General features: G+C 39.3%; 12 protein-coding genes and 1 non-coding gene across 25 annotated transcripts in view; 6 read left to right on the forward strand and 7 right to left on the reverse strand.

Annotated features, from left to right (window-relative positions):
• Positions 1–1,154, reverse strand: part of LOC119735372 — a 2,993-nt gene extending 1,839 nt beyond the window's left edge. The window contains exon 1 of the mRNA XM_038209070.1: positions 1–1,154. This exon is cut by the window's left edge and continues 527 nt beyond it. Within this exon, the coding sequence (XP_038064998.1) occupies positions 1–706 (706 nt within the window). The 5' untranslated portion in view covers positions 707–1,154.
• Positions 1,155–7,706: 6,552 nt separating this feature from the next.
• Positions 7,707–16,135, forward strand: LOC119736019 (lachesin-like). The gene is made up of 7 exons (XM_038210002.1): positions 7,707–7,866; positions 9,428–9,742; positions 10,111–10,386; positions 11,353–11,494; positions 13,270–13,442; positions 14,220–14,240; positions 15,390–16,135. Exons 1-7 carry the CDS (start codon positions 7,809–7,811, stop codon positions 15,485–15,487), a joined length of 1,083 nt encoding a protein of 360 aa, XP_038065930.1. The 5' UTR covers positions 7,707–7,808; the 3' UTR covers positions 15,488–16,135.
• Positions 16,136–25,930: 9,795 nt separating this feature from the next.
• Positions 25,931–132,439, reverse strand: LOC119735618 (brother of CDO-like). 6 transcript variants are annotated; one of them, XM_038209400.1, is made up of 21 exons: positions 132,025–132,439; positions 107,794–107,883; positions 87,997–88,052; positions 63,571–63,684; positions 42,147–42,288; positions 40,274–40,561; positions 39,531–39,677; positions 37,482–37,628; positions 36,910–37,185; positions 36,496–36,654; positions 35,898–36,008; positions 35,329–35,499; positions 34,449–34,556; positions 33,678–33,797; positions 33,095–33,295; positions 32,062–32,249; positions 31,419–31,647; positions 30,210–30,458; positions 29,245–29,420; positions 28,238–28,601; positions 25,931–27,523 (listed from the first exon to the last, which is right to left on the reverse strand). In XM_038209400.1, exons 5-21 carry the CDS (start codon positions 42,220–42,222, stop codon positions 27,303–27,305), a joined length of 3,231 nt encoding a protein of 1,076 aa, XP_038065328.1. In that variant the 5' UTR covers positions 42,223–42,288; positions 63,571–63,684; positions 87,997–88,052; positions 107,794–107,883; positions 132,025–132,439; the 3' UTR covers positions 25,931–27,302. The 6 variants fall into 6 exon arrangements, with proteins under 6 accessions (XP_038065328.1, XP_038065329.1, XP_038065326.1 ...); XM_038209398.1 differs by lacking the exons at positions 87,997–88,052; positions 107,794–107,883; positions 132,025–132,439 and adding an exon at positions 82,754–83,023 and having other exon boundaries at positions 27,303–27,523; XM_038209397.1 differs by lacking the exons at positions 87,997–88,052; positions 107,794–107,883; positions 132,025–132,439 and adding an exon at positions 81,537–81,709 and having other exon boundaries at positions 27,303–27,523.
• A 3,582-nt stretch (positions 132,440–136,021) lies between these two features.
• Positions 136,022–148,647, forward strand: LOC119735726 (NADH dehydrogenase [ubiquinone] iron-sulfur protein 2, mitochondrial-like). Of its 2 annotated transcripts, XM_038209626.1 has the most exons (14): positions 136,022–136,152; positions 137,879–137,985; positions 138,989–139,098; positions 139,866–140,067; positions 140,542–140,654; positions 141,317–141,391; positions 141,914–141,991; positions 142,702–142,787; positions 143,287–143,406; positions 144,035–144,164; positions 146,083–146,127; positions 146,262–146,312; positions 146,790–146,931; positions 147,400–148,647. In XM_038209626.1, the coding sequence occupies exons 1-14, from the start codon at positions 136,046–136,048 to the stop codon at positions 147,435–147,437; spliced, it is 1,404 nt and encodes a 467-aa protein (XP_038065554.1). In that variant the 5' UTR covers positions 136,022–136,045; the 3' UTR covers positions 147,438–148,647. The 2 variants fall into 2 exon arrangements, with proteins under 2 accessions (XP_038065554.1, XP_038065553.1); XM_038209625.1 differs by lacking the exon at positions 146,262–146,312 and having other exon boundaries at positions 146,083–146,178.
• Positions 146,414–146,550, forward strand: LOC119736318. The gene has a single exon (XR_005272309.1). It is a non-coding gene; the product is annotated as a small nucleolar RNA SNORA36 family (small nucleolar RNA).
• An 874-nt stretch (positions 148,648–149,521) lies between the features above and the next one.
• LOC119735727 (zinc finger HIT domain-containing protein 2-like) lies at positions 149,522–158,214 on the reverse strand. Its single transcript, XM_038209627.1, has 10 exons — positions 158,105–158,214; positions 155,745–155,894; positions 154,692–154,849; positions 153,466–153,590; positions 152,692–152,990; positions 152,264–152,333; positions 151,613–151,705; positions 150,802–150,958; positions 150,294–150,485; positions 149,522–149,959 (listed from the first exon to the last, which is right to left on the reverse strand). The coding sequence occupies exons 1-10, from the start codon at positions 158,188–158,190 to the stop codon at positions 149,835–149,837; spliced, it is 1,455 nt and encodes a 484-aa protein (XP_038065555.1). The 5' UTR covers positions 158,191–158,214; the 3' UTR covers positions 149,522–149,834.
• A 382-nt stretch (positions 158,215–158,596) lies between these two features.
• On the reverse strand, positions 158,597–162,063 carry LOC119735329. Its single transcript, XM_038209027.1, has 4 exons — positions 162,045–162,063; positions 161,614–161,817; positions 160,427–160,608; positions 158,597–160,044 (listed from the first exon to the last, which is right to left on the reverse strand). The coding sequence occupies exons 1-4, from the start codon at positions 162,061–162,063 to the stop codon at positions 159,934–159,936; spliced, it is 516 nt and encodes a 171-aa protein (XP_038064955.1). The 3' UTR covers positions 158,597–159,933.
• A 6,025-nt stretch (positions 162,064–168,088) lies between these two features.
• Positions 168,089–181,108, reverse strand: LOC119735386. Of its 2 annotated transcripts, XM_038209083.1 has the most exons (6): positions 180,830–181,108; positions 180,074–180,124; positions 170,631–170,762; positions 169,621–169,803; positions 169,025–169,158; positions 168,089–168,621 (listed from the first exon to the last, which is right to left on the reverse strand). In XM_038209083.1, exons 1-6 carry the CDS (start codon positions 180,837–180,839, stop codon positions 168,475–168,477), a joined length of 657 nt encoding a protein of 218 aa, XP_038065011.1. In that variant the 5' UTR covers positions 180,840–181,108; the 3' UTR covers positions 168,089–168,474. The 2 variants fall into 2 exon arrangements, with proteins under 2 accessions (XP_038065011.1, XP_038065010.1); XM_038209082.1 differs by lacking the exon at positions 180,830–181,108 and having other exon boundaries at positions 180,074–180,409.
• Positions 181,109–184,820: 3,712 nt separating this feature from the next.
• On the reverse strand, positions 184,821–194,569 carry LOC119735865 (pneumococcal serine-rich repeat protein-like). Of its 2 annotated transcripts, none has more exons than XM_038209805.1 (7): positions 194,452–194,569; positions 190,958–191,198; positions 190,326–190,465; positions 189,957–189,997; positions 189,395–189,463; positions 186,783–187,458; positions 184,821–185,984 (listed from the first exon to the last, which is right to left on the reverse strand). In XM_038209805.1, exons 2-7 carry the CDS (start codon positions 191,176–191,178, stop codon positions 185,533–185,535), a joined length of 1,599 nt encoding a protein of 532 aa, XP_038065733.1. In that variant the 5' UTR covers positions 191,179–191,198; positions 194,452–194,569; the 3' UTR covers positions 184,821–185,532. The 2 variants fall into 2 exon arrangements, with proteins under 2 accessions (XP_038065733.1, XP_038065732.1); XM_038209804.1 differs by having other exon boundaries at positions 194,446–194,564.
• Positions 194,570–194,714: 145 nt separating this feature from the next.
• LOC119735866 (glycogen synthase kinase-3 beta-like) lies at positions 194,715–224,114 on the forward strand. 3 transcript variants are annotated; one of them, XM_038209809.1, is made up of 10 exons: positions 195,027–195,165; positions 202,217–202,380; positions 211,967–212,172; positions 212,787–212,888; positions 213,519–213,632; positions 215,447–215,577; positions 216,237–216,343; positions 216,875–217,068; positions 220,417–220,603; positions 221,176–224,114. In XM_038209809.1, exons 2-10 carry the CDS (start codon positions 202,341–202,343, stop codon positions 221,325–221,327), a joined length of 1,233 nt encoding a protein of 410 aa, XP_038065737.1. In that variant the 5' UTR covers positions 195,027–195,165; positions 202,217–202,340; the 3' UTR covers positions 221,328–224,114. The 3 variants fall into 3 exon arrangements, with proteins under 3 accessions (XP_038065734.1, XP_038065735.1, XP_038065737.1); XM_038209806.1 differs by lacking the exon at positions 202,217–202,380 and having other exon boundaries at positions 194,715–195,165; XM_038209807.1 differs by lacking the exon at positions 202,217–202,380 and having other exon boundaries at positions 194,715–195,165; positions 213,522–213,632.
• A 6,028-nt stretch (positions 224,115–230,142) lies between these two features.
• LOC119735867 (39S ribosomal protein L37, mitochondrial-like) lies at positions 230,143–240,657 on the reverse strand. The gene is made up of 8 exons (XM_038209810.1): positions 240,491–240,657; positions 238,475–238,759; positions 237,754–237,886; positions 236,841–236,971; positions 236,044–236,159; positions 235,688–235,876; positions 231,112–231,257; positions 230,143–230,823 (listed from the first exon to the last, which is right to left on the reverse strand). Exons 2-8 carry the CDS (start codon positions 238,717–238,719, stop codon positions 230,491–230,493), a joined length of 1,293 nt encoding a protein of 430 aa, XP_038065738.1. The 5' UTR covers positions 238,720–238,759; positions 240,491–240,657; the 3' UTR covers positions 230,143–230,490.
• Positions 240,658–243,636: 2,979 nt separating this feature from the next.
• On the forward strand, positions 243,637–254,325 carry LOC119735395 (follistatin-related protein 1-like). Of its 3 annotated transcripts, none has more exons than XM_038209091.1 (11): positions 243,637–243,826; positions 244,330–244,404; positions 247,921–247,978; positions 248,466–248,578; positions 249,676–249,808; positions 250,125–250,303; positions 250,589–250,716; positions 251,761–251,873; positions 252,088–252,151; positions 252,372–252,460; positions 252,745–254,325. In XM_038209091.1, the coding sequence occupies exons 1-11, from the start codon at positions 243,824–243,826 to the stop codon at positions 252,906–252,908; spliced, it is 1,119 nt and encodes a 372-aa protein (XP_038065019.1). In that variant the 5' UTR covers positions 243,637–243,823; the 3' UTR covers positions 252,909–254,325. The 3 variants fall into 3 exon arrangements, with proteins under 3 accessions (XP_038065019.1, XP_038065020.1, XP_038065021.1); XM_038209092.1 differs by having other exon boundaries at positions 251,764–251,873; XM_038209093.1 differs by having other exon boundaries at positions 250,137–250,303.
• A 19,304-nt stretch (positions 254,326–273,629) lies between these two features.
• LOC119735330 (adhesion G-protein coupled receptor G2-like) lies at positions 273,630–283,235 on the forward strand. The gene is made up of 15 exons (XM_038209028.1): positions 273,630–273,634; positions 273,880–274,466; positions 274,639–274,920; positions 275,453–275,565; positions 276,543–276,759; positions 277,037–277,150; positions 277,497–277,615; positions 278,111–278,257; positions 278,724–279,090; positions 279,222–279,418; positions 279,979–280,140; positions 280,566–280,678; positions 281,042–281,304; positions 281,491–281,557; positions 282,057–283,235. Exons 1-15 carry the CDS (start codon positions 273,630–273,632, stop codon positions 282,718–282,720), a joined length of 3,417 nt encoding a protein of 1,138 aa, XP_038064956.1. The 3' UTR covers positions 282,721–283,235.
• The last annotated feature ends 5,123 nt before the right edge of the window (positions 283,236–288,358 follow it).

Below are 288,358 nucleotides of genomic sequence, written 5' to 3' on the forward strand. Positions count from 1 at the left end.
CGTGTGCACGTCTGAGGGTTTTAACAGCCGTTCTGTACTTTTCGCTTGCAAACCTGTGGAATTTGTTAATGCGACTATCACCTGAGGAAGTCGAAGTTGAGCCAGTTTCTTCGTTTTCGTCGCTCGGATCGAAGTTAACTGCTTGTTTGATGCCGCCCCCCGGCTGGCGGATGTGGTATCGACAGTAGTTCACAAAGTCCTCACAATATGTGAATGAATCTCTGCACACGTGCACTTCCTCTCGTAAAGACCTCTTGTGTAATTCTTTGAGCTGATCCGTGACTTCCTTGCGAATACATCCCGTGCCTAGCGGTGGGCATTCTTTATCCTTTAAGTTGTTAATCCTTACTTTATCGCCATGAAACGTGATAAATTTACTGATGGAGTTAACGACGAGTGCATCACCACTCGCTGGGAGACTAACGCCCAAATAACTCTTTATATTTGAGCATGCTGCCCCACGTTCGTTGCCAGGAATTAAGTGGACTACATTGCAGGGTATGGAGTCCCATTCGCCGATGTAGATGCCCCAGTGCGTACCCGGCAGAGTGCCACTGAGGAACTCGATCCTGTCTCCCACGCACAATGTATCTTCACACTTCGAGATAGTGTGCGACTCGAACCAATCACTGACTACTCCGAAGTTGTTGTTCACTCTCAACAAATCGTCATGACTTGCTAGCCTCGATCCTGCACTCCCCCCCATGACTAAGTCACTAAATAGTCAAAATGTTTTACTACCGAAATAGCCAAATCGTAGTCTAATCTTCAACAGGTGATGTACCGCAGCATGCAGCCCGGTGCACAGCAGTCGCATAATATGAGCTAAGTCAGAATGTGCCAATTAGTCGACGTCTAGCCCTTCTTATATAAGTCTGTCCTCAATGCCAATTGGAACATGATGGTTCCTGTCATGACGCAGTGACTGAATAAGGCATGATGTAATGATTAACATCCATACATTTTAGGCGGATCTTATATTATAGGTCGCGTGCGTCCAAGGTACAACTTTTTGTTCACGCGTCAAACTGCTCCCTGTTGAGGATTGTTCTACTCATGGGAATTCCGATATTATGTTTCGCAAGTCTGTATGGTTGCAATGACGTTTTGGGGGAAATCCGCACATTGGCTAACTTTCGTTATACATGATTATGACATGATAAATTACCCAGAAGCCACCCCTAATTCCTTCACAAGATTCTGTGAAGCTCATCAGCCCGTCCCAGCGGGAGGGGGGGGGGGGTACGAGCGAACATATTCATCCCACTCTTGTTGTGATATAACGCATGACTGCACCTGGTACAAGTCTATTCATGTATATCCTTGGTTACATATGCAACGTACACAATTGTACTATAGTGTGTTATGTGTGCAACCACCGTGTAAAACGATCAGACGATTGTCAATAAATCACTCCGTGTTGAAGCCGATATATAATCTCTCCAGCCTTGTCAGTAATACCACAACTCTATTTCCAAAAGTACTTTTTCACATATAGGCCTTACTGCCCCGGAAATGTGGTTCGACAAACATGACTCTTATACAAAATCTAATCCATAGATTAAAAAAAGGGCTAATGTTGTGGAAATACAATTCTGCTACTTTTTTCACCAGTTTCTGCATCAGAAAACCAAGGTTGACGCTTGCCTTTAACATCCTGTAGCCTGAGTATCACCCGTTATGAGTATCACCCACTATCCATAGAGTCAGGTCTCCTGCATAACGTCTGATATACATCTAAGCATGCGTGACGTCATTTCATTGCGAAATCAGGACTAAGATTGCGATTGATTAATTTCGATGCCGCGATTTTTTTAAAACAACAACCTGTACAAAATGGTACTCATGGTGGGCATGATGTTTACGCACACGGAGGGCTCGAATTACGCGCGTAAAGCGCCTGCCATAGTTGGTCAGTTTCTCGAGGTTATACGCTGTCTAGTTGCATAATTAATCATAGACAGGCCTGCATGTTTTTCCAATTTCAACGAAAAGTAATCAACATATCACGACGATTTTTAGCGCATAAGTTGGATCATTGTAAGGGAAATAAACCCTGAACGTTGCATGAAGATCTTCGGTCTTCCAAATGGGAGAAATTATTTTTCTAAGATTTCGCCCGCCAACGTGAACATGTCTGTGTGCAAGTAGTGTCATTCAAAATATAGTGTTACGTAATCTTTAAAAAATAACTCTTCCCAACCACACGGCTGCGTAATCGGTTACACCTCTATGTTCCGACACCCCTATGTTCCGACTGCACAGTATTCCTATTCCTATTCCTAACCCTAACCCTAACCCTAACCCTAACCGGGAGTAACACAATCTAGGTTGTCGGAACATAGGGGTGTCGGAACATAGAGCATGCAGTCACCGCGTAATCGACCAGGTTGCGACGAATCTAACGACTTGACGATTACGTTCTCGCCAGAGTGACCGTTTTAGCCGAATTTCGGAATTCTGTAAAATTGGTGATCTGACAAGAAACATTATGGCAGATTTGAAAATTATAGATGATTAGTTTTGAAAAAGCTTCAATTCGAGGTTCCCTGACGTGTATTAGTACACAGAAAAGTACTTTAGACCATTGGAAACCGGGATAGACACGTGCAATTTGTTTTAATTTTTTAATTTTAATTTTTTTAAAGGAAATGTTGTAATGTTTGTTTTGTTTAAAGAAATTGTATAACATCTGCATGTGAGTATAAGTGTTTTATAATGTAGTTCGTGTAATAATAGGTGATTTAGCAGATTTTTGTTAAATCTAGTAGAGTTTTGAATTGCATTTAGCAGAATGTTGTCAAGTTAAGGTCACCCTGGTACCGTTATTCATATATGCAAGCAGCGCAATACATAAGCAGCGCATTTTTTGCGGTGAGATCCAATCGCGCACCGCTATGCAAATGAGGACTCATTCATTCCGTTACATGGGGAGTTCTTCTAAATACGTCAGGGACATGTTTGCAAATCTGACGAGGTTTCAATCACCAATACACTCAGCTTGGTCAATTGTGCATACAAATAAAAGTATCATTGTGATATACCTGATTTATTTGAGTTGTGTATGCCCGATAATAAATTGTGTATTCTTACACAATACAAATTACAAACCCTCGATGTAATGAGAATGATCTTCCGTGCCGCCCAGACTACACTCTAGAATCTGAACCAATCAGGGTGTTCGCATAGAATTCGCTACATTCTTAAAACTGTCTTGAGCCATTATATCTTGCTATCAAGAAGCTAAACATTATGTGGTCGATTCCTACTAAACATCAATGTTCAATTGCTAAACGGTACATCCATCCTTACTCAAAACATGTTTAGTATTTGAACATGTTTATGAACTGATAGCAAGAAAGTGTTTAGAAAAGTGTTAGATTGCTGAACAATTTTTTTTGCAGTGTAGCGATTCAAAATACTCCCATATGTTGTGTACACAATTGAAAACGTGGGTAATTGATCAGAAATAGTCAGCATCATTTGGTCTGGGAACCAGACTACGCGCATTGCAGCGATAGTGTGTGTGCGTGGAGCCAGTAGGATAACCTTACGTAAAACAATTACCGACTTGGTATCAAGTCTAGTATGCTGGCAGGATTGGCAGATAAAGTGCAAACATATCAAAAGTGGCTGAGTTACCTTCCCAAACTATAACAGTCCCACAAAATACGCATGACAAATCGAAAACACTGATTATCTTTCATCATACTGCTTTTTTTTTTTTTTTTTACAAATTTCCACGAACTACAGGCGTTTCTTTTTTGGTCATGGTGTGTGGTGCAAAATTATATGTTGCAATTGTCAGGGAAAGTTCCTGAAATCTTTCAGGTAGAAATCAGCTGATATAATCACAAACAAGACCAGAGTCAAACAGGCACGCACTGCACGTACTGTGTGTCCGGCGAGAGTGTAAGCGGACAGTTTTTGGATCCGGGATCAGTGGCCGCAGCCCCGTGATGAAATCCGTGCCATGTTGATTTTTGTTTGAAGTAAAACACACCCGTATTTGTTTCCTTTTCATGTGGTGCAATCGATGCAATGATAAAGTTTGCTAGCCAAAAGTTGAACTTTCAATACACAAACACAATTGCTTATGACATATGAATTTTTCTACGAATTTCTTTGTACTGTAAAAAAAAAAAAAACCTGGGTGCCTTCGTCATGTGGTGGACTTTTAGACTGGGCGTTGGCTGTGCATGATGTCGTTTGGTAATTTTATTTGGTCAGTGAGTACCGGTAGATAGGCTTGGACTGCTGTGGCTATTAATTGGTAAACATGTCAGTTTCATATAGCTATCTCATTTAGCTCCCCTCCGACTGCTATTAATTTGTTGTCATTAATACATTATTTGGAATCATATTTTGGCTTTCCAGTTTCAATGTATTTGGTCGCCCAATATAGGGCTCCGTTACAGCTTTAGGAGACCTTGCCAGGGCCAAGGGCGGATCCGGGGGGGGGGGGCCAAAGGGGGCCATGCCCCCCCCCCCCCAAAAAAAAAACGAAACCAATTTTTTTTTTTTTTATGTGACATCGCAATAAAGGCAGGCAATGAGTACACCACCATCTTTTCCTCAAAAAAACATTGGTTAAAGTGGTCAGAAATTGCCTCAGATCGCACCACAGAGCATCTAGAATCCAAAAATTTTTCGGGGCCCTTAAGCGGGCCCCGAACCCCACGCCGTATTTTTTTTGACCCACTTTTTTGGGGGACCAAAATTTTTTTGGGCCCCCCCCCCAAAAAAATTGTGTTCTGGATCCGCCCTTGGCCAGGACCCTGACTAATCACATTTTATGGATCTGTTGTTTTGATGTCTTGTTTGATTTGGAAGTTATTTAAAAATGGCAGCATATTATAATATTGTTTTGGATCGAATTGATCGAAATTATGACTTGTTGGACGAGAAGCTAGATGCCTAGATGACGTAATACATGTAACAAATTTGGTTATGGGTGTTGATAAAGTTAGATATATCAGAAAATGTGTGTAAGAAACCTATCGTTATACAGGGAAACTGATGATTGCTTGAGTCATTTTGATATGAGTAGTAAATTCAGTTCTTGGACTGAGATACAAAAAAAAAAGCAAATTTTATTGTTAAGTTAAAAGGGCCTGCATAACAACTGTACAGTACACTGACATACCACAAGAGAAGAGCTGTGCAGTTAAGAAGAGTTTATAGAGCCGGGACAAGCTGAACTTTTTTGTTTAGCTGAAAGGTTATACGGTGAGTCGAAAAGGTGAAACACTGCCAGAATTGGCCAGTGATATTCAACGATTAGTGGGTAAGGCATTTCCCACTGCATCTGTAGATTTTGTGAAGACATTGGTCGGAATTATTTCCTATATTTGAGGCAGTACGCTTCCCACAATGCTTTGCTTGCATATGCTTCCTTCACAAGCGATTAGCCCGGAGGGTGGGAGATGGGTACGAGCGAAGTCCATAGGGGTTACTTTATTTTCAACGTTTTTTGTTTCCAGTAGTAGCCCAAGGATGGGAAACTTGCTTCCCGTGCTGATTCGATACAGCAAAAACAAGTAATTCATTTATATCGGATAATTGTTTTATTTTCAATGTGTGGTACGGATTTTAACGTTCAGCTGTGAATTCAGTTTTATGTCCACTCCACCTCTAAAACAATCCCCCTTTCCCATTTTGCTTAATATGATAATATGTAACGCGAAACTGCATTTTGGCTGGATAAGATTTAACATTTTAACGTTGAAAAAGAAATCGTGTTTTTGGATCCTACGCCGCGCGCGCAACGAATTAATTATGTTTTTACCCAGACACCGTATATGAAAACAAACACTGATTAAGAGCACAGCCACGGCACCAGACTAGTATTCCTAATTTACATGTACACGATTTTAAACATGCAAATGATCCAATACCAGGGGTGAGAGAGCAGGTAGTGCAGCAGCGTATCCAGATTTTGATGTCGGGCGGGAGGGGGGGGGGGGGCAACCGTACATCCGCGCCGAAATGTAGACATGCTTTTTCTCCGGTCACTTGCCCTCCGTAAAATCAAAGGGGGGGCTGGGGGGGGGGGGGGCTGGTACTCATCTTCCAAATGAAGGTGCTCTTCACAACTGACATTTATTATGCATACAACATATTATATGGACATTTTTACGGCGCATTCTAATGGTGGTTGAGCGGGTTTTCTTTGATAGGATTGATGTCTGAAGAAATCTTTAAACATTTGTTAAAATCATTGCTGACAAAAAAATGTCGACAAATCCGCCGGGGGGAGTGCCCCCCCCCCCGCCCCTGCTGGATACGCCGCTGAGGCAGTGGTGCAAGAACTGCTTGGTGCCATGTTCGGTGAATAGCACCGTTATGTAAGGTTAAAATGTATCGAGAAAGTTGTTATTGAAAAATACCCTGGAGTAATTTGGATTTTTTTTTAGAAATCATAGGAAACCATACATGGGGAAAGAAAACATATAAAATTTCCCAAGGGAAAAAAGCCAATGGGAAAACTCACATGGGAAAAATCCTATGCTACATGGTGTATGTCCAATTAAACCAGGTAATTCCCATGGGGTCCCATGGGGAAATTTCCCATGGGAACTACAGGGCAGATTTCTGTAAGGGTACAAAACCTGCAGTTTGTTCAAATTCTCAACGGTCCAATGTGGCCCATAAGGTCTGCCAATCAGCAGCGTAGCCAGGGTTCTCATCCTGGGGGAGGGGGGGGGAGGGGCTGGATGCTACATTAGGAGGCGCCCAATTTAATCCATGCTGATCGATCGATGAGTGCTGAAAGGTCGTCGTTAAAATAACAATGTAATATGCTTTACGCTTCTTATATGTGTTTTTTGCTAATAAAGTTGCATACATTGTTGAAGGAATCAACAGAATAGTGGCCATGCTCTTAAGAAGATAGAGGAAATTATTTGAATTCATGGCATTGAACTTCTTCATAATGATCGTATTGTCTTTCAAGAAGCAGAGGATGTCGAGGCACTTCATAATTCAGAAAAAGGTTGATTATTTGACAATTGAAAACTTTTGAAACAATTCAATTTTTTTTTCACAAATTTAAAAATACTTTCAAAAATGCACTTGACTCTCCATAGACTCTGTAGTACACAACCAATAAAGTGGCGCTGGAGCATAGCTTTATTACACAGCTCTATGCGCTGGATACATAAAGCCACAGGCTGAACACAGCCGCGTTTTTGAAAATGTCATGCTTTGTGTGACGTACAGGATGACCGTTTTAGCCGAACTTTTGCTAAATTTGACAGATTCTTTTCTGTAAAAAAGGAGTTTGACAGAAGATTTAGCAGGATGATTTTTTATTATTTTTAAGCATATTTTTTTTGCAGAATTCTATGAAATTGGTGATCTGACAGAAAAATATGGCAGTTTTGAAAAAATAGCTGATTAGTTTTGAAAGAGCTTCAATTTGAGTTTCCCTGGCGTAATTTTTTTTTACACAGTACGGTACTTTAGGCCATTGCAATTAGCCAGGCTAGACCCGGGCACAATTTTAATTTTTTTTCCTTTAATTAATTTTTGTAAAGGACATTTTATGATTTTTGTTTTATTTAAGGAAATTTGATAACATCGGTATAAGTGTTTTAATGTGTTTCGTGTAATAATAGGTGATTTAGCAGATTTTTAAAAATTAAATCTAGCATATTTTTGAAGTGCATCTAGCAGAATTTTGCCATTACTTTACGGTCACCCCGAACACGCATGACGTCATAATTGTTTTGATCATTTTCGCTGATGTCAACCGTTTATGTGCAGACATTCATTTTGTGTGGAATTCTTCAGTTAATTACGTTAAGATGATGGATTTGAGAGGAATACAGTTTATTTTATGTTTGTCCGTACTCTCATCATGTGGTAAGTCGTTACTGGACTTTGGAATTGAAAACAGAGTTTAACGTTTTAAACTACTGCATTGCAGTAATTGCATGCATTTCGTGAAAAAAAGAGAAGGGTGTGTCAGCGTTTTGGAAGGAGAAAACAGGACGTAAATGTTAGCTTTACACAAAGTACACATGTAATGCAATATTTGGTTGGGGATGCGATTTTGTCGGACTAAATAGGTGACAGACCTTAGCCCCATAAATGTGGCCTTTTTACTGGACTGCCTACGTAAACATAGGCCACACATCCACATGTACAAAAACGTGTCGCACTTTGCCAAATTTTGATTTTCACATTTAGGCTTAGTTTGTAGGGTTTTTTTGCTTTAGAAGCATACTCACCCTCTTTATAGGCTAATCAGAAAGTGCTGCCTTTGTTAGATGTCAATTTTTTTGTGAAATTTCCAGATTCATTTGCACACGTTTGCGTATCAAAATTTCAACATGAAATTTCACAAAAATTAGCCATCTGAAAAAGGCAGCACTTTCTGATTAGCCTATAAAGAGGGTGAGTATGCTTCTAAAGCAAAAAAACCTACAAACTAAGCCTAAATGAGAAAATCAAAATTTGGCAAAGTGCGACACGTTTTTGTACATGTGGATGTGTGGCCTATGTTTACGGAGGCAGTCCAGTAAATAGGCCACATTTATGGGGCTAGACAGACCTATGAGCAATGTTATTAATGATTAGGCGTCGGACTTACAATGTATGAGCAGACCCTGTGTTTTTATCACTGCGGGAGCTAATCGTGATTGCATGAAGGGAACTTGTAAGGCAACGCCAACGGTGGTTTCTTTTTGAAAATAGCAAATGTAAGAAGACAAAACACAATTTTAATAAATACAAGCATTTTTGACGTAAAAAGGTTGTTGAGAGGCGTTTCGTCAGTTCGTGAAGACAAAAAAGAAAACAGGATTTTTTGTGTAACTTGCCGTAAAAATGGGGTACATGTAGCCTTGGTCGGGTAACGGCAAGCAGAAGTAATTTTTGGGGGCCTTAGGCGAATAGGCCTACCCTTTTCAAATGGTGTTTACGAAAGGCGACAGTTGCCATTGTTTCGCATGCCTCAGTTGTCAACCAAATTGTATGGTTCTTGGACCAGAATCCTCCAGAGTCATAAATTAGAAAGAAAAATCAAATCTACATTAAAAAAGTTGGATTTGATTGAAAACAATGAAAGTAAGAAAATAAATATTTTGGGAAACTAAGGAAGAAAGTTTTCTCCAAGGTTCCAACCCAGCACCTTCAGCACTCAAAGCACTCACTCGCTGCAGGAATTTAAAACCACAGAAAGATTTACAATGTTAGTTGGCAATTTTGCGTAACTATAGGCCTACCTGTTGAAAAAGCCAGTTAAGGCTTCTGTGAAAATAGCCACTTTGTTTTGCCAAATTAGTCTACAATGATTGACCATCAATAATTTGAGGTTATGTGTAGCTCATTAATACGGGTACAAAACCTGTGGAATTATTCCACATTAGAAAAAGTGTGTAAACAATTATCTTTACATTAAAAATGTTCTCCATACATGTAGTTGTGGCACAGATCAGCATTCAACCACTGACAGACCTAACCGTCAATGAGGGAAACACAGTCCTGCTTGACTGTGCTCTGCGAAACATCCCAGGCAACCCAGACGACATTCTTCTCATCTTGTATCATGACGGCAAAGCAATCGTCGTCAACAAGCAACTGGCTGTTAACAATCCCAACTATCTACTGGATACGAGTGTGGTTGGTCACTGGAAGCTGACGATACAGGAAGCACAGATTGAGGATCAGGGAACATGGAGCTGTCAGGTGCAACTGCCTAACGAGGTGTCACAGCAAATGAGGCTGGTGGTACTCGGTAAATATATCAGGACATAACTTTCAACATCATAAAAAGTTGGAAGGTCTGATGTTTCCATCCTTGAAGTATATACAATGTATCTCCTGGGATCAAAGTGTCAGGCCCTAGGTGTCTTAGTTAAACAGTTTGCAAAGCTGTTCATCTACATTTACTATCGATATCATCATGTTTGTTGGCAGTCACGGTGATACATGTATTTAGGAATTTAGGTTCTAATTCTGCGTCAGCCATTTTTCTTTTGTATCAACATTTTGCTCCCATAATTTTCAGCAAGTCTCTGGTTGATTCATTTGTGATGTTGAAGCAGAACATACTGTTATTTTAATTACTAACTTAAACTCTCCTCCCATTTTTGTCCATTTCAGCTGCACCTGTTATAACCTCAGTTACACCAGACATGGCCCCAATGCCAGGCTCTATGGTCACTCTTTGGTGTAATGCCACCGGTAGTCCAGAGCCATCGGTCACTTGGACTCGTCAGCGACCGGCCGGCAATCTTCCGTCTGGTGTGGAGTTTGTGACTGGTAACCCGCTGGTTATCAGTGATATCACCAATGATTGGAGGGGGTTGTATCAATGCTTTGTGACTAACGGGATCGGACAAGGAGCGGTCACTGCACCTGTCTTCTTGCAGATGGAGTGTAAGTCAAGAAATCAGGAAAAAATTGCCAAATTTCTAACTGGCATGTCAGACCCAGACTGGACCAAAGAGCGCCAAGGGTGACCCATCAGGTTGTTTCATATAGAGTGTGGCTTCAGACATGATGACAGAGGCCTTACTTTGCCATTGAGTGGGCGTGTGAAATCTTTCCTTCGTGTAATTCAGTCAAACATAAAACTAAAACAAGTTTCTAATCAGATTGTGCTAGGCATGACTCATGGAAGCCAATCTGAAATGAGAGCCTTAATCTTAATGCCTACTGTACCGGGAACATGTTCCTGTGGTCTTTCTCTTACAGGTTGATGACTATTAGGAATAGATGAAATGTACTCTAGAGCACTGAAACATTAGTAGTTTTCTTAGTGACTGTTTGTTATAAAAGTGAACAGAGAACCACAAAAGAGACATTAACCCAACAGAACTCAACCCATCAAACCCCAACAGCATGTTTTGTTGGAATCTGTCAGGATGGGTACAGTACCCCTAAACTGACAGTCTTTTACATTGGGTTGGCACACCTCCAGAATGTAAGTCAGAAATATGTGTGTGCAGTTCCCATATGGTGTTGGAATTTGCCAGGATGGGTATGGTTCCTAGTAAATCATGCTAGGGAGTTAGGGTTACAGAACTGTAGCAAACGAAGACTAAACTTGCATAATCTTGCATAGTGAACTTTGTGGCCCTGAAAGTCAGTGACTCAGTCAGTGACTTACTTAGTTACAGGACATCAGACTGGCCTCTCATGTTCATCTGAAACGTTACTGAAATGAAAATCTGCTGTTTGCTGCTACATTAGATCAAAAGGCACATTTCAAGAATCCAAGTCAAAAGTACTTTTTCATAGGCCCTACCAATGGACTTTGTATACTCGGACCTTATTTAAGGTGGACACATCAATCAACTAAAACGCATCGGTTACACCTGTTTCTATCTGTGATGGTTTTAGATTCCCCCATAGTGAGAGCTTTAAATGAGTTAGTTGCTGCTCCCATCGGAGACTCTGCCCAGCTACAGTGCATCGGTGAATCCTTCCCAGCTGTCAAGATTGTAGACAACGTCCAGTGGTTCAAAGATGATCGTCTTGTGGGGTGAGTACATGTCAATATTTCCTTTGCTGCTTTCCTTTCAAAGTGCCGTACTGGTGTCTATCCTCCCATGTTTACAGCAAGCGTTAAATCCATGTAACGTTTCTTTTGTATGGACTTGAAGTGCAAAACAAATCCATGTTTGGTTTGAAGCCAGAAAGTCACCCCAGGTCGTGAAGCAGCTTGACCAATACTGTAACCTTGGCAACAGCAGTAATGGAGGGTATCAATCTTTGGTTTGGATTACCATGGAAACATCTGATTGAGAAATGATTGGAAAGAGGAGGGTTCTTAAAAATGAAAAATACTGGAATCAGCCAACATTGATTAGGCTCTGACTACAAAAAGTTGACAGATAAACAAAATTGTAACCTCAAAAGTACACATTGTCTTCTCACTTAACTATAGGAGAAAAATCAGGTGTCGTTTTGCTGTGTACGCTTGATCATTCTGCATTGATGCCACAGGTTTCCATTCAGCTGAAATTGCTCACAGACACGTTTTATTTTGCACTTTTTGAAGCCGTGTGTACATGTACATGCCTGAGTCCTTCTTTGTGCTTGTGCACGTGATAGGCCACACATCCAAAGTCAGTGATGCAGTGGAGGTACTTAAGACAGATCACATACATCACAGTGTGATCACAAGTAAAAGATGAACATCGGAAAACAATAACAAAGGAATGCACTTGTTACAGTTTATTTGAATAACTTGTGAGTTGACTTGGAATTGGATGACTCATGATTGACATGTGAGGTCTTGTGATCCATGGATCACCCTGACAATGAACTGTCTAAGGTTCCTGTGCAGAGTTCATAATGTAACTGTTCAGAGATGAAACTTTTCCGATTTTAATTGGAAATCGACTTTTTGACTTTTCAAACGAATATCCGATTTTTGTACGATTTTCCACAATATGTGATTTTATTTAAACTTTAATTTCGAAGAAAAGCCGATGAAAAAGTTGATAAAAATTATCGCGAGTGTAGTTTTAATCTCTTTCACCAGTCGTAAACGGAGTGTTTCTACCGTAGAAACACCTACAGTAGGCCAGCACTGATCGGAAGCTTTTCCGGCTGGATAGAAGGTTAAACATTGACCTGTGACATGGAAAAATCACTGCGTCACACGGACAGTGTGTGGTGCATGCCTGCACACTAGCATATGCGTTAGCACATGGCCGACCGGGTATGGGTAACCACAATGGATAAATCCAACTTGTGGGATTTTTGGAGGTTTTGGATTTAGTTGGTCAAAATGCAATGCTTTAAAAATCAGAATGGTTATCTTGGCGATGCTGAAGAGAGCATACAGTGTACATGTAAGCGATACATTTCACTGGCAGTTGGAAGAGAAAGTCGATAATGCCCGATTTTTCTCAAGCACGTTAGTGGAGTTTTGGTTGAATCATGGAGGAATAAGAATCGTGGACATGATCGAATGGTGTCATGAATGGTGTCCTTGTCTTTCAGATTTTTTCCTCAATTTTCTCAAGTAAGAAGTGAACTTCTTAGTAGATGACCTTGTTGCTCTAACCTTAATTTAAGCATTCTAATTTTATGAAAACACTGAAGATTTTTCTCATTGTAAAATTTACAGGAGGCAGTGTCCGGAAATTGAGCATGAAGTGTATTGTACATAAATGTGTGTACATGTGTATGTGTAACTGCAGAGCGGCCCAGATTTCGGACACATATTTTTGTTCGGCCTATTTTCTGAATTTTCCCCCCCCCCATATGTCAGTTTCATCTCTGAACTGTTGTGACTGTTTCTTGCAGTGCTAGTGATGGTTATCAGATGAGTGTATCTCTAGATATGGACATGGATCCCTACAGAGAGACCTCTATTGCTACACTCATAGTCACAGCAGTCAGTAATCAGAATGTTGGCAAGTACACCTGTCGGTTGCAGAACTTACTGGGATCTGCTCAGGCTGACGTAAGGCTTGAAGGTATGACACACTTTGAAAGCTCAGAATACAGGGGTGTGAAATCTCAGCTTTAAAGCTGATTTCAGCTTTTTTGTTTTGGATATCAGCTCTTTTCCCTCACTTGCTGTGTGCAAAAGTATAGGAGATTTCCAAAGTTCAGCTATTTAACACCTTTTCCAGCCATTTTCAGCTATTTTTATTAGTGGTTACTCACACCCCTGAGAATACTTGAACACTTTGTACACTGCATGTAACTTTGTACCAGTAATGGTCTTTTTGTATGGATCTAAGGCTGGGTCCAAATGACTTGGCTATGGCCAGCTGTAACATTCTGATCAAAATAAGTACAGAAATCAAACAAAGCAACAGAGTCCAAGGTTAGGACTGCACTGGAGTGGGTGAATAACTTTATCCCCCATTTTGATTTACTGACTTAAAGTCTACCATTGTTGTTGTTGATACAGAAACTGGGATTAACCCCTTAAGGACGGGGTGTAATGGGGACATTCCTCCACACATAGAGCAAGTGGCCCGCATGACTGCACAGCCTTTGTGTGGTAGCGGGACTGCACAAAAGCAGCAGCTGTGGAACTACCCACTAGCCGTGTGCCACGGCATACCACAGCTCGCAACTGCATTCCAATGAGGATTAGCGGCCGCGGCCATGACCGCTTCCCATACCATGGGGTTAAGACTTATCTAAACTGTATACCTCACACAATATAACAGAGAACCTTGATAATCAGTTGATGTTTCTTCTTTTTTTCTCTTTCCATTCTTGTCCGTTCTTACAACTAGTTGGCAAGCAGATTGACCCAGGTATGTATACCCTAGACTCTTGACAAATTGGTTCAACCCTAATCCGCCTCAATCTTGGTTCAACCCTAATCCGCCTCAATCTTGGTTCAACCCTAATCCGCCTCAATCTTGGTTCAACCCTAATCCGCCTTAATCTTCCTAAATCAACCGGGCTGTTTTGGAGGATTTCAGAGGATTGAGGCTGAATTGAACAAATTGTCGGTTGATTTTGGAGGATGCATTGTGTCAAGGTCTTAAGCTGTTCCCTTGTTTATGTTTAGCCAGGCACAACAGTATGCACTGCTTCAGTGGATCAACAGTGATTATTGAATGATTTTGAAGGATTGGGAATGGATCGTAGCAAAAGGTCTTGGGTTAAAATGATTAGGAAAATTCTTCAGACAGCAAGACTTACTGGAATGCTTGTGCAACTCCAAGTTGCCAGGTCAGTTAGAATCGCTGTAGTGACTCTATGATGTTGAGGGAATCAGTTCCTTCACCAATGATTCCAGACACTCCAAACAAATTTCCTGACGTATGCAAATGATAAAGTTGAAGAGTGGGATTATTCAGAGTGGTCCCTAAACAACGGAAGGGCATACTTGCACTGCCTTGAGCCTCAAACCATCTGTTTCAATTAACGGAGAATCCTTTTCAAAGAATTATGATACCGAAATCTCCCGATTCGATCCAGTAATTTTTGCTGCAGAGCCTATTTTGTGAAGCATACTTCTTTCATGTGGGTATTATTACTTAACAATCCCTAATTCAATCACATTGTAAGTTAAATTCCTGGGGGCAGTTTAGTAGTTCATCAGGACAAAAACGACCCCCACCTTGCTTCACAAAATAGACTCTAGAACAAAAACTACTGGACCGAATCGGGCAATCTTGGTTTCATTTTTCTTCTAAAAAGATTCTGCATGCATTGGTATTTGTGGTTTGAGTCTCGGGGTAATGGAAATGTGCCATTCCGGGGGTTTTTACCACCCTGTATAATGACTTTTCCTTAAGTGAATCAAAACCTAATGAAGGGCCAGTAACCAAGCTGTTGTAATACACTTGTTGTGATTTGATTTTGGCTTTACTCTCAGTTTGTTGAACCACGTCATGCTTCAACAACAGTTTTAAGTCATAAGAATCACACGAGAAATACTCTTTTTTCCATAGAAACTGGTGCGTCAAGAAGCAAGGCCTCAAATGTCATGGCTGCTATGGCAACCATTATGGCTGCCATCTTCATGGCAACAGTTCTGGTGAAGTTCTGAGGAAGCAGGGTCGCCGAGGTAACGGAATGTGTGAGGGTGAAATTGACCAATTAATGCAAAAGTACTCTAACCTACTAAGCAATATTTATACACATAGATGCCTTATATATTCATTATTGCACTACAGTTTTATATTTTTTAATAATTACTAAGACGGCTTAATGAAAACGATAGCTTGGAAGCTGATAGTATTGCCATGTTGTGATGAGATTGCCATGTAGTGAAAGAGAGAGATTTGACAGACACTTGAAGCAAACAAAGCTGTGTGCCTGCTGCCCATGTCAAGACATCCTAAAGGCTTGTCCATGGTCACATCAAACATGTCTTTTATGCCATACACACGGGAACCATTGTGCACAAGCTGTGTGTCCCATAAACTCAAGCTCTTGTGAGTATGCCATGCATTAAAGCTTCAAACTATTGAAAGAGTCCTTGATCAATTGGACCCAAAATGCTTACCTCTGATTTTAACAGTTCTAATGTTTACGTAGCGCTTTCCATCGTATCAACAATCTCAAAGCAACAATTATTCCCCCTGTTCATCAGGCAATGAGACTACGTGGCAGTCGATATCAGCGCACAGTCGGTCCTCTACCCTCACTGGTACCCATTCGTACTCCTGGGTGGAGAGAGGCAATTGTAGCTCAGTGTCTTGCCCACGAGCACAAACACCATGTTTCTGGCAGGGTTCGAACTCACGCACTATCGTACATGTACATAGACAAACACCGTAACCACTGGACCATGGCATTCTACATTTTATACAACGCACTCAGGATGGGCATAGGAGATGCAATATGATTGGTAACATAAGGATGACAACAGCTCCCAATAGAAAGTGTATTATGTATCATTTCTACATGTACAAGATAACATTAACATTGTTTACACTGAGTAGCACTCAGTGCATGGGAATCCAGTACATAGCAGCAATGGCATCCAACTGCCTGTCAAATCTCAATCTGTGTCATTATTAATGGGGAGGATATTTGTGCATGGAGTTCTTAGGTGTGTGAAACAAGCCAACATGTAGAGCTTGCAAAATCTGTTGAGTTTCTGAGCCCCGGATGGGGCACGGGGAACAAATCAAAGTTGAAATAGGAAGGGAAACTCAAGGGAGGGTTGTATGGGCTCCGTGTAGGAACAAGAGAGGGCAGTATTTACCACTTTCAAGACCCCCGTAGATGGGACACACCGAGTGAATGTACTGGTAGCGTCGTGTATAGCACAAAGTACGCATGACTACTTGTCTTCTGCATGTGCGTGAGCGTCAGGCATTGCTGTGTCTCCCAATGGTTTTCCTCATCTCTCCCTTTCTTACTTGTGCAAGGAGCCCATATGTAGACCAACACTGCCGGCTGTTAAAGGGAATAATTATACAACATTTGCAAACATTGAAAAAAACAAAACTACAACATTTTTACAAAATACCTTACAAGGATGTTGGTAAATGACAGTTTAAAGCATCTTATAAAATTATGGCACCTGGTGTGAAGTCATTTTCAAGAAAAGTGGTATTTTGTATAAATTTCCAACAGTGGTCAGTCGACCACCGTTGGAAAAACCTTACTATTTTTCAACTTCTGCTCCAAATTTAACATTTTTTTTTCAGTCCAAATTTTGTTTGCTATGGGTTACACGTCATGAACGGGTGCAGACTGGTTCCCATACTTTACAATTTTCCGGCATCCATAAATTGATCCAGTTTATCTTTAGTGGAGTCAGGGAACCAGACTACTTGAAGATTTTTGGTTTTCTTGGTTTTTCCAGTATTTTCAAACACAAAATTTCAAATATGTCAGTGTAACAATATTTGATCTATTATACTAACCCCACATATAGTTCATGTCTGAAAATGACAGCAAAAGCCAATGATGTACATTCCCTTGAATGGAGTGTGAGAGTGAAATGCAAAGTGGAATGTTGCATCACAGAGTACAAAGCAAATGCTTAATTAAATGTCACTTTGCTTTATTGAAAAATGTTGGTTGATGAAGGACATAATAACTGCCATAGTAAACTCGCTTTTAAATGTAAATTTGCACCGAGAAGTTCAACCAGATCTTGTAAACACCCCATGGAAATCAAGGTCAATAACATGTACGTGAAAAAGTTCAGTAGGTTTGAAATATTATATATCCAGGTGCCAAAAAATGATTGTCTTCATAATTTTTTTGAGGATTTTGTGAAAAAAACGTTTTACAATTTTGTACTTTTGGAATTGCAGGGAGTTTTTTCCTTGAACATTTTGGATTCATTTCAAGGATTTTTAAGAAAAAAAACTATTTGGGTTTTTAGGGCGTTTCCCTTTTGTGTTTTCAAGTTCATTTTTTCCCACTTGTGTTCTATAGTTATGTTTAATATTATCACATTTTTGGCACAAATACCATAGTCATGAAGAAGTGTAATCCTATATACATGTACATGTATATTTTTTCAAGTTTGAATATTTGCTCATAGTACTATAACATCCAAGCCTAGAAAGTTTTATTGTGTATATATTGAGCTGCTTTCAGATTTTTATTAACCTGAGTCTACCAAAGATATTATTCATGCCTTTGTGTTCAGATAACGATGTTTTCAAGTGTACTTCATGTATTTGTTATTTTATTCTTAAGGGAAACTAATCATGTTTAAAATAATCTAAGTTTACGCTGATTACAACATAACGATATTCCTTCCAAATTCTTGATAATTCAATGTTAACATTCAACAAAATGGCATTCCAAACTACAGTGATAGATGCATTCTGAAATATGTTGTAAAAGTAGAGAAAGCAAAAAGTACTAGAGAATTTTGTATTGCTTGCTCTTATTTTGTATTCTTTGAAGAAAAAAGGAAATTTGTTCTTGAAAGTTGATGCTAATCTTTAAAATAAGCAGAAAAGTATGTATTTTCTGTACATAAAGTGAACTAAAAAAAAAAATCTAGTCATGAACAGTATACCGTACATGTACTTTTGTAACTGCAGTAGTACATGTCGTCATACTGTCATCATTTGTAACATTTGACTAACAAACGTTGGAGTTCTGGTATGTTCATTCTGGGCAATTTTTTATGCAAATGTTGCATGTGTTTTGCATATTCATGAGCACAGTAGTGATGTGATCAAGAGAACAGCTTCTGACAATTGTTTGTGTGTCGGGAAATAGCAGGACTAAAAGAGAGGTATTTTTTTTAATCCCAAAAATGCAACTACAGTGTAAACTGCGTTTTGTGTTCTTTTTTTTCTTTTTTTTATAAATGGACATGGAGGTCTCAATTTAGTTAAATTTTTAAATGCCGCTGAAATATGCCACTGAAATGAGCCGCTGAAATGTTTTTCTTCAAAACATGTGTCTGACCATAGCAAACCCAGTTGATGTCATTAGAGGACACATCAAGCTTATTCTATAACTCCATTTAACTGTCAAACTTTTCTTTGCACAAAAGTATACTTTTTCCCAGTTTCAGGTACTACAACTGTACATTGTCGGTCGTATCACGAAGTCACTTTGTGGTGCACCTGACGACATACATGTGTTTGTGAAAGGTGCAATCGGTTGTACAACATTTCCCAAACCAGGTACATCCCTGTACTTAAGACCAGGGCCCAATTGCATGGATCTGCTTACCGGGTTTACGGTTAGTATAATAACTAGCGAGAAATGTTGGCTTCTGCGCATGTGCACATCCTGTTACTAAGGATTCTATGCTTACAGCTTTAGCACAGATTTGGGGGTTTTTTGCTAGCGTTGTTAGCACAGACATGACAGAATGGTGATCGTAAACGTGGAATCTGTGGTTAACAGAGTTATGGAATTGAGCCCAGTTTGGGGATTGGGAGTCACTTTAATTTTCAAGAAGAGATATTGAAGGGATGTATTCAGGGTATTGCTGTAAAAATGGCAAGTGCAAAATTGTACTGAGACAGATCAAGTGAAACTGAAATGATGGTTCACTAATAAGACATGAGATGTGTGACAAGAAACAGTCAGTAGTACTGGCCTTCAACTCAATTTGGTTTGTTTGCAAAATCAAGTCTTTTAGTTCCTTTTATTTGAAACATTGTAAAATTACAATTACATTAATGTGTATTCTCATTCTTGTTTGGTGCTTCAAAATCAGAAAAGGTCAAGATTTTGTTCATATTTGTTTGCTTAAATTAGTGAGGAATTTATTGTACTTTTAGAGGGGATTATTTATTAGATGTGCATTATTAACTCTTACTACCACCTGAGGCTATATGCCAATAACCTTCAGGAATCTGCCAACATCCAACAATGCACATTGAATTCAGGGACACAATCTTCAGGCATGCAACTTTTCCTCGGATCCGCTGATTTCCTGGTTTTTTACTCCTCATGAATGCCTTACAAATTGAAAAATACTGTACAAAGCCTTGTGTGGTTTGGAATTGCCACGTTTTTTGTGTGTGCTAAATTCCTGTTTGCATGCCTGAATCTTTGTACAAGTACTGTGATCATTTTAGAATCATGGTGTCTGGACTCTGATGGTCTGGTAACCATCAAAATCATAAAAAACCTAGAGTGTTGGAGTTATATACCGTGTACAATTTGAGACATACATTGTACATGTAGGGGTACCTCTATTGTCCCTATACCCTAAACAAACTAGACTATTGTTACCTAACACGTCCCCCTATCTCAAAGGAAGAACCCAATGACCAATGCAATGGGAAGGGGGGGGGGGGGCAGTTGCATATCTTACTTCAAATGTGGATTTTGGCAGATTCCGGAGTTTTAATATTATGTACACATGTAAGTTGAGCCCACTCGATGGACATGTAGAGTTTAAGTACTGCTCTTAACCTGCTCAATAAGCAGCTGTAGTTTTGTATGCATTGCAGGCAATATCTATGCGCATAGCTTTTTTAATGAATAATTGTGTTAACAAATCTGTATGTGATTAAAAAATAAAGAAATCAATAATAAAGAAATCCCAGAGTTGTTAGGAAATTCTTTAGATGTTTTCTCATCAGTCAGCATTCAAACACCCAATATTTTAAAGATTTTGGCCAAAATCACCAATTTTTGGAGAAAAAAAATATCATTTTATATAGTTTTTACCACAAACCTTTGTCAAAATATCCTTTTTAAAAGCGAATCTGTCTGGAAATCAAATTAGAATGTGTTGTAGGGTCCTTAAGGCATCTTTCCAGCAAATTTCAAGCAATTTCATTATTTGGCCAAAGTTAAAGAAAAACACAAGGGGTTAGCCTCACTTTTTTTACGAAATTTGGCCAAAAAATGACTTTTCTTCAAACCATGCAGGAATAATTTTAAAGGTGAGAGGAGCATCAATCAGCATGCAAACACCGAATATTTCAAGGATTTCGGCCAAAATCGTCAATTTTGGAGACAAAACTTATATTTTATGTTGTTTTTACTGCAAACTTTTGTCCAAATATCCTTTTTAAAAGCTGATCTGTCCAGAAATCAAATTCAAATGTGTTGTAGGGTCCTGTAGCCATCTTTCCAGCAAATTTCAAGCAATTTCATTTTTTGGCCAAAATTGAAAAAAACACAAGGGGTTAGCCTTACTTTTTCTATGAAATTTGGCCCAAAATGACTTTTCGCCAAACTTTGCAGAAATACTTCTAAAGGTAAGAGGAGCATCAATCAGCATTCAAACACCTTATATCTTAAAGATTTTGGCCCAAATCATCAATTTTTGGAATTTTTTTTTTGGTATTTTCACCGCAAACTTTTGTCGAATTATCCTTTTTAAAAGCTGATCTGTCCAGAAATCAAATTCGAATGTGTTGTAGGGTCCTGTAGCCATCTTTCCAAAAAATTTCAAGCAACTTCATTTTTTGGCCAAAATTGAAAAAAAAACACAAGGGGTTAGCCTTACTTTTTTCATGAAATTTGGCCCAAAAATGACTTTTCGCCAAACTTTGCAGAAATACTTCTAAAGGTAAGAGGAGCATCAATCAGCATTCAAACACCCAATATTTTAAAGATTTTTTGCCAAAATCATCAATTTTTGGAAAAGAAATTTTATAAATTTTATATTGTTTTTACAGCACACTTTTGTCCAAATATCCTTTTTAAAAGCTGATCTGTCCAGAAATCGAATTGGAATGTGTTCTAGGGTCCTTTAGCATCAATGTTTAGCATCGAATGTGTTGTAGGGTCCTGTAGCCATCTTTCCAGCAAATTTCAAGCAATTTCATTTTTTGGCCAAAATTGAAAAAAAAACACAAGGGGTTAGCCTTACTTTTTCTATGAAATTTGGCCCAAAAATAACTTTTCGCCAAACTTTGCAGAAATACTTCTAAAGGTAAGAGGAGCATCAATCAGCATTCAAACACCCAATATTTTAAAGATTTTTTGCCAAAATCATCGATTTTAGGAAAAGAAATTTTATAAATATTATATTGTTTTTACAGCACACTTTTGTCCAAATATCCTTTTTAAAAGCTGATCTGTCCAGAAATCGAATTGGAATGTGTTCTAGGGTCCTTTAGCCATCTATCCAGCAAATTTCAAGCAAATTTCATTTTTTGGCAAAAATTTGAAAAAGACAAAGTGTTAACCTTACTTTTTTCATGAAATTTGGACCAAAAATTACTTTTTGCCAAACTTTGCAGAAACATTTTAAAGGTAAGAGGCCAGTCTCAGATGACAATAAAACACCAGTGATGGTTTCTGCAAAAGCTTGTTCTTGTTTTAGTCACTTGATTTGTTCATTTGAATTATCTATTTGGTTTCTAACTGCTATAAATGTTGAAAAACAAAAGAAGTTAATGCTTTCGTGTTTGACGTTTTCCCTTGTGGGGCCACATTTAGATTCCCTAAAACCAATGTTACAAATTGCTTGTTATCAGTATTAGATTAAACCTTTTGGAAAAAAAAATCAGTTAAAATGAAGAACAAAAACAGACAGTTGTGCTAAACTCCATGTAGGCAGCAATAAACACAACACACAAAGAATGCATACACATCACATGTAATTTTTCAACATCAATGGAGCATACCATTTTTTATATCCAATAAGTCTCCGCAATATACTCATTTACAAATACTATACTCTTCAAATATCATTTCAATGGTTTGTCATGACAATTAAAAAATAACAGGATAAAGATTGAAGTCAATAAGTACAGTTTTTGTCACAAGTAGCTACTACCGGTAGGTACTAAATTGGGCAGACTGAGACTGATGATGTAGAAGTTTTAGTTCATGGTTTCAAAGATTTGGGGAAATCCACACAGGGATGTAAGTGGGATCTGACATTTTAGCCTGAAATTTGAAGTGTAAAGAAAAATGTACATCCATGTATGGTGTCAAGATGTTACAATTTGAAAAAATGACCTAAAATCAGGCAACTGCAGGATTTGCACCCCTAGTACAGGAGAAACCAAACAAAGCTTGGGCAAAATTGGATTTTTCTTCAATGTCATTAACAAAAGCGTTTTGATATCCCAGGTCTGGCCCACTTTGGGATGAATTATCAGAGGAAGTTTTAGACAGCTTCGCTTCATCGCTGGCTTCATCCCTGGTACGATTATTTAGATTTTTTTAAATATCCCAATTGAATAGAAATACTCCAAATGTCGGCTTCCTTTGTAAAGCACAGCGTGGACCTACAGTGAATACTGGGCCAGAATTTCCCACGTAAGGGGTGTAAATTCTGACTAAGCCGAAGAAAAAGAAAAGGTTTAGAAATTCCCCCAAGAACAATACAACTTCCTCCGAGTACCTTTTATAATGCATTTTTCTACCATGCCTCTGATCAGCCTAGTTCGTCTTCCAATGCAATTAATCTTAGTCCCAAAGCCTACGCTGAGATCTATTCAGGCTGGTTTCATGGCGCTACTAGTAAGAAGAAACACTGGTTACCAGCTAAAATGCCATCTGTAGCTTTGTTATTTGCTACTGACTGGTTTTCTGCTCAGCCTTTGCCGAGCAGTGTGTTCCTCTAAGGGCTTGTCTCAAGTCATATCCAGCTTGAGTTCTGGACAAGTTGTGGGTAGAATCATTCACTTAGCCCGGAAGAAGCTCCGCTTTTGTCCCAGACATGTCCGGGGAAATTGTTATGATGAGTAACTGCTTGACTCACCAATACTCATTACTGATAACATCATTGTGGGAAGATTGCAGGGAAAATTGTTCTGAATCCTGCAACTTATACCAATACAATGCCCACAACTTGTCAGGAACTCGTTACGGATACAATTTGAGACAGGCCCTGCAGCTCCATAATAATTTGGCCTTGGTGACACAACGGCAAGTTAGACATTTAGTGCTAAGCATAGTTATCTAGGCTAAGCACCTAACGGTTCAAGGAGGCATCTACTTTATAGTGAATACTGATTGCTGGATGCTTACTACACTTATTTGCACGAAGTTGCAATAGGCATTACGTGATCGACTGAGGGCGCTTTAACACAGACATGGACATTAAGACAAACTCCTTTACCAAAGAAATTGTACATCTCTAGAACTAATACTTCAATAAAAGATTTGATAGTTAAAATATACATTTCAGCAAAACTACCCCAAGTGTGAGTTTATTTTAGGCGTATACTCTGATATTTAAATTGGAAACAGCGCCCTCAAGTGGTCAGGAAGATACCCATTAAACATGATGTAACTTTGAATGAGCATTCATTTGCTATCTAGTGCACCCAGCTGTCTATTAACCAAAGGCAATGTGTAACATAGCCTGTACTCCATACTCCTATGAAATAAGCCTTGAAGTCTACTGGCATGGAGAAGTGCTAAAGGGCTTCTAATGATATGGTATTCAAGCTATCTTGGAGAGTGTACACATTGGATATTTTGGCCAGATGGGTGCGAACATGATAGCAAAGCATGCCCAGCAAAAATGACTTCATAACTTGGACAGATTATTCACCACACATTCTCTCTATGCACATCACTATAGTCATACATGTTACAGCACATTACACTAGCTGCAGCAGCACATAAAGAGCGATCTTTCCTTTCACAGAAAGCAAAGGGAATCAGTGAATTCATGTTAGTTGTTCAAGGATAACAGGCCAAAATGCTCAAACATCAATGGAAGCAAATAGCTGCGTATATGTTAAGCTTTTGTTAAAATTTGTGTCGAACTAATTGCAACTTGGTGTCATCTCGGAATGGCACCTGTTACACGTCGAGAGCTGATATTTGTCAGTGTTTTGGGGATTTGTCATCCTTTTTCTTTCTTTTTTCTTCAACGAAAAAACAATGATTGCAAAGACAAAGTGTTAAGAAAATAGGAAACTTTTAAAAATTTGTTGAACTGTAATACTGTGCATTTGTAAGAAAATAGTGTTAAAAGAAAACAAAAACCAAAAAAGAAAGTTTTTGGAGACTGGGAAAGCTACACCAATGTTAAATGACAATCTGAATGCAGTGCAATTCACACTGCACCTTATTTCCATGGTAATGATTTGTACCATAGCAACCAACACCAACATGATACATGTACATGGACTAACATGAACCCACTGATATCCTCATCATTAAGTTTACACATACATATATAGAAGTATTTCAGATTTAAGCATTATTTGTCAAGAAGTACGCATACAAAGACAAGATCACATACAGTAACAATGTCTACACACAAAATTAAGAAGAAAAAACGGTCAACAATTTTTTACCGACTGACATTTTTCAATGATGGTATCCACCAAGCATTTTGGTTTGTACATCCACTGCATAAAAGTGGTCAGAAATAAATAGTAGAAAACAACGGCACAGTATTCTGGATTTTTGTTTTGTTTTTACATAAAAGCCGTCGGGTAAAATGTATGAATACGTAATAGTAATTACAATCTGTACATTGTATTGCCTTCATATATATACATAAAATATAGTGAATATTATAATACGGACTTATGGGCTGACCTTTGACATAAATTAGCATATCATCTGACCTCCAGGTCACCACAGACCTGATTTGTCTTGATCAATAATGTCCATGTTGACAAGCGACATGTTCTAGCACAATTTTGGAAGTTACTAACAAATTATTCAGATTTCAACATCTCAACATACAGCTGAAATCGATCACTTTGAATCCATGATTTTGCATTATTCCACGTTTTTATTTACATTGAGGTACCAAAAATAATGAGCTGAAATATTGACATTTAACTCTGATTAAGTACAAATTTTACTGCACTTCGGGAATAGCTACATTGTAAGATGCTTACAAATGGATATGCAATTCAGGTGCAGCTTTAGAAGCACTTGAAGCTGTGACTACAAACAACCCTAGCTTTATAAACTCAGCTACTGTCTTCAGCATATGACACCACATTCACCTATAGAAGCATATGAAGTATTTATTTCCAAAATGCGTCGTATCCATTTGATAAAGGTGAACATTTGCACGGTTATGAACCTTAAAGAATAAAAAAAAATTGTAAATGCTGTTTCTAAATGTAATTTTGTAAAATGTATTTTTGTAAATGCAAAGTTGTGTTTAAGCATATAACAGCCATCAAAGTTGCATTTGGACGGCCAGGAGAGACATCAGGATTGTAAAAGGGAACAAAATGGCACATATTGCGTTTTGGAAATAATCTCTTCATTATGTTGCTACCATCACCATGATCACTAGCAACGGGGCCTAGTTTCCAAATGACTCAATGAACTTTTCAGCCAAGTGTTTAGTCTCTTTTCCAGTCACCAAATAAATACCTCTCTGATATCCACATGGGATCAGCCTCTTAATGAAGTCTAACAGAACTTGCTAACCTAATATAAGCAGTAAGCACAGACCATCCCCCACTCAACCACTTGCAAATGAATTGGGCTCAATCACGCTTAGCACAGATTTCTGTTAAGCATATTTGCTTGTTCTGGCGCTTATACAATTTTGTTTAGGAAGCCTCGCTTAAAAATTACAATAAAATTTACATTTAAATATTCAATGGCAGTATTTTTAAAATCACAATGGCAGTGTTTCGGTCAACAAAGGAAGAAATTAATTACATTCATGAGCATGAGCACAAGTAATTTAAATCCCATTGATTCATTTATAAGAGGAATATTTTCAAAAGCAAACAAAATGCAAACATTATTTTGTGCGTGATTTACAAAAATACAATCCGTGCGTTTAACTAAGGGTGCAAAATGAATGCAAATTAACAACAAGGCACAAAAAGCATTCTTCTATTGGAGGGATGGTTAGAAAACTTTGATTTGCATATTCAAAACAGCTGCTGCATATTCATGTTTATTGTATATGTTTGAAACAATGAGGTGGCATAAGGAAGAGTGTACTTGTGTACAGAATATATTTAAAGCAGCTGCTGCATATTCAGGAGGGCTTGTTTGTTTTTGGAAGTGAATGGATGAATGGAAGATTTTGATTTGCATATGCAAATCAGCTGCTGCATATTCATGATGATTTGACAGCATACCATAACAATAAGCTATCAAATGTAATGGAACAGATCTTTTCAGTCGGTTTGCTTGCATAAATATTCAATTGGAAGAAGAAATGTAAAGAAGCTCAAATGTGATTGGTGGGATGATCGCAGTTTGTATAAGAGTCTCTCTGATTCGGCAATACGTTTTTACAGTTTTCAATTTCAAAAAAAAAAAAAAATCAAGTTTAAACTTGTTCATTCTCAGCCTTTAGTAACATTCTTTTTACAAGAAAATATTATTTACAAAAAACGTAAACCCTGACAAGTCATTTTTTTAAAAGAAACACCCCTCTCAAATAATGCTTGCTCCACTGTTTGACAGTAAATAGGGAGCATCCATTTCGGTTCAGAAGGGGTGCGCAGGTTAAAAAAATAATTACACTAAACTGGTTGACACCACCCTGTTGAACAGAAATACTATATGTCTGAATGTTTGACAATTCTACAAGAACCGCTGTCTTGTGATTGGTTGAGGGAGTCATGTGACCCCTGACAAGGTAGTGTCAGATTGACCTCTGGTGACAAACCTTGCTGACTGGAAGTCTCATTGCCAGGCGAGGGCGCTGTTTGAGCTACAGTTGGAGGGAAGTTATTCTTTGACGATGGTGGGACCTCAGAAGCCATTTCAGTATCTGTGGCTAAAAGACAAAACAGCAAAAGCAAAGTAATACAATTTGTATCAGGAAAATGTTCAAATTTACTCACAATTTTCTGTATACAAAGAGTATCAGGAAGGCCACACAAATGCCTACCTCAGACTGGGTGCAAGAACCATTCAACAATCACACATTGGATTGCTTGGAAGCTAAATGTAAAAATCGTCTTAAATTCCAACTTAAGATTACAGCATGGAGTGTTTCCCTGACATCAACAAGGTTCGACCTTAACTTTTTTTTCACTAGCCAGCCGGGCTACTGAAACAGACTCTTAACTAGCCCGCGGGCATTTTAACTAGCCCGCATGTTGTTGGTTTTTTTTTTATAGCTCAAATACAAAATGACATACTTTCAGGCTCAATTCTGTCGCAATTTTGTCAGTATTGTTAATAAACGGATCTAATAATTTAACCCTTTAACAGTTGATAAAATGAGAAACAAATTGATACAGGTTTGCTTTCTGAATTTAATGATGTATTTCTTCCTGTCCTTTCATCTTTGCCATATCCCAATAATTTTTTTGACTCGCCAGCAGGGCTACTTAAGGAATAGTTTGACTAGTCCGCCTGTGTTTTGACTAGCATTTGGCTAGCGGGCTACCGCTAATTTTGAACCCTGATGAATGGCTGATTGGGTGCTCGAATTCTTAACATTTTCTAGCATTTTTCTAAAATTTCATTTGTTGTTATAACCCACCTTCTCTACTCGTCGTGCCCTCTCGTTTCCTTCGTCTGCTGCGATCACCTTTAGGATGTCTACTAGGGCAGACTGGCCGGTCTCCAGTACCATATGACCCCGACCCAGGAAAGGTCAACGACACCTGACCTTGATGACCTTCCCTATCTAAACTCCCTCCAGCACCACGTAAGCTACGACAGCTACCGTTGACATACAGATGTTCATTGGATGCTCCGCTGCTATGATTAGAGTTGGTGTTCTCATTGGGACTGGTCATGTGACAGGGTTGAAGGGTTTGATTGGTTGCCGGGATGTGACCATTAGCAACGGGAGAGGTCGGAGGTGAAAGACCAGGGAAGTAGTTAGCTTCATCCAGGGTGTCCTGTGAAAACAAGGAGAGATTACAAACTTAGTGTCCTGGGCCAAATAACGTGGAGCTGTTAAGAGAAAAATACGATAAGCAAAGAATCAGCTGCGAACCATTATGCAATATACATAGTGAATGACATTTGGTTGGTAACCTATCATTTATGCTATCATAGTATTTTCTATACTTTGCACAATAGATTTACAACCAAGTATAAAGCATATAAATAGTGATAGGTTATGGTACGCGCTGCTATATCAGATTAGAACCAGCCAGCGGGCCCTGGCAAGCTCAGTGGTGAAGTGGTTAGACATCTGCACTAGTAAGCAGGAGGTCGCGGGTTCAAGCCCCACCCAAGTGAGCTCGGAGGTTAAGTTTTGAGACACCTGCACTAATAAGGTGGAGGTTGTGGGTTCCAGGCCCCCGAGTAGCCTGTGAAATTTTCTCACCAGCCCTTGGACAAAACTGAGTAAACAGCGTTAACAAAATTACGTAGGCGTAAGGCAAAACCCAAACTGGCACAATTTCATTCCTTGTTACGCTCTTAAGATGCAGATTCTCTCAACTTTCCTCTTGGGTTAAGAGTGAAAAATCTCCAATTATCAGAGAGCAGAGCTGCAAATCAAGGTTTGAAACCAACTGCTGTAGCCAGACCTACCTGAGGCATTGTGTAGAGAGGTCGAGGGTCAGCAGGCGTGGCTGTATCACCATACGGTGGGTTACCTCCTCCATGTCCCTGGGGCGTGTTACCGTTCATATAATGACCAAACTTGTAGGCGTTCCCGTTATTGTGACGGTAGGCTCCATCGCAGTAATAACCGTAATGCCAATCACCTACAAGCAAAGAGAAAAAGGTTATTATTATTATTAATCATTTCTGGTAATGAAACCAAGGATTCCTCAAAAGTGCCCTAGGCACTGTAGCTCGCAAGCCTGAAGAAAGCTGTGGAGAGAAGACAATGAGAAGAAATTACAGTTTTAGAAGTGGGAGGAAAAGCCGAGTAGAATATTCTGGGGAAAACCCACGGAATCAGGCAGGGACTGAAAACCCAATCCACATATTGGCCCAGGCGGGATTCGAACCCGGGTCGCGGTGGAAGGCGGAGAGTCCTCAAGCGTGGTAGGAGTGTAGCAATTCACTGATTCATTGATGATTGTGATATGAGAATGGAGAGATGCAGCATCAATAGGAAATTGTATGCATGTAGTTATGTGTATTTTTTATTAAGTGCACGTATCCACCAGTATTGGTGCTCAAGGCACTACATCATTATTGCCCTGCTCGCTGGGTATGGGTCAATGAAACATTCCAAACACAATCTCAGCTCCCTGGGGAGTATACAGCTCGATGCTGCCATTTTGGCACAAAGCAGCTACAATCAACCACAATAACCATCTCTACCCTCACTGCAGCATAGACCTTTTGCATCTAGTCATTTTGAAGGTTCATTTTGTTTATTTATTTCAGTAACACTGAATGTAGAGAGTTCTACTTACAGATACATGTATCCCTCTGCAAAAAAACCAACACACCTTAACAGCAGTATTGTTACAACATGTAATCCTATGGTGGAGAAATTTCAAATCCAAGATGAAAACAAAACAAAACCAAAATGTACTTACGGGCAAGTCTGTCATTGTTGACTTGTTTGGCCCTCCATATACACATGACTCCAAACATGATGAGAACCAATAACATCGCTCCTAGCACCACGCCTAGGGTGATGTATAAGATATCTTCACCCTGATTGGTGGATGCATCAGGCTCGGTATCATCAGGTATGGATGGGATGTTGGGATTACGACCACCAGACGAAGGGTTAGATGGGTAAGGGTCTGGGATGATGATGGGTGGTGGTGGGGTCTGTTGAGCTGGAGGAACAGAAAGACAAGGAACATTTACATGTTTGAATTTAGTAACAAATTAAAGGTAGTTGAAACCATTCAAGGAACAATACAGTCAATCTTAAGCAGCTAATTAAAAGACACCTGTTGAACTTTCACCTCAGTAGATGTCATACTTTTTTAGAAAACTGTGTAAATACATCAATATTTCCTGACACAGCGCACAGGTTTCTGTTGAAAGTGTGATGGTTTGATCTTAACCATCGCAAGGAAATGATGGTTATTCCTCTTTTCTTGCACATGACAGCATACAAGGCGCAATGATTCACAGGATGCATGATCCTAATATTCACTTACAATCAAGTTGGATATTTCACGCTATTTTGACAGTTTCCTGTTTGATTGTTTGCAAATGGTGTCCATTACCTTAACCCTAACCTCACCTAAAGCTTCAAAATACTAAGTAGTAACCTGTAACATTTCTTCCCTTACAAGTGTGCACAACACACGTAGTATTCTGCGGCATTTGGTCCTTGACCCCCAAAGAGCCCTTAGGACGTTAGGGTTAAGCTCATCAAATATTTCAAAATCCAACGATTGATTTAACTTTGGATGTATTGATGTGTGTACAGCCTGGCCATTATTGCTTTGGATTAGTGTTGAAGTCTATCATAAGTCTCATCATTCATAAGTTACAAGTAACAGTAGATAAACAATAATGGCCACAATGCCATTCATTTGAACAGCCTGTAGCTTGACATGGAACTGGATGACCTGCACAGGAATGACTTGAGGTGGACTAGTGTAAACTTGAGATAGACTTGACCAGATAACTACTTCGACACATTTTTAAGACAACATACATTGGTCCTTCACTATATTATATTTTGACTTAACCCTTCAGTAACAATGTTCTCAAAGTTATACAGCCTATTACACCCATTACACTAACTAAATTGCTGACCCATTCCGGACCTTATTACGTACCCATAGTTTCACGGATGATCACATTACTGAATGGACTCTCCCCTCCATCATTGAATGTCTGCATCTTGATGTCATAGGTCAACTCCGCCTCTAGATTACGGATCTGATAGCGTCTGACGTCATCACCGACCACCGGTGTGCGTGTGTAATCGTTGTCATCATCGCTGTCTGTGTTGCGATAGTGAACGTAGAATCCCGTGACTGGGATATCAGGGAATTCTGGCTCAAACTGTAAAGATTGAATCAAAACAAAATATAAGTGAAATTGCTATAATCATTGCTATTTACATTGTACCAGTGGATGTGGAAACCAAACCAGTCAAAAGAATGTCATAGAATTCTGGTTAAAATAATAAAAATATCATAATGAAAAACTTTATCACCAAAATTTAAAATGTTAATTGTATCAAGTTGTTGTAAATTGTGTTTAACCTTTTTAATGGTAACATGTAAAGTGGACTCAAGTTATCTCTAGTTCTTTGTCAAGTTTGGAGATTTTTGAGTTGTTTTCTAAATGTGGATTTCGAACTTTGAAAGCCATGTAAGACGTTGTCAGTGCAGGCTTGGTCAGCTACTCTCATAGAAGTTCTAAGCCCCCTAACACACAAGTCGAGTCTAGGTTGATGCTGAACTGAAGACTAACCTCCCATTCTACCAGGATTGAGGTAGAACTCATCGCGACACAGTTGATGATTCTTGGTGGGTCTAATGGTGGCCGGACCGGTGGATCCATACTACCAGGGACGTGCATCAAGAAACGATTGGACATCTCACTAGGTTCACTGTCACCGTGGGTGTTAGATGCGATGACACGGAAACGATATGTTGCACCTGATGGGAAGAAGTACAAAGGAATGACTATACAATGAACCCATTAATCCCTGTACAACCCTGGTTACTCCTGGTACCAACCCAGCTGTGTATAGTGTCATGGATTTATGTAATACAATGTAGTACAAGTGCTTATGGGTTGAGAGTTATGACAGCTGCCCTGCCTGTTACTCCTGGTACCAACCCAGCTGTGTATGGTGTCATGGATTTATGTAATACAATGTAGTACAAGTGCTTATGGGTTGAGAGTTATGACAGCTGCCCTGCCTGTTACTCCTGGTACCAACCCAGCTGTGTATGGTGTCATGGATTTATGTAATACAATGTAGTACAAGTGCTTATGGGTTGAGAGTTATGACAGCTGCCCTGCCTGTTACTCCTGGTACCAACCCAGCTGTGTATGGTGTCATGGATTTACAGAATACAATGTAGTACAAGTGCTTATGGGTTGAGAGTTATGACTGCTGGTTCTTCTTGGAACCATTTCACTTTCAGAGACAGTAACTTTGCATGGAGTAGCTGCTTGATTCTCTGACGTAATGAAGATACAATGGGAGTATTACAAAGTTAGTTTAGACTCTGCATGGTTCATCAGTCTTGATTTTATTTCTGGTATTCTTGGTTTTAAATGGCCAACAGTTTAACTACTGCCTGTTGGATGGTATGCCATTTCATCACAGGTTACATCTCCTAAACTATTAAATGCCGGTACCCATTTATACTCAAAGCTTGAGAGAATTGGGGTAATGTGTACAGGTACAGTATATTAAATAAGTGGATGGATTCGAACCCTTAACCATCCAATTAAGAGTGGGATCATGTAACTCTTAAGTCAATAAACTGACCTTCTTTCAATCCCTGCACTTCATAAACTCTCCTGTTCAGAGGGATGACATTAGAAGCGGTAACCCAACCATCGATTGACGCTACATCCCTGTACTGAATGGTGAAACTAGTCACTGGTATCCTGCTGAAGTAATCCCATCTTGTCTCAACGGACGTGTCTGATGTCTTGATGATGATAGGCTTAGTAGGAGCATCAGGAACTAGAAGGAAGACAGTAGAAATGATGTTACGGTTTCTGAAATTCATGGTTTGGTTTTGGATGAACTATTGGAGGTATTGAGAAAAAAATGGAGTCTAACATTAGTTACTACAGAACAAACTTGAGATATGTGGTGAGATCTAGTTTTTTTTATTCCAAAAGTACAGAAGCTGGACTTTATAAAACAGTTGATTGACTCAGCACCTGCTAAAGATAAAGAAACCCGAAACCGGCCTGATTTATATTAGAACAATTTCATAATACTTTTGTCACAAGCTTAATAATCATGCAGGCACAGAGACTATGTAACAAAGCAATTGTCCACTTTCATTTCTCCATTTCTAGTTGCAAAGGCCAATGAACTGACAAATATTTGACCTTACCTGTTCCGGGTTTATTTGGTTCATCTGTTGTTTGTGTTGTTATGGTGATGTCATCATTTACAGGCGGGTTCAGGACATGTCGCGAGCTGCTCTCTGGTACCGGTGTCGTGCTGATTTTCTCTGCAACACAAATGAAACAACCAAAAGATAAAAACTGTGTGTGATTGATATCAACTCAAATGTGTTGCTCATGAAGTAACATAAAAGCATTGCTGTACATATCCATTAACACTGTGAATTAACTTGCTCTGTTAACTCTAACCCTCCCAGTTTCTGCAACATCCATCCAGAGGTTGGAGGGTTTTCCAGGATTGAGAAAGGTTCAAGCCTGGCTTGTATTACTTAGATGGCGTTTTTATTCATTCATTTTTATTTTGCCAATTGATAAAAACAACACAAAATATATAACAACAGAGAAAAATACAGTACACTAAAAATGCAAAAAAAACACAACAACAACGACTTGGAAGGAACACCAATACTACAAGAAAGACAAATAACAGGACAAATTAAACCTAAGCCTGCATGGGCAAGGGCTGACAAAAGCGAAGAAAATCACTGTAGTCCATAGACTTGCCATCAGCCCTCATGTTTGATATCTCTTTGAATTGAAATAGCTAGGAATGTGTTATTAGGTCCGTGCACAGCAATGGATTTTGCTGGATTCAGGAGCTTCTTAGGAAAAATGGACTGGGGAGAGTTTAGATTTGAGTGAGTTCTTATTTTCTTGACGTTAAAACTGACCCCCAAGATCAGAAGGTTTGTTCTTACCAATGACGGCCAGATAAGCTTCTGCAGCTACCTGTCCATGTTTGTTGGCTGCTGTGCATCGATACCAACCCACATCGTCTGGACCAACTCGGGAAATGGTTAATCCACCTGTGAAATGAATAAGAACACCTGCTCAACAGTCTCAGTCAACACTGGTGGTAAAGAAGACTCCACTCACTAGACTGTAAATTGCTCAAAAACGTGAGATTTGAGGGCCAGCGGAACTGAAGTGGTCACACATGATGAACCACTGATGATCTTCTATGTATCACGTCCAATATGGACACACATCCCTCCTAGTTCATGAATGTCGCCCACGACAAGGCTAGATTGAGCCATTGAAGGTTAAATGCTGCAATAAGGCGACATGTACCTAAGACCACCTCTACCATGCCTCAGCATTGTAGTAGAGGTAACGTGGTTTACATGTACATGACCTAATCTGGAAGCATCCACAACAATCTCTTAACAGATGATGTTCATGGAAGAACCACTTGGTCAAAGAAGGGGTGGTCAACAAAGATTCTATATATACCTCTAGTACTTCTACAAGAACATGTAGGGTATGTAAAAGGACGCAGGAGTGCATTATAAAGTCAGTCTATAGACCATTATCATGTAGCGGCCATCTTGATTTTTCCCCATTCAAATCAACGTTACCAAAGGGAGGCTAGATGGAAAATAGTCTGGTTCCTCTTTGCACAAAAAAAACATCATTCAGTTCTGTTTTTCATGACTGAAATGGTGGCAACATAATAAAGGTCTACTCTGAGACCTTCTGTTAGTGTTTGTACATGTAGGGTGCCTGCCAATCATTAGCTCTGTTCAACACTTCAGGGACTCTGAACTTCAAGTTTCAAAGAAAACAATCGAGACTGACCAGTTTCTTCCGAGATGAACATGCTCCTGGTATTCCGTACAACGGTTCCCAGTGGGTCATGCCAACTAACAAATGGCATAGGATCCCCAGTGATGCCACAAGACAGAAAGACGTTCTCTCCTTCGATAGCGGTGGTGTTGACCGGTGGGTCCACGATGGCAGGAAATCCCTCTGCACAATTTATGAGTCAAACATAATATTATTTAGGAAAGTCTTATGTCATTTGTAGCCATAATTCAACTATCTTAACCGCACATGTTCAAATATCAGAAAGAGGTTGGCCACATGGAGACGATCGCCTCTTAAACCAGGCTTTCAATAAATAGAGAGAGCTGTATAAGAATGGAAAAAGACACTTCACTAGTTTCCTTTCAATATTAACCAATCATTTAAAAAGAATTAATACATTTTAGAAACCAGGACTCTTGCGGGGTTTATTTTGGCAAATGCTTCTTTTTTGGGTTATATATAACTAATAATCACATCTCAAAATGTCTTTTTACTTTTGCTTAAAACTAAATGATGACTGGTAAAGATGCATGCCTCCCTTGAATGATAGCATTCCTTACCTCTGAGCATGAGTTTAGCTGTGGCCTGTGCACTGCCATGGTCAGTTTGAACAAAGCATTGGTATGGACCCAGATCTGATCGGGTGACTTCATTGATAATAAGTTGACCCTCTGAAATGAAATACAAGAAATTACAGGTACTGAACAAGCAATGTGTGAAGACAAGAAAACGATTGATGAGAAGGTAATTAGTGAGTCTGGGTTCAAGTCCTGTCTGTGTTCCTGTAGATTAAAGGCTAGACCATATGCAATGATAAATCAAAAAAATTCAGTCCCGCAGACTATTTCTTGGCCCTTAATACATTTCTTTTTACTTGTGGAACATTCTATAGTTAATAAAAGTAAGGATTCCTGAGAAGTTCATAACAGACACCACAACCGGCAAGCCTGAATATACCTATACGGAGAGAAGACAATGAAGAAATCTGTAGTTTTTAAGGATACGATTGTCAATTTGAAAAAAAATATCTGAAATTTGGATGATTGGGAAAGCCCAGGATAACATTCCAGAAAACTTCACGGAATTAGATTCAGCACTGCATATCCAATATGTTGGCCCTCTGTATCCTACCAAGATACCTGTATCTCCCATACTTACCTAGTATTTCATGTCTCGTGCTCATTTCTGAGATTCTCTGTCCATTAAACAACCAGACAATCTGGTTCTGGTTGACTCCTCTGACTGTGCATTTGAAGTGACCAGTGCCTCCCAGGTCAACGTGAGTGTTCTTAGGCGCCTTGGCAATAGACACGGGTTCTAGAAAGAGGAAAATAGTCACACAAATTCAGGTACAGTTTAATGCATGCAAGCTTGCATACTTGTCTCACTGTGCACACCAATATACCTGTACAATGTACCGGTAGGTTTGCTTGATTGTTGGGATAGTTTACACATCAGAACAAAGATTCTTCTTCTTGAATATTGTAGTCTGTACATGTACGTATTTCTGAATTGTTCCGTTAAAAGTCACATGCCAGAATACAAGATGCCTCTGACTCTGCCCTGACTCACCTATGACCTCTAGTGTGACCTCTGACCTCTGTGATTGACCTTGCTCATTCAGCGCTGTGCATGTATACACCCCAGCATCACTCCTAGAAACAGATGTGATTTCTAGACTGCCTGGGTAGTGGACGCCATTATCTGGTATCAAGCCTTCCACCATATCCCATTGGACATCTGGGTGCGGAACACCGCCTGCTACACACTCTAGCACCGCCCTCTCATGAATGTTGACTGACACGCCCCTTGATGTCTGTATGCTGGGCGGGATTTGGACTTCAGACACTACAAAGCAAACATACAGAGGATGCGTTTTGAGTTCAATAATGATCAACATTCACACCATGAATCACAGCACCTTTGGTGACAAGTTTTGTTTGGCTCTTCGCATTTGCATTTTTTTGATATAAAGCTATTTTTCAGGAATAAATCTTAACTTTTTGTAATTCTGTATAACTGTGTCCCTCAGTCTTGACAACAATAGCAACAGACCAAGAGCTAACTTCAAAGGAAAGTTAAAGGAAATTCAAGAAAACTGGACCTCTGAAATTCTTGCAATATTTGATTGATTTCAGACTCACCCTCCTGTAGTACTAGCGTTGTTCCGTTCCCTGCCGTGTGTGTCTTAGACAGAGTTGGGTTGGTAGCTAAGCACGTATAGTGACCCTCATCTGATTCCGATACATTAATGATGTGAAGATGACCAGACGGCATTATCCTGTAATGATCTGTAGAATGAGACAGTGACAAAGAGGATAAGTCTCAGAGATGTAGTAGTGGTCAATTGAAAAGCAGGCGTTGTTTCAATGGAGCTAGAAGGTCCAAACATAATCACTCATGTTCAAGGTAATATACAGTTGTGTGGGAAACTGGCTTACTGACACTTTGCATTAAGCGTCCATCTTGGAGGTGTTCATTTTAATTAGTACCGTAACAATGAATGCACAAGATGTCGACTCAAGTGTATCCGTGTACAACAAAAGAATGGACCTCAAACATGGCTGCAATGCAAAGAATCAGTCCTTGACATTACAATCTAAATGTCTTGACTTCACAAAGACATACCAAGAGTGACTTTCATTTTCCAAGTAAATTTCTGGCTAAAGATACGGTACTTACAATGTAGGAATTTCCAAACCAATGATCATTTTAACAGCGAAGAAAAGTCATATTATAAACACCTGTTCCGATTTAATTGATTAAGGAATTGAGGACAAACCATCATCTCCCTGGTGGGGAGATTTTAGACAGCTGGCAGTCCCAACTTAACAGTCAACCATCAAATTCTCCTAACTTGTTGTAAAACTCAATAAGGTGGAAATAATCTATATGGAATGGCAAACAAGACCAGCCACATCGGAAAAAAAAATACAGAAAAACAAGAAGGGAAAACTGAAAAATTGGAAACATGTTTGTAGTAACGACACTTAACCCCCTTAGGCCACCACAGAGATCAGATGGCATCATATCATAACTGCCTCACTAACAACCCTAACACTGTGTGTGGTCCTGCTCACAAGAGGGCGCCATTCACTGACCCCAAGGTCAAGTTCTTGTTGCTGAGGTTGGATGCACACAGGGGAACAAAAAAAGGCAGCGGCCACATGGGGAACATTATGGGATGCATTTCAACTTGTCAGAGAGTTTGATGACTAAACCTTGTGAACTATAACTCTTTTTTTCTTTAACAGAATAAAAGTTGGGAAGAAGTTTTGGACCACCTTAGAGATTTAGTGGCGAAAACATCTGATTTCCATTTTAACATTTCCTGAAATTGGGTGATATTTTGTCCAATAGAATAAAGACATCTGTTGACACAAGATGAAAAGTTCTTGTGCACTTTTGATAATTGAAGCCTTGACAATGTGACCTTTTGTTGCCACCACATTTCAGTTTTTTTTTGTGATGTTTAATTCATCAGTTGTATTTCATTGATATTTTTCTATTTGCTTTCAAATAATACACATCGTTATTTTTTGTTCCTTTTGGTCCAAACCTTTTGCAGGATTGTTACCTTGTCCTTTTCCAGATGTATTCAACTGTAGGCTGGGGTTGATGTTATCGAGTTGAGTCAGATTTTGAAAATAAACCAATCGAACGGAAGACTTTTGCTAGATTGGTGAGCAATATTTGAGACCATAGCAATATGCATGCAGTCTATTGGGTACTAACCTGAGGAGCTTGATATTGTTTGACCTTCGAACTCATAGAAGACAAGGCTAGACTGGTACCCACTATGCAACGTTGAGACCATAAAAATGTGCATGCAGTCCATTGGATACTAACCTGAGGAGCCTAATATCGTTTGACCTTTGAACTCATAGAAGACAAAGCTAGACTGGTACCCAATATGGAGTGTTTAGACCATAGCAATATGCATGCAGTCCATTGGGTACTAACCTGAGGAGCCTAATATCGTTTGACCTTTGTACTCATAGAAGACAAGGCTAGACTGGTACCCAATATGGAGTGTTTAGACCATAGCAATATGCATGCAGTCCATTGGGTACTGACCTGAGGATCCTGATATCATTTGACCTTTGAACTCATAGAAGACAAAGCTAGACTGGTACCCAATATGGAGTGTTTTTAGACCATAGCAAGATGCATGCAGTCCATTGGGTACTAACCTGAGGAGCCTGATATTGTTTGACCTTTGAACTCATAGGACATGACAGCTGGTGGTATGCTGTCTGGTGCTTCACATTCTATAACTGCTACGCTGCCCTTCTTGGCGTAAGCTGTCGCTGGTAGATGTGTTGAAAATCGTCTTAAATCTGAAAAGTGATGAGAAGAAATAAGAGAATTAGATGAAATTCAATTTGATATAAGTCCAAGTTCAGAGGGCCCAAAAGTAACTTTCTGAAAACCTATCGAACAACATGATTGAAGCATGGAAACCGTGAAAGACTGTTATGGTTTAGCTGGATAGGGCGCTGCATTTATATACATGTACAAGGGAGCCAGAAGATTAATCTAATAAATAACACAGTTTTCTTGGATTGTTAGTGCTTAGAGTGGCTGAGAAATCTCAGATAAATAAAGTAACTAAATAATTTAATGTTGTTTCATGTTTCATATAAAAACAAAAGCAAAAAAAATTGTTGGCAACTGTTGATTTTGTTTGTTTCACTCTGAAATTTATGTGAATTACACAACTGTCTTAACCCACTAGCACTTGCATTACATTATGTACCATTACATTGTAACACTGTGACTAAACATTACTTCCCTTATGAAAACCATACAATACTCGGGCAGTTTAGGATGTTACAGGGAGTAACAGGCAGGGTGGTTTAGGGAACGTTTCATGGACAATATGGGTTAAAGCTTTGCAGAAATAAAAATTGAAATTGTTATGTGTAATACTCACAAGCAGCCTGTACATGCGCTACCCTGCTGACTATCAATCCTGTCCTGTTTCCTGCTTTGCACTGATAACCACCATTATGTGACCTCTCCCCTTCACCCTGAAAAGAATCAATCTTGAGGTATTTTGGAGTGACTTGCATCCCCAGACTAGCTGGGTCCGTGATGTCTTGGCCGTTGAATGACCACCAGATAGGAGCGTCTTTAGGGTCTACTTTACAGCGGAGTTTGACGCGGATGTTGTGCTTGACGATTCTTGACCGTGGTTCACTCAGGAAGGACGGGGATGAATCTACAAGGAGAAAAAGCGAATGCAAGTTATCAGACAAGGTTGAGTAGTTTTTCAACTATAATTCTTAAGATCTGAAAGATTAACTCCCACAATTGAAACAGCGACAACAAGCAAAAGGATTGACTGTTGCAGTCCTATGGCATGAAAGTAGAGTCCAGTTAATTTCAAGCTCATCAGTCTCGGCCCAGTCAGTTCACCTAATATAGACCAATTCAGTGACAACCATTTCCTGAGGTGGTACCCAGGCTTGCGTAAGTCGCACTCAGGTAATACGCAGGCACTCTGGGCTTACCAAAATGCATGCGCCCCTTGTCTATACAAATGTGTGCGGCATGCATGTGGCATGCACACAAATGTGGTTCCTCCTAAAAATGGCTTCTAATCTTGTTTGCAGAATTAAGTCTATACCCACAAACTTTCCTCCTTAGACCCATACTGACACACGCAAGAATCCTCCACAAGACATCTACTTGGACTTAATGAGCAGACCCAAGACTTTTCTTGACGGTGTCTTAGTGGGATATTGATACTGCACTGATGGAGCAGTAAACTGCCGAGATTGAGATTAAGAAATGGTCTGTGATTTGAGGGATGCTTTCATTTGCTTATAAGAGGTGCATAGCGGGGATGCTACATGGGCTATGGGGGTACATAGCGACTTGAGATGTATGTGAGGCAGCAGGGCTGGCCATGTGACCCTTCAAGACTGTTACGTTACTAATTTGTTAGCTGTATGAAGGGTATCATGTTGAACAGACAGCAGATGTATCAGAATTGATGACTACAAAATGGCACACTGTAAGGTGCATCATGTACCGGTACTAACTTGTGCTTGCTCTCTGTACTACCGGTAGTTCCTTCTTAAAATTGATGATGTTACAAGAAAGGAACTTGTAATTCTAAGCTTTGGTTTTTTTTTTCAATTTTCAATGGCATACAAGAACTCAAAAAGAGAAAATCAGCTGATTCAAGGAAAAGCTACTTGTCTGTTTAATGATGTCGTCAAAATAAATTATAGTGCTTATAGCGCTTTCTATTGTATCAACAATCTCAAACCACTTTACAATAATTCCCCCATTCATCAGGCTACGAGACCCCGCGGCAGCCGATATCAGTGCACATTCGGTCCCCTACGCTCACAGGAACCAATCATACTCCTGGGTGGAGAGCTCAGGCAATTGCGAAGTGTCTCGCCCAAGGGCACAAACACCATGTTCCTGGCAGGGCTTGAACCCACGTACCATCGTACATGGTCAAACACCATAACCACTGGACCATGGCATTCTACAATTGGTAATACTACGGCTCTCAACTGCAAACAGACAAAACTGCCATCAAGGTGTCTTTCTCATATTTGTCCATGTTTGTAATGTCGACATTTTTAAACCTACTATAAACCATACCTGTACATTATCTACCGGTAGGCTACATGTTTTGTAAAATTTTCACTGGACTCGAAGGGGCCTATAATCCTATGCCTGAGTCACGGATTGACTGACAAACTGACTGAATGACTGACGAGTCTCTGTGTATAAATAATATCCAAAAACTGCTAAATGTTAGATAACATGAGCATGGAACATACCTGCTAATGACTGACATAGAAGCAAGACCAGACTACAGAGAAGTAGGTCCACTAGTAAATAGATGGGAACTTCCATCTTGACGAGGCTTCAGTGTCAGTTGATAGATGAACTCATTGATGAGATCAACTCATTAATTAATACCTGGAGAGGAGGAAACAAAAAAAGGGGAAACAAGATGATTAAGGAAATCTTAAATCTCTGGGTTAATACAAATTTGTACAAAATTATAAGAAAGTTAGGTCTCTTTTAAACATTTTCATTCTTTTCCAAAGAATTATCAGCACTGTTTCATCACCGCTTTCACACAATCATTGAAAAAACCTTGATAAGCTAACTTACTGGTAGATACATAGAGTTAGACAGGACTCGAACCCAGGACCTCCAGATGGACCGTTCCAGTTTGATATCACCAACGAGATTACATGTATATTTCGTTGTTTGACAATCATATCTCTTAGGGTTGTTCTCCTTTCTTTCAATGTTTTCCAGGTTGATTTGTTATTTTGGTTTCTTATTCAGTATTTCACTTTAATATATCCTTTCAAAAATTACACACAGGTATTGCATACCAGTATTTGAACCCTTTTCTACTTATATACACAGATAGTTAATTTCTTATCGCTGTGTCTATGCAACCTTTTTAACATTCGTATTTGACAAATTACAAACTTCCTTCACCAATTGAACCTGTAAGTAAACCCACTATGTGCAGGTGTATGGTTACTATAAACACTACCAGCCCAGCCCAACTCACTAACCAAACGTAAACCAATCATGATACACACACATCCTACACTCATGTATCTGTTAACACACAACTCTCATATTGGAACAGTTTGACAACACAAAGCATCACCTCTTAATGTCAACCCAAAATAAACACTCAACCTCCAAACCTCAACCCCCCTTTTCTTTCCTTCCATCTTCAAGGAAGGAATTCCACACTTTACATCACATGCCTACTTATGATCATGTAGTGCCAATCTATCAGCACTGTAGAGCTACTGCAATGCAATATCATGCTCTTTACTGGGTGACCTGACCCGACCCTAAAAAGTTGACCTGGCAAGGTCGGCTTGTTAAAGGGGCACACCAGTTGTGAATGTCATCCAAATGTACTGTTCCCTGAATTAGACAAACGTGATAATGATGGACTAATTTGCACAAACTACATGTAAAGGGTATACACTTTGTGAGGTGTACATGTACATGTGTGCCTACGCTCAAGCATTCATTAAAGGTTTTCGCACATATTACAGTAATTCAAATTTAAATATTAAAACTGAATTTAAAAATCAAGTTAATAATCAAGTTTTAAAAAGTTGATATACATGTGCAGCTACATGTATGTCACAAATAAAATCAATTTGACAATGGAGTTGATGCAGCCACAATGTTTTTTAAGTTCGACTCAAAAGTAGCATAAACCTTTAAAGAAATTTTTTTTCTGGTGAACCCAACTTTTCAATTGCATTTGTTTTGACAGTTTCAATAGTTACAGGTGCAGGAGACTGGTCTAGCTCCACACATCAGATGGGAGTTCCAATCAGGAAATGGTCCTTAAATCAAACTGATAATGCCTCACTCATCCAAGATTTCTTGTCTTGAAGGTCAAACCTTTCAAAGTCTAAGACTTCAAGACAGGGCTTGGAGTGACATCAACTGTTTATATTGAGAAGGTTCAGGGTAAGGGCTGTCTGGGGAAATGGCTGGCTGTTTATTTAAACGTCAGGTCACTTGTACTTTTGTCAAGTTGTATCTTTTATCCATTGGAAGACAAACACGCATGGTTTACATGTATTGAAGTCTTCAATGTGGAAGTTTTAAATAGACACAAGTAATGTACAAAGAGAACTTGCAAATTTCAACAATGTTTTCTGCAGTGATGCATTTAACAAAAGATGTTTCACATTACATGTATATCTGAACCAGTAAAAATCAGATTTTAACTTTCATCAAGGGTACTGTTTAATAAATGGCCATAGTTCAAATTTTCGACAACAACTTTCTTAAGTTTAGCAGAACCCTGAACAAATTTGCACTGCAAGAACTAATAAAGCGCTAAATAAGATTTCAAGGTTTGCATGACAAAGAGCGCAATAAGAGTAGGTGCATCGTTGTGAAAAATTGTTTTTGTGAGTTGGTGAGGTTCTGAAAAGAACCGGGGCAAACTAATAATGTGCTATGTTTCATTCTCTGAAAGCTTCCTCAACAAATGATTCATAAGTTCCACATGCAGACTGCTACAAGCAATACCCAACCCCTATCTCTGTAATCAAACACCAAATTAAATTATATGGCCCTCACCTCACTGTAAGAAATACCCCTGAATTCCCTGAACTTGCTGCCACCACTGAACCCACAAAGACACAAAGCCTTGCATTGGCCTCATGCATTACTGAGATGATCAATATCAATCTGCTCAATTTCTTGAACCTGTTCCTGGTGTCTGAATGGGAAACAGGTGTGGTGGTCGTAAAAAACAATCAATGATTATATCAGAAAGAGTGGTTAGTATGATGAAGGTGGATGTGTGGAAAGTCATGGCCATTGGTGAAGGTGACTCAGTCCATAAAATCAAGGGTCCAGTTTTGTTTTGTGTCCATATTTTACATCTGATATAAGATTTTGTAAATTCAGGACATTTTCTTTAATGCCTTCTGTCTTCAAGAGTGATTATGTAAAGCAAGTACTATACCTGCCAAACAAGCAAAAAACAGCAGGTCAGTGACTAACAGGGACACATAGGCCTACAATGTCACACTTGTGGACCCCTAGTGTATGGACTGACCCACTTGTACAGAATGTCATTGGTTAATGTTGATTTCAGGTCAGAACTGGTAAGAGAAAAACACTGAATCAATTGGTTGAAACCTCAGAATACATACACATTGTAAACTGTCAAGTGAACCAGTAGGAGTGTGACAATGTGACTTGAATGTGCACATTATTACAATTTGTATACATTCATTTGCAAAGATATATGCAAAATAATATTAATAAGATAAAGGAAGTGGTTCTCCTAATCTGAATTCACCGGAGTTGGTATGAAAACCTTGAATATTAGCATGAAAATCTATGATTAAAATGAAATGATGTTCAGGGCTCTCTTAAATTGATCAATTATTTTATTAAACATCAATTTTCTTTTCAAAATTAATGTCTTGAAAATAATAGTTTGTATTTAGTATTTCTCCACTACATGTAGCTGTAGCATACATTCAACTTTTCACGGAATGAAGGTTTCCCACAACCAACCAGTTTGTTTTTCTCAAAGTCTCTACCAAGTTTGATAGGTTTAATGTAAACTTTCAGGACCAATTCCAATCAATTGATTTTACCGCCGTCCGGCGCATTTTCTCCGGGTCACTCACTCTTTGATCCTCAAGACAAAAACCTCGCCGCCTTTTGGTTTCTGAACTACCCCCAGGTCATGCAATCAGGTCAGAACTAAAGACTCCCTGCAACGTTTGTGTAATCCATGGAATAAGCCAGCTGCATTTCACCTTGTCTCAAACAGGCTTCATTTGTAACTGTTGCAAATTTCAGGATTGGCTGAAAAGTTAGGAAAATTGATGAAAGGTCAAGGAAAGTTCTTAACAGTTGGAATTCCAAAGTAGATGACACCACAGTGACTTTTTTCTGTGAATGGGTAGTCGATCATTTCAGGCATTGTACATGTACCGGGGTATGGAATCTTATTGGGATGCAATGTATGCATTAAAAGTAAAATTTACGAGAAAAAAAGTCAAAGGTTCCAAAATGACTTATTGAGAAATTTTTTATTGTCAAATAATATCAGGATGCAAATTTTATCAACATGAATTTCAAAAAGGAAGTCAAATTACACAATGTATAAAAGCTTCTCAACTGAAGACTTGTGCTGTCTAAATCATTACGCTGTTGATTTTCTTCAATGTACATCTTATAATTGTGGCTGTCATTCTTTATGAAACTGAAAATTTCATTGAAATTATCCATCCAGCACACTTTCAAAGTCTTTCGTTAGCATGAAGTGGAAATGTTAAACATATTTTTGAAAATGCCTTTTATGGTAACAAGTTCTCTTTTTGGTCCAAACAATAAAATCCATTGCCATGTATGGCTTGACTTGAGGACATCTGTGGTAGATTTGCATCATCAGTGGAACCAATCAGCCAATCAAGATGGGAACCAGTGAAGACATGACCATCTGAGTCCCACCTGTGTTCTCTTGTCAGTAAGGTATGGGTTACCAGCCAAAACCTTCTGAGTTCTAAGCCCCATAACACATTCCACATCACCTATAATCATGATCACCTTCACTCGGTAAAATGATGGATTAATAAACAGAACCACAAGGCACCTCGCAAATGCACCTAAAAACCATTTGGTAGATGCATAACATGTTGTGGTAAAAAAAAATCTGAGAGATGGATATTGCCCTGGGGAGACAATATCAAACAGCACACCAATAACCCAGGCTGGAAAATTTGATTTCTGGCTTGCCGTTGGTCCATGGAGGGAATGAGTGTTTGAAGACCGGGTGTCCCGTTGGGAAATGAACCCCTAGAAATAATGACCGGAGAGGGCAGTGAACCGGAGGGTTGGTGCACATGTAGCATGATTGGAATGTGTGGCATACAGATTGAGATAAGTGGAAATACTCAATCACATATCAATCATTGCAATTTTGAAAGGGTTAATCATGCCAATAACGAAGGGGGGAAATATCAAATAACGAGTTAGCTTCAAAAGTGAATTTGAATACCCTCTCGGATATATACGGGTAATTTTTCTCAATGTTAGATGTTTGGTGTTATGTGAGCACTTTTATCTGACAAACAAATATGGATTGCTGTCTAGTGCATGTACATGTATCTGTCAAGTGAAGACTGAAGTGACTGTGCTGTCTGTTGGGGTTATACATGTATACAGTAAATAAAAAATAAAACAAAAACCCCACAAAATTAGAATACAATGATTCCTATGTCTTTTTAATCCTGTGTACAACTCTGAGTTAGCAAGAATTAAAACATGCACATTTATACAGCAATAGTTTGGAAGAGAATGTAATACTGTTTTTTTTTTTTTTTTTTAATTACCCACAAAATAATTTTGGTCACAATTCTGCCTTGATACCACGAGTCATGGTATGGCTACAAACAAAACTACATGTACATGTATGGTGGAGGATTTCTATGTATTTTGCAGAATACAATTTCATGAGAAATGCATTTCCAAACTTGTCTGCCGGCCACCGGTCCCCACTACACAGCTCTACACAGCAGGAGGGTGCAATCTCCCTATGGCTACACCTAAAGTAACCAGCTACTTACATCCCTCGCACGCAATGGCTGGTCTGATTCATTACTGAGTGGATTTATATGCTGCCTTTGGCAAGGAGGTGGCAAGATGGATTTACTGTTTCATTTCATGCAAGTGGCAGGTTATTGGGTGGTGGTGGACAGAGAGGAGAGTCTGTGGCCAGACCTTGGGGACAGTACAATGACCAGTGGAGGAGGGGTATTGGTCAAGTTGGGCTAGTGACCCAGTTTGGATTGGTCAAGGTTTGGTCAAGGATGTTATGATCCTTAGGGGGTTAGTTCAAGACTTGGAATACAGCCATGGACATGGATTGATAAAACATCTGTAACAGACAAAACTCACAACTTACATTATGGTCAGGATTATATTTGGCCGAAAAACACCATTTTTGAAACAGACAAGATATATCGTACAAATTTAAAAAATAAAGTCAAATACCACAAGTACTGTTTTTGGGTGTCATTTGTACAGATTTTGCAACACTCGGAGTGCCTGCCAGGGAGCGACATTGGCTGGGACGACAGGCCGTTTACAGCAGCCAGATTCTGAATCAAAAGAATGGGAACCACCAGACGTATTATACACAATTACACGTCCACCGCTGGAGACTCAGAGAAAGCTTGATGATTTAACCCGTCAACTGCCCCTGTGAATGTACATTGCCAGATCATACTTACGCATCCTCCAGCGTTAACGGTTATGAAAGCTCAAGAATTTCCACTAACACAGTAACAGTAACATGGCAAAATGTGAACTTGAATTTGTTGCCATTATTGAAAACCAAGAAAAGAACAGATTTTCTGAAATTTGTTAAAACCATGTCAATGCAACAGTAAATGCAGCATGTTGTGAAATATAATTAGCCACTTTCTTGGCCAAAACAAACTACTATCAAAACTGTCTACACTTTTATACAACAGTTTTTTGGTATCCAAAGTTAATCAACTTGAGGCATAAAATGCAACAAGTACAGAATGGACATGTACATATGTTGAAATCATCAACTCTCATCAACCACTCACAACAATTCATCAACAAGTCCGACAGAAACAAAGAAAACATCAACAAAACACCAACATAGCCACTCAATGTCTGCAGCCAGCACACCACAGAGTAAAGTACACAGTGTGGAAATCCCCCAACTCGACCTTATAAACCATCAACAAGAAACATCAACACTCTACCAAGTACCACAGACATGACTTCTTTCTTTGGACTTCACTTTATAAACATGACCCCTGACTTCCAACTCAACCCCCCCCCCCCCCAAACCCTTCCAGTCCCCACACCAGCATGACACCTCAACTACTACTTACACTCAAGTGGAAACTTGCTTCACATCCGGCTGATTCACAGAGTGAAATGTTGTGAGGAATTCTCGGTGGCAAGCAAGCAGCTTTTTGGCCGTCTAGATTTACAAGGACAACACACCTCCTGACTCTATCACAGCGGGACTAACTCTCCCCCTTACCCTCGCTCTGCATTCAATGACTGTTACCAATCTCCCAGTCTCTCAGCTTCGCTCTGGCTTCCACCCCGAGTTTTCCAGTTGATGACGTGGGCAGCCGCTACGCGACCTTTCTGACCCAACAAGTCTGCTTAAACTATCACTTTCTGTCAATCCCATTCGGCTGTGTACTTTTTAAACAAGTTGAAGAGCATGGACAACAGGGGCCGACACAGGCGACTTGCGCTCAATGATTTACAATTTAATCACAATGTTGCCTCCCGACTTTTCCTTACAGCTTATTTCATTTCTTTAAAAAAGTCTCGCTTTTTGGCCCACACTGATTACTTGCAACCCCTCTGTTTAGAGTAAAAGGTTATTTGTAATCTGAGGGTATTTATCTCTGATTTGCTGGAGTCCTGTGTTTCTACATCCAATGAATGATTTGTTAGTTATACTATCCGTTCTCCGATTGCAAGCGGGGGAAAAACAAGATGCGCGCCAATCTTTAATCTGGCAGTATTTACATGTTCCAACACCAGTGATTATTTGTGCAGTTTTCAATGTCAGTATATCATTTCTGTCGCACAGAAACCAATGTTTAGGGTTAGGGTAAGCCATGCACTCCTCAGCACAGTGCAGTTGTAATGAGAAGCCCATTCAGCTTTACTAGTGTTTACAAATAACTGTGTAAAATGTACTTTCTTTAAAGAGTGACTTCAGGCAAATTTTTGCATTTGAAAAAAAATCAGCTGAGATAAAAAATATCAGATTCTCTGACTTTTATATTTTTAATTGTATTCCTCAAGAATATTTGAAAAAGAAAAAAAAATAACCATTCTGTATGCTGGAATATTGCCATCAGATTTAACTAGATGTACATGTATGTTTGTGGACAAACACGTGGCTGTTTCAGCAATTTGTTATTGTATTTTTATGTCATGTTTGAACTGATAATACATAGGCCAACCAAACATGTGCAGTAGAATTTTGCAGAGTGATCAGGATAAAATAATATAGTTCTGTAGATATAGGCCTTAGAAAACTTGACTGATTTTGACTACTGTGATGGCATAGATTAACTTGCTTGTTTGTCTACGCACACTATACAAAAAGCCTCGTGCATTGAATAGTTGGAAGACATATAATACTGTACCCTATTCAGCCTGTCCTCCCATATTATCCAGTAACGACCAGCACTTGAATTAGCTCTCCAAGTCCAGTAAATCAAGTCAGCATACTATTACTTTAATGGATGACAGTAAATCTGACTGGTATGATGGGAGATGGATGCTGGAGTTTACAAATGCTACTTGATAGGACTAGGAGAGCACTCTCAATATATCAAGTGACCTTCAACAACAAACTTCATTCACTGGAACAAGAAGAATACTGATCATATGAAATTGGGGGAACAAAACATCCTCACTTAAAATCAAATGAGGTTTTTGCCCTTCATATTCCATCTTATAATCCTCACTTTAGTATAGATTTTTAAATTGTATTTTGTTGAAAACCAGAAGTGTTTTACAGATTTATAATCCTTGCCGATATGTTAAGGTCAAATCAATGGCAATTTCCTTTGTAGAAATTTGAATGTGGTATTGTTTCATCTCTCACTACTTTTCATTCAAAATGCAGGGGAATTGGCTATTTCAAGCTAACTAATCACCAATGCTTAATGATTGAGTGATAAGACTTTGTATTTTTTGACTAGTAGTACAGTACATTACAAAGAACTTCCCTTGGCTTTATCCATAATCAATTTTTGAAAAGAAAATAAAGAAAAAGAAAAAAACAAAAACAACGACCAGAAATTGCTTCTAGTTGTTCCCTTCAATTGACAGTGTACATGTCCCCCCTTACAGAATGTATCATTCGTTACACACAAGTTGTTTTGATTTATAATTCCATGGCGCCGATGCTTTAATTACAAAGTGACGCACATTGACATGGTGTGAAATTTGTTGAATTCACGCGACCACAAGCTCATTGAGCACGTCTGCTTATGGGGTGGCAATAATACGAGACATCTCACACAAACAAATGCTGACATTTATAGCTTGTCACATGATGATGAAAACAAGCACAGTTTATAATAAAATCCCTTCAAACAGTTCACGATAAACTAAACACATGTTGGGTTACACTGAAAAATGTAATTTAATTTCAAGACTGCTGACTGGACCATAGAAAATACTTCCAGGAATGCAAACAGGCTGTGACCCAATTCAACCAGTCAATGTCAGCTCAGAAAACCTTAATTTATTCATCAATATGCAAATTATAAAACACTTAGTCCCTGTGGGAAATAAACTGCCTGTCATCAGGAACAAGATATTGCTTAAGTTTGTCTGTACTTGAAATATGGTACATATGTCCCACAGGGTCTGGATCAGCTGTGGAAATAAATTAATCAAGAGCTATCAGGGTAAAAAAATCACAACTGCTTGCCCCCCCCCCAACCCATAGAAAATACCTACTTTACAGGCACATCAAAGCAGCCGATTGTCTTGCTCATTGTCTTTCTGTATTAAACTTCTTTCAGTAGGAAAAACATAATACAATCTGGACAAAGGGAAACTGGAGAGTACCATTTACAAAATGTATGAATCATACGTATTTCAAATGATCCCACAGGGAACAATTTGTTCCCAGACAAAATGCTGTCTCCATAGACCCTAGATCCAGCTTAGATCAGAGGACATGATGAGGAAACCCTGTGAGTCATACCGCCTCAAGACTCTTGAGAGGACAGACTTTGGAAGACACTTTGATGTTTATCTCTGAAATAATTACTAGCTGTCTTGGTTTCTTCATAAGGAAATCTTGGCAATTCAGGCGATTGTGGAGAGGTACAATTGAAAATCCAAAGTAATTGATTGAGTTGCATGGTTATTGGTATGATGCACTTTAAATAATGTGTATGTGATGCGATCATGCTAAATTAGTCATTTGTCGACCCTGGTCAATTTTTTTTTTACAGATTTAAAAAGAGCACAATCTCAGCATTACTGCTGAGAAAACCGCTTGCTGATACCTTCTTTAGTTCAACAATTATGGAAGTCGGAACACCATGAGATGTGATGAAGTGATGTGATGAAGTGGCCCTATTTTGGCCTGTATCTCCAAATGAAAGTTCCTGACAAACCACTCAGTTAGCTTGATCGCATCATGTGTTTCCTACAGAATAATGTGTGCATTGAATATATCATTCATGAAGCTCAATCTGTGTTTGCTAGCTACAGTCATTTGGGTTTTTTTTTCTTTAATAGAAAAGGAAGCATTTGCAGGTTCAGCTCTTGAAAGAAAATCTTGAAAACTTTCCAAATTTCCTCAAATTCCCCCAATTGGGTTACTTCTTTATGTAGAAGTGTGTTTAAGTACTGTACATTAAGGACTTTCTGCCATCCACAAAAGTCAATATTTAGCGTAAGGCAGGTTGCTGCCTTGGTTGAAAATATTACACAGGCTCAGAGAATGGGTAAGAGAGGAGGTTGTCAAAGGTTGTGATGGATTAAGAAGCCTATGGTTAGGTACAAATTGAGATGACAAATTGGAACTCAGAACTGGGAAGAGGAAGTTATTCACAGGTCAAAATCAAATGAAAGATGAGAGTTACTGGAGAAAGGAAGTAGGAAGTCCATTACGTTTAACCTTAGCCAACTTTTCAGATGAAATGGTTTGATTTTGAACTTGAAATCAAGTTTCAGGAAAGCAGAATTGTTGAAGGAAATCTTTTCAAGTAGATGTTACAACACCATTCTAAACTCTCTGACTTAAGTGGGTAACAATTGTGACTGACGCTGTCACTTCAAACTTTGACAGGCAGGAAGCTATTTATTTTCCAGAGGGATTAGATTGCAGCCTCTGCTGTCAGGCCTAAATACACAGGAAAGAATAGAGCACTTCGGACAGGAAACGGCCGCTTAAATTACACGTTCAGGGAGGAAATGTATAGAGCAATGTTAGTCAAATGCTTGGATACGTCTGTCAAAAAGGTTTTTCCACAATTGATGATGGAAATTACTGTCTAAAAATACTGTAGTTAACAGTGTAGTCAAAGTTACCCCTAACTGACAACAAAGTTCTGTAATGTGTACTTCAGCTGGTGTAAGTTTGTAACTCTACCCCAACACGCTACATAAGCACTGTAACTGCAAGCTCAATATTTCTTAAAGTGTGTAAGAAAAAAAAAACAATTTGTTCAAACAATTTTTGTGTATACAAATGTATGAAATCAGACAAGGTTTACATGTGGCATAAGCTCAATGTTGACAAGGATTCCTTCTCACCACAGATCTCACGGCAAGACTCAAACAGAGTTTTTGCAATTTCAACCTGCATATTTTTTCAATAAAATAAGTCCCTGGATGTGTATGACTAACGAGATGTAAATCTGGTGTGTAGGTTTGGTTTGCATTAAGATCCATACTGAAATCATTACAGCATACCTAATCATATCAGAAACCAAATACTAACCAGAAGCATGGCAGCAAGAAAACATAACTATCGATTTCAGCAGACGGGAGGAAACTGGGTTAATGCAAGGATTCCCAACAGACTGCCGCCTGAGCAGGGGAAAAGGTGGAGTTGTTTTATTAGAGGGAATTTGTAGCTGTATGTTCTCATTGGTAGGAGGGCTGCGGGGTTAATGTGCTAATGCTTTCCTTAGATGAATTTCTAAATCAATAACATGAGTGATATGAAATTTGGGCAATGTGAATAGAGATGAATTTCATTTATTTGGGTCAACAATATTTTTTCAATGAAGGTTTGAAAATAGAATAAATGTTGCCTCTGGTGAACCATTTTAGGACATATGCACTATTTTTTTTTTACAAATTTACATGTTTGCAATAAATACAACTTTTAGGTTTAATTTCAAAAGTTCCAGTGAAAACTTTCAAAGTTGTGAATATCCAATTGTTCAGTGCAGATCTTGAGTTATAAAAATAAGGTCGCTTTCAAATTTGCCCAAAATTACAAGTATTTTGCAAAGACATGTTTAAGAATGTTCTGAGCATTCTGTTGTTCTTTTTTTAAATGAATTTGGAGAAATTGCACTTTGGTTTGCCAAAAGCTTGTAGATTTCAGTCTTAATGTTTTATCGATTCCTGAACATGGCAGTTAATGGCTTGACCTACATTTTGTATAGCAAACAACATGACTGCCTCAGGTGATATCTAACATAGGCTGGAACAGAATATTTATTAACACTCCAAGTAAATGGGTCGTGAGTAAACACACCGTGAAAAAAAGTCAAAAATATTTTTAAAAATTATCAAATGACAAACGCTAGTACAAGTTGAGTTTCTTTGCTTGGAAAGATATAAGGGGTACTTGTAAACTTTGAGCATTTCTGAATTTTGTTAAAAGAAATCACAGAACAATTCAATTATATTTTGGTGATTTAATATGAGTAGGAATTCATTATTGATTTAGTCTGGAATTCCAGCCAAGATTCCCAGAGGGAACACTTTCCAATTTTCTTCATTTTTTTCTTTATCTCCGCAGGTGGAGTTGGTAAACGTTGCATTGGAGGACCCGCCGCTGTGAGTGTGCTTCCTGTGCTCAAACCCATTAACAATTTGCCTGACTGTGTGGTCTGAGACCAAATGACAATCTAGCAAATTGTCAGGTTTGGTGGGGGACTGTACAATGACAATGACTGTGGAGTTGAGATGATGTGGGGCCACCCAAGCCAAACAAAAGCTTGAAAGATGCAAGGAAGATGACTTCAATGCAACTCATTGGATTGGGTTGGGGAAAGAACTTGTCTCCCTATACTTACATGAGGGGATGAACAATAACAAAGTCACGTTTTTCATGGTTCATTCAAATAACTTGTGACTGGACTAGGGACTGGATGATTTATTGACTTGCAAAAGACTTGTGATGAATTGTGACAACTCTAATAAGGCTACTTACAATAAAATACTATACTGTAAAAGTCACATTTCTAAATGTTAGAGAATTTCACACTCTTATTTTGAATTTTAAAAAATTGTAAATGATACAGTAATTTGGATATAAGGTTATTTAATGGCGATATACAAAATGTATTGACCGCTCATGAGATAGAAGCATATGTAAGAAACATGTGGCTTTAGTTTACATGGAATAGCTTCGGTGGTTTACATGATAGATACACAAGCAAGATGAAACCATGTCACTAGTGGACCAATCAGGTGAGATATTTGTATCAACAGCTCAAAAAATAAACTTGATTGGTGTGGTCATGGTGCTGACTGTACAGCTGCTACCAACATGGCGCAGGACCCACAGCCAACCATAGACATCTCCCCTGCATGCATCACCATGACGACAACATCCCATGATGCATTCCTGAGCTGATTCCATCTGACATGCAAACTGAAACTGTTGCTGTGTGTGAGTGGCTGGATACCAGCCTGGCAGGGTACCAGTGGAGGGGGTGGGGGAATTCAATGAGGAATCTGCTCTAATCCAATTTGCATCCCGGTGAAGCAAGGCTGGGGTAGGAGACTTCAGAGGGGGGAAATTAAGAGGAGTTGCTGTTTGTTTTTGAGGTGGAGCCCTGGGTTCCATGAGAGCCAGGGAATTTAGGAAAGAACAAAATGGTTTCTGATTAGGGTCAAGTTCAGGTCAGATGGAGAGTTATGTGAATGTAGAATGAGTAAAGGAGACAGGTGGACTAATGAACTCCAAATATATCAAATGACCGGACCATGCTTGAACAAACAAAATCAATTCCATTAACTTAACTCACATACTTGAGTCAAGGTTTGTAGATTCAATGATGCATTTCTTTGAATTTCTTTTCATTTTGAATGTTGTGAGTTTTAACTTCTAAGATGCATTCCCCATGGTTTTTTCAAGTTCCATACCCTAAAAATAACTTCCTTTTCTAAATTGACATTTTTCTTGCAATGACATCTAATTGGCCATTGTGTAGTTATGGAATCCTTATTTACAACTTTCAATTACTTGCTGCCCGACAATAATTCCGTTCTCGAGGGATACGCTGGTTCCCATCCCACAATCAATCGATAGTGGACCAACCAGGAGTCAGTCTGCTTGCAAAAATTTAAAAAAAGAGAGAATAAAGTCTCTTTTTTTCAGCAGGTTGCACAAGTTCCAAAAACAACCAGGGGGGGGGGGGGGGGGGGGGGGTTGGAATAAAACTTACAAGTTGAAAATTTAAGAGAAAAATAAATATTTTCGTTGAAAAGTACGGGGAATGCAAATTTAAACTTGAAGAATAATTTCAGTCAGAAACAACCCTGTAAAATTGATTATGTTAATCTAATTTTAAAAAGTAAGTCAAGGTTTCTTGATTTAATGAAATTAAAATTATGGTGATATGTCACTACATGTAGTTCATCAAGTGCCATCAATTAAGACAGATGTCAGACTTACCTAAGTAGAAGTCCGTAGATGTATCATAGACCAGTCTGGGTGTTAGGAATCTCAGAAACAGTCCGAAAAGAGTCAACTGAACAACTCCAAACAGTTCAGTTGTCATTCAAATCCTACTGCTGCAGATCACACTTTTAAAGCATTTTCTCGTGTACACGTAGATATTGACCAGAAATTAACCAGAAGACACTCCACAGAATGAACAAAAAAAGTTCTGAAGGTTTGTCTTTCCCAGAGTGTGTGAGTTCCAAGTTCAAATATCAAGTTGAACACTCCAGGCTTGCAGCAGCTACACGAGACAATGTATTCCTAAACACAAGTGAAACTGTCTGCTAGGTTCTCATGACATCTTCTGTATGCAATTTTCTCCAGCTATTGTAACATTTCCCATTAGGCACGAGGCAATGGTTAGAACTCTAAAACAGTTGCTCATACTAAGTCTTGAGACGCGGTCGCCAGTGAGAGTGTACTGGTGCTTTTTGCCTTGCAGCCTTACATGACTGCTGTCAGTTCCGACTCAAGTCGTTCATTGATTACTACCAGCGATACCAACTCACAGTCAGCTACCCACCGCTTGCCTCAACGTTCACTCCCACACAAAAAAAAATATCTTGTAAACCCAATCAGCCTATAACAAACTCCTTAATTGAAAATATGAACACTGTATCCACATCAGGGCGGCTGGCTATGCCTGCTGGGATCCCGATCTATAGAAGGAATTGTGGGCCGTCCTGCGGAGTTCTCTCTCTCTCTACACAGACACCCTAGGGAGACCCTCAACCCTGGTATTTCATGTACACCGCTCCTCTTGTTCCAAAATGAAATTGAAGTCTACATTATATACCACTTTATTATTTTGGCAGCGGGTATTTGGTTCTGTTGGCTGTTGGCATTTCAGAGGGGGGTTTAATGATAAGGTCGCATATTTGTTTGTTGATATTTCTGTTTTTGAATTGCGAGGAGTCAAGAAGTCAAAAGTCGTACTTGGGGGAATAGTTGATACTGACCTAGAATGTGATGATATCAGAAATATGACTCCAGTGAAAATAAATTCTAATTTTTAATGGTTCGTTGCTAAGGTGAGGTACTGAAATACATAATTTATAGAAAAACATTGGTTCAAAAATCCTGGCAGTTTTAACAGAGTTTTACATACAAGTGTACTGTTTGTTACCGAAGATCTTTAATCAGATTTTATTCAGAGTTCCAAGATATCTATAAAAATAACTCCCAGAAGTTCCAAACCTCAGTCAGTTAGCCCGTTAGTTTATCGCAGTGTAATTGTGATGAATATGTTCACACATTTGAAACTGCCTACTCTTTAATCTAGTCCGGTGGTGTTCCGTAACAATGACGCTTTATATATTCAAGACTTTCACAATGTTCTTGATTGTACTCCCACTATATTTCACATTGGATTTTGTTGCCCCCAAATCTCTGGGTCAAAAATCTCCTTTGAACTCTCCTCACCTCAATTTTATGCCCTGAAGATTCAGGTTGCTATGCACATCAACCATGCAACTACTCCCCAGTCTCGTCATAATTGTTGGGACATTACCACACAAATATGCACTTTGTGAAACTGTGGTCTCTTCTCTGACTCTGGCTTTGTCTCTAAGTCTTGGCCATTTTTCAAACCATGACTTGATCTTCAGCTTTGGTTTCAGGTTTCAAGTACTAATTTTAGTTACTTGATTTTAGAGATTTCAGTTTAATGCGGGTTCCATTTTCAAGAACTATTTAAGAACATTCAATGTTTAACCGATATGGAAAGAATTTTAGAATCTGATGTTCTTGAAAATGGAACCTGCATTTTGGAGCCAGCACCCGATGCTGAAGCTGAAGTCATGGTTTGAGAAATTGCCACTTGAGACCTTATTTTCTCTTAAAATTAATGTGGCCTGACGTTGCGAACTTAGCAAGTTCTTCTTCAGAGGCTAAAACAGAAAATATTTTCTCCTGTAAATTATACAAAATGTTCTTCTTGTATCTCAACTTGAATCTTCATCGTTTAAAAGCATACTTCATTAATGTTATATGGATGAGAGTGTACAGTAATCCATTGGCACATTCTTTATTATTCAAAACAAAGTTAGACTTGTAAGTTAAAAAAGTAAGGGAATTGCAAAAAAAATGTCAAAGTAACGGCCTGAATTCATCAGAATACTGTAGACTCGGAGTGAGTTGTGTGGATTCAGGGCAGTTGGGGAATATCCAAAGACAAAGCTGGGCTAAAAATATGCAAGTGCAACATTTAAAAGCCACTGGCAAAATGGGTTGATCCCCTAGAAAGCTGGCATTGTATATGAACATCAAAAATGTGACAGAAAATCTAATCAAAGTTGGCATCACTTCAAAAGACTTCAACAATCTAAGCATGAGAACGTAGAATGCAGCAAATGTCAAAAACTAGGTTGAGGTTACAACCCTCAAACAGCTTTCAAAAACCAACAATCAATTTTCCCACGTCACAATAATTATGTGGTTGCCGCTCCAGCTGCCAAGAAACTCTGGAGGAATATTTTATTTTTAAGACTCGTCAGACCCCGGGTTAGATTACGAGGAATGAATAGCATTTAATCAGTGCATCTGGTCAAGCCTCTAGCTACTAGGATTGCTGTCACCTAACAACGGCCAAGTTGTCAGGTCCAGTTTGCTTGCAAGTTCAAGGAAACTTGGCTTGACAAATAAGAGACTGTAACCAAGACTTGGAGGCAGAAACCCAGGGAGAAGTTTCTGTTTAATGAAAGTGACAACATTTCAAGAGGTATTTGAGTTTGCGTGTGGTTTTTGATGAGACACAGAGATATTAGGAATTCTACAGGGTGATTTCTGGAACTGAGACTTGACGGTTACGTATGTCCCCTGGATTCTTTTGGGTTTGGACAAAAACTGACAGTGTGTTTGGAGTTTGCTTTAGGTACTTAGGCCTAACAGGTTCATAATCTAGTTATGTTCAGTTTAATTTGATTTCAGTTTGAGGGATAAAAACCATTCAATGAACCAAATCGATTGACGGACAGAACAAAGGACAAAACCTGAAGAGTGTTTGGTGCTCTTGGGAGAACAGGTCAACTTCAGATATTGAGTCTTGACAAAACTGCAAACTGAATTATGAGCGGGAACTGAATATTCCTGCCAAATCCTGCCAGATATTGAAACTACATACAGTGTACATAGCTTTCCATAAAATATCTTCTTGTTTTGTGTTTGGTAGAATGAATTTGAAACTTGGTCAGAGTACTACCGGTAATCCTAAATCTCCACAGATGTTATTTTGGAAACCTGAAGCAACTTATTTTTCCCCAATAAAACACTATATCCTGCAGGTACATGAAGTCCTACATGTACACAGTGATGTGTTTATCCAACCCCCCCCCCCCCCCCAAAGAAGCTTTTTTTAATCAAAGCATTTAATTTGTTGAGTGGTGACCTGAACTTATTTCCCAGGGGACAATAAATGAGTAAATAAATCTGTTGATGTTTAGACACATTGACTTACTGATATTTGCAATCTTACAGATAAGTTTTCAATCCAGATCACCTGTTTTGTATGTGATTAGCAATGAGTTATACAATGCCCATTGGCCTACACTTCTGTCTGTTGATCATATTCCTCAAGCGGACAGCCAAACAAAAAAAAATCAAAAATCTTGATTTTTTTTTAAAAAGGAATAATAAACTCTGGTTTTATATGTACTGAAAAATGTTTGGCAGGGAATATTCAATTTGCAGCAATGCTGCATGTTTTCAGTCAATGTGCAAGCCATAAAATATTTCTCTGGACAGGAATCGAAAGTGGGGAAAATATGAATCCATGAGAGACTTATGGATGAGTGGGCAGGTATGACAGATGGGAAACAAACAGGCCGAGGTCAATGTACGGCAAGTCTAGAATCCAGTGGATTTCTGGTTCTTTGTATCAACTCAGCACAGTGGTTATGGATTTGAAAGAACTCTAGACCCACTTCTTTGAATTGTAAGCACACTGGTGTTTTTCCCCCTTTTTTTAAGCAGGGTTAAAAAAAAAAGGAGAAAAGTTCCCCTTTAATGCTACAAGCCTGCAATTTGGCCTTCTTGGAATCATATAAAAAATATTATGCCTGTTCATCAAAGATCTTTTTTAAATCCTTGAAAAACAGGTCAGTGCCAAGGCAACCTAGACCCAGGGGCAGCACATGGATTACATCAAAACACCAACACCTATGGCATAGAATGAAATATCCTCAGACTATAATAAATGAGATCTGTCAAATGTCCTGACACTCTGAACCCCTCACAACTGACCACACAGATTCTCCTTTAATAGTACACATGGTCATCCTGTTGTTTTTCTGTTTTGGAGTTCAGTTTTCTTGCAGGGGTAGGAAGCAGGATGTATCTGGCCAGGGCCTGGGTAAGATTTACAAACCTTAGCTGTCACTTGAGTTGACATGGGTTTCAGGTAAAGACTGACCAGATGGTGTTGGGATGTGTTGATTGCTTTATGCAATGGACCCTCTCTTTGTTTACTATATCTGAACAAACTAGAATGAAATGCTTCTGGATATATAGAGGCCCATAATACTGACAATAGTTATTTCAGAGAGTAGATTGCTGGATTCATTCAGGGCTTCATCTCAGTTTAATTGACTGTTGAACTCGCCAAAAAATTGTTTTTACAGAACAATATGAAACATATTCTTCTATTTATTATTTTATTCAGATGAAATCAACAACAACATACATAACACATAACACTACAAAGATACGAAAACAAAGGACAGTTGATTTTGTCTGAGATAGCCAAATAGGCCATTTGCAGAGGCTTATTTCCATTAGAGTCCCATGTTGCTATCATTAACTTGAAATTGTGTATCCATTCATTAAATGTGATCTGAACCAGTTTTTCTTTTTGGTTTGCATATGATTTGAAAATTTTCTATACAAATGACTTTTCACACAGAATAAATCTGTTTCCCCCACCCCATGTTTTCGTTTGTTTTGTACATGTATATATTGTAGGCCTAACTGTGCACTAGCTAGACTGCAAACACCCATAAGGCGGTTCCATCTGGGATGGACTGCATGTAACCAATGACACCCAGTCCCTCCCCACCCACACCCAGTCCCTCCCCACCCACACCCAGTCCCTCCCCACCCACACCCAGTCCCTCCCCACCCACACCCAGTTCCTCCCCACCTACACGCCAGACCCAGTTTGTGGCAGTCTTCCCCTTGCCCTTGTTTATTGCCTGTTGATTTCTGTTTCTCGTCTGTCAACTCAGCTCTCTTTCAAACCCGCCCAATATTTGGTGGTGATATGCTTCACTTGTAAAGAGATCAAGGAATGAATACCTACCCTGAGAGGTTTATGACTTCAGACTGGTAAAAAAAAAGGGAATTAAATTTGGGTTGACATGAGCATATCTTTTGTCGGGAATAAAGTAATTGTGTGATGGATGGATAGTGTGAATATCAGTGCTGCTGAACCTGTCTGTAGCAGGTGTAGATATTCAGACTTTTGAAACTTGCTTATATGCAACATGTGTATTTTCATCAGTAATAATTCTTATAACTACCGGTAACAACCCATTTCAGACTGGCATTCCAAAGTTGCAACGAACCATAAGGTATTTGAAGTGACTCAGGTCAATCCAAATACACTTTTGTTTCAGACAAGCAAACTTTATGCATTCCTTTTCTATTGATTAGAGAACGGTCTGAAATCAAAATGCTGTTTCAAATCGTTCAAACGATTCAAGACATCAGTCAATCTTTCAATGCAGTCACTCCAAACTCTATCAAACTTTTCATAATGGATTTAAATCAAACCTCATGAATAAGTTTGGTTTATAGCACGACTCTGGAAAGCTAGTTTGGAACAAATGTTTGGAGCTTGTCTAGCGACATCCTGATTTTTGGATGGTAGTCTTCATGTGCCACAGGTGAAGCATATGATGACTATAGCTTTCTACTCATCTATAACACTACCATGTTCCCATCCTACTACTCCTTAGGGATGCAGACCACTAAATCGACTACCATAGACCTCAGTGATAATTACACGTACTTCCAAAAAGTATTAAAAATACTCGAAACTCTCCAAGGTGTTTGAGATAACCATCAGCTTATTTCATCATCTTTCAATTTTTGGGTGGTAATCCAATGACTTTTGGGAGAAAAGTCCATTTAAAGATGATCACCCAAAAAGTAAGCCTGTGGCCCATCGCCATTTTAAAAAAATGATGCCTGCCCTCCATTCCAAAATAGAGCAATTTTAGGGCCCAATTTCATCTGAATTTCACAGATATACGAGCTCGCACTCTTGTGCACGGCTTCCACCCATCGTTTTTACAAACCGTCAAGTTCATGGTCCACAAAATGCTCTAAAAGTAAAAGCAAAGAATTTGAGGGCATACCAATCGTGATTTGGCCGGCGTAGGCAATTCTGGGCCTATTTACAGGTCTGCACCTTTACCCAGATGCCATCATTCCCACTCACACAGTATCCTATTCATCTATCTCCAAACGTCCAATCTTGTTTTTCACCCATCTCTCTCGGGACTATTCTTCTCCATCTTCCTTCCCACTAAGACCCCACCGTTACTTCCCTAATCCTCCTTACTAGATCCCCCCACTGAGTATCCTTGTACAATCAGACCAGCGTCAGGGCTTAAGTATTAAGGCTTCATCCCTTATTGTGCTCTATTCAGCAAGAGATAAAGCTTACAGACAATTCCTTGCTGCACATCCCTAGTGGTGTTAATGGTGGAACTCAGCAGCTGCTGCAATCATAATCCTAGTAGTCCATTCTTAGGATATTATTCCAAATTGCTTCGGGTTTGATCACCTATTACTTCTCATTTTTGCTCTTCAGCGAAGCTTTGTAAGAGCTTACAATCAGCAGGGTTTATAGACAAGCTCCCAATTTATTTTAATGGTTAGGTACATATAAAAGAACAAGAAAAAATTGTCTCAATTTAGTCTGTTAGCGATAAGCCCACACACATACATTGGCTTGGACTGGCAGTGTGAAACCTTCTACCTAGAAAACAAAAACCGATTTACATGTACATATTTGTTTAATTGTTAACCTTTTTCCTAGTTGTTAACCTATTCCCTAAATTCCTACAAAGACTACCAGTGTAGGGTACACTCATACACATACAACTCCACATCTTCCACGTTACTGTGCACTAATATATTAACATCTCCTTTTCACAATGAAACTTGGGTCGTCTGAGGTTCCCTTGTCAAGCTAAACTTGTACCGAATATGTAACTTACCTTGTGAGTTCATCCAACGACCATTGATGTGGCTGGTAATAGCTGGAAGTCAAATTGAATTCGTCTAGATTCGCTCAGAGACACGCTTTTGAGGCATGCTATGATGAAGAATACCTAGAAACACAAACAACAGAAATCTCCATTTGAATTGATGGTACCATGTTAATTTTTTGAAAGAATATCGTCATACCACATACTGATATAAAGGCATGTGTGTATGTATCTTGTGTGTCATGCCAAAAACAAAATCTCAATTTGTATGTCACTATGTGTAATGCACAGGATGTGAGACTGACAATACATGTACATGAAAATGGTTAAATACTGGTAAACACATCTACATGTACCGGTAGTTTAAAGGAAGGGACCTTTATTGTCACCAAAGAAATCTGTCGTCATCTTGTCTAGATGATTAATAAAAGGTAATACTGGTACATGGGTACAGGTGTTTGTGCATGGGCAACGGAAAGTGCACCGCGTACAAATTGGCAAACACAAACGGTTAAAATGTAGACCTAAAGAAGATTCAAATTATTGAAAGCCATAAAATTCCAAAATGGTCCACTTTCGTGCTATAATTAAAGCAGGAGTATTTCTACTTTTCAACTCGTATTTCAAACTGAAGAGTCAGCCACCAGGGGCAATCATGTTCTCCAACCAACCAACTACATGCTGCACTAAAAGAAGTTCAGGCTGTTTACAGTTTCTACCACGTATCTCAGTTCACATTGTCAACCATTAGGACCCTGAATGAACCAACTACGTGTTTGTCTCTCACCTACTGTCACATCTACTCAGTGTGCACCAGTTACTGGCACCATTGCAACTACCAAGCATTGTTCCACACTGGAAAGCTGAACAGGGACAGAAGAATTGTCCCATAGTGTGCCTCCACAGTCCGGCAATTGGAACATTCCTTTGGGCTAGAGCTGGGGTATTGTTGGAAGGATTGTCCAACTATTATAGGGACAGGACAATGGAGAGGGGCTATAGATGTATACTGAGTAAAGATTGGATTGGGAGGGGGGTTGGGGTGGAAGGAAGGAGTATAGATGGGGGCCAGGTCTCAGGTGCAAACTGTAAACAAGACAGCTTGAGGGATTAGAATAGGTTTGTGTGTCTTCACAGTGGACCGAGATCTCATCATTGACAAGATAACACCAAACGATGGACAATGTGCATGGCAAATAAGATGCATTACAAGTGAAAACATGGAGAGTTTGTTTGCTGTAACTTGTAGCGCTAATGGGAAAAGAGATTTATAATGTAGGAATCTTGTTTACGGATGAAAAGTTCTGTGGAAATTAGATTATTTAGTCCTTCAAGTATGCAATCAAAGATTGTTGAAGTACATGTAGCTTGATATTTCTTTTAACAAACACTCACTTGAGAGTTGTAAAACAATTTGAAGACATGTTTATTTGATCCAAATAGTCCACACTCTCCAAATTTAGAGAATATCCCAAAGGGAAGGGGGTAGGAGTGTCAAGTTTACCTGTCCCCAAATCATCATCCCTAATTATCTTCCTTCGGTGCCCTGCTGAATCCAAACAGAATCCTCTACGACCTTCAATCTTTACATATGATCTTTATTTTGTGATGATAAAGGAAAACAGAAGAACTGATACTTTACATCTTTATCAAGCATCATTCTGAGATACTACTTCAGCGAAAGGATAAGTCACATACCAGTAAGAGTTGAAGAGTTAAATGTAGTCAGTTTAGTGAGTAACCAGCATAAAGCTGTGTGTCTCATCATGTTTTTCTCGCATGTTTGATGACACAAATTTCAACTAACATTCCAAGCTTCAATGACACTACAATGTGATGCTGTAGGCTAATTATTGGCTGCTTCATACTCCAGTGCAAAAGCAAATGCAAAAGCAATTTGCGACGTCATTGCAAGTACTGGCAAAAATTCAACACATTTTTCAAACTCTGGTGAATTTCACAGCGAATGTTTCGTGACATGCAATTTACTTCCAATTCACATTCAAGTAAAGTATAAACAAGCCTACAGACCAGCTCATATTTAAGTTCATGACTTTTCAGTACTTTCATTGTAAGTACTACATGTACATTGTAAGTACTTGATTTTCATTGCACTTCTGCAAATAGTAATGTACTATAATAAGCCACTCTACTTACACCACCGATCAGCTCCTGCCTAACAAATTTCTTGTCAATCCACTATCTCCATAAAGAGTTCCACTTTGTTTCCAAAAGTTGTCAATAATGAGGATTCACAGAATGGTAAGAGTAAATATCCAATAAGCATCCAGCACATGAACGATAGATCTGATCCAGGCAACCTTCACAGCACTACTGAAGCCTGCTACTGAATCCTACCACTGCTCATGTCAGAGTTATAATCACGTCTCTTCATCTCACGCCTGATGCGTTTAGATCCTACACTAATCCTAAGACCAGGTCTTATCCTGCTATTTGAATAGACAGTCAGATTCTTTGAGGATTCCTTGAGTTTGTCTCAGCGGTGGTTGGATGAGGATTGTCGCTTCATTCCCCAATCATGTGTTATTTGTTCTGTGCTGTCCAGTCCATGACAATAGGGGAATCCCATTCACAATAGCAGCTCTGACAAGGTCTTATTGGGCTCCCTATCAATTACATTATGGGACTGTGGACAGCTTTAAGGCTGAGTGCAAAAACTTGGGCAACAAATTGTTTATCGATTAATCAAGAATTCCTGAAATGGCCCCAGTAAGGAAACAAGGTACAGGAGCAAGCTGAACTTGATATGAATTCCTTGAATCAAAAAGATAAAATACTTCTGGAAAATAACCAAGAAGGGAAAACACCCAAAATTACCAGTGACAAGTTCTTTAATCAATTTTTGTCATCGGAAGTCCTCAATTTATGATTTTGGATGAGCATACATAATTTTCATAAATGATATTTGAATCAGTAACTTGTACCATGCAAGCCAAGTTGTTGACAAAATCTGGTGAAAGTCAATAAAAAAAATAAGATTTCAACTCTAGCATGAAGGAATTCAAACAATTAACAGACACATGTGCAGTAATGGTAACAACTTGTGTAACATTTGGTCAATTCAACATAATTGACATTTCAAACAATTTCAGGCATCTACTTTGAGACAGATCAGGCACTTTGTTCTGTTTCTGATCACAGTGAAAGGCAACTTGAATCAGACTGTTATTATCAATTCATTAATTGATAGAAGCCACACCTTCACCCAGCGAGCCCACATCCTTCTCCCCCACTGCTGAAGGAACAAGACAACTTTCTTGAAAGACTCCACCGAGAGCTGCGTTCATCCCGGCTTGCTCTCTATTCACTTCTTCTCTTTTCTTCCTTAAGGCAATTGGGTCTGGATAATAGGGACGAAACAGTTTCAAAACTCTGGCATCCTGAGCAGTGGGGTTCTGAAGAAAAAAAAGACATTGGTTTGTCTTTTTTCCCTCTTTCTTCATTGATTCTTTTCTTGTCTTGCTTTTGGACCACTAATTCCTTGTGATGGCTGGCAATTCAGGGATGGGTCGGTGGATTCTTCGAGAAGGGGTGCTAGAGTGGTAAGGGAGGGTTAGTAGGAGAAAAACAACCCAAAAGAGCAAAACGGTTCTTTTTTAAATTGACACTTCTAAAACACAATCACTTGATGTCCAGAACTATCAACAATGTGATAGCACCCAAGTCGGTATGACGAATGAATACATTCTTATCACATGTAGAAAGCAAAGACTCAACAATATTTGCATGTATCTTTTCGGATGCAAGGAGAACATGATTTTTATACAAATCTCAATTGTGGAAACTCAAATTTTGGAAAGTAAAAAAAATAGTAAATAACTGTAAAACCTACCTAAAGTGATTCCTTTTTTAGATTGATAGTTTTAATTTGAGAAATACTTTTTCCCCCAAGTCCTCGAAACAATTTTCTTCATAGTATTTTCTCACTTTTTCCACGTGCCAAACAGTAGTTACAAAGTTCGGTCAAATGAAGATAAAATGTTTCAAAAAGCTTGCAGTAAATTTAACAAGGACCCCTGATGCTAACTAAACCTTTCAACAATAAAACTTCTCCAGAATAGTTAATCCTTCCTTTCTGACAACATGTGTGTCACTAATCCTGTACAACCCAAGAACGCTTCCCCTTCTTTCCTAATTCTATTGAAATAACCACTGCTGCATGCATACTTAAGGCACACAAAAGAGCGCTTAAGTCGAACTAAAAGGAACTAAAACAATCTTAAGACGCTTGCAGTTTCTTAATCCCTAGTAACAAAGACTTTTTACATGCCAGCACTTTAGACAGAAGGTTAGCCAATGGAAGACATGCACAGGGATGATGGGATTAGGTTACCATGGCAACCGGGCAGAGACTTTTCAATTCTGTGGTTTTGTTCAGACAATCAAGTTCTTAAGTAGACTTTGTTAAACACTGATCCATAATCCTCTTTGAGGGAAAAAAGTTCATTGATTTCAACTGGATGGAAGTTGTGATGATAGAATTTTTTGTAAGCTTGTCATTTTATAGGGAATGTGTAGATTAGTTTGTAATAGAAGTAAGAGTTAGTGGGATTAAGTTAAAATACTCTACTTTAAAAAAAAATGTACATCATGTTTTTGTAAAGTATTTGAAATAGTGATGTAAATATTTCTGGTACGTTCATGTAATGCTGAAATTATCAGAGATTAAAATGTCACTTTGCTGAATACATTGATCTTTAAAGGAAATTGTCTTAATTCACCCAATCAAATATTTATAAGGGCGAGAAAGTAACAAAATGAAAAGAGAAAGATTTTCCTTTTAAACGTAATCTTGTGAAGGTGAGTTTTCAAGACTGTTTGAATGCATTACCAAACAGATAATTTTCAGTAGTTTGCAACAGGCATCTCAGCTACAAAACCCAACCTGCCTACCTATCACTAACCAGTGGGTGTAAACCTACATGAATTTTTAATGAAACCAAATCAAGTAGGCATTCCTTCCTTTTCAATTTTTCATCAAAAGGCGCCAACCACAATACGTGTATTGATTATGTCTTAAATGTGATCATCTGTCTACCATGCTGGCTATTTACAAGATCTTATTCAGTAACATAGGATGAAGTCTAGGTGTTACACTTGGATCCAAGGAACATTTTGGATTAGTCACCGAGGGCGGAAGTTTCGCAGAAAGAAAATCGAATCTGAGAATTTCATGCCGGTCCAAGAAGGCAAAATAACAAAGTGTAACAGAGAAGTTAATTGGTTTTATTGAATATAGACTTAGTGTCTGTGGGCCGGGTGGGTTCATGATAAGGGGGTTGGTGCTGGTAGTAATAGACAGAGGTCATTAAGGAGTAGGTCTTGTTTGCATAATTGAACGCTGGTTACAATGGCCACAAATGGGTGGTCAATTTGCCTCTCATTCAGAGACTATGCCGTGTTTTCTTTACTCTGAGAATGGGTTCCATAGAAGCCTACAAAGCACAGGCAGTGTTCAATACCGACATGGAGCCTGGTCTGCATATATGCTGCTGGGAAGTTCCTGTTGCAGATAACTTATTTAAAACTGACTTTTTTCACCCTGGGAAACTGAAGTATTTATGAATGAAGTGAATTAGGTATTAGATATCACATTGGTTGTGACAAAGTTTTATAAAATAAGACCTGTTTATAAATCTTAACATGTATCACCCGCTACATGGACATCTTTTCTTGTCTAAATTCTTTAATGGAGAAAAATGAAAAAAATTGAATTTCCAGTTTTCCATAATTTCGAAGAACTATAATATTCAGATAAACAAGAGTCATGTTCTGCTTTTCTTACAGAATACAATTGTTGAAGCTTAAGTTTCATGTTTTGAGAAATGGGTTTTGAGCAAATAGAGTTTTAAGGTTTCTGCTTTCCAATTTTAAAACCTACATATTTAATGCTCATTCTCTTTAAAAAAAATTATTTTATTAATTCCAGTATTCAACCTCCTTTTAGCCTTTGTCCTCTGTTGATCATTTAGTGAGTTTGTGAGAAGATACAACTTCCTATCTCTGATCCAAGCCCACTGGTAGCTATCCTACTGCTATATGCTAATATGTATTAATCTGCTTCCCCATAAACCCTTAACACCCATCGTCCTACTGCACTAAGACCACAGATAAAACCCACTTCCATTACTCTTTGTCAACCATTGCTCTTTTTAACACCTATACCATCCTGTCTAAAATCCCTCTAATCTTTCCATTCATACAGTCCTAACACTCCACTGTCCTAGTCCTTCCATTGATTCAAGTAATCTCTCAATTTGTTGTCAGCTTTGTTCCTGTTTTCCACCCTTTTGTAACCTATCAGCGGAGTGTTAAGTGAGGAGATGGCACAAACTTTAACATCCATTTGTCAAACTGTACAATAAGCCAGTGTTTGTCAATCACTTCTTACTTCGTTTCTGTTCCTACATTTCATCTAAGATATAAACACAGTTTACAATCTAGAAATCTTCATTTGCTTCATGTCTACATGTACATACATCTTTTCATACTTCTGACACCAAGTCTTCTTCCAAAATTTCCAACAAACTTAATTTTGGCAGAAGTAATTCGGTTCATTTCACAGAAGCTACATAAACATGTACAATGTACAGTCGAGTCTCGTTAATACAAACTCGTTCGGACCTAGCCAAATTGTTTGTTATAACCAGAATTTTGTATTAACAGAGTTTGTACTAATGAGAGTCAACTGTACATAAATCGTAACTGCCAAGCACAGATCACTCTCAAATGACGTCACTGCCTACAGATTGCCACGTGCATCCGCATTTTGGGAGTAGCCCTGCCACGCATCGGCTGTACTGTGTTTCGAAGAAAGTACGAGCAACGTGTGCGCATGTTTTTAGAACATTTTGCACACTGCGCGTACAGGCACCTGATGGCATTGAATACGCATTTGTAATTTCCATACGAAGATGGCTGTCTATGAGAGCATCTGTTCAAAACAACCACCACTTCAGAGTCTCAGAACTGTTCTTCTTCTCGTACAAAATTATCTTTGTGTTTTTACTGAGAAGTTCAAGATACAGTGGATATATGCAAAACATACCAAGAAATACTTGAGCCAAAAACAATTTAGTTTCATTTCAGTGAACCTACATAAAATGTATCTGTAGGCCTTTGGTATTCCCAGAGGAGACATTTTAACCCACATGACCTCTGTCAATTATCAGGTCCATCAAGCATGAAATGTCTTTGATCAATTCAAAAACAACCTGGAAACCATGTCCACAGAAACCCACATCTTGGCTTGAGCTACAGGGGAGGTCTGTCCCAATTCTGAAATCTTTGAGTCAACAAGAAAATCAGACAAAATCTTGGTCCTTTGAAAACTGAAGTAGAGGATATATCGGCTTTATACTCATCCTGACAAAACTAGGATTGGCCTTGCTGAGGGCTTATAGGACTATGGATGGGTGGGGATGAGATGAAGTCTCTGCGAGAAGACATCTTTTCTTCAAGAGACAACTGGATAGTGCTTTATGATTTCTAAAATGAACTAACTCCAATGCAAGACGTAATGGATGATGATACGATGTACGCAGAGATCTTAAAAGCAAACAATAAAACATTTGAGAGATTTGTCCTTTCAATTTAGGTCTAGCAAATTGTTTGGAGTGTTTGTTGAGAGCTTATCGGCTGTTTGTCTGAGGATCGTTCATTGTTGTGAGACAGTTGGCTATTCTTGGTCTTGCTTCCTGTCCAGAGACATGGTTTACAATGCTGTCCAAATGACTGATCCTGATAAATGTGCCTATTGGGGCTACACTTTCATCAGAGCAGCCAGAGTAATTAACTTGAAATGAAAAGCTTTGTTTTCAAAGTGAGACAATGCATTAAATGGACGATCTCCACCATTTCCACTTTCCAGTTATTTATGCTATAATACACGTACATTTTGAATATTAATAGAGTTTTTTGTGGCTCAATACATGTACGTCTCAACTTGGCCATTTTTATAGTTTTGAGACTCAGAGCAACTCGGACATTTTATCTATTTCTGAATTCACAAATTTCTTACAACTACATGTACTAATAGTAATAGACAACCTCAAATGATCCGGAAACAAATTTTTCAGCCCGGTTCATACTTCATGCGAATACGAATGCGAAGCGAATTTGATGTCATGAAGCATTCGCTGCGAAATTCGCCCGAGTTGAAATATGTTTAACTTTTACGAATTTGCAGCGCGAATACTTGCCACGACGTCACAAATTCGCGTTCGCTTTCGCTTTCACGCCGAGTATGAACCGGGCTTTACACTTTTTATTTCTTTTAACTGACATTGTTCTCTGAGAAACCCTACTAGTTACTACAATCCATGACCAATAAAAATCAAACTCATACATGGAAAATTGTTTTCCTTCACAACCCCCAAACCCACAAAAACCAGCTAATTTTCAAGTTTCTAATTAAATTTTCCCCCGATGTGAAACCCAGCCTGTGCAGGAGGCTTAAGAGCGGTTTCACATGCATCCAGACCACTTCTGAGAAAAGCAACGGAACAACAAAATTGAAAATGACAAAACCGGCTTGTGCTTAAGAGTGTTTCTTTCTTGAACCGCTAGGCAAGTACAGTAACTTTTGAGGTCAGAGTCAAGATGAAGGTTCAGAGGGGGTAAGACAATCTGATGGGGTCAGCAGGCCGAAGGGGACAGGTCTGCTCTGATTGGCAGGCTGATAATTGGAATCTACCATTGGGTACGCAGGGGTGAAGTCTTGTGGTTAAATACTCAAATAGATTAGCTTTCTTTGTATGTGTAGGAGTTGATGATGTTGGGCATTGGAGGGAATTTTTTTTTTCAACCCAAACATGGCAATCAGAAAAGACATCTGGCCAATTTTAATTTTCAATTTCAACACTTACAGGTGTACATGTAGACACAGTCAATCTAAACAGGCCACTAAACACAATTATTTAACCCAAACTTTCCCAACTCCATCAAAATCCATCCCCCATTATTTGGGGGTAGGGGGGTGTAGGCAAGCCATGAGTACCAAGTCCATCAAAATCCAGATAGCTGTGGTGGGTTTGTGGTGGATTTCAGCGGATTTGGTCATGTTCTTCGTAAAACTCAGTAGGGAGTAGGGTTAATATTTGCTTCAAAGATAGTCAGATGGCTATTCAAGATGTGAGCTACAACATCATCAGTTGTCTGTTAGTAAATTTACACAACTGTTCCAATTAGTGTTTGAACCAACAAGGATGTTAAATCCAGCCATGAAATATGGGATTACCTTGGTAACGCTATTTCTTTTTCAGTGACTCACACCAGCACCCCGTGGGATATTTACCACATAATGTACCCGTACTTCAGCTCGGTTAAGTTGGCCAACCTATTACTGTTCTCAAGTATTTAAGTGGTACCAGCACACCAGGTACATGTACCGGTATGAGCAGCAACTCTGCTGTTATATTTTGGCCGGATGTAACCAAATCACCATGGAATACGTTTGGAATTGCGCAAGTCAGAGATCAAAATAAAGGGCACCGAAAGGAAAAACAAGGGACCCTGCAAAACAAACAGGACTCTTTAAGACAAAAGAGAAATGTCCTGGCATCACAGGCTAAGCACATGTGTTGACTCCATGGGTGACTGTTGCTAATGAAGTCCCATATTGGCATCAAGGACTAGGGAATGAAGGAGAGGGGCGGCAAGATGTAAAAGTGGGTACTGCTAGGGGGGTTAGAATGTACCCCTAGGGGGTTAGAGTGTACCCCTAGGGGGTTTGGATGTACCCCAAGGAGTAGCCTTGGGGACTTGTAACCTGCAGGGTTATAGAATGAAAGATGTTTTGGGACAGATTTGGGTTAAAAAGCTTAGTGAGTGCAAAAGTTGACGTCAGGTTTTGGCATAAATTTAAATGTATTTCTTCATTTATCACAATTAAAAACAATGTTACTGCAACAGTGCAAATAGTTACAAATTCAGAGTCGTACTTTGGGAACAATTTATGAAGAGATATTGAGAGCTTAGAGGAGACAAAATGTCAAAGTAAATTGGAATAAACATTTCTAAAAGAAAGCACTATTTAACTTTTAAGATAAATGTAAATCAAAATTGCAGGCAAACGCTGACAACAGATGACAGACCAACCGATGGCTAATAGTTACTGCTTGAATCAAGACTACAGTAAGAAATGGTCATTGGGTTGTGCTTGAATTAAGACCACACTCATTATTCCATGCAAAGAGAAAACACTCATCAATCATACAACATGCAATGCAACAAGTTCTCCCCACAAACAAACTGTTATTCATCCCCATTAGTTCTGCTTCACTGGTCCCAAGGACAATCTTCCAATGATATGGGCATGAATAGGCCTCCTTGGCTGGTAGTCCGTGAAGAAGCCATTTGGCATTTTTGCTCTTATTAGAACTGTACAAAGCAAATTGCTTAGCTGGTATGTGTGCCTTTCAAATCAAAATTGCTGCAACGAGTTTCATTGATTTGTTGCTGCAGATATTGACAGTTGTTGACAGGGGACAAGGTAAAATTGATGGAGAGTTTTTCAGTATGATTTTACTACATGTACGGGGTAGGTTGGCATTTGGGCTTATTGTTACTTGCTCTGGTGTAACTATACAACTATTAGTGGACACACGTACGTGTACATTGCATTCGTCTTCACTTGAAAGAATAAACACTAAAATAACACAAGGCAAGCCCAGTAAAGCTGGTCCAAGACCCCACAAAATTCTATTCAATTGATTCATCAGAAGACTTTCCATGCATCTGTGTGCACAATGGGCCAGATTTAGCCCATTTGTTGATGTTACTGGGTGATCCTATACAATAGCACTGCCCGGCCTGCTAGCGTCAGTGAGTCAGTGAAGTACAAAGAGTATGAACTCTGGGACCAGAAAATACAAATCAATCAATTATCTCAGTTTCTTGCAGGTGTCATACTGTTTCACCATAGGCAAACATTTCACATCATACCTGTTCATAATTTATTTATCCATCAACATGTCTCCAAACTGCAACACAAATTGTTTTTTTGGAACACGCAAGCCACTACACACAAACAACCCAACCTTAGCATGTTTTCCTGCCACCCAATAAATGAGACCACAGCCCAGCAAATTATGAGTGTTAACTCTTGAGAATGTGAATGTGAGAATAGTCTAACTATTGCCCTGGGGCTGTGCAGGTGAAGTGAATTATATTTGTTTGAGGTGAGAGTTTTTCTCATTCCTGCACCTGTCAAGGTGCATAGATTGCTTGAGATGACAGACCCCACTAACTATTTAATCTTTTGCTGAACCCAAGCAAGGGTCAGAATTGGAAGTAGAATCAGATTCATTGCGATGGAACAAAAATGCGACATTTCTGTTACAGTTTTCAGGAATCACAATTGTGGCAAAAAAATCTGAAAATTGGGCGTGTCAAAATCCAGTCTTTTAGGAAAAGTAAGAGGTGGCAAATTATTAGACTCTAATGACTAAAAATGTTAAGAAAGTTAGACAAATGTGTAGAAAATACAATATCCATTTCATAGCTGTTTATAAATAGCATACCATTCATTAGTTTTAAATAATTTGTACAATGCACAAAAGAAAACATTTTCCGGCAAAATCATGGAGCGCTGCTTTTGCTAACCAGAAGAAAAAAAAAGAAGGGGTAACCACCCAAAATTCCATATTTGATACATGCTACAATCGACTGGTACTCCGCTGAGTTGCTAAGCAATACTATTGTGCTTAGCGGATCCCTGAAACTGGACTGACAAGAGTATTGAATTGAGTAATTGGCAGATCACTGTTCATTGGATGTCCTCCAAAGCACAGCAAGTTGCAAAGCAGAAAACTGGACAACAAAGGAATGACTAACCACAGCACATAAAACTGGACATAAAATAGGAAATCAGACACTTAAAAAGATAATTCAAGGCCAGACAAAATGAGCAGAGGAATGTTATAAAAGTATGCACTGCTTGCTCTGCACATCTATCTACATGTACATCTACAAGGTACAGGCATGCAACTGGGAATTTAGAGAAAACGAGGAAATTGCAAACCACACAAGACTTTGTACAGTGTTTTTCAATTTGTAATGGCATTCATGAGAAGTAAAAAACGAGGAAATCAGTGGCTCCGAAGAAAAGTTGCAGGTCTGAAGGTATACTTGTAAAAGTACTTATACACTGTATAGACTAAACCAGCGAGCAAAATTGGAAGCCATGTTTGTGATGGAACTAGGCTAACGCGCCTCGGTGCCTAAGCACTTACATAACATGTACATGTACATGTAACGCTCTTTTGACAAAGGTTTACCAAAATGCACGCACGCCCTGACTTCAAAAGTGCTTGATACAGTTGCATGAGTGTATAGTTCCACCACAAAAATGACAGCTAGTTGTTTTTGCCAAGTTAGTCTATATATTTCAAGCAGACATACTTCTTTAATTAGCCTGTTTGATGCATGCAGGTTATCACAATAAAATATTTGTCAACTCAAAACTAAGTATGGGCTTCTCGCACAAACTACCGGTACAGACCCTGTTGTGACAACCGAAAGTGACAACTTTCAGTGCCTCACTTTCTTGACCTATCAGTGCCTCACTTTTCTATCACCTATTCAGTTTTACAAACCATCCCGGGGAAGTGTCAAAAACACTGAACAAATCAAGTTGGAACTTTCACCCTTTAATTTGTATGCATGCAATGCAAGTGAATTTCTGGGGGGAAATATTTAAAGATCGAGCACAGAACCCATAGAAATTGAATTACAATTTCTATCGATTAACCAGAATGCACAATATCAAGAGAATTTTCAGGATTCCTACAAACTGTACTTCTGACCTCTTAAGCCCTGTACACTGGACTCTTTTGGTAAAGCTTACAGCGATGATGGGTACTTTTCCCATTGTAAGTCCAGTGCAGACAGCCTGAGACATTTTCCTCTAAGTTGGTTTCCTGAGTCCAGAACTACTGGCCAACTGCTGCCCAGGAAAACTGACCAGGTAACTTTTTCCTAAAATGATAAATCCAGTGCAGCAGTGCGAGTTGGTAAGCGGCTCAGGAAAGCGTACATCCGGCCCGAGCGCGAGGTCATGCTACACAGAGACACCTCGCATACGCTGCATTGTTTCATCACGGCGCTGGGCATAGGCCTGTGTGGTAAGTTTCCAGTGCGTTGTTCCTCTTTTGGTCGCAATCATGGCAGATATTATTATTGATAGTCGGAAGTTTGACTGGTGCTACCAGTGTATCATTCCCAGATGATAATGAAGGACGTCAATGTCGGGTCAATGTAGAAAGGTCACGCAAAGCGCCCTCATGAGTCATTATACTGACAGCTCGGTTACTTCTACCGTACCACGGTCTCGGTAAAAATGTTCCTATGTTGAAAGTCCAAGTGCGGACAGTGGTCACATTTGACTATTTTTTATTTCACCATCGTCTCGGTAAAACCTTCCCAAAAAAAGGTCCAGTGCAGACAAGGCTTTAGTACAAAAACTGGCAACAACAAGGAAAAACAACATCAAACAGAAAGATTGGCAGATTCCTATGCAAGTACCAATTAATACATTTACATTCCAAATTAAATCCTAGATTCAGAAAAAGGCATGGAAGGCATTTCAAACTGTTTTTAAAAAAGCCAAAAACAGACCTTCATTGCTCAAACATCATGCTGGGCTCACTTTTTAAGAAAACACAAAAAAAGGTCGGTGAGAAAAAGGCAGAAAAGTAGCCAGCTGCTGGGAAGTTTTGACACAATCAGACATCAAGGATATCAGGACAATCAAACACTCAGCAAGACTAAGGAGACTTAGTGCAGCAAGGACATGGTTTCAGCTACACAACAATTCCAAATATCTAGGAACACATCGGTAAAGAGACTCTACTAGACAATGAGAGGTGGATAGTAAATGATGTCTGTAACCAACACTGAATGAGGTGGATTAAAAGCTGTCAACCGTTCTTTAAAAAGATGTTATTTAGATAGTCAGAAGAGAGAATAATAAACAGCAATGACGGATTCAGTTTGATATGGTTAAAACACAAAAACTTCCCCTCAACTATAGACACAAAATCTCTCTCTTACTAAAAATATACAACTTTTAAAAAAACTTCAAGTCGTCAAAATCAGTTATGGAAAATTGTACTGAAAAGATTACAGCTCTTCTCTAAATTCCAAGACACTTAAATTGACTGACATGCGCTAAATTCTATAACGTTTTCCACAGCGATCAAAACAACTTTTTGCTGTCAAGAGAAAATTTTCAACTTCCAAAGTTTCCCAAGAATCAGTTTCATTCAACTGGAGTTGATTTACAACTGAAACTTCACTTGTAATTAAGTTAGTTTTTCAAAGTCAATGGTTTTACTTGTTCTTAGTTTCTGATCCACGGACAGTTCCATTATTCCATCAATTATCAATTCTCAAGCCCAAGCATTCTTAAGTTCTTGCAAGATTGATTTATTATCACCTTGAACCAATAATTTTCCAATTACTTCACCTTTCTAAGTTCTCACAAGTATATGTATGACTCATACGTAAGTGGAAGACTTTGTGCTACAACCTACATGTAGATGTTCAATAGAGGTGCTGACAAAAAGAAAATTGTTAGTTGTTTGGAAATATTAGTTAAACACTATTTCGTAAACAAACATTGAATCATTGTAGTTCTTTGACAATTCTTCAACAGATTAAATGATCTTTACCTTTCCACAACAAATGAACTTACAAACAACTTCCGAAAGTCTGATTTTGCGCGCTGTCCTAATTTACTCAATTTCCTAGAAAAAGTTGTAACATCATTAAGCCCACAAACTGGCGACAGATGCCAAATAAATGTGCTCTGTTCCCTTCACATGGTAACTTTCTATGGTATCTTAAATACCTTCTTAAGCACAAGAAAAAGCTTGATCCGTGTTCATGGTTTCTCTTAAATAGTAAATTGCCAAATGCCTCTCAAAAGGAAAAGGTTTTGGAAGCGGAGATGGCAGACTAGTGGAATGTAATTGATACCTTAACAAGGACATCGTGTCATTGTTGACTTGGTTTGTGGGGAAAACAACAAAAGTGAGCGGTCCGACTCTGGATGATGAGTGAGAAGCCAAGGAAGAAAATTGAATAAAGATGGCTTCAAGTCAACAAATCAAGAGATTGCTTCCTTTGGCTTTCAATAGAGAAAGAAAATGGATCAGTATTCCACTTCTTTTTTTGCCCAAAGTTTTTAGATACTTTTTTTTCTTAATTTGAAAGGGGGGTTTGAGGAAAAATAACTCATTGTGAATTGAGGTCTTCTATTGGTGACAAAATTGGTGGACTAAGCTTTAAAAACCAAACTCTTGAAAAGTTGAATAAAGACTCATAAACAAACCAGTTTAGACTCAAGACTCCGACTCATGCAAAGTGACTGAACCACTCGACTTCAACCACATACATGTAACTCATGACTTAGGCCCACAAATAAAATAGTTCTACTTCCGATTACATACCTTTCAGAAATAGAGTCGGTAGGTCGGAATTTTTTTTTTTTGCCAATTTTTTGCCAATCATACATGTATGTGAATTTCAGCCTGGAGTAAGTCCATTGCACAACGAAAGCTATACAAAAAATGGCCACAAAAAAGTGATTAAAGCTTACCTTAATTATTGTTAAAGTATTTACGGTCGATACTTCTTAAAAATAATGGAAAAGTCAGGTCGTGCACACCATATGCACAATGCTAGTCAAGACGGGAAACTGGCCAATACTGTCCGTACATCGCGCAGTAAAAGCCTGCATTATGCACTGTGTGTGGCGAGCGACAAACCTCGTTTTACGGTAGGAAATTTCGGGGAAACACGCTGCTTCATATCACTCCAAATACGAGTAGTACAACCTCGAAATAAATACATACAGAGACAAGAGAGATCAAGTTCTGTGAATCAACTTGCAAAAATGTTCTTTCTCAATTGGTGTTTTTTTTGGCATTTTTACCATGTTTAATCTGACCGTAATCCGATGGCCATTCATGCATAGACTGGTTACCGCATTTCCATCATGCCTTCTTTGGCCCTTGTGTGGTGCGGCGGGAACCAGTCATCGCTGCATTGAGCTTATGCACGTGTTTTGATATTGTCGCCGCGACATCGAATTGCCAACTAGTTATCGCGAAGTGAACTTGGTAAAACATGTAACAACGGAGGTTTCTTCTCCAAAACTTGCGAATGTAAGTACGCAAACAAATTAATAAAAGCATTTTTGACGCAAAATTGTTGTTGAGATGTGTTTTGTGATGACAGAAAAGACAGTAAGTTTTTTTTTCACATTTATTTATTTATTTATTAATTCTTTTTTTGGACTTGCCTCGATAAATTTTTTAGGGTCACAGCCTAAAAATAAGGTCGGTTGGGTAACCGGAAGCAGAACTATTATTTTTTTTGGCCTTACAGGTATACCCAAACCAAGTGACTCAAGATTCCAACTCACAATCACTCACCTAAGAATTTAACTCACATCAACTGACTCAAGTCAAGACTCTGACTCACCAAGAATTTGATTTCTTTCAACTAACTCAAGACTGGAACTACACCCACAGAATATGTGTAACTCAAGGACTCTATAACTCCAGCCATACATAAGAGTTCAAAAGCATGACTTGGGACTAAGACTCAAAGCTACTCAAAAATAACATGAGGTACTAACAGCATACAGATGGACCAAAGAGGTACGTAGTCACACCTATAGTGATTCTGAGTCTCCAAGGTTAAGTCATTCATGCTGGTCTCACGGGATGTCCCTGATGAGTAGAAGGGAAAACAGTGGGAATCCCGAGGGATTGGGATGGGAAAATATTGGCCCAGGATTCCATTCATGTCCAACATGGTCATCAGGACAGGATAATATTGGCCCAAGCTTTGCATTGACGTCTACTACTGCATGTATGGTGAAAGAATGGGTGAGATGATATAAAATGGCTGAGAGGAACATGGGTAATGATTCCTGTGCAGGCTGATGTTATTTACTCTTGGGTTAAATTAAGGTAGCTGAGGTTGCTTAGAAGCAGGTGTGGTACTACTAGGGATCTGGGGAGAATACAGTGTTGGTGTGTCAAAGACATTTCCTAAGAATGCTGATCAAATGTCGCCAGTAGTTAGTCAAAAACTCAAAATGATCCTTCACTTCTGAGACTCGGGTTTGTCAATAATAGAAACCACCCTTTCTATTTCTGAGCTCCTCCCCCAGATTGGAAGTAGCCTGTGTTCTTGGTCTTTAGTATAGGAATGTGACAGACATTTCCTGAGGATGCTGAGTGACTGATCAATGCAAAATTTTCCGAATACGAGTCCCAATTTCAAATGTTTCTGATAAATGGGTTCTCAGGCCTCACTTTAATACTATAATAGAAACCATCCCTAATTTTTTTTTTTTTTTTACTGTTAACTGCCCCTAAAAATGTGACAGACAGCCCCCACCCATTGATTAGATACTATTATATAAAAATTAACGGAGAAAATCCTGAAAGACGCAAGGAATTGGTAGGCTTATTGAATAATATAAAAGTCATGGATACGCTAAATGCAGCAACTACATTGTACACATGTTGTCCCATGCTTGAGAAAACTACCAAGATAACTTTACTGCCATGTGCATGCGAAAACATACAATTGAGAGTTGTGGCACTAAACAAAGCATGATAACATGAGATATAAATAAACAACATGCCAGTCTTGCACTACCGGTAGTTCTGTGCCACATGCAAAATGTGCACGCTCTATACACACATGTACATGTACATGTATTAAAAGCATTAGAATACATGTCAACATCATGTACATGTAATGTACATGTACATGTACATGCATGGTCTGTACTGTACACATACGACCCATGCACAGCCAGAATTTACTTGCTACAGCAGGTACATGGTACTGTCACCAAGGCTCATCACAACCACACCAACCAATCCACATAGTTACTAACCCCTACATTGTTTGTAAACATCCAAACTCACCTAACATGTCTTGAGATAAATCCTGCAGTAAAGTCACAGTTACAGTCCGTAAACACCTACCTGGTACTGATCTACAATCAGACTAATAACCCTAGAAGTCTAGGCCGACTTGGCCATTCCTACGCATGTCTAGTGGGCAGGCATGCAGACTTTACAGTACAGCAGCCAAGTTTCTGGCAGTAACTCAATAATGGCTGAGGGACTTATGTACAGTTACAAGCCTAATTCACAAGGCCAGGCTAGGCCAGTCCCCAGCTGTTCAGTGTGCTGGAGTTGACATACTGGAGGTGATCTACCACTGTGTGGCTCAGGCTATGGAGTATTCAGTAAGGGCCTTTGGTATGAACTCTGGAAATAAGCTGCTAACTGGCCTTCTGAAGTTATCCTAGACAATGCCTTGGGGAAATTGGTGTTGATAAGTTGTTTTAGACTAGAGTTTATAAACTTGAACTTATGTTGTCTTTGTGAGACATCTGTGGTAATTGGCAAAAAAACAAACCTGCAATGGTGGAGATACCAGTACCGACTACCGGGTAGTTCTCATGTTGCAGACATCCATGTGTGATGATAGTACAGGTATAATACCAATACCAATACCATGCCATGTACATGTATGCTCTATAAAGTACATGTATATGAACAGAACTTGAACTGTTGTTCAAGTACCTGGTTGTAAAATTACAATTTAAGAACTGAATGATGTTGTACACAACTTAGATTGTCCATGTTCTTATCAGTCTGAAGATTTCTCATAACACTGTGAGATTGTATGGGAGGAAATGCTTGAAAAGATCATTTACATTTCTGTCTAATGAGACCTCTCTGTACTACACAAAGCAAACATGGAAAGTTGTTGGTTGTTTTTGTGATTTTCTTTTCACATCCAGAAATTGGAAATTGATGTTACTGGACAAGACTGAATAAATTTGACTTCAACTTCGCAAGCAAACTGCAAAATACTTGACTATTTGAATTATGGAGCCAATAAACTTGCTCACGCAGCATCTGAACCCAAGATGTTCTTTATCAAACCATCTCTTTCCAACTTCCAAGAAAGACAAATCTGTCTTTGAATCAGAAAACCTCTTTGGGGGTTTGGGAAATAAGCCAGCTCTTGACAAAACAAATCTCACAGTGCAGACATTGTAGACTAAGATCCTAGAAGTGACTTTGACTTTGAGAGAGAAAGAGAGAGAATGGATACACTGGATACTTACACTGTTCCTTGGGGTCTGTCTGTCTTGCCTTGCCTTGCCTCTATCAATCTAAGAAGGTATGAAGATGATGCGTTGCAGACTCTTACACTTACAGGTCACTTCAGTTCACTGACACCACATCAAGAACGCAATACTTTCAGAAGACTGTTTTTCCTCTCCAAATGATTCTGAATTTTATTTCTTGACTCTGGAGCAATCCTAAATGATTCTACAGAGATGCTGTAAGTCCACTGTGGAAGACAAGTTCAACAACGGTCTTGACCTTGAGTTGAAAGGATGTCTTTAGTTTTCAAGGTTCAATGTACACATATACATGTAACACCTTTGATCTCTGCTGCTAGTACCGGTATTATGAAGCAAATCAAAATGTCCACGGTACAGTAAGAGGGAAACTTCAATGTTCAGTGATTTCAGTGAATGAGATTCAAGTCAAATCTAGACTAGTACTGGTGTTCAGTAGTCTCTTGTCCAGCACCAGATATTTCTGAAGTTCACTACTGCTTGAAGATAAAGATGGAATGAACTGATGACTACATTGCAATCCACAGTGTTGAAGATGATAACAACTTAGTGACCAGCTAGAGCACGATATCTTCAATTGTTACAACATCTTGCCCAAAATCAAGCTCAACTTATTCGTTTTCTTTTGCAAAGTTTGCAAAACAGGCTGCTGCCAAATTCTTCCAATCGCAGATAAAAGTTTCTTCACAGCAGCAAAATCACATTTAAGAAGTTCTCATTCAGAAAATTTGATCAGATCCAGTAACAGTCAAATTACATGTAGGTGCAGAAGTAAAACGTTAAATACATCTGCGCAACAATGTGTCCAGAGCAATTACTCAGTGAGCAAAAAGCTCAGTCGGGAAGTCAATCCTGTCCATTCACAGCAGAACCTGGATCCTAAAATCTTAATTTCTAAAACAAGCTCCTCCCATTGCCACACCTGCTGAACATTAGCAGAAAACTGCAGGCCTGCTGTCCTTATCAAGGTCAAGACTTTACAAAGCCTAGAACACCAAACCAGCACACTGAAAGCAGTGATCAGGCTTCAAGATTCTGCCTTCTCAGAGTTTTTTTTCTGCAAGCTGAGCTGGTGACTAACTTGTCATTGGTTCATAGTGTGGAGCTATCACATCATCATCTGTCACTCACTTGGTTTGTTGAATACCTGGAGAAGTTGACACCACACATCTATTGGCCCTTGCCTCAGCTAAACAAACATTGAGTGATAGTGATAACTCATTGGTAAAACTGAATGGCACTTTACACACATGTACCGGTACCATAGAGTATACACCAATGATGTCTAATAATGCAACTTGTACACAGCTGTATGCCAACGCTCAGTCAGTGTCAACTCACCCAACCTCCTCCCCTCACCTCAACCCCTGTGGTAGTAAGCATCCCATTGGCTGCAAGGCTAACTGTCTAGCCCAGCCAGCCAATCAGCAGCCTTGCTATAGACACCTTAGACTGCCCCCTGAGGGGTTGGCCTAATCTAATGCCTGTAACATATGTATCTAATTTGTGGCATGGAGCCAGTTTCAACAGCATTGCATATTTTGTTCCTTCCTGAGCATGCTGGAATTGAGACTAGTTACTGATAGTAGGTGAGAACAGAGATGAGACTGGAGAATGAAACTAGCTTATTGTTATGAGATATAAAAACATGACACGTTTAATTGGTCTGTTTAAGTGATGAGATTTTTGTTATCTAAAGGTTCAAAAATATTAACCTACATGTACATGTACATGTATGTATGTACGTGACATTAGGAATAAAGTTAGCTGTCTTTAGTTTTGAAATGTTGGCTACCATGAGTCATTCTTCAAAATATGACAAGTCCCACGTCAGAATCCAACTTGTGAAGAGACTCTTAAATGATGGAATAGTTAGTTTTATTGCCATCCCCAGCATTACCACAGTCAACCCAGAATGCTGACCTCAAAAATTCACATGGAAACAATCAACAACCTTCAGGAAAAAAATATCAGCATAAATTTTTATGTTAATTTTCTGAGTAGGCTGGGTTTCCATTCCACAACTCCTGAGGGTTTTGACCTAATTCTTGCCGTTAATTCCCAAATGTCATGGCTTATGAGGACCTGACATAGTGCAATCACACAGGGATGGGGGACCAGGAATCTTGCCTTGGCAAGGATGTTATTAAGGACATGAGGTACAATTAGAGTTTCTCATCTTAAAGAGATGTTCTATACAAGTTGGTGAAGAAATGTAAACGTGTTGACACTATTGCTGGCCAAAGTAAGGCATGATATTTGCAATGATACAAAAAATACATGTGACTACGGCTAACCCCCACAAAAAAATTTCCTTTAACCAAAACTCCATCGGCCATACTACTAGGAGACAGGAAGAGTTTAGGCCTATGTCAGAGCTATCAGGCAAAAACACAAGGTATCATCAACCAAATGATCTCACCATATCATTGGTCACACCATGAAGTAAACTAACATATTGTGGATAGTTGCTGCACCACAAAGTGACATATCATGTGCACAAAGTCCATAGACAATCCGTCACTTCACAGTGTGACAAAATGTATTCATCAAGTAATGATGCACCCAACGATATGAAAGTGCGGTTTTCTGACTGCCAGTGTTTGCTCACACACTACACAGGAACAGTTAACTCACCAAAAAAAGTACATCACAGAATTTTTGACTGCCACATACAGTATGTAAAACCAATTACTGTATGCCAATAGAGGGCAGCATTTGCCCCACAAACTACATCCCCAAAGAGTCAAGCCACATCATACAGTCTCCTCTCATATAACCTGTCTATAAATGCCAACATGAAATGGAAACAAAATAAAAAACTAATAAAGACAAAGTGGAATGGGCCGACAAAGTATTGCAAACATGCAACCTGAATAAAACTCACATCACAGGTATTTATTTGTTTGTTATTTACCCCTCCACACCTGTGTTCACAGGCCAATGTCCTAGGTCTCCATGTCCTATCTTTCAACTGACGCCGCCGTCACTATTTTTTTCCTTTTATTAGTCACTAGAGATTTCATCCAGTCCTCCAAACGATTGCCAAGTTCAGCACTCTCGGTCATTTATCTTTCCCGTCCAGAGTGATTTATTTCCCATCCACTTCGCCAAGGGTAATTATTTCAAACTTTTCTTTCGGTCAGGGAGTAGCTTTTGCTTCTCTGGGTGCTTCAGAAGTTTGTTTTACTCAGTCTGGAAATGTCAAAGTTTTATCGATTTGTTTGCCGTCATTAATACCAAGTTGCCGGCTTTTTATGACTGTGCGCTGAATTCCTTTCAGTAAGGTCATTTTCATGGAGCTAGGCTTTTAGCTTTCTTAGTCTCTCTATCAAGTCAACAGACAGTCACACACGTGTGCTTAACAGTGACACACACTTGGGCTCAGGTTGAACTTTAACTTACATGAATTTCAAATTCTCATCCAACTGTATTGTACTTAAATTTCCGAAATTCCAGGCGAACTATTCACAACTTCTCCAAAATCTTTTTAGTGTTTAAATAAGAATATAAAGAGGTTGAAAAATGGTCAATTGAAAAAGGCAGATGTGTGCACAAGTAAAAGGAAGTTATCTCATGTTCAATGGGCATACGGTACATCACTTACTGATGTTTTAAGTACAACCTCCTGATGATGGGAAAAAATGTCTTAAGAAGTCGATTTTACACCCCATTCACAGATAAAATAAAGAAAGGATTTTGTTGAGTTTCTGGCAGCCAAAAGATAGAGAGATAAATCTGTGCATTGTCTGTACACTGACTGTCCAGTTTACTGTCGCTTCAAGTCTTTGCAATGAAGTTAGTCATCCGTGCTCCTGACTTACAATACTCTTTATCCCTTTGACAAGCGCGGGAGCAAGACTTTCTTAAGTGCAGGATCAGGGAGGTAAGTTTCTGGAGCATGCAGCAGTGTGGATCTTTCAGGGTTCCTTGTCCATGTTAATTATTTTTATATCACTGCCACTTACCTAAGGAATTAACGGTCTGGTGATTTTTTGCAATTCATGGTTGGGAAATGGTTAGGAGCTAGAGCTTAGATCATTTATATGGGAGGATATTTGAAGGAACTGGTCGACGTGAAGGATGGTGGGGGGGGGGGGGAAGAGAAATGAAGCAGAGGAGAACTGAGTTGAATGGCCGTACGGTGAACTAGGATTGTCATAAACTTTGAAGAAGACGTTTCATGACATGCTCTGACATCATAACAAAAAAAGAAAATTAAATTGCTTCTTGATTTCAGTCACAAATTCCAATGCTTTTCACATTATAAGCCAACCAAGACCACGCAGCAAATGAAATCATTCACAGCAAACTCCATTCGTTTGCACTACACTTTCTGGTTCTAAATGACGTCACACTTTGGTACTCTATAGTTAGCCATATAACATTGGTTCAGAATGCCACCTGTTAAGGAAAGCTACTGTATAGACCCTTTGCATTTGGCAGCCATCTTTGAGGTTCTTTGGTCATTTCAATTAAGTAGCAACGCACAAGAGGTCTACTCATGAATGCATCCATGTGAAACACACAAATGCACAGGTCCCAAAGATGGCTGCAATGCAAAGAAAGATTTGTATATGCACCTTTTTCATTAAAGATGTTTTATTCCCGACTTTCATCCCAACAATTGTATTCCTTTTCTAAATTGTTATTTTTGTGGAAATACAAAAGTTATTCACTTTTGAACGAGGCAACGACCTAAACAAAATGTGTTTAGCTACCGGTATGTTTAGTTATTGAATTATTACTTTACTATTTCTTATTATTGGCTGCCAGACAATAATTCTGTTCCCACCGGGTAGGCTGGTTCCCACCCATGGGCGTAGCTTACCCCCCCCCCCCCCCCCCCCCGGACAAGTAACAACTAAAAACAAAAAAAAGGAGGGGAAAAAAGGGGGGGGGGGAAGAGGCGCGAAATCATATTGTTGTTAATTTAATGGGTTGGGGGGGGGGGGCAAATGTCCCTGCCCACCCTCGAAAAAAATGACAAATCTGGAAAATGCTGGAAATTATAGGGATTTGGGAGAAAAAATGTGCTTTGCAAAAAAAATCCTGGCGACGCCCATGTTCCCGCCTCACAATCAGTATCAGTAATGTAAGAACCAGGAGCTACAGGTAGTCTGTTCACAAACGACGGTAACATTCATTTTGTTTCATAATCGGTGTGCCAATGGGTCAGTGATGAATTCAGAATTCATGTACAAGTACATTGGACCACCCACCTGCCAGATTCAATGTCCATGCACCCCTTACAGCTGAGAAGACACGACTACCTGATCTGTAAAGAGATGAGAGGAGAATACTGAGTACTGAGCATTTCCTGATTCCAGTTTCTCATTTGTGCTTTATGTGTTAGAGTCTTATCTAAAAATAGAGTCCATTAAAGTAAAAACATCTCAAGGAGAAAAAAAGAAAAATGTAGGCCTACATACATTGTACAGCAATACGAACTTCTGGGCAATTCTACTATAGGAGCTTTAGCAAGTGAGGTTTGCAATTTTGGATGTTTTTTGGAAATGCCTTATTTCACAAAGTTGGATTAAATTGGTAAACTGCAATTTGTGTTTCCATTAACAAAAATCATTACATTGTCCAACAAAGTGGAAATACTGTGAACCTGATGACAAAATACAAATGGAAAGACTAACCTCAGTTTTCAAGGCTAGACTACATTGAAGTTACTGTGTGGCATCAACACATTCACAACAAAAATACCTCCATGTCATAAGATTCATATGATTTCCAATAAAAAAAAAACATTGTCATATACTGTGTAATTTCTACTTCTTAACGGCAAAGTCTGCCCTCTCCTGACATTACACAACATCAGTGACTGGTGCTTGATGTATTGACAGATCATAGGCAATTACACCAAACACATATTTCACAGTTTATTTACAAAGTGGTCTAGAAGTCACAACACAGTGGTCACTATCAGATGATGGAAGGTCATCTAGGCAATGGTCCAGAGGGTCAGTGGAAAGTCATGTAGGCATATGCCCAGAGTGTCAGTGGGAAGTCATGTAGGCATTTGCCCAGAGGGTTGGTGGGAAGTCATGTAGGCATATGCCCAGAGGGTCAGTGGGAAGTCATGTACGCATATGCCCAGAGGTCCAGTGGGAATTCAAACCATTTCCAAGGTCTATGTTACTTTTTATGATACAGCTGAAAACCAGTTGTCAAAAACCCACTGAGTTACTTGTACAACCTGATACTGAAAAGAAGACTTACATGTACATCTTAAAAGCAAAATGTTGAAGATTAAAACAATGAAACCAGCTGGACCAAATTTGAGGCCAAAAGTTTTGGGAGCTGCTTTTTTGGCAGAACACGTCAATTGTTGTTGCGACTTTGGTAGCATACCGGTATATGACTTACATCCTAAGAGTAGACAATATGAGGAAACTTTCAAATGCAAGTTTATATTAAGGGCCCATGCAATGTAGTTATCTCCACCAAGGAGATTATGTTTTCATCGTGTTGGTTGGTTGGTTGGTTGGTTGGTGTGTCTGATTACAAGATAACTCAAAATGTTATGGACGGATATGCAGGAAAAAATTCTCTCACCCCACCGAAGGGTTCCACATTGGCAGAAAATGGTGGGCTGGAAATTGTGTAGCCTTGTCCGAGGTTTGCACTCTCGGAGTGCTTTCTAGTTTTCAAATGCAATTCTTGGAAATGTACCTTTGTATCCCACTGAACCCTATTTCCAATTATCGATTTGCCATTTTGAAAGGTATTTGGGTGCATTTTTTGGTTTTTATGCTAATTCAAATTAGTTTTATAGGTGAGATGTCTATGCTTTGGAGATTTGCAATTGTTATGTCAATACATGGCAGTAAGCCAATGAGCAAACTTTTCTCACAAACATTTTCCATCAGCAAATTTTAGGTTTCACAATTTCAACAGAAAAACCCTAAACTGAAGAATGTCTGCCTGAAATGACATCACAGCAACAGCGCCCTCAGTTGTCAGGACAAACCAGGAAATTTGTTATGTTTTTAAGAAGTGCACTTTTCAATAAAATTTAGTTTAACCAAAAAAGGGGTGTCAAATAATTTTCATACATTTAAGAGGAGTAGAAAGTTGCACAACATGTGTTTAAATTGGTGCTGTGTCCTTTTTTGGTAATGCAAATTACCAATAAAAAACCTATTGCCAAACCACCAGAACTTGATTTTGTTGACCTGTGTTTTGTAGTTACTGTATAACCACTTAATTTCAAGGGACCTTTTGTGAGAAAATTTGCTTTGACTTTATACCATTAACAGCACAGAGTTGATGGACACCCCCCCCCCCATGTAATTCAAGTTACCATGGAATTGCCCGTGTGTACTCATTACTCAGCCAATCTCCTCACACAACTCACTATAAAGAAATCCATCATTGCTGAACTTGAAACAGATGGTCTTGATTTGAGTCTGTGCGGGACGTTTTATCCCGATCCATTATCAGCATGTCAATAGTCATCTGTAGCTTACATCAAGAAAAGGCAAATCCTAAACAACCCCAGAGACGACTGGAGGCAAAGGTTAAACCTCACTTCCGATCATTTTTAAAGATAACGCTGCTCCTAGACCCAGGTTATCTTAATGGCAAAGATCTTTTTTTCGGCCAGGAGGGGGGGGGGATGTTTCCATCTGTGACTGTATTGCAAACTTTTTTCCTTGCTCGCTTACCAATAACATTTACCGGTACATGCTGGCTTGTAAGTTGTACATGTATGTTTCTTCCCTTTTTCTCACTTTGTCCCTAGTGTTAATGTACAAGTTTGTATACTGATCTTGCCTGGGATTATTAAAGTACATAGATATATGTCTTTAGATGCATATTTACGTTCTCAGCAGTAAAAATGAAAACCAGTACTTTTATTGACAGACACCACATTTCCCAAACAAACATGTTAATCAATTCTAGTGTGATTTTCCTTACCCTCATAGTCATAGGCTACTGGTACCACCCCCTTCAGTTCATGTACAATGTTCATTTTTGTGTATTTGCACAGATTCAATGGATAAAGACTTACGTGTGTACATGTAAACTTTTGTTAACGATGTCTAGCTTTAGCCAGATTTCATGTAAGTGCACTTCACCTCAAGTGCTGCAGCCCCACTTCCCCAGCCACCATGCCTAGACACCTAGTGATGGACTGGGGGAAACATGATGACCTTACACTTAAAGGGAACACACAACATTTGCTTTTGCTGTAATTTCAGAAATGGATTGATTTGGGGGATAAGTATTTCATAGGAAATATTGTTACACTTACTTGTTTGCATTTTTGCATTCATAAATGCTGGACAAACCAAGATAAACAATAACGTTCCTTTAGTCTGGTTCCCTGACCCCACATAAGATGAAACAAGGCAATTAATAGACATCGGGGAATTGTAAGGTCAGGGAAACAGTCTAGCTGGCTTGTACCCATTCATAGGTGGGTGTGTTATCCATTGCAAACAAAATGTAGAACAACTAAATATGGTAAATTGGGGCCAGTATATGCAAAAAAAACCCAGTTTTTTTCCAACGCTGGTCTATAAACAGCATACCTATGTAAACCTTCAAATATAAATCTGGCAAATTTGCATTTTTCAAAAACTGAATTCCCATCTGATTTCACAGAAGTCAAGTGATCCACATCATCCATCATATTTCTTCCTACAAGATTTTGATTGTTTCAATCTATAGTCAACAAACCAAAAAACCCTTGACCCCAGCCTAACCTTATGACCTAGGCTGACCTCAACTGACCTCAGCTACCAGAGGACTTATAAACCTAATGCCCTGCATTGGTCTGGCTTCCATCATTGGTCTGGTATTTACCTCTGTAATGATTGATATGGGCAGTAGATTGAGGTGTAAGACAAGATGCCATATCTGATCTTGAGACGGGGGCTATTAATCTTGATTTCAACACTGGATAGTTGAGCATATTTACTGCAAGTACTGATCATATTTTAGGTTGTGAGCTGTCATGTTCAAGGCTTTGCCTTTGTGCATTGCATGGGTACTGTTCTGAGTTGATTGCAACTCTTTAAATTGACATTTTCATTTAAAGGGTTGGACGTGGGCACAGGCAGCTCATGATGGGAGCTTTCCAGATGTGCTGGCATTGTGTGCTACCAAGATCTCAGTTTTGAGATGTTCACACTGACACTGTAGAGTTTCACATTCTCGTTTTGATGGCCATTAATATTTGGATGTGGACAACCAATGACAAGTTTGACAATAAAAATGCTTTCAGTAACGATTCAGCATCAAAAAGGAATCAAGTTCAACAAATTAATTTCAGCACTTGATAGTTCACACTTTTTATTTCAAGAGTCATAAATGTTTTATTTGTGAGAGCAAATGACAATTGTTTCCAATAAGATGTCAAACAAATTAATTGATAGTTTACTGTTTTCGTTTTAAGGGTTGTAATTTTTCTGTCTGTGACAGTAAATGGTAGCCAACTAGCCAGCCGTCTGCATTACCGATGCACTTTTTCAGTGTTTGTGATGGAATGTACTGCATAGTTGCGTCCAAACAAATTGACATCAGTATTTCAGCACATCAGTTTAACGCCTTCATAACTCTGAAATGTTAAAGGTCTGTATCTCACACACAGCCTAAGGCTGTGATTATTGGTCCAGAAGTCCAACCAAATGTAATAGAATATCTTCATTCAAGTCTTGTCAATATCTACATTCCATTCTTTCAGACATACTCTACCGATGTCCATTTTGATTGAATCAACACACTGCTCATAAAAATGACAAACAAACACAATTTTGTTGTTTAACTGAAATAAAGTTTAATGCTAGGTGGGTCTCGGCGGGATCTTTTTGAAAGCCTTTTGAGGAAGATTTGGTTACTAATACTAAGGATAAAAGTTGTTCGGCCCATATGCACATGTATACGAGTTCTATGTTTCAGGTCACTCAATTGTTACATGTACCGGTAGTAAGCAGTTTGCAAACCAAGAAGAAGGATTTCTTTATTTGTATTTTAAAACTTATATCTTCCAATATTTGGATAAAAACTTTCAGTAAATCCATGTGTTGTATGTCGGCGGCCTACATGTATGTCATGTTTCTGTCAATTGTCGGATGTTTCCCTTGTTTCTCCTTGTTTCCATACCAAGCTAAAAATTGACCCAATGAATGACCAGGAATTGTGTTGATCAAATTGGAAATAAACCACCATCTCCCTCACATCATGGAGCTATAATTTTATAGCTCCATGCTCACATCCAAGTCCAACCATTTTTGACCGAACCAATTGAGGACTCTGCAACTCCAAACCAAGTGACCAGCCCAGCTGGCCGTCCATCTATTGGGCGGCACTGACCAAAGGCTTTGACCACTGACCGCCCACTGGTTGCCATAGTGAATGGGCTTGAGGCTTCATCCAATCATAATGAGTTATTCTGCCTAGAGGCCAAGAGAGCGTGGGCCAATGGAATGCAAATAAGATTACTTCTTTTCTTGATAAACAGTTTATTTTAGGGGTTGGTTTTGGGTTACTTCTAGCTGTTTTTCAGAAACTTGTTAAATTTGTGTAAATGAAACTGATCTTTAAAGTTATTGGGGAATTTTGTATTTTGTTACACAGACAAATAAGAGTACATGAACAACATCACAGTACATGTCAATGTATGTATACTGTAAAATGTCAACTGACCGGGATGTAGTACTATAAGTACAGTACACTACAGGTACATGTACATGTACCAGTATCTTAATTTTAATACAATGTTCAGCAGTTACATGATCAATTTGGTAATATCCATGTTTCACTTTTTTTGTTTTGTTGCAGATTTAAATACTCAAAGTCAAAATTTGGACTGAAATCCTGCATACATGTACATGTACACACGTACATGTACATATGTACATGTATTGATACTACATTGTACCTCACATTTTTTCTGCTGTATGAAGGATTGTACTGTCACCACAATGGTAATATATTTCCATCGTGTAAAATCAAGTATTGAGCGTTGTAAATGACTGCAATCACTCCACCTGACAACTGCTCAACTGCTGAAACATTGACAAGGGCAACAAATTACTCACACATACTTTCCCAGACAACTCTCGGCCACTTTTTTCCAAGATTGAAATTCCATATGGAACTTATGGAAGTACGGCAGAGTTGGTTGGCCACAAAACCACCAAAGTCAAATTTGGAGAAACTGATGAAGCTTTTACTACCGTACATACAAAGCCTAGTTCTGTAGTTCATTTTTGTAAAGCCTCTTGACTTGATGCATGCGTACTGTACCCCCTCAACGGTTACACAGAGAAAGTTGGGTGAGACCACTGGAGGAAACTCTTGAATTTTACTGCCAACAGCGCTTGACACTCATGCCAAGATGCTACAGGTTTGTGCATATAATAAATGAAAGAAGTCCTGTATACATACATGTACTTCACTCCATACATAAATGTGTGAAAAGGTTCACCTTGCACGCGCAGAAGTGCCATTAATCTACTGTACATTACCTACACATAGAATAAATTCAAAGTGGCTCTTCTCTTTCCAGCATGGGGATATCTTTAACATTTGAATCCTTCAAACAAAATCCTTCAAATTAACACTAACAGCATCTACATGTATGAAGGCCCTTCATATTCCAGTGGGAAACACTTTTAATCAAAAACCTTCCACAAATTAGCCACAAAAAAATGGATTTCTTCCTATTACCAAAACAAAACCTCTATTTTGTCCCTTTTTGTCTGAAAATATAAGTTGTGGTATGTAAATCATTTAACTTTGCTGCCGATTGGTTGAAAGGTCAAATAGTCAGATTTTGTTGGGGAACACTGATGACATAGTGATTTATCCTGCAGACAGCTGACATGGGGCTCAAGATTATAATGAACACCGGTATGTAAAGCTGGAATAGAGTGGAAGTATTACCTTGTACTGAGAAGCAACTGGCACCAACTGGCTACTAGTACTAATTAAAACTATCTGTTCTAAACATTGAGGTTCTTTTGTCCACTTGTCAATTGTAGACAACGTACTTACAGTACCTCTTTTGACAAAGGCAAATGTTTAAGTTGCCAATATTTCATTAATATTTCGCTTACTGTACTACAAAAGGACGGACAGGAAAGTGTTGGCACACCACTAAGTGATGGAGAGTCAGTAACTAAGCTCAGTGTTCTATTTTGTGCTTCAATCAAGGATGATTATAAGTGGCCATTTAATTTATAGTCAATACAAGTGGCATTCCATCACATATTTTTTTTTTTTAGGGATTGCTTACCCGCAGCTATATCAGACTCAAACCACCCCAGGAAAGTGATAAGATCTGCAAAACCAAGCAGGAGGTCAAGGGATCACATCCCAAGTGAGTCAACTTTTGAATTTTGTTCCCACGAGCCCTCAGACAAATCCGTCGGTGAAGGGCAAAACCCAACATTACATTTATTTGACTCTGATACAAAGAATGGAAACGCCAGAGACTCAGCTTTTTTTCCCTTTTATTTAAGATTTGGAGTCAACCAGGATCAAGTTCTATCAGTGCAAGATGTCATCTAATGGGTCTCACAGGCATTTCAAAATCTACAGAAGAAAATTATCATTGACAAGTTCAAGATTCCAACCTGATTACCTCAAAATACTAAACTTGTACTTTTAGGAGAGGAATGACCCGAAGAGGAAAGACTTCTGATAGGCCTATATTTTATAATAATTTTCTATCTTTTTGAGTCAAGCAATCATGCAGTTATAAAAAACAAATGAAACCTGTACATAAGAATAAAACACTTAAGAGTAGATTTAAACTGATTTACATGTAGCTTTATTGTAATTTATTTTTTTAACTTTTTCCGAAGACTGTAAAGTGGATTTTATCTCGGGCCTCCAGAATGATTGCACATGAAAGCTCATTGCTTTCCAGAAGCTTGTTAGAAATATTACTCACACGCTATAAATAATACTCAGGTGGGATTGGAACCTAGGTCTCCTGCTCACTAGTGCAGGCCTCCAGCCACTAACTCTTGCTTCCATCAAAAGTAACTTGCAGAGATGAAAGAGGGGACTGAATTTGTTTCAAGTCTGTGGTGATTATTCAGGGGAGAATGTGACGTTAAACAGACAGTAACTTGTACTTCCCACAAGTAAAGCAAAGTTTTGGGTGAAAAAATGGTACCGGTATTTACAGAAAAAAGGGGAAGCAAATACATAGAGTTGGGATCAAGGTCAATTGATGGTAGAGTCTTGGTTTTAACGAGTTTAACAGAAGTCTTGAGGAAGTAGGATTTGTGAGCAGAAATTGATTTGACAAGTTCAAGTTGCCAGGTTGGCATTTTTGACTGGCTGAGGTTCACTGACTCACTAGAGATTGAATGCCATTGGAATCAGTGCTTCCACTGGTTGGTTTGTAATGTACCCTACATGAACATGCCAGCGATTGCCGGGAATTATTTGGGGATTTTCAAATCATGGTAGGCCAATTCAAACAATATGTTTACTACATTGATTTCATTTATAAATGTGATCATTTGAACAGGGTAGCCCATTCAGTGGAATCCACTGGTCTCCCATGGGGCCCAGTTAAGAGAAGACGATGCAAAGAAATCACAGTTTTAGATGTGGAAGGAAAAACCCCAGAAGGATATTCAGAGGAAAACCCACAGAACTAAAAATGCAACCCAGATAGTGGCCCAGGCAGGAATTGAACCCAGGTCACTTAGTGGAAGGTAAGGAGAGTACCGCTACGCTACCCTGACTCCCCTCAACTCCCCTACTGAGGAACACAAAGTACTCAATGATACACACACCAAAGGTAACTAAATATCAATAAGTGAAGATGTTTGATCTATGTGCTTTTTCAATCTCAAGGGTTTTCTCAAGATCAATGGAGCCTTAGAATCCTCATAATGCTCCTGCCTTTGTAGGGTTCATGGAAGAAGAAAACTTTTCAGTGACTGGCCTCTTCATAACCAAAAATAAGTTGGTGTTTGATTGAAATTGCTTTGACAAGACTGGTAGTATTTACAAGGGCTTGGGCCACACAGGTGCACCATAGGTACACCTAACCATGTCTCTTTCTGTCTCTGAAGCCTAGCTCAATCCAGCCACTAACTCACCAGGAACTCCCTCAATCAGACCTGATGTCTAGCAGGGGAACCACAGAAAGCTTTTATGAATGCCCCATCAAACTTGGCAGGAGATGAATTTGTAACACCATTTAACCTGTACCCTGCATGAAGTAATGAATCTATCACTTGGTAAACAAGTGGTTTGTTTGTCTGTGTTTAGAAAAGGTTATTATGGTACCAAAGTTTTCAGATACAAGAACACTATATTCCAATGAAATATTGAAGTCAAGTTCATCTACTTACTTCATACAAAAGGTATGTATGTGCAGTACTTTTATGTATGGTATTTCCAGGGTTTAATTTGATACTGATCTCTTAATACTGATAACATGATTTGGAAAAAATGTCCTTTGACAAGACTTTTCTGTTTACATTTACAGAGTATCTGGTTCAACAATACAAATGATAGTTGCATTCCAATTTTTTATAACTTTATCTAATGAGTAATGTGAAGTGGTGAGGCGGTTGAATGTATACCGTACATGCTTTGAAAATGTATTTAGGCAGGTTTCTATTTTGAGAAGCAACAATGTACTTTGTTTTGCTGGTCAGGCCATGGTCATATTCCTACCACACACAGGAACCCCTGCCATGCTAACACACACGTAATTACAAAAACCAATAAACGTAGTTACTGTTACAAATCGTATAATGACACCCCTCTGTGTCATCTAGAATGGACCAATCAGAGGCCGGGAAGCGGTAAGGGGTCAGACGGGCCCCCTCGCTATGTCCGCGACACGCAACGAGGAAAGTACAGCAAACATCAGGGAGAGAGGAGCATCAGTAAATACCAGGGGAGTTGAAACATGGAGGGAGGTTGGGTGGGGGGTTAGTGGCGGCATCTTGTGATGTCGTTAGGATACATTGGCTGACGAGGAATTCAGTTATTGGCTGTATGCTGACACATGAGGGCGCTCTTTGACGACACTTAGAATTGAAACATGGAGGGAGGTTGGGTGGGGGGGTTAGTGGCGGCATCTTGTGATGTGGTTAGGATACATCAGCTGACTAGGAATTCAGTTATTGGCTGTATGCTGACACATGAGGGCGCTCTTTGACGACTCTCAGAATTGAAACATGGAGGGAGGTTGGGTGGGGGGTTAGTGGCGGCATCTTGTGATGTCGTTAGGATACATCAGCTGACTAGGAATTCAGGTATTGGCTGTATGCTGACACATGAGGGCGCTCTTTGACGACTCTCAGAATTGAAACATGGAGGGAGGTTGGGTGGGGGGTTAGTGGCGGCATCTTGTGATGTGGTTAGGATACATCGGCTGACTAGGAATTCAGTTATTGGCTGTATGCTGACACATGAGGGCGCTCTTTGACGACACTTAGAATTGAAACATGTAAGCTTGGGTGGAGTGAACTTCTGCCGTGTTGAATTCAACTGATGGTCCAAAAATTGACAGTATTTAAATTGGACACGGCAAAAATTTGACGTTTAGAGCAACTGCCGCACTTCTGCCGTAAGTTCGGCAAGGCTTGCCGCTCAAAATGGCAGAAGAGCGGCAGTGCTCTAAACATTGAATTTCTGCCGTGTCAAATTCAATTTGCACGTTTCAATTCAGGAACACAGTGGTCCCATTTTAAAACGCGCATGCGCATAGCTTGCCCGCCAGGGCCCAATTTCACGGTGCTGCTAAGCACAAAAATTTGCTTAGCACAAAAAAAGTTGGGCTTATAAAAGCAGGTTACTGGCCAAAACCCCATGTGATTTTCAATGCTAAGCAAACAACAGCTGAATGCTAATCACGAGTTATACATCACGTGGAGTTTTGGCTGGTAACCTGCTTTTATAAGCCAGCCTTTTTTTGTGCTAAGCACATTTTTGTTCTTAGCAGCGCCGTGAAATTGGCCCCAGGCCAGCTGTTTACATTTTAGCATTAAAACAAGATGGCGGCGCCCATGGAAATTTCGTGGAGTGACGAGGATCTGTCTGAGTTCATTCATCTTGAATGACCGAATTAGGTTCGGCAGAAAATCGGCGCTTAGAGCAACTGCCGCACTTCTGCCGCTTTTTTGCCGAATGCAGTTAATGGAATTCAACACGGCAGAAGTTTGACATTTAGAGCGGGCCTTAGTGGCAGCATCTTGTTTGTTTGGGATTAACCCCGCCCCTTCACTTATCCCAATCTATTGTCTGCAGCAAGACATGGTTCAATGCATCATGAAGCAATCTAGCCTACAAATGTTTCCTTCGGTTGGGATTAAAGAGATTGTAAATTCTACAAACAGAAACAACAAACCCTCAAAAACATCTAAAATCCTTTGCGAGACAATTTGGTATGTTTATGATCCCCCCACAGATGTTTGGAGGGGAGGGGCTTATCCCAGATGGATAAGCTATTCCCAAGCCTTCCTCAACCTTTCTGTCAAGACTGGTATTATTGTTACAGACCTGTTACATCTGGCAAAGATTAGAGTCTTGATTCATTCAGTCCAGTGATCTGTAACCTTCTACATATATCCCTGAGAATACCAAGTTCTTGGCAATGCATCAAAGACAGCTTAAGCAATGATCCATTGCACTTACGTCTTCATCTCTGACTTCTAAATGAATTAACCGACAACATTACTGAACGGTCGGACATCTTTGTTCCCCCATAAGGCACGTGTGCACATAATCATTTTCTTCAAAGTTCGAACATGCTGTTGATCATTGGAAAATGCTCGCACTCACATGTTAATTGTTTGTGTATGTTTTGAAGTGTTCTGAAGGGTTTTTAAAAAACCATACTATTAAACCAAAATCATTCGTACATTTTTGTAAATAGTCCACAGATACTACAGTGAATTATGGGAAAATGCAAGCATCTGACAACTCCGCTTAATTTGTTTTGACACTTTCTTTCTTTTATTTAAGGCAGCATTCTGCACGTAAGCAACCTCATCACATATTTCTTTCTCCTCTCTTTCAATTCCCACAACTTAAGACTATATTCAGAAATTTATGATATGACATTTTGACATGTTTACCCCAAATACAAGTCACGTCTACCTGACGTCAAACTACCCACCGATATCCCTTTACGAGAGAAAGAAATACCTCGGTCTGGAACTAACCTAGCTATTTATCCATCACCCGTCAAAAATTCCTTCCTGCGATATGACAATTAACATATATTGCCAGATGTGTTAGGAATGTCGCAGGAGTATCGCATGTTACCTTTATCTAGGAAACACAGAACTTGAACCAGCTATGGATATTTCTGTTGTTAATTACTCTGGTCATTACTGGGTTGGGTTTCACTTTGATTTGGGACACGGTTTACTGATGTGACTGATTGCAATCTTGACAAGTATTTGACATGACTTACTTTCTCTTCTGAAGAAAGAAAATATATCACTTGTTGGTTTATAATTTCACTCGTGATAAAAGAACAACTGACAGTCCATGACGAGTGGGTAACTAAGGCAATGACACTAATTGCCGTGTTGATTCAATTTCACTTTGAACAAGTGTTTTGGAACATGATCATTGGTGACATTACACACACATGTAGTGTTTGTACACTGTACCGGTAAAAAAAATTGACATCTACGGTAGTAAACAATTTTACTTTTTTTGTCAATATTTTACTTAATTGCAACTGAATAGTATGCACATACATGTACATCTTTACCTGACGATATAGATCGTACTGTACCAACATGTTCTTGCCAGGCACTCAACTCACAAGCAGCAGCAAATTAAATACAAAAAGAGGGTAAATTAATCAAATCAATCAAATGTAATCATTAATTTTTCAATCCATTAGTGAAACCCTGCTTACTCACTCTGTAAAGAAAAATATTACCTCCAGACAAGAGAACAAAAACTGGTAAAACTGTCGCATGTAACACTGGTTCAACAACGCCAACGCTCCCCGCCCCCCCCCCCCCCCCCCAACAGACACTAAGAAACATACCTAATTCTCCAGACACAGAATGAAATAAATGATGTGAAATGTTGGAGGAGACTGTATTCTTGGCAGACTGTGGTCCCCTAGTCTGGTCCATGGTGCACTCCTAATCAATCACATCAGACCCATGGAAAGATCAAATAATGCCCAAGGAAGATGGATGTAGAATAGAGGGAAGGGGAGGTGAGGTCACTCACAGCCTAAGATGTCAATGACTTCAATATCAGCTACAAATTGATGAAAACACACCGCTCCAGAGAATATATCAATCTCATTCTCCACTTTACTGTTTAAAAACTGGTCTGCTTCTTTTTTCCCCTTTATAAAAATCAAATTTTCCCACTGGACCGCCGCCAGTGAGTTTGGTGTCAGTCTTGCAACATTGCAACAAAACAAGCCTGGCGGTCTAGTGTTTTTTCCTAACATTTGGCATATTTTTACATGCTTTTTCAAAGGTTTTGTACAAATAAAAAAACAGGTTAAGTTAATCCGAAAATATTCTGCCACTACAAACTGCCCATAAAAATTCCCATTTTGCATGACCATTCGCGACTTATCGACCTTGCGATCATTAGTTACACACGTCCAATATGCCGGTGAATGAAAAGAAATTTGGATATCGTTTGCGCTAACATCATCATACTGCTTGCGTGCGTAAGTGTATGTAAGTACCATATCCGATAAATTGAAACAACCTGGTATCCACCTTGGTTAGCTTTACGTACATTGAAGAATTGTAAACCAGCGATTACTTGCTCACTCACGCGAGTGAGTTTGCAAGTTTTCATCGCTGGTACACAATTCTTTAATGCACATGTACACGTACGTACAGCAAAGCTAACCAAGGTGGACACCAGCACGTTGTTTGGATTCATCCAATAAACTTGCATTCACGTACCTACGCATCCAAGCAGTATGATGATGCTCGCGCAAACAATATACAAATTTCTTTTCATTCACCGGCATGACATCACATTGGACAGGACGTACAGCAAGCCTATAGAATTCTGCACTATGCCAACTACATGTGCGCCAGGTAGAGAACATTACTTGGCCAGACTGTGACCACAGCTACAATCCCTCCTGTTGTAGTGTTAGTTTTGTAAAATGTGTTTCGGTCCTGTAAATTATAAGATGTACTTCGACCCCTACATGTATGCAACTGGAAAATCACAAAAAAGAGTGAACTCCAAGCTTTACAGACTTTATACAGGGCTTTTCAATTTTTAATGGCATAAGTGTGAAGTGAAAAACGAGGAAATCAGCTGATCCGAGGAAAAGGTTCATGCCAGAAAAATTAAAGTTTTCAAAAATCTTTGTGGCTTTGTGAGAAAGTGTAAATCCCTTCTTTAAAAAGAAAGAGTTGAAATCTAATCTGATTCATAGATGTACCTATACTAAATTATTTCATTTTATAGTCTAAACAAGTCTAAGATCATTATAATTCTTTGTTGCATTTTTGTTTTCAATTTATCATTAGAACAAAGTCTTGGGGTTTAAGAGTTCTGTAACTTTGTATTTCTTTCGAACTAATAACTACACTATTTCCTTGGTTTTAGAGCTTAATTGTCTTTTTATCTTGACAGTGTTATGTATTGGTTGTCATTTCTAAAGTGCACACATCTGCAATTTGTGATGACAGAAGTTTCAGCAAGGGACCTGACCATTTATCAAAGTCAGGCCGTTTCTTCTGGTGACCTGGAAAAAATTGAAGAGGTCAAGGGAACACCGTCATCTTGAGCCCCTCATGTCATCGGGGATTTTGGTAACGGGACTAAGAAGATTTGTAACAATGCAGCAAACTGTTCACAAATTAGGGGGATGAGGGAAAGTAGAAACAAATGCAAGAGATTGAACTTTGGCAAAAACAAGGTTGTGCATAGTTTAGTTTTTACTATAATTTTATCACTGAAGTAACATTTGTAGGTGAACAATCTGAATGATCCATACTCAAAGAGAGAAGCTGCTTGCCACAAACAACAACAAATTCAAAATAGAAACAAAAAATGAAGCTTGAAGGCACAAAGATTTGTTTTCACTTTAACATGATGATGCCCCTCTTCATTGCATCTGATGAAGTACAGGTACATGTACAATGTAGTTGTTGCTACGGAAATGCAAACTTTTATTCTTGTCAGTCATATAAAGTGCAACATGTATGTACCTTACTTTTCCATTTGATTCTGCCTGATTAACACAGCTGCCCTCCACTTATAGTTTAAAGGCTTAGATCATTAATTAATCCAAAAATAACTGACCAAATTATTGTTAAGAACCTTACTTGATTTAAAATAGTAATGGCATTGGCACTAAACTCCCTGTGAAATTACTCCTTCTGGCATGCTGTCACTTTGAAGAAAACAATAAGAAGGTCATTTCTAAAGATGAGTCAAGTGACGCATTTTGGGAAATTTCTGTTTCACATGAGTGACATCGCGTAGCTGCAATCAGCTGAATGAGAATGTGTCCCGGATGCTGATTTCGGGCGCGATTCAAAACATGACTTAGCAACTTTTGAATTGAAACTGAGATCCTAGAATATTGTTTTCTCGGAATATACAGCATTCACAGAGCTAAAATTTCATCGGATTAGTCTCTAGATTTTTAGCACTTTTATTGCTTCAAACGAAACAAATGCACTAATGACAAATGATCTACCGGTACCCTACCTTTAAAAACAAATTGGAACAGTTTTGCAACTCTGAACAGCTATCAAGCAATTCCCTTGATGATAATTCCAGCATAAACAAGTTTTGAATGACAAGCATCAAGCAGCCCCCAAAGCCTGGGCAGACATGTCTGACTGAATACTCAGGTGGCAACCACACTATCGGTACCTCTGAAGCCAAGAAAAAAAGTGCACACAGGAAATAATGGCTTATTTTCCCAACGTGATAAAATTATGACAATTTGATCTTTTTTTTCTGTTCTCCTTTCCTGGGACTTGAAGAGTTTATAGAGGACTCCTGGTGAGTTCATCCAAGAGACTTCAACTGGAATGCCGCACCTGCTCAAACATTTTTGAAATGTGGGAGTGATTTATCATCTGATGTAGACTTGGGAGTCTTTAAACAAGTACAGACGTAAGAGGCAAGGAATAAATCTCAGGATTAGACAAGAATCTTCAGGGAAACTGCAGAATTTACTTCAGGGAAGTAAGTTAAGTTGATGCATGGACTCTCAGGAATGTTGTTATTGGACATAGAGCTGCACACCTGTGTTAGATAACCTTTGTGACTAAATTGCCAGTTTTCCAGTGATTGGAATATAAATTTCAAATTTAATTTTATAAACTATGCTTTCCATTCAGTCTTGTTTATTTTCAGTGAAATTGTGGGGGAAATGTGCCTGAGTACATGTAACTCATGGACACTTTAGAATTTTCAATTGTGTGTACATGTTTGCGAAGTGGAGAACCAATTTTTTCACATACATGTGTGAAATCACCATTGAACAAATTTCAAATTCAGCCGTTGGGTAACACTTTCCCTTGAAAAAATAAACCTAGCTGGGATAAAAATCATAAAATAAACATCCTAAAAGAATGATTGGACAAAAGACTACAGGTCTAGTCATCAGGTAGGATAATGTATGAACATGCACTATCCCAAGAGGCAAGACCATACACTTACAGTGCATTCCCAAAGTTTATGAAATGGAAGAACCTGGGTCATAGGTCAATTCCATCAAAGTAGGGTCAGCTAAGGTCAACCCTGTACATATTTCACTTCTGCCTGGGGTCTAGCCAAATTGTTTTCTTTCTATTGGATGGCACCTCGGGAAAATGGTTTGATCCAAAGTCACTTTGATATCATGTTAAGTACTGGATCAATCCAATAAGAATTGGGGATGTTCATTTTGGTTAGTACATAAATAGTTTAATTAAAGGTAATAACTGCACTAATTAGAATGTCCTGAAAAGATGTATTATTGCAGCCAAAAGTTCAACATTTTTTTACGTTGATGCATGCACACGTACACGTACTTGGCTGAGATAAATTGTCCATTGTATTTGTAAATTAAAAGTTGATAAAAGGAATACTTAATATTTGCATCTGTTGTCATGGATGCTAACATTATGAATGCAGTGGTATGGTTCAGTTGAAGACTAAGTCAAATTGTGTGGCTGAACTGAACTGAATAATCATCACTTTCAATGTTTAAACATTATCATTAGCATTATGTAATAATATTTATCATCTTATCAATTTCATCATTTAGGCTATCCAGCAAAGTAATGTAATCAGCACAATGACGCTGACATTCCACATAACATTTAGGAATTGTATGAAGCAAGCCTTTTATGCTCTGACCTATGGATACCTGTATCGGTAGATAGGCATACAATTATAAAGTGATGACAAGTATGTTGAAAATGACAAAGTCATTCTGTCATTCTCAGAGTACTGCCATCCATTTACACATACAGGCCAACACTGTTTCTTGAGGATGTTTACATAGGACTCTATTATTAGAGTACATGTACTTAGGAATGAACATTACAGTTACATGCAAATTCCCATTTAAACTGTCTACACGAGCCCACCTCACTTAACCATAGTGCTATTACCTCCCCTCTGCATAGAATGCACACCATCCAAGTCCCACGCCTCATCACTTGAATCTGTGATGACAAGGTTAGACTATTCCTCAATGATAGGGGTGGTTCATATATAGTCTTGAGGGGCATACTAAAGAGTTCCCAAAACAAACACAGACTGGTTCATAATATAAATAAGGCTAAAGAGGTCCTTTAGACCCAAGGCAAGATAAACACTAAAGATTCTTGCAACAAGAAGAAAGTGTTTGAAGTGGAAGATCTTCCATTCATAAAGTTGATCTCCTTTAATCCAATGTACGGTATCTTCCTTTGTTTACAAATGAGATTTCTGTAAACAAGGATCCCACCAACTGGACAGGTGCCAATTATCAGGCACTGCATGGCAAAGCAGAGTACGTGGACTTCTTGTGTGTAAACAGGTCTATGAACTGGCATTGCATTGTGCAGCTCCATGCTAGGTGTCAACTTCTCATACTTACACTAAAAACTACATGGATCAAGTTTGAACAAACTTTGACCACATTAAAACATTTATTAAGTGAAAACACTGTTTTCACACTACCAAAAGGTTTATTTCAGTTAGAGAAATTTTCAATGAAATAGATTTTTTAATGGAAGACACCTTCAATTAGACTAAACAAAAAGCGATAAATTATTCAACAATAGAACCTCCAGGAAACAAACACTCCAAGCAATTTAATACTCTACCACATCAACAGAGATTACAGTGGCCATGAATAGCGCCCTCTTTTGACATTCTCTTACCTTTCAAAGACAAAAATGGCAAGGACCATTATCAAACCCTATGACCACACAAAGCAACCGTGAAATGCTGCATAATTTATGGTTGTTTGTAAGAAACTCTACTCCCCAAATGAAACCCTCCCTGGTATGATATTGAAACCTGGATGTTTATGAATGCAGCTCAGGGGTTACTGAGCACAAAAATGCACCGACAATTTTTGGAATTCCAAACTGTCCAAAAATCAATGATTAACAGCGTTCAGAAATATGTAATAGCAGATGGCAACCAGCAGTAAATCAGGACTTGTGTTTTCTTGTATTCTTCTCTTTCCTTCCATGAGGCTGCGTCTGAATCGCTTGTCTACAGCTATTGTCTAGGTCTCGCTTGTCTACAGCTATTGTCTAGCTATTGTCTGCCTACCGGAGGCAACCCGTGCTTACCTGGGTCGTTACTGACCTCCTGGTTAAGATCCCTAGAGGATGTTTCAGGAGGAAACTAACCAAGTACCAAGTACCAAGTTCATCCATTGAAACTACATGGGAACAAGCTTACATAGTTATAGTTCTGGAAGCCTGCTAGATAATTGGACATGGTTTCAGTTCCACGACCTAAAGATCAATGGTCCAACAAACTTGACCGAGTACAGGAAAAATGCTCAACTTGGGTCTTAGGCCAAAAAAAAAAGTCTCCGGTTTCTGGTTTGAGCGCGCGTCGCCGTAGCCATGCGCGTCCGCAAAATGAAAAAGGTTTTTTTCAATGAAAGATGATGTCTCAAAACCGCCAAACTCACTGGTTTGACTGGAATCCTGCTGCTACACAATTTTAACGTGTTTTTGGATGGGGTTATGATCGAGAATAAGCTTTATGTGGCCTCTCTGGACTCCCATATATTTGCACTAAGTTTAATCAGGCACCATTTGCAGTCATCAGCCGACATTTGAGGCAAAAAAAATCAGGTAAAAAAAAAAAAAAAGCCGCGTCGCCGCACCAATTATTGGGCAAGCTCCATACCAGAAACCGGAGACTTTTTTGGGGGGGGCCTTCCCTCAAGATTTTGAAATCCTGTGAAAAGGTCTTTAGAAAAAGATTTTTTTTTAAATGTTGAAACTCCAGTCATTGTAAAGAAAAAACAGACTACAGGGTTTACAAGTCAAATAAACGAAACACAAACGTCTGGACTATTGTTTTATTGAAGGTCTGCATGTAGCACTTTCAAAATCTAGGACATGACAGCCCAATTCAAAACCTTTTTTTTTAGTACAAGAATCATTCAAATCACTCATGTACTTTTTAAGTTATGGAATTTTAAACACAACCACCGTTTTAAAGTTCTGTCCACGGATCACAAAAAAGGTGTGCATTCTTTCAGCAAAAAAAATTCACACACATCCCTATGTGATTTGTGTTCGTTTTGCTGAAAGAACATGGAACTTTTTGTGATCAGTGGACAGAACCTTAAAACGGTGGTTGTGTTTAAAATTCCGTAACTTGAAAAGTACATGAGTGATTTTAATGATTCTTGTGCTACAAGAAAGCTCTTGAATGGAGCTTTAATATCCTAGATTTTGAAAGTGCTACATGCAGAACTTCACTAAAACAATGGTCCCAACATTTGGGTTTCGTTTTTTTACTCACCCTGTACATGTATTTCACACGAACACAGAAATCAAAATAAGTATGGACATGTACATTGTACTTACATGTACTTATTGGAGCGATTTCCCCATCAGCAAATGAGACTGGTGTTCATGATTATCTTTGATGTGTAGCCTTCAAGGATCAAATCTGGTTTCAATCTGTAAAGAAAAAAATATCTGAATTATCAGCCATTGCACATTGATGGCTTTCTAATTCAACTCAAACCCTGACATTATATCGTACATGTTAGTCATAAATTGAAGCATGAATTCCACAACTTTTTTCATGTCCCTGTTACATTTGACATATATTATTTTATAATTCTGATGCATTCCTTCATGCAGTCATCCTCCAAGAGTGATTATGAATAGCAAACTACCTACCCAACAAATAAAAACAATCATAAAATGAAGTCATTCCTATAATGAAGTCATTCCTATTTCTTAATGATCAATACTTGAATGGTAAATAACAAAGTACCAAGGTAACAGGGACAGGTGAAAAAAGTCACACTTTGGAGCCTAAATTGATAGAATGACCTGTTAAGGTTGATTCAAACCCTTTGCATTTCCATCATCCATTTTTTGTGATAGTTGAAGAACATCCATACATTTGCCAGGTCTTTTGCAACAGGAAGGCCATTTGCAATGTACTAAGTCAAGTCCATCACAATACCATCATAATTCCTGTCAAAAGTAAATGACAAGTTCTTTCACAAGTCCAGTCGTAAGTAACAGAGAATGCTCTCTAACAACAGAATGCTTTTATCGCAGTTCTTTAAAACAGCTTAAACATGTAACTTGACAAGTGACTTGACAAAGGAGAACTTATGATGGAGTTGCGATGGACTTGTGATGGACTCGACAAGAACACTGCACAAAAGCATATATCCACCCTCCACTTTATCCTTTGATTGACAACACATCCTCATAAAGATCCAGTGTTTATCAACAAGAGCTGAATAAAACTATAGCCTTAATAGCTGTGCTAAGTGTCCAATGGTCCATTATGGACATTGATGTGAGCAAGTTGAGGTCAAACATCCAATATTTGGTATTTTGTCAGGTCCAGACCAAAAATGGGAATACCTTGTAAGGAAACCATGTTAGTTGTTTATTTTTAAAACTGGGAAGTCACAAAAAGAGGATACATGTACCTCCAAGCTTTACTCTCTCTCTCTCTGCAGTGTTTTTCCATTTTTATGGCAAGAGAAGTGAAAATGAAGAACTCACCTCTTCAACCTTCATTGGTTTATGATCAGGGGTGAGATTTGAAGAAAATGAAAAAGTATGGAAAAACCAACCTGATCCGAACCGAATTCGGTTTCGGCTTGGGTCAGTTTTGATTTTGGGTCAGGTTTGCACTGTAACACACGTTACACTGTAACATACAAATGTACATACCGGTAGGATGTACCGGTATTTGCCTAAAGATATCGCTAAAGCACTAATTTCTTTTGTTCTAAACACCTTTATGGTAAAACCTCAGAAATTCTAGATTTTCAAAAGGGGTTCTTTAAATATCATGAAATCAGGAAAAAATACCGACAAATATCCTGAAATCAGGCAAAATCCCGACAAATCTCACCCTTGTATGAAATATTACAGTGCACTGAATTCTCGTCAGACCACAAGATGTCTCCTTGCGGTCAGGTTCTTCAACACATTAAGCCAACACTTCATATTACATCTTGTGTTCCACAAATTATTTGGTTTGACTTTGACAGGAGTTCCTATACATGATTTATGGACCAAATAATGCAGTGACATGAAGGATGTCATAACAAGCGAATGCCTCGGTGTTTAATAAGCCAAAATATTTACACCAGTTCTGGCCTGGGACTGTGCCATGTGGCTTCCCCACGAGTTGGTACCCAACAATTCTAAAAACTCTGTAATTGACAGAGAAATGATGGCAAGCGTTTACAAACAGGTATGTACTGGACCGAAGCACAGAACCCTTCAGTCAATAAATATATCTGCATCGGAACGGGAGCCATCTTTTATGAATAAAAGAAATTGCTGAGGCGGATTCCAAAGTTTGTCAAGTTTGTTTGTGTTTGGCCGGTGAGATATTCGCGGAATCAGGAACCTTCGGCCGGTATCCTGCATCATGATGCTGGTTTGTCATTGGTGTGAAGAGAGCACCGGGGAATAGAAAAAGAGGAAGGATAGAAATGTGTGCTTGTTGTATTTTGTCAGATGGGTGTTTATAGGATGGTGATTTATTGTAGTGATGGGATGCGTGATGGATGCCATCAGGCAGGCCGAGGGATGAGGCAAAGTGAGGGAGTTTCTTTGTCTCAAGGGATGTAAGAAGGGTGGATGGAGACCTGGGATGGTGAGGAACATGTGTACATATGATGAATCTTGAGTGAATTAATGGCAATGAGGATCAGTTTCTTTGTTCTCTTGTTTACACTGAAGATGCACACCACAAACATCTCCACTGATAAACTTTGTCCTGTGCAGATGTGGTGGGGGTGGAAGGGTTGGTAGCAGACAGAGGGCAGTGAGGAACATGTTACACATGATGATGTACCGGTAGATTGATGGCAATGTTGCTCATTTTCTTTGTTCTCTTGTTTATATACATGTACGGAGGATGCACACCACATGTATAGATCTCCCTTGATAGGCTTTGTTTTCAGCGGATATGTCATAACAAAGATGTTTGGTGTGACATTGATTACTTGTACAATGAATTTGTTCACACACTGCTTACTAAACAGATGACTTGAGTCAACAAACATGTACATGTGCTAGGCTTATCGCACACAGCTGTAAAGTAGGGGCGGGGCTGTGGAAAGAGGGAGGGGGCTGAGAGGGAGGGGTCATCTGCACCAGGAGTTGAAAATGAGACTGCACTGGTGTGCTTAGTCTAACTGAATGGATTCTTATACTGCACTGGTGTGCTTTGTCTAACTGAATGGATTCTTATACTGCACAAAGGTAACAACTTTAACAATTAACAACACAAAAAGTCTGCTTTTGTTCATGTAATGCGGTGATTCCATGCAAAGTGCAAAGGGTTTATCAAGTATCGTTTGGAAAATAGCATGTAAGAAAATAGTTTCCTGCTGTAACACTTACTTTGTTTCAATGTTAAACAGCTAACCAATCAGACACAGCAGACCCCAGATATTTGGCACAGTCCTGAAACTCCTGATCTTAACATCATTTTGGTACGAAAGGATTTTGTTGGGGGGAACTGAGAGGGTGTAATCATCATTACCAGTTGATGAGAACTAAATGCAGACTTAAGACAGAGTCAGTAGTTAATGTCGATTTGAGAAGTAACATTCAGTGTTTCTACATTCATGGAGACGGCGACAAGACTCTTACAGACAGCTCCATGATGAATCATCAAACGATGAAATGATACATTTGTTGAACGACGAGAGATGGACTTAAAGCGTCCGTCAAACTGGCCACATCTGGTCTGAAGTTTATGGACGAGTCTGCCAAGATTCCAGATTGACTGGATGAGAATGGCTTTCAGGAGAGATTGTGAGGAGGATTTGAGTGATGAGATGTGAGAGTGGTGCCAATCATTGGGAGTGATGGTTGCAAGAAACAAAGACGCAGACAGACATACATGTCACAGAATTCTGCAAAGCTTCAGGTTGTCTCGTACATGTAAGGACCATGATGAAACCAAATATAGAGTGAAGTAAAATTTGCTGAATCCAGCAACGTCAAAGAACAATGAATCATGAAACCTGTTAATAATACTGGAGTATACCATGTATAGCGCACGTAACACTCAAGGCACTTACATGTATGAAGTCAGATGATTTATGCAAAAAAAAAACAAGCATACTGGGAAACCTACATGTATCCCTTCTAGAAAAAAATCAACTGCAAGAAAAAAAATGCTCAGATAAATTTCTCAGAATGAATTTCAGTGAGATCTGCCTATAGAAAAAAAGGTGGGATATTTTTTTGTAGGCCCTACATGTATGCAATACAAATTATTGCTTCCTATATTTGGAAAGTGTGCATCTTGGTAATCATGGCAAATTAGCATCTCCTCTAGGCCTACTGGGTTTTTTTTATCTCTAATAACATTATGGTCTGTATGAGTCATACACAATGAGGCAATCTTCTTAAGATTAATCTGAAAAACTGTCTTAATTTCAGTCATAAGGACTTGCACATGCCTTTTTATGGACTATGGAGCTGGAACAGAACATGTCATGGATTAAATGCCTACATACATGTACATGTAAGTATGTACCGGTAAGTGATGTACCGGTATGTACCTGTACATGGCAGATATGATTTCAAAATGTACATGTAGTTGGTTAAATTAAGAGCATTCAGCATACTACATGTATGTTTACTTAAAATAAATTTATACTACAAAATCACAATAAAAATGTACAGTGGAAGGTCACAGAAAAAAACCCAAACTATCAGATCTCAAGTACCGGTAGGCCAATTTAAAATATTTGCTCTCACTATCTTGTTTATTCTGTAATTAAGTACCTTTGTCTTGGGAATTCTCCCCCCCCCCCCCCCCACCACCACCACATCAAAATCTGCCAGGACAAGGAGTAACCTTGACAACTAGTCACACCCAGTTGCCTTTCATACAGACTCCACAAGTATGCCCTATCAATCCAGACCCAAGTACATCCCACCATCATCCTCAACTTCCAACTAGTTAGACCATGGGGCAAGAGATATGAGCATGTAGACCAGTCAATCAGTAGACCATTGTCCAGGGACAACCACAGGGACAAGATGAAGAAAGCAGTTCAGCTAAGGTCACCAAGTCCTGTGCTATAAGACCTGATAATGACAAGTGGTACAGGAAGGGTTATTCTGTTGCTTAAAGGGAATATACAACATTAGCAAACATCGAAAAATAAAACTACCAAGTTTTTACGAAATACCTTACTACGTATGTAGGATGTTGGTAAATGACAGTCTAAAGCATCCTGTAAAATTATGGCACCTGGTGTGAAGTTATTTTCAAGAAAATATAATTTTTGTTTACATTTCCAACAACGGTCGGCCGACCACCGTTGGAAAAAACCTAACTATTTTTCAACTACTACTCCAAATTTACAATTTTGTTCAGTCCAAATTTTGTTTTCTATTGGTTACATGTTCATGAATGGGTGCAGGCCAGCTACAACTGGTTCCCTTACCTTACAATTTTCGGCATCTATAAATTGATCCATTTCATCTTTAGTAGAGTCAGGGAACCAGACTACTTGAACATTTTTGTTTTTCTTGGTTTTTCCAGCATTTCCGAACACAAAACTTCAAACATGTCAGTGTAACAATATTTGATCTATTATACTAACCCCTCAAATAGTTCATTTCTGAAAATGACAGCAAATGCCAATGATGTACATTCCCTTTAAATGGGCATTCTTCTTAAATCTGCCTACATACACTTTGATGATTACATGTGATGGAGGAAGGATGAAACAGGATCTACTCTTAAAGGTGCACCTTTGAAAAACCATGACTTTATGGGGGAAAGGCAACTTAAAGGTGCACTCCTGTCAAACACGGCTTTATGACAAGTAATTAGAAAGAGAATAATGAAATTGTAAGGAGACATGTGCAAAGTATGCATTCATAAAGACTGCTACCCCATACTCCCACGGAGAATTCAAATCTGAAATCCTGAGTGCAATGCCAGTGAGTTTGATCATTCTGCCTTGCATTGTCTTCTGATTATAACACACATCTAACACCAATGCAGCCAGTTTCCCAAGCTCATGGAGCAGTTCCCAAGCTCATTGAGCAGTTCAACAGATTCTATAGGAAGACTTCTTGTGCTGTGGAAATAAACATTCTGGAATGTTTTGCTGGAAGGGACAATTCCAATCAAAATCCGCAGTTTGTTTTATTTACTCATCCGATGAATTATGCGTTTTTAATTTCAAGCACGTTTCACTGTTAAAAAGTTTCCGGGATAAACATCCATTTGGAGGACTAAGGCAACAAGAGTCAATATTAGAAAAGCGTTTTCTCTGGTATTATTTCAGGTGGGATAAGGAATGATTTATGTCAGAAAGCTGGCAAGCAGATGCTGCCAATAATTATCAAACGTTGACAGAAATTGAAAATGTTCAGCCTTCAGTTTCTTTCTAGAAAAAAACTATTCTGTGAAACTGTACTAAATGCTTTGAGAGATTTGTTTGGAATTGGAAATCAGAATTATTTGCTTGCTGTTCTATCAAGAAAATGTGTTTCTTCCTATCTGTTTCTTCTTGCATTCATTTTATTAAGTTGTGCCAGAAAGTGCATTAATATATGGAATTTACCACTACTACCGATACATATAATTTTCATCTTCTTTCTATATAATTTTCATCTTCTCTTACATTGATTTCTTTTTCTGATTTGACAATATATCACACAACCAATCAGATTACACATGACCATTTCAAACAGAGGTACAGTAAGTTTTGAAGTGTGCTCTCTTATTTCCAAAGTGTAAAGATTCACTCTATCTGACTGAAAATAGGGACGAGACGATTAAGAGTCAAATCTTTCAACTGAAAAAATTGAGATGAACTTGAGTTTCAAAGTATTTCCATCTAAAATTATAGTGATTTTCACTCCAAAATCTAAATTGTCTCGTCCCTAGTTTCAAACTTCGAAACAAAGAGTGCAGAAAATAAGCTTTTGTCCAAACATTTGTAAACTGATCAATTTGTAAACAATGCGTATCTGAGGTAAATCCAGTCAAAAGACTAGGTTTTCTCTTTAGAAACTCAACACACATACCCGTACCTCAGCAGAATGGTATGAATGCAATTGATATTTCCTCATCTGATTATCTACACGTTGATGTTATGATATGGCAGCATATCATAACACAAGTCAAGTGCCTGTACTTAATCCCCTGCTGGGCAGACTGATGGTTAGTCATGTCCACACTCAATGACTGAGGAGAAAAGGGTACAAAATGAAGAATGGAAATATGTGTACACATTGATGTCTGTAGTGGCTTGGTGTACAAAAAAAGAATTGGGAAAAGTGAACAAAACTGCTTACTGACTGGACTGATCGGAAATATAAAAGTCAAAAATTGAAGAGGATCTGATTGCTTTATCCAAGCATGACCATTTGCATATTTGAGAAAGCTCCTGCTAAGATGGAATGCCAGAACCTCAAAATTGTTTAATTTGCTTTGAAAACAAATTCACAAATTGCTGCAAGACAGTTTAGCTATTCCCATGGTGGAGAGCCCACATGGCCGGTTTTAAACGGATGATAAAGACCGGCTAGCTGGTCTTAAACACTTTTCAAGTGTCACATGAAATTTCGAGTCCTATGAAATCCAGTGCCGTTCACCCTTATATTGGTTGAACGTTTACAATCATCACATAGGCATGCAGAACACTACCAGTGAGTCAGCTAAATTTCATAGTCCTAAATTCACAACACACCAGCACAGCTGCGTTCTGCACCACATTGCGCAGTACGCACGACGCGCGTCAATCTCCATACAAGGAGCTGTTTACCACTACTCGCGAGACTGGACATAAATGTAATGTTATAAATATAGCTAGAGGGGTGTCCCAAAAAAACATGAAGTAAACTTTTTGAACAAAATCGTCCAAAATTTTTGACTTTTGTTTTTTGGACCGAAAGGTTTTGATCTTTTGACCAAAAAGGTAAATTTACAATTAGGAATATAATGTGCTTGGCCAGTATCAAACACTATGTTTAAGACCGCTTGGAGTCTGGATGCTGATAATTACCCGAGTCCAAAAATATGACACTGATGTCTAACTGATTCCCTCAACTCTAGTGGTAAGTGCTGCAGTATGCAGTATGAGTCACAAATTAAAGTCATACCGCAATTAATTTTAATTCACACAGGAATGGCCTCCTTTCAACAAAGATTTAGGCTTTAGCCCACAATTGCACAGCTAAAATATTAACTGTAAGCTTGTTCTACATGTAGAATTAAACTGGCAATATTCACACAAGCAAACTACACAGTACCAACTACCAAGATGCAAATTACTACCAAATCAATCCCACAATGTTCCACAGACATACCTTTGAGTCGAGGTGGTAAACCACAATCTCAGAGACGGTTACACTTCAAGATGAGACCTCTTACCACACAAACCTCCCCTACAGAACCTCCAGACAACACTGAATGATGCTGACATGCACGATTGAATGCCCAAGTTGCATCCTTCAAACCCAACGCATCACTGACCGACGACTACGCAATAATCACTGAACGGTTCCGTTCATCCGCACCACTCCAAGATTGGATTAAGTGGGGTTCTTCATTTCACAAGATTACCCTCTCTCTCTCTCTCTCTCTCTTGATGAGTGTTGTGACTTGAGAGACCCCTCAGGCAAGTGTGATCCTACCCACTAGAAGGAGATTCCATTACTGTTGACAGACTCCGGGCACATGACACAGGGCACAACCAATGCCAAATTAGGGGGGTTCATTTACAGAATTTTGTACAAGTTTACATACAAGAAATTTGATTCGTAAGATCAATGGTCACTTGTCACTCGATGTAAATTATGTTCTTAAGAAAGCTTTTCTGTAAAAAAAAAATGCTTTGGTACGTACATGTACAATGTAAATACACCAGGTACCAGATTTACAATTAACATTGTACTGATCAGATCATTTAAAAACTCAAGCTAACTTCATCCTTCAATATCATCTTGTTTTGCTTGATAATGATTTATTCCCTGAACTGTAAAGCCCAACCTCTTTTACTTTTTGTGGGCATGATGTCCAAATTCTCAATGTCTGAATCTGTTTTCAAGAAAACAAATTTTCATTGCCTTAGTTTAGCCACAAGGATCCCTCCGATTTTTGAGAAAATTCGTAAAACTCACAATTCTCAATTCAATCCATTCTCACGTCAACACACAACAAATCCAAATTTCGGTAAAATGGAATTAATTTGACCAAGCCAGACTGAAAAAAAGTAACTAAAAGAGAACAATTTCCCTGCTATAAAGTACACAGCAAATTCTATCAAGTTTGTTCATCCTAACTTTTTATACCTGAAGGATCTTAAATTTTCTGAAGATCTAAAAATAAAATCTGAAATCAGAACAAAAAGATCACGCAGCAATAAATAATTGGCTTCAAAGACTCCCGAAACTGCAATCTCCAAGTTCAAAGACACGTCTGAGAAAAGATTTACATCCAAGGAAGGCAAAGAGATGAGCAGAGAGTGTGTCAGGGAGTTATCAGAGGAAGGAGGGTGTTTATAAACATGGGATATTACAAAACCAAACACTCAGGACCGAGGTGAATGGCAGATTAGACAGGACTGCGCAAGAGAGAAATGACAGAACCATCTAGGGACTCAAAGACTTTATCCAAAAAAAAACTCATGAATTTTTTCTGCTATCTGCAGCTCTCCTCAAATTCTATTTTTTAATTTTTTTTTTATATTCTCATGTCCAAGTCAGAGGGGCCTCGTAGCCGAGCGGTTAGAGCGTGGAGCTACTGAGTGGAAGGTTGGCAGTTCGAATCTCATTCGGACCAAAAACTGGAAAACTCTCTCTGACGACCCAACAGTTAAATGGGCACCTGATTCGTTCAGGGAAGGTAAGACGGCGAGAGGAGAGGACTGGGCACCGCCACTCATATGCCGCGCCCAAGACACAGTGGACCTCTAACATCCCACTGCCCCTACGGCCAGTAATGGCTATGGGATCTCTACCTTTACATGTACCTTTACCATGTCGAAGTATATACACTCTTGTTTTACTATACTCTTGAAGACAATGCTTTGTGTTTCCCTTTGTCCCTGTTAAATAACACTCTCCCATAGACTAAGCACACAAACTTACTACAGAGGACCGTTTCCAACAAAAGACCCAACTCCCTGAGGACTGAAAGGATCTGTTGTTCTAACGTTGTGTGTCGGTCCTCGGGGGTTATGTAGAACATGTACAATAGTACACATACACATATTATCATATCATTATTCAATAAATCCTACAGTGCCTCTATCGTCCCAAACGGCCCTGCCCGTTACTCCCTGTACATGTACCGGTACCACCTTAAAACTCCTGTGTATGGTTTGTGGATTCATCAGGGAATCACTACACCTGCTAATGAGCTGCATCTTGATGCCACACACGGTCTGCTCACAAGCAGGGTAGGAAAACAAAAGCTTGTACTGACCACCCTACCACCGGGCACCTCACTATATATCTGCTGCAATCATCAGCATTGGTGCTAACTCTTCTCCCAACCTTGTGTGATATCACTGGTCTACGGTACCTGTATGAAGACCCAAAACTAAATCTTACAGATACTAAGCCAATGGGCAACTGATTGTCTCAATCCTCTGATGAAGGGTCAGGTAGTTTAAATAATTACGTAGAGTGCATGCACAAATCTGATCACTGCTTTCCATGTCTTTGTGGCATCCAGAATTTGACTTAATAGAAAAGGAACAGTGGAAGAAAAGAAAAGTACATTTGTATACTTATATAATGTACATCATACCTTGACTGAACCAATCAACTCTCAGAGGGGCCTTAGCAAGTCGCATATGTCTTCATATTATGAAGGCAGGTCTCCAGTCTAATAGTCCATCGTCATACAGGGCGCTGATGACCTCTCATTTCTCTGAGCTCTCATTGGATGGATTTGAGTCATTGGTCAGTGGTGACCTGAGGTCAACCTCCGTATGCGCCCTACCAGTGCGCATACATGTAGTTTGGATAGATCGGCAATGTGCAGTACAATTATGTTTGCTACACGTTGCATCCTGGGATAACGGTAGTTTGCGTGACGAACAGGGACTCTGTGCAGCGCATACTGTCCCACAATGCACTGTAACTACATGTACATGTACGTGCCTTCACTGCCCAATTCCGGTCTGGCGGCTATCCATATTTGGTCTATGGTGGTGACCTACCCACTTTACAAGCATGCGTTTCCTTCATACAATTTGTGAAAGCCCCCTTAAAGTAGGATGGTGGGATGAGCGAATCCGTGTACACTGGTCTGTGGTCCAAACTTATTATTTTAAAGGTGTGGTCCCCATGCAAATTAAGTGGTCCCCCTTCAACAAATTAGATTATTTCCTATTAATAAATTTTCAACAAGTAGTTTTTATTCCAACCCTAAAAAACTCCTTTTTTTTCTTTCTCTTTTTGGATGTCTGCAACCCTCTGAACAAAATATTTTTGCTTTGGGTACAAACAGAAGACTGGCACCCAGGCTGTACATTATTGATACTGATTGTGGGGCGGGAACCAGCCTACCCCGCATTGTCTGGCAACCAATCATTTGAAATTGTACAGTAATTAACGCAATAACTACACACAGGCTGATTATTTTGGTGATCAATGTCTCATTCAAAAGTGTATAACTTTTGTATTCCTAAAATTAGCAATTTAGAAAAGGAATCCACATGTATTCGTCCGGATGAAACTAGAAAATAGCACAGGGATTGCAACTTGATGTAGCTGGTGTCTGGTGCTGACTATTTGTTATCTCTTGGAATGATAGATGACATCTCCAGATGTTATGACAACTCGTTATCCTCCCATGAGCCGTGTTGACGCAACATCAATCTCTTATTTATTGAGATAACTGCCACACATGTCCCTAAGGGATGACAATGCTAGCAATAGATGACCTCATGAGGCAATATCCCATCAGTGATCTTACACATGAGATGCAGAAATGCACAGGGTACGCATGCTGGAATTTCAAATCTCACGATGCAAGCGAGAATTCATCATATTGCTTGAGTCTTTCTGATTGTACTGTCAATGATTTGGATGATGTTGTGGTTATGATGTATTTCCCACCACTGACCATGTACGTAGGTAGTACTGTAAGCAGAAATGTGGGGTATGAGTGGTAGAATTTTACATTTCATGATGAAGACAGAATTCATCTTATTGCTTGACTCTTTCTGAGTTTCCTGTTAGGATTGGGATGATAGTGGTATTGTGGATGCTGTATGTACATGATGCAGGAGTTGTAGACAGCGTTTTGTCTGAATCAGATGCATAGCCTATCACATGTATGGGGACATGTACCAGTACTGGTTTGAAAATTGTACTGTGCACATGGTGTGGAGTGCACACGACTACTACTAAACTGAACTTAGCTGACAAAATCATCTACATGTACTGTCTTTGTGTGAGGAGTTACATACACGTACAGTATCTAATTGCCATACTCAACCATACATTTACAATAAGACATCATGACATGGGATTTTACCACTGATCTCTATATAAAGACTGGATAGCTAATAAAGAGCCGCACAATGTACGAATTTGACGCCATATTGGTGAGACCGGCTGGTGATCTACAAAGGACAAGTTGCCGTCTTTATAGACAGCATGATTTCTTTTGTAACGTCGCGGCTCACTTGACTTATATTTTGGCCACCACCACCTGACCACTGACCAACTGACCAAGGTTTACTACAATTTTTCTAACGTAGTGGTTACTTTTATAATGCCGCAAATCACTTTTTCGGCGTTTTTGAAATAATAATCAACTACGGAAATGTGTTCCTTGTAGAACATCATAATATGTGTACGTGACCAAAATGCGCGTCAACTGTTGATACAACGCGCGCGTATTTACGCGTAGAACGTTCGTATTATACGCGGCCATCTTTGTGAGACCGGGGGCGAATTGGTCAATATGCAATGTCTACTGTGTGAATGTTGTATGCATATCCGCTATCCAGTCTTTATATAGAGATCAGTGGATTTTACAGATCCATCACTGATCTACAAGATCCCCAGTGGAAATTTGATCAAAAGTTCCTGATTTACACAATTTAGTTGAATTATCATATTACATGCAAAAATATAACAAAACCTAAGTGAAGTGCCAGGAAAAGGAAAAAATCATTTATAAGCTGTTAAAGGGAATATGTACAACATTTGCTTTTGCTGTAATTTTCAGAAATGGATGGATTTGGGGGGTTAGTATTTTACAGCGAATATTGTTACACTGACTACCGGTAGTTTGAAGTTTTATGTTCATAGATGCTGGAAAAACCAAGAAAACAATCCTGTTCTTGAAGTCCGGTTCCCTGACCCCACTTAAGATGAAACAGAGCAATTTATAGACGTCGGGAATTGTAACGCCAGGGAACCAGACTAGCTGGCTTGTACCCGTTCATAGGAGTGAATTAATCGATTGCAAACAAAATGCGGACTAACTAAATATGGTAAATTGGGGGCAGAATTTTTAAAAAAAACCAGTTTTTCCAATGCTGGTTGGCCGACCAGCATTGGAAATTGATACAAAAATATCACTTTCCTTGAAAATGTCAGCACACCAGGTGCCATGATTTTACAGGATGCTGTAGAGTTTTAGACTGTCATACACTAAAAGTCCAGTCAGGTATTTCATAATAATTTGGTAGTTTTGTTTTTTTATGTTTACAAATGCTGTATATTCCCTTTAAATGAAAGTGAATTATTTCTCGGACCTACAATTTCAACCAAGAGCCTTTACTAAAAAATTATTTGACTGCTACATAAAGGACCATCAGCTTTCAAACCCATGATGTACTGTGCACCATACAGACTACAAAATCCTTTTGTTCTCCAATTTCTGCCAAAGTATGCAAGTTTTCAGTAAATCTTGGAAACAAAGCCTAGTCATCACGTTGACTTCCTGACCCCTGACCTCTGACCTTAGCCTCATAGTTTGATTGAACACTGTCACTCACACACTTGACCCTTGACATCATTCTATACTCCAATCAAGAGCACTGTGGGGAAAATGCAAATGAGGTGTCACAGTGGGTGGTCTGATCAAGTCTTGTCCCAAGAGTCCTGACAGCATTAAATGTCTTAAGAGTTTGTTTGAGGATAGTCTGGTGACCATGTTGGATGCAGCTGGCAACATTATGATGTCCCAAATATAACTGTTGAAATGTTGATGTTTTCCTTCTAAACATCTACAATATCTGCTATTTTCTACTATAAACATTTACTCAAACAAAAGCTTCAACTAATAATATCCACATTAAATACACATGTACATGTGTTGGTAACACCAAAAATGAATGTAAAGTTGTATCCACAGACAAAGGTACATGTATTAGCTTTCCCACCAATCAAAAGATGTTCTCAAACTGAAATCCCAACCATTCCATACAGCTTCCCTTCAATACATTTCTCCACATTAAACTTTCAACTTGAACAAGATTTGCAGGCAGGTTAATAGAGACTTGCAGTTGGTATGAGCAATTGCCCTGAAGATCCTAATCCATTAAAAAAAAAGCATGGTAAAAGTAAAAAAAGTCCTAGTGAATCTGTTATTGAGCAATGCTCAATAATTTCCCTCGCCTTCGGCTCAGGTAAGCACCAGCATCCAGACTCCAACCGGTCTTAAACATAGTGTTTAAAACCAGCCAAGCACACATTGATTCCAGACATCACCTATTGAATGATTCAAATTAAGAATGTGAAGTTCTAGAATACAAAACAAAATGTATGAAAACACAAAGGCTGCTGGATTAAGTTTGATAAAGCCTTGTTTTGTTACGATGTCGCCATTGTTCGCGGCGGCGCTACAGACAACTTTTCCTGCCTCAATGAATTACACTTTGTAATGTTGATTGTATGACATATGAACCAGACCGGTCGGCATTTCTAGTTCAACAACATACAGATGTAGGCCAGAATCAATCACTTATTGGCACATAATGTAGACATCATGTCCATCCAGGCCCACTTATTCATTTTAATAATGGTCATGTTTTGGTACATGCTTCCACTGTGTTTGTATAAGCACAAGCTGTGCATGTTGCCGACGGCGACAGAATGTTGTTGCTCTTTCGGATCATGTCAGAAGGTGAAGATAGTACTGACTCTGTTATGAATCAAACGCCGAGTTGCTGGAGAGATGGCAAGTTTTCTTGGCTCTTACTAAGGGCAGAGGAATTACACTGTTCTTGTGTGACATTGGCCAAACATTGGAAAGTTTAAGCAGCTACATGTACTCATAAAAGAGAATTTCACAAATCCTATGACAGATTGTACAAATTGTAATGTATAATTGTACGTATACAGTTATGGGATGTCCATTTTGGCATGGGACTTTTGTCTTACAAAAATAAGTTCATCAAAGTTTATTCTACTAACAGTATTTTGCTATTTTTTCTGTTACATGTACCTTTCTAAGTCAAACTGCACATGACCATATGAATGAGGCATTGTGTTCAATTTGCATCAGTACATTGTACATCTTACTGGTTTTTGCTTTTGGTAGATTTGGGAGGGTACATCAATTGTTAGTAGAGTGTTTGGATTAAAATATTAATAGCACTCTTGTGTTTAAACATGTGGCTAATTCACAGATAAGCAGAGTTGATACAACATATCAGCAATTGATAACACAGGTTTCAGACTGGCCTTCCACAGTCACATCCAACCAAATAGTCAGCAGCAACTCTAGTCAACACAGATTGTATCTGGCTTCAGACAGGTAACGTTCATGTGCTTACTGTCCATTGACTAGACCCTGTATTAAGTCTTTGGAACAACTGCAACAGTTGACGGTTCAACACATTTACTCCTGTTGCAACCAGCAAACTTTTCATCTATTCATTTCAAATCTTCAGAATAATTTGGTTCCGTGCGGCTTTGAAAACATGCAAAAATATATAATGGCCTAAATTTCAATTTAATTTTTGTTTTTAAGTAAATGGGACAATCTTTATGAATTTGCCCGCCTCCCTGTTCATTATCCACAGAAAGTTTTCATCAACAGATGCCAAAGAAAACACTAACAAACTTTGCATAAATCACAGATCATTAAAGACAAGAGTTTTTCCAAATTGTGTTTACAGGAGGCCTCCAGCCTAGATTACCCAAATCTCTCGTCTGAAATCCTTGGCCTAATTTTGAGCCAACCAGACAATAAGGACAATGATGTGCCGTCTATTATCCCGAGGTGTCCAAATAACGTCAGAATCGCACCAAAACATTTGCCTTGATTCGCTGGAGGGTGCTGGCACCCAGTCAATGAGGGGCGACGGTGGTTACAAAAGCTGAGAGTAATCATGTGGAAGTTACATGGGGGATTGCATTGGGGATGAAAGGGTACCGCGTTGGTCTGCTTGCGTCCTAATGGTTGCTGGATAAACATACACGGGCTGAGATTTGTGGTCATAATGCATGAATGCATCCATTTTATTTCTTTCTTGTTCAATTTCTGTTCTGGAGGATACAAACTCCCATTCATTAACTCAGTGCTGGGTGTATTTGGCTTTGTTGGCGACTCTCACTATGGTAAGTTTTTCAAGTTGCCAAAATACCGTCTTTGAGCAACACTGCACGTACACACACCTCACAGTATGAAGTCATTTCGTATGATGTCGTAGGGTGTTTCAAGCCAAGTTAAATGAAGTAAAGCTCATTTTTTGGTTATAGCTGAACATTATTAAATGTATATTCCTGAAATGCAAAGCAAACAAATTGTTACTAAAACACGCAAATTGATCACTAGGCCTTTACCGTAGGTGTGACAACGATTTGAAGACAATGAATTAAGTACAAGTTATTAGTAGGGAATCAACCGCAAAGAATTTTAGTTTGAAATATAAATATTAATTGTTAGGCAATTCCAGTGAGTTTTTAGAAGAGAATGACAATTGCAATGTATTAACCCAGAAAAAGGAATTGTAAGTTGACCAAGGCAGCCTGGGCTGGGAAAGGCACATACCACAGGTCAACTTTTTGGAGAGAGTGTTTGACTGTACCCTTGAGGATAGTGTGGCAGGTCTCTTCAAGCAGGTTCAATACAGATACAGGCTGTGGTCCAGGGCACTGAAGCAGATCAATACAAGGTGTTGGCATGAGGGGGTGTATTCTTGCATTGGGATAGGAAACCAATAGGCAGGTGTGAGATCAGGAGTAAAGGTGTGGATCATTGAAGGTGATTGCTTAAGGCAAGTCATCACAAGGCTCACTAAAAAAACCTGGTAAGAAATGTCTAAACATCACGTTTTTCTTCTCCAGAATTCAAATACCGGTACTTTTTAAAGCAAAATTTGAAAAACTAAAAACCAGGGCTCAATATCAGCGCTGCCTCCGTCGATTTCATAGAGACTGTATCATTTTAACAGTAAGCACAGCAAAAGCATATAACCCTAACCCTAACCCCGGAGGAAAAAGTAGCTAAAATCAGTGACATAACAATAGAAATCTCCATGCACACGCAACAGTTAGCACACCCAGGCCTGGTGCTCATGCAGCAGCATGATTTTCTGCTACATGTACAGTAAGCACAAATTCGAAATGAAATTGACTCCTGGCTGGCTTTTTTCCCAGTGGTATTTACAACAAGTGATAGTAATAACGAGCTGGCCACACTTCTTTGCTGATCCCAGAGGGCCAGCCTGAGCCTACATGAACAGTTCCCTTTGTACCGGTACCTATCTCACTGACTGACTGACTGACTCCCCCCCCCCCCCCCCCCCGACTCCCCAACTGACTGACTGACTCCCTGACTGACTGGTGAATTAGACTTGCTTAAGTCTCACTTTGACCCAAACATTTCACTGAGATGACTAAGTTGCCCCTCAGACCAAATTGGTGTTGGGCCAGCTCTACCAGTCTGCCTGGCCTTGTCAATTCCTTCAAACTCTCACTGCCATCTCCATTAGTTTGGCCTACATCCAAAGATCAAAGTTTACACCTGAAGATCTAAAAGTTTCAACGTCTTAAATTGCTTCTCATTGATCTGTGGTCCAATAGCTCCCTCTAGAGTTCATTTGTTATTAACGCTTTTTCACCTGACAGAATCCCACGCAACAGGAAACCGGATTACATTTCAAGGAAAACATGTAGACTTTGAAGATGTGTGCGAGCCACTCTGTAATCCGATCGCGGAATCAATACCGCCCTCTAGAGTTAATAGGTCATTACTGCCGTAGATTACAGTATATAGAGCGTTGACAGGTTTGATCTTGCTGTCTTATCTCTCCCTCAAAGAGCGCAGGTTTCCCGAGTTTGGACACAGATACAACCAGATCAATACTGCCCTCTAGATTTAATGCTTTAAGCTCGTTCACCGGATTAAAAGAGGATGCAGAAACTATTTTGAGGAGAGGAGATATCTGTGGACATCTCAGATTCTGAAATATTGATTCTTGAATCAATAGCATCGCCTGTAACTAACTGATGCTGTGTGGGATTAAAGGATTGGCATTCTAAGAAGCTTAGTGATGGGGTAATTTGCTGACGTGAGGACGTGAAGAAGAGAAGGATGTGAGGGATTATTAGGAATCAATATCTGGGAGTAATTGAGGCAGGAAGGCCACCCACCTGGCCGATGGATTAATCTATAACAAATTTACAAGTGTATGTGAAAGTAATACCATCAGCCTGAAAAAAAGCACAGCATCACAGAGAAAAAATATGAAACACCCCAAATTCAACACATTCTTACTGAACATTGTAGAGCTTTGAAATGCCTGTGCATATGAACCTCCCCCCCCCCCCATCACTTAGACCCATCCAAAAAGTAGCCACCAGTGTTAACCGTTTCACAAAAACCGACAACCCTTGAAAGCTAAAAGTAGAAAGGGTGTGCGATTGGTCTCCAACGTATTTGGGAAATTTCTGGAAGTTTTCTTGCAAAGAAAGAGAGTACAGTTGCATTTAGAAATTCCTGAATATACATGTACCTGGAGTACATGTATGTAGGTTTCAGCAATAAAGTTTTCTCAAATAAAAGTTGAAAACAAAGTTAATGGAAAGTATTCCAATTCAAGTTGTATGTTATACATGTATATTTTTCAGTCTAAATTTCACACATTTAGGAAGTGGAGTATTACAATTTATATACAATCTACAGCAGTTAATACAAAAGTATACACATTTGATACATTTAGGAAGTAGAGTATTACAATGTATACACAGAAAGAGAACCTGCTTGGATGAAGATGGAGTTTGGTACATGTATTCCCCTAAGCTTACTATTATGGTTAACTTTGGAAGAGTGTCAGGCCCCTTTGAAAAAGTGCAACAATCTGGTAAATACTTTAAACAATCTAGAAGTCCAAATGGTTACTTGTTTTTCATTTTTAATACCGGTATATTTTGATGTCATCACTATCAGTTGTCAGGGAATGGGACTGGATCAGACTTGGTCTTTTGCTTCAGAGATCACAATTATGCCCAACACTACTTTAAATTTACCTATTGCTTTGATATCATTATTAATTAGTGATTTTTGTTTTACTTGTAATTTATGTTCAAGGTTTATATTTAATGTAACAAATGTGACAGTAATTCGGCCTGAGAGCTCTGTTATAAAAAATAAAAAGTAACTAAAAACATGGATGGTTTGATGAAGTTCACATTTTAATCATTAGGATTTGCTTTGCATCGCGTAAACAGTAGCAGACTGCTTTTGGTGTCATTCCGACATGGCCTAACTGATTGGGTATCAGCCACTTCATGCAACCCACTTCCCTTCTATCACATTGATTGTCCACAATCTAGGTCATGAGGGTGATTCACATCTTGTTTTCTGTTGACGGAGAGTGTGACATTTAGCCAGCTCTCACAAAAACTGCTGGTTTAATCACCTGTTATCAGTGACACAGAAATAGTTGTGTTGTCAATGATGTGTAGATTTTTGCAACATGACACCTCAATCATGTACATTTGTGTACATGAACACTTAATGTAATATTATGTATGTATGGAACTTAGCAGTCTTTTTTAGTCTCTTCAAAATGCATACATCTGATAAAAACCAATGCTGTATGATACAGTTCGTGGATTTGAAACTTAAGAAGCGCGACAGTTCGTGTACATTCTGTACACATCTATTGCAGGAAGTTTACCCATTAGGATTGAAGTGTAGGAACGCTGCTGAATCCAACAGCAGAAACTTGAAGTCTTTGTTCAGTGAAAAGTTTCACACATCTTAAGTTTGTTCAGGTTTTTCTAGATTTCATGATCAACTTTTTGCAGCCAAAGTTTTTTTTCAACACGATGGAGGTCATTTGGACCAATTTCCTAGAGTCATGCACAGAAACCTGCTATGCACAGACATTATTTACAAGGAAAATAGTGGCTACTTGCCAAAGTTTTATGCAATTTATATTGAATGTAATTGAATTTAAGTTACATGTAACTTGTTTAGCCCAGAAATTTGCCACGTAAATAGTATGTACAGTGTAATACGTTCTCCTCAGAAGCTTCAAAATATTAGGCCCTAATCTAAGAAGATCTACCGGTACCGTACTCTCATTTCTTTTAACAGATTCATTACACAAACTGTAGGTCCGGATTTTACAAGATCTACTCTAGACAAACTTTAAATCTAGAAATGTTGGTATTGTGCAGGTCTCTCATTTGCAGATTTGTGCTGTGTGCCAAGCCGACCTCAAAAAGGTTTGATCTGTGGCTGTCATGGTATGACACTGTCCTCTATGGTATTTCAAAAATGGTTAGCCCTTAATCCTATTGTCAAACAGGACTACTAGACATTACCCATGCTGCAATACCATCGTTGTACAGTAAATACACATTGTACAATAAGTAGCATGCATCCTACACATGTGCATGACTGACTACAGGTGTGCATTGTGACAACGAATACTGCAACCAAACCAAGATCTAAAATCGTAATTCTCAAAATCTGAACTTACTCAATGGCCTGTTTAACTTCAGGAGTATTTGATGGTGTGAACATGCATAAAATGTAACATTAGTAAGTCTGTCCTGAGCTAATATGGCCCATTAGACTGACATTTAAGCCCGCCGCACAAGAGAGCTACGTGCTCAGCAAAAAGTCATTCGAGGCTATTTGATCAGGACGTAGCTCACAAAATATCCCCGTGTGCGCGAAATTTCTGCTGAGTTTTCTGTCTCGCGAGCTATCATGTTTGATTTCTTTCGCCACGCGAGACAAAGAACTCACCATGTGCGGTCAACCTGAGCTACGTGCTGAGCTAAAAAAGATTAAGCTAACTAGCCAATGAAATCACGCATACTCTGTACATGTGATTTTAAGATATTTGTAAGCGAATCTTCTAAAGCCTGCTGGCATTTTGTCCCCATTTTTGTACATAACGCGACTCTCAGCACTTACATGTAGCTCAGGTTGACAGCACATGCCACACAGTGAGTTTTTCACCTCGCATGGCGAAAGAAATCAAGCAGGATAGACATTTGCCTCACGGCCTCAGCAAAACTTCACCGCACACGAGGGTATTTTGTGAGCTACCGATACGTGCTGAGCAAATACGGCCACGAATGACTTTTTGCTCATCACGTATGTAGCTCTCGTGTGCGGTGGCCTTTATTTTCGGTTCCCTGGTATGAAAGGACTTAGATTAGTTCTCACCTGAGTAAACTTGTGAAACTGTTCTTTCAAGCCCTTAAACAACTAAATACAGTGTTAATATTAAAATGTTGGTGAATAGCAAAACCCAAAATTACCTCAGACAACAAACTCAGACAACAACAGTATGAGAGGCCATATTTGCAAGGTGCACAGGTCCTCAAATTCTTAAATACAAGAGACACATCACAACTCATCTGCCATCTTTCATCAGATGACAGGGATAGGGATGTCCCGAATAGGGATAGGGATGTCCCGAGTATTTGAATGGCTTTTTGCTGGTTCGAATATTCAAAAAGGAAAAAACACTACGCACATAGGCCTGCACATAGGCCTGCACACACAACTGTGATGTTACCGTTTTTTAATCTTTAACCCTAACCTTCCCAACTCCATCAAAATACATTACCCCATTTTGGTGGATTTTGGGGGACTTGGTCCTGCAGGCCTAGTTTGACTAAATATTGATGGAGTATGATGGACTTGGGCCTGGAGGCCTAAAGTAAAGCATGCATTGGAAGCAGTGTGAGTGATGGATTTTGGCGGACTTGGTCCAGTACTTAGTAAAAGACAGAAGTCAGATGCCACTTTTTTTTACCACCGGCTCAAAATATCGTTCGCTGCACGTAAATTTAACCGGTGTACTTTTGGCATGCGCAAAACTTGATCAGTGAGTTTGGAATATTCATATATTCGATCAAACGCTGTTTTGAATAATCAACTACTAGAATGCAAATGGGCAGCTCTAGGTGTGTAGAAAGGGACAGGGAAGTTTTGGTCATAGTGAACAACAACCAATGAGAAGGCTGGTTTATATTTCACATGAATTACAGTGCAAAGCGAATTTGTTAGTCTAACGGCAATCGTCACAATGTAACTTCACTTGTTGACTTCATAAAAGCATGAACTACATGTACATGTAGCTGTAGGCCCTCGTCGAAATTACTTGACTACGGCTTACTTCACATGTGTCAAGGAAAGCTGCTGAAGCCACTTGCCATAGACACGTGTTACTGATAACCATAGCCAAGACTGTTGCCTGTCCTTGTTTGGGTCTCCAGTCTACATTTATCACTCATCCAGTTTGGTCAACTGAGGGCGCTGTCATAGTATCATCTCTGGTCTACACACAGAACTGAGTAATGTATTGAATTAGCCTCAACTCAATTCTAAAGTTACAGTTTATATTTAACTGAACCAAAATAAATGTATCTGTTATGCCCAAACTATAAGTTGGGATTGTTTCACTGTAGAAGTGATTCTCTCATCTATAGTTGGGCTGATGTTATTGTTGGGACGTGACGGACCGACGCTTTTTTCAATTCTCAAAATGATCTACACTTCGTGTACACATTTGTAACCATTTAGGCGCCTAATTCTATTGGGCCCCAATAATGTAATTTGCTTCTAATTAATACTCTTCACCATTATTGTGTGTGCAATAACTTGGGGATTGAATGCAAGAACTGTGAAATAAGGAGACCTCGGTGAGAAAAGATAAGACAAAAATGGATGTAAACATTGTCATAGGTGGGCGTGGACACCAGGGAATGTGTTACATTGGTTTATAGTTTATTTCTAGCCCCCGGACCTGTTTTTGAAACTCAATGGTTGTTGAGTATGTAGTGCTGAATGGTAACACATAGCAACCGATGAAAACTGGTGTGCAAATGAATAGATGTTTTCATCGGTTGACATCACTCCACCCCGATCTAGGCGCAGGCTAGACCTGTGAATGCCACGCTGTTGTGTCATTTCGAACCTGGCGAAATCGATCCGCCATTCATAATTTCGTATGCATGTTGAGTACTCACCTAGAAATTTAAATTTGCCTTCCCGCGTGTTCAGGATGTGTCATTTCGACGAAATTTGCCGTCAATGAAGACCCATACATGTACGAACGTGTAGAAATTAAATTTTAGCGTTTACTGGACAAGTACCCAGGGTCATTTGCCAGCAAAATTATCGGAGCCCTCCAAGCTACCCGTCTGCTTCATGTGACGCATATGATCGCGGGCGGCGTCAGACTGGCCAATCACGAGACCACATGATAAAAGGGTGCTAATAATTTGGAATTGCAGTTATGATCCGGACATAAGGAGTCCCTGGAGCGTCAGTGCAATACAAAATTATCCGCAGCATTTATCACGTGGCCTCGTCCAGTAAATCACATGCATTAGGAGGAGGTTGCAGGACGTCGAGATCTTGCCAGATTTTACCTCGAATTTCGTTTAAAATGCAAGATTTGGCATAAAAGCAGATTTCAACATGTTCAAGAAAGCTTGATGTGAGTAGGCCTACTTATCACACGGTAAAGTAATGTTCAGCTTTTGTCACGGAAGGACAATTTCGCTTGGTTCGAAATGGTACAAGAGCGTGGCGTAATTTACAAGCCACGTTCACGGGTCTAGGCGCAGGCCTACGGCAACTTTAATAATTCACAGAACACAATGTTGGCTATGTTTTGGCAAATATGGGTGATTAATATTGCGGTGAAAACAGTTATGATTTACAAATGAAATTACATTAGCAAAATGCACAAATTGGTAAGCTATGTGCGCTTCAATGCAGTCATTTCTGACATGTCTGAGGCAGTTGTCACTGCGTGAAAGTGAAACAATTTTGTGATAAAACACATTTTTTATTCTGCAACCCAAGGCAAATCTATTATACAAACTTGACAAAACTTTCCCAATATTTTGGAAAATGTTTAGGGTTTACAATTATGGGAAGCTTGATAGTTCTGTTGAGGTCTTAAAAACCTTCAAAATCATATACCATGCAAAGCTTAGTATGCATCACTACATACTGTACACACCATTGCATATGAAGTGCACTTCTTAACTTCTTGCCTTCTGAACACAACTTCGCTCAAACTTGTTCCCATTTTCCCACAGAAATTTTAACCCAATACCAACACTCTGAAGACGAAATTCCAACTCAAGTTACTTCTCTGTACTTACCTTTACTCTAAAATGACGGGTTACTTGACCTGTGACCATCAGAAATGGGGGAATTCCGGTGATAATTTGGACGATTCTCGTTGCATTCCTTACTCGTTCTTGTCACTTATCACACATGCATATGTACTGTGTAAACTTACAACAGTGGAAGGGTCAACGTTCTTATGCAAATCTTATCATAAACAACCTCGCGAACCCTCGGGTCAACATTTTCTTGGGCCGTTATTTCAGCCAGTAAACTTTGACCAAAACGGACTGTTTTGCATTGATCGACGAAGGTTTAGTCACCAATGTAGGAAATGTACTTTTTTCAGTCAAAGAATCAAATTTGAAGGATATCAAAAATTCGGTGGAAAAAGTTTCTTCGATGTAGGTCACGGTTCGGATCAGCAGGGGCCAAGCTAAGACGGACGGTGTCAGTTTACAAGATAACGAAAGAGGGCGCTGTAATTAATTACTGGAGTCGATTCGGCAGCGACGTATGGCAGGTGTATAGAATCCGGGCACATTACTCGTGAAGGCCCCCTTCAATGGCGAAGGCATAATCCGTCATGGGGCGTCATTGAAAGGGGCCTGTTTGTGTACAGTGATTGGGTGTAGACAGGTGTATGTGTCAAGATGGCATGCTTCGGAAGGTTGAAAAACGTGTGTTAGTAATTTTCAGTTGAAAATCTTAATTTTGACTGACGCGCTTCTTTGGGAAAAAGTTCTTCACAAAAAAAAATGTATTTTTCTCCAAAAGTATACGTGTTGTTATTGGGATAAGAAAAAAATAACGAATCAATAGGAACGGTAATGCATCTCTCATGCTTCATCGAGGACGGGCATCCCCCTCCATGCAATCAAATGGATGAGAATGAGATGAAAGTTATTATTTTCGGTTTTCGGCGATTTCGCAGACTACCCCCCCCCCCCCAAAAAGAGAAGAATCAGAGTTCAAAGGAATGAAAGTTAAATAAAAATGGCAGAAACTTGGTTTGTCTTGGATGACATTTCCATTGTGTCAACTCAGCCGTTTGGACAGTTCAGTTTGTGATGTTTGGTGACAGGCATTATTATGTTTCTCCCTAGATAACGACCCCGACGACTCAACCACATCGATGGGAAAGTAAACTTGATTATACCTACAGAAATATGAAATGAATTCATCACAACGTCCAGTCCCGCTTCTCAGAGCGATTAGTAGTGTTTTAATTACAGCTGTTCTCTCTGTACTGTCAACCAATAACTGATTGAATTTTTCCCCAGACGAATTTTTAAAAATCGATTGCCCGGGTTATTCCAAGTTTCATCCCAAAAAATATATATTTTGCAACTGCTCAGTTTTCTTATATAGCAACACATAAAAGTTAGTCACTTTTGAATTAGACGTCGAACGAAAAGAAAACAACGACGTTTAGTTACTGAATTATTTCTTTTCAAAATTCGAATTATTAGCGGTCCGACAATATATTTATTCGGCTTTCTCGCAGGGTGGGTTCATTTGTGCGCGAACTGAAAGCCCTTTTCAGAGGATTGCAGACGCCCGGCAAATTGGAAAAAGTAGCTTTCTGTACAAAAAATATACAACTTGACAATTCGTTAGGATAAAAAAAAAACAATATTATGTTTGACGAGCACGGGGTTAATAACCTCTTGTGCCTCTAATATTGTCTTGAGATGGCTGAAACTCGAAATTAGCACGCGTCACGGGGGAGCAATTGGAAAATGTCCCGGCTACCAGATGCTGGAGTATCTTAATATCCCCTTGTACTGTAAGGTAGGGCTCTGCACACGTGAATGTCTAATATTCAGACAAAGAACTTTTGCAGGCCCGTCTTTTTAAAGCAAAGTTGATTTTATGAGTTATATTATTTGCCTTACCAGGTTTTAATAAAGATATTGCGTACTACAGTTGTTGACAGTTTTGAAACAAATATCTGTGTCATTTTCTTTGTTGTTCCAGAACAACAGTCAGAATACACAATAAACTGCTCTTTTTTTGGGACGAAACAGGTTTTTGGGTCATTGCGTTTAAATGGTGATATTCTTCGAATGGATTGGGAAATTTAAGTATTTTTTTCATCTAAATGTAGCTTATGAAATTGGCTTCTCAGTCATTATTATGTTTGGTGCTACAACTTTTTATTTAAATATGAAATATATATTTTTGGGGGTTCGGGTTCCGCTTTTTTTTTACTCGGCACTCTGCAGTCCAATATCCACAGGCGTACCATACGAACAAGAAAAGGTTCATTTTAATGGCAGGTTTGTGAATGCAATGCATTTTCATGTAAAAATAGATAATCTTTTACAGGCGGCAGTGGGTAATTTGTTTTATAACACTGATATGAACAATATGCCTATAGGGCCCTACAATATCGTCAAACACCGATTATTTCTATTTCCAATTTGTTCTGCATGGTTTGGTTGCATAATTAGTTGAATATGTTTAACTTTTAAACTGAGGTTTTTATCGCTGGTGATGTTTGAAGACAATTGTGACGACGATTCTTAAAATCGCATTTTTGGACGAAAGAGGTTTTAGGGTCATTGTGTTTAAATTGTGATATTGTTTGAACGGATTAACCCTAAAAGGGCTGGGACGGAATCCGCCCCACCCCCTCAACTTTTTCCGCGATAGCCTTGATTTTTTTTCGCGACCGGAGCTGTTATGATTTTTAGCCTCGAGTCTTGCGCATCTTTTGATACAAAAAACGGGACCACGCTACGCGCCGTGAAAACTGAATTTTCCCATATACATGTACGTCGTGTACACAGAGCAGAATTACCATTCGTACATGAATAATTAATTAGCCATAATTCCAAAACCCTTTGACCTATAGTCATGAAATTTCTTGGGAATATTCATGATGAGTTGCTCTATGCATGTACCAATTTTCAACATTTTTCGTCACTCGATGGTTGAGATCTTGGGGGGGGGGGCCGGCTGAGAGATGGTCACAAAATAACCCGGCCCTTTTAGGGTTAAGGAATTTCAGTATTTTTTAAATCTTAAAGTAGCTTATGAAATTGGCTTTCCAGTCATTATTATGTTTGGTGCTGCATATTTTAAAGAAATACTTTTGGGGGTTTGGGTTCCGCTTTACTCACCCCGTATAATATAAGCCATCATCATTTCCAAGTATTAATTAAATAATATGGGATGTACATTTGACTCCAGAATTGAGGGACGAACTAACTCATAAGCATAACTTAATATTGGGTGGGGGTGTGGATTTAGAAAGTTGGTGGCAAAACGACTAGTCTAGGTCATCACCCGTTGTCCAACGGGGCCCTCTCTCCGGTCCAACTGCATATGTGCAATAAGGGCATATTAAACATACTACAAAGCGACCGACCTTGGGAAAAGAAATGCTTTCAAATTTACCTTTCTTTACGTGATGAGCATATATCTCGAATTTTACACTGGATATGATTTATATAACGATGCCCCACCACATTTATAGTGTCTTCATATTTATACATCGATTTGAATTACAAATTTCCTTCCACTCTGGGATTTGTTTAAGACATATACCCTAATTATGCCAGACACATGTTATTTTGTTTTCAGCAGTATAATTTGTACTGCCTGTTTATACGAAAATGGACTATAAAGTATGGCCACAATTAATGCACCCCATTCACCCCGAAATTGGCGTTAATTAATGAGTAACACTAACAGTGTCTGGCGTTGACTTGTCGTTGTTTTTAAGCATGCCCGGCTCTATATGAAGTCATGTAATATGAGCCCCAATTTTCCGAATGACTTCAATCTTGTTTTCTTCTTCTCCTTATAATTGCTGCCTTATTATGGTTGAAGATAAACGCACTGACCAAAGTTTTTCGTCTGTGACAAAAGTCCTAGGCCCTCAAACCTTTTTCATTCTTCAGCCAAAATGTAACCGTATCCGAAACGAAACCTAGGTTTGAAATTCGAGACCGAAACGACAACATGCAAATTTAGCTGGTACTCTATTTATCTTCCCACTACTAAATGCAGTATATACATCACGCCTACCAGCATCGTTTATGCAACATGGCGGCGCTCCTGGGTCGAGCAATTTGCAAAATTCCCGGCAACTCTTTGCGGGGTGTTTTGACTCAAAACGTCCTCAATAGATCTCCAGTTATTGCTTGCACAAGGTTTGTAGTTCGAACATATACAATATGTTCACTGATGTGTTAATGTGTTGTTGAAAAGTAGTTTTATCTGGACCTTTTTTTTCAAGCTGCAGGCTGCACATCAGTTCAGTTTGTTAAAATCATGAAAACGTACAATTCCAATTGTGTAATGCATTGTATAGTGTATTGCATCTATAACGTGAAAAAAATGAATACAAGGTTGAACTTGAAGAATTCGGACGCATGTTGCGCTGGATTGACACTTAATTTAAGATTCCAGTCTCTGATTTTTCTTTTCAACTTTTTACCATTAGTCCTAGTAGGCCCTACTGACAAGTAAGATTTGACTTTGTCGTTTGAGGCTTTCCCTTTCCTTTGCATGGTCAGGGTGGAGATACTAAACATGCTAAATAATGAAAGGTTTGCGGAAACACCATGTGCGAATAATTTCTCAACTAAGAGAATGGTTCTGAGTTTATACCTCTGGTTCTTTTCAAAACCATTCTCTTAGTTGAGAAATTATTTGCACATGGTGTTTCTGCAAACCTTTCATTATTTAGTCCTACTGACCTTCGTTGAGATAGGGCCTAGGCTCGGTGCCACTAATTATCTGATTAAAAAGTTGCAACTTGCATCTTGATGCAACTTTCATGACTTTGGCTGCCATTGGACTCACAAAATACAGCTTTAAATGGGCTAGATACAACGGATAAAGAGGCCAAATGATGTTGTTACTGTTGAAATTTTTTCCTTTTTTCGGTTTAAAACAAAAAGAGGCAGCCTGCAAAAAGGAAGCGGGCTGGACGCTAAACATGTTTTGTATTATTTCGCCTAAGTATTTCTTTTAACTAAGTTTTAATTGGTAGGCCTAGGCCTAGTCCGAAAATTTGGGACTCTCAATACTGTGTATGAGAGTCCCAAAACTTAAGGTATCCATATTGTGCAAAAGTTTGTGCTGCATAATAAAACCAGTGTGAATCAAATGTGCAAGCTTCTTACTCACTACAGTTTCTTCAATAATCCCTGAAACTTTTGCCTCTCAAAGTTGCTGTTGTGAGCATTGCCTCACCAAAATTCAGCTTTTAATTCTAATTTTACAGAGAGTTATCAAAATCCAAACGTGAGACATCACGTTGATGTGTGCTGCAATGCATTGTGCAAAAAGACTCCTCAGCTACAACATTTTCATCGTGTAGATAAAACAGCGCCCTCTTGTTGATCAGAGTGAATTCAGAGTTTCATTTTTTAACAGAGGGCGCTATGTTCTTTTGGCCATCGATTAAAAAACCAGTAAGCTGCAAGGCACTAAGTGCATCTACCCAGAATACCTTGTGAATCACATCCTCATCTCCAGATCATGGAGAATGGCGTGGGTGGTTTTTGAACTGCCAAAAACCTGCCTTAAAATTGGATTTAAGGTCTCAAATTTCGCAGGTGACATGCTTACAACTATAGCATTTTGATGTATGTGTTGTGTGGGCATTAATTAGCCGAATGGTGAGTTAAAAAACGTCAGTAGTAATTTTGCACGTTTTCATGCACTCACGGTCCCAGTCTGGCCTAGGCCCTACATCTATGATTTCACACGCACACAGCCTATTGCTTTTTGTTAATTTCAATCTGCTTACTTTTTTTCTGTCAGATATTCCCACTGATAGGCTAAATAACCAATCGTGTGCATTTATTATTTGATTATCTGAATATTGAAATCTAATGCAGACTTTTTCCTCCTTTACGTTTAACTCAGAGGTGCAAAGCAATGGCAGCCAGAAGTCAAGGATGTAGAGCAGTATGCCAAGGCTGTTATGTATCCAGATGAAGTCACATCAAAATGGCCAGCACCCCCCTGGGATGGTAAGAGCTTTGTAGTTTCATTGTCACTGACAGTTTATTGTGAAATCAGCCATCAGTGAGGGTCACTACTCCCAGAACTGTCAGGTTTTACAAACCCTACAGAGCGGCTTTCATTTCATCGTGCGAGGTACATCACTCTCGGAATGAAAGCCACGCTGTAGTTGGTCAAGAGAATTAAAGGGCCCTCAGTCGACAGCAAATGATGACAGACGGTCGAGTGTGAGACTCCTGTGATCCTGGTGAACGAAATTCTGGTAAATTTCACATTTACCCACCCTAGAGGTACCAATCCATATCAAGATAACACTTGTGAAATACTGAGGCCGAACATTTCATGACCGGAGAGTTTGGAGGTTTGAAGAAATTGAGAATTTTCTGCTACAGCAACTTCAATTGGTCTTTCTGAAAGTAGACGGTCACCATGCAATGGGTCTATGGTATTGCTCTGCTTAGAAATCCGTAGTTTTTTTTGTTGTTTTTTTTGCATATGGGCTGATGCGTCAGCAAGAGAGGGCCCTTTATTTACTACTTTTGATGAGAGTTCGCACATGTAGCTCAATGTATGCATGACTTATCTTATTGTGAATGTGCACAAAGCCATAGTGTCTTCACATGAGCGTCAAGCGTCGTTGGTGATGCGTTTAAATGTCACTTCTGATTGTCTCCCCCAACTCTCCCTTTCCTGCCGTTGAGGGGGTACGTGTGCATGGAGCCCATAGAGCCTTTCTCATTTCCATGGAGATTGTAAATAGCACTGAAAAGCACTTACTTCAGAGGCAGAGTTCATTTTAAGTAAGCCATGGATCCTTGTATTAGCCAATCTGTACCTGGATTGTTTCCTGCCGTACAATGTAAGTAGCACAACATTCTGCTAAATGTTAAAACTACACTCTGTTATCTGATCCCAATGACGTTATTATGGCTTTATAAGGGCTCAAAGCATTGAGAAAGCAGTTAACATTTTTACATTTTAAAAATTGTAAATTTTCTGTCATTTCTCAAGATCGTGATAAGATGCCAGAGAAAGACGTGTCTAACCTCATCATCAACTTTGGTCCTCAGCATCCAGCTGCCCACGGTGTGCTTCGTCTTGTCTTAGAACTCAGCGGCGAAGTAAGGCTTTTATCTTCTTGTTCCTGTACTGATGTAATGAACCACTTGCTACTGAAACTTGAAGAAAGTGACAAAGATGAAGCATGTTTGTGATTCATTGTTAGGTTTTGCCATTCACTGACATATGAACACTGTATACTCTGTGTGTTGCCCCCCTGGGTGAAAGTGAGCAAAATCACTCAGCTGGGCTTTCTAGTGCAGGCGTCTTACCACTCGACCACCCGAGCTTGTTGGATCAGTTGGCTGGTTGGATCAGTTGGCTGGTTGGATCAGTTGGCTGGTTGGATCAGTTGGCTGGTTGGATCAGTTGGCTGGTTGGATCAGTTGGCTGGTTGGATCAGTTGGCTGGTTGGATCAGTTGGCTGGTTGGATCAGTTGGCTGGTTGGATCAGTTGGCTGGTTGGATCAGTTGGCTGGTTGGATCAGTTGGCTGGTTGGATCAGTTGGCTGGTTGGATCAGTTGGCTGGTTGGATCAGTCGGCTGGTTGGATCAGTCGGCTGGTTGGATCAGTTGGCTGGTTGGAGTCTGGTTTGTGGTCTTTGTACTTCCACTTTCTTGATTGTCGTTAGCCATATCTGTTTGGTATATGAAGTTTTTATAAATGATATCTTTACTGCCACAGAAGAGGTATAAGACTACCATTGTAGGATACATAGGATATCCTGGGGTTGTAAGATTAAATGCTGCTATAGACAATATTCTTGGTTGGCAATAAGAAGGAATTTGTTTTGTAGCTGGTGAATTTTTATTTTACTTTTCTGTACAGACTGTGATTCGAGCAGACCCCCACATTGGTCTCCTACATCGTGGAACAGAAAAGTTGATTGAATACAAGACGTATCTGCAGGCACTGCCATACTTTGATCGGTTAGACTACGTCTCCATGATGTGTAATGAACAGGGTTACTCACTGGCAGTGGAGAGACTACTGAATATCGACATCCCAGAGAGAGCCAAGTGGATTAGAGGTGAGATATTCAATTTTACTAAAATGGGTATGTGAATATTTTTCTTGTAGATCTTAACTTTCTGCAAAAATGTCAAAGTCCACTTACATATCTGCTAAAAGTAATAGTATTAGCCCCAAGGTGCTATGAAGTGTGTCTTCCAAGTTTCTTGCTTGCTGCATTTTACAAAAAAACAGGGAATAGAGCCGTGTACACCTCATTTCCTCTGCCTGGTATAGGAGTTTTTAGAGATTGTTAGCAATGGACACTTCCCTCATCTTTTCATCTGGTGCAAAACAACATGTTTTTGAAGGTGAAGAAGCACAATGTTCTTAAGAATTTTTCAGGGTAAAGTGGTCTGAATGTGGACATGAAACACAGTATCTCAATCAATGGAACTGTAGAAAAATGGGTTCTAAATTATCATACAAAGTAGTGAATGTAATTCTTGTTATCAAGTGATAAACTTGCAGTGTATCTTTCTCTTTGTATCAGTTTTATTTGCAGAGATCACTCGTATAGCTAACCACGTCATGGCAGTCACTACTCATGCTCTAGATGTTGGAGCTATGACCCCATTTTTCTGGATGTTTGAAGAGAGAGAAAAGGTCAGTCTAACTTCATAATAGTTATTATACCTTGGTAATAACTTTGCAGTTTTTAGTATTTTACAATTCTCAGGCACATGATATGGTAGTCAGATTTGGACTTCATTTTCAGGTTCTGTTGGTTTAGCGTAGTGGTGAGTATGTGGAGTGTCGTGGTCTTGTGGTCTGGAGCATTTAACTCGTGGTCTGTGGGTAATTCTGCACGTAGTTGGTTCGAGTCCAGCCTGGGGTCATGGTGCATGTGCCCTTGGGTAAGGCACTTTGTCACTCATTGCTTCTCCTCATCCAGCAGTAGTTGGGTACCTGTGAGGGCAGACATGGTTGTTGAGATTGATTGTAGTTGCTTTGTGCCGAAATTGCAGTATGGAGCTGTATACTTTCCAGGGAGCTGAGATTGTCTTTAAGAATGTTTCATTGGCCCAATGAGCAGAGTAATAATGATGTAGCGCCTTGAGCACCAATACTGATGGATAAGTTCACTGTATAAATTCAAGGGAAGTAGTGCAAAATAACTGGTTCCAAGGTGTTGACTGATAGGACTTCCTCTTGACGTGCATTTGTAGTTATGCAGATTCAATTCTGCAGTACTTATTGAGCTATTATTATCGGTTCAGTCGGTCCTAAGTCAATGTGATATGTGATTTCTTATTTGTTATTTGCAGACATTTGAGTTTTATGAGAGAGTGTCTGGAGCTAGGATGCATGCAGCATACATCAGACCAGGAGGAGTACAACAGGTGGGTATGGCTGAGGGTTGGAAATTAACAATTGCATCTTACTCTTTGTAATTTGTCTATAGATCAATTAAACCAAACCAAAGAAACTTCTATGCAATTGATTCAGAATGGATATTGGCTGGAAGTCTTGTCGTGATTCAGGCCAATAGGATAGCTCTGCCTGACTCACAAATGACAGTCAGTGAGTGAGTCGGTCAGTGGAAAGTCAGTCAGAGAGGTAAAAAGAGGACAATAGCCTGGCCGTCTTGAACAAGAAAAACTATAAAAGCTCTATGTAAATTGGAGTGCTCAAGTTTGGCTTCATGGAACTTTGACTCCACAAATTGTCTATATTTTTGTAAAAACGAATAATATGTAGAGATTGGAGCAAAGTAAATGTCAATAATGTGTAACAAGGAGGTCTCTGGTGGGAAACTTAAAGATGAAATGTATTAATCTTTGATTGAAATGGAAAACAAAACAGAAATGTTGAATTGCCGTGTACAGTATTAAATGTGTGTTTTGTTTGGGTTTGTGTATCAGGACATGCCGTTAGGATTGATGGACGACATCTACAAATGGGCCAAGAACTTCTCTCTTAGGATTGATGAGCTGGAAGAGGTAACTCCTGAAAAATCTTAGAAAAAATTCTCCAGAAAATATTTCAGACTGTATTAACCCATAAGCATTTGTATTACACTGTTTAACATTGCATGAATCCATTCATGTTGAATCCATAAAGCAATAGAGTGCTGGGGCGGTGTGGGGCGGTACAGTGACTCATGGTTAAATTGCAAAGATGATACATTTATGTATAATTTAAATTCATTGCATTCATTGAACGTTAGTGTTCTGTGATACATGTACATTGTGTTATTTTGATTTTATAGCTAATGTTTAATATGTTATTGTTCTGAGATTTGTCAAGGAAGGTAGCGAAAGGAATTTTGTTAAAAAAGGAATGCCAGGTTGTAAGCCTGGTTCTTTGACTTACCTCTGATATTGGGTGTTCCCTTCAATGTAATTGTTTGCAGTTACTAGGTTATGACATTGTGCTCTAGTAAGCAGGAAGTCGTTGGGGGGGGGGGAGTTTTTTCTTGCGAGCTCTCCGACAGAAACTGATTATACAGTGTCGATAAAAAATTACGTTGGTGAAGGACAAACCCCAGTATTCAAATTTACATAGTATTTACAAATTTACATTTACAAATTCCTTCATACATTATTTTGTTATAGAGCACAATATTTAGTCTCAGCCTTAAACTTTTCTTTCAGTGTTATTATTTTGGAGCATTTACATGAATACTGACATGGTGTACGTTTGTCTTTAGATGCTGACCAATAATCGCATATGGAAGGATCGATTGGTTGATATCGGTGTAGTCACAGCTGAAGATGCTCTCAATTATGGATTCAGGTAGGACACGGAGATCAGGTCGCCTGCTGTGACCTGGGTTCGATTCCCACTCAGGCCAACAAGTGCAATGGGTATCCATTGCCTATTGTCATTACCCAATGACCTAACAACTTTTGCTATGACTCCCATCATGAGGTTTGCTTTGTTCATATCTGATTTAGTGAAAGAATGTTTGTACTGTGTTTCTATAGTTACTTGTTTTATCATTCAATTTTTTTTAAATTTCAAAGCAATATTTATTGTATTTGGGACTGTAGAAATGCACAATGTCCCATTTTTGTAACACTTCCCAAAATGTGCCATGGGTTGAAGTGTTGGATTTTTATGAAATTATTGATTAATATGAAGTTATTGCTCCTCCCATTGAATTGAGTGAAGTAATGTTACGAGTACATAATGACCAATTAAGCCATCACTGAGCAGGTCAAAACTAAAATCAATGTTACTTATTTTTACATTGTCGATTCATAGTACATGTACTTTTTGTGATATGTTGCAGTGGCGTGATGTTGCGAGGCTCGGGTATCAAGTGGGATTTGCGTAAGAATCAACCGTATGAGGTTTACGACCAGACAGAGTTTGATGTTCCTATCGGAACACATGGAGACTGCTACGACAGGTAAAATAATTAAGTCGAAGGTCACATGACGTGGCAGAGACTCACATAATAATATCATTTCTACTGCACACTTCCGTGAAAATTGCGCCTTACATAAAAGCATGGAGAACTAAAGACTTGTGATGACTTTAAGTGGCTTGTGATGACTTGTGATGACTTGTGATGACTTGTGGTGACTTGTGATGACTTGTGATCGACTTGTGATGACTTGTGATTGACTTGTGATGACTTGTGATGACTTGTGATGACTTGTGATTGACTTGTGGTGACTTGTGGTGACTTGTGATGACTTGTGATGACTTGTGATGACTTGTGATGACTTGTGGTGACTTGTGATGACTTGTGATGACTTGTGGTGACTTGTGATGACTTGTGATTGACTTGTGATGACTTGTGGTGACTTGTGATGACTTGTGATGACTTGTGATGACTTGTGATTGACTTGTGGTGACTTGTGATGACTTGTGATGACTTGTGATGACTTGTGATAACTTGTGATGACTTGTGATGACTTGTGATGACTTGTGGTGACTTGTGATCAACTTGTGATGACTTGTGATTGATTTGTGGTGACTTGTGATGACTTGTGATTGCTCTTGACTGACTCAATGACAACTCTCGCTTGCAGGTATCTATGTCGTGTTGAAGAGATGAGACAGAGTCTACGCATCATTGAGCAATGTCTGAACAAGATGCCGGAGGGAGAGGTGAAAGTGGATGATGCTAAAGTCTCACCACCAAAGAGAGCAGAGATGAAGGTAAGAGACATACTCTATGCTCCTGACCTATAGAGGGCGCTATTCAGTGAAATGTTTAGGTGGGATAGGTTAAAGGTTGACAACAAAGTCTAACCACCAAGGGGGCTGAGATGAAGGTAATAGTAATAGGCATACTCTTTGTTCCTGACCGACAGAGGACGCTTCTCGGGGAAATGTTTGAGTATACGTATAAATATATTATACTTCATATGCTACTTTAAGATGTACAATTTTTCACAACAGTGTATTGAAGCAAGCATTGCCATTGCCTGTATGTCTGTGCCCCAGCATATATCAGCTTCAGTATACACCAATAGCTTCAGTGTTTTACCTGCATGTACTTCAAAATTTAGAGGCTCTTCTGCTGGGCAATAAAATAAACTCTGAAGGAATTGGGATCTGAGATGAGTGCAGTATTTCAAACCCAGGTCTCACTGACAGTCACAGGGCTAGGATGGTTTGTTTATTGAAATGTCCATAAGACTAATTCCAACTCGGTGGAATTGAGTAAATTAGAACTTCAACTTACTTGGTTATAGCAGTAATGTCCCCTGCCCTTCACAGCCTATCATACACCACCACACCCTAGCAAAGCATCTAGTACACTGACTGCACATGGCCTGATGGAATTCCATACATGTGGGTGGCAATCAAGGAAAGAATGATTTGAAAGCTTGACTGGTCCACATCCAACTGAGGGGTGTGGTGGGTGTGAGGGACAGGTTGTACCAATAGCAAGGCAGGGAGGAAGGAAAACCTGAGGGGGCATTTGAACCATTAGCGCCTGTACTACATTGTGTTTATTCACTGAAGAATCAATCAAACCATAGAGTGCTTGGGTGGTTTTGGGTGCTTCAGTGATTAATAAGCAGGACGGTTTCGTTCACTACAGTGACAACAGAGATAATTACTTGATTGTGCTAAGTGGTCTTAGACAAGACTGCTTGTATAGACTAGTAATTCTAAATGTATACATTTATAACATGGATAACAGAAATTGACAGAAGCCCGCCTTTGATTTGACCAACCACGGATCCTACACACAAGGATGTAAGACTGTTCTGAGCTCTAGTACAAAATGCAATGAACGGACTTGCTTTATTTGGTTGGACGCATGATAACAGGCCTTAATATCCGTTGGCACGTTAGTGTTCCAGGTATGACCCTTTTTTTTTGTGTGCATGATGTCTAAAACAGAAAATATTCATAAATAAATACTTCAGGATATGAGGGATGGTATTGTGCAGTTTTTGTCGTCATAGATGAAGTATTTACCCGGGAAATAAACGTCAAATGTGACACCTTTTTTGAGGAGAGCACCGTTTACTCAAATATTATTTTAATTAGGCTTTCATTAAAAAGTTTTAGAGAGATGTGGTCCTGAACCAATAAAACATGATAGTTCATTTTAAAGCATAAGATATCTGCGTTAACATGGTTATTTAGTTATCACTTACCAGAATTCATTAATAAAGGCCAAAACATAGGATCATGAATATTCAAAAATATAATTAGCTTGCTTGACAGACTTCGACACCAGATTGGGCGTAGATCCCTGCAAATTTGAAAGCCGCCGTGCGAAGTGAAGCGGGAAGCTGTCTGGGTCTTTGTTGACAAGTATTCATGGTAATTGCCACCTGTACGGGCCGTTATCACGCGTCTAACCACGAGTTTGGCTGAGTCGTTAATCCTTGTGTGTAGGATCCTTAGAACAATCATAGCAGTGAATAATGTTAGACATCAGTCCAACATGTGCGCTTGTGTATGGCTGGAACATGCATTGTGGTATGAGACAGGTGTGCATTGTATGTTGTTACCTACCTGTGCCATAGACGGGGCACCATGGATGGGTCTGTTATACTCATCATTGTCAATTTGGGTCCAACAATAACTATCGTTTGATTATCTTTTCTTGCAGGAATCTATGGAAGCTCTGATTCATCATTTCAAGCTGTACACAGAGGGCTATCAGGTACCGCCAGGGGCTACATACACAGCGATTGAAGCACCTAAGGTAAGCTAATAGATCTGTGCATCACCCTGGCCCTCTAGTGGTCACATAGTAACTATTGGCCTCATTTCAAGCTGTACACAGAGGGCTATCAGGTACCGCCAGGGGCTACATACACAGCGATTGAAGCACCTAAGGTAAGCTAATAGATCTGTGCATCACCCTGGCCCTCTAGTGGTCACGTAGCAAAAATTCCTCAAGTAAATGCCCAGAAAAGGTTAAAGGTCAAAATTTGATTTACCAAAGTGTTGAGTTCGTGGCATTCTTTCCATGGTTGCCATGGTAATTAAACTTTGGAATAATAAACAGGGTGCTGAATTACAGATTCTTTGAAAATTCTCCTTTCAAAGTTTTTCAGAATGGCACCCGACAATGATTCAAACTATGGAAGTAGCTAACCATACTATGGACCCTTCCTAGCCTGTCAATCAAACACTGAACATTGACCAATCAGATCAGGACTGTTGGTCAGGTGACCAGGGTAACTCAGTCAAACTCAGTACCTGTGAGAAATGTACCCAAACCAAAGGTGGGCGGGGCTTATGGCCAAATCTGGAATAGTCTATTGTAATATCAAGTAGCCGACATCATTTTTTTTTTTTAAACCCTATTAGGGTGAGTTTGGTGTGTATCTGGTCTCTGATGGATCCAGTCGACCGTACCGTTGTAAGATCAAAGCTCCAGGATTTGCTCATCTAGCGGGACTGGACATGGTGTCTAAGGGACACATGCTGGCTGATGCAGTAGCTATTATTGGTGAGTTTAGTCATTTAAAGATCAGGTTGGAGAATGTGTAGATCTCATTCAGGCGCAATGGAATACTGCAACTGGGTATTTTATAATTTCATAAACGGTATTGTTTAATTAGCACTCAAACTAAGGGAAAAAAGAAACACATTATAGCATAACTTTATGAGCACAAATGCAGATCACACATGACGTCACAAACATCATTGGTGGTAAAATCACTGTAGTGTGTTCAATATTTGCGAATTCGCAGAGGGAGAGTACTTGTCATGACGGCACGCATTGACAATGGTGGTTGTGGGTTTGGGCAAGCATCTGACATTGTTTGTATTTCTCTCTGCCAGACAGTTAAAAAGCAGTGAAGTTGCTTTACTTGTAATACATCCATACAGAACAAAATTAATTTTTGTGTATTGAAGAGAAACAGTACAATCCTGTTTCACTTATCAAACTGTATCCTGCTGGTTTTTTTTACAGGAACTTTGGATGTTGTGTTTGGAGAGATTGATCGTTAGCTACAGCATTGGAAGAATTATGGGGTTTTGGGGGGTCGTTTTTTTGCAACACAGTGCTAAGCATCACCAGAGTTCAGCATCACCAGAGACATTACACTGCCGTCTATGGCAAAATTAAAGCATTTATATTCTGATGTTGCCATTTTTTAATCAAACTAGGATTATTAAATCAACAAAACCATTACTCACCACTCTTTTTTTTGCCTTTTCAAACTTTAACTTCTCCAATCAATGTCACATTCTTGTATGGATTACATGTATGTGCATAACTTCACCTCTCAGTAAACTATACTGTGTGCACCCATGCTTAGGAGTGCTCCTCTTACCTCAAAAGGCTAAACGTTTGTGCACATTAAACATTTTCAATTGTTTACTAGTTGTGCACCACACTGAATATGGGCTTGTGATATACTCTAGCCTGGGGGTCATAGGTCACAGAGCGTCATCTAGAGATCCAGCATGGAGTACCTTGTGAAACAATTGGAACATGTTTGTTGTTCCTAAGAAGCCCAAAAGTCTGTGTAACAAATGTATATGCAATAAAAACTATAACCTGATTTGCAAAGATTGTGTGGCAGAATAAGAATAGTGATGCTGAAAGTGTAAATATTTATTTCTTACCGGATTTGCTTCTGACTATGCTCCATGACCCTTATTTACATAGGTCATTGTTTAAGTTCAGTGTGCCTCTCTGTGGAAATGAACCAGAATCATAAATTTGCAGTTGGTGTCTCTGACCCCAGGAAGAACTTGTTGATTTTCCAAATATTAAAGTCTTGGATTTCTAATATAGAAGTGAAGTTTCAAACTAAATCTGCTTTTATAGCATCTTGCATTAATTGATCGTTTTACGAACTATAAAACAGAACATATTACCAAAGTTATTAAAATAAGAAGCGAAATGAAGATATGGAAAAATTGGGAATGTTATTGACCCACGCTATTTCCAGGCATGCAACTAGGAATTAAAAAAAAGACGAAATTCCAAACCACACAAGACTTTGTAAAGTGTTTTTCAATTTGTCATGGCATTCATGAGAAATATACAATTTTCATCGCCAATTATCAATCTGACTCGTTTTCGTGGAGAGGCTCTTCATTTGTCATTGGAGAAATTAGAAAACTGGCAAAAGTTTGACGTACAGAATACTTAACATTTGTAAAGACATATTAACTAGAAAAATAAATATGATATTGAATTGTTTGAAAAAAAAACCCAACAAATGTCTATTTTGTCTCAAAATGAGTTCTTTTTCTTTTCCACAAAAAATCGATCTCAAATCTGTCCCTGTAAAAAATCTACATGTATATATATTCAACTGTACACCTCCAAATGGGTGCAATGACATAATGTAGTCTTTGAGGACGGCTTTGTATTCAAACTACTGTATACTTGACATTCTGAATCTAACTGCATGTTAAGGCATACAGTCGACTCTTGTTATAGCAAGGTCGATGGGACTAGCCAAATTACCTCCTTGTAACAAGAATGTTGTTATAAAAGGACAGCAAAACAAAGAAACACAAAAAGAACCTGAGATTTGGGACCTCAGAATTTGCTCTTTATAAGCAGAACCTCTTTATAAAAGTGCTCTTTTTGTTTACCACTAAAAACTAGTGGTCAAAGTGAACAAATAAAAAAGAAAAGAAAAAGAAACACAAAGATAATCTGGCGTGAAACGAATAAATGAAATATGAGGCGTTCTGGCAAAATAAGATGGAATTAGGCAGAGGTGGAAATGAGGATTTGTGGGTATTGGGACAGAACAAAATGTTTGCTGTACATTTTAATTGGACATCCTGTTGACAAGTTTAATACGACTGCTAAAAATTTGTATTTATCAACCCGTCAAAAAATAAAATACTGAGAAAAAGGCCTTCAATGTTTCGAGTTTTGTATTCGTGAAAAAAGAAAGATGCCTTTTGGTTTTTCCCTATAAAAAAAAATTATTCCACAATTCTTATACTATCAATATATATCAATAAATCTGAAAATTGAAACAAATCTCCGTATTTGTTTTTTCCCCTTTTTCTCCACTGTGGCATGTGCCCAGTTCCTTCTCATTTTGCCAGAAATCCTTGCAAATTGTAACTGATGAAATGGCCAAGACAGGGAAAAAGATGCTTTCAAAAAGCCATTTTATCATGTTTCTGCACATTGCATACTAGCAGCATGTAGAGATGATTGTTTCCTATCTTGTTTCCCATCTGAGATACAGAAGCCATCAAAGCTTCACACAGCCCCTGTTTGCCTCGACCAGATCCATCTAGATATGCCCGTATTAAGACCTCCAATCTTAAGATTTCTGTTCATTGATTGGGTAGGCTGAGTCTAGCTCACTACAAACATGACATCAAGTTTATGACAGAAACAAGTCCAACTCTTAAAAGAACCACTCAGCTGAGTTCCTCTATAAGTGTGTGTTTTGCTTTTGTTTTTGCCGGTGGTTTTGTTCCGCCCCATTGCTTCTCAAGAGTTGACTTGGTTGCACTGTGCTGCTCATCCAACAATCTTCTTGATCCTAGAAAAAACCAAGTCATGAAAAGTCACGTTAGAAAAAATATTTTGTCATCCAAGGGGAATGAAATCTCTTGATGAAAGACTAACAAACAAAATGCTTTCTTAAATTGCACAAAAAAAAAAAAATAATGTTGATGTTTGAATTCTGGAACTTATTCAGTTTTCTCAATTTCAAAGCTTTAGAAAAAAAATGGATGGAAACAAATGTGATGAAAATTAACGCAATAAAAATTATTTGCTATGTCAGTATACACTGACCATACTTGAACTCAAAACAATTATCTGAGTATTTGAAATTGAACATATGCCAAATCCTAGATAAGCAGGTCACTTACTGTACATGGCGTCCACTTTAAGCAGCAGGATTCTAGGCTTGTCTTGATTGTCTGTTAACCAAGCCAGAAAGAACTCTAGTTTCTTCTGGCAATTGAAGCAAGTCTTTGGAAGCAGTGACTTGCTCTCTGATGGACCAGCCTTTGATTGCTTGGGGTCTTCTGCATCCCCGTTGATTGGGGACTTCTTGGATTCTATGGAAACAAATTATGAAGAGTTCATCTTAGACAATGCAAACCTCTAATCCACTTTGGCTGCTCCAAACAATTGATGAGAAAGCAGGCGTAGGGAACATCAGATCTTACTTCCCGATTAAGATGAACATAAAATAGCCGCCAGATATTCCTTGGACTAATACAAACATGAAATAGCCATCTACTAACATACCTTTGACAAGTATTTTTTTTTCATAAAGGATCAATGCATCAGATGCTGCTTCTTACAAACATGAAACAGCTGTCTTGTAATTGCTAAGAGAATTACTAACATGAAAACACTTTATAGGCTTACTTTTGACTAGCTGTTTTCTTGCTGCTCCCAATAATTGATGTAAGTCTGATAGAGCTGATTGGACGTAACTGATTGGTGCATCAGATGCTGCTCCGAGGAGAATGTGGACCACGTCTTGAAGAATGGAGGTGGAGAACGTGTTGCTAGTTGACAGCGACTAGAAAAAGAATGAAAACACGGACAAATATTACAAGGCTTTGTTAAACACCTGTTACTTTCAAATATGACTGCACTTCAAGTGCATATTCTAACAATAGGTGGTGTGTTTTATACGCATACAAAATAACAGTGATTGTAGTTACGATTGATGTATCTCTTGGGTTTAAAACATAAAGAGGTTCCATTTTTGTTCAGGCCATAACCTTTTTAAGTTTACCATGTATACAACAAACCCTTCCCCGAGTATGCCGGGTCACTTACATTTTAGGGTGGTTGGCAAATTCTATAAATGAAACTCCCAACTGCCCATGATATTAGAACTATATGGGATCTGAACTGTTTTGCTATAGACTCTCAGCATGTGACTGCTCTCAAGGGAGGGACACATTGCGTCTGTACACCAATTAGCATGAGTACGGTGCAAAGTAACAGCGATTGATTGAATCCTAAATGCGCACACAAACTCTTTGCTCTGTGAGCATCAGTCAAACCGTGACACTAACTTAAAACGTGAAACTACTCTTATTTGGAACCGAATGGGGGGGGGGGGGGGTTCTAATGCATGGAGTCCTTTACTCCAGGAATCTCATATAATGATGAAAATGCTGTTTGCATAGCAATAAAACTATACAATGTACAAATGTATGCCCACCTTTGATGCATTGTGTAGTGCACTTGCCAGGGATTCTTCCGTTCCATTGTAGTTTGCATTGTCACTCAGTGTGGCTGACACTTCAAGTAGGTTCTGTGGAAAGATACAAGGAATTTACCTTCATAGTTGGGTGGTCTGAACACTATACACTACCTGAATTATTACCCCAATTAGTGTGATTAAAGTCTGAATTGACACGGTTTGTCATCGTCACCAACATGAGTGTACTGTTGCCAATTAATTATCTACAATGATTTTCTCATAGACTACCAATTGTAGACGGACACAAAACGGAGGTAAATGATGATAGTAAAGGAAATACCAAAACAATCTTCAGCCGTTATGACTTAAAGAAGCTGCAAAAATTAAAATGAGGCAGAACAGGCGAGCAAGAGGGCCAACGAGTAAGTTGTCCGGCCCCAAATAATGCATTCAACTTGTGACCACTTGATCTTGCTCAGTCCAACTTGGACACACCCATTCAAACTCATCAAACAGCATTATTCTATGTGAAAAATGTCTCAAGTTTGGAGAGGTGTACTTCCTTTCAGTTATAAATAACAAATCCCTGTGCCTAAATTTAACAGATTTCCTTGCATTCCAACAGAAATCTGGACATGTATATGTCCACCCCAAAATATAACATTGTACCTGAGCCACTTGTACTGGTAAGTCGTTGTGTGTTCCATTGTAGAATCTGACTACACATGCATAGCTGTAGCTGATCAGATTACTTCAGAAAAACAACAAGTTGTGAAGAGGTTTCTTTATCTTTCATATTTTAATGCAACAGCTTATTATCTCTGTGCATACAGAGCCCCTTGTGGCTGAAATGAGAATTGTTTTGGTGAAGTTCTGCAAGATTTCTGAAGCGCCACACATGTTATTGACCTTGCTCAAAACTAATATTGCTATGAAAAAATCCACAAGTGAGGGGTTTATGAAATGTAAGACACTTCTTTTTTTTCTTTTCAGCAAGATGGTCATCTGTGATGAATGTCAGTCGTTGAAATCTTAGAAAAATGTAATCACTGTTGAAATATAAAATATATAGAACAATTAAATAAAGTAAAGGATACAGGACATTCAGTAGATTGTACATCACACACTCTGACGGTTTCTTGTTTCGTAGCAAATCACTCAATTTTGGAATCGTCTTGAGAATAGGAGGACAATCGCATGTAGTCGATACTTCCCTCGAAATCTCTTCTTCAGTCGTGTCTTCATCATTCAAACCCAAATCTTTGGCCATTTTGGCCAAATCTACTTCAATCTCATCAGCGTATGATGGTTCTTTGGGCTTTTCTGGGGGCGGAGTTGACTGAGGTAGAGTGGGGGGTGATGGGTCAATTCCGATTTCTTTGACTAAGCTTTGGTCCTATTTCAGAAAAAAAATATAAAGATGAGTAACGATAACATGAATTATATACTGCATTCCGGTGTTGGACGGCGGTCAAGTGTTTCTGTGTGTCTCCAGATATATGCTTTAAAAATTTAGTTGTTTCCTATCAGCACAGACTCTACTTACATTAAACATTTTATAAGACAAATTGCAATGGTGATGAATGGAAAAAGTTGGCAACAAGTATTTTCAGCGTTCTTACCTGAAATTCAGCTTTAGAAAAGCTCTTCACTCATTGTGCACTGTGAGCTGATAATAATGGCTCAAATTTATGTCCACTATAACTGACAAGCCGATATTTTGATTAAAATTATCAGAGTGCACTGTTTTAATTCCTTCCAATTAAGTGAATAAATTTCACGCTCAATCTGTACAGTAACCCTTTCATAGAGTTACTTGAATGGAACTGTGCATCACATTGTATTGACAGAGATGCATTTTGATGACTTACATGTTGTTCCCACCATGCCTTCCAGATGGGCACCAAGTTGCCCAGTCTGCCTGCATGCAACACTGACTCAAACTCTCTCTTCTCTCTCTCAGTCAGTCGCTCCCAGATCACATCAGTATCCTTGTCTGTCCAAGAATATACAGCAAATAAGAAAGGACTGTCAAAGTCAAACTACTGACAGATGATAAAGTCGGTGGTTGGGGAGGAGGCAAGGGGATGTGGAATGGCAGAGTGGTAATCAGGATAGGGAATACATAGTCAGTCGCACCATGAAGTGACCTATCATGAGCACAAAGGCCATAGACGATGTGTCACTTTGTGGTGCACCTGATGATATGTAGGTAAGTCTGGAGGAAGGCTGGTGGGCAGGGAGGCGGACAAGTCAAGACTTGGAAAGCAGAAAGGCAAATAGGCAAGTGGGAGGCAGGGAGGTAGGTAATCAATACAGGAGGTGGGTCAGGAGAATAGACTTGGGTACCTCCTTCAAATTGAGAAAAGATTTCAGTCCAATCCAGGAATTCTGATTCTATTCAGAATTGATTCTAAATTTACTCATCAACAAATATAAGGGAAAATCCTCAGTAATTACACTTATGACAAATCCTGACTAAATCACCATTGTAAGGCATGTCTCAAAATAGTGGAGAAATAATCCAATTGATTGTGAGACGGAGATATCCATGCCCAGTGGAGTAAGGGTTGTAGGCAGGAATGTGGGTCAGCAAACAGGGTACAGAGAGAGGTAGCCAATCAGGCAAGGGAACAAGCAGAAACGGAAGCAGAGTGGTAAGCAGGGAGGTAAGCAGGGAGGTAAGCAGGCTGGTAAGCAGGGAGGCAAGCAGACTGATAAGTAGGGAGGTAAGCAGGGAGGTAAGCAGGGAGGTAAGCAAGGAGGTAAGCAGGGAGGTAAGCAGTCTGGTAAGCAGGGAGGTGAGCAGGGAGATAAGCAGGCTGGTAAGCAGGGAGGTAAGCAGACTGGTAATAAGAAGGGAGGTAAGCAGGGAGGTAGTTAGGCAAGGCGGTAGGTAAGACAGGATTGAGAGGGAAGATTCTACAAATTTAGTGCTTTGTATCCACGGGAAATATGCTGTGTGTTTTCAATTGCTATTATAATTCAATACTGTGTTATGCCCTTCACTATAAGAATGTCATTATCACTGTATACTCTTCCCAACATAAAATTCCATCATGCAAAATATTGCTGTTATTTTAACCGATCCTAGTACCTAGATCTAGTCCTGCCATTCTCTCTGCCAATGTCTCAGTAGCTTCATCCTCCTCCTCCTCTTCTTCATTAATCTCCGCCCCTTCCTCATCAAACAGAGGTTTGTATTCAGCATCAACTCTCTGTAGAATCTCAAGCATCTTCTTACGATCTTCTTCACTGAAACATAGGATTGTATGAATAAATTTTGATAATTGAGTAGTTCTTTGGCAGTCACTTGCAGATAATTATTGTACATGCACTATATGCCATTACTATCAGTCAAAAGAAACTCATTGTTTGATTGCATTATAATCAATGTATATGTAGTAGTTAAGTTTGTCACAAGGCAATCACAAGTACATCTTAAGTCCATTCACAAATCATAGAGGGATGAAAACCAACAAAGGAACGCTTGATTCACGGTTCATGTCAATAGCATGTGACTTGAGACTGAAGGACTGGTGATGGGCTTGTGATGGGCTCGACTACAACACAGATTTTAAGGAAACAAGTATTTAAATAATCAATTTGCTTTCATAAAATTCACTTGATATCAGCAATGACCTAATGAATGTGGTGAGCGCATTTCACTTGTAAGAAGTATGATGTGACATTTACACGTTTAAACATTTCAATTAAAAAACATTTTATATCCATTTACAAAGTGTGCAAATTGTTTAAACGAAACCTGAATTATAAAAAAGGGAGAGGCTTCATTCACGTGATCTTCCTTTCAGTTAAACAAACATAACACAAATATCAATTGATGTTTTCAAACCTATTTTACTTCATAAAACCTTAGAAGCACTGCAATACTTGATGACATTCGGGGAATAAATGTGGTTAAATTGTTAAGTTTTCAATGATAGCTAGAGTGCCTGCTATTTATTATGTCAACCATTGTTGATCTATTATGCCAATCATGCCCGTCTATGATTGCAGACAAACTGTATTCGTGAAATGGTTAAATACTTGTGAAATGGTTAAACATTAATTAGAACATTTAAATGTTCAAGCTAAACATTTACAAAATTAAATGCAAAATCACATCCTTAGTAAGAATATGACATACCTCCCCTTTTTGTTTTTCATCACTTCCATGAAGTTGTTTTTGTAAAACTTTTCTGAGCAACCGGCATGCTTCCCACCCTGATAACATGACAGGGAGCAGTAGAATATGCTGCAACGAGGACATTTGTATTTGGAGGACTCCTTGAGACATCTAGAAAAAAGATGAAAATAAATCTTCAAGACATTTAGACACATTATTATTAGGCCAATCAGTATTGATGACAGCTAATAAAACAGAGAGCGTTTTATGGTAAGTTTCTGGGATAGGTTTGATGGAGAAAACAAGTAAGTTGAAAATTCAACATCTTCCCTGTAACTTTGCAAATCTAAGGAACAATCCATCCACGTAAAGACAAGATATCTTAAACCAGGCAAAATTCACTCTGTTTATTTTGATGTACAATAACCAAAATGGGTTGGGTTTGAGTGATGAACAACACCAAAGAATGCAATGTTAGGGGACCTGCCCATTGAACTCTACATTACACATCTGGATATTTCATTGGCTATTGCTTTAAAGTTAGGCCAATAAAAAAAATAGTTCTGCTTTCGGTTACCCGACCGACCCTACATGTATTTTTAGGCTGTGACCTTAAAAATGTTATCGGCAAGTCAAAAAAATATATAATTATAAATGAAACAACAAATTAAAAGAAATCCTGTTGTCTTTTCTGTCTTCACATGTACGTCTCAACAACCATTTTGCCTCAAAATGTTTGTATTTATTTGTTTGCCTACTTATATTCGCTATGTTCTTAGAAGAAACCTCTGTTGTTTTTACAATTCGCTTCGCAATAACTATTTCGCAATTCAATGTCGCGGTGACGATATGAAAACATGTAGCACGTGCGAAATGCTCAGGGCAGCGATGACTGGTTCCCGCCGCGCCGCCAAAGATGTCATGATGGAAGTGCAGTAACAAGTCTATGCATGGCCCACCACGGTGCACTGTGGCAGGTACGGTCGGATTAGACATCTGTTCAAAACTGACTTTTGCAGATGAATGTCCAGTACCAAAGTGACTTTTTTCTTCAGATAAACTCATGTTAGTTGTAATTTTGAAAGCACTTTCAAAGAAAATGTGACTTTCCTAGTTTCCTACCTTTTTTGCAGTTTGCCATCTTGTTTTTTGTGTCTGTTTTTCCTCATCCTCGTTTTTTACCCCTTAATTTCCCTCATATATCAAGGCCCTGATCCTCATTCCACAAAATTAAACCTGCTGATATTCAAGACGGTGTCATTGCCAACTGCAGGTCCTAAACTCTGGAATTCTGTAGATAGATCCATTCATATTGTTTGTTCCCTCAGTCATTTTAAAAGTAAGTTCAACCGTCATATTCTTAATAACTACAATGTGTCTTAATGCCATTATGTTCTTAATCCTTGGCTTTCCTCACTTACACCCTATTATTTTTTACTTGCCTGTTTGTATCTCGACTAAATCTATTTCCTCATTCACATTTACCCGTTCATTACTATTTTCAAGTCGTTTGATTTACCTGCTCATTACACTTAACTGATTCTATGATACCTATTTTGACTTCTTGTTTAATGCCTTGTCATTATGTTTTATATAGTTCCTTTATTGATTCACCTGTATATCATTGTGTCTATTATTCTAAGTTTATGCATTCATATTTCTCTATTGTCAGTCTATTGTTTATCTGAATATGTTACATTTAGTTATGTCTATGTTCATCCTATTGTGTTGGGTGTAGCTTGGGTCCCTTCTAAATCCCTTAATTTAGGGCGCCCATACTCGACAAGCTGTACTTCTTATGGACCCCCTCCATTTCCATACTTAATTGTCCGTCTAATTATTGAATTTGTTTCACTACATAATTATTTACAATGTTATCCATACTCTCTGTATATATTTTGTTCATTTTGTTGTTTGGAATTGGAAATAAAGTTAAATAAGTTAAAGTTAAACTTAAACTAAAGTTAACTGTTCAAACGTGTCAAGAATTATCAGAATGTCCCTTTTGAGTGTCATTTAGTCAGCTGTTTTGGTGAGTCTTTTATTACCTTATATAGGAACGGGGTAAAAAGGTAAGGATAACTGAAAGTACAAGTTTGTTTTGAAAACGTACACTCAGTATCAGGCGTATCATCCCAAGACGTGATTAAAGAGGTATAGGAAGACACATCACCTGCTCACAGTACATGCTGTATGTGACATACAGCGTGTACTGTGAGCAGGTGAGGGCGCTCTCTAGTCTGTGCGAGCTTCCTACCCACCATGCGCATACTTAACCTCGAAAAGATGTTCCCTAAAATCCTTGTTTAAGTGTTATGTTAGTGCCGTAAATAAATGCCAATGGTAAAAGACAATGTTAAGTTTTAAAAACTGTTCCTTACAATTCACAAACTTTCGTTATTTCTTCGTTTGCAACTGTTTCTTCAGCAGCTCTTTGCGTTGTTAAATCGTTCATGCAGGCTGCCATCTTGGATTGTTAAGATTAGTCGTCGATAGAGGGCAGTACATACTGCAGAGCGGTCCCGTACTTTGAGAGTTTTCAAACCACGGCCTCATCTCCAGCGGTTTGGGTCTAAGTAGTCCGCAGCGCACCATGACATTAGGTTTTTTTTGTTTTTAGGGGGGTGGGGGAATATTTCTTATCAAGGAGGCCATACTTTTGAAGAATATGAACTATGACGCCTTCTCAGGGTTGGGAAATTTTTTGATTATTTATGTTGTTTGTTTATTGATATTTTATCAATACATACGGTATTTCCACAGTTAAAACAAACAAAAAACTCATAAATGTTAATATAGATGTCCCACATTGACCTATTAAGATGCATAAAGCATAATAGCCTTAAAAAATGGATGAATGGGGTGATGTTTGGTTTGGGTGTGGCCTAGGGCGTGGCCTAGGGCGTGGCTGGGGGCGTGGTAAAGTACACAAAAAACCGACGCCAGGAGTTTTGTAAAAGTTTGACGGAGGTGTTTGGATTATAAGGTAGCTGGCTGATGGATGCACAGGGTAAACTATGTGCAACCTCCTATCGCGGGCCATTTTTTTAAACGGAAGTGTGTATGTCACATGTTTAAGCCTTTTTTATGTCTAAAGTGAACGAAAATACTCTAAATTTTAGCTGCGTTCCTGAAGCAGAACAGGAACCGATTTTGAGCCAAAATCAGCTCCCGAAAAGGTCCAAAAATCTCCTGAGTCCTGAAGCCGAACTTGAAGACGAAATTATCAAGGTTGAGCCGATGTTAATTACAATGATATACCGTTTTTCTGTTTCCCCAAGCAAAATTGATCCAGTTTATTTTACAAAAGAAAAAAGATACGAACTGACAAATAAATTATTTAGAATGAAACTCTTGGCCCAAAATCTTACCGTGCAAGGAAATTGACTGACAATGGCAATCATATCAAACCAACTAACTGAAAATAAGTACAGTGATGCAGAATTACAGATTAGATTGACTGATTATTGCACTGAGTTTTGTTGTCACACTGATTGTCCTTTCCGTTATCTCCTCCACCATTGTTAGTACAATATACGCGTTATTCTTACTTTGACTATAAACAAACTAGTCCCAATAATACATTAATCGAGGTCAGTTGAAGAACAATTTTTGTCATTGAACATGATTGTATTGAGACAGAAGCAATTCTTCAAGTCACTGGAATTTGTTATGATGATCAACTCCCCGAATCTAGCCAATTGATTTAAAATTAAAAGATCTCAAAAATTAAAAGGGAAAGAAAATATATGGTGATTATGTCATCTAACTGAAATATAGCTTGGTAATATTCCTTATTTTATTTTTTACAAGATTTTTAAAATTAACATCCACGTCCGTACCCTATTACTTCCTTAGTATGAATCGAACACTTGAACGAGAAAGTCATGATCCTATTCCTGGAATTTGAATGTTCAAATTTTGGGACAAAAATAAAGACAATTTTTTAAAGTCTCACGGTCATAAGACGTTTTGTAAGAGAAAGTTGCAATAACTTTTATCAGGGGGGGAAAAAATTCATGTATTCGATCGTGAATACATAATCCAGCGTGTTTTCTATTGAGTTGTCCTATGAACTGACATACGAAAAGCCATAATGTGTCCAGAATGTAGTCACTCCTAGTAGTGCAACGGTTACTTGCGTTGCAACTGCCGTACGGTTGCCTTGAACCTTTTGTGGATCATTGAACAACAGCGCCACCAACGTCGTCTAATACATGTTCAATGCAGCGGCGATTGTTGCCACCAGGATGCTGACTAAGTAGGCATTGTGTCCGATCGTGCTGGCTGTGTTGCAGTTATGACCGCTACAGTAGCAAACCTACAGGGCGACAAAAATAATTATGAGAATTTATCTTAAGACTGAGCAACTTTCCGGAGAAGTTGGCCATAATGTCAATGTTGACCGCTTTTTCAATGAAAAGTCACGGTATGTGCAACAACGAATGTGTCACTGATAATTCTGCGAGTTTTATGCCGCTTTCGTTTTCTTTCGTTGGAAAGTTTCCTATTTTTATAATTCGTTTGCAAGTTTTTACAAATTTTAAACATTGATGTAAACAAGTTTGATCTTGTAATCGAATGCCAGTGCATCTTTCTTTTTTTTGGGGGGGGGGGGGTGCACTGTCTCCTATTTTGTGTAACCATCACGCGTCGTTGACATAGCAACCCGTGAGACGTCATGGATTAATTGATATTCCTACCTGTCCATCAAATTTGGTCATGTCCCCGAATTCTTCGGTGGCTCCAACCAACTGGATATCATTGGTGGCCTTATCCAGCGTGTTTCCCTTCAGGCAGATCGCCTTGCCTGAGTCGAGGTCAGTTAGGCCTTGTGGTTGGACTACACAGCGACGCAGCATTGCATCTACGGTCGTGATACCCACTATAATGAAGGGAAGACACATTAAGACACAGCAGAACTGTAATGTCAAAGTGTGTAATTGCTCTATGATATAATAAGAAGACAATGCAAGAAAGATGCATATCCCAAAGGGCACAAAATCAATTCAATCCATTCAAAATTTAGAAGTGTTTTTTCCAATTGCTAGTGGCCTTCACATTGGGCCGGATTTAGTGGATTGTCGTAATACGAGTAAACCGTTTACACGCTTTTGGTTCAAAATGATACTTAATTTAAGCACGTCTAAATTACAAACGTGTGACGTCAGTCAGTGAGTCATCTCAGTCAGTCATGAACAAAGTGAACTACAGGCCGGCACCTCTGGCACCATCAATGTTAATTTCTCAAACAGTAAAACTGTAGGTCCGACCCCCCCCCCCTCCGTAAAAAAAAAATGTCAGTGTTGAACGCTTATTTGCGTTTGGTGATTGAGAGAGTGCTTACATTGTGAGCTCGATCTTGATCATATTACATAATGTTCTCTCTTAATAACACTTCCTCTCCAGAGCTAACGAAATTGAGTATCTTAACAATAGTCCAAATATATGGTAACTTGGCCCTTTCACTTCCAGTAAATGGGGAAATGAGTTCTTGTTTAGCTGTGTTGTTTTTCACCCGAAAAATAGAATTTCTGAATTGTTTTCACTTTTGATTGAGACAGCTAGCGAAAGAAAACCAGTGAGCCGACGTTTAATGTTTTGTGCCAGAATAATTAGTCTGCAAATTAAGTTGAATTATTTAACGCCCAACAAATTCTCTTTTTGCAGTCTGCCCGGTTCCCATGCTTATCAGAATCGATAATCCAAGGTTTGGAATAAGTCCACTCACAGACTGGACATGTTTGTAAAAGCCCTGTGTTTTTTTTTCAGAGAGTTGCAGAGGTATATTTTTCATTTAAAAATATAGGAGCTGAAAATTCGTCAGGATCCTACAGATTGTGATGGGTGGACGGGAAGGACATCTCAAAAGACTAAACAGCCACATTACCAGACGGAACATCAAATGTATAATTGCCCATTATGGCTCCACACACGTAGTCTTTGCCATCATCCGGGCAGTCGTGACTATTGGCAGCCAGGACTGCTGGGCTGTACTTCTTGCAGTGTGCATTACGGTAGATGTTGGGAAATCCTGGCGGAGGACTTGGAGTGAAGTCTAGGTGAATGCAATGCACGCACTTCTCAGCGGATACTAAATAAAGGGAGAGAAAAAAAACGGTTACAGTCTTAAGATGCAGTTTTTGGTTGTGGCTATCGATTTTGGCCACGAATTTTAATCAATGATACATATAGATTGATGTATCTGATGGAAAAGTTATTGTAAAAGACCCGCATGCTTCAAAAATTCTCAATTTTCTGCGTAATATTTTCCACCAGTTTGGCATACAAATTCCTCTAAAGGCCGACTGGATACCCTACTGGTCATTCTCGGTGACATTCTGCCGTTTATTCCTCGTTGAGGAATAACCATCAACACTTCACAACTGGTTGGATGTCCCTATTTTACAGATGAAAACAGCGGGGTCGCTTTTCAGAAAAAAAACATCCCCTATGATGACCAAAAAGTCAATGTCATCAAAATGGGGTACACGAAAGAAGATATGGTCATTAATGAGCCTTCTCTCTGGCGTGAAAGTGGGAGTTGTTGTTAACATTAATGACACGGAATATGAAGATTCTAATAATGGTCCACGTACCATTCTGAAGATTGACTGTGAAGATCAGAACCAGGAGAGATAACTGGATGAAACCTGGAATCAAGACTAGTATTGATTAACACAAGCGGCTAAAAAACATCTTTGTCAAATTTGTTTTATCTGGCACGTTGGTGTTTTAAAGTTATATAAAATGTGTTAAAATAACGGTTTTCAAACACGGATGAGGGAACGTTAGACTTTGAGAAATTAAACGGCTCTTATTATTATTATTACAAATAACGTGGTTTCGTCTGAATTTCTGACGCAAATTCCAAATCGATGCAAATCTTTGTATTCAATTCCTTTGTATTAATAATAATAATTTGTATATCCAGCTGTGTGTGAAATCATCCATTAAAGTGAACAATTTAAATATATTTAATGAAAACACTTACCCATCTTTTTCCTAAGTTTCCTCTATAAATCCTATAGGGTACAGCTTGTAGCAAGTTGAAGTAAACAGGAAGAGTTTTCTCTAATGATATCTTATCTTTCGCTTCGTTCTTTTTCTTCTTTGCGTGTTCTGATTTCTCGCTTCACACGGAATGAGCAGTATATTAATCCGTGTTTAAAATTAAAGTATTTATGCAGAATATCGATCATTTATTAATTGCAATACGTTGGTATTATCGATTTTGAATGCTTAAATGTCCTGGTACCTTTTCATCCGGTTTTTACATCACGACGTAAGTACTGGTAACGGGAACCAGTTCATGTCTTTTGTGGAAGGTGTGACACTTGTTGCAATGGATGACCTTCGTATTGGATTGGACGAATAATTGTAACATGCCATTGTGATTCATATTATCTGATATCCGAGTTTGAAGGTGTAACAACTTATTGTATATATTGTTTTAAATCTTCAGAAAACAATACAGTATTAAAATTATGAAACTGATTTAAATAGGCCTATAAATGTAAAAAAAAACCACACACACAAACGAACAGCGGCTGTCAAGAGCTGTCTTCTGTAGCAACGTGTTTATCTAACAAGAAAAAACACACTGAAATGCGTGCTTACATAATACGAAGAAACCCCCATAAAAGGCCAATATAGAAATTGCTGTTTTTTTCTTTCATTGCAATATCTTGCAATATTATTATACGAACTCGCACAGCCCGCGTACGTGGCATCTGTTAACAAATTGTCCCAAGGCCTAATTATTGGGAATTGTCGAGAAATATTGCAACACATTGCACAATTCGTCCTCGACGTCGACAATGATGAACTTGAAAAAAAAAATCGATATAGATAATGAACCGCCACGGCAGAGACTCGACATCGACATCAACACGCACTGGAGTTATATGCTTGAGTTCTCAAAAAAGGACGAGGTTTGTGCAAGAACACTTTGTTTGTCTGTTTTCAGTCAGTCAAGCCTTAGGTTAGGTGTCGTTTCGTTCAATTTTTGTGTTATTGTCAGCAACTTTCTGCTCTGACAGACATATTATTGTTATTTGATGAACAATAATTAAAAAACAAATAAACAAATATAATAAAATACAATATAAATCAAGTCCGTGAATGAAATAACTTGCCACTTGATTGAGAACGCCTTTTTGTTTGTGCAATAATGCTTTATTTGTTTACAATCGTGCAATTTCGTGCGTTTTTGTGTAATTATTAGCAACTTATTTGGCAGACATGCTTTTGTCGTTTTCATAAAAACAATATTTTTAAACAAAATTCAGTGTTTGATGGAAAACGTATGTTCTCAAAAAGTAAACAAAAGTTGTTGCGTAGCAACCTCAGGTATTTAACAATATGTTTAACAACATGACACATTTTTTTCTATGAACGACGATTTAAGTACTCTTTTGCATCACTTGATGATTACCCACCAACCATCAAAAAGAGGCTAAGACATCTCAATTCAAATTAGGAGCCCTAAACAACAAATATGTATAAGTAAAAACATACAATTACCTGAAATATTACGATCTTATCACGTAATTATATTTTCAAAGAATGAAAAACAAATCATTCTCTCCAACTTCATGAAAAAGAACTGGACGTTAAACTGGAGTGTCCTCTCCAGTTTTAACATCTCGGAATGTAGCACAGTACGTTAAGTGGGATTGAAATATATTGAAATATAGGGTGCGTGTGGCGGGGGGGGGGGGGACACTGAAGCATGCAATTCTTATCGGGGGTGACTTTTTGTCCGTCAACAAAAGCACTAAAAAGAAGATAAGAAAGAATCATGTACTATGAATGAATTAGTGACTTTTAACAATTAAGCCAAGTTATTTTATTAATAGAGATATTATGCATAATATGGGTATTTTCATAAATAAGGCTACTACCAATTTTATATGCATAACTTTGTACATAAAGTATTTTCTGCAATCTTTGCAGTTTCAGTATGTGGTAATGGTTTGTCCTTGTCACTCAAAACACGAATCGTAAAAATCAAATTTATCTTTTTCATATATGATGAAAAACATTCTTCACGTGTAACGGGAACACCAAATTTCGTATCCCCATTACACGTGAATTCACTGTCGTTTTTGGTCATAAATATCCTGCATGATTACAATAAAAAAGTTTGAAATTCCTTTAATTCATAAACTAATTGGTATGACTACATACTAAAAGAAATTGAGACATTTGAATGAATTACTTAAGATTATATGGTGCATACAAGTTACTGGTTTCAAGTGTAATGGGGAAACCAAGCTCTTAATAAGGAAATAATCACTGTTTTGTGCAATATATCCATCTAAACATGTCTGAATATTAAAGAATAATAGGTGTCATTTATTAGCTTATGGAATTCAAAGAATTTTCGAAGAAAGCTAACAGATATATGGCCAAAAAACAAGATTTTTGTTTCACACTGTAACGGACATTTTTTTTTGGGGGGGGGGGGACACCATGGTTTCCCCACATGAAACTAGAAATTTATTTGCGCTATATTTCTTATGCCTGCCATTGAAAATCCAAATGTTCATAACAGACACGAGTATCTTCACTGCTTTATATCATATATGAATTTTAGATATTTTCGATGAAAACAAACAGAAATGTGGCACAAAAAGTCACCAATTTCACGTGTAACAGGAACGGTGTCCATGTTTACACGTGAAACCATGTTCTTCGTCATGTAAGAAGAAAATATTTTGCATCCAAACATAAAACAATGTCACGCTTTGGTACCCTTGTTCAAGGAATGACCCATATGCAAATTATGAACAGGAGCTTTACTATGTTTTTCTTTGTCGAACGGTTCTCAAAATAATTTGGCCGAAGCTTAAAGCAAATGAAGATCGCATTATATTGTACAGCTTGTTCATTAATGATGACAATTTGCGTTGCATGTTGGACCATTTCTCAATCTACATAATCTAAAAGAAGGTATTAATTTTGTTGTAACCAGTAGCCTGTTTTGAGGGAACCTATAAACCTCTTTGTTTCGAAGAAAATAATTCAAATTATCCGCCTAGTAAAGCAACGACATGTACATGTTTAGCAACGCTGTCATCAGGTGAATAACATTTGAAACACCCTCACTGTAAAAATACTAGTGCTGCTTTTTTTTTTAGCGAGGGATGTTAAAGAAATTTGCTTGTTCAATATAAAATTATGTTCATGTCAGAGATGAACTAATAATTGACAATTTGGTATTCCACGTTCAAAACTAAGATTGTATTGTTGTAGTGGATGACTGTTATAAACGGTTTAATTAATATAGTAATAACAGTAACGGAAAAAATATCGATTTGTACTTTAAAATGAAAACTAATTTTAAGTAAAAAGTAATATATATAAGTGCATGAAGTACAGACGATTAATAATGAGTGCAACATTGCTGATTGGTCATGATCAATTAAGTTGAATTTAGAATGTTAAGAAAACTGTGCCTGAAATTTGGTGTATTCTATTACTCGACAAAAATTTACTTTATTAACACATTACAAATAATTTCCAAATAAACTGAACGATATTTAAAATTCCTCAGAAAGTTTTTAAAATGCAGGACATTAAAAGTCTCAAAAAACTTTGACCACCATATGCGTGCCTTCAAAATTGAAGTTTGGCAATTTTACATAATATGCACGCAATCTCACACAAAATTGCACGTTTATCACCCAAGGCAACCAGTAGTTGTACCACCATCTCTGTCTATAATTAGTCGCAATTGTCCACCTTCATTAAGTCTAGTGTTTGTAGGCCAACGAACCAATCGATACTTCCCTTCGCTGAATTTGGATGACTAGAAAATAGGTAGAGGAGAAAATTGCAGAGCCATCAACTACGGACGGTGAAAGGCTGGACCAGAGATAGAGAGGAGGGGCGGAGCAAGTCAGGAGCAAAGTGGGGGGGGGTGATCTTTGAATCGACAAAATATTGGGGGCGTATTGTCCGCCCAGTCGCTATTTACACCGCAACCCGCGTTAGCACCCTATTTAGGGGAATTATAATCATGTTTAACAACAACGGAAAGCAATTTAACTTGACTGATAGAAAAGATGAGGCCAAAGATTTGGACTTAGAGAGACTAAGGTTTTCCCGGCCAATTTCCGAATGTTCTTATCATTGTCATTATCGGCCATTCAATTTCGCGTGATTTTACACATCTGATCAACTTGGGGTTTCTTTTTCATTGTTGGGGCATTCAATTTCAATTTTTAGGCACCCAAGATTTTGTTCCCAATGTTTATTTTCGTTTTGGGGCATTCTATTTCGTTTTCGCATTCAAAGACTTAATTTGTAGCATTCTTACATTACGTTTTGGACATCTTTTGACGGTTGACGCATTCAAATAAGCGAACGTCGCTGGGCATAATGACGTGTGATCACGCTTTTCTTTTCTTATTCGTTTATGAGCAGTCATTTTCATCATTTGGTCATTCAAATTAATAAGATTTCTTAATTGATATTTTTCCTATTTTCTTCTATAAAGGTTCATATTGTTCAAAATCTTTGTGTCTGTAAAATTATAATGTGACAAATTTTAATGATATGAAAAGGGCTAAGGTCAAGGGATTTTCTTTTTCACTGTTGATCTTGTTAGTGTTTAAAAGTTTGAACAAATCCTTTAACTTTGTTTACTGTTCTTTTTTCGTTCTGTTTTGTAAGTATTTCCCCCCTTTTATTTATCGCTGATTCACCCATCGATCTTTTGACATGCAAGACAAAGTGGCGTAACCAGGGGGACAGGGAGTGCAGGAGTGCATGGCAGATTGCCACGGGCTAGACTTTTTAAAACGTAATCGGCTTGTCGGAAAAAATCGTGCGATCGTGATGAAGAGCAAAAATGTCCATGATTGTTTGCTCTTATAACAGTGCCCCCTATCAGAAGTTGGTTTATTACGGACGCTTGCAAAAATGTCTTAAAAGATGCTTGAACAAATGTGAAATACGTTTGAACATCAATGAAAACGAATGCCCGATCAACGCGTTACTGCTGGTTCAGACGAAATTGAATGAACACGATACTTTTAATTTGAATGCATCTTTTACAGGGACGAGTGAAGCTACAAGACGATAGAATTCTCGGATAGTTAAATTGAATGATTCTTGTTGATTGTTGAATGACGAGCTGCGTGATCTTTCAATTTCAATCTAAACAGAACGAGCCATTTCATTTCAAATAATTCAAATTTGAATGTTTCCTTTCTCAGTGGTTAAAGCATGAAGAATATGTGCTGAATTTTGGTAGCAGTGAGAATCAAACGAAATAATATAATAAAAACAGCATTTACATAGCGCAATATGCCTGCAAAAAAAAATCATTTTCATTATCAGCTAAATTTCAGAAATGTTAGAACTGTCGTGCCTTCTTGATGTGTGCATCAATGTCCTCCGAGGCATATTGTTTAACCTCGTTATAACTATGATTACCACGTTATGTGTATATCATGTCTTCTGACAAGGTTTGAAATAAGCGATTTATGTTTGTCTGGCAGACTTTATTCAAGTCGTTCATTGGTCGGTATAACCAAATGAGCGTATTTCACTATTTATGCATCTATGAAAACGTGCAAAACATAAAATGTATGTTACATAAATTTACCGGCTGCCTCAAATGCACGGTAAACAGAAATGTTAGAAACAAATCCCGGTTCTGTGTTCATTAGCCAAATATCAGATGCTGTATACCGACACGTCAGACTCGAATAAAGGCTACAGTTGTGTCATGGCGACATTAATCAAGTATGGCGAACGCCAACGCTGCCATAGCCAACACTGCGCTAAGAGTCAGGAATCTGACGCGCGATGCTCCGTTACAGTAGTCTTTGTTGCAGAAGCAACCCTTGCCGGTGATGGTACTGTTGCTGCTGCTCCCCACAATCTGGAAAAAAGTAACCAAAAAACAAACAAACAAAATAGTTAGACGTCTGGGCGACACTGGACAATTAGTGAAAAAGAAGGCAATACATTTGTGTTGTAATCAAGCGTTCTATATTGATCAATGATTTCGCACGGACAGGCAAGAACTTGAACTATGTACATTTACTTTTTGTTTCAAATGCACAGATATAATCCAGGGGTATCGAGATCATTATGCGGTGTTCCTGGTAATAAGTTATCTCCAACTCCAATTGGCTTTAAGTGAACCACAGAAAGAATTTAGAGTAAGTTTTAATGAAGTCTTTTATACTTAGCAGCGTTGTTGAAAAGTTGCAGTTATAAGCCATGAGACTGATGTCATGATACTTGAGACTTCCTATTGGTCAGTTTGAATGATGACGTACTTCTGAGAGTGACATGCCCAGTTTGTCCAGCGTTCCCACTAGGTCAGCATCAGAGAAGCAATCATCACCGATACCCGACGAATCAGGGACAGAAACACACCCTCTGAAGATCCAGTACAACTCCAACATTTCATCTGAGAAAAAAAAACAAGTTGTAGGATTATGAATAAAGAAGTTTGATTGTGTTTCAATTCAGCAACTCGGATTCTAGTATAGTCAGGAAAAAAACTCAACTTTAGTATTTATTTTTGTTATGTTTATGCATTTTCTCCGCAATATTTCTTCACCTAGTTTATAATTACTTTTTACGTCACTTTTACGTTGCTTTTCATGATACTGGAAAATCGATCAATTGATTTAAAAAAAGCCATCTTTTAAAAATAAATCAGGTAAAGTTCCACAACAATTAACACATTTTCAAATGTAGTTATAATATTTCAAAATATGAATAAATGTTACAGTCAGGGGCTCGGGTGTCTGACAAATGACTTGGATGCGAACGGTTAATGTTGCAAGTAACACACTGTACAGACGTGTATTGGGAAGGCTTGAGCTGCTTCCTTAGGCTCATTTCAAGCCGCAGGACGCAGTCTTACCATGTGTTCTGGGAGTTGAGACAGTAACCTCCATCCAGCCGCAACGATTGGTATGGCGATAGGTTGGTGCCCCGCAGACGGTCCCATTGACTGTGGCCTTAGAAGGCATGGCACAAGACCGTGACTGGTCAGTTCTGCTGAGTTCACTGACCTCACCGCACTCATAGCAAGTCAGAGTTTGATCTGTGATCAAAACAAAATAGTAATAAACAAAACAAAAATAGCAGGTGTTTGAGTCGGGTAAGCCTACTTGTCATGGATTATATACATTCACAAATCAGGTCTCAACTACGTCATAAGTCAGATCACAAGTCCAATCACAAGCATCAACGGAGACGCAGAATAACAAAGGCATGCCTTTGTCACAGATCATTTGAATAGGTTTGACCGGATTGGATGTTGATTGACATGTGATGGACCTGTGATGATGTGTGATCCATCAGCACATCAACAGTTACTATAACATACAAAATGACTCCAATATTTTACAGCACTTTGATTGTTTATACTGCCATTACGATCACATGACCATCTCACATCCACTTGCAATCTATCCACAATCAATTAATGGGTTCAACTGAATTTTCTTTCACTTGATGTTATGTATCTTTTGTGTAATCGAAGAAATAAAAATATAACTTAATTCTGTGAAAATGTTGAGCATACGTTCTTGTATGGATGGAATATAAGGACGACCACTTTCTTGGGTCTCATTTTGGTTGTATGTACGTTCACTTTTAAATGTCAAATTATGTGTCAACAAAAGTATGGCTAAATTGCATTTTAAATCAAAAGTGCTTTAAACTCAATTACCGCATACTCTGACAGGATTTAGGCGTGCTTGCTAACCAATGCCAACATTTTCTATTGGTATAAAAAGAAGACTGATAAGAAGAACGTATAACCACTCAGGGCCGGCGGGGACACCGTTGTAGCCATTTTAGATGTGGTTGGGACATCAATTTCTTCATGCCTTCTCACAGGTATCAGTTTTGTTGCTTAATTTTTACCTTGCTCCATGGGTTGGTCGGGCATCTCCGTACCAATGATAACAATGTCACCCAGATCCAAATCATCTAAGATATCCCCAAGATCTCCCAAATCTCCAAGATCACCTAAATCTGACTGTGCTACCACCATACCTGCAACAGACAGGCAAGTAAATGATATACGGCTGACTTGTGATTAAGAAAATGTCTTTTGTATTAATTGAAAATGAAAGAAAAAAATTCTTCAAACGGGCCAATGGGGGGGGGGGGGCTAGTTGCATGGGGGAGGGGACGTGCCCACGGGCCAAATTCCCAGTGCCCCTAGGTGCCCCCCCCCCCCCGCTGGCCAAGGAAGTGCCTTTTTAGAAGTATTTGTTTGATTTATTAAAGCGAAGCGGAAGCTAGATGACTATTTTTGACTTTCCTGAACCGCACGGCTTTATGAAATGTGAATAAATAATAAAAAGAACACCCTCTAGCGTTAAAAGAGGTCCGCCCCCATAACATGCTGGCATAACTTGATATCCTAGAGGTCTCCTACAGGGGTTGGAGGACGACTACCCCAGAAGTACATTACAGAGCAACAGGGAAGCACAACAAAGTGTCTGGGGCCAGTATGGTGGAGCTTTGGTTTACAGGTTAAACGTGTTATTTCTATACAATTAAATATAAGCACATGTCAGGCAATACAGGCCTATTGCTTGTGAGTAATTCTCCGCTGATTTTTGATCAGCTTGAATGGAGGGGAGAACGGGGGACGAGGGGATGAGGGGGGAGGGGGGGGGAAGGGACGGGGGATGGGGACGGGGGAACGGTGGGATGGGGGGTAGAGGACGGGGTATGGGGGATAGGGGACGGGGGCACGTTGGGATGGGGGTTGGGGACTTGGGGGATGGGGGATGATGGGCGGGACGGGGGAACGGTGGGATGGGGTAGGGGGACGGGGGAAGGGGGTGGGGGACGGGGGAACGGTGGGATGGGGGTAGGGGACTTGGGGGACGGGGATGGGGTGGGGGACGGGGAACGGTGGATGGGGTAGGGGGACGGGGGAAGGGGTGGGGGACGGGGGAACGGTGGGATGGAGGAGCGGTAGGGGGACGGGTGAGAGAGGTGGGGGGGGGCATGCTACTCCAATAATATTTGGGCGGGGACGCCAATGCATGGTGACGTCCCTCCCCCCCAAAAAATATAATAATAATACTAATTTATCCCCCTACATATTTTACGCCAACATTAGCCTTGGTCAAGGCGCTAGTTGTTTTTTATCCGGCCGTAACGCGGTAATGCATGCAGTCATAATGTCTATGCGCTATGCATGCAGTACAGTGCATTAAAAAATACAGCGCGAACAGCGACCTCACGCGGCCACTATTTTTATGCAAATCAGTTGGACCTAATATAGCGCCTTGGTTCAATCGTCCATGTGAGGTTTTGGGGGTGGTGCTCATTATGTTAATAGCCTTATTAGCTGACCTTAAATGTCGTTTTCTTATTGGTCGATCGTTGCAGGGAAACTTGCTTAGTAAAACGTGGCACCGTACATAATCCATACATGTACACGTACACTTTATGTGTCTCTACACACGGCACCAATGCACAAAAACTGTGGTTCCTGTCACGTCCGCAAAATTTAAAGGCGAATAGCTAGCTGCAAACAGTTTGATGACGTCCGGATTTACCAAGGTGTGATTGGACACTCCACATTATTAGCCCCGCCTACACTTATCTGTATTCGCATACGAGGTCGTGCGCTAGAAATCCAGCGCAAAATAAAGAAAAACATAAGCTTTTGCCGACGATTGAACCAAGGCGCGATATTGGGTCCAACTAATTTGCATAGAAATAGTGGCCGCATGAGGTCGCTGTTCGCGCCGTATTTTTAATGCACTGCATTATGCATGGCCCTAGCGAGGATAATCGTTTACACGCCACGGCCGGGATGAATAACATTTAGCGCCTTGACCAAGGCTACGCCAACGTATATACTAACATTTTCACATATGTTTTTACCAAGTGGTTTTTAAAGCTGTAAGGTATTATATTGCTTGTTGGCCATCATCCTTATCATTTTTTTTTACAATATGAAAAAAATGGGCGTAACTGAGGATAATGATGATTAATGTTACATCCATATATATGCATAATAAATGTTCATATATACATCTATGGTCAGAATGGTGTCCAGCCCCCAGTCTAGATGCTTTGTATAGAGAATTGTAAGATTTCCTCAGACACGTTTTAACAAAAATCAGGATTCTCCACAGGATTTTTTTCAAAGCACAGTTTTGTCGTGGTGCAACAACTTGCGAAGCCACGGCGGGGGATCGGAGCCGCAAGGGCCTCAACGGTCAAAATTAGGGGGGGGGGCGGGAAAAGCAATTATCTAAAAGGCACAATACACGCACGGCCATAGTAACACATTCAACACAAACCAATATGATTTATGATTAAAACTGCACCTGCAGCAATCCAATTAATTATTCAATTTCAGATACGTGGAAATTACCAGCTATGCATGTTCATTTACAATGCATATAAAGTCTGCATAGTGTTCATTCGTTTTGAACGTACGCAGGACGGGCATTTACGTCTCAGCCAATGAAAAGCTTTGCTTGCTACGTTTCACTCACAGTTACCGCCCACCATGACCGTCTACTGCCTTACTTTTATTATTCAAATTGTTCGCTGCTTGTATTAATTATGATAGCGATGCAAGAGGATTCCAAGTCATTGAGCGAAATCAACATAACAAAAGAACATTCTAAGTGGCAGGATCGGGAACAATAAAGTGGAGTTGTATAGTGTTGTACCTACAGGCGACATATGATGTGATGAAGAAATGCACTGACAATGTTGTACATGTACGTGTATACATGTATAGGATACTGTAGTGCACAACTCCAACTCATGTTGAAATCTTTCGACAAAGTTTGTCAACCATTTTCCTATCAATGAAAGTAAACACAAACAAATCTCTGTTTCTTTGAAGCTCTATCGTATAATCTCCGATAAATAAAAACTGAAATTAACAAAATAAAAGACTTGTTATCAATTATCACATGTATTATAAATAAATAATTATAAATAAAAATTGGAAGGACTTGCCGAAACTTGGGTCAGCTAAGTTTGTTGATTTGTAGTTTCAGGTCAATGTACTCTTTAAACAGTTTGCAGCAGTTTTATTCGTTGTTAGTTATGAAAAGAATATGATAAAAATGCGGTACATACAAATATTTCTTTTTATTGGAGATTCAGTTAAGGTTAATTTTAAACGTAATGAGCCAAACTTTTTTCTCAGCGTCGTTAAACAAAGGTGATTTACTCTATAAACTAGTATGATTTACTCCATAAACCTCTTCTTTGTTTATAAACTCCTGGCGATATGCATTTAAAACAAGTGCCCTCTCCTCATCATTGCTATATTCACACGGTACTCGACGGTGGCCTTTAGCTTTTATAGGCATACAATGTATATGTCTTGTTAATCTGAATACTGACTGTACCCTGCGTAAGCATTTATAATCCTACGTACCGTTTCTATTGTTCTTCTAAGTAGCACTCGTACCCTGCCTTAGCCTTATTATTTCCTTTCCGAGTGTATTGTTAATCTGAATACTGAATGTTCCCTACATATAAGCCTTTTTAATCCTACATAGTTTCTATTGTAGCGCTCGTACCCTGCCTTTGACTTATTCTTTCCTTGCGTTCCAAGTGTATTGTTAATCTGAATACTGAATGTTCCCTACGTAAGCCCTTATAATAGTGTCTATTGTAGCACTCGTACCCTGCCTTAGCCTTATTCTTTCCTTGCGTTCCAAGTGTATTGTTAATCTGAATACTGAATGTTCCCTACATATAAGCCTTTTTAATCCTACATAGTGTCTATTGTAGCGCTCGTACCCGGCCTTAGCTTTATTCTTTCCTTACGTTCCAAGTGTATTGTTAATCTGAATACTGACTGTATGCTGTACCCTACGTAAGCCTTCAGAATAGATTCTATTGTAGGGCAATCTTGGCAAAGGTGCAGGCAAACAAAATATGCCCGTGCAGATCGAGAAAACCCATAAATAGAGTGTTGAAATAAATCCAAAGAAAAGCCAGATATTCGTCGAGAAAAAAATCAACAGGGGGGTACACTTATCAATAACAGAAATTAATAACATACAGAAAGGAACATGGTTGACCGTGAAAAGGCAGTATATGTACAGGGCTTAAAGGGAATATACAACATTTGCAAACATCGAAAAATATAACTACCAACTTTTTCAGAAATACCGTGGATGTTGGTAAATGACAGTCTAAAGCATCCTGTAAAATTATGGCACCTGGTGTGAAGTCATTTTCAAGAAAATGGTATTTTTGTATACATTTCCAACAGTGGTCGGCCGACCACCGTTGGAAAAACCTAACTATATTTCAACTACTGCTCCAAATTTACCTTTTTTCAGTCCAAATTTTGTTTGGTATTGGTTACATGTTCATGAACGGGTGCAGGCCAGCTAGACTGGTTCCCTTACCTTACAATTTTCTGGAAACTATAAATTGATCCATTTCATCTTTAGTGGAGTCAGGGAACCAGACTACTTGAACAATTTTGTTTTTCTTGGTTTTTCCAGCATTTTCGAACATAAAACTTCAAACATGTCAGTGTAACAATATTTGATATATTATACTAACCCCTCAAATACTCCATTTCTGAAAATTACAGCAAAAGCCAATGATGTACATTCCCTTTAAATGCTGAGAGGACTCCCTGCAGTTTGAATTCATATACCTGCACTACTAAACTAATTACGTGCGTATTCTGTTTGCTTTACCGACTACATTTTTTTTCAAAACACATCATGTACAATGTACATGAACTTGCAAAATTGCTTGATAGAGAGATTCAGCAGGCATTGTGCCAGACAGCTTAATTGTAAGAGATCCTCTTTTGTTATTTAGATTTTGTACCGCTCAACGATCGAGTTGGAATCCTCTTGCATTGTTATCATGATTAATACAAGCAGCGAACAATTTGAATAATAAAAGGCAGTAGACGGTCACGGTGGGCGGTAACTGTGGGTGAAGCGTGGCAAGCAAAGCTTTTCATTGGCTGAGACGTAAATGCTCGTCCTGCGTACGTTTAAATCGAATGAACACTACTACAACAGTTCAAACCGCAAGAGAACAAAGAGAGAATTTGAAAGTGACACCTACACTGTAAGTGTCATGACAGTCATGACCGTGCACATTTCTGAGTACATGACGCCAATAACTGCTTTAAAACAATGCACAGAACAACAAAATACAAATCAAGAATCTGAAAACTGCTGAAAATCAAACTTGTTTCCAATTCCACGTTCAAATCGGAAATGACAGTGAAATTCCCTTCGGATGAGTTGTAGGGTGCCTTGTAAATGTCAACTGTTCAACAGGCCTTTCCTCTCCTTCATCCAGAACATGACGGTGCCGGGAGTCACAAAAGAAAAGTCTGGCAGCCTTGGTCTTAGAAGAGAAACGTTCCATGATTGGAAGCAAAAAAGCCCTTTTCCCTCGTCCAATCAAAATGATTCTTATATGAGTGGGACGGAAATTTTATGTAGTTTATTCAGAAGTGCGATGTTGAATCTGTGGGACAAAGAGAACGACTGTGCCGTTCAATTGAGTGAGACAATTCATGTTGGCCACCATTGACTTGGCCGATTTTGAGGTTAGGCCAACAAAAAAAAAGTCTCCGGTTTCTGGTATGGAGCTTGCCCAAAAAGTGGTGCGGCGACGCGGCTTTTTTTTTTTTTTTTACCTGTCTTTTTTGCTTCAAATGTCGGCTGATGACTGCAAATGGTGCCCGACTAAACTTAGTGCAAATATATGGGAGTCCGGAGAGGCCACATAAAACTTATTCTAGATCATAACCCCATCTAAAAACACGTTAAAATTGTGCAGCAGCAGGATTCCAGTCAAACCAGTGAGTTTGGCGGTTTTGAGACATCTTTTTTTATTGAAAAAAAAAAGCTTTTTCATTTTGCCGACGCGCATGGCTACGGCGACGAGCGCGCATACCAGAAACCAGAGACTTTTTTTTCGGCCTTAATTCCACTTTTTTTTTTTTTTTGGTGAAAACAGCCCACTTTCCCAGGGCATCATATATTTGTTAAAAATAACCAACCTACAGGTAATACTCTGTACTTTAAAAGGCGTCACGAGTTAGTGAGAAACATAGACGTACTTTTTAATTACAGTAGCGGCGGAACGGTTTTCAAACTGGGGGGAGGTATCACCAATGCTGAAATGTTGACACGTTTTTTTCACCTCCATATAATGATCTCATATCGGGATAATCTGATAGTGAAAAGTTGTATATATAGTTTGAGGGGGAAATGTGCCTTACTAAGCTTCTTATGCAATACAATTCTCCGACGTCTCGGATACATAATGAATTGATATCCCAAATCCTGGATCCGCGCCTGATTACCGCCAGAACTTACTCTGCACTAAAAACTGATCGTCTGAACTATCAATGTTTCTCATCAAGGGGCCAGGGCCGCGGAGATACACAAAACACCGTCCACTCCTCATGGCAACACACCGGACGGTACATTTCCTCATGAGCAAAAGTGAATTTATGGCTTTCCATATCGTCTGAACTTAAACAATTACGATTCTACTTGTTTTTGTTTTCTTAGCATTACTTGCGAGCTGGATTACGTAAGATATCCTCACAGACAATATGTAAATTACAACATGCCTCGAATGCGTGCCTTTTCATCTAGACTCAACTCAAATATAGTGACAATACTTCTTTGGACGTGGTTTGATCAGAGAATACACGTGCAAACGTGGATTCTTTATTTACGAATTCACTCAGCATTATTAAATTACGAATGCACACCTTCTCGCGGTGTGTTCTCCTTAACTTCGTATAAAATATAAACAACCCTATAAAAGGATTGGAGTGGAATCCCGGCGTTCATTGTGTTCCGATATCTTCGCGGCGCATTTTGTTTTCGAGTCAAACCTTTATATTTTCTAATAGACTGATATCTCACGGATGTTTTGGAATCAAGTTCATAATTTCACGGTACCGAAAAGTGATTTTGTTTTCCATTGAAAAAAAGTTGAGGAAATCCACTCATTCACACGTATATGTTTACGTTACATACCTAGTGTGGACATTCTTTTGTTTTCGTGTAATTAAGAAAAACCTGTGAAAACCCCCTCATAGTTTACTCCCACTGTGCAAACGTTTTCAACCCAAATTGTTTGCTATGATTCCATTTAGTATTTCTCTTCATTTTGCCGCAGATAACCTAACCACAAAATGCCTCTAAACCTGTTTTCCAGAGAGGGGGACGCACTGAGCAAGTCCACACAACGTCGCTGCTATCTTGTTTATGTGGACATCTTTTGTTCGGAAGTCCACACAGTGAATGTAATAATACTTGTACACTCGTGCACGAAAGCGTAGAATATTGATCATTAAGATAAAAACGTATTTTCCTTTTAACCCTAAAAGGACCGGGGAGCGGAATCCACCCCGCCCCCCCCCTTGGACTTTTTCCGCGATAGCCTTTTTCCGCGATAGACTTTTTTCGCGACTCGAGCTGTTATGATATTTTAGCCTCGAGCCTTGCGCATCTTTTGATACAAAAAATATTTTTTAAAAATCCGGCGCTACGCGCCGTGAAAACTGAATTTTCCCATAAACGTCGTGTACACAGAGCAGAATTACCATTCGTACATATAAATAATTAATGTACAAAGTTTCACAATGTTTCGTCCCTCGATGGCCGAGATCTTAGGGGGGGGGGGGCGGAATCTGATAGATGGTCAAAATAACCCGGCACTTTTAGGGTTAAGCTCAACCTTTGTCTGTGTCCTATAGCATGAATGTACCCCAATACATAATTTCCTTAACAAATTGGTCAGGAATTGAGGGGATCCGCCCTGCCCTGGCCGTAAGAAAGTACAAATTAAATCTCGGCTCTTTTAGAATTAATCAAATCAAAATATTGTAAAATATCAACATAGTCATGATGATTTTTTTATTTTTTCCTTTCTCCAAAATTTGTTTTATTATGTCGCGAAGAGAAACACCGGAAACGTAATATAATGTCATTTATTAGTTGCAGGCATATACATGTAATAAAACGCTTAAAATTAGAACAACGTCGAACCAAACTGTATAGGGCAACTCATGGTCACCACGCCTTTCCATTTACCAGACTTTGGAACAACTGCAAGGGTCCATCAGTAATATGATCCTTCTGACCGTTTCAAACAGCGAACCAGTGGCGTAAATCCATGCCGGCGAGTGGGGGGGGGGGGGGGGGGGGATGGGGGATGACAAAAATCCTAATGTTGTCTGGTCGCGACTATTCGGAAAAAAAGCTTGCACACTTTGACAGTTACAAACTTTTTCCGCGATACCCTTGAAAAAATTATTCGTGACCCGAGCTATCCTGACATTGTAGCCTCGAGTCTTGCGCATCTTTTGATACGAAAAACATAAAATTCCGGTACGATACTTGCCGTGAAAACTGAATGTCCCCATATATTTATTTATTTATTTATTTATTTCTGATCTTTTATCAGGGTAGCGCGCCCGTTCACATAATGATATGGTCTTCCACGGGGCCCTGAGCATATAATTATAAATTAATAAAACAAAAACTAACAATTAAAAAGATTAAAAGTGTAAAAAAAATATCAAAGCAGATAAGACATAATAGGAAATAAGATCATATCAAATTATACCAAATACATTTTGTAATCATTAAATAAAAGAGACATGAGACATGAACGGGTTTACAACAAAACAATAAAAATGTGTACATAAAAAAGACAGTGGACAAAGGTGCAGATTAAGAAGTTAAGTTTAAGAATTAAATCATAAAAAAAATCTTACATGAAAATATAAACGAAACACTAGTGTACACAAAGCAGATTTACCATTAGTGAATATGAAAAATTAATTCGCCATAATTCTAAAACCCTCTGAACTATGAAATTTCGTGGGTATGTTCATGTTAAGTGGTTCTATGCATGTAGGCCTACCGAGTTTCATAATTTTTCGTAACTCGATGCCCGAGATCGTTGGGGGGGGGGGGGGGGGGGGGGGGGGGGGCGGAATCCCCCCCCCCCCCCACCCAGCAGTGAGATGGTCAAAGTAACCCGGTCCTTTTAGGGTTAAATTCGGCATTATGTGTTTCTCACCACAAAATTTGGGGGATGAAGGATGATCCAATTTCCCCCTATCAAAAATGAGAGGGGGCGGTATATATACCACCATATATGCAAGGGCGTAAGTCCCAGGGGATAGGGAGAATATACACTCCCTATCCCCCGGGACTTACGCCCTTGCATCGAACATTTATAATTCTGAATCGAAATCTTCGGACTATTGGCGCACCTTTGAAACCCCCGTCTGAAAATGTTGTTCATGTAAATCAAATGAACACACTGAAGTATTTCATTGTACTCACCGATGAAGCAGGTGGCGCAAATTGCATGAAATAATGGATGGAGAAACCAACCTGTAACCAATCGGAATGAACATGTCAAGTGATGATTGTAAATAAGCATTTCCAGTAAAGTTCATGATTCGAAAAAGAGACTATAAACAACCCCCGAAAGAGACCAATGAACAAGCTGTCAAAAGCGGTTAAATTTACCCAGGGGATTCAGATTCTCAACAAAATTTGCAGGCATCACATACACAGCCTAAACAAAATCAGGCAAACCAAGTTTGTCTTACAAACGTTTTACTCTCTTCTCAGGGGCGGATCCGGGAATTTTTGCGGGGGGGGGGGTGATCAGCCCGTCAGATGTTCTTTATGCCCGATTGTCGCGGACAGACGGATATGTTATTACCATAATAATTGTTATTATTATGTTTTTTTTATGTAAGAGCCGGGCTTTATTCGACCGCCGCGCCAACCCCCCCCCCCCTCTGAATCCGCGTCTGAAAATATTTCCAAACAGTGAAATTTCATATTGTCACCAGACTTAAGATGTCCTGATGATTCAGAGTTTGAAAGGGCCATGTCATGGAGAGGAAACTCAATTGATCAAATTTCACTTTAAATGCCTCGTCCCCATAATTTCAGTCGGATTTTTCTCTCTTTGAAAAATATAATAAGACAGTATATGCACACTTTTACTTCAGTTGTTAAGACGTACGAACTTCGGCTATCTCTACACGCTAATTGAATGTCATAGAAAAGACTGAAACAACTCACCCATATTCATGGGAAACAAGCCGGAAATGTACGGTATGGCAACAGTTCCGACAAAGTTTCTGAAACGGTTTTCGGTGAGGCAAAGTCTCCAAATAAAATAGCTTCCGCTGGTGTACTTTTGGAGTAAAATGACTTCGCATACACGACGTATGACCGTCTACCGCATAATGTTTGACTGCTATAGAGTGACGCCCTTAAGAGTTGCAATAAAGACACAAATTACGAAGAGACAGGCTTGTGACGAGGGGCCTTGGTGTGACGATGGTGATTGAGAGACGGTAGATGATTCGTTCCAATAATGGGCGTGCTTCAAGCACAGACCACAGGAGCCTGGGAAAAAGGAAAACAAAACAGAACCATCGCACATCTACTCCGTTATATTACAAGGGACCTCCTCATCAAACGCACTTGTTTTCATTGCTATGTGCGTTGATGAAATCATAGGCAGTCAATGATAATGACAAACACATGGGTAAAGATGGGGGTAATTAACCACATGCATGTAGAGGAGCGGGTAAGGTTTCCAACCCTAGCTAAGTTCGGGAAATTTTGATTATTATTATTGTGTATACTAGAAAACCTGTATCTTCAGAAATTGGACCAACATTTCAGTTGAAGGAACATAATATACGATTCTGTCAAGATTTCAAATAAAAATAGCGAAACTGAGCGTAGGCTTAACTACAAGTTTTACTTTAGCTTTTTTTTTTCAAAGTGACGATCAACACACACGCATACGACGGCGAAGCTTTGAAATTGTTTTGAGAAATTGATTTTCTTAAAAACACACACACCAACTTTTACATGAAAGAATCCCCCCCATCCTAGGACCAAAATTTCCATCCGAAATCGGTATCCATAGTTTTGCAACTCTTATAGCTATGCATACTTGTACGGCTCTGATTATGTCTATGCGCGATATAACCCCCTTTTAGGAGCAACTGCTCAAGAACGCGTTGACATGAACAAGAGTTGCTATTCTTAGCCAACAGGTCAATAACCATTAACGATCCTACTTCGGTATCAAGGTGAAGTGTGATTGAGGCGGAGCCATCGTCATCAAAGATTAACTTAATTGGCCGTGGTGCCTTGAAAGAAGAAACAGTGTATACAGAGGCATAATGGACAGATTGTACAGGGTGAGTAAAAAAAAGCGGAACCCAAACCCCCCAAAATATATTTCATATTTAGAAATATAATAGCACCAAATATAATAATGGCTGGAAAGCCAATTTCATAAGCTACGTTTAGATGAACAAATTATTGAAATTGCTCAATCCGTTCAAAGAATATCACCATTTAAACACAATGACCCTAAAACCTGTCTTGTCCAAAAAAAGCTATTTATTGTGTGTTTTGACTGTTTGGAACAACAAAGGAAATGACACAGAATACTTGTTTCAACAACTGTCACCAACTGCAGTACACAATATGTTTAACAACCCTGTTTAGGCAAAAATATGATTTATAAAATCTATTTTTTTTTAAAGGCGGGCCTTCAAAAGGACTTTGTTGAATATTTTTAACGTCTGAACTGAGGTTTTATCGCTGGTGATGTTTGAAGACAATTGTGATGACGATCCTTGAAATCGCATTTTTTTTTGGATGAGACAGGTTTTAGGGTCATTGTGTTTAAATGGAGATATTTTTGAACGGATTGATCAATTTTAGTATTATATGATATTCAATGAATGAATTTCAGTATAGTATGAAATATAATTTTTTGGGTTTGGGTTCCGCTTTTTTGACTCGCCCTGTATACACATGTAGCTGGAATTGTAGGAAACATGCACTGTAATACTTAACCATATGACGTGTCATTTGCAGTCAAGAGAAAAAGGACAAAATCTAATGCCCCTTTGTCTTGTTAATTTCTGAACGCAACTCAGCCCAAAACGAACAACCGATGTTAATGTTGCCACTCTCAGGATTTGTCGGGGGGGGGGGGGGGGGGGGACGGGTGCGTGGCAACTTTCGACCGGCCGTGGCGCATAACGTTGGTGCGTCCTTCATGAATCTGTGTACTATAAATTTAATCTTTGTACTAACAATTTAATTAACGGTTAATTACAAAAAATTAATGTATCCCGCCGTAAGGCCTAATCCTTACAACCCCGCTTTTTAGTCTTCGTGGGTGTGTCACCTTCACCAATGTTTCGAGTCCAGCAGGTAGGCCTAGGAATATGTTATCACAGCTGTCCTTTTACGCCACCCTTAAAAGTTCAAGACAAAAGAGAACGCTGTTTAATATCTCTGTATTTATAAAGTTGAACACAGAAATGGACCCGAGCTGGATTTTCGATTTCTTTGGTCAAAGTTTAAATTAAAATGCAACTATGGTTAATATTTGAATATAACTTGTACATCATGATGTCTATGTAATTGCACATAAATCTGATGGCGCACCCGTACTACTCGACTATAATAATGCGCCTATTGTTTCTCCCACCCAAGAATGTAGGAATTGTCGGGGCCGTAACATAGGTCCGACGCCTCATAAGTCCGAAATTTCGGACTTATGAGGCGTCGGACTTATGAGACAAACAATTTATTTATTCCGCCTCATAGATCCGACGCCTCATAAGTCCGAAGCTTCATAAGTCCGACGTCGGAAAAACGAAGCGTTCGAGGCGTCGGACTTACGAGGCGTCGGACTTACGAGGCGTCGGACTTACGAGGCGTCGGACTTACGAGGCGTCGGACTTACGAGGCGTCGGACTTACGAGGCGTCGGACTTACGAGGCGTCGGACTTACGAGGCGTCGGACTTACGAGGCGTCGGACTTACGAGGCGTCGGACTTACGAGGCGTCGGACTTACGAGGCGTCGGACTTACGAGGCGTCGGACTTACGAGGCGTCGGACTTACGAGGCGTCGGACTTACGAGGCGTCGAACTTACGAGGCGTCGGACTTACGAGGCGTCGGACTTACGAGGCGTCGGACTTACGAGGCGTCGGACTTACGAGGCGTCGGACTTATGAGGGCTTTATTTGGTTGGGGAATGCGATTTTGTCGGACTTATGACATAACGCATTCATCTGAGGAAGTGAACTTCCAGACATTTCTTTCATACTACAATGTACATGTAGTGGCTTACCGGGTCCTCGCAAGCCTCGTCAGCAAAATAATTTTATGATTTCGTGGAAGTTTGGTTTGTTGTTTGGAAGTAACTGGAGAAAGAATGTAGGTGCTTACAACTTCAAATGGAAACAAAAATATTGGGCACAGTGTAAGAAATTCGGCCCTTGCCTGGGAGTTTATTAACCAGTAACTGTCTGGTTGCAAATACTGTGCAAGCTTGTTCGGGTGATTACTGCTACAATGATGGAATTAGAAGTCAGATTCCTAGTGGGCATATGTACAATAGAATCGCACAAGGAACAACCACTCACATCATGTAACACAAACGATAAGATAAAGGTAAATAAACAAACTTTTTCAATTATAAATGTTCTTTTTTCATGTCATTTTATTGACATATGTACTCATATCACTATAACTGCACATGTGATTGTTATACATGTACATTTTGTACTACATGTCAAAGAAAATGTCCTACTTTTTTTTATCCTAAATAACTCTGTTGTTTACACATGGAATTAAACCAAATTTTCAGATCATGTAAACAAGGCATGACAAATTGTATGGTACGAGTTTCATCAGCTTTGTGCAAGAGGGTTAGATTTAAACGCCATACAAAATAAAAACTATTTTCAGAATCTGCCACTTTTGACATGGCGTCCTCCAATGTTGATAGAGGGCTGGAGGTGATGGAGGGTGCGTGCTGCAGCCCAAAGCTTTTAAAGGAATGCAGGATCACCCCCGATATCATTGCACACCTCGTTGATCATTTAGCGCAACACCCAATCAGGTGTGCAATAACATCAGGGGTGATCCTGCATTCCTTCAGAAGCTTTCGGCCACAGCAAGCGCCTTCCGCCACTGTTTCTAGCGGTATCGACATTCTGAAAGTATTAATTTTTATTGTACATGTATTTAAATCTCACCCTCTTGCATAAAGCTAGTGAAACTTTCTGAAATGATCTGAAATTTTGATCTGAAATTTTGGTTTATTTCCATTGATAAACAGAGTAATTAAAGATCAAAAGACATGTTTTTTTTTTCAGACTTAGTAGCTGCATCCACAATAGACTTTTCCCGCGAACAAATGAGAAACTTATTTTGAGATGGAACTTTTTCTTGCACACAGGGTACACGCACACATGCGCTGTCGACCATTTTTCACGAGTCGGCCATATTAAATTGAAAGCGAGGTAAAATCTTCATATTTGGAAATTGCGAAGAGAAATGAAAGCAATGACAAAGTTAATTACAAATTAATACCAGTGTGCTCATACCTTAATGTTGTAATCCAAATTAAAAAAAAACAAAATTGAAAGTGAGGCTAGAATGCATAAATAGTCTGGCACCATTCCATTCAACAGTTCGCAATTTATAAAATACATTCAGGGAACATGACCAAAAACGGCTTCCTTGTGAATAAGGTCCATTGAGTGCATTTAAACCACCTTCGCGAATGTGGTTTCTTTGGTTACACTTTATGAGTACATTCTTTCTCGGGTGGATGCTACACTCCTGACCATCAGCTACAACTATCCTTGGAACACAGGTGAACTCATAAGATTATGGGATCTCCCATAACACATGCTTGAGTGCACCCTTGGATAACCTGTCTGCTGCCCTCATCTGTCTTGTCTAATTTCCAGTAGCTTAACTGGTACACCAAATGGATTGAGACTACCTAGACGGGTGGGTATTTCTCTGCTGCTTCTCTTATTGGCTGTGGATGACTGGCCCTGCAACATGGTTGATGTTGACTGGCTGACAGAGTAATTGCTTGCTGATTGGCTGTTTTCTGGTAATGTGGCTTTTGATTGGTCAGCTTGACATTTCCATGACTGTGATTGGTTGTTGATGCCCAACAGGTCTGCCATTGTCAACACATTCCCAGCATCGGTATCCTCATTCATTGTTCCTCCTTTAGCTGTTCTGGCGGTCTCGCCATCGATACTCAGATACAAGTTTTCTAGAATGTCTAAGAAGCGTTTCTGTGCAAACTTCTTCTGTTTCGTGTTGTCTCTTGCTACTAGGTGTTTCTCGACAGATGTGAGGCAGTCTAGAACAACCAGGGACTCTGTAAGTCAATGTAGAAACACAGTACAGTATATGTATGTTAACACATTAAGAGTGAACCACATCAAGGGTAAAAACACCAACCAGAGAGTCTGCTGGAACAACAAGGGACGAGTTGCAGGGATGTAGTCAAGTCCATTCACAAGTCCAGTCTCATAAGAACAATGGATGAACAATAACAATGATATGCCTTCATCAAAGCTCATTTAAATAGCTTGTGATTTAAAGTGGGACTGGAGGACTTGTGATGGACTTGCAGGGGTTTGTTATGGACCCCACTATTTCCATGAAGAGTATCATGCTGACCAGTCAGCCAGCTTGCCAGAGTTGTAGAGTTTAGTCCATCACAAGTCATCCAATGTACAATAAGTTGGCCAGTCCCCAGTCAAGTCGAAAGCTAATATTCAAATGATCTGTGACAATGGCATTTCTTTGTTTTGTTCATTTACTGTAATTTGTGTTTGCATTGTGAATTGACTGATGATTTAGTTGTGACAAGACTTTTATAGACTCGATCACAAAACTGTGGCAAAATAGAACGTTGAATGAGGAATGATGTCAGCCTGTGTTGGACTAATGGCAACAATCCAGCCACTGTGACTGGTTAACTGCAGCCAACCAGCTATTTGGTAAATGGTCACATGAGGGCGCTACCACATTCATCTGTTTTATCTTGTACTTTATCACAGCTAGTAAACTTGATCAAACACAAAATAAGCTCGCTCAACCAGCTACATTTTGCAAACTTTTGAGAGCAAGCAATACATGAATGTAAAAAGAAAATCCCTAAAAACCTTACCGAGTGGTCCAAGTTCTTTTTGTTCGCCTTGCATGAGATTGGCAAAGTACTTGTAGATGGACGGATAGTCTGGTTTGAGTTCTAGCTCAATACTCTCGTTTGGCTTTGATGCACTTGCTGAAAAATGGTCTCTTATTGCCGTTGTTGAATTGCCTCTTGTTGCTGTTGAGATACCGTCTCTTGTTGCTGTTGTTGTTGAACTGCTGTCTCTTGCTGCTGCAGTTGATGTTGCTGTTGCCGATGTTGAAGTACTGTCTGTTGTTGCTGCTGTTGTTGCTGTTGTTACTGAACTGATGTCTCTTGTTGGTGATGTTGATGAAATGTTTTGGCTTGTTGCTGTTGATGAAACGCTGTCTGTTGCTGAACTATCTTTTGCTTCTGCTGCAGCAGTTGCCACATTGGATGCTGCTGTAGACATTCCTGACCCTGACACAGTTTCTACATTTGATGTTGTCATGGCAATCTCTCTGGCTGATACAGAGGCATCAGGTGATGCAATCTCCTTAGATACATGTACATCATTGGTGTGATTGCTACCTGTTGAGTTGCTGGCTGCAGATGTTGTAGTAGCTGGTGTGAGTGATAAGGTTGGAATGGTTTGTGTTTCATCACCGCCATGTTCTTCTACTGCTGATTCGTCCTCATCTTTGCTTTCAAGAGCCAAGATGCTACAGACCTGTAAGTGAAAACAAAATATGCTATCACTGTCACAAGGATACAGAAAACTTGGTTATTGGACTAGCACATGGACCTAGAGGGCGCTATTGTCCAAACGGGCAGGCAGTTAGTTGAAACAGCAACCCCTTAATGAAAACCCTAGGTAGTTCATTACTAGTTGCTTCATTTGAATACAACATTTTGATGGGAAAAACAGGTTTTCCGGCAGGCATCTTTCTGTCTGTGCCCGATGTTAGGCTTCATGAGCGTAAGCAAAGATTACACAGAGTAATTAAACTCCGGCTTAGTCAGCACTCTCTGGACCCGAGAATTTGTGACGACGTACACGAATGCCGACATCTGCTGTAAGTCGTCATTTTGCTGACTTACATACATGTACATTGTAAATTGAATCATGGAGTACAAAATAGATTGAATGGCCTCTGCACATCTGTATCTAGATCAATACTGCAAACAATCTCCATGGTATCACAGGCTTCAAATTACCCTGGTTTATTTCTACATCCATGGTTGTTTCCAGCAAATTTATCCTCAATGTTTATCATCACATAGCTGGGGTATTGATCACAGAAAGCCATTCCTGTACGAAGCAAGGATGGCCTGCCAGCATTAACAGTTGCTGTGCAGAACGCTTGCATACATGTGTACACATATGCACTTGTACAGTTAGGAATTAATGCGCACGTGTGTGGTATACCAGTACTGGTAAAGTTCATTCAATAAGGGGACCCCAAAGTGTACAGAGCGCATGCGTGCAGGACTAGAGCCTAGAGGGGGTACTGGTATTGATGTACTCAGAATGCGGTTAATTCAATACGGGAAGCCCCAAAATGGACAGAGCGCATGCGTGCAGGACTAGAGGGGGTACTGGTATTGATGTGCTCACAGTATCGGGGAAACCCCTTTTTGATCGCGCATGTGGCGGTGGTGTATTTTTTTTTGGATGCCGACTTATACGGAGGAATTTTTGTGGTTTTGAGGAAATGGGACCGAAAGTAACATGCTGACTTAGGTGAAAGGGCGAGCGACTTACAAAGGCCGACATAGAAATGAAAATTTAAATGGAACTGCATAAGAGATGATCGGGACTTTCGTTAGACGGCCGATTTAGTCGATATTATGATTATACGATGTCAACTTGGCCAGAGTTTACTGTACATCAATGTATATACCAGTAGTGGTCCCAGCTTGATTTTAATAGGGAAACCCAGGGAAAAACCAGGGAAAATCCTGGGGAAAACTTGGGTAAATCTGGGGAAGATTTGGGGAAAACCTCAGGGAAACCAGTAGTAATCCTTGAGGACAATTTGTACAGCAGCACATTCGAAGGTTGAGAAATCCATAAACACAATTCAGAAGAGATCATTATAGTTACAAAATATCACAATAGTTTCAACCAACTTGAACCGAAGTTATGAAAGCATCAATCTCTTTAAAATGCTGATAATCATAGCCCTGGTATCTCTAAGCTTTCATGACTACGGTGTCATCAGGTGTGTGTATCAATCAGCCCAGGCAAACTTTTAAACAGCTGCTTAACAGAAAACATTGCTTAGTAATATCTCAACCCAATGTCATGGCTCTGCCAACTGTAGAAGAACATTTTGTGCTTACGGCCAGCATATACATTTGTATCATGTTAGCGAGTAATATTGGCTTATATGCATATCCTGTACCTAATGATTCTGTAATACAGGAATAGCATGATTATTTTTTCTGCTAGAGCTGTTAAAACGGAATGATGATCGTAAGTGCAGAATTCTGTGGTTAGCAGAGCGAAAAAATTGGGCCCAGCTGGGAACCAGTCAAATGTTATAGACATCACACAAGTTTTTAGCTGGTGACCCTTTTTTTGATGGACAAATATTTTCTGTGTTAAGCAAAATTCAATGTCAAGCAGCTCCGTGAAATTGGCCTGAGAGAAAGTTGCTTACCCGGATCAACTGGCGGGAGCAGTTGTCGCTGGTCAGAGCAGTCAACTTATCTGCCATCTGACGCCAACTCTAAAATGCAACCAAACCAAATACACAGATAAGCTGCATGGTAGAACAAAGGAATTGAGTCACGTGGTCATAAATTCTTAACCAAGACTTTTTGATCGCCAAATCATAAAAAAGGACAAAACACAGTGTCAAATTTGGTGGAACATGTAAACATTGTAGAATTGTAAATCAATGGGCCTGGGTTCTTATCTCAGACTTTTGGAATGTGAACAAAATACAGTAGTTTTGATGGTAGAATACTGGAATTGGGGTCCAGTGGTATTAGGTTCTAGACTATTTGACTGTCATGTCCTAAAGAAACAGGACGACATATCCAGGTATATTGAAAAGAAAAGTACCAGGAGTGAATTCCTTGGGTTGCACGGGTTCTCATCAGACAGCCTAGCCTGATGCCAGCTATTACAGATCCCATACAAAGGAATGTAATAGGTCATAGGTCAAAGTATGGAACATTTCAGTGGTGATTGAGAAAAGAGAAACTGTAAAATCGTACCTGTAGAGGTGCTTGATGCTTCATTTGACTCAATGCCATGCCTGGATTAAACACAAAATGGAATCAATCAAAGAAGCATACTGAGTTGAAGTGTGATACTCTTACTGTACATGTATACTACACTGTATAGTATCCTGTCAAATTGAGTATGATCAAAGGATAGAACATACAAAACTTAACATTAAATGAGTAACACCAAGAGTACTCAAATAAAAAGCAAAGATGTTTTGTGTTTGAACTAAAATACTCATAGGTCAAAATTCATACAAAAAATCAACAATAATTGAATGCACATAAATACAAATACATATAGTATCTCTAAAGAAATGTACTGATAGGTGGATTTGACTTGATCTTTGAGCCCATTACCTGCTCCTCTGCGCTCCAGAAGGGTCAAGTATTTCTTGACAGCATCCATAGACTTGCTACCAATTCTCTTAGACATCAGCTTGATTGGGTAGCGATTTTTGCTGTAGTAAAGTGCTGTACCAAGTTGCTGAGTGTTTAATCTTTGATTGGATAATGGGAAAAAATGAATATAATTTTATAAAACATTTCCATGTTTAAGAATGAGACACTTATGGGTTGGCTTAGTAGGGTGAGGTTGGTCTTTCTCCAAGGCCATCATGGCTTATAGCCAGCATTTAGACAAAGAAGCAAAGCTGCAAAAAGCGCCATAAAAGCTGTGCTATTATTATGCAAAATTTCATGCCTCAGGTATGAAATTTTGATTAGTTTATATACAGTTTGGTTATATTAACCGTTTTACAGCATACAATGTGCATGTAATTTCCTGACACCTGAGGGCACTGTTGCACAGCAACAGTGCCCTCAGGTGTCAGGAAATTACTTTGGCACGTTCTGTAATAAAGGATATGTTTTTATTAAAAATGATATGCCAAAAGTGTACAGTTTGTTAACAGTTTGGCTCAGTGTCAAAAACCTGATAATAATTTTGCATGACATTCTATTCAATAAAATACAAATATGTTGGTTCTTACTCTTGCAGAACTTTCAATAGTTTCTCCTTCTCTGCGGCTTCCCAATACAGTGCTTTAGACTTCTTGGATGTTACAACAAAAGTCTTGGGTGCTGAACGTTTCCGTGTTGAACGCCTCACTCCTTCTGTGGGCTGGGGTCGATCTCTTTTGTGACTGACGGCACGACAACTAGCATCCTGGGTCGAATCTTCAAGATTCTTTGTCTTTGTTTTGTGTTTCATGATGAGCAGTTCGTTGTGATCTGTGTGAGAAAGATGAAGGCACAGGCAAGTGTTAAATGTAAAGATGTAATGGGCACTCCCCAGGGAACAATGGACCAACAGTAACATTGACACTGTTGATTTCTGTTGTGGCTATCGTTACGGAAGCCGTAATGCGATTTGCAACTGCTATCGTCACAGCATTGCAAAAACACCAAATGCTGTGAATCTAAATCACGTATAAACTGCCCTTCAAACCAAAGCACCTTGGTCAAACGTTAAACTACCATGCCACAGTTCTCTGGATTGAATCAACACTGTGCAATTTTTTTTACTTAAATGTATGCTTTTATTCAAAATCCTACTTTGTATTTCAATAAATTTTAGTAATCCATGGCTTTGTAGGAATTTTTTTAAATAATAAAACCTATTTAAAAGAGAAACAGAGTCCAAAAACTATTTGGTTGTCTATATTGGTTGATAGTCTGGTTCCAAGAGACAAAGATCCTGATGTGGAATATTGTCAGGTCAGGGAACCAGATGATCAACTGGCACCATAAAGACATTTGATTGAATTTTCAGGTAGAATTGTTGGCAGGGAGTGCGGTGGATTTCATGTTTTTGAAGAAATTATCAACAATTTTGGTATCATTGGAAAGACATTTAAGGCATACTTCCACACCATAACTATGGTGTATGGTGTGCATGTCTGACCCCACGCTAGAGACTGAGGCCAAACTTCACGATCTTCAATCCCGTCTGCAAAGCACAGTACACATCACGCGTTTAAATATGTTGTGTGCCAGCAGCGTGTGCGGCATCGTTTGTTTTTTCCTTGGGTTTCCCGGCCCCCATTCCATTCAGCATTTACCAAGCGCAGCGGCTAGTACAAATGGAAACTTTCATCTCAAGTTCCACATGGATTTCTGCACGCACTGTTCTCAATTTTTTTTATGATCGAGTTGAGTATTTCCAATCGATATTTTCATTTAATATTTTACTAGTTGAAAACTAGTGTTGGATTAATCACATTGGAACAGTTTGTGTTCGTTGCATGTTTAGCATGTTTATTTTTGTTTACGATGAACTGGATGGGTGTCGCGATCCGTGTCAGATTTTTCAACAATTCAATGACAATGGGATCCGAGTGGTCCGTTGTTGTGTCGGACCCGCTGTAATGTTCTAGAATCGTGGTGCGGCGCACGGCGGGCATTCACCACTGCCACGACTTTAGAGATGGTCAAGAGATTGATTTTTCACTAAAATAGTGAATAACGAAAAAAAACCTCCTGTTATCTGCATGATCTGGAAAATGTTCGGACGCAAATCTAAAACTGTCATTCTCATCTGCTCAAATCATGGCCTGTGACATCATGACCATGACTTAGAATGTCTGAGAAAGCACTGCTCACTGAGCATGCTGAGAGTCTCAAACTAAAAATAAGGATTTTTTAAATACACAAACTTATTTTTTCGTTTACAGCAAATCTAAAATGACCGTTGATAAGAACTGTATTAAAACGTGATCCAAACTAGCCTGAATAAATCTGGAATCCATCGGATGTACATGTACACGTACATGTAGGTAAATCTTCGCATCAATACAATTATCGTTCTCACACAAGTAAGCGATTTGAAAACAGACAAGATCCAACAAGGCGACCTTAGAACAAAAAAAGGTCGTAAGTAAAATTCGTTTTTACCAAGTTTCAACTGATTTCTCATCTACATTGTACATGTAGGCCTAGTGACTAGTCTGAGGCAATTTTGTCAGTGTTTTTAATAAATCAGATAATAATTTAACCCTTTAAAACAGTTAATATAATAAGACACAAATTGATATAGGTTTGCTTTCTGAATTTCCTGATTTATTTCTTCCTGTTCCTTCATCTTTGCCGTATCCCACTTTTTTTTTGACTCGCCAGCCGGGCTACTTCAGTTCAGGAATAGTTTGACTAGCCCGCTGCTGTTTTGACTATCATTTGACTATGCTTCTTAAGCGTGAATGGAAAATAAACTACACATAAGTCTAAAATCCAAAGTTGACAAAGTTCTGCATTATTTTAATTTTAATTTTATATGTTTCAAGTGTGGCCTTGATTTACGGTAACCTTGATTTACGGAGGTAGGCCTAGGCCTAGTCCAGTAAATTGGCCACATTTATGTAGCCCCACTAGTGTGGCCGTCGGTATGCTGCGCTGAACCCAAGGCCACACACCGTGGTCTGCGCACTACTGAGGACGTTTTCATAATTTCAACAGCGAATTTCTTACATATGGTTGTATTCTACGATGTCCCAACTTTCACTTCTGGGATGCTTGGGTGTAATGATGTTCAATTTTCCAAGATATTCTTGAATCTTTCTGGAGCCCATATGCACTCGTGAAACGTCTGGTGATGGCGGCCATTTTGAATGTGACAAGAGATGACCTCAAGCTGTGACGTCGCGTTTATGCAAATTGCTTGTCGAGCGAGGGCGCGAGTTGCAAATGCGACGGCTGTTTCCTGTGCCGTAGATCCTGAATAGAGATCAGTGCACGTGGCCCCCAGACGATAAATGCATGGTACAGGAAACAGCCGTCGCATTTGCAACTCGCGCCCTCGCTCGACAAGCAATTTGCATAAACGCGACGTCACAGCTTGAGGTCATCTCTTGTCACATTCAAAATGGCCGCCATCACCAGACGTTTCACGAGTGCATATGGGCTCCAGAAAGATTCAAGAATATCTTGGAAAATTGAACATCATTACACCCAAGCATCCCAGAAGTGAAAGTTGGGACATCGTAGAATACAACCATATGTAAGAAATTCGCTGTTGAAATTATGAAAACGTCCTCAGTAGTGCGCAGACCACGATGTGTGGCCTTGGGTTCAGCGCAGCATACCGACGGCCACACTAGTGGGGCTAACATTTATGGGGCTTTATTCGCACATGTCATGAGGTCGTGCGCTGGAAATCTTGCGCAAAATAAAGAAAAACATGTGTTTATTATAGCTCCATGATTAGACCAAGGCGTTTGTCTGGATCCAAATGATTTGCATAAAATAGTGGCCGCATGAGGTCGCTGTTCGCGCAGTTTTTGTAATGCACTTGCACTGCGCGAGGTTGAGCCGCGCCGATCATTTCATACCGTGTACGGACGAATACGACGAACGCCTTGACCAAGGCTAATTTAATACACGATCGACATCGAAAGAGTTTGTCAAAAGGAATACAATACCAAACGCACGTCAAGCAAAATAAACGTGTGTAACATCACTAAACAACTGATTTGATAATTCAAACCTTTACTTGGTCAAGTTGGTGGAAAATGAAGCGATGTGAACTTGAACATTTGCTTTGGCGCCACATGAGATACGTGCACGGACCCGGGAGTGTCCCAAATTACCCATGATTCATCACAAAACTAACTCGCAAATGTATGACGTCATCAATTCATGTGCGCAAATAAAATCCGAACTCCTCCGACTATTCTTCGTTCTTTTCCGTAGAAACCAATCCTGAAATCTGATTGGTCAAACGCGTGTTCGGCATTGTCTACGGAAATTGCCGAGCGGATCGATCACGACCGTATTGTACGCTGTCACTATTATTGGCAACGAGAAAAAGGGATTTGCCAAACAGGACTCTGTACGTACGAAAAACCTTCGGAATTCCCTTCGAGATGACTTAAAGTTTGATTGGAAAATCCTTTTTGTGACGAGGGAAATTTCTTCATGTATATAGTTTCTCACGGAGGGAGTAATATAACGCTGAAAGAAGGAAAGAAAGCTTCTTGAACTAGTCCTATCTTTTACTCTTTGACTGGCGAGATTTTTTATCGAGTTTTAACCCTGTGAAATGTGGTCGCTGTCGACCATGTAACGGTTGGATTTTTCGTTATTTTTGATCATAACATAGACAATCTTAATTAGCGAGTTTGGAGTATGAGTGCAAGACCAAGAACAACGTCGTTTGCAGACGCCAAAGGCAACAATCCTGCGTTTGGGGGCTTTAAAATTTCACGTAAGTATGGGCAAAGGACGTGCTACTGCTACAAACTTGAATCCAACGCAAAAATATGTAGGCTAGTCCACAGTACAAACAGGCGCCATATTTGACGAGATGGTGCATCAAATTGTTCAAGTTTATTGCATGCTTTAATACCTTGTGCATTGTTGTGTTTACATTCCACAGGTGATGGTGTTAGCTATAAGGGCAAATCCAAAAATTCATGTCGTACTCTAGTTAGTTTCAGACTCCGGTCTCAAAAATGTAAAAATGCCTGTCATGCCTGTGTGTATTCTCAATCAGTCTCATGATCATGATTCTCCTCGCAGATTAGTCCAAGACTAACCAAGTAACTTTGTCATTGACCCAACTTATCACCTATTTAACATGCGGACATGATTTGGCGACAGTAACATCAAAGGGAATCACCAGACTTAGAAAATAGAAGGGAGTTTACGCGTTTTTTTGCCAATATTTAGAATTTTTGTTCAAATTCCAAGCAAAAACTCACCTACATCTATCATGTAGGCCTACCATGACCATGCCTACATTGATTTGTAGTTAATCAGATAACGACACAATATGTATCCTTTGCAGCAGAAGTTCCTCTCAAAATGACACAATGATCAAGCGCAAGCTGAACCCAAAAAAGGGTATTTTGAGTGCAACTCCTTCGGTGTGCACAACCGTTCATTTGTCTTTTCAGCTGCAGCTGTGTTGTGTACAAAATGGAGCCCGACTGTTTTCCAAACCCCAGTTTCAGCTCCGTATCCGGGTCCAGCCCCTTGGCATTGCCAACCTGCATGAATGGAGTCGGCCAGAGACGCAGCTAAAAGCCAGGATTTGGAAAATGGCTGGGTGTTGTTTTGCTTTCAAAGGATGTGCTTTACAAAAAAAGTACCGGTGACGTCATAAAATGTTGGAACTTAGAGCGGCCTAGCAGCAGGTTGAAAATGTGAAAAATTAATTTTTAGTTGATGTGTGTGGCGAAGTTCACAGTATCAGGCGGGAAGTTACAATGAAAAGACCTAAACCTTCAAAATTGCTGAAAAATCAATCGCGAGAGCTATATTCCAGATGTTTCTTCAAATAGCTTTACCGGGTAGTTAACATAGCTCTCGAGCTTTCTGGTATAGTGGTAATGACGTCACAACTCAAGTTGATGTCATCAAGTATAAGATTACAAGCAAAGATTTCTAGATTTAATCAGTATTAAATCAACTTTTTTCTTGCCATCAAATCGAACATACCCAACACCGTGTGGATGTTCCTACATTTTGTACAAACGCTAGTATATAATGGCCCGACAGTTTGCAGCTGAAAAAAATTCAGAAAGAATGGTGCATCCTGACGCCACTTTTTTCATCATACATTATCTCAGTTACTTTAGGTCAGTCATTGGAAAACTGTTAAAAAGACATGAATCTTGGACTGAGAAACATTTTCAATTTTGTTAGAAAATGCTTTGAAAATGTACTTTCTTTGTACACAAACAATGAATTGGTGTCTGGATACTACTGTACATTCTTTCCAAATTTTCAAACTTTGTAAGATACTGGACTACCGGTTCTGTCGTCTTTCTATCAGATGTATTTTGTTGACATGTTCATCTAGGCTGCTGATCTAGGCCTTGAGGTAAATCCATGTGTTACACAATATCTTCATAATAGGCCTATTTGTTACTAATACAGGCTAGTCAGGTTGGCGTAGCGGTACTTTCCTCACCTTCCACTGTGTTGACCCGGGTTCTATTCCTGCGTGGGCTAATATGTGGATTGTGTTTTCAGTCCCTAATTAATTCCGTGGGTTTTCCTCAGAATATTCTTCTGGAGCTTTCCTCCCACATCTAAAACTGTAATTCACTTGACATTGTCTTCTCTTTACTGGGACCCTCAGATCCATGGGAGACCAGTGGATTCCGCTGAATGCGCTATCCAGTTAAAATAAGAATTAAATAAATGAATAAGTAAGCTGCAAAACTCGGTGTCAGTGTACGGAAATACTGTGTATTTCATTAACCATTTGATGAGTGTTGTCATCTGATTGACAATATAAGTTTTGAACAGTTTCATCATAATTCATGCACACTGAAAATGAAGTGCCTGAGAAAATTGTCAGTTGAGCACTTTCATTGTTAATGGTCTCTGAAGAAGTTGTGGTATGTAATGGCATGCCACCTGGCGTAATAAGTTTTCTCTGTCCCAAAAAAGCTAATTGCATTTTTTAATGACAAGCCATTATCAATTGTTACAGTGGAAAAAATGGCATTTGGATGGTGTCTCACATGTATACAATGTACCAACCGGTACAGTATAGACATTGTAAGGTTGCTATCGTGAGGATTGTTGCCTGTGGACAAATTTGCCTTCAAATTAATCACTGTTTTCTACCTATGGCCATGGCCATGGAAAGTCTTGTAAACTAGCAAAACATGAAAACAGGGAGTACATGTATTACATATATATGTGTGCATGTAAGTTATGGACTATGACTATGACTACCTGTAGTATGACAGTCACTTGACCAATCCAAATATCCAATAGTGCAGGATCCATCAATTTAATCCTGTTGGAATTGAGCAGTAAAACACCTTGTAAAATACATTCCTGTTGAAATCTGTTGGATTCAGCAGGCAACTGGAAACATTCAGAGTTAGATTCTGTTGGTAACTGGTAAATAGTTGGATTCTGTTGGATCCAGCAATAAACAGAAAAAAATAAGTCACAGTTGGATTCTGTAGGATTGAGCATGACATTCATTTGATATTTTCAGGTACCCAACAACTTGGCAAGTTGGATTGTGTTGGACTGTGTTGGATAGAACAGGAAACTCATATGAGTCACCGTCGAACTTAGGTGTTGGATTGAGCAGGGTAGTCCTGGGGAATTGTTTAGTACTGTTAGGGGGTTGGGGGTAAAAAAAAGGTTCCACTGAGGAGTTCCTTAATATACCTCCACAGTTACTCCACACAAACAAAATACAAACATTTGTTTCTTGACCACCTTTTGCCTTTAGCTGCACAAAGCTGTCAAGTTTAAATTATATTGTACTTCTTTGGTAGAAGCAAATTTGGTAAAAAATCAATTGATCCCACTTTCAATTACTGAGATGGGAGGTGTGGATTGGAGAGGAGATAGCTTTTCTGTTTTGTATTTTGTGAAAAGTCAAAATGGTCATTAAAATAATTGTCTGATTGATCTTTTACATGTAAGCCAACATTGTTTACTTGATGCAAGAGAAAGATGAGGATTGCTTGTTTTGTTTTTGTGAAAAGTCAAAATGGTCATTAATTGTCTGATTGATCTTTTACATGTAAGCCAACATAGTTTACTTGATGCAAGTGAAAGATGAGGATTGCTTGTTGTGTATTTTTTTTTATCATTGAAATCAATCGCTGCTGGTACCTACGGTACAATGTACAAGTATTTCAGGTACCGGTATTTAGATCTAATTGCATTTTGTTTTTTTCTGCCTTTAAAATACAAGGGGGGGGGGGGGGGCAGAGGGGTTAAGAGCAATGAGGATGAAAAGTGTTGTGTTCTTGGTAAGGCCAAAACAAAAAATAAGTCGGTCTCTGGTCAGTGGCGAGTCGATTTTAATCATGCGCGTCGATCTTTTTTTTTCTCCAAAATGTTCCGCGGTAGCTCCAACAGCGCCCTCTATTTCCGCACCTCCTCAATTTTTTTACCAAAGAGCACCAAGGAATGGGAAATTGCACCAAGGCAAATGATCGAAAGCACCAAGGCAAATTATGGAGGACACCAATGTACATGAGGACACAAAAAAAAGCAAAATAGTACCCACCTTGTCTGTACAATCCAAGCTTGAAGAAAAAAAAAAAGCCGCGTGGCCGCGTCAATTCCAGAACTTTGGTCTGACCAGAGACCGAATATTTTTTTTTTTGGCCTAATAGAACTTACATGTAAGTGGTAACATGTTTAGGGGTGAAGGTTTTGCGTTGGGATCATAAATATAGGTACCGGTACATGTACAGCACGATAACTGCAGAACATTACATGTACATGTACAACTGCATGTTGTTGTAACTGCATGTGTGTGTGTACATTGTAGACAGGGGTCAAGTTCAGAAATGAAGGATACTGAATTATGGTTAGGATTAGGACAGCGAAGGTAGGTCTATACAATGCGTCATGGTGTAATTATTAATATTATCGGGTCACTGCACTCAGTGTGTGCATTGGACTGGAATCTTAAATAGTTATTCTTTGGGAAAGTGGTAACCTGTACTGTCTAACAGTGCATTGACAGGATTGAATATTGAAGGGTCACACAATGACAAGGTAGGGCTGGTTTCTAAAAACCCACAAACCAATGTCGGGTTATTATTGAGGTTTTGGTCATTGAGTTTCAAAGGTGTTTTCGTAGAATCAGGGAAGACTAGCATTTGTTGGGTTATAAATAAATGTGGTGGTTATTATTTTGCCAACTTTGCAGATCATGTGTACAAGAGGTGCATTATCACTGTGTCTTTTTAGAGATGAATTGGCACTCCTTATTATGCTAACTTTGCTATGGAAATTATGTGTTAAACATTTCTTCATGTAGTTCTTTATAATATATGTCTTTGAAAAAGGTGAGTAATTAAAGGACACTCGGGTTCAATTATAATCAGTTGATCACAGGCACATGTGAATGGCATGTTACGTAGGGGATTACCTTGCTGCCGGTACCTGTATGCTAATTTGATGTTGGGATTTTAATTTGATATTATTGGGCTGAGTCTTCACTGACCATTGTATACAGTGCTACTAAAAATTAAATTTACAACCCCCAATGGCCAAAAAATCCCATCGTACAGTTTCATTGGGTTGGGGTTGATTCATTGAAATCTGAAGTTACTGTACATACATGTCTTGAAGTGTTATAGCGCCATGCAGAGATGGTGTGCTGGCTAGCCTACAATTACAAATGCAGTAAAATTTGGCAACCTGTGTACATTATGTTGTAGGCGCATGCATATTGTACATGTGCTGATCGCATCTTAACAGAGCACACCATTCCTACTGCCACAATCTCTGATGAGGAACAATCGGACAGAAATGATTGACCCCAGTATTCCCAAACCATTGTACACTGCCAAGCCATGATTTGTCAGACATCCATTGTTGGTAACCACTGGGTTCTATTTACTTTCTTGCAGTGTCTACTGTCTAGTTCTCATCTTCATGCCATATTAGTTTCCACAGTGTGGAAGAGTTGCTGCCTGACTATTTGTCCATTGTCTGTTGTGCAGTGGGTTGTGTAATGGGCATCACATGGCCTTCCTGTTAGTCTGTGTGACATCAATGTGACCTGACCTTACTCAATCTAGTCCTCTTAGTCTTGTGGTTTTTTTTATCCTTTGTGTAAATAAAATAGAAATCCTGGAGGTCATGCATTAAGTGTTTGCTTTGGAATCACAGCTTCATCATCGCTATCGATTGTTAGTCCTATTTAGGTCCATAGTCCTGCAGGTTACCATGGCAATAAAATGCAGAAGCTTGAAATTGTCTACATTCCGTCAAGTCCAATGTACACACTGGCGAAAGCATAGGCTAATACTCTGTGTGAACTGAGCAAATATTACAAACAGTTCATATAAATTGATGCATATCACAAAGAGGAATATCCTGTATGCATTGCAGTCACAGTTTTCAAGAAAAAAATAGTTGTACACTGTACATGTACCGGTACATGTACGCGACTATGCGTGTTCAAAAACAGGAACTTTGTTGAGAAAAAGGATGATTTATGAGATCAGATCTGTGCCAAGATTTAATGCATAAAGTCAAATTACTCACTAATTGTAAATTCTGCTAATGTTGACGTGACATTGTATGTATTGTACTTCAGCGCTTATTTTTATTTAAGTAAGTTTTCTGTTTTCATACATGTGCGTACACATGAGTTTGATCGTTGTCTTGAAGTCCTGAGTAGTTTAAGATTTTTTACATTGTTAAGAACGTCTAGACTGCTAGGATGTGTTTTTATATGATGGACTGACAGTACTTTCATGTAGAAAAATGAAATCAGTGGATGGCTGGTACGTTTTCTTTAATTCTAACGTACCTGAATCCATCAAAATCCACACCCCTGTTTTGGAGGATTTCGGCAGAATCAGGATACATGTACCTCCATATTGAAAAATTGGAGGATTTTGATGGATTTTGGACAGTAAGCCTAGCGGTACTGCAGGATTTTGATGGATTCAGGATACGGTACCTCCATATTGAGCAGTTGGGGGACTTTGATGGATTCAGGATCTCCACAGATTTACTCCCGGCTATGGTGGATTCTGATGGACTCACCACCAACCAACATTTTATTGCATGGCAAGACTGATGGATTTTGGCGGATTCAGGATACTTTCTAGTAAAAATACCCAAGGGGTTAGGATAAAAAAAAAAATTAAAAAAAAAGTAGACAGTTCTTTGTCCATAAAAGGACTTGTAAAGAAGCACACCTTAGTCTGTTGCTACATTTGTCCGTTGTGCATCATATTTTATTCATCATGTTTTCTGCATCATATTTTACACTCTTGCATGCTTGAAAATCATTCAAATAACAATTCTCAACTTCAATAATTTGTATTGGAGTGATTATAAAATGTTTGCATGTTTAATTTTGAATCCTTTCTCAGCAAGTTGAAAAGATGAGTCATTATAATTGAATGCCGTTTGTGTACATGTTGAATCAATGCCTTGCCTGATTGTTTTCAATATTATAACAACGTTCTATTGGTAAGCCCAAGTAACAAAAGTTTTATAATTCAAGGTTTTTTTTATGTGGTTGGCATTATTGCAGAAGACAGAGTTATCAAGAATACAATTTATGTCATCGCTGAAAGTCAAAGCAGCTTAATTAATATCTGAACTTGCTGGCTAATTCTTTGCCTTACATGAAAGCAAGATGCACCATTTACTTCAACTTTTATTTATTATTCAGTTATTTTTTTTAATTTTATTACTTTTTACTTACCATTTTTCCCATAAGCTACATGTAGACATTGTGAAATGAGCTATTTTTCAAACCCATGGCCGGCCTTTTTCTTCCCCCTTCCAAACAGCTTGACGAGCATTAACACACCCACCTGCCTGGAGTTGAGTTAACTCTTTATAAAGGGGGGCAGCAGAGTGGCATAGTATCGACCACCTCCAAACTGCTCACTATACAAGCGTGCACTGCACGCCATGGCAGCTTTGCACATGCCTCATAACCGACGATCCATAGGTTCGTATTACTTAAACACCACCAACCCCGTCAAACCTCCACCCCCTTCACCCCCCTCACCCACCGAACGAAACAATGCACTTGCCTTATGCTGTGGTTTGTACTGCACTGCACTGGGTGCTGGATTTTCTGTTGGATTTTTCTTTACTTTTATTACAGTACTGCACTGCTTATAACCATCTTAACTCATTGCAGGGTTCCTGCCACTTCATGGGGAAAAGAACCTAGAGAGAAATTGTGAAAATGCTCCTGGCCTAAAGTAATACAGGAAATCATGTAAAAATAATGGACACACACGTATGGAGAAACAAAAATTGAAAAAGAAGATGTAGATGTAGATGTGTAACTTGAGGGGTAGAGGGATCTGTACACCGAGATCATATACATGTACATGTATGCGGGAAGCCTTAGCAGTATGGAAGCATTGGATGTTGGATGGTCATTTGAAATGGAATTTTAAGGGTTTTTTTTCCCAAATGAGCACTTTGTGACAGGAGCCCTGTAATCATATTATTGCACATTCCAGTAGTATAGAACGCACCATTAATGTTTTTGCTGGTTATCTGTTTCAAATGCTAATTAATTTTAATAGCATGAATGTCAATAAGTTAACCCTACTCACCTATTAATGCCAGTTAATGTCTTGAATACTAAAATAAAGGACATACATGTACTATGAACTGTAACAGCCATTTTGATTTCTTACGCTACATGTATGTGCACACGTTTGTCTGGAATATATGCCAGCATAGTCTATGCTTGACACACTTAATTTTCACAATAACGACTTATCCCAAAGCCAGTGACCTCAAGTTCACTCTACTATGTACATGTATCTTTAGGTTGTACAATGCTTGCACACATGCTGCACGTGTTATTAAATTTGAGCTGCACATAATGCATTTTGGTAGGAGGTTTGAGGATCTTATGCATGATCCATACATGTACCGGTATGTATTTGACTTACACAGTGTATCTCGGCAGTGTTTCTTATTGTTTCCATAAGAAAACAAATGGGAGTTAACAGAGATTTGGTACTGGGTACATTGTGGTTATAATACCATTTGTATTAGATTTTTTAATTTGTGTCGCAACGTGTAATTTGCACTGCAATTTCTGAAGTTGTTCAAAGACTGTTACCACAAAAATTCAAAACTGGATTTGAAAACAACAGATTTTCCCTGTAAGTGTCAAAGTCTATAGAGTGAGGAATGCTTTGCAAACATGCTAAATATTTTTCCCAAGTTTGTAAAAAAAAAAGAAGATACGTACACAGTACATGTATTCAGTGATAACTTGCTGACAGCTGATTGGTTGAAAGTGTACAATTTGCATGTGTTGACAACATCCTATTGGGCCGAGAAAAAAGTGCCTTCAATATTGAAAAAAAAAGTGCTGCGTGCATTTGAAAGTTTGGGGTGGAACATGATATTCAAATGTTGTAGTCATGGTAGTGTAGAAAAACTATGTGTATAATAGTTGACACGATAATTTGTTTGTTATTGTTATGGTACATGTGCAGTAGATAAACAAAATGTGGTACTGGTTCTTGTGTGTGTACACAGTAGTTTTAGATTAATTAATGTGTAACCATAGTGAGTGGTATTGTAGTTACTGAGATGGTGATGGGCTGTGCAATTTCCATTAGTACATGTATCTCTTCATGTACAGTTTCTGCCATTATTTGTTGTAATTGCTGTACAGTAGAATGTGAAGTGATTTTATTTGTGGGGATCTACGGTAGATTCTGGCACAATATTTCCATTTTCCAACTATCTTTTAAATACATTTATGTACAAATGGTAAGTTCAAGTAAGGGAAGGTAAGTTTCAGCAATTTATTTTACATTGTGAAAAGTATACAAATAATGAATGTTTATGAGTGCAATGGTGAAAAATTTTATGAGTTGAAATATTGAACATTCCCTCTTTCAACTCATCAATGCACGAATGCAAACGTTCATTTGCTTTGTACATCCAAGTAGATTTTTGTCATTCGATTGGAGGATGAAACTTTAAGAACCAACAGAACTCACAAAATTGTATCATATCCACTTCTTTTGTTCAGCTTGTTCAAGGCTAACAAACATGACAAAGGATAAAAATTCATATCATTGACAATAATGAAAATTAACATTAAAATAACTAGTGCAAAAAAAAATCAACAAGGCAACTGCATCGACTTCAAAGGCAAAACACATGATATGGTCTAAGTAGCGCAAAGATTGTACCAGGTATAGTGCCGGGCCGCTGCGGGTCTGAGGCCAAAATTAAAAAAAACAAGCTCAGCGTCCTGCCTTTTTGAAAAAAAAGGAAGCAGGAGGCCCTTTTTCCCCCCTCTAAAATGGCCGTCCAACCGGGCTATTTTTTTCAAGGTGGCTGCCAGTGTTTTTAAATGGCCGCCATTGGACTCAGGAAAGACCAGCTTAGTTTAATTATATATGCAACAGATGAAAAGGCCAAAATGATTTCCCTGTTGAAAATTTATCTTCTTTTTTTTTGTAAAAAAAAAAGAGGAAAAAAAAAGGGAGGCGGCCTCCAAAAAAAAAGAAGCGAGCGGGGACGCTAAACATGTTAGCATGCACTCAACATGTAATAGATCAAAAGGGATGGGACTAAAATGCAAGGTGAATGCAAATTAATGACGTAGGCTGTGCAATGGGTCGAATAATGAACGCAAGACCTTCAAATGCTACGTAACATACATGTAACACCTAACTTTTGGGGTACACACTTTGTGACAAAGATGCATACAACTGTACATGTACGCATGCTGTAAAATTAGTACCGGTACGTAGCGCAATGTACCAGTGTGTATTGCAATCATGTGCAATACATGTCTGCAGTGTACAGGTATGAACGAGCATGACCTGCTTGATGCATGCCCTCAGTACTATTCATGAAGCATGAATAGATCAGAGTACTGAAGTCTGACATCAGCTGTTTTTGTTCTGGTTCACGCGCTGAGTTCGCATGCTGATGTCTTTACATGCTTAATAAGCTACTGGTATGCGTGCAAACCAGAATACACGGCACACTTCGGTACGCTACGGTGGCTGCCATCTTGGATATTAAGCTTTCAGTGCTGGCAACCAATTCAGAACCTTTTGTATTGTAGAACATACTGCATGGTAGGTTTAATGATGTATGGATGGTAAGGGTAATGATGCAGAAAAGCACACAAGATGCTTAAAAGCAGGCAAGGTGCATGGCCACAATATCTGAACAATGCATGCAGACACTCTGCAATTAACATTGTATATTTGTGTAAACTTCCGTGTACCATTGATATGGATCATTTGAACTCCCCTGATCATCTTGTGATCCACTTGGCTGTTTCCTCTCATAATGTCTGTGACCAGACTGACCTTCATCAACCTGCTCATTCCAGCCCAAAAATTATCATTCAAAGAAGGAAGTAACAGTGAAATTTGCTCTTCACTTGACATCAACATTGTGATGACTGTGACCCATTTACATGTAATTTGGGCCATTATGGCATCTTATTAGAGAATCTCTAACCACCACCCCAAAACAATCCTTTTCACTCTGAACACGCAACTGAAAAGAAACCTGATAATTGATATGAAACAGTATAGGCCTATTTTTTTTTTCAAGTAGGAAATTATGCCGAAGATGTTTCATTGTTGGCAGCATCTGTCGTTACATGTACTCTAGAAGAATGGAAATTGCTGTGGACGTTGTTCGATTTTTCAATGTAATTTTTGCATTGTCTTCATTTAGTTACATGTGTCTATAGTGTATGTAGTTTAAAAAAAAATATAATTCCTTAAAACTATAGTTGGTAAGAAATGGCAACACCGTTTTACAAGTTTAATCAATTTGAACACAAAATACCCCGCACTGTCGTTAGCTATTAAAACATGGATTTTTTGTTAAATCCTATAACTGCTACAGAATTGGTTGAATATTAATGTACATGTCTGCAAATATTTTTTTTCTCTCCAAATTTCAATCATTTGGTTAAATTTGCATTCACATGTTACATCTAGCCTATACATGTACGTCACTTACTTCAGCACATGAACATGTACCGGTACGTACATACGTGTACATTGTACAATGTACTCTTGAATTCTGTATCTGAAAACTTGATTGAAGAACTGTCAAATTTGCAGGCCAGCACTCACATTGAAACCAAATCGTTGAAATATTTATGGATGATTAATTGTGACCTGACAGTAAATCCATCATCAATTGGAATCAGAATGCAAGCTATAGGATCTTGTCTGCAGTACTGCAGTTTGTTATTCTTGGGATTTGTAACGGTTGGCTTGACAAAGCCACAGCCTGGAAGCGTTTATGGGTTGAGTTGAGGCCACATGCAGGAAAACATGTACAATGTAGTCACTGATTTTCAACTGCGCATGTTAAAAATGTGTTTGGTGATTTTATATTTCTCCATTGGTGAACTGTATAAATGTGAACATGTAAAGATTAGGCCGAGTAAAAAAAAAGGAAGTACCTGTAGTTTCTCCTCTGGGTAAGGAGGCAGCCGGGAAAACAGGAAGCGGGTGGAGACGAGAAATTGGTTTTTCATATTTTTTTTATTAAATAAAAAGTTGTACTTGGCCTTGCATCTCTCAGGTAGATTTCTTATCTGTTATCCCCCTCTCAGTCCCTGGTTTTTTGATTACTTGTAAAAAATATTGAAACAAAACAAGCAAAGGAGTACACCTCAGTTTCTTATAAAAGGAAGACTTAAGTAAGATTTTTCTTGATTCATCGTGTCAATACAACAATTATCAAGATCTTCAACATTCAAACAAGTCAATAGGAATTTTCTAATCAAACACACATAGAGCAATCGACATGCCAGTGTAATCCCTTTAAACCATTCTGCCATCCTCAGTCATGTTCAGTGACAGCAGTGTATTGTGTTACATGTTTAGCAAGCATCCCACTGATCTGCCATTTACCAACTCTGCCTTCAGATTGACATGCTTTACATTCCGCTATGGATTTACATCTTAGCACTGACACTGTTTTATATGGACCTCACTACCGGTATCTTAGTAATAGAACTAATTTATATTACCTACATACAGATCCTTGTCATTTGATTGGTGGAACTTACATCACGTGACATTCGTTATTGCTCCCATTCATGCCGCGGCTCAAAAAGTACTATCTGCCCATGGGAAATACTGTTTAACAGTTACGACCATGACGTGGTATTTGTGTGCAAATGCATGCTGGTATGCACGTTCAGCGTTGCGCATAGCGCGCATTGTTCCATAGAGCCAGTGCTACAGCGTTGGGTTCAAACATTTTCGTGAAGGGGTGGTTTGGAAGAGAGAAATACATTTTCCTCCAGTTTTGTATGGAAATAAAAGATCAAATATATCAAATGACAAGGATCTATGTCAGTTATATAAAACAAATATTGAGTGGCGTTAAATTGTGAAATGGGAGGAATAGTATTGCTCGGTAAAAACTGGACTTTTCCAGTTCACTCGGCTTCGCCTCGTGAAATGAAAAAGTTCAGATTTTACCTTGCAATAATATTCCTCCCATTCCTCACTGAGCCACTCAATATTTGTATACTATGATGATATTGTTGTCAGAAAACTGACCAGGTTGATGGTTGTACAACATCACAGAAGAAATATATCTTAGAAAATTTCATGTACTTAAAAATGTAAAATCAATGCTGCAATTCTACAAAGGAAAAAAATCACCGTACCGTACATGTACCGGGTACATGTACGTGTACTTTTATGAAGGAAATTATTATAATCAGAAGTGCATGCATTAATTACATGTAAATTAATGATACAATAAAGATAACTGTCTGCATACATGTAATATTAATAAATGTACATACATACGTGTTTATCAAATATAACAAATACAAAATTCAAAGCATACGGGACCGATGACTTACACTAAGCATTGTGTGGTAAGGAAACTGTTGTGTGCTTTTTTTTAAGTATTTAAGAAATTATTTAAAGAACCATCCCTGTTTATAATACATTTGACAGTACTATTGATATCATTATATTACTCTCTCTATATAGTGACATTTAGATCAATAGTCTTCAGCTTTGTTTTGGTAAAAATGCCACTATCATGGATGTACATGTGTACATGTAGAGAGAGATAGAGAGAGAGAGATGTTGTTTACTGAGTGGTTCATTGATGTCCTTAAGGAACAGAAGATGGATGTGTGGCTTTAGCCAGAGGATTATACATGGGACATCCTGAGGTGAGAAAGTAGACACGGGGTTATTTTAAGGATCGGCTTGAAGACAGGTGTGGATAAGCACAAAACAAGTCATTGATCAGAGGTACACATGCTGAGTGTGTATTATTTAGGGTTTTCCCCACAATATTGTCTACCCTACGTGTATGTATGTTTATACTGGTATTTTGTCAACGTGGGTCCACTGTGATTTAGATCATTCACACCAGTTTGTGTGTATGCGGGTCAACTGTAGATTGGGATTTTACCTGTGTAGATTTTTAGACCTAAGTAGTTCTACATGTAGCTGTGTAACATTCAGTGTCTCTGAACTTTACCTGAGTCTACATTGTAACTGGGAGATACTGGTAGGGCCTTCTGAATACACCTGCAAGCAATCAAAGGCAGGTGTACATGTACAAGCAGTCAAGCATGTACAGAAAATACAAGTAATCGTTATCAAACAGTAACAATTGAAATGAAAAATTGTCATTTAGTCATACACACAATAGAATTCATTACACGGACACCACAATGTGTGTACACTGTTGTTCATGTATACAAAAAAAAGTACACAATGCAACAAAGATGTGCGTATTGTTGCAAACATGTATGAGGGTATTCACTTCTGTTTGAGATCACTCATTTCTGTACATTCTACATGTACATGTACATGTATGCATGTACATGAGAATGTACATTGAATAAGTCTGTGATTACAAGGTCATAACTTTTCTTTTGCATGTACATGTACAATGTAGTGTAATTAATATGTGTACTCCAAAATGTGGTAAATAAGAGCACTGCTAAGCCTGTGTGCCAAGGTCAGTGTGAATACTGCAACAGTGCAAGTCTGTGCACAAACAAACCTACATTTGTACGTGAAGAGGTGAGCCATTTGAACTGTGAAATATGGCTTCCATAAGTTCAAGTTGGGGTCATGCATCACGCAGTCAAGTTCATATCCATTGGCAGTGTACGCAGGCCATTCTGCTAAAGAGTTTGTTAACCTTTCTGCCAACATGGTTTCAACGTGTACATCCATGTGTATGATGGGCAGGTTCGAAATGCATCGTGATGTATATTATGTGTGGCACCTTGGTACGCATGTATACATGTACATTGTTGCATACATGGACACTAGTATGCACATTTTGTGACTTGGCATTGAGCTGATGTCACGGTTGCTTTGTTGTTGCTAATACAAATGATACAATATGCAAATGTGTACAAATCTGGGTTTCACTGTACATTTTGTGTACATGTACACGTACATCAGTTATCACGGTTTAAGCCTACAAATCATACCAAAAAGTCCAAGATTACTTAGCAACATCTAATATTGAAACAACAGAGTACAGTGTATAAATCTAGTATACTCAACATGTACTTGGTACTGGTACATGTAACTTGTACTAAAATCACGTCAAAACGTTAATAAAAACGGAAGAAAAACATGGGATTTCAATATCATGATATAAAACTTAAAAGGGTCTATCCTTTAGGCCTGTCTGTCAAATTTTAACAATTCCCAACTCATTGACAATTTGCATACAGGGTGGTTAAATTTGCTTGGCATTGGACATTTGTCACTACATTGTCATCACTCGAGAAAAATATAAAACGCATCTGTCTGTGATGAATGCAAAAATGTGCATTTAGGAAAGATGATGAAGTACATACATGTACATGTACATGTACCGTAATACACACATTAAAAAATATACATGTACATGTACAGTCTGCATACGTGCTTTGTATACATGTACACTTTAACTGTACACACACAGTTGTACCATACGTATACACGTGTATTATATTATACATGTATTCAGTTATGTATGGTGGTGTGAGGTCATGTTCACAATAATTGTATAACCCAATTAAGCTGACCCTACAGTGTTGTCAACTTATGCTGTAGGAATTAATTAGTGCCTGCCTGCTGTGCTGCCTGCATTGCATCAATGTGGATTTTACATACGTAATGGGTCATATCAGAGTACAGGTACATGTACATGACTACATGTACATGTACCATTACATTGTATGTAACTGGGTACATGTGTGATGTACATGTACAATAAAAACCTGAACGTGTGTTGTATTGTTGATTGTTTTCATTGAGATATGGGGATTCCTTTTGGTACATGTACACGTACTCTTTGTATTACATGTACATGTATGTCAGTGATAACATTTACAAGTACCGGTACATGTAATGTACATTCAAACCTTTGTTACTCATTAAAGATCAATAATTCAGTGTTAAAGAAACTAAATGTTTGCTGATCTTAATCGAGATAAATGTGTGTGAATAATTTGCTTGAGTACATGTACATGTCAACATACAAACACGTAAGCATATACCGGTACATGTACATTTTCTCCTTCTGTTTACAACGTTTCAGGCTTCAGAATGCCTTGTTCTGATCTATGGTACAAGGTTATCACTGTTTTAGAGGTTTTGTCCTTAAATGTTTTTTTCCTCTCTCAGCCTGGAGCCTTGACTGTTATGTAATCTGTAATCACTGCAAATAAATCATTTACAGTACATGTACTGTGATGTACATGTATGTACTTGCACTATTTCCATACAAGGACATAGTTTGCTCCCACTAAGCATTTGTTCGTTCTCTCCGGTGGAAAAACTGGGTTTTTTAACTGTCTCTGACAACAAAATACATTTGATAAAATTGATGTCAATACAAAATTTCACCAGCAAAAATTTCATTTGTTGTTATGGTTTTAGAAATGATGGGCCTATTCTTCTTGATTCTTGTCTCATTCTCATTTGGGCCAAAATGTTACTTAGGCTAGGACAAACAAAGCTGATCAACCTTCAAGTCCCTGTCTTATTATGTTGCATCCAAATTGGTCTTGACTATGGCCGGCAGTACACACTTGTCTATGGGTAATAGCTTCAGCCACTTCCATAGAGTGCATGGGTAATTGCAAGCCATAGCCAAGAAGATTGTACTTGACTATGGCCGGCAGTACACACTTGTCTATGGGTAATAGCTTCAGCCACTTCCATAGAGTGCATGGGTAATTGCAAGCCATAGCCAAGAAGATTGTACTTGACTATGGCAGGCAGTACACACCTGTCTATGGGTAATGGCCTCAGCCACTTCCATAGAGTGCATGTGTAATTGCAAGCCATAGCCAAGAAGATTGTACTTGACTATGGCTGGCAGTACACACCTGTCTGTGGGTAATGGCTTCAGCCACTTCCATAGAGTGCATGTGTAATTGCAAGCCATAGCCAAGAAGATTGGACGCAGCCTTAGCCAGTGTTTGCATTCAAACAAGATTAGTTTCCAATTGGATCAAGATTGCTATTTGTTTCAAGTATTTAATGAAATGTCTTTTTCTTCTCAATCAGACAAAGATGGCAATCGGGTCACGACAGTCATGGCGACGTCGGGCGCTGTCTCGAACGCCAGACAAGAGGCCTGCAATGTGGAGATCTCGTACTCCGAAACCAAAATCATCGGCAATGGGTCGTTTGGTGTGGTACATCAAGCCAAGCTCACTGATACAGGAGAGATGGTTGCAATAAAGAAGGTCTTACAAGATAAAAGATTTAAGGTGAGAGGTTAAAGGTCATTCAGGAACCTTTCCTTTATGAGTTGGTAACTTGCTTTTATCAGTAATTTTAACAGTGTTTGGATTGAATATGTGGGATCATTCTTTGATTTCAGATGTTATTCACCGAATCTGTCTTTTCTCAACATTCTAAATTTTGTTTGTGCTTGCGTTATTAAACTTGATTTATCATGGTCAATCTTCTACATTCTGTTGTAAAGCAATGGTTGATGTTGTAAGATCCGGTACGATGAAGTAAAGGTCTTCCCTCATACTGTGAAACTTCTTGCCAAGATCTTGCTTTACACTTCTTGTAACTGTCACAGATGAAACAAAATACATGTACAGTGAAATCTTGACAAGTCAAACCTCAAGGGAACAGGTTTAAAATTTGACTTAAGCAGAGTTTTGACTTAAGCAGGGTTGCACCGGTAAATCATTGTTATACTACTGAAGGCAGTGAATTCTTTTTTTGACTTAACAGCTGTTTTGAGTTATCAGAGTTTGACTTACCTACATTTCACTGTATTTACAGATTCCTTCTTTCTCACCACTTTGAGTGGGCCTTGGACTCATGGTTATAGATTTTTAAAAAATATCATTGTTTCTGTGAATAGAATCGAGAGTTGCAGATCATGAGAAAGCTTGAGCACTGCAATATCGTCAGGCTGAAATATTTCTTCTACTCCAGTGGTGAAAAGTCCAGCGGCTCGGGAAAGGTAAAGTAGAATTTCAAATCTGCATCTGGGAGTTTTTCCAAGGCCTTGAAAACTATGACACGTTAACCATTTCCTTTTTCCTAAACCAGTGCATGATGAATCACAAGGCAGGTTGTATAGATGACAGGCATGCCGTAGGTCAATGTTGTATGTATGAGTTCAATGTCAGGCGGATTACAGCATTGTGGGAATGGGAGAAGTGGGTCATGCTAAGTACAGGTGGGAAGGTCAGATAGCTGGGGGTGAGCTTTCCCTGGGAATGGGAACATTGTACACTGTCTGTAGTAGGTGAACTGATGGAAATAGACTGTCTGCATTATGGGTGTTTCTGCTGGTGCTCTTGATTTTATTTTGTAACAATGAATACACAAAAAGGTTTACTCATGCCTACCTTAAACTCCACACAACACATACATGTACATGTACACGTATGTAAAGTCTATTGTGTCATACATTGTCATTGTACCGGCACATGCATGCCAATAATCTCAAGCCTATCTACATTGTATCTTACATTTTTTGTTTTTGCAGCTTTTTTTGGTTCCTTTTTGTATTGCTATAGTTTTGTTCCACTCTGGTCTTTCTTGTCATTTATTTATACTTTTCTGTCTCCTTTTTTTTGTCCGACAGCAGAAAGATGAGGTGTATCTGAATCTAGTGTTGGAGTACGTTCCAGAGACAGTGTATAGGGTAGCGAGACATTACAGCAAAAACAAGCAGACGATACCAATATTATACGTCAAGGTAAGGCCTGTGTAATTGACCATTGCCATGTCACAATATCAGGGAAACACAGGCAGTGATCTCTTTGAAGCCATTTTGTGTCCACCTTAAGACACCATGGCATACTGTGTCTTGATTTTAAAGAGTCAATATATTATCATGGTACCGCTTAGTGTGGGCAACGATCTCTTTGAATCCATTTTGTGTCCAACTTAAGACACCATGGCATACTGTGTCTTGACTCTAAAGAGTCAATATATTATCATGGTACCGCTTAGTGTGGGCAACGATCTCTTTGAATCCATTTTGTGTCCACCTTAAGACACCATGGCATACTGTGTCTTGATTTTAAAGAGTCAATATATTATCATGGTACCGCTTAGTGTGGGCAACGATCTCTTTGAAGCCATTTTGTGTCCACCTTAAGACACCATGGCAAACTGTGTCTTGACTCTAAAGAGTCAATATATTATCATGGTACCGCTTTAATAGTGTGGGCAACGATCTCTTTGAATCCATGTTGTGTCCAAATTAAGGTACCGATACCACTGAGAATAGGTCTTCGATGGAAATTGTTGAAACGTAAACTGTGCAAGTTTGATCAAGAAACATTGGTCACCTAGTTGATAAGTAAGTTACACCTGCCAGGTTTTAGCAATGTGTGAATGTCTCTAGTCAAACAATGATCAAAATGTCACCACAAAACGTCTTGATCATGGCTGCCTGCTGTGCAACATGATGCAGATATTGCAACCAAGGATGTGACCAACCTTGGAATAGCCACTAGAATACACTGTGGGCTGGAGTGAGTTAGTCCATCTCTGGTTAGCCATAGTTCCTGCTGTGCAACATGATGCAGATATTGCAACCAAGGAAGTGACCAACCTTGGAATAGCCACTAGACTACCAGTAGATACGCTGTGGGCTGGAGTGAGTTAGTCCATCTCTGGTTAGCCATAGTTCTTGCTGTTACCTGCTGGAGGCAGTAGTAAATGGCCATGGACACGGACATGTTTGTGGGTGGGAGGACATTAAACTTCCCACATGTAACCTATTTGACCTTGCTCAGTTATGCTATAAATTGTGTATACATTGTAGGTGGAAGTGGAATCCCACCTGATGCAATCCTATGCACCACACAATGGATGAGTGGGTAGCATGTATTAGTGTCTGTGGTAACAAAGGAAATGTATGATGTATGGGAAATGATCTGTGCAATTATTTCCTTTTGTTTCTCATATGGGTTACACCTCATAGCAGTCACTGCACGTCACTGTTATTATTCTTTTCTGAATCACCTTCTGAATCAGTCAAGATAATGGTTATATCGGCTGCAGCATAGTCTCGTGGCCTGATGAATGGGGAACTAGTTGTAAAACGTTTTGAGATTGTTCATACGATGGAAAACACCATATAATCATTACAATATATTTTTTATTTGTTTGTTTATATTTGAAGTTTGTGTCATTATTAGAGCATTTTGCAATGATCATTAATCATAATACCCAGTCCTTCAGCTTGTAGTTTTTTTTATCAGAAGTGATATATTTCATAATGGAACTCTCAAAATCTTTTTGTAATTCATGTAAACTTGAGCCCATGGAAAGCTGAGGCATCATGATACCAGTTATTGAAAAGTCTAGTTAGTACACAAATCCTCCCAAATGCTACTCCTTTCATTTGCATGAACAATTTTCCATTGGAGTTTTAAGGGGATGTTTGTCAATTTTAAAAGTCAATATTTAACGCAACAGCATTAAGCAAACTTGCATTTTACTGTACAAAGATTACAAGAGACTTAAGTTTGGATATTTTTATTTTCTTTTTTTCCCCAGTTGTACATGTACCAGTTATTCCGCAGTCTAGCCTACATTCATTCTCTAGGAGTCTGCCATCGAGATATTAAGCCACAGAACTTGCTCTTGGATCCAGAATCAGGGGTACTTAAACTGATAGACTTTGGAAGGTAGGAATATTTGCAGTTGGATATTTCAGTGGAATACTAGTGTGATGGAGTAGTTGCAAAGTTGCGGTTTAAGACTGACCCAGGTCAAAGGTGACAGGTGTTATCAGCTGCCAGGCCTATAACATGTTATAAAGCCAAACCACACCTGCATTCTCATTCTGAAATACCTGTTGGGTTTCAAAAAACAAATAAGTATGAGAACATTTTGAACCACCTGTCATATTTTTGAAAGCAAAAATGAATGTGTCGAATGTTGTAGAGCGCATTAGTAAATGACAGAAAACGACAGTCTGTACACCACAGTTCCATACAGATTGTGGGTGTTTGTTTTGTCTTTGCAAGAATTGTGTTTAAATTCACCCTCTAGAGACCGTTATTTCAATAACCCTAACCACGGACAACCCTTCAAAATCCAACCACACGTTTTGTTGGAATCTGTTGGAGCGAGTACTGCACTAGTAAACTGATGATGCCTTACATGGGGTCAGGCATACCACCAATAATCAGAGTCCAACAGTTTGGGTGTTGAGTTACCATATGGTGTTGGATTTTGCAAGATTGAGGAAGGTTCCTGGTAAATCACTCCAGGGGGTTAGGGTTAATGTGTTTATGAGTTTTGAAATATGTGTTTGTACAATGTGGTGTTGTTTTTTCTGCAGTGCAAAACAACTAGTACCAGGTGAGCCTAATGTATCTTACATCTGCTCAAGGTACTACAGAGCACCAGAACTCATCTTTGGTGCCACAGACTACACATGCAATATAGGTAAGCTAGTAAGTTACACACATTTCAAAGTCAGCATTCCAGAGTCAGGCTGAACTAAATTGTGTTTCAGATTTCAATTATGTTTGACGTTTATTTTACTTACACACGAAAGTTGTCAAACGATAAACTGTTGTAGTCACACAGTCTAGTCAATGGTAATTTATATAAAGTTTGCGTGACTGAAACTAATTTATTGAGTCAATCAAAGTTGTTCCTAATACTTTTGGTTTCAGCGAAGGCCACCTTTGACGTGATACCTGACCACACATTACATGTATTCTGTGCTTTAACTTGATGTCATTACACATATTAACTGATACTCAACCAGGCCCAATTTCATAGCGCTGCTTAACAGTAAGCAGAAAAGTTATATTAACTATAACAGAAAATGAATGGAGATGTTTTTTATTGTTTCATCACCAATTAACCAACTTGTTCCTCAAAGGTAAGCACGCCTATTGGGTGATTACTGCTTACAGTCTCAGATTGTGTGCTTAGCATTTACAACTTATATTTCTTTTATGTGCATAGATGTATGGTCAGCCGGCTGTGTCCTAGCTGAATTACTCCTGGGTCAGCCAATATTTCCTGGGGATAGCGGAGTGGATCAACTAGTAGAAATCATCAAGGTTCTAGGCACTCCGTCACGGGACCAAATCCATGAAATGAATCCCAACTATACAGAGTTCAAATTCCCACAGATAAAACCTCACCCATGGAACAAGGTAAACTCCGACATAAGGCTGTTTCACACAATCGTTTCACCTTCATGTACCCAGGTTGATACTTTACAAATGACTTGAAAGTTGACTTGTAATGGACATGACTGAATCAGTTTTAACAAACATGTAAAATAATGTGCCTTTCTTAAAAGCATAAACTCAGTAGAAAGTGATGCTACAAGAGCGGCACGAGTCTTACGTACTCAACACTGTATTAAATGGCTCATAGCAAGGCAGGTGTGTTACAGAACTGTGGAGAGCTGCTGCCTGATTAAGAGATGTAGTTGGAATATATCTTGCTTAGGAACAGTAATGCTGAAGATAATACCAGACTTGTATGACTCGTGACTCGGACTCGAGTCCGACTCGAGTCACTTTTTTAATGACTCGGACTCGAGTCACTTTGACTTACGACTCGTACTCGGACTCGGACTCGGACTTGGACTCGAAGTGACTTGTGACTCGACGGAAATTACCGCACTGCACACGCGCACATACGTAAGTCGATCGTTTTCTTTACTGTGCAATACATGTACAGGGCGCTCGATGCCGTGCGTGCGTGGCCGTGGCCTGTTACCAATATATTGATTAAAGAAATCAATGTACCGAAACTTGTACCCCGCCGTCTGCACGTAAAACTGCATTGGTGCAAGATTGATAGGGTAAGGTACCAGACTTTTCTTGTCAGACGTCCTGTCGTTCACACGTGTATTGCTGTCGCATCGCGATAACACAATATGAATAGTCTACTGATCTGCCCGTTTCGGTAACGTTACATGCAAGTTGCAACGTAGATCATGATGGCATCCACTCCAAAAATTGTCAATTTTGGATATCTTAACTTCAAGAGAAATGCCAATGGAAGATCAAGTGCAGATTGCAAGTTCTGCAAGAGGAAAATAGAGGAGAAAACCGGCACTACGTCAAACTTTCAATCGCCACCTTTTACTTTATCAAAGGTGACTCTGAATCTCTGAACTCCCTAAAATGTACGTTTTTCCAATACAATGTTAGAGGTGACTCGTGACTCGGACTTGGATTCGACCTTTGTGACTCGTGACCCGGACTCGACCTGTAGGACTCGGGACTCGGACTTGGACTCGAGAAATGTGACTCGGACTTGATGTTTCGTGACTCGAATACAAGTCTGGATAATACTACAATGTATGTTTCTAGACCACAAGACAACCGATCCCTAACCCTAACTGACATACTTGTATCCAATATGGTAAGGCCTTGAATATTAAACTATATAGATCTGAATCAAATGAGGTTTTGCCCTTCACCAACGTGTAAACACTGTATACTCAGTGTGTTACCTCCCGAGTGAAAGTTGAAAAAAATCACTCGGGTGGGACTTGGAGCCACGACCTCCTGCTTTCTAGTGCAGATGTCTTGCCACTCAAGCACCGAGCTAACGGGATCAGTTGGCTGGTTCGAATCTGATGTACATAGCAGCGGGTACATCAGATTCGAACCAGCCAACCGATCCCGTTAGCTCGGTGGTCGAGTGGTAAGACATCTGCACTAGAAAGCAGGAGGTCACCTAATTTGATTTATATCACCCCGACACAAAAAAAATCTGTCTTATAATATAGATCTGCTTTGTGCACAACCCCTGTGCAGGTATTCCGGCCTAGCATTACTTCTGATGCCACTGATCTCCGTAGCAAGTTGTAACATTCCTTTATCCCTGTGCAGGTATTCCGGCCTTGCATTACTTCTGATGCCATTGATCTCCGTAGCAAGTTGTAACATTCCTTTATCCCTGTGCAGGTATTCTGGCCTAGCATTACTTCTGATGCCATTGATCTCCGTAGCAAGTTGTAACATTCCTTTATCCCTGTGCAGGTATTCCGGCCTAGCATTACTTCTGATGCCATTGATCTCCGTAGCAAGTTGTAACATTCCTTTATCCCTGTGCAGGTATTCCGGCCTAGCATTACTTCTGATGCCACTGATCTCCGTAGCAAGTTGTAACATTCCTTTATCCCTGTGCAGGTATTCCGGCCTAGCATTACTTCTGATGCCATTGATCTCCGTAGCAAGTTGTAACATTCCTTTATCCCTGTGCAGGTATTCCGGCCTAGCATTACTTCTGATGCCATTGATCTCCGTAGCAAGTTGTAACATTCCTTTATCCCTGTGCAGGTATTCCGGCCTAGCATTACTTCTGATGCCATTGATCTCCGTAGCAAGTTGTAACATTCCTTTATCCCTGTGCAGGTATTCCGGCCTTGCATTACTTCTGATGCCATTGATCTCCGTAGCAAGTTGTAACATTCCTTTATCCCTGTGCAGGTATTCTGGCCTAGCATTACTTCTGATGCCATTGATCTCCGTAGCAAGTTGTAACATTCCTTTATCCCTGTGCAGGTATTCTGGCCTAGCATTACTTCTGATGCCATTGATCTCCGTAGCAAGTTGTAACATTCCTTTACCCCTGTGCAGGTATTCCGGCCTAGCATTACTTCTGATGCCACTGATCTCCGTAGCAAGTTGTAACATTCCTTTATCCCTGTGCAGGTATTCCGGCCTAGCATTACTTCTGATGCCATTGATCTCCGTAGCAAGTTGTAACATTCCTTTATCCCTGTGCAGGTATTCCGGCCTAGCATTACTTCTGATGCCATTGATCTCCGTAGCAAGTTGTAACATTCCTTTATCCCTGTGCAGGTATTCTGGCCTAGCATTACTTCTGATGCCATTGATCTCCGTAGCAAGTTGTAACATTCCTTTATCCCTGTGCAGGTATTCCGGCCTAGCATTACTTCTGATGCCATTGATCTCCGTAGCAAGTTGTAACATTCCTTTACCCCTGTGCAGGTATTCCGGCCTAGCATTACTTCTGATGCCACTGATCTCCGTAGCAAGTTGTAACATTCCTTTATCCCTGTGCAGGTATTTCGGCCTAGCATTACTTCTGATGCCACTGATCTCCGTAGCAAGTTGTAACATTCCTTTATCCCTGTGCAGGTATTCTGGCCTAGCATTACTTCTGATGCCACTGATCTCCGTAGCAAGTTGTAACATTCCTTTATCCCTGTGCAGGTATTCTGGCCTAGCATTACTTCTGATGCCATTGATCTCCGTAGCAAGTTGTAACATTCCTTTATCCCTGTGCAGGTATTCCGGCCTAGCATTACTTCTGATGCCATTGATCTCCGTAGCAAGTTGTAACATTCCTTTATCCCTGTGCAGGTATTCCAGCCTTGCATTACTTCTGATGCCATTGATCTCTGTAGCAAGTTGTAACATTCCTTTATCCCTGTGCAGGTATTCCAGCCTTGCATTACTTCTGATGCCATTGATCTCCGTAGCAAGTTGTAACATTCCTTTATCCCTGTGCAGGTATTCCGGCCCAGGACTCCGTCTGATGCCATTGATCTCTGTAGTAAACTCCTGGAGTACACACCGTCTTCTAGGATATCGCCTCTTGATGCTTGCTCCCACAAATTCTTTGATGAGCTTCGAGACCCGGGTACTAGGTTACCCAATACGCGGCCTCTTCCACCGTTATTCAACTTCACCGCACAGGGTAGGTGCAGTAAACTCAACACCTTCACTCAGGCTTTTTAATGGGAGTTTGGTGGCACTCGTCCCCACCTTGCTCACGTGGAAAAGCGCACATGTGAACAAAGCATGAGATCATTATTTCTCAAGGCTATTGTACTTGGTAGTGGTGGCCGCCTGGCCGATAGTGGCAATAATGAACAATTGCGTTATCAAACAATCTTTGGTTGTCCCCATTGTGTTTTATTTATTAGTGTTCTACTGTAAAATGGTTGATACTGCTTTAGATCAGTTGGAATCATCACTATCAGTGAAGGACATTTTTCCCAAAGTCTAAATTTCCCCGTCCCTTGTATGCACTATTTTTTGAATGGATGAACAGTTCATGCGTACAAGCTAATACTCCATAATCCCCATAGTGTTTGTTGACATAGAACCCTTGCAAATTCTAGCTCATGGCCTATGTAACATCAGTTTCAAGGTTTATAATGTACCGTAATTTGTTCTTTAAATTTTGTTTTTAACAATTTGCATTTTGTTTGGCATGTTGTGTTTCTCATTGAAACTTAACTATGTCCATTTTGTTTCTGCTTACAGAACTAGCAATCAAACCGTCACTCAATGACATTCTTATCCCGCCACATGCGCGGAGAGATCCAGTCAGCTCATCTCAGGGAACCAGTGAAAGTACAGCCACTACTAGTTCGGCAGGGTTACCGATCAGTGGGGCCATAGGAGGCGGGAACTAAACCAACTCCGCCCCCTAAGTAGTGACCTCTCCAAGCACCCTAAGGTACACTTGTAGCACAAAGCAGGGGGTTTAGATATTCTGGGTTCATTTGTGTACTGTCTGATGTTGAAGGAATGTACATGGTAAACTAGTTACTGCAGGAATTTACCAGTTTATCTTGTGATCAACCCTGGTTTAAAAAACAACTAGCCAAATTTAATGTCATCAGGTTGTATTTGCCCTGCTGTTTAAACTTCAGTGTTGACTGTTTGCAGGTTAATCTGGTGTAATATTTAATCCATCAATTTCTTCAACATCAGATAGTGTACAGAGGATGGAACTCCCTGTAACTTAAGTATTTCAATATGTGTACAGATCAGATAATTAAGGAATCCTTGTAAAATATTCCCTGTTGTTATATACAAAGTCTCATATTAATGATGGGGCTAAAAATAGGTGTCAATAATCATCCAAGAATCATATCTTAATTTATTGCTCAGAATGTGGCTTTTTTTTAGACTATCCTGCTTCCAGTCTCAGATTGTGGGTCATGTGGCATGCCGAGAAATGCTGCCACAATGAGTTTAAAAGCTAGCATTATAAAAAAAAACAAATGAAGGAAAACTGAAAACATGATCCAACTTTCATCAGTTGTCGCTGAATAAAATTGACTCTTTTGGCTTTCTGGGATACACAGTGTGTTTTTGGATATTAGTTGCACTTGTTTTTAGCCCATGTACAGGATTGGGACGTCATATGTCCCTTTAAATTAAGACCATCGTTAGGGGAAGAATGAGGAATAGAGATGTCTGGTGTAGCTTCTGACAGGTGCCAACATTGCAAACTAACCTGCTAACATCTCAGTTGATTGTAAATTGATTACTCAAAGAAAACGTGTACAGTGGCTTGAATTGTCCCTCTCATTTTGTACCATTCCTGAGATCTGATATATTTCTGCTATGAAAATCTCAAAATAAAACACTGGATATCCTATTCCTCATTCTTTCCCTGTGACCTTCTTCCAACTAGTATTCCCAGTAAACCCGATGTTCATTTTGTAAAATGGACAATCTGTACATATAGTTTGGATTATTGTATTATTTACTTCGTCATATCTGTGTACTGATCTCAATATTCTTTTTCCCAGTTTCCTTTGGTAACCTTAGTGAAGTTCAAACTGTAAATCCCCCTTCCCCAACTTTGTACTTCAAGTTCAAAATAGATGATTGAATTTAACCAGGAGTATACTATTGTAATGATCATTTGAATTGGATCAGTTTGAAGTCAGGATCTTGAATTCTGTGGCATTGTTTGTCCTTTGTTCACAATACTATGTCACACCATTCTAATGAATACTTGAGCTGAGACTTAAGCGTGGTGTGCATTATCTGTTCCACATGTTCAAACAGAATTGTTCACAGATTATACTGATTCACTACAGTGTTTTGTTTGCAAAGTGCCAGTGCCTGTATAATATTCATCTCAATAGTTTGATTTTTAATAGGTCCCTACTGTGAATGTAAGAATGTGATGTCTGTTGTTGTTACACCTTTGGTTTGTGGGTTGGCTGTTCTGTTGATCATTAGTGTGATTCCATTGTCTAGTCAGTGTTTACTTATAGCTGCAACCCTGCAAAAATCTGAACATTTGTCCATCAATTTTTTTAATAGATTTGAATGGGTGTTGGTCCAAATCAATGGTCAATATTGGAGACATTGAGGTTGTACAAGAGACAAAAGGCAACACTAGCCAATCAAACTCGTTGTTATATGAAGGAAGAAAACAATTTCAACCAATGACAGATCTTGATATGTATGATTTTGGAGAGCATCAGATCTCTTGCATCAAAAGTATTCTCCCTTTTGGAACCTTTTTTATTTTATTAAATGTCAATTTTTAGTAGTTTTTGCACACACAAATTTGAAGAAATGTGAACAAGGTCTCGTAGTCTCCAAAAACAACATCTAAAACAGATTTTGAAGATTGTAAGATGTTCAATTTTTATCGTGTAAGATTTAAGGTTGAGAGACGAAATTGTGGAAAATTTGAACAATTTTTAAACGTGTGTCTTGTATTTTTAATGACTGAGCCATGAATTTTGTGTCTGAAGCCCTCCTCTAGTAAGAAGTGGCAATTTTCTGTTTTTAATTGATTTTTGTTCCCGTTTAAGTCCATTTATATCGTTGTTGGAAAGTCAAAGACTCCACCATGCAGTGAAAACCATTTCCGTAACCATGGCAACCATTTAGTTAGTAACGAGGCAGGAAGTTTATACTGTGTGTGTACCATTGAATGTCGAAATACTACTATCAGCCCATTTCTGTTAGTTGGTCAGACGTCAAATCTGAGACAAATGTTTGAATATATCTTTCTATGGGAGCCTTTACAGCATTAATGGCACAGTGATTTGTAAATTTGTACAGTCAAGGGGGTTATTTTTTAGTTATTCTTTTATTCTTTAGAAAAGTGTAAATTATTGAGTTGATTTCTTAAGGAATCTTATTAACTCGGATGTGATTGGCCTTGTGTTTTGGAACAAGGCAGTTTCACATCCAAGTTGTCCTATTTTCCTTTTGTTCAGTGATTTGTTGATGATTAACTCAGTTTTGTAAATCATAATTTCTTAACACACACACACACCATACACCCCACCATTTGTAGTTGCTACGGATAAATGCTTGTTGTCCTTAGCAACAAAGTTGCCATGGTGATTGGCGATATCCATGCAAAGTAGTTGTCTGAAAGTATCTATAGATAAACATGTGAACATGAATAAAACAAGCCTACCGTGTAAAGAAACTCCCAACTTCATCTTCGTCACGTCTTATTTTTGTGTCCCCTTTAAAAAATGTTTAACGTGGACTCCCATTTTAGCATTTGCACTGTTTTAAGGTTAATTATTGATGAAATGCACTATGTGATTTTTCAGAAGATTTGGGACAGAGAATATTTTGGCTGATAAAAATATCATTATGTAGTAGACTTCACGTGAAATGGAGTCTCATGAATACAAGGAAAGTACACGTTTAGATCAAAAGAGCCACACAAACTGATTGATTTCTGGAAGAGACATGAAGCATGTATTGCTTACAATGCTGGTGTTGCATTGTCATATTTGTAAGCATTATTTGTAGGCATATTTGTAAGATATGTTGCATCTAAAATTGCTTTAATGTTTTCCTAATAGCCCCCCCCCCCTTCCTATGCCTCAAGCCCTGCCCCTGCCTAGTGCCTGCTTTGCCCAAGCTATTGACATGTAATTGAGTTCTGACATTTGTACATTGTACTACAGTGGTTCAATAGACCATTCTCATGTTGCAGTTGTCTTGTTTTTTCCCATTCAAATCAACGTAACCAAAGTGAGGCTGGAAGGAAAAATAGTCTGGTTCCTTTTTGCACAAAATGAAAATGGTGGCAGCACTGCATGATAAATGTTTATTTACTTCAGGGTTATGCTCAATGGTCGTGGCTACAGACTTTCTTACATCAGGGGAATATCCTTTATTTTGTGTTTGATTGAAGAACCATTGGCCAACAAGAGTATTTTGGCATGTCAATGTTAGTCTTCTACTCATGATTTCATATGCTCTATTTGGAAACCAGTAATAGAAGTCAACCTACATGTAGGGCTTTATTGAATGGACTACTTGTTCTAAACAAGTGCTATCTGAGGTTTTTCTGAAATGAAGGTCCAATTCTAATTGGGTACTCGGTAAAATACCAAAATTGAACGACTCTAAATTTGAAAGGGTTTTCTTCATTTCCCTGAGTACCCACCCCCAAAGAACTATATTGATTTCATATCTGAAAGTGACTGCCTGTGAAAGATTTGTTCAAAACTTGATATTACACATATAGTTTTTTTCTTGTTTGTACAGATTATGCATATACAGATCCCTGTATGGTGTAGGTCATATGAAAATAACTTTAACATTTTATCCTTTTTTTTTAATTAGTAGTATTGAGATTTTTTGCTGGTACATTTGTGAAATTGGTCTTCCACATGTAATTGTGAATTTCAAGAAGTTGGGTGTTTTGACCCAAGCAAGAAATAATCATGTGGCTTTTGTTTTTAGGAAAAGAAAATCTGCATATGTGATTGTTAATACAGGAATGCAAGTACGCTGTGCTGACATTCTTTTTACTTTCTGAGTGACTGGTCTATAGATTTATTTCATATTGACTCTGCAGAAAAAGTAGATAATGACTAAGAGTACCATCAATTCACTGGCATTAGAAAACTCAAGGTGTGTGCTAATTATTTGAATTTGTTCGTCTAGTATCATCAGCATAAGGCAGAAACACTTAATAGGGTCTGCACAGAATGACATTAGCACTCATGTACATGTACGGTATCAGTTTCTCACGAGCAATTAAAGAAAAGAAATCAGTCTGCTATCATCTCATCCATTAAACATGTTTGATGCTTCAAAAATGGTGTCCGTATACTTGGGTTTTGACTTTCATTTCATTGTTAATTTTTCTTTGAATTTTAAAAGGGAAACAATAGTATATGCCAGATGCACTGCAAGCACCCTAGAGGATGTTTGTTTGTTTTCATTTAGTTACAATGAATGCACCAATGGTTTACTCATGTCTGTCCTAAATGCGAGGTCCGCTCATAAGTCCGACGCCTCATAGTTCCGACGCCTCATAAGTCCGACATTTTGGACTTATGAGGCGTCGGACTTATGATAATAAATTCCACTTCATAGGTCCGACGCTGCATAAGTCTGCCACCTCATAGCTCCGACACCACAAGTCCAAAACGGCATTTGTCCATTGTCAGACTAATGAGATGTTGGACTTAGAAGGCTTTGGACCTATGAGGCGGAAATTATGCCTCATAAGTATGAGGCGTTGGACTTGCGATACGGCCCCCTTAAATGCATAAGGTAGATCTTTTTGCTTGTTGCTATTTAACCTGGTAGCTAAGTGCAGGTGCCTCTCGCATGTAGATGCAAAATGTGTTACTAATGTTCAGGTTTCTGTCGGCTAATATTTTGGAATTTGTAGCTTCCGTGGGCTCAGGAAAAAATTAAATCACTTGTTTTATCGTCACACGACTGTTTCCAGTCCTTTTTCCTTTTCCTTTTTTTGGGGAGGGGGGAAGGGGTTTACTGGGTTTTTTTCTTCTGACTTTCCAAGTGTCATTTATGAAAAAGAATTGTGTTATCTTGCCTTTCACAATTTTAACTAGAATGAAAAGAGATTGTTTTTGATAAACTAGAAGGAAATGTACTTGTTACTTTTAACTTTAGTGATAGGAATATTCTTTGACATACTCGAAGTTAGCACTGGAATTAAGCATGGAAATCTGGTGCAGATGTATTTTTTGTGACAACTGATTCTTTTCATTAAGATATAAAATGTGAAATGTGTGATGTAAAATAATTTCATCTTCATAAAATATAAAAGATTATCTGTGAATAGCTTTGTGATAAAAATGATAATACAGGCATGTATGTCAGGGGAAAGCAAAGAACAATTGGTATTTTTCCTGTTTTAAAGGAGAAATTTCAAATTTGCCATAAGGTCCTGAATATGCCTATGTGTACAGTCATATGAATGTAAACGGAGTGTATTTATACATTTCAAGGTTTAATTGTTTAAAAATCTGTGACTTTGTGCAAGTAGTAGACTGGCTGAAGTCTGTTCAGCATTTTAGTACCGGCAAACAATGTGACCTGTGAATTAGGAACATAATCGCAAGGTTCCAAAATGCATTGATTTTAACAAAACAAAACTTAGAAATTCTCACCATATTTCTCAGCATTGGTCTTGTAGAATGTGTTTATTGAGACCTGTCTGCATCATGTTTATGTTCCTGTTCCATGTAGTAACAATGTACATACTGCTATGATACATGGTGCAGAAAATTGTCTGTACACCAGAAATACCTCTGAATCTTAAAAGATTTTAGACGTAACTGAACCTGTAAGAAAATAAGCTTGTGGAGGAAATGTGAGACTGGTGGAAGTCTAGTATATGTGTGATGGCATGTTGCCATAGAAACAGTCATCATGTGGTTGTTACCGGTATCTTGGTGTTTCCTTTGTTTATGTTGCTCAAAGTGAGGCTTCTTAAATCAACTTAGGCTGGTGCCTGTTTTATAGTGAGCTGCCTTGTGATTTGTACAATGACCGTGAGATACCTGACCGACATGGCAAGCTATTGTATATTGGTTTCGGCTAGCCCAAGTGAATGTACGCAATTCCTTGTACAGATTACAATTCACAGTTTACTAAAACTTGTTGACTCTCTGTTAATTTTTGTTGTAAAAAAAACAAGATACAAGTATTATGGGTAACTTTCCAGTAAAAAATCTAACAGCGCTTAAGACAATTTAAATATTATAAAGATGATGTTTGTGATGTTTAAATATGGCTTTTAGTAGATGGCACTTTGAAATTCTTTTTATGAATCTGAGTTAAAGTAAATTCCTCACAAGTCATTCACAAGTTCTTTGTTTTGCTACTCAAATGAACGTTGACAAAGGCATTCCTTTGTCCTTGTTATGAGTGAGTCATGTTACTTGTGATGTGACTTATGATGGACTTGCCTTCAATTCTGTTGAAGATGCATTCCCTGTGCTATTTTCAAGTTTCATCCTAAAAAATTGGTTCCTTGTCTAAATTGCTATTTTGTCTAGGAATACACAAGTAATTCACTTTTGAATGACACACCAACTGACAAAAATAGGCACATGTTTAGTTGTTGAATTATTACTGTACAATTTCGAGTTATTGGCTGCCAGACAATAATTCCCGTTCTCGCGAGGAGGCCTATCCCTGCCCCACAATCAGTATCGATAATGTACGGACTGGGAGCCAGTCTACTGGCAAAGCGGATCTCTTTGTGTCCAAAACAAAATGCTTTTTTTTCAGTGGAATAAAACAAACAAGTTTGTTGAAAATGTATTAGTAGAAGCAAATAGAATTTGTTGAAGATCATAGGGAATGCAACTTGAAGCACGAGAACCCATATCCATTTCTCTGCTGTCATTTCTCTAAACCCTAGTTGTACAGTGCACCTTGTGGCTATGTCGAGCCACAGTTTGTGAAGTCCAGAGTAAGAATTGTACAGTTATAAATAATTATTGTGGACAACAACAAAATGTGGATTCCTGTTTACGATATTGCACTTTGAATATGATGAATGATTTAATTGATATATGTCCATAGAGGTAGCGCAACAATCACACAACTTGTACAGTTTGTTATTAAAATATAAAAAGTAAGACACTCACCCCTCAAAACTTCCCTTAATCCCCTATAAACTGTAATGGAATCTTCCATTTTTCATTGTGATATATGGTGGTCTATTACAGTTCTGAGCAAACATGGGGATGGGGAAAGTGATGAAGGGTGAATGATGTTTTTAACAGAAAAGCAATTGTGTCATTGTTCTGTGTGATTTCATTTTGTGACACATGTTATTGACCTCAATGTTTTGAAACAACACAAAATCAGAATCTAGAAAATCATTATTTATGAAATGTCAGATAATTATGACGTCCGAAAATTATACAGACTGACAAAACTGATGAAGTAATCATTACCTCATGATGCGAAATGGTTGACATTCAGATGGGAAATCTTTCAGAGGGCATACAAATACTTTCCAATATAATTTGATCCATGAATAATGATAAAAGTTGTTCCGTTTTCTCTCAGTAACTGACTGTCACTTGTGAATTAGACTGGTTACCTATCTCACTGACTGACTGGCTCCCCTGATTTAGACTGGTTACCTATCTCACTGACTGACTGTCACTTGTGAATAAGACTGGTTACCAACCTGGACTCCATGGGCGCGTGCGCGTTCCTTCACTAACCCCTGGCCGTGATGTACATGTAAACGATGCTGACTGGCTATTCAGAGCGTGCTGCGCGCGCATTTCAAAGATTGCACACCAGGCCATAATGCGCCCGTGTGCTTTGCATATCACGTCACTTACGAAAATTGTTTGTTATTCAAAACTCGCGATGCCTGTACAATATGGATTATGGCAACCTCGTTTTTCGCTAAAAAAAAACCTGTATCTTCGGTTGTAAAGGGGTGAAAGGGGTACGTACATTTAATACAAATCTTTGCTAAATAACGCAACGTCCAAACCTTATGTTTGAAAGCATTGATTCTTCAAAATCACAACTTTAACCCTAACCCCCTAAGCCCTTGTTGCTTACAACCATCCTCAATCCTCCAAAATCCTCCAAAATTTTTCAACTCCGCCTAAATTTTTCAAAATTGTCAGACAGTCCTGCCTCAAAATGCATTCATCCTCAATCCTCCAAAATCCTCCTCATCCCAAAACTTTGCACTCGTGTTTAAATGAAGGATAACCAACGCCAAATCCTTCAAAATCATCAGATAGTCCTGCCTCAAAATGCATTCATCCTCAATCCTCCAAAATCCTCTTGTGCTTCATTCACCATTAATCCTCAATCCTCCAAAATCCTCATGTGCTTCAATCACCATTCATCCTCAATCCTCCAGAATCCTCATTTGATTCAATCACCATTCATCCTCAATCCTCTAGAATCCTCCAAAACCGCCAGGAGGATTTTGGAGGAGTGAGGTGGGTTAGGGTTAAACATTTTAAAGATGGCGTCGGCACGTAAAACGGACAAACTGCAGCCTAATTATAATGTGCCATATTTTGACACATTTAAATTACACAATTCCAGGGGTTGAGATTGCGCAAGGCATGATGGGAAACAACATGGCGCAGCAAGATCTCGTACCCATGGGAACGAGGTTGACTGGTTACCTATCTCACTGACTGACTGTCACTTGTGACTTAAGACTGGTTACCTATCTCACTGACTTACTATGATATGGAATGTCCCTCTACAACTCCTTTACCTTATAAGGAGATTGTCATGCAAAACACAGCTGGGCTGGTGTAGTGTGAATTTTGGACTATGAAATACTGATTCACTGGTAGTATTGCGCATGCCTACGTGAGGAATATGAACGTTCAACCAATGAGACGTTAAAAGGCACTGGTTTTCATGGGAGTCCAAATCTTATGCGACACTGGAAAAGTGTTTAAGACCAGCCAGCCACGTCATTATCATCTGCTTAAGACCAGTCACATGATGGGCTCTCGACCAATGGGAATGGGTAAACTACATTAGGTATTTATGAATGACAAATACATGCCAATAATCTCCACATCAATTCACTGCTCCATTAAGATAACAGGCAAGGAACTTCCTAAAGACATCAACATCCAATTCTCTGCAACCAAGCTCTGGGTCTCGACGAACCAATGGACGAATATATCGTCTGTCTGTCTTACGATTGCCCTTCGTGCGTCGTATCTTCAGTAGTGGTGGATACATGTCCTGATAGAGGGCGCTGTCTGCATCGAGCCACACCATGTTCTTGAGTCCGTCACTGGAGTCTAACTGCAGTGTGTTCAGCTGAACGTGGATGTAGGAAAAGTTGACGCCATTAGTGACGACACACTGGGTGACAAACGGGGTGGGGAGGTCCATCTCTTCAGTCTGTGAGTGTGAGAAAGAAGAAAATAGGTTTATCAACTTGAAATCTACTGTCATTTCAAGTCATCGTTCCAAGTCAATCACAAGTCATCCAATCCCAAGTCACATCACAAGCTATTAACATGAACTGCGACAATGGCATTTATTCAGAAAAGCATTGAATGATGATATGAAGGACTCCCTCAACGAGTATGCACAAAGCAAATAGGCTGATTAAACATCACCCATTAATCTAACTACATGTACATGTACAACTAAACAGACAACTTGACAAACTGACTTGTCACTTACTCCATACTGCAACTTGGCTCTGCACAAAGCGTTGGCAAATGCAAACATGATTCCTCTAGCATTGATCTTTTCAGCTTGTCTCTCATCGTACTCTCCATACATAAACAGAGTGTGTGCGTGAGGGAACGGGTAACCATCATGGAAACCTGCAGTTGTAAGAAACAACGAATCAGTGTATACCTGGTCATTAATCAGAAGGAAATTTGCATGCACATTTTCAATTCAATAAATTCAGCTAAGGTAGTTCACAATTCTTCAGAAAATTGCAAATGAAAGTCAGGATATTTGTGAAAGTATCCTTCATTTTGTTGAACCGCGCTATTTGTTGTAAGCTGGGATTGATGTATACATGTAATTCTGATGTAACTGATCAGTTAAGATAAATAAAGGACAGATTGTTACAACTTTTCCAGTATAGAAGATTTTGAACAAATGCCTATCTTTAATCTTCTTACAATGTCCTGTCCCTTGACATCTTTGTTGATCTTACTTAAAATATGGACAAGTTTTCTGTCTCATTTATTAACCATTTACAATGTACCCTAGTTAGTTAAAATTATCTCATTTCTTCCAATCCATTTAACCCAGTTTCTAGTTGTTAAGCATTACGACAAGGGAAGCTGTATCCTTGTACACACATAGCACGTCCTGAGATGAATGGTTGGGGCTAACTCTAGTTATTCCCAATAGTTTCTAGTTTATTTAACATTCCTACCGGGGAAGTTGTAGTTATCCTTGTACACATAGCATGTCCTGAGATCAATGGTTGGGGCTAACTCTAGTTATTTAATCTTTTCATATCCAGTTAGTTTCTAGTTTATAAGCATTCCTACCGGGGAAGTTGTAGTTATCCTTGTACACACATAGCATGTCCTGAGATCAATGGTTGGGGCTACCTCTAGTTAGCTGTTTCGGTGACACACCGAAACAGCTATTGTTTTCGTTAAGATTTTTTTTTTTCTTTTTTCTTTTTTGGCTTTTCCGCATAGTTGCGGAAAAGCCTTTCTTTTTGTTCTCATTTTTTTTCTTGCTTCTTCTTCTTTTTATTCCCCGGCAAATCCCATAGACATTGTACACGTTTCTTCTGCCCCACACTTTTGCCATTCATCTTTGTCATACATCGTTCAAAGTCAGCATAGGCTTAGTCCTTATAGCATAGATGTGCCCCGAAGAGTGACGTCATGGTGACGTCATCAAGTGATTTATTATGGATTTTTGAATAATTAATTTTTCCCATAGACTTTGTACACAGAAATTTTAAAAAAAATGTCGCTTTTCAAAGGGCATTTTCGACTTTTTGCCAGTTATTCATTTACACCACTCTTTGTCCAAGCAAAAACCCTAATTCAAACAACATTGTGGAATGATGACGTCATGATGACGTCATCCTGTGTTTATTTATAGGCAATTAAATTGTGACACTTTTAATATTTAAAAATGCATAAGAAATCAACCGTACGCGTCCGCAGCATTCTGTTGCCGGCAAGTGGTAGAGTAGGTTGAGGCCTTCATTTCATTTAGTGTGCGTGCAATCACGTGACCCTTGCTTCCGGTCGAAAAAGGCCCAAACCGGAAGTGGCTTATTATTTAAAAGTGGTAATAGATATGAACTTGCTTTTAACGGTGTTAGTCTCTTGGCCGATAGTATTCTTCAAATCATCTACCGATGACGTCATGCAATCTTCGAGCGCCCTCTAGCGACAGGTTGAAAATTAGCAAAAATGTATTTTGAATAGATGTCTGTGGCGAAGTTTGTCGGAATCGCCTAAATATTGGTGTGTATAATGACCTTGACCACCTTAAGACGTGTGCGAAGTTTTAGGCGAATGACGTCATCAGACCGGAAGTTATAATGAAAAGACCCTTTTTCCTTAGAAAATTCCTGAAAAATCAACCATGGCAGTTTTTATATTAGTTTTTAATTTAATTGTTGATTGAAGGGTAGGTCTAAAATATTTTAAAGTTTCGAGGCGATAAGCGAACTCGAACATACCCTGCGCACGCTTAAAACTTCACGTTGACAATACCTCTGCTTCAAAACATGCACAGGACAGGACGTCCACAATGTACATGTACATGGACATGCACGTACGTTGTACATGTACATAGGCACATACATCGTATGTCAGTCAGCCTGCAGCGCACGTGTTGCTGAGGTCAAATCCTGTCCACAGTGACCGTTTTAGCCGATTTTCGGCTAACTTTGACAGGTTTATGTTCATGCATGCGCATTAACAGTGACGTATTATAGCAGTTTTGGCATTAATCTTTGTCAGATATCATTGAAAGTTGGCATAAGCATAGTCCCTGTAGGCAAGATGTGTCCCGAAGAGTGAGGTCATGGTGACGTCATCAAGTGATTTATTATGGATTTATGAATAATTAATTTTTCTCATAGACTTTGTACACAGCTTTCTCCACAAGTCTTTCCCTATACTAAACTGATATATCTTAGGCCAAAAAAAAAGTATTCGGTCTCTGGTCAGACCAAAGTTCCGGAATTGACGCGGCCATACGGTTTTTTTTTTTTTTTTTTTTGCTTTTTTTTTTCTCTTCAAGCTTGGATTGTACAGACAAGGTGGGGTACTATTATGCTTTTTTGGTGTCCTCATGTACATTGGTGTCCTCCATAATTTGCCTTGGTGCTTTCGATCATTTGCCTTGGTACAATTTCCCATTCCTTGGTGCTCTTTGGTAAACAAAATTGAGGAGGTGCAAACTTGCTACTTGCGCAACTTTGAAATTTGCGCGCGCAAGTTTCAAACTTGCGTTAGTAGCAAGTTTGCGCTCGACAGTACTAGTAGTAACGATTGCACGAGGAACAGCGTGCGCGCGAAGGTTTATTAGTCAGACCCTATTTATATCTAACAGTACGTCTAGATTCCAGACTAGCTGCTACAACTCCCCAGTTCATTAGGAATTTTACTGAAAGGTATGCGACAAGGTATGCAATAAAATTCACGACATTGCAAACAAATTCGCATACGTGTGCGCACATATTCGCGAATTGTTTCACGACATCGCATACGTGTGCGCACATATTCGCGATAAATTTTGCGACATCGCATACGTGTGCGCACATATTCGCGAATTGTTTCACGACATTGCATACGTGTGCGCAGACATTCGCAATAAATTTCGCGACATCGCATATGTATGCGCACACGTTTGCGATATGCGATATCCCTTCAGGGCCACCATACATACGCACATACATCGTATGTCAGTAAGCCCACAGGGCACGTGTTGCTGAGTTCAAATGCTGACCACAGTGATGGTTTTAGCCGATTTTCGGCTAACTTTGACAGACTTTATGTTCATGCATAGTCAGAGACGTATTATTGATTAAAAAAAATCATAATGCGGAAAAGCCCTATGTTCTGTTGCAAACAGACATAGATCTCTAGTTTTTTTTTTCTTCTCCTTTTTCAGACTTTTTCTCCATAGGTTTAACACACGTTTCTTCTGGCAGTCCACTTTGCCACTTTTATAAATCCGATTGATTTCAGACTTGGTACATACTTAGACCACCACCCACAGATGGTCCTAGAAGAAATTTGTGATAGTGACGTCATCAGGTGTCAGGTTACGTCACATTAAAGATGCATTTTTCCCCATATGTTTTGTACACGTTTTAAAACACTCCAGTTTGGCATCTTCGTAAATCCGATCGACTTTAAACTTAATTCATAATTAGAACACCACCCACAGATGGTCCTAGAAGAAATTCGTGATCGTGACGTCATCAAGAGTTAGGTTACGTCACATTAAAGATGCATTTTTTCCCCATAGGGTTTGTACATGTTTTAAAATGCTCCACTTTTTGGCACTTTCGTAAATCTGATCGACGTTACACTTGGTACACACTTAGACCATCACCCACAGATGGTCCAAGAGGAAATTCGTGATCGTGACGTCATCAGGTGTCACGTTACTTCACATTAAAGATGCACATTTTCACCATAGGTTTTGTACACATTTTAAAACGCTCCACTTTTTGGCACTTTCGTAAATTTGATCGACTTTATACTTGGTACACACTTAGACCACCACCCACAGATGTTCCAAGAAGAAATTTGTGATCGTGGCGTCATCAAGTGTTGGGTTACGTCACATTTAAGATGCGTTTTTCCCCATATGTCTTGTACATGTACACGTTTTAAAACACTCTACTTTGGCATTTTTGTAAATTATGCGATCGACGTTAGACCTGGTACACACTAAGACTACACCCACAGATAATCCTAGAAGAAATTCGTGATCGTACCAATGCCGAGATGGGTTATAGATGAAAATTCATGTGATGTCATCATCAAATGTCATGTGACATCCCTTAAAGGGGCATTTTGTTCTTTATAGGCCTATATTTACAGACCTATATGTTCGATTTGGTTATAACTTGACATGTACGTATAATGTGCTGTTATAGATGACATTTTTAGTGACGTCACTGATTGTTCATCGCGTGCTCAGAGTATTTCGAATATCCGAAACAGCTTGTGTTTGTCCACAAACACATTTCTAGTTATTTAATCTTTTCATATCCAGTTAGTTTCTAGTTTAGAAGCATTCCTACCGGGGAAGTTGTAGTTATCCTTGTACACATAGCATGTCCTGAGATCAATGGTTGGTGCTAGCGGATAGAATGTCTCCAATGTGTGATCGCTAGTTTGTTGGATCTCATCTAGACCAGCTAACGGTTGAAGAGGGTTCTTGGATGTCATTAACATGCCTGGCCGACCTCTCACTTGGATCACATTATTTTCTGAAATGGAAAAAACAAATCCACATGCTTCACTGTAACTGATGACATTTTTTTCTATGGGTTACCTTATTGGTGACATAATTGGGATTAGAACCTGGTTCACAGCAGTTGAAGGTGAGGATAATCCCACTGAGCCAACCTGACACCCTGAATGCCTTGTCTCTTACCTCTTGTCCAGCTAGCACTAACGTAGTAATTGGGTGCCTGTGCTCTGCTAAGAATGTCAGAGTACTGTGGGCCAAGTAGACTACAAAGTCTGATTAAGGCCATCGTCGTTGTAAAACTGAAAGGAAAGAATTGAAAGAAATAAAATAATGTGTTCAATGCCTGTAAAGAATGTACAAGAAGAACTTGACAAAGCAAACCCAGTGAAGCTGATTCTGGTTCCCAACAAATTTTACCCAATTGATTAAAATGGCTATTTACTGGAAGTATTTGCATGCATCTGGTCTGCACAATGGGCCAGAATTAGCCCATTGTTGGCATTACGGGGTAATCCTATATGATAGCACTGCCACGCTCTCTTTACTAGACTACAACTGGTCTAATTGACAAGCGACAATCAGCAAGTTTGTGAGACAGTCAGTTTCAGAGGCCTATAGACTAACCCCGCTAAGACTTCAACTCTGCTAGAAGCATCTTGAATAACCATTCAGTGCCTGATCATGCCCACAACTACCATACATGTATGACATTTAAATGTTGGGTTTATTCAACATGTCCAACAACATGGTAAGCACTGCTTTTGACTTTTTTTTATTTTACCCACATAAGCAGTGCTACACAGCTTCTCTATCATTACTCAATTTCATGTCCAACTACATGTACATGTACATATCAGTACACTTCAACAAGTTTATTTTAAGAACTGTTTGACCTAATGTTATTAATTAATGGTATTTTATTCAGCACTTAGCTTGAATCTGTCACTTTGGCTGAACCTGTTGGTAGGATTAACACTGACCTGTATCTTTTCATTGAGATGAACTTGTTTACTGTATCATATTGTCGGCACTGTCTGATAGACTGCTCTACTTTTTCGTCCATATCAGGAATCTCTAGAGAGGTAGTCAGGTCCTGAATCTGGTTTGGCATCTATGTACAAAAATGAACAAATTAACGCTGTGTGCTTTGCCTCTAAATCAAAAGCAGTTACAAATTCTTTACAGGTATTTTAAGAGAACTCAATTAAAACTCCCGACAGGAAAACTGGCACTCTAGACCGATCAATTAAGCCCACTATGCACGTTGACTGTGTCATGCTGCTTGCTGCTTGTGTCATGAACAAGTGCAAAAAACGTTGGGTTTTGCCAGACATTAGTTGTGCAATGAAGGCTGCAATTGGTCAAGGCTTGAATGTATGGGGCTTAATCCATTCATGCGCATCACTAATTAGATGACGAGGCATGTGGCTACCCTAATGGATCAGTCACTAAGGGTACAGCTGTGAATTGATGGGTAGTACAGGAACCGGGTACCCGACTGAAAAAACACATGGGTACCCAGGTACCTGTTAAAGAAGCCCAACCCCACAATTCAAATATCGGAGGTTGCTGTTAAGATCTATCATAAAGGTTTGCACAATAATACTGTACATCGGTGCATCAATGGAGCATCTTGCTCAAGTGTGTACAGTGAGCTTTGTGGTGAAAACTGCAAGTTTTGCAAGTGTCATAAAGATGAATTATGTTTTGTTTTCCTATGTAGCCTGGCTTTCTATTTGAACATCCCTAACAAATGACATTCACAACCTTTCTTTTTCCAGTTTTGGAACCAGTTTCTGACATCAACGATCGGGTACTCGGTTCGTATGCACAGCCCTATCAGTCACCAAAGGTTGTAATTAAACATTAAGAACTTGTGTAACATTCATGTACCTGTCCGTTTCCCATGAGTTTGCTTTTTGTCAACCACAGCGCCTGCTTGACACCTTCCTGTAAGGAGACATCATGGGTGAATAAGTAAGCAACGTCATCATGGTAGTGAGGATTCTCCGGTCCAAAATCTACCCTGAAGATAAGAAATAAACAAATCGAGAAGGGTGATCAATGGGCAAAGGTTAAATGGGTACCTTCAAAACTCCAACCTTTCTGCACGCAGTTGTACCTTATCCACTTCAGAACCTTATTTCATCACAACAAATCAACTTGTAACATTTCAAAGACAAAATGATTCTGGGTTAATTAAATGGACAATTCATTAACGAAGAAAATGTGAACAAAAATGTACAATGAAAACAAATTCCCCTTTCATATGAACAGGTCTGCGAGTGCAATTGTTTTTCAGTACTTTATATCTCAGTAAAATATGTATGGTTATGTAAGCTTGAGCTAAAAGAAGGCAAAGAACTTCAAAGAAGCAATACTTTCTGCGAAGGATTTTTTTCTAGGAAATTTGACAAGCGATACATGCAGTAAAGCAATCATATGTATTAATGACTTGGTTCATGTTCAAAATACATGTACGTAGTCTGGAGGAAACTCAGACAGGATGAGACAAGATGCACAAGACAACTGCTCCTTCAAGACCTTGGCTGCAGAAGGATGTAGGCACAAATTAACAGGACAAGGTCAATACCTTGGTACGTTCATTTTGTACCTGTTTGAGTATTGTGGATGGTTGTTAGGTAATTCAACTCGTGGTGGTTGTTCAATTGCAGGTTCTAAGCCAAGCATCTCTTCAACAACTCGATGCAGTGGCTTCTTCTTTTGTTTGTTTTTCTCTATTCCACGTTTCAGGACTTCCGGTCGGTATCCTCGATGGAAGAGAAGTTGTGATGATACAGCAGGCAGACATCTTGTGAGGATGGTGGCAGCTTGATGTGTTGTATGAAACAGCGCCATCTCAAAATGTTGCGTCACTTTCTTGGTTTAGTTGTTTAATCTGTAGAATGAGGAGTGATATCAAATCTGGTTTGGCAGTGCGATGGCATGATTTTCTTCCTTTTTGTTTTTTAAAAGAAGTTAAAAGACGCGTGATAAACGAAGGTGTAAAAATGCAGTGACATGTAAAACTTCACTAGGTTGACCACATTCGCCTACAAATCCCTCTTAAAGACTTTGTCAACATATTCCTTACAGTTCTCACATAAAAATGTATACTCTCTGATGTACAAGGTGAGCCCAAAAAAATAAAAAATTCTGTTTCGTAAGTGGCGTCAGGTAACTCTGCTTCACGTACGTGTTTGTATGTGTACATGATGTACGTCCATACTACCATATACAATGCGTTGATAGATCAAAGCCATTCACATTATTCAATGGTTGCTGTATGATGTTTGGTTGAATTTCACGGATTTGCAACCCAAAAAATAATTGTTCTAGCTCTATTAAGAGTTCTAGCGACCCAGTTAGTGGGACTAATGAGCACGCATACTTCTGAAATCAGGAGGCTTCTCTCCGTCTGACGGAAAGAAGCCTTCTGATTTCAGAATTAGAGCACGCAAGTCGCGCCACACGGCACCAACCGGCCCATAAACCTACTTCCAGAACTGAAAGGTTTTTACGTTTGTAAAACCGTAACAGTTCTGGAAGTACCATAAACCGCGTAGGAAAATCGTCATTACGGAAAAAAAATCCATACTGGGCCACCACTCATATTTCTTAATAATATGACCTGAAAAGTACCAAAAGTTGTAAATCTGATGAAGAAACACTGTTTAAGGAGTGCAAACATTCTTTGACATGTTTGATAATACTTAATAGTTACTTTAAAATGTTCTGTCATGGCCCATAGACTTTGTGCAGGAGCTCTGAGTGGTGGCCCAGCATGGAATTTTTTCCCAAACCAGAACCAGTCCCCTCAGCTTAGTTAATAAGGCCTACTTTAAAATTTAGTTCACTGCACCAACCACTCCGACCTGTGCGAGATAACCACTTAAGAGGTGTTTGCACAGTAACAACAAGAACCAGAAACCGGCTACACCCCTACGTCATCCTGTTTAATTCCAACTCTTCTTATTCTTAAGGTAGTGGATATTTTGCCGGAGGTAATGACGGCAAACTAACGATTACTAAAGGTTTGCCGGCGGCAATCCATATCAACAGAGGGCGCTGTACTCTTTAAAATAGGGCTGAATTATAAGATGTATTAAATTCCAACCAAAAGTTGTGTAGCACGTTTGGTGTAGTGCCACTACACCAAACGTGCTACACAACAAAATCTGAAAACCTTACTACTAGTGGTTAAGCAAAGGCTCTAGTAAATTCCGACCGCACCACATTTTTAAGTTTTTTTTTCTCATCCCCAAATAAATAAGAATATTCTTCTTTTATTATTTTAACATGTCTCAAACATTTTTTGCAGAGTATTACATTTTCTTTTTCAGATTTGTGGCTCTGGAGGGTTTTTTTTATAAAAGGGAAAAAAAGTCCGAAATTATAAAATGGTCTGAATCCTGCCCATCTTGTGAATACGAGGTAACAACGATAATTTTGGCATGGAGCCAGACTAAAACTTGTCACCGGAAAAAACAAAAAAACAGTAACTGCGCATGTTCAGTGCATATCCGGCAAACTAACGTTTACTAAAGGTTTGCCGTCTCCGGCAAAATATACACTGCCTATTCTTAACTCATGTAATAAGCCAGTGATTATAAGGAGACAATTTTCTTACTTTTTACGTTAGTAAAGAGGAATGAGTGTACTTAATCCTCTTCTACTTAATTCAACTTGTTTGATGTCGAATTTATTCATCAACGAAGCAATAACAACCCATTTATCAGGTATTTATCGGACACAATTTGAGCGAACAAATGATCACATGGAGGTCGCCATTTTGAATAACTTATCTCACCAATAGAGGGCGCCGTTCGATATTACGGAACACGTTTTTCTCACCAAGAGAGGACGCTGTTCAATTTTTACCGAACAACTTGAACAACAGTCCTGCCATTTATTTAGACATTTATTTGGGGGCCCAATGATAAGTACATGTTCATGTTTATGATTCCAACATTCATCATCCCCTGTACATAATATTTGATGAACATAATAAAAGTGCCATGAGGGGGATCTTATCAATGCTTCAGTCAGTGGCGCACTCAGCAGGATTTCAAGTTTGTCAGGGGCGCAGCGCGGCGCGGAACGCTTTTCAAACTGGGGGGGGGGGGGGGATATACCAAAAGGGGCACTTGCTCAGAAACAAGGCACCTTCCGTTTGTGTGAAAGATGAGAAAATTGTGAAACTATTTTCGTTCACATTGCAAGGAATACACATTACCAGGAACAAAATTTACCGACACAACATTAATATATACTTTTACAAATAAAACTTGCGTGAAATTCTTTAAAACTCTTCAATCAAAAACAAAACAAAACAAGTAGGCCTATTCCTGCGATAGTCTCAATATAGCTGTATTGTTCTCAAATAAGGAATTGTTTTCACTTGAGAGAGCCCTTTGGCCTCAGGCACACCCTGGCAGTAACTTTTCTTGGTCCGCCCTTGAATTTATAGTTAGGCCTATGCAAGGGACCAGGTTTTTTTTCATGAGAGGGGCAGTGTTATTTTTTTTTTACAGGTCACTTTTCAATCTTGATAGGGGCACAGTTTTAATGTAGCAAACAGGGCACTGAGGAGCAGTTTTCTATCTCTATAAATTATCGGGAGAAGAGCTGTTGTTTTTGATGGCCAATTTCCCATCTCGAGAGGGGCACTATTGTATGGTGGCCCTGAAGGGACATCTCATATCGCAAACGTGTGCGCATACGTATGCGATGTCGCAAAATTTATCGCGAACGTGTGCGCATACGTATGCGATGTCGCGAAATTTATCGCGAACGTGTGCGCATACGTATGCGATGTCGCAAAATTTATCGCGAACGTGTGCGCATACGTATGCAATGTCGCGAAATTTATCGCGAATGTGTGCGCACACGTATGCAATGTCGTGAAACAATTCGCGAATATGTGCGCACACGTATGCGAATTTGTTTGCAATGTCGTGAATTTTATTGTATACCTTGTCGCATACCTTTCAGTAAAATTCCTAATGAACTGGGGAGTTGTAGCAGCTAGTCTGGAATCTAGACGTACTGTTAGATATAAATAGGGTCTGACTAATAAACCTTCGCACGCACGCTGTTCCTCGCGCAATCGTTACTACTAGTACTGTCGAGCGCAAACTTGGTACTTGCGCAAGTTTGAAACTTGCGCGCGCAAATTTGAAAGTTGCGTAAGTAGCAAGTTCGCGCTCGACAGTACTAGTAGTAACGATTGCACGAGGAACAGCGTGCGCGCGAAGGTTTATTAGTCAGACCCTATTTATATCTAACAGTACATCTAGATTCCAGACTAGCTGCTACAACTCCCCAGTTCATTAGGAATTTTACTAAAAGGTATGCGACAAGGTATGCAATAAAATTCACGACATTGCAAAACAAATTCGCATACGTGTGCGCACATATTCGCGAATTGTTTCACGACATTGCATATGTATGCGCAAACGTTCGCGATAAATTTCGCGACATCGCATACGTATGCGCACACATTTGCGATACATTTTGCGACATTGCATACGTATGCGCACACGTTCGCGATAAATTTCGCGACATTGCATACGTATGCGCACACGTTCGCGATAAATTTCGCGACATCGCATACGTATGCGCACACGTTCGCGATAAATTTCGCGACATCGCATACGTATGCGCACACGTTTGCGATATGCGATGTCCCTTCAGGGCCACCATACTATTGTATTATTGCCATCGAGAGGGTGTTTGTGCTTTCGAGGGATAGTTTTCCATCTCGAGAAGATTCATAATCTCGTTAATGCGCGAGGGGTTTTGTGTTTTTGAGAGCACTGTTGCATGAAAGAGAGGAGACAATTTTTAGGCGCAATCTTAATGCTTTCATGTGTGCGTTTCAGGGGCGGTTTTGTTTTCATCTCGAGGGGCACTTTTTTGGCCTAGAAAAACCTGTAGGCAAGTCCACCCCCGCCCCCGGTTCCGCCGCCCCTGGTTAGGGGATGGGGAGATGATTCCCTCCTTTTTTGTAAGATCTTATGACCTCTGCCCTGGCTTGCTCGCAGAAGAGATAAGCCACATGAATCAGTGTACCCGCAAACTATAGTCATAGAAATGGTCAGCATGGGGGAGGTTAAAATTCGCGATATTTATCGTTCTTCAAAAATTTAGGGAATTGTTACATGACAAATAAAATCAATTTACTTATCAAGAGCCCTGTTCAACAGCTCCTAAACTGGATTCATGACAAGGTGACAATCCACTGATCGTTGCGATTATTTCCCTTTTCCTTTAAGAAATAAAGGTTGACCCAAAAGTGGTCGTATTTCCTCGATAAAAATGAAAGATTACCCAATAAAATGTACCCAGGAGGCTATAGTTACAAATCAAATATAATGGATGGCGACGTTAGGCGCTTTCGGTCCGCCGTAACCTGACCGATTCTGCCGGGGGAATTTCTTTTTTCTCTCTCTTCTTCAAAGTCTCCAAGGAATGCAGGTGAGTTAATTTTGCAATGGGAATGATCATGATTAAAACTCTTTGGCCACTACATTCTTGATTATTTGAATAGCAGTCACGGTCTAAATAAGACGTTTGATAAATCATCAAATGCGTAATCCTGCACTTGATTTCTTCCTAAATAATATACTATAGTTGCTTGAGGTCGAATTATCAAAACCTTACATTACAACCCCCGTTGAAATAATGGACGAGGCCAGGGCCATCCTGACCCTCTTTTCACGAGTCTAAGGTTTATATTGGCGACTGTGATCAAAGGTACGCGCCAATCGAAAATGTCCGTTCCCCAGGTAAGCATAAATCGTGATTGTGCTCCCAAGTGACCCGCTAAAATCCTCACCTTTTTACAAAAGCCTTTCACTTCAGAGTTCATTTAGTTTGCTGTACGCTGGTGGGTGCCGGGAGCTCAGTTGGCGAAACTTTCGTTTTCATTGCTCCATCACTCTGCACTGTAAACGCCACAATGGTGAGTATTTTAACGGAATTTTTACGACGCCTAAATATTAAGTGATGCATTATAATTATACGCACGTCAACACAATGTTGCTGGGGTTTTAAATTAACCAATTGTAAGTAAAACATCATTGTTTTGTGCTTCACCATGGTTCTTCTCACATTTCAAGTGAAGGTGTGTGCCTTGCAGTTCATTTTTTTGTATTCAGCTATCGTTGCTTTAATAACAGACCGTGAATTAGGAATTGTTGAATAGAAAAGCTTGTTAAACTAAAAAACAACAACCAAGAAATCATTTTAAAATCACAAAGTCCGATGATTGAGCTTCATGCTATGAAACAAGTAACCATAGGCATATCCAGTTATTTCACGATATTGCAGAGTGTTCGTACAAATTTCCCCGCGGCCACCTGAACATTCTGAAGTGAAAGGCTGTGAAATATAGGTTAGTATCACTTGTTTGTGATGCTTTATCTAAATTTTAAAAACTGAAAGTTATTGGTTTTAACTTTTCAGGCATTGAAATTGACGTCATTGCTGATTATTACCCTAGTTCTCACCTCTTGTGAAGTTCTGACCAAAACTGGAAAGGTAGGTAGTGATTCATTAAACTTCTATAGCTCAAAGTTAACTTTATTAGCAGAAGCTTGTCAAATGCATGCCCAATGCTCTTCAAAATGTGTGTTTTTTTTTTTTAATTTGTATGTTGTTTTTTTTCAACGAAACAACCACTTTATTTCGATTTTGAGCGTTGAACGCTGTGAAAAAAGGCGTTGCTTTGTGCACAAAATAACGCGCCGTGCGAAAGCCGAATCATTGTATGTTAGCCAATAAGTCGAATTTTGTGCAGAAATATACGTCGGATGATTTTTGTTTCATAAGTGAATAACTTTGTTCAAAAGTAAATAACTTGAATATTGCTAAGAAAAAAGCAATTGGAAAAAAAATCGAGTTGAAACTCCAAAAAAGCACGGGAATACATGTTTACAAACGTTTAAAATAATTTATTCGGTTTCTTGCTGAAAGAGAATGACAGAGATTTCCCCCCTTTTCCCCCAGACGTAATCGTAAAAAAATACTGCTAATTATGTTAGCAGTGATATCTAGAGCCCTTCGAATGGCGTCTAGTTTGTTTAGGAATAGCCTTTTTTCGTGGGCGCAGTTTGTCAAGAATGTTAACTGGTGCAATATGCCCAAAATCGCATAAAAAAACACACGAACATAATTTCTCCTTCAATTCTCGCTCGCACATTTCTCTCGTACAATTCTGAATTCTGTTTACCAGACTTTCGTAAACACCCATAATGTGTGTAAGTTAAAACTCCCCAAGAATGCCTCCAGGTTTTGACTGTTGACCCTAACAATTGCCGCGTAGAGATTTACTTTGTTGTTTTTCGTAATGTTGTGAATTTCAAGCTTCCGTTCTCCAATTACCTCAGTTTTATTTCATATTTCTTCAATTACGACCTTTGCCCGCAGCCATAAGGCCACTTTTGCACACCACTACTGTTCTACTTTGCTCGCAGCAAAATCCATAATTTAGTTATGAGTATCCGTGCCGGTAGAATATCAGATTGATTCGGCGTGTTTATTACAAAAATCTCAGTTACAACAACAAATTCTTCAGTGCCGTATATGGCGTTGTATACCCTCTAGCTAAAATTGGGGACATTTGTGTACTCCTAACTGACCGAGCACCAGTGACAGACTGGTCGGACTACAAGACCACCCAACCAACAACCACTTAATATTCTTATCTAACGTTATATCTTCATTTCCAAACATAACCCTGAAAAGAATATAGAAACCTACCTTCCAATGAAGTCTTCTTATTTATTTACGATAAGCGTCTCGGCTTTACTATCGATTACAACGAACTGATTGGCCTTATTATGAAGCTACTCGACCTTGTGCTTTCTGTCACTTCTGTTTTTTCGCAATGAATTCCAGCAAACGTTTTGATTGAGACAGAGGAGGGAAAGATTAAGTTTGCAACCTTGACAAGCAGAGAACCCAATGGATGTTAGACAGGTTGACACGAATCGAAACTGAAGTCTCCCCCTCGAGCTATTTATGTGGAACTGAGACAAGGACACAAGGACTCGAGTGGTGTGAATGCCAAAATATCTTGACGTGAAGCTCTGACAGGAGCTGGGTCGGTCGGACGGACGGACGGGCGGTCGGTCTGTCTGTCTGTCCGTCTGTCCCGAAAATTGACCAAAAGTATGGTGTTCCATATGTGCCATCGGCGTCGCATTTTCCGGCGTCGTATTTTAAGCTCTTGGCAGGGATCCTTTTGATCGGTTTCACGCAAGACTTTTGAGTCTAACACGGCCAGAGTATAATGCAATCGCAATTGTTCATTATTGAGTATGATAAAGCATGGAGAAATAAAACATGTTTTATTTCTCCATGGATAAAGGCACAGGATATATTTTTTTAAAAGTGTGAAGAACTCTGTTATTGTTAACGCGATGATGGGAGGTCGCTGTTTAGGCCTATGAAATTTGAGAGAAAAAAAATCTACTCTCCCGCTAACGGAAAACTTTGTCCAATGGTCGGTTTCTACATGTAGTTCAAGTTGGGTGTATCTGCATAATCCTAAAGGGGCTGGGGGCGGAATCCGCCCCCCCCCCTCAACATTTTCCGCGATAGCCTCTAAATTTATTTTTCGCGACCCGAGCTGTTATGACTAGGCGCCGTGAAAACTGAATTTTTGCATATACGTCGTGTACACAGAGCAGAATTGCCATTCGAACAATAATTAATTAGCTATAATTCCAAAACCCTTTTACCTATAGTCATGAAATTTCTTGGGTATGTTTAGGAAGAGTTGCTCTATGCATGTGCTGAGTTTCAAAATTATTCGTCACTCGATGGCCGAGATCTTGGGGGGGGGGGGCGGAATCCGGCCCCCCCCCCCCCCCCCCGGCTGAGAGGTGGTCAAAATAACCCGACCCCTTTAGGGTTAATAAGACTGCTAATATCCTCTTTGGCATCAACGGGAAGTCAGGTGAACTGTCATTACATGGACACATGCGCACTGTTGAGCTCAGTTCACCCGCATTCCGGTGTCACGGTCTCACTTCTCCGGCGTGCCAGCTTCTCCGGGTGGATTTGGCGGATAATTGAGCACGTTACAGTGCGCGTTACATGAGCACTATTCATGCTCATGTGTCCGCTGTGCTAACTTTTCCTCGGGCTGTGTTGTTGTTGTTGTAAAGTCTACCGGTCCATACAGACAGTGAGGGACACCCAAGAATGCGTTATGTAACACTTCCTGTGGGTCAAGTCATATTGCAAGCATTCTGAATGTGTGTTCCCATCGTCATTGCGTTTGCGTTGAGGAAAAATTAAGAAGCGTGTTCCTTGCTCGGTCGTGGTCCATCACATGCATGTCCAATTTGCAACCACGTTCAACCACGGTTTAAAATAAATGTGCATCCTTCAAGTCTTTTTGGTTATTAGGATGTTGGGAGTTAACTGCGCGCCCCACCATGCCTAGGTCTGGATTCGATGGTACCCTGTGACGTATACATACAAACATCCTAACTTCTTACGTGAACCAGTACAACCCCAAAGAACTCAGCACACACATAAAGTTGGCGAAAGTGAACACTGCTGCGCAATTTTGTGCATGCGTGTTGAAGCGAAATTTCCAACTTGGAGAAGCTAGCACGCCGGAGAAGTGAGACCGTGACACCGGCCTAGGTCCGTCTAAACATCTATCCCACGAGTCAATTTGCCTGGATCCAAGAACCTATAGAATCTTACCAAAATACAGATTCGCTATTAATCCCACTATTGATTGAAACTCGTGGAAAAAATCATTGAAAGTAATTGGTACTGTAACTGCATTAATCCTCAATGACAGTTTTGCAGATGACAGAAATAGCCGGGAGCTGTTTGGTCGATATTATTGTTGGGAGTGATTGGACGCATTCTAATCCCAAACAAAAACTATGTAGATGGAATCCAGATTTTTTGTTGGTTGGAGAGTTGAATTCAATAGGCACAGTCACTACGCAATCCTTACCCTCAGGCATTCAAATAATGACCACACTTTGATTCTGCGTCAATGATGGCTTGTTTTCAATTATTGTTAAGGCCAACAGAGGGCGTCACATAAAGAAGGAATGGCGAGGTGAAAGAAAAGCCACAGAAGGTAAGCCGGTCGAATCCCGAGGCTGGACTTAACCTTTAAACAATCACAACTATTTACCGTATTCACATAAAATATGAAGGAAAACATAACAGCCGTATATATGTACTGTGCATGCATGGGACGAACATTAAAAGCTAATTGGCAAGAATTCTTATAATTATTTAATTACACAGTAATAAGCTGAAAGACGTTTAAACCAAGTTTGAATGAAATAATGTGCTTCAGGTAAACGATTGTCATTGGGTCTGCAACAACTAATGGTGATCTGTAGTGATGGCTAAACTGTCAATCGAACATGTTACTTCTTACATGAGGGGGCAGAGACAAAATCTATCCAAAAATTAAAGAATAGGCTTAGTACACGGAGTAGGAAGAGAGGTAGGTCGCACTTGCACTTGTTATAGGTTCTAGTATTTACAGAATTAAAATGCTTGCACGATTTTGGTATCCTTTACTTCATAACGCTCGGTTGTGAATTCCTTCACAGCTGACTCAAAGAGTCTTCCATCTCAGGCAGACGTATGTGCAGGTGTTGAGTGCGGGGTGGGCAAGGAGTGCACATTGACGACTGATGGAGAGGCTAGCTGTGTCTGCGTCCAAGTACGATGTTTCCCTCTGAACCAGGCTTAGTCTTGCATAACGCTTCATTGGTTGTTATCCCTCAGTCACAAAGGATGTCCATACGCCAAGAGCTGATTGCTAGATTAAAGTATAGGCCGTAGAAATAATAATTTTCAGTTTTTTACATTTTTAAACAATATTCATCAAGGCCTACCATTGCACGAAGTTTCAAATCTGCAAGAGATTTACTTTAATAACTACGCTAATTATCCATGGCAACTTTTGCTCAAAAGTGACAATTTTCGTTTTCACGAAGTAACACTTCAGTTCCATTTACCATTGTAATGCATGGCGCGCTCTCTGCTCAAATGCGAGCAAAAACGTTTTCACGAAGTGACACTCTCCTTCTTGTGTGAGCGCGCACGCTGATCCGAAGTAACCTCACCTAGTATTGTAATACATTGAAGGGTGTCACTTCATGAAAACGAAAATTGATTGTTTCGCAGCTTTTTCGGTTTCACGAACTAACACTCACCTTTTCTCCCATTTCTTGTTGATTTAATATACAAACGGGTGAAAACTGCAGATTCAATCAATTCAATACATCAATTGTCCACAGCGAGAAACTCAAGTGAAAATACTGTGCAGTTTCGACGAAAAGTGTTGTTTTAGAAGGCGTTCAACTTTAGAAGCCGTTTTCTCCGATTGCTAGTTTTTATTGCTATGTATACATGGGTGTCACTTCGTGATGACGCTGACGACGTATTATGATCGCAATCTAATGCCGATCACATTTTAAAAAAAAAGTGCAAAATAAGACTTTTATGGGTAGGGTGGATCACTTTGTTTTGTCAAAAAGAAGGCTATCGTTGTTGTTTTGCGCTTTAAGATTTGCACATGATATAGACTCGATAGCGTTCTATACTCGAGTGTAAAAGCACCATATCATTATACCACATAATAATTGTTATTGTGATATTCTTAACTTTAAAAAAATGTAGGATTTTCCTATGTCTAGAAAGCCAACTATTGCACCGAGTGGTCCCCTATGTTACCTTTATGGCCCCCTAATGGTCCCCTACCAACAGCGCGGTGACTGTGTTAATAATGAAGTTGGCCATGGTGTTTCCGTTTAGGAATGTAGACGTCATCGCAGCCGTTTACTCTGCGCATCTGACGGTGTGACGTACACCAATGAATGTGAGCTGCAGAGAGCTGCATGTCGAGGCGGAATCCAGCTGTTTATCGAACACGAAGGCGTCTGTGCTCGTGCGTAAAAGTCAAACGGTGTCCTAAGTAAAATATAACTTTTCAAAGAAATTGAAATACATCGTTAACCTGGTATGGAGGGAGTCGTTTGCAGTCCATTGTAATTGAAAGCTAAGAGGAAGGAATATGTTGAAGATTTACGTAGTATCCGATTCCTTAGGGCAGTGACACTGTTCGAGGCGGGGTTGTTACGGGGGTGTTGATATCCAAGATTTATCAAAGCGATGCATGAGATGTTGCAACCTGTCAAATACATCCCATATACTGCATGGTTAACGGACATTGTATAATTCATACCCCTGTTTGTTTCATTTAGCTTTGCCCACAGATCCCACCCCTACCTCGAGTCCAGCCTCCCGTACCCATCCCATCGCATGCTATCAAGATCAGCGAGACACACTGCAGCGTGAGATCGTTGAGTGGCTACAGGGAGTTCGTGCGTCTGCAGGACCCGGGGATAACGCCTACGAAGCGCTGCTGGAAGATTACTTTGCAGTAAGTCATTCGTTTTATGAGCTATCGGGAACATGAAAGTTAATTAAGGTGGACGTATTTTTGCGTTAAACTTTCTTTTTCATTAGGTTTTTGTGTGTGTTGTAGTCGCGAAAACAAAACAATTTTTTGGGGTCGAAATAAAACACATAATTCAAGAATTCGTTACTGCAAAAAAAATCAAAATGTTTTGGGACATCCACCTTACATACTAAGAAAAATAAAACAAAATTAAATAGCTAATGCTCGTTCTGCTTTTTCCTTTTTCCCACTCGTTTATTTTGTCAGCGATTCGACGATACTCAAGATAATTTCCTCGAGCCCACCGAGTTCTTGAAGTTTGTTGAGCACAATGAGACATTACAGAAAACAACTGACGACTTGAATCAATATTATGAGGAGGACACCTTGCTAAGGTCAGTATTTGAGCTACATGTATAGGCCTGCAGAACCTTTTAGAAACGTGAATATGCAACATTTGCAACTTAAAAAAAATACCAAATTATTATGAAATACCTTATTGGACTTATATACTTGTGAATGACCGTCTAAAGCATCCTGTAATATCATGGCACCTGGTGTGCTGACATTTTCAAGAAAAGTGGTATTTTCTATAAATTACCAACGCTGGCAAAAAAACCCGGCCTTTTTCAAATACTGCCCTCAATTTACCATCGATTACATACCAATCGAATGGGTACAAGCCTTCTAGACTGGTTTCCTGACCTTATATGTCCCCGACGTCTATAAATTGCTCCATTTTAGTTTCAGTGGGGTGTAAGCGAACCAGAATACAAAAACATGATTGTTTTTTTTTGGTATTTCCAGCATCTAGCATCTCAAAACATCAAAAAAGTCTGTGCAACAATATTTGCTATAAACACTAATCTCCCAAATCCATCCATTTCTTAAAATAACAGTAAAGACAAATGTTGCATATTCCCTTTAAAGTCAAATAATAATGGTTATTCCTATTTTGGTTAAGGTTGGCAGAACGTGCTCTGTATTTTCTTCCCTCGAATGTCTATAGAGAACATGCAAGGTGCGCCCTCGCAGAAGTCCTTCTTTCTCGGTGATGAGTAGACACTTTGCACAATTATCACTGATTTAACAAGAATGCTGCCTTTGACAGCCATTAACCGTGTGTTTACTTAAAGTGTATCTTTTGGTAACTGCGACACAAATAACTCATTGTCAAAGAGTTTGATACTTTTACCAGAAACTGTTGAGAAACCCACGTAACGATCAGCAGCATTTGCAGATAGACATTTTCCAGATTTTGCCTGTTGTTACTCGACAGCTTGGATTGTAGCGACCTCTCCCGCTTATACCCCTCCCTAATACGCCTCCCACATTCTATTCCCTTTGTGTCTTTCCCCTCCCGACCTCAAACCTGATTGCGCAACTGTAACGAAAAGTTCACTGTTGAAAGGTGACGTAAATTTGCTGTATGTTCCCAGAAGCCTTTGCGTTGATGCACTCTTGGCTGAGGCAGATGAGAACTTCGATTGGAGGCTGAGTTTATCTGAATTCAAGAAGGTCATGATGCCTGGATTCAACCCACCCACCAAGTGTAAGAATAACGCTTGTTTATCTACTTGTAGAAAATGTCTCCCGAGAAGAGAAGATAACAATGGAATTGACAGTTAATTTAGTAGGGGTGATTTTTTTGTTAAACAGTGATTGCAAAAATGGATCTTGACATAAGACAAACAAACAAAGGATTGCCCTGGGCATTATTATAAAACAGTTTAGTTTTAATCTTCAGCGGTATTTTATCTTCGCAGTGTGCTCCTTGGAAGGCAAATATTTTATGGACGGCCAAGAGAAGAAGAATAAATGCAATATCTGGTAAGAACCTTATCTTAAAAATATCTTGGGAAGAAAGTATTGATAGTATATATTCACATACTTAGCGCAGGTCATACAGTTAAAATTGAATGTAATCTGTAACTAATAGAATGGAGCTGTCTCTATTCCTGTGAAAGTTTGCGTCAGCGTAGATTTAAATATATAACGGGAATAGTTGCTTCGTGTATCGAGTGCAATTTTTCTTCTCTGTTGTTTGTAGCATTTGTGCCTGCGGTAACTGGGTGTGTACAGCTAACGCGTGTGATGGACGATTTATTGCAGGGGAGAGAGCAATGGGAGAAAACACAGGTACGGCTCTGCAAAGTGTCTGCCTTACACGTGCTAATTAAAATATTACAGTGGTACTTTGTGTGTTATGAACTCAACTTCTCGACCCTGTACATTATTAGCAATTTATTTAACTTTCAGCTGTGCTGTAACATACAGAATAGAGTGAGATTTTGGGTCAATGATGCATGCATGATCTTAGGACTCTTATAGCACCAAGTATAGACAGCAAAAACATCATAATTTGTGGGTTTACCTTCTTTCATATCTTTATCTTTAATTTTATCCCTATTCCCAAACAACAGAGGAAACCGTTTCTAAAGACACTTGGCTGAACATCATGAAGAAGTTATCTTCCGTGGACCCTGTCAAGTTTCCAACAGATTCGCACAATGTCAGTCAGCTAGCTGCCAAAGTGATCGGAAGAGAGGAAACAGTCATTGAGACCTCTACAGAAGAAGCAAGATAGCATGCGCAGGATCATGACATCGCATTGCCTAGAGAACCTTCATTTTCGAAGGGCTCCCTCATAGGTTTGAAGGACACAATCTCCAAGAGTTTTGGGCATCTTAGGGAGATTGTTGAAGCAACGCCCGAGGAGGGAAAGAAGATACGAGATAAAGTGTAAATATGAACACGCTGTGAGGAAATGTTCGATTGCCTTGTATTGTGAATGCTACATGATAAACCTACCTATAATCAATTAGATTAAGTACCAAACCCAAGGAATTAGCCAGTGAAATGGTAAAATAAAGACTACGGGGAAAGCGTATTCTAGAGTACATTTTTGGTTAGGTTTGGCTAGATTGGCTGCCCAGTTGACGTCGGTGAAATCGGTGTCATGTGAAATGTGGACTTCTATGGAATCTGGTTTCCTTTACCTGAGGTCTATGGACTCTTAACTCATACAAGTGAACTGCCACTGTCTTAATTATTGTCACTAAGGCATGCGCAATACAACCAATGATATAATAGGGAGGTAGACTTACTTTTGATCACAACACCCGAGAATTTTGCACCTGTAATTTTCAACCGAATCTCCGGTCTGCACCAGCAGGATGACCCGGATGTTGCATCCTTGACCTTACGGATACGTGATCCCAACACCGCATCACTGCATCTATATCTCATGGAGTCCACATTTCGCACTACATCAGCGAACTCTACCATGGGGACGCTCGTTGAATTTTACAGGAACTACAGCAAACGATTTCAAAGGTTTTATGGATGACAAAAAGCGAAATTTTGTTTTTTGTTTTCAGAAAACCGATAAGCAGAACAATAGAAAACAGTTGTTGCCAAAACGTTCGACCAGCTTTTCTGCTTTTCTGAACGAAGAAAACGTGTGATCTGATTTTCTGCTCTTCGAGCTAGACAGAAAACAACAGATGTCCACTTTTTGTTCGCCACTGCCTGTGGAAACGTGAAAATCACCCTTTTTTAAAGCAAAAAGCAGAAAAGCAGAAAATTGAACCTTCGAAAACTATTCTGACAGCACAAAAGTAGATGACCACTTTTTGTACTCAATAACTTTCGTCCCCCTTAGGCCTATGCGTTTGTCGATACATGGCGTTCACTATTGTTCCAGTCCAGATAGCTCTGCACAGTCTCGTAATGATAACGTCTTTGAAGTTCAAACGTTATTGCTTATTTTGCTTATCAGTGATTCAACCAAAGTTAAGTAATAATATTGCCATTGGATTTTGTGTCATTAATGTATGCCGGTATGTCATCGTCAGCTTTGTCAATTTAAAGAAAGACAGCTCAGAATCCAAAGAATATACATCACATTTCAAAATGAAAGTCTAAGAATGCTCTTCGATGGATTTGTTTTTCCAAAATAAGTATCTCAGAAATGAAATGTGTATAAAGCTATTTATCACGAAACCAACTTAAACATTAATTTAACTTTTTGAAAATGTATTTTAAATTGCTTTAAATAAAATAAACAATTCGAAAGTAAGTAATGTGCATGCGCAAACTTAGATTAAAAAAAAGTTTAGAAAGCGATAACATTTGGAATTCGATTTTTTTCAGATTACAGTTATATTATCGTCTCTTGTATGGTTGTTACAGTATCGATGCATGTGCATTTCTTAGAACAATTTACGTGCTTAGAAAAATGAGATAAGAACAATTCACATTTCAACATGGATCTCATAACATTGTGGCGGGTAGGCCTGACTTCTTTTTGCCGAATAAATGGGGGGGGGGGTTCCGCATAGCAAATTTCTCTGCTGAATAGCCTCAGAATTAAAATAAGACAAGACTATTAAAGCTGGTCCTAGAGCCCCGAAAACTAATTAGAAGTTTAGTAAGCTTATACATTCTTTGCAAGACATATCCATCCACATTCGTTTGGATGTCACACATTGTTGCAGGGAGCCGGATATACGGGGATCTGGAACGATTGGTGGTGTTTTCCCCATGATGATTTCTCATTGTTACCGGCATAATCTCCCACCCGGATCCCAGTAAATGAATTTCTGTAAAACAAACAGTTTGAATAGAGGTTCAAAAGTCAAGTCCTTTCATAATTGCCCTCGAAAAGACCAGCGTAAATAACATGGCTTGTTTCGATTAGCAGACCTGAAATCCGAGATCAAACCAAATTAACGCTTAAAAGGCAGTATGTGTACGCCACTGCCATCATTTTTACCAAACGCGAGTTCAGAGTCAGATCCGGCGCATTGGATCGGTAGCTGGCTGTAGTACGCTGAAGTAGGGTAAATATGGGAGCACTTCCATATCTTGCATGGGTGGTCATCTCCTTTCTCGCTGCACGGAGCTGTGTCGTAGACGCTCACGGTGAGTCATAATTTTCAATCATATTTGCAATTTAACCTTTAGTCAATGAAACGTTGGTACTCTATTGACAATTTTGTCATCGCTAAATCCGTTTCATTAAATTTTGCAATTTCTATAATGGGAAGGGGAAGTGATGGTTATTCATTAAAATCAATGAGTGAAATCAACATCGATAAAGGAGTTGTTTATTTTTATTTATAAATTCCTAAGACAGTTTACCCATTCCTATATTTGTCGAGAGCCCGTCTCGTGGCTGGCTTTAAACGGTTGATAAAGAGCGGCTGACTGCTCTTTATTTACGCTTTTCCAGTGTTACATGAAATTTGGACTCCTTTGAAACCCGCTGCCTTTTACCGTTTATTGGTTGAACGTTCACAATCTTGACGTAGGCATGCGCAGTACTACCGGTTAGTCAGTATTTCCTAGTCCTAAATTCACAATACACTGGCACTGCTGCGTTCTGCACAACAAGCGCAGTAAGCGCGATGCGCTCGCCAATCTCCACATAAGGAGTTGTTTACGACTTACTTGCTAGAAGGACATACCCGGGAGCGGCGGAACGCTTTTCAAACTGGGGGCAACTCCAAAAAGTGGCACTTGCTTAGAAAAAGGGGCACCTGCATGCATGTCATCGGTGTGAAAGTGGAGTAAAAGAATAATGGTCCCGTTCATTTCGCTAGAAACCTATATGAAAAGGAACAAATTATAAACACGTTGTCTATCTTGCTCTGTGCGTTTCTTTTACCTAGTCAAGAAGAGAGATCATTTGGGTTTTTTTTATCGCGAAAGGGGCACTGTTGCTTTTGATGGCCAGTTTAGGCCAAAAAAAAAAGTCTCCGGTTTCTGGTATGCGCGCGCGTCGCCGCAGCCATGCGCGTCTGCAAAATGAAAAAGTTTTTTTTTCAATACAAGATGATGTCTCAAAACCGCCAAACTCACTGGTTTGACTGGAATTCTGCTGCTGCACAATTTTAACGTGTTTTTAGATGGGGTTATGATCGAGAATAAGCTTTATGTGGCCTCTCTGGACTCCCATATATTTGCACTAAGTTTAGTCGGGCACCATTTGCAGTCATCAGCCGACATTTGAAGCAAAAAAAAAAAAAAGCCGCGTCGCCGCACCACTTTTGGGGCAAGCTCCATACCAGAAACCGGAGACTTTTTTTTGTTGGCCATAGTGACCATTTTATTCGCATGAAGAGGTCTATTCTATGGTGGCCCTGAAGGGACATCACACATCAAGATTTCTGCGCAGAATCTGCGATGTCTCACATTTTATCGCAGAAATCTGCGCAGATTTCAGTAGTGAAGCCCGTCTAACCAGGATATTTTCCCCATTTTTGACGTGCTCTCGACCAATCAGAAGTCCGGATTTGGCCCCACGTGACCCTCATTAGCATAAAATGAGGAATGGGCATCTACCATTGATCATGGGGGTGTCATGAGTATGAGGGGCTTGCGTAAATGCAAATAATTAACGGCGTGTACCATTATTATGGTATTGAATAATATACGTATAATAAAAATTAGTTTTACGTAAATTGAAATGTACGAAACAATTATGATTGTCTAATTGGACTACCGGGATGAGTCATTCGCAACAAATCTTAAGGGTTGTTCCATTCTAGACGATGTTCGCCGTACTCGATAATAATTTACTAAAAGATAAATTCTTCAATTAGACAATCATAATTGTTTCGTACATTTCAATTTACGTAAAACTAATTTTTATTATACGTATATTATTCATTATCTTCAGGCAAACTTGATTCCTCGATCCTGATTGGTCGATCCATGGCAACAAGCCGGCTACATATAACCATACCGCACGGCCACGGTCCATACCGCACTCCGCGTATTGCGCTATTCTAAGCCTACGTGACACGATTAGTGCTGCACAATTCACTGTGAATTCAAAAGTTGCGCGTAGGTCACACAGCATGCGTGTTCCAAATGTGCGTCAAGTTTGCTTGAAGATAAATTCGTTATCACGCTCGCGCTCGTGGAACACGGAAAATGTAGTGCGTCTGTGTCCCACATACCACTCGGCCTTCGGCCTCGTGGCATGTGGGACACAGACGCACTACATTATTCCGTGTTCCACTCGCGCTCGTAAGATAACTAATAATACCATAATAATGGTACACGCCGTTAATTATTTGCATTTACGCAAGCCCCTCATACTCGTGACACCCCCATGATCAATGGTAGATGCCCGTTCCTCATTTTATGCTAATGAGGGTCACGTGGGGCCAAATCCGGACTTCTGATTGGTCGAGAGCCCGTCAAGAATGGGGAAAATATCCTGGTTAGACGGGCTTCACTACTGATTTCTGCGATGTCGCACATTTTATCGCACATTTCCGTGCAGATTTCTGCGATGTCGCACATTTTATCGCAGAAATCTGCGCACATTTCTGCGATGTCGCACATTTTATCGCAGAAATATGCGCAGATTTCTGCGATGTCGCACATTTTATCGCAGAAATCTGCGCAGATTTCTGCGATGTCGCACATGTTATCGCACATTTCTGCGATGCCGCACATCTTATCGCAGAAATCTGCGCAGAAATGTGCGATGTCGCACATTTTATCGCACATTTCTGTGCAGATTTCTGCGATGTTGCACATTTTATCGCACATTTCTGCGCAGATTTCTGCGGATGTCGCACATTTTATCGCAGAAATCTGCGCAGATTTCTGCGATGTCGCACATGTTATCGCACATTTCTGCGCACATTTCTGCGATGCCGCACATCTTATCGCAGAAATCTGCGCAGAAATGTGCGATGTCGCACATTTTATCGCACATTTCTGTGCAGATTTCTGCGATGTTGCACATTTTATCGCACATTTCTGCGCAGATTTCTGCGGATGTCGCACATTTTTGTCGTACATTTCTGCATCTTTTCAACATACTGGCGCCTGGCTATTTTTCTGCTGAAGCTAAGGGGTCTACGAAAATCCCGTTTTGTTATTGGTACCAAGTTTTCCCCAAATATTCCTTGGTCACTTCTTTTAAATAAGGACCACCTTAAATGACTCATGAAGTTTCATTTGAAGGCCAGCGGTAGATTTTTTTTAGAACCGTTAAAATACAGCCGCTTTTCACGAACACCGCGCGGTATACACACACAACACACGGCGCAATAGCTGTAGAGCGTGAACGCATGCACACACCACCGGGGCACGCGCGGCGTTAACACGGCGTTGTCGCACTGCCCTGCCCGCTGAGCTGCAGTGCAGCGAAACCGTGCGCTGAGAGTCACAGGCCGGTGGTTTGTGGGGGAAATATTCAGCAGAACTCCGGCCAGATCATGTCTGTTAAGAATACAAATAGTTTCGTACGAACACCAATAATATTAAGCAGGATGAGCTTACATCAGACTCCTGTACGTAGGTCAGACGGCCTTATGAACATAATTAGTGCTCCACGTTTGCTTAGAATTGTTTAAAAATTTCATAAAAGAACCAATATCCTGCCCCTATTTGCACAGCAATATTCATGAAGTAAAACCACTACGGGTACAACACATCACTTCAAACATTTTTCATTAACCCTAACTCCGGGGGGGGGGGGAGAATCGTATCAAAATTCCAGGATTCAGGACTGTTTTGGCTATTAGGAAAACCCGAGCAAATGCGGTCCTGCATTTCCACAAGAGTCCCAGATTAACTTCATCCAAACATTGAAAACCTTTCCTGTCCAGTCGTGTTTTGCTTCGGGTCGGGTCCACTATAGGCCAAACCGATGCGAAACATTATAGATATAATCCAAATCCTGCGCTGTGTTAATTTCCAAACTGTTTCCATCTTTTGTCCCCGTTTATTTCGAGTTTTGAATTGACCCTATCCGACCCGATCCGCAAATTTTCAAACACAAATCTGACCAACCCAACTGAAATGACGGACAAACCGACCCGACCTAACACAAAGTTGGTTTTTGGTTGGGTCGGTTACAGTTTCGAGTCGGGTCAGCACAACACTTCTGTCCAGAACCCTTCCAAGAAGCAGAAGTAACCAGCAAGATTGCTGAAATCTATGGCCACATGACATCACACAGCATATTGCCGCATTCCCCCAGAGATAGTAGAGCTGCAGCCAATCATTGCATGTGGCACAAGCAGAGGCAGTCTTCAATTGAATATTAGATTTAAAAACAGGCAGGGTAATATTCATATTTTACTTTATTTCATTATTTAAGTTGGCGGCCAATTTTGTGAAATCCATTGGTCTCCCATTGGTCCAAATACAGCTAAATAAACAATCAACATCCACATACACGTAAAAGTCTCATTTGTTTTAAAGTATGGAAAAGTAGGCCAACTTCAAACTTGTTATTAGTAGCCTATTTACTTACTTAAAAAAAAGCACTGATAAAAATATCTAATTTAATAATAGCATTTTAGTAGTGTCAACAATTAGTTGATTTTCAGTAAAAGGTAATATCCAGTTCTATTTCTATTCATTTTGGCACTTAAGAGTGTTAACTCATTCGCAGTAGTCCTGGAGGATTTCCTACCGGTGTACACAAATTAGCCTAGGTCACAATTCTGCCCTTTATATGTACAAAATCGCAATGATAATGTAAGCATGGATCCAGCCCATTCAAAATGGCAACAATGTTGTCACTAATGCAGTTTTAGCAGATACCGGTATATGACCATTTTGCCTACTGTTTATGGTTCATGTACTTGTTTTGCTATAGCCATGCACGAGAAATAAGAATATAAACCATTTTACTGCACATGTGCAGAGGTGATCCAATCAATGGCCGTAATGTAAATGGGCATTAAAATGTAAACATGTCCGATATGATGGGAGCGAGAACCAGTCCATCGCGAGTGATCATGTGTGACGTGTGAATCCTGAGCCTAAATTCCAGAGCGATTCCTTGGCAAGCAAACAATAGAAGTTCTTAATGTGTCGGATCAAGGCGATGCACGGTTTGTTCAAATCTAGCAGTGCACATTGCATCACACAGTTTGGCACACATTCAGTTACCAAAAATACACCCAACACATGCTCATGTCTGTGTAATCCTGATCCTCCATGCACAAACGTGGGATGAAAGATTCACTTCCACTGTACGCTACGGCTCATCACGACGAGTCAATGGCTCATCACACCACCATCTCACCAGAGCTCCAGAAGATGCGAGAAACCCTCTTGTCAGGAGAATGATACTGCAAACTTCCTGAAAAATCACAAAAAAATGTTGGTTTTTTTTTCAGAAACAAGGATCACATGTGCAATTGCTTTTATTAGGGGGTGGGGGTGGGGGTGCGGCATGGGAGAAATGTAGCCATACTTTCAAAGTTCTACATGTACCGCCAACACTAAAGCAGTGTACATAATGTATCATGACACCATTTAACAATATTTATATTACTTTATCAAGGGGGGGGGGGTACACACTGCACAATTAGGCCTATGCAAAGTCTAAAGTGGCTGAAAAAATTTGGGAAGCTTGGTGATCCAGGAAAAAAAGATCCATTTGTATGGAACAGGATCACACAGAAACAAAACACCTCAATTTAGAATTGCCAATTTTCCCATGAAGCTGAGGCACTAATGTGTTTACATGAAAATGGATTTGGCATTTGGCTAAGCATTACTGAATTAATATGCAAAGCCTGAAATAAATTCAACGTCAGACATGGCAGAATAAGTTCTGCGAACACGAAAGGTGGCATGAACAATTAAAAAGATTAGTCCGACATAAATACATGTACTTTTATCCTGTTTATTACTGTCAGAATCAAATTGAAATGTTCATTTTTTAGCTGTTTCGGTGACACACCGAAACAGCTCTTGTTTTCGTTAAGATTTTTTTTTTTTTCTTCTCCTTTTCAGGCTATTTCTCCATAGGTTTAACATTCCACTTTGTCCTCTTCGTGAATCCGATCGACCTCAGACTTGATACATACTTAGATCACCACCCACAAATGGTCCTAGAAGAAATTCGTGACCGTGACGTCATCAGGTGTCGGGTTACGTCACATTAAAGATGCATTTTTCTCCATATGTTTTGTACACGTTTTAAAACACTCCACTTTGGCCTCTTCGTAAATCCGATCGACCTCAGACTTGATACATACTTAGACCACCACCCACAGATGGTCCTAGAAGAAATTCGTGACCGTGACGTCATCAGGTGTTGGGTTACGTCACCTTAAAGATGCATTTTCCCCATAGGGTTTGTACACGTTTAAAAACACTCCACTTTGGCACTTTCGTAAATTCGATGTACTTTAGACTTGGCACACACTTAGACCATCACCCACAGATGGTCCTAGAAGAAATTTCTGATCGAGACGTCATCAGGTGTTGGGTTACGTCACATTAAAGATGCATTTTTCCTCATAGGGTTTGTACACGTTTTAAAACATTCTATTTTGGCACTTTCGTAAATCTGATCGACGTCAGACTTCGTACACACTTAGACTACCACCCACAGATGGTCCTAGAAGAAATTCGTGATCGTGACATCATCAGGTCTAAGGTTACTTCACATTAAAGATGCATTTTTCCCCATAGGTTTTGTACACGTTTTTTTTAATTCATACTTTGGCACAATATATATGTCTGATTGACGTTTCTCTCGGCAGATGACATTCGAAGTGACTTCATCAAGTGTTCATCACGTGCACAGAGTATTTCAAATATCCGAAACAGCTTGTGTTTGTCCACAAACACATTTCTAGTTTAGCATTGTTTTTCTCTCTGTTGTCATGACCTATTCGTATTGTTTTTATCAATTTTATATTGAATCGTGCAAATTGCATTTTCCCCCCTTCCAATTTAGGCCCAGTTGATGTAATTTATGTATGGAAATCTTTCCCGTGTAAAACAAAGTTGTAGCACAATACACGACATGTCATATACATGTACATCCCGCCAATGGAAGATCTTCGTCCACATATGCACGAACGCACATACGGGCTAGATCCGCAAGCTTGCCCGTACAAATACATGAACACGCAAACGGTCGAGTTGTCTCTAAACCATCATGCGCTTTGGCTATGCGTACTGCACACGCGCGTACCATGTACGCTTTACAATCAACTCGACCGTTTGGCATTCCGCACACACACGAAAATACGTCACTTTTTGCACCTCATTATCAAATCATCAACAAATCTACCGCTGGCCTTACCTTCAAACCGAACACATATGCAGCACGTATCTCAAAAACAAAGTTGATGTGGGCCTTACATCGGGGAAACCTTGTTTGGAGAAACACACCTTTTAATGTGACAAATTTGTCACATGACCGCACACCGTGATAATCAGCTGCGACATCCACAGAAATCTGCGGAGAAATGTGCGATAAAATGTGCAACATCGCAGAAATCTGCACAGAAATGTGCGATAAAAATATGTGCGACATCGCAGAAATCTGCGCAGAAATCTGCGATAAAATGTGCAACATCGCAGAAATCTGCGCAGAAATGTGCGATAAAATGTGCGACATCGCAGAAATCTGCACAGAAATGTGTGATAAAATTTGCGACATCGCAGAAATCTGCGCAGAAATGTGCGATAAAATGTGCGACATCGCAGAAATCTGCACAGAAATGTGCGATAAAATGTGCGACATCGCAGAAATCTGCGCAAATTTCTGCGATAAAATGTGCGACATCGCAGAAATCTGCGCAGATGTCTGCGATAAAATGTGTGACATCGCAGAAATCTGCGCAGAAATCTTGATGTGTGATGTCCCTTCAGGGCCACCATACTATTCATTGTTTTAGGGGCCAGTTTTCCATCTTGAGAGGGAACACATTTTTAATGTTGTTTGCGAGCAGGGCACTAAATATTGTGCTTTCAAGGGACATTTTTTCGTCAGTCGTACTGTTCTTATTTATGCTTTGCCATGGCATAAAGTAAGCATCAACCCAACCTCTCTGCACTTTCAGACACTGAAGCTCCGACTCTAACCTGCCCGACGGATCAATATGTCAGTACCGATGTCGGCTCAGCCACTGCAGATGTCCCATGGTCGGCATTTCCATATTCTTTTGACAATGAGGATGGCTTTAAAGTGTGCGACATCACATGTCAAGATGAGTTAGGCGATGAGGTGGAGTTTGGCGGAACGTATAAATTAGGCACGACGGTAGTGACATGTAGTACCAACGATACCGCTGGAAACCGAGGAACTTGTAATTTTGCAATTACAGTTACAGGTTGGTATCTAGACATTTTTATTGAAGAGTTTGTTGTCATTTTGGTTGATTCAAATCGTTATTGGGTTGTTATATTGAGTCGACTACATACAGAAAAAGGATATGAATTCCGCACATTAAATTCAGTGGCGCTTTATGCTACTTTCGAGAGCCTACTTTTTGGGCGCTATCAGCAATGCGCTCAAAATTCACTTCTAGTGGTCTCCTTCAAATATCCCTTTGTATAAACCGAGAAAAGGTATACTTAACATTTGCTTTTGTGTGTGTGTAGACGACGAACTTCCAGAAGTCTCTTGTCCCAGCAATGTTCCTCACAAAGAAACAGACATCGGGATGGCGTTTGCTGTGGTCCCTTGGTCTCCAATGCCAAATGCTACGGATAACGTTGACGGCGTCTTGTATCCTAGCAACATTACATGTGTGGATGACATAAGCAACACTGTGAGTTCCAATGACACTTTTGGCGTAGGAACCACGACAGTGACTTGTAGCGCTTCAGATACAGCTGGAAATCAAGGATTCTGCCAGTTTAACATCACAGTTATAGGTTGGTATTTTCCCCTAAATCTTTTGCTGTTTTTAAGCCAGTTTCCTATTAAAACGAAAAATACCTAAAGAGGAACTTCGTTCGTACAGATTCACATTTCCTAAAGTCTTTACAAAGAGGTCGGTAGTGGCTCAAGTAAGGGGGAGGGTATATTCTTGTGCCAGCCCCACCCCCACCACCACCCCACTCAGATCTTGGGGGAAAATTGAACTTTTTCTTGTCTTAAAGGCATTGAGTGTCACAGTTACATATTGAGACCCCATTAGTGCTCTCCCTCCCCGGAAAATCGGGTCACAGTGACGCCACTGGGCGCTTGTCATTAAAAGATGTTTCACGTTTTCAAGAGAAGGTTTCAGCAGCAAACAAATACGGTTAGCGAGTTGCACTTGACACAAAAAGATCCACGTCCGCTACTCGTGCACACGGCACGGATATTTCGCGTGCTACGCGTCAGTGTGAAACGCTTTTCGGCACTCGCCCCATGTTCTAATAATTATTATTGTATGATTTGATTGAAAGATCCCAATCCTCTTTGTTGTTGTTGTTTTTTTTTTTACCTGAGATCCATTATAAGCAGTAATGAGAATATCGGTTAAAAGCATGACAGCGCCTACTAATGATTACCCTCGCCTGCCACGAAGCTCTATACACATGTTTTTAACCTCCAACTGCAGCTTGTAATCGCTTCTTAAAACGTTTGATTTTCAACCTTTTAAAGTGATTTGTGCTCAAAATTATTAATTGAGCTTCTGCGTGGACTCTGAATAGTTTACTCTGCCGTTTTATTCATTTCGAAAAATACCCAATTCAAGCCCCTCACAACACTTGTCGCGCGCAGAGTCTATAACAACTGTTTGGTTTCTTTGCAGACAACGAACCTCCAAAAGTAACTTGTCCAAGCAATCTTCCTGACATCCCTACATACATCGGGATGGCGTATGCCGTGGTCCCCTGGTCAGCAATGCCAAATGCTACGGATAACGTTGATGGCGTCGTGGATCCCATCAACATCACATGTGTTGACGACACAGGCAAGATTGTGAAGTCAAACGACATTTATGCTGTTGGAACCACGACAGTGACATGTAATGCTACAGATACTGCTGGAAATCAAGGATCCTGCCAGTTGAACATCACAGTTGTAGGTCGGTATTGTTTTACCTAACTTACCCTTTTTTTCGCCAGTTTTTAATTCACACAAAACATACCTAAAGTGGAACTCCGTTTGTTTATTCATTTCCTAGTGTGTTTAGGGGCTGGCAGTGGCTCAAATAAGAGGAAGGTATTATGCCCTCTCTCTTATCCCCCGCCCTCAGAAATTATTATTATTATTATTATTAATCATTTCTGGTAATTAAACCAAGGATTCCTCAAAAGCGCCCTAGGCACTGTAGCTCGCAAGCCTGAAGAAACCTGTGGAGAGAAGACAATGAGAAGAAATTACAGTTTTAGAGGTGGGAGGAAAACCCTAGAAGAATATTCTGGGGAAAACCCACGGAATCAGGCAGGGGCTGAAAACCCAAGCCACATATTGGCCCAGGTGGGATTCGAACCCGGGTCACAGCGGTGGAAGGCGAGGAAAGTACCGCTACGCCAACCTGACACCCCAAATTGGGAAGGAAAATTATCTTTTAATCTTTTAAACCCATTGAGTGCCAGTTTCAACCTTAACAAGTGTTTCACTGCTCACAACTGAGCTTGTCATGGACTGAGCATGTTTCTAATGGTAGAATAGAAAAACTCGTCTTTTTGCAGTTATATCCATGTTGCAAAATATCCATTACAAATCACGCATACGTGTCGTAAGTGCGCGCCTGACCATACGTACTTACGGCTGCAGGTACCACAATTACTTTTTCTGCAACCAAACGCAGTCAGTGCATGCGTCAGTTGGTAACAGAATAGTTCTGGGACTTAACTTCCCTTTAAGAGCCACTTCCTCTAGAGCCACGAATGAGAAGAAAAGGTTGAATTTTATTTTATCCATCATCAACTTGATTGAACACAATATAGGAAAGAATATTCACTTTTTGGAAAATAAGAAAATGTAACATTTCCTACACGACGATTCGGACCTATAACCTGCATCATTCAGGCTACAGCAAAACCACGCTGATCGCCATGGAATAAGCTACAGGAACTTATTCCTAATCAGGTGACCTATTTAGTTATTCCTGCGATAGAATGTATGTTTTACGTATGCAAATACTAGTTAATGACTTTACTGAGATGCAAAGGAAATATTGTCCAGCCGGTGGGCATGGTTCATAAATGCGCTGTCTGTACCGCCAGTGTGAAAGCACGCGTGATCAGCGTCTCTAGTTTGGGCTAGCCCAACTGCCTTACCCAAGTTGGGACACTTTCAACATATTATTTTAGACCAATAATAAAGTTCAGATGTCTTATGCACATCGGATGTGACATGCAGTACCAAATTGTACTGGAAAAATGCAAGCGTCGTGGAAGTTTTCATTAAAGTTACAGTTGGTTTAATTCGCATTTTCATCCTTTAAGTTTGTCGATCCACACCGTTTACGTGTCGGAGCTGACTACATACACACAAAGGATTAACAATAGATGGTGCTTTGTGTCCACTATCATGGGCGTCGCGAGGGGGGGGCAAGGGGGGGCACTTGCCCCCCCCCTGGAAAAGCCAAAAAAAAAAAAAAAAAAAGAAGAAGAAAAAGAAAAGAAAAAAAGAAAAGAAAAAGAGGCGCGAAGACAAAGTGGTGTAAATTTAATGAGTTGGGGGGGGGGGGCAAATTGTCCCTGCCCCCCTCTAAAACTGATAAATCGAGAATGTGTTGAGAAATACAAACATTTTTTGGCAAATTTTTTTTTGCCCCCCTCTAGAAAAAATCCTGGCGACGCCCATGTCCACTATCGACAGCCTTATTAGGCCTAGTGGCGCCAAGTAGGCCACGCACATTACTTCTGAATGTGATCGCGTCACCTCTGTAGTAGCTTCAGGCGCTCCTGTGAGGTACGGTGCTTTCAAGATTCATCTCGAGTTGTCTTCTCCAAATCTCACTTTTCAACCAACGAGGGCATACCTGTACATTACAGATCCCATAACAACTTAATTGTCATATTATGCAGACACCGAACCTCCAGAAGTCACTTGTGCCAGCAATGTTCCTAACAAAGGTACAGACATCGGGGTGGCGTTTGCTGTGGTGCCTTGGTCTCCAGTGCCAAATGCGACGGATAACGTTGATGGCCTATTGGATCCTAGCAACATCACATGTGTGGATGGCACAGGCGAGACTGTGAGGTCCAACGACACGTACGCCATCGGAACCACGACAGTGACGTGTAATGCTACAGATACAGCTGGAAATCAGGGATCCTGCCAGTTTTACATCAGAGTTATGGGTTGGTATCTTTAGTTATAGATTGGCAGCTAAATTCACACAAAAGATAATAATTAACATCACTTGTCGAGCTCAGCCAGGCATTTCATTTTGGATTCTTGTTTTCCTTCATGTTGTCAATCAAACTTTTTTGAATGACACTGAATGTCACCCGCGCATGAGCAGTAGGTCGCTCTGCTTGATTACGTTCGAAAGCCCCAGTGGCGCGGAGTACCCACGACTATTGTTTCCTGAATGTGAATCAGAAGCGTCTTAGCGCGACCTCAGGCACCACCAGCAATGACCTCAAGATACACTTCTAGTGGTCTCCTCCAAATATCCATTTGCAACCATTAAATTAAAAGGTACTTTGCATTTGCTTTATTTCTTTTTCGCAGACATCGAACCTCCAACAGTCACTTGTCCTAACAATGTTCACAACATAAGTACAGACATCGGGATGGCTTATGCCGTGGTCTCTTGGTCTCCAATGCCAAATGCTACGGATAACGTTGATGGCCTATTGGATCCTAGCAACATCACATGTGTTGATGATTTCACAGGCAAGACAGTGAGACCCAATGACACTTATGGCGTAGGAACCACGGCAGTGACATGTAATGCTGCAGACACAGCTGGAAATCGAGGATTCTGCCAATTTTCCATCACAGTTGAAGGTTGGTTTGTTTTTTACCTAACTTGTGTCATTTTTGGCCATTTTTCAATTCATATGTCTTCAGATTCACATTTGCTAATGTGAGATTAGTGTTGACAGAGCTTCAACTAATCGGTTGTGTTTGCATGGGGGAGGGTGGAGTTGGTTTGATGGGGTAGCGCCAACCCACGCTCAAGACATGTGCCCTTCCCCTTGTGCTCCCAATCAGAATTTGGGTGAGAAAAGTAGCTTGTTATCGTCCAAAACGCTTTGAGTGTCACATTCAGACACTGAGACACATGAGAGCTAAAAGTGTGTGCATAAAGTGTGCTGTACGTTTGAAGTTGTTAAAATCAATTATTAGAGAAGTTTTGTAAGTAAACGAATGCGTAAGTTCGACGGATGGGTACCGGTAACCAGTTTGTGGGGTCTTATGGTGTTATTATGGCTATCCGCTATGTGGGGTCTTATGGTGTTATTATGGCTATCCGCTATGTGGGGTCTTATGGTGTTATTATGGCTATCCGCTATGTGGGGTCTTATGGTGTTATTATGGCTATCCGCTATGTGGGGTCTTATGGTGTTATTATGGCTATCCGCTACGTTTGTGCACAGACCAAATAATCACGTGCCTTTTAGACACGTCTATATAAGTGCGACACATAAATTATCGGTATTTGACCATTTTCGTATCTTATTATACATTTATATTGAAGGGCGATGAACTGCTGATCTAGAATGTGGCATTTTTTTTTTTTTTGAAAGCAAGATTATCTGCCTTTACAAGGCTTTCATCAGGGGACATTTTGGATTACTGCTTTTACTGATAACGGTGCGGTGCGAAACAACAGAATGGTTGATAACTGTAACGGATTGCTAAACTTTTGCGTACACGTCATATCTGTTCAGATGCAAACACTTTGTATTCTTCGAAACTAAATCACTTTTCTTTATCTGCAGACAAAGAAGTTCCACAAATTATTTGTCCCGATAGCGTGCCGTCCAAGGAAACAGATATCGGAGAAGCGGTTGTCAGGTGGTCGCCAATGCCATCAGCTACTGATAATGTGGACAGCTTTACTATCAACGACATTGCATGTCACGATGGTGCAGGGGATGTCGTGGTGTCTAATGGTACTTATTCATTGGGCACCACGACAGTGACATGTCGTGTAAGTGACAACGCTCATAACGAAGGATCGTGCAAATTTACCATCAAAGTTGTAGGTGAGTATTACAAATTATACATGTACAGGGTGAGTCCAAAAAAGTAGCTTTCATATGGTTTGGTTTAAAAATGCAGAAGTTACTGTTCACACGATAAAAACATGGCAGTGGTTCTTTTGTGTACGGCTGCATTGCCTATCTTCAACTGTAAGGCATGGTGCCATATGTCGCATCGTCTGCATCAGATAATCAAAGCCAGTCCTTTTCCATCAGTCTTACAAATTACCTTAATTATTTTTCAGTGAAATTTTAATTATATGTTGTAACACATATGAAATTAGTAAACCCAAATGGAGACCTAACATAGTGTTCGTTTTGAGCAAACTGGTGGTTTTTAAGAATCACATTTTGTGTCCACACCGTTGACTATTATTATTGGGAATTGATGGTGAGCAAGATTTTTTTTTTATATTTACACTATATGAGTGTGAAGCCATATTTTGACATGTCAATCGTTTTTAACAACAAACAAGAACTTTACGGGAACCTTGTCGTTATGCTGGTATTGATATAATTTTCAACGTGTTCTTCACTTGAAATATACGAACGACAGGTCCATTAAAACGCTAAATATAATGCACCCAGCATAAAATGAAGTTTCAAGACTAATTTCGTATATAAACATTGACAATAATATTGGGGGGAAATGGAATTACAGCGATCAAACAAAACTGTTGAAGTACTATACAAACTGTCACAATCCTGACAAGAATTGATTGGGAAGGGCAAGGGGTTTCCCCTAACGCCATCAATAAGTAGATATGGTTTCATATAACTGTTCCTCTATATTTGTATCTTCATCGAAACTGCCTCAGAAGTGGTACTTCACCCATTTCATTTTGTGGTTCGTGTGTACATAACCAAATTGACTTTTTTTGAGTGTTTGTACTCCTTTTCGAAATAGACAAATGATACTTCTTTAAGGGCTGCATGAGGCTTATACTGTGGAAATGAATTGGAACTTTTTAGTTTCGGTTTTTATAATTGTGGTGAATCTATACACTATACGTATTTTGAAGATGTGCGTTGCAATTCGTCAGTACATTTAAAAAGAATTAAGGACATTATCCGTAAGACGGATTTCCTTGATGAAACATACAAACAAATAAATAGCATTACATGCTGATGCATTATGCTTTATCTTTGCAAGAACTCTCTTGCATTAGCTGATTAGCTTATCTTAAACACATTTTCCTCTTTCCCGTCGCTTGAAGGTTGTCAAGTTGGTCAACACAAATGCTCCAATGGCGTGTGCATTCCTCGTTCCCAAGTCTGTGACAACTTTAATGATTGTGGTGACTACGATAACTCAGACGAGAAGTCTACATTGTGCGTATCTGAATGTAAGTATTGATTTAATCCTCAAGGAGAGATATCACTGACGTGGTTGTATCATGTCTGGGATTGTAATTGTATTGATCTATTGAATGACCAAGTGCTCAGGCTACAGGTATGAATGTTGAGATTAGATCAGATAAGAATGATTAGATCAGTTGTTTCCTTGTCCAAAATCAGAGAAGTAAATAAGTTCTGTAAAGTTTGAAATTCGTCCTTACCGGTACTAGTTTTCACTCGTTTGACATGGATTCAGTTGAGACAACTGTGTTAATCTTTCAAAATTAATACCAACGCTTTTGCAAAAATGGTTGGTACTTTGTTGGTTCTTCTCCTAAAAAACTCCGCAGGACCGTTTTAACAGTTGTGTTGTATAACTTCCACATGATGTTTAAGAGTTTCCAGCAACGATAAAATATGCAGATGTGTACACTCCAAATAAATCCTCCTAAAGAAATTGATTTTACTTTTGTTTAATGTACAGCCTATAGTTTCTGCCAAGCTCACGGTAATGCAAGTAAACCATGCATTGACCGAACTGGAATGCTGAACAGTAGTGATTCTTATTCGGTCAACGGAACTGCGGTTCTCACTTTAACAGCGCCAGCAGATTTCTCGAAGTCTACGTACCTTAGTCAGGTGAGTTTAAACAGCTTTGCCGACCTATATATATGCGTGACAACAGATCAAAAAGACTGTTTTATTGGGAAAAAATGGTACGGTACCGTAATCTATGTTGTGATGACAATATGACAATTTTATGAAATACTCTGAAATGAAACAGATCTAAATGTTATATTGGTCTTATTGTCACATAAGTCCTATTTTTTCCAAATTACTCTCTGCGTCTAGGTTGCCCTAGTCGTGAACGACTTCCCCGGATTGTTTAACAAGACAGTGTTGGTTAACATTTCATTGACTGACACTACACATACCTCTAGAGTTTGGGTAAGTTCTAAAGAAATTAAACAGCAAATCTTAAGAACTAAACTAGAATTTAGTGTTGAATACAACAGTGCCTTTACGATTGATTGTGATTTAAATTTGTCACATGATATACAGCATATCACAGTCCATTTTTTTGTTGCCTGACATGCACTTTAGGAATCATTCAGAAGCTAGAAAAAGTTGACAGTATTCTCTTGGTCTCCACTTGTAAACTATAGGCCTTTTTGAAATTCCAATTCTTACCTACTTTGCCTGTTTGTATCTAAAAAAGGAAGTATCATGACAAATATAATACATTGAATTATTTTGCCGTGCAGATAAACGAGGACGTTGAGATGGTGTCAAAGGAACTTCGCGTTCCAATCCTCGTTGATCCCGGCGAAAACATCAGCGTTACCATGGAGTACATCACAGATATTCAGAACAACCCTCCTATCGCAATCAAAGTTAACTGCTCTAGCTGCCTCTTTCTACATTTTCAAGCGTACCTTAGTGGGTGCGAGTGCTTACCAGACTATGCAGCGTGGAGGAAGGGCATACAATCCGCGCAGTACATATTCAATACTACATGCGGTGTACCTGACACCAATGAGATATTCTCATCTGCATATGACAAGTGCCTTGGTGAGTTTGATATTGGTTATTGGGGATAACGATTCTTTAGAGGAATGATAAAAACAATGTATTACACGATTGCAAATCCTTAAATACCTCGCTTGGCACATTTTTAACCCTCCGACGCAGAAACTAGCCCTTTTGGGGACCCAATTTGGTTAATTACCTTAATAAAAAAAAAAATTCCAACCAATTCTGGTGATCTTCCATCTAATCCTAGCCAGAGACACCCACTACGGATATATGCAGTCACCTTTAGTGTGTGACCCCGGGTCAGGCATATCTGAGCCTGACAACCTGGGCTGCCCATATACACGTGCACAAAACAAAGTCACTTGCGGGTAGCCAAGTGCACGACTTGACCACAGACTATGTATACAACATCTGTTTCCTTATTTAAAGTCTACAGACATGTCGAAATTGTATACATATAGATACTGTGTTGTGTAGCCTCAAACCAAGGCGCTAAATGTCTGGGTCCCCGGAGGGACCCCTTACTGTAAGCGTGTTAGTAAATGTGCTTTCTGCGTCGGAGGGTTAAGTGTGCAGAAATGTTTGCACGAGTGCTCTTTAAAACCGGCTCAAACAAAATCAGAACTCGAGTGAAGTGTGAGCCATGTTATGTATAAAAAACAAAGCAGTACACTCTTTAAAAAGGCCAGCGCAGTGCAGTATTAATATTATAATGAGTGCATAATAAAACGGTTTACCTATAGAAATCTTCGATTTAGGCCGAATGAGCAATGCAAGTTATTTTTCCTTCTAGGTCAACCGTCTTTCACTTATCTCAGCCCTGATGTGTCGTCATTTCTAGATGACGGGGTCACCCTGTCATGTCAAGCAACTGGTGACATTCTTCCGCGTACGCGATGGGTAGACGCGAAGGGATCCACACTACAGTCCAGCCTGAATTCAGCCTACCTGAAGGTTGTAGTTGCCGACACTCCTCAAAGGTAACATTCGTTAAGTTCGTTAAGTAAAAAGAAGGTCCGACTCGTGGAGGTGCACGTTCAGCAGAACATTTTCTCTAACACTTACATGTTACATCAAATCCAGTATTATTGTGATTCATACATCGTCAAGTCAACAATGAACAAAGATTGAGATACTTGGGATTGTGCGGAGGAGTTGCAGTAATTATGACTGATAGTAGGATTACTTATTTTCCTTAGTTTTAAAAAAAAATGAATAAAAGTGCTGCAAAGTGCTTACAGGCAGGCTTTACCAGAAATACAAATAAAAAGAAAAATACAAGTCATATCATGTCGATCTTAGCATGACCTTGTCAGAGGACAAACGTATAAGAATAGGGTATAGTAAATGTAACGGTTAAATGTCTGCAAGCACACAGTCCTAAAAATGTCTTTCCTTCAACGTTGACTAAATATACATGTATATGAATTACAAACATGCAGCGTAACACGTGTATCATATAATATCACATTATTTTACTTAGGTTTAGATGTGTGCTCGATGACGTGAAACCCAGTAGAGAGGTTACAGTAACAAAATGGGGTAAGTGATGAAGTGACATGCATTTTCATAAACAATAAAACATTACTGATCGAATTCGTGATTGACTTTTGATTGATTCAATTTGATTGATTTTTCATGAACCTATTTCAGCATCACTACTTACATAATGTTGATAAGGCAACGCAGTTTAACGATTCACAATATCAAACAAGGTCTTCAATCAATTTAGACTTTTAGCAGCCACAAATTGTTTCTTTCTTTCATTTTGCAGATTCTGGTTGCAGGGACATTTACTTTTCTGAAGAACTTAAAGTGTATCGTTCTGCGCCTCGATGCTATTCCTCTCATGTTCTCAATTCGAGCTGTTTTGATTACAACTTCAATTTCAATATAAACCGTCCCGCAATCGCTCACAAGTTGAGCATAACATTCAACTCAGACACCGCTTTACTGTTGAAAATAATCCCAATCATTGCGTACGATGTTAGGCTAAGGGTGCCCGGAATAGAGTATCTTCTGTACTATTACAATCAAGAAGAACATAAAGACGGCTACGGTAAAGTGAACAACGTGAACGATACTGCAGTGAAAATAAACCTGCAACTTGTTCCCCCAGTTGCTTTGAAAACTGGGTTCTTTAATATGATCTTCGCAATCATGCCAAGCCAAGGCGTTGAGGATTTGCTGCAACGGATATTGATGACAGCAGAAGTCTCAGTGATAGAGTGCGACCAAGGAGACGGCTGCGAAGGATTCTTCAAAGAGTGGTCCAGACTTGAGACGGAGTTCAAGGAATCGAAATGCGGCAATGGACTGCAGCAGGAATATCTGTCATATCAGCAGTGTCGGGAAACGGCAGAACCTGGACCAGGTAACTTCACTTGGCTCTTGACTTTCATGCGCGTTGCCCCCCCCCCCCCCAGCTTTACCCCGGCTGCCTTAAATAATTGTCCATCTCTCCGTGATTCCTCCTCTGATTTTCATATAAAAGAAATTTTTTTATACTTTCTCTTTTGTTTATTATAAATATTTTCTATTTATAGCTCCCATCGTTTCATCGTCTGCCCAGTATTTGATCGAGGTTCCTAGTGACTTGCCAAGTGGGCAACCTTTCCCAGTTGAGTGCCACATTGAGAATGCCGCCACTTACGAGTGGTACCGAACCAACGCTGACGGCCAGCGTGATTTCGTTACCAATGGCTACGCTCTCATCTTTCCATCGTTTGAAGAACTCCGGGACCAAGGAGCTTATGTTTGTGTTGGAAGGGGCAGAGGACTGCTCATCAATGTTACCGCGGAGTATCAAGCAGTCGTGATGAAATCAGGTCAGGTTTTGGGTTGTTGGTTCACTGGTGCAATACTCTGGTGTGAAATTGAAACATTCGAGTTTCGACACCGCTATTAAATGTGTGAATAAACTTAACGGGTCATAATTGAGATATTATTTGCCGCAGACCAGTCGACAGCGACCACCAACATACACGTGAATGCATACTTCCCCTCCCAGAATAGAAAAGTTCCTGCATAACGATGAATGTCTGGCTAGTAAAAAGACGAAAGTCCGAAAAACAAGATAGAGTAGTCCAACTCTCCTGTAGTCCTAAGGATCGACCAGCGATACACGATTACGTATAAAAGACTGGTAAAGTTAACAAACTTTTGCAAACATTTACACAATTTGCATGCGATTGGATCGTAACTAATTATTTACTGAGTGGTAAGATGTTCACGGTCAAGTTCTCGGAAATTATCCAAACAACCAGGGACCCCCAACAACAACAGGGAAATTTCACCTCGATAAATTTTAAAAGGAGTGAATAATACACGTATATTGGCTTATGTTTTTCTTATTTCAAGGTATCACTACATTGATGGCCAACACGACATTTGTTAATGAGGTATTTACCGACGATCTTCGTGATGCATCTAGCGTCGCTTTCAAGAATCTGACGGATAAAGTACGCAGCAAGGTATGCCTTTTATCTGATATAATGTTTATGAAAGGCGCCGACATCCCCATTCGTCGTGTTTGCTGGAAAAGCATCGTTCCTGTCGGCCATATCGTATCATTGTTGACAAATGAGGCCACCGTGAACAGCGCCACCTTTATTTTCAGATGATGCCCTGTCCACATTCCGATTCGCCTTTCCGTCGAAAATTGGTGACGTCACTGCCTGTGGGGGGTCTGTAATGTTAACATCCGTGTTCAAAGTTGGTAATCTTTGACAAAATACGACTTGCAAATGCAAATAAGATGTAGTATGACAACGTGAAGGATATTACCAACCGAATAACAACCAACCGACTAACGTTTTGAATGACAGAAGTATAACACTGTAACAAAAATGCCCAAATTGACGGTAATAATGCACTGCATACGGCCTTTCACAGTTTTGCCCGTGAAATGCAACGCGTCCGTAATTAACGGTTACTCACGGTGAACATCTACACACTTTTCACCGTAAAAAGTACGCCATTTTTTTCACCGTGTATTGTTTAGTCTATATTACTGGATGACTTTCCAGTTGACCACCGACCGTCCGTCTTCTCGATTATGGACTCCCCAAACAAACTGTCAAACAATTAATTTTAAGCTAAGTCACAGATTCGGACAACAAACCGGAAATTCACAGTACTATAATTGAAAACTTATAATGGGCTTTCAATAATTATTACCTCGTGGTTTTCGATAGTTACATTGCGAGTTAACTACCCGGATTGAAATGTTCCAATGTTAATATGCCTCGAATTTCCATCGGTTTCCTTAGTGGGAACTTATTGTGAATAAGCAATAATTTATTTCTGAGAAGATAGCACTGTCTAATTATATATGTTTCATGTTAAGGTAAACATTGTCCACATAAATCGTATGCCTTCGGATAAACTGTACTTTTGCTTGAGAAAGCAGCCCTATAATATTTTCTCGTATAACACATTGTCTTTACAGCTGCCGTTGAATACGATTTATCCGTCTGTTGTGAGCTACGACATCGTGCGCTTCTATAACGGCAGTGTAATCGTTGATATCAAAGTTGTCGTCCATTCTCCTAGCAATGTGTCTGACGCTGATACTATTTCATCATTACAAAGAGCGATGTCTACATATGCCTCCGAGAATTCAGACATCGGTCTGGATCCCGACACTGTTAAAGTGGTGTCACTCTGTAAGTCAAACGAAACAGTTTCTTTTTTTAATCATCGCTTTTGCTAACAAATTTTCAAAAAGAAATACTTTAGGAATACCAGCATGACAATCCTCAGAACGTTTATCGGCAAAGTTCTTATGCTAATTAAAAGCAAACGTTCTTTTTTTGTTCGTGGGAATTTTTCTTAAATGCTTCGTAGATAATTTGTGTTCAAATGGACTGAAGGTGACGTTTGAAAATTAAATTTAAGAAATGTATATGAAGTAACTGTTGCAAAGGTTTTTGCTATTTACAGCATCCTGTGCTCGTGAAATTCTTGAACTAGAAGGCCAGAACGTGACCTTCCCGCAAACAAGAATTGGCCTGAACGTTGAATTACTGGAGGAATGTGCCATTGACGGAAAACAGGGTAAATACAATAAACAACTTAATTTAATCAACTTTACTTTATGAACGGTTACCCTCTCAATCCGTGCATTTAATATGGTGTGGGAATGCTATTAAAATACGCAAAAGAGGGGTATGCCTTCCGTTTTGATTCATGGAATAAAGGGCTTAATTTTGTTTTATTGTTTCTACCGCAAAGACATCACGCGTTTATCATCATAAGATAAACACAATGTCCTGGTTAAGACAGACCTCTCATGCAGGGGTAACCACCGGATTTGACTTTAAATTGTTATCATTACGCAAGCTAGGTACGATATAAAATCAACAAAATGGACTTTCAATTATTTTTTAAAACTATTGCTCAGGACGGGTTCTGATTTCTCGAGCATGCTCCGGGGATTTTACCCAGGGTGCACAGTGGCTTGTACCCGTGGTGGGCAATTGCAGCGTTGATGTCAATGGTCAGCTGGATTTGTTGAAAAAGGTAAGTTCAATAGATGCAGAATAAACTTCATTTAGTATGGATTCCGTACTCAAAGGGCGTCCGGAGCTACGGCAGCGTCTGTTGTGAATTTGTTTCTGAAGACATTGACAAGAGATGTAGGCAAGAGATTAAGATGCGGCTTTTGTTTCTTGCAAATGACTAAACACGTCAGCTACCTTTCGTGAAGGAGTTCATTAAGGCCTACATACTATGAGGTTGAGTAGTTTATTTTTGTGTTTCATTTAATCAGACATGGACCTTACATTCCACTATTAAGCATGAGAGTGTAAAGCAATGGATCTATTAAAAATAATTATTCTGGAGAAAGGAATACTAGCCTATTCGATCCTTATAAGCCTCAAATCACCCAAGCCTAGAATAGCAAAAATATTAAACAACAAAACGCTTTTCTTTAAACAACCAAAAGGACAATAATTACACACATCAAAAAATGAATTTAGTTCTAGTGTATAATACATGTATTGTTTGTTTCAGATAACGGTAACAAGTGACAATGTAATGGAGGTGTCTGAGTCTCTGGAATCCCTCACCAGCGATGCCTCATCAGTCAACGGTGAATCTGTGGTATTAGTGGCTGATATCCTGGATAACATCGTCAAAATTCAGAATCCTTCCCCAGAAGTAAGTTTTCAAACAAAGGGGTACATGTATATAGATAGCTTAAGTATGTAACTTTACCCTGGATGATTTTGATTTTCAAAATAGAATGTGGGTAGAGAATGTTATCATAAAGCTTTACAATCATATAAAAATATCCAGTATACAAATGTAACCGCGATTTCTTAAATCGAGTGGATTGGATTTTTAGTGCCTGTTTGATTCTGTTGGCTTTCCCAGAATATTCCTCTGGGTTTTCTCTCCTACCTCTAAACTGTAACTTCTTCTCATTGTCTTTTCTCTACATGTGGTAGGCTTTCGAACTACAGTGCCTAGGACATTTTTGAGGAATTCTGGGTTTCATTACCGGAAAGAAATAAAATAAAATAATAAATAAGTCACTACTGTTGGTCTGAAGAAAAAAAACCCAAATACTTCAGTTAAATATGGATGTTCAGTGAATTATTAAGTTGCATTTCCTGGTCCATAGGTAACATCAAATGTTGTGCATGTTGCGAGCAACCTCCTTGAAGTCGATGACGAGGCTTTCAGCAGCTTACCCAACGGAGATTCTACATCCCGCATTGTACAAGCCCTCGAGACTCAAATCTCGTACGTTCTCGAAGATGGAGCGAACTTCACCGCCATTTCCCGTAGTCTCGCTGTCCAGGCGCTAAATATCCCTCCTAGTTCATTGGATGAAGGCGTGGGATTCGTTGTAATCGAAGGAGAGACTACGGATGGCGTCCTGACGAATAATAGTGTCAGTGTTTACTTTTCCGTCTCTGAATTTCCTCCAGAGACAGTGGAATCTTCCATACATCTCCCAGATGAGATTTTACTCAACCACCCAACAGGTTGGTATTAAAGAGGGCATGTTGGTTGCCTTGAGGCACCTCCAAACCCATTCTTTATTTAGTCTTCTCCATAGTTTTCAACTCTCCGCTCATTGTGTTTCTTTTTTTTTATTATTATTAACATTCAACAGCTTCTAGTCCGGTACCTATTAGCTTCATCGTGTATCAAACGAGCACGTTATTTCGTTCAAAACTGATTGCTGAAGCTGAGTCAACTGGTTCCCGTCTGTATGTGAATAGTGCAGTCATTTCTGCTACGGTGGCTGGTGTCCATATCGAGAACCTACCAGCAGATGATCCTGTGGTTGTTATCTTCTATCAGAATCCAGTAAGAATGCAAGTTATCTATCAGTACATTAATGCAGAAAAAAGTAAAGAATATCACCACAAACGCTGTGTGCGGATGGCGTGATCAGTATCTGAAATTACATTTAAGCCCAAATATTACAACAAAGACAACGTGTTTATCTACAAATCGCCACAGCCTGAACGTTGCTTGTATTGCTGCACAGGAAACTGCTTTATAAATGTGATTTGCCTTATCATTATTGGGAATAACCCCCACTTGACTTTTCCAGTTACATGCCACATCTTAAAGATCAAAATATTAAGACAAAATACGCTCTGCACAGCCAACGGCAGTGGAAAACGATCATCATTTTCTTCTACTTTTTTGGGTATTTTGTCTTCCTCACAAAAACGCATAGTGTGAAACTTGGATGCTTGGATACAAAAAGCAATTATATATCGATTTTTACATGATTTTTCTAGTACACTTAAGGCGTCGATTACTTACAACAAAGTTTTTTTGTCACAGTAGGTCACAAATATGAATGCACTGTTTTCGTTAAGTGGTTCCAAGCTTTTACAGAAACATTTTGTTTTCAGTTGATTGAAGGTGAAGGGGCGGAAGTGCAGTGCGTTTTCTGGGATAACCAACTTCAAGATGGAAACGGAGAATGGTCAACAGAGGGCTGTAGACAATTCACCTCAGTCAGCGAGAGGACTGTGTGTCACTGTAATCATACTACCAGCTTTGCAGTACTCGTGGTCAGATATTTAACCAATTATAAACACCTTATTTTTTACATAAAGAAACAAAAACTGGTCAAAACGTGGTTTAAAACCTACAAAATCACATGATCAGGAATGCACGCTGCCAACATTCACGATAAAAGTAATGAGTGCTTTCCAAAAAATACAGTCCAAGCATGACGGGCGGACTGGAATTCACGATCCCGATAGATCGTTACAACCAACCTTGCTTGGTCTGTCAGGTCAATCTCCACCTTTTAATCAAATAATGTTTGTCATGACAATTTACTCTTTTTACTGTTATCTCTATAGGATATTTCATTCCATTTTAACTTTCCTTCAAAAGAACCAACCAATGATCTATTGCTAATGAGTCTAAATTTATGCATCACATTTTTAGTTTTCTGCTCTTTTTAAGAATAGACTTTGATCCTTTTCAGGACATTCACGGCCAAAAATACTCGAGCTTAGCTCTCGATATCATCAGTAAGATTGGATGTGCAGTGTCGATTGCTTCCCTTGTTTTCACCATCATCATATACCTCGCCATCAAGTAAGAATGTGACTTCAATCAAATGCAGGAATTAAAGAGCATTTTTCGATTTCAAGTCAACTATAGGCGAAATTATACCCAATAATTATTATTGTACCGATACGAGAATTTATGATAAAAATTTTCTAAAAGCATTATTCTCCTATAAAGTACTGTACACAGTGGCGTGTTCATCCATGCGTAGACAAAACATTTTCATTGGGGAGCCTGGGTGGGGGTGCCGGGGGGGGGGGGGGTTGCACGAACATTTTCAGTGCGTCCACGGGGCTGCCTGGTACTGCATAAGTTGTAAGCGGCTAAAGTTGTAAGCGTGTTACCTATACGGAAATGATATCCACTTAACAGTCTCAATTTTCCCGGTAGGTCCCTGCGAGAGAAGACGCCAAGTCGCATCTTAGTTTGCTTCTCTTTCTCACTGCTCTGTCTCTATCTGGTCTTCCTGATTGGTATTGAGCAGACGTCTTCTCGCATAGGTTGCATCATCGTTGCTGTATTGATGCACTATTTCACTCTTAGCTCCATGGCATGGATGGGAGTCGAGGCAACCAACCTCTATCTGAAACTCGTTAGAGTCTTCAACTCTAACGTGGTACACTTCATGGTCAAGGCTTCTATCGCTGCATGGGGTGAGTGCTGAAACATTATTTTGAAACTCGTGGATATGACGTTTGTATTCATAATGTAAAGTGGTTTGGCGAATGTGATTTTAACAAGTGAGATAACGTGATCTTTGTGTGTCTGGATGGCAAGATTTGCACATGCATGGAGTAAGGCTGGTTTGCTACAGGAAATTATATTATTACTCTTTTTAGGATTGCCGGTGGTTATTATTGGAGTTATACTGGCGGTGGATTACACGGCTTATGAAAACAAAAACAGGTAAGAAAGACGTGGACACCAGCAGCATAAAACCTTTGGTAAGGAATCCGATTGGACTACCGCCCAGTGAACAGAAAGAACATTGAGAAATCGGAACGCCACCGAACGATGTTCGCAATGTCTTAGGTTCGTATCCCTCAACAGCGGGACTCGAACTTTATACCGTTTAAACATGAACCTAATTATAATTATAGAAAGTGAACCCTGTAAGTTTCGGTCTGAACTATAGTTTTTGGTATAATCCTTTCAAGTACCATGATTTATTCGATCGGATGCTTTGCACAATACTTTGCAGTAACATCGTACTTATGACGAACTCTTAAAACAAAAACCGAAATAGGTCTTAACTCGTCCTTTCAGTCGAATAACTTTGATTTTTATTAGAGGAACATGTCATAAAAATCACCGTTGTTTAATGTCGACTAAAAACCATAGGTAGTTAGGTACACAGATATCATATAAGTTAATTAAACTCATAAGACATAATTTAAATTTACAGTTGTTTCTTGAAGCCTGGCGCAGCCTTCTACTACGGTCAGCTACTCATGATCGGTCTGGTCTTCCTCTATAATGCCTTCATTTTCGTCCTGATCGCCCGTCGTTTGACCTGCAAGGCTAAAGTGATTCAAAGCTCCACTACGAAAGGCAAGCGAAGTCAAATGGCCAGGCGGCTGCAGAACATGGCATCTATCTCAGTGCTTCTCGGTCTTACCTGGGCCTTTGGTCTCCTCTCAGTCATCGAGTCTTCCAACTTCGCATTCCAAGTCCTTTTCTGCGTCTTCAACTCCCTGCAAGGCCTGTTCATCTTCCTGTTGTTCGTCCTCCGACAGGATAACATACGAAGCAAGATTCTTGGATTCTTTCAGAAGACACCAGCGCCAAGTGGAACCCTCTCCTCATCCGCACCCAATACCAAGTCACAGCCGAGATTCAATTATGTTGGTAATAGTGATAATGAGATACAGGAAAATGTCTTCGATAATCGGGCAATAAAGATGGATGAGATAGTAGATAAAGAAGAAAATGTCTCTGATAAGCAGGCTGGAGATCAATCGAAGAATGGTGAGAATGTAGAGATAGAAGATGATGTGCATGATAACCAGGCTACAAATCAACTTAAGGCGGATGTGATTGTAGAGAACGAAGATAATGTCTCTGATTAACTGAATATGGAAGTGAATGAAGTGGATGAGTCTAATGGGTATGACAACTAAACTGTATAATCAACGTACAATAAATAAGATTGTGCAAAAAGAAGAAAATAATGAACAGGTTATAGATCAGGTGATGTGAGGTTTATTTTTAATAGATCGTGTATTTACTCTCATTATTGGCAGCATTACAGGTACAATCACATTCTTAGCGGTCTTTAGCCTCTCGAGGGGGTGTAAAAATGGTATTAAACTTGGAGGATTCAGGACTGTTAAGATTTGTAGGTCATGATAATAAATTTGATACTTCAACTTATTTAGTTGTTTTGAAGATAAATGAATTAAGCGATTGCTGCGTAGGCCTGTTTCTGTCTTTCTTTCTTTAATCTTTTCCTTTTTTTGTAATCCCGATAAAGCAACATGTCCGGCTTTTTGTTCGGTTCACCGACAAGTCACAAGCGCTTCTATGATCCCAGCTTATAATTTGCAGTAATGCATTTGCTAAAGCTGAAGTGCAAGATCTTAAAGCCGACAAAGTATTAAACTACAAACACAAAACTTATAATTGTGAAGTATCCATCGAATGGGTTGCCCTGTACAGATTTTATAACAACTGCGTTGATAACAATATTTTCTATTCTACATATTTCTGCCCGAAAAGAATAGCAAGAAAACCTAAAACGGTGCTTTAAGAATGATAGTTGGCTTACAGCAGAAAAACTGTTTCATAAAAAGATCTGTGAGGTCAACTAAGTAACCTATTCGAATTATTTCTTAAATACAAAACTTATTAAAACTATTAATTTAAAAGAATATTGTAAATACGTATTACATTATACCTGTATCATTAGAAGTATTAGAAAACTGTACTTATTAGCAGTGATGCTTTGTCTGGATTATTATTCAGTTTTCGAAGGCCGGTTGTCTTTTTGGTGATAATCTTTCGATGCCCTAAAAATGAATATCTTGTATCAGGTGGCACTTGCGCCGAAATGTGAATTTTATATGAGGTTTTCCCTCAAAGCGCGAATCGACTTGCGGTTTATTACTGACGTATTACCGCTCGACCACCGTTCTTGCCTGGGACCACGCGGCGGCTGGTGGCTGGTGGCTGGGTTGAACCGGAGTAGCAGCGGGTACCGCAGCCTAGCCATTAAAGAGTAGATTTTAAAGTTGGGGAGATGAACATTGGTATTAATAGTGAATTGTTATATAGGTTTTCCCTGCCAATTTTGCATAGTGTTCGTTTAATTTGAAACATGTTCATTCAATTCCGTCAAGATTTTGAGAATCGCTCTGAATACTCGTTCATGTAAAATATAAGATTATTCGATTTTGATGTAGTTAAATCAATTGATGAATGTTTGTGTAGAACGTTTTGTTTGCGTTGAATAATACTCATAAATACGATTTCTTTAAAGTGTAACCAAGCCGACGAGAGATGGTGACAAAACTCTCAGTTGGAAACATTACATACACTGTGTGGACTTTCGAAAAAACTTGTACATTAATTTGAGTATACCTGCCGTCTACATGTACCTGCATGTACAAGGGATACATGAAGGCGTAGCCTGTGACAAGGGATCATGTTCGTTCCTTATGCAAGGCTTTTTTATACCCAGTATTCGCGTGGGGGGGGGCACACGTTAAAGAATGCTTCTGCTGGGAATGGGATCAGCCATCAATTTCTTTTGTAATGAGCAACATTGAACCTCAAACCCACTAAGCAACTTAAAGTGACAAGAACCGTTGACGAATTTAAACCCCGAAAAAAAGGAATGCGAATTGAAGTCACATTGATATGGAAAAAAGTAAAACACGCTTTACAGAGATTATATTTCCAAAATAATTAATTGTATCAATATGACAATTTGACGATAATTAGTGGTGATATACTGACATAAATATCTACGGAAATCTGGGAAGAAAGAAATAAAAGATAATAAAACAACTTACAGTGTTTGGACGCTCCGTACGTAGTTTTTGCTACCGTCGATTTCTTTCAAAATAGGGCGTCCTACATAAACACTGGTCTGCACCTTTAAGACTTTTGTTTAATGTAGATGACAATCTGCGAACAATACAATTTTTTTTTTAAACATAATGACTGTAGAATAACACATCGCATTTAATGAAAATTGCGTCCGATAATTGACCTTGATATTTTACACAAGTTTGGAAATCGGATGAGAACCAGTCCAGAATAAATTGAATATGATTTACGAAAATATGGTGTTCAAGTTAATCATGACAACTTCATAACGAAGCTAAGTCACTTTTTATTGAACAAAAACAGAACACTCCTTCTAGAGACAATAACTGCAGAATAACGCATCGCATTTTTTGACACAGAAAGTAAGAATCTTGTCAGGACGTAGATTAAAATAATGTAATTTTATTTAGTGTTTTAATCGCAAAAACAATTGATTGCGAAATAGTCACTTTTAATTGAACACGCTATTTATGGAGACAATAACTCCAGAATAATAGATATTGATATGAAAATATTGTTCGATAAGTAGTCGTCACGTAATGACCTAAACAAAAATACCTAGACGGAAATCTTGAAGGAAAAAAATACGCGACAATAAAGCAAAAAAGTGTCGACGCTACGTATATCAAAATTGCTTTCATCAATTTCTTCCTAAAGAGGAAGACGTCTGTCAATATGTGTCACGATGTGCCCATTTGACAAAAATACGACACTCTTTCTAAAGATAACCCTGCAGAAGAACTTGCACCGCATTATTGTCCGTGATATTTGACGCAACATGATTGAAAATGGAATAGAACCGTGCGAAAATATTATGCGATATGATTGAAAGAAAACAGTATTTTTATCGTGACAAATAATCTTTCACTTTTGAATGAAATTTTGGAAAATATTTAGTGGCAATGTAATGATTGAAAAACAAAATCGACGGAAATCTTAAACGAAAAAAAAAATAACCACTATTTGGCCAAAAAAAAGTCTCCGGTTTCTGATATGCGCGCGCGTCGCCGTAGCCATGCGCGTCGGCAAAATGGAAAAGTTTTTCTTTTCACTGAAAGATGTCTCAAAACCGCCAACTGGTTTGACTGGAATCCTGCTATTGCACAATTTTAACGTGTTTTTAGATTGGGTTATAGTCGAGAATAAGCTTTATGTGGCCTCTCTGGACTCCCGAATATTTGCACTAAGTTTAGTCGGACACCATTTGCAGTCATCAGCCGACATTTGAAGCAAAAAAATCAGGTAAAAAAAAAAAAAGCCGCGTCGCCGCACCACTTTTGGGCAAGAACCATACCGGAAACCGGAAACTTTTTTTGGCCTTTGTTGATGGTGCCGATATCTTAAGAAAAATGCGTTGAATTTGCCACTACAGCGTGTAAGCACAAACCGTATTTCTGTTGTCATCAATTTCTTCCAACAGAGGGTGCACTACTAAGTCTAAAAATGTCCTACTTTGGATCAATAATAACTTTGTTGTTTTCTAATGGAGTTAAACTAAATTTTTGATGATGTTCACGAGGAATTACATTTTTATTAAGCGATTTTCATCAGTTTTGTACGAGAAGGTATGATTTAAACACCATCCGAAAATACTCACTTTCAGAATTTGCTACAGTTGACTTGGCGTCCCCAAATGTCCATGCAGCGCTGGACACCAAGCTGAAGCCCGTGCTGGTTTGAAGCTTCTGGAGGAATGCAGAATCACCTCTGGTTTCGTTGCAAATGATCTAGAACAATCCAGGAAGTGTGCAAAATAGTGTATTAATCGCGAAACTTCCAATTCGCATTAAAGTCACTTTTATTTGAAGACAATAAATGAAGAAAACATATTCCAATATTTGATCATGATATTATGTAACCGGGGAGAGTGGGATTTATTAGTTTTAAAATGTGGCACTCTCCTTACAACCGAGTGGTTCCACTAAAAATAATTTGGGTGGAGCGAAGTTTTCTGTTAGTCTCAATAATATCAAATGTTTTATTTACAGCACAAATATGAGACAATATATATACAAATTATTAGGTATTTACAAAAGAATTACAGTATATAAATAAACTTTGGGTATATCAAACGAACTTTGTTGAGTCTATAAAAACGACAGTCAAAAAGGGAAAATAGGCTAATGAAGTTGCTCCAAGGATAGTATCTGAAATGCATAAAAACAATAAATGACTTATGAATTATGGGAATAACTTCCATATCAAAATACATTATTAACGATATTTAATTCAAAGAAATTTGGGAAAAACTGGTTTCCTTATTTGTAAATCAAAACACTTTTTTATACATGCAGGAATTAAATAGAGAATCATTAGGGAAAAAACTGATTCTCAAAAATACTTGCAAATCACGACAACAGATTGATTTCAAAAGTTAATCAGTCGTGATCGCAAGGCAAATTTCCGGCCGTGTCCGTTTTGACGGCCTTAATTTCTGGCAATAAACAAAGCATACAAAAGACAACAATGTTGCATAAATGATGGCATTAAAAGATTCAGGCATAAAAAGGTTTTAGGCATAAAAAGGTTTTGGCATAAAAAGCGAAATATCAGACAAGGGATTTACTCACCACTTGGGATGGTCTACGTTCATGCCTTCTCCGTGTCCGATGTCAAAATCGAAGATCAGCAGTTAAAATAGGTAAAAATATTACTGCTATCAGGGAGCCTCACTCAAAATTTGTAGATAAAAGTGGAGAGTGTAAGAGCTCGCAAAATGATGGTTTGAACGCAACAAGGTGTTGGATCGAAATCAAAGTTATTTCACAGCTAGCCTTACAAGAAAACTAACCGCAACGCCCGGAATGTTAGCTATTTCTCTTCAACAAAGCGCGGTGGAATGCAAAACTCGCCTGCTCGCTACGCCCATTGCATAGTTGAGCAAAATTAATTCTAGGCGGCGCGCGCTGTAAAAAAAAAGTTTGGTTGGCCGCGAGAGGGCGCTAGGCAAAAAGCATGATCGCAATGGCTGCTCACATGTGAATCGACACAAACACGAAATTACAAAAGTTATGAAATGAATGCTGGAGTACATGGAGTAAGGAACCTGTCGGGTAAAAGTAAGTACTGAAACCCGACCTGGTTACAAATATAACATAAAAAAGATTGTAACAAATTGATGGGAACCGTGGCAAACCCAAAAAAACATTGCAACATTAAAAACTAAACTATGTTACCACCATAAAATCTAATCGACAATGCGGACCGTGACATGCCCAGTTAAGGTAATAACCATTGAGCTAGAAGTAGGAGAAAAACAATTCCCAGTCGTAATCACAAAATGCATTGAGCTAGAAGTAGGAGAAAAACAATTCCCAGTCATAATCACAAAGATGTTACCGAGTTATTGACAAACGAAAGAGTCCCATATTACAAGAAGGAACTTACGGTCTGAACAACAGGTTCGCCCTTTAGCAAAGGAAGTCGTAGTCAACACGACGAGGGTAACACTGCAATAGCTGTGAACTGAAGGCACCCTGCGCTGCTGCGGATGACTGGTTCGAAAAATAGAGCGTACTTCCATGATTCTAAACACAAAGCAACCACTAGAGCATCACAATGCACATTCCTACCATTCACTGACCATGGCTATAATTAACCTTAGACCTTTTTAAGTCTGGAAAGGATTTATTTTATGTACTAAGACACCATCAAAGC

Source organism: Patiria miniata, unplaced genomic scaffold (genome assembly GCF_015706575.1).
Source record: "Patiria miniata isolate m_02_andy unplaced genomic scaffold, ASM1570657v1 HiC_scaffold_29, whole genome shotgun sequence".
Lineage (NCBI taxonomy): Eukaryota > Metazoa > Echinodermata > Asteroidea > Valvatida > Asterinidae > Patiria > Patiria miniata.

Bases quoted from the DNA above. Each gene is read 5' to 3' on its own strand.
- LOC119735865 (XM_038209805.1), bottom strand. From the start codon at position 191,178: ATGAAACACAAAACAAAGACAAAGAATCTTGAAGATTCGACCCAGGAT. The intron at 189,998-190,325 runs GTAATGGGCTCA...TGTTTAATCCAG, and splicing joins TCTGGAGCGCAGAGGAGCAG to GCATGGCATTGAGTCAAATG. The intron at 189,464-189,956 runs GTACGATTTTAC...GTTGCATTTTAG, and splicing joins AGCATCAAGCACCTCTACAG to AGTTGGCGTCAGATGGCAGA.
- LOC119735618 (XM_038209400.1), bottom strand. From the start codon at position 42,222: ATGGAAGTTCCCATCTATTTACTAGTGGACCTACTTCTCTGTAGTCTG. The intron at 32,250-33,094 runs GTCAGTTTATTG...TCTTCCCATCAG, and splicing joins AGTGCAGGGATTGAAAGAAG to GTGCAACATATCGTTTCCGT. The intron at 27,524-28,237 runs GTGGGTTATAAC...TTTGTCTTTTAG, and splicing joins GGGCACGACGAGTAGAGAAG to CCACAGATACTGAAATGGCT.
- LOC119735727 (XM_038209627.1), bottom strand. From the start codon at position 158,190: ATGGCAGCCTGCATGAACGATTTAACAACGCAAAGAGCTGCTGAAGAA. The intron at 155,895-158,104 runs GTAAGGAACAGT...TCTTTTTTCTAG, and splicing joins ATAACGAAAGTTTGTGAATT to ATGTCTCAAGGAGTCCTCCA. The intron at 150,959-151,612 runs GTGGGCATACAT...TTCTTTTTCTAG, and splicing joins CACTACACAATGCATCAAAG to TCGCTGTCAACTAGCAACAC.
- LOC119735395 (XM_038209091.1), top strand. The intron at 249,809-250,124 runs GTGCGTAAAAGT...TGTTTCATTTAG, and splicing joins ACACGAAGGCGTCTGTGCTC to CTTTGCCCACAGATCCCACC. The intron at 250,304-250,588 runs GTAAGTCATTCG...TTATTTTGTCAG, and splicing joins TGCTGGAAGATTACTTTGCA to CGATTCGACGATACTCAAGA.
- LOC119735866 (XM_038209806.1), top strand. From the start codon at position 195,087: ATGAGTGCAAGACCAAGAACAACGTCGTTTGCAGACGCCAAAGGCAAC. The intron at 215,578-216,236 runs GTAGGAATATTT...TTTTTTCTGCAG, and splicing joins AAACTGATAGACTTTGGAAG to TGCAAAACAACTAGTACCAG. The intron at 216,344-216,874 runs GTAAGCTAGTAA...TTATGTGCATAG, and splicing joins AGACTACACATGCAATATAG to ATGTATGGTCAGCCGGCTGT.
- LOC119735386 (XM_038209082.1), bottom strand. From the start codon at position 180,173: ATGCTTATTTACAATCATCACTTGACATGTTCATTCCGATTGGTTACA. The intron at 169,804-170,630 runs GTAAAAATTAAG...TTTTGATCACAG, and splicing joins CGACCAACCCATGGAGCAAG to ATCAAACTCTGACTTGCTAT. The intron at 168,622-169,024 runs GTACGTCATCAT...ACTTTTTTCCAG, and splicing joins TGGGCATGTCACTCTCAGAA to ATTGTGGGGAGCAGCAGCAA.
- LOC119735726 (XM_038209625.1), top strand. From the start codon at position 136,046: ATGGCGGCGCTCCTGGGTCGAGCAATTTGCAAAATTCCCGGCAACTCT. The intron at 141,392-141,913 runs GTGGGTATGGCT...TTTGTGTATCAG, and splicing joins GACCAGGAGGAGTACAACAG to GACATGCCGTTAGGATTGAT. The intron at 142,788-143,286 runs GTAGGACACGGA...GATATGTTGCAG, and splicing joins GCTCTCAATTATGGATTCAG to TGGCGTGATGTTGCGAGGCT.
- LOC119736019 (XM_038210002.1), top strand. From the start codon at position 7,809: ATGATGGATTTGAGAGGAATACAGTTTATTTTATGTTTGTCCGTACTC. The intron at 9,743-10,110 runs GTAAATATATCA...TGTCCATTTCAG, and splicing joins AATGAGGCTGGTGGTACTCG to CTGCACCTGTTATAACCTCA. The intron at 10,387-11,352 runs GTAAGTCAAGAA...TGATGGTTTTAG, and splicing joins TGTCTTCTTGCAGATGGAGT to ATTCCCCCATAGTGAGAGCT.
- LOC119735329 (XM_038209027.1), bottom strand. The intron at 160,609-161,613 runs GTAATGTGGCTG...CCTTCATTATAG, and splicing joins TACATTTGATGTTCCGTCTG to TGGGTATCACGACCGTAGAT. The intron at 160,045-160,426 runs GTAGGAATATCA...GTCGCCCTGTAG, and splicing joins TGACCAAATTTGATGGACAG to GTTTGCTACTGTAGCGGTCA.
- LOC119735867 (XM_038209810.1), bottom strand. From the start codon at position 238,719: ATGGCGCTGTTTCATACAACACATCAAGCTGCCACCATCCTCACAAGA. The intron at 236,972-237,753 runs GTACATGAATGT...TTTTGTACATAG, and splicing joins AACTCATGGGAAACGGACAG to ATGCCAAACCAGATTCAGGA. The intron at 236,160-236,840 runs GTCAGTGTTAAT...CTTTCCTTTCAG, and splicing joins ATCTCAATGAAAAGATACAG to TTTTACAACGACGATGGCCT.
- LOC119735330 (XM_038209028.1), top strand. The intron at 279,419-279,978 runs GTAAGAATGCAA...TTTTGTTTTCAG, and splicing joins TTATCTTCTATCAGAATCCA to TTGATTGAAGGTGAAGGGGC. The intron at 281,558-282,056 runs GTAAGAAAGACG...TTAAATTTACAG, and splicing joins GCTTATGAAAACAAAAACAG to TTGTTTCTTGAAGCCTGGCG.